We start from the raw sequence: 286,688 nt of genomic DNA, 5'->3' as shown, positions 1-286,688 counted from the left end.
CCTTTCACAGTTAACCTTTCCAGCTGGAGAGTGAGGAAACGAGTGAGGAACAAGGGAAAGGATGGAGAGGAAAAACCGGCCGGGGAGATCAGGCATTTCGACTCTAATGGTCCCTCAGTGTTAGAGTGAAGCTGGTTAATTTGCCTTTCCTTTTCTGGGTGCTGCAGGGTTTAGCTTCTGTCAGGCTAGCGTTCTGCAAATAACATATGCAGAAATAATAGCGACCACACTAATGTGAGATATTGTGTGTTACTGTGTGTGTTTGTGGGTGTGTCTGTGTGTGTTTTGTGTGGAGCGAGTGCTAGCAAGATTGATGCTTGGCAATTTTTTTCTTTCTGTTTTAGCTGTTTTTACACTCTACCTTAAATCACACAGCACTAAAAGTAAAATGACTCAACTCTGTGTGAGCACTGTTGCCCTTTTTAGTGTGTGATAACAAACAGAATTGTGGCTGCTGTATTACTTTTTGAATGTGTTATGGTCCACATCACATCACCGCATCAGAGCAGCCAACGACAACATAAATTGGGGCTAAATTAATGGGTGTGTGTGTGCATACAAGTGTGGGTGTGTGATTTGGGGGGTAGGGTTGCAACTGACAGTGTGTGGCAGCATAAATTGGGGTTAGATTAATGCAGTGCAGATCTGCCTCTGTGCTCTGACCCTCATCAGGGCAGAGATGAGCTGTGTGTCTCAATTAACCTTGGCAGCACACAGAAAGTGTTTATACAAACACACACAAATCAGGATGCTGCCATCAGCACATTGTGCAATCAAGCCAAAGCCCACTGCTCAGACAAACAAACATAACTATCAACCAGCAGACAACTGACATTAAGAAACAAGTTAAAACACACTTCTAAGATCATCTTTATGTAGATGCATCTTTAAATGCATCTCCTCTCCTCTCCTCTCCTCTCTAATTGTATGCATGGCATGTAGATCCCTGCAGTGCCACCAGAATGATTGCAATTAAAGGGAATCCCTCCTTCTAGCCCCCTTCACCACTCTCCATACTTACACACATACGCACTCGCTCTCCAGTCTGCTCTCTTCCACTTAAGGCGGCTGCTACTGTTGTGAAGTAGCACCACCCAGACTGGAGTAGACTTAATCAGACTAGAGAGTCACAAATATCCTTCTCCTCCTCCATCGCACTTTCACTGTCTGCTGTCTTTCACTGGATCATCCCTTTCTCTCTTCCCTCTCTTTGCAGAGACATACAGAAGACAGAATAAAATAAAGACAAATAGGAACTCAAACATAATACTCATGTTCGCTTTACATGTTAATTCTGGTGATGGGAATTCAATCAAACTTATCCATGTAGAGTATAATACGTGGCAGAGTTGATTTTATTGTTCCCCTCTCACAAAGTTAGGAGACAAGTGCCTATTGAACTGCTGCTACTGTTACAATTGTAAAGTGTCTGCATGCTTTCACACTAAACATATTGTGATCAACTGTGTGGCACCTCTCATAAGAAGCTAAGACAAAAAGGCATTGCTCCTCCTGATGGTAAAAGACAGCACTACATAAGGGTTGAGTTGAAAGAAAATTAAATGGTAAGATACCTACAGTAGCAAAAAAGGTTCAGACTAACAGACCAAGGTGTTTAGTTGTGGCAGACAAGCTAAAAGGACTTTGGTTCATATCATACATTAAACAGAATGAAATATACGAAATGGCAGTACAAAATTCCTTGGGAAAGTCTTTTTGTACACATTAGTCTCATTTTCTTATTGCCACAGACACTGGGTTAGTTTGATCGCTTTTTATGATGGAAACATTTTTGTCAGGATGGTAGTGGAGCAAAGAAAAGAAAAAGTAGTGTATATGACATCTAACAGAAAATAAAGAGTGTGTGTGTGCTACTCCTCTCTGCATGTTTTTGTGTGGTTGGCCCGCTGACTGGCCCAGATGTTGGCTAATTAACACCCGTGTTAAAGACGCTCTTCATCTGGGTGATTAAATGATCAAACAATTAATTCTTTAAGCAGGGGCTTGTATTGCCACTTATGATCTCTGGCACACAGCCTGCCAAGGTGGGAAGAAGAAGGGAGAATAGGTGCCGGAGGGTGGGGTGCAGACTGCTGAGAAACAAGGAAGGGCCAAAATGACAAGTCGGGAGCTCCACATGTCTGCCAAAAATTTTTTATTTTAAGCTCGGAGTGGCAGCTGTCATGCGTTTGATCAACTGTAGACCAAACTGTGTGGGGTGTCAGGGGACTGGACTGCTGCTTCCCATTGTGCCAGCACTGAAAACCTTCATTAAACAGATTAGACCACAATGACAGTGCCAAGGTGCTCTTGCACTATAAAAAAAAAATTCATAACTTTAAGACCCCAAATGCAAATCATAACTTTAAGACCCCAAATGCACATACAGGCTTCTGTATTTATGTGTTTCATTATCTTCGGAGGCAAATGAAATTAAACAAAAGCTAAATGCACTGGAAGACAAACTCCTTTGTGTGTGTGTGTGTGTGCACGTGTGTGTGTGTGGGAATGTGTTAGAGACAGAAATATAGAAAGATCATCTCTCATTACTCAGAGAGAACACTGCCCTACGCCAGACCAGACAGATAGATGGAGCAGAGACATGAGTTGATGGGAGCCAGCAGGGATGAGAGACATAGAAGAATGAAGAGAGTGATAAAAATGTTTCATCATGCTTATTTCCACTGGTATGAGGTAGTAACATCAGCTGGGCAGGGCAGGGAGTCTGATGGTATCACGCACCACAAACAAAACCTTGTACCCCATACACACATGTACACGCACACATCTAGGCTTCCGCAGCCCTCATTTTAAACACTCCTTTAGCCATAATCATTTTCATATAATTCACTTTCATACAATTCCTTCTCCTAATCATTATCAGGCCCACTAACGTCTTAATGACTTCATAAATTTAAGCTATAAAAAGTAATGGAGAAAGACAAATGAGATAATTAGGAATAAATCTTGGTGGAAAGCCATTTATCAAAACATGGAGAGGCCCTGAATATTCCCCACCATTAGGCTCTGCTGTAATTAACACGGGCTCTCAGTTATGAAGGAAACCTGGTAGCAGAGATATTAAGATCCAAAAGCCTCACTGTTATTAAATTGACCGATGAATCTGCGACGTATAATATGATGTGGATTATTAGGATCCTTTTTAATTAAAAAGAGCGTTAAGATTCTTTTTTTTATATATTTAAATTTTTAACGCTTTAATGGTGGCTTGAACTCATCTCTCTGTGGTTATGGGGCAATGAGCCGAAGAGAGTGAGAGTAAAAGAAAGAAAGAGAATGAAACAGAGAGAAAATTAGTGAATAATTCTGTGTTTATGTGGGTGTGTGTGTGTCTGTGTGTGTGTCCATATGTGTGGAGAGAGGGAGACAGAGCAGCAGCAGCAGCAGTGGAGAGAAAAGCAATCTCTCACACTTGTACTTTCATACACTCTTTTGGTGAAGACTGTGTAAGTACATGAAAGAAAATGGTATTCTAATTTAACAAACTCCTAACTAATGCATATACGGACTAATGCATATACAGACAAGACACTATTAATTCTTATTATCTTATTAAGTGTAAAATGTAATGTAATGGTTTGCGCTGATTAGTGAGAGTAAGAATCACATTCAGCGTTTTTTTAAATTAACAACTATATGTCTACACTCTTCTCGCTCACTCATTTTCTTTTTCTCCCTTACAAATGAACACACACACACACACACACACACACACACACACACACACACACACACACACACACACACACACACACACACACACACACACACTATCTTTTCTTTTGTCCTCTAAGAACATTCAGCCTGCACACTTTTAAAAGGATGTCATCAAAAAAAGTCCGAGATTTTCCCTTTATATTTCTTTGACCTTCAATCTGGTTCTGGTTCTTGAACAATTGGCCCCCTTTAAGATTCATCAGATCTCCATTGATTTTCATTTCCGGCCATTCAAAATGTACTTATTGTTTCAGTGATTTATTTTAAAATGAATGATTTGAATTTATTGTGTTTGACTGGAGAGCAGTACATATTCAAAATCATGCTGTCCATATCAACATTTATGACATTTTAAATCCTACTAACTGCGGATATTTTCACCTGTATACGTTTTCAACAATACATAATAATATTAGACTATTTGTTGAGTATACATGTTAGGCCTTGAAGTGTTAAACTGAAATAAAATGACTTGTTACAATTTTAACTATAAATTAAAAAAGTTTAGATTTTCATAGGATGCTCTGTGTATCAGGGTGCAAACAGGACTGACATCTAAAGCTGCAGTCACTCAGAAGAATTAGAAGAAGCCCTGTGTGTGCTTCAACATATGGATCCTGTAAAATGCTTCTGAGGGGGAAGTAGTCTGCTGCTTTATGCAAATTATCTTCATATAAACGACTTGCCAACCTCCAATCACTGACCAATTAATGACCTTCGGGGGCATCTTGTGACACATCAACCGCACTAATTTATACTTGACAGGTCCCCTGGTGCATGCTGGCAAATGTTTGTGTGTGTGTGTGGGTGGTTGTGTGTATGTGTGTGTGTAGGTCCCCTTCTGCACCAGTTGAGCTCATTACCATGGAAACCCAGTTTGCAGATGTGTGGGTCTTTGTCACTAAAGTGAGCCTCCTCACCACCACGTACTCCTGTGTTATTTGTAATTCCATTTAAGCCAGTCACAGGTTTGATGTATGTGCAACAGTACACCTCACTTCAGTTTTGGCCAACCTGATCTCTGCCCACTATCTACACTGTATCAACTCCATCAGCCTCTGTTATGTCCCATCGATCATTGCAGTTAGTACATATCTGTCTGTCTCCATTTTGTGTGTGCGTCTCTCTCATTCACTCCCTAACTGCCTTATCAGACTTATGCACCAGCAGCTCTCATTAGAACATTAATTGAAAAAGTGTAATTAATCCTGAGAAGAGGTGAGACTGGACTCTGGCCAGAGAAAGAAAAAAACAGAAAGGGAAAGTGAGGTGGACGGAGAGCAGAGTTTAGTATAACCCAACACTGCCCCCTGTTGTTACTTGGCTGTGTCTGTGCTGCAGGCTGGATGCGACTGCTCCTCACCATCTTGCTCCAAAGACACCGAGAGCTCACCTGAAGTATCATTGTGAAATATTTTAGTTTTTATACTTCTAATATTTATGCTGTTTTCTATTAAATTTTTTTTTTTTTTTTTTTTTTTTGCATTAACGACAAAACAAAAATTGTTTTTCGGTTGCTTACATTTTGAACTGTACATTATTTACTATACTTTTTATTGCTACCTGTATATCTTTTATTTGTTTTTGTCCCACAAGACAAATTTAGCCATAGACAATAAGATTGTTTTTACATTTCTGGTGAAAATGGTAATAAATTACAATCAGTTGCTAAATACAATACAAATATTCAACAAATAAATTTTACACCAATTTTATAAAATGTTATAAGAGTCTTATCTGTGAACTGCTTGGTTTGTCAACCTGACCAATTCTTAGACACACAGATGCTCACAAAAAATGTATTATAAAATAAGAACGAGGGAACAGAATAAACCTATAATAAATGAAAAGAGGTGTCTTATTCTGAATACTTTGTGCCCCCTGTGGAGAAGTGGAGGGTGAAGAGCTAAAGGAGGAGACGACGAAGGTGCAGAAGGCCTGCTCTATTATTCTAATCCTTGGTTGTGTCTGGGTGACCTTTGGAAGGATGATTGTTTCTCATTTAGGAGTGTGAGGTGTGATCTTCCCACCCGTTTGATCCCACTCACCTGACCTTTGTAAATTGGCTGTTAAGCATATCACAACTCGACCCTCAAGCCTCACACATGGCCTGTTAATACACACAAGCTGAGCAAATGCACCCTCAGTAGTATTTAGGCACTTAGACACACACATATATCTGTGGTTTGAAAAAAGAGGTTGAAATGCTATTAAATATTTATATTTATGATGCGTTAGATTATTACGTATTTTTCATTTTTAATGGCACGCATGCACACGTTTCAGTTACAGAATGATTTATATGCATATGCATGCAATCAAAGGGGAAAAAAAACACAAAAAGCGTAATAATAAAACTGTCCATTGTACCGATCAGCTTTTCTTGGATTGGTTAATGAGTGGCAGAGCTGAATGGCAGTGAGGTGATTTTTCCATCAGACTGATGAGAAGAGAATTAAAGCCCACAGCTTGGGGTCTGCAGCACTATTACAGAAGGAAGAAGGTCTGAATTCATTTGGCCTGGCCACAATTCTAATTAACAACTCAATCCCACACAGCCACACACAGAAAGAGAGAGAGTCAGACAGAAAGGGAGGGAGGCTGAGGGAGCTCCTGTATTGTGTGGAACCATCTCTTCTGTAGAAATCTCAGAAAGATTGGTTCATCTTTAATCACACATTGGGGCTACACTATAATTTTGCAACCTCCAGCCCTTCAAATACTCCATTATTTTGCTATCTGCTTGTTTCTGATTTTGATCAAAACTTTTTTCTCTACTCCTTCTGGAGCTCTCTGTCTTTACTTCCAATTCTCTCCCACTTCATCTGCACTGTGTTGTCTGCTGCACAGTGAGCTATGTGTCCCATGGTTCCCTAAAGCTCTGGGCTTATGGGGGACATTTCCCTGGATTAAAAGGATGATTTCATTAGCCTCCATGGGTGTCAGGTTTCATTCTAGGGATTAAATCATGCAGATTAGAGGCCAGGGCTATTCTCCAGCATCTCATTAATGTCTAATAGCACGGTAAATGTAATTTGGAAAGCCTGTCTTTCTGATTACTAAGCAAACTTATGCTTTGCTCTTTAAGACCATAAATTGGACTTTGAACACTGTCTCTGTCCCGGGTTTAGTTCTCATCCCCAGGCGGATTCACACACAAAGATTCCCCTCACAACCAACCACATGAAGCATAACTCAGGAAGGTCAAACTTTGTGCAGCAACTTTTATCACTCCGCAAGCAGTGTTGACCAGTTTTCACTACATTAACACAAACATTTTCAGAACTTCTATAGTCACAAAGCGTTGCTGAAGTGGTGCAGGTCACAGCAGTGAGGATGCCGCCTTCTTCTTCTTCTTCTTCTTCTTCTTCTTCTTCTTCTTCTTCTTCTTCTTCTTCTTCTTCTTCTTCTTCTTCTTCTTCTTCTTCTTCTTCTTCTTCTTCTTCTTCTTCTTCTTCTTCTTCTTCTTCTTCTTCTTCTTCTTCTTCTTCTTCTTCTTCTTCTTCTTCTTCTTCTTCTTCTTCTTTTTCTTCCCTTGCATAACATTAGAGCGCTGTCCCATCAGCCGTTGCTAGAACAGGCCAGTCCCCACAGAGGCCTGCTCCGAGTGCCGTGTGCCTCCTGTCAGTCAGAATGCCCCTCAGCAGCCTCCCTCACTGATGGAGTATGGACAATGGAGAACAAGGTGGGCGCAAGGGGAGCCAGCCAACTTAATGAGCCAATTTCTCAGATAATAAGATTGGTGGATATGCTAATATTTCTACCTTAAGGAGATAATTATGATGTAGAAGATAGAATATTTTATCTTAAAGCGACAGTGCACTGGTCCCAAACCTATCTGTGATTTTTTTTCTTATGGAGGGTACAGGGAGGAGAGGAGAGGAGAGGATGTGGTGGATTGGTGATGTTCAGTTTTCTGTGTTTAAGCAGTGGGACAGTGGAAAAACAATGCCAACAGAGCCTTGATGCTGTTAGTGTGTCGTGTTTTTTATTTTGGCTGAGCCTTTGATCAGCCTGAGCATTTGACACAAGGAGGAGAGGCAGGGGACTTTCAGCCTTCATAAATATTTATCTCATTACTGCGGGCTAAAATCACAGAAGAAAGGATAAGAAGATATCAATTGATCTTTATTGTTAATTGACCCAAAAGTATACTCTTAAAAACTAAACAACAGAAACACTGTTCACTCGCTGTCCCCTCCTCCCCTCCCTCTTGTGTCTTAGTTTCTCATACAAACTTGGTCAACTTTTTTTTTTCCATCCTCAGGCTCTTGTAATAAGTCGGTGGTAATTTTGTTTTTGTGTTTAACTTTCTTATCGGCACAAATCCCCCTCCCCCATCTCTCAAATCCCTAAATGGAGCATGCTCTGCCACCTTGATGTGTATAACTAGAGGTTAAATGATAAAATGTGTTATTGAAATGTAGGCCTGCTGATTATGGCTGCAGTTCGTGGCCCATTCCAAATAGCCAGGGGCAGACAAGGGGGGAGATACAGACCTTTTGGGTTAAGAGTTTAATAAAGGGGGGAGGGAGAGAGAGAGAGAGATTGAGCGCTGCTAGTCTGACTCTGTCTCCCTCTCTCTCTGCCAGTATTTTACAGTTTTAATTAGGCCATAACAAGCTCAATCATGTAATTAAGAGCTCAGCTGGACCAGAAAACAACTCAGCTATTAGCCCCGACCAGCCCAGATTACCCACAGCAGCTGCTAAGATGAAGCAGACATAACACACAGATGCCCACATATGGAAGTGTCACAGATTGGAGAAATCGCTCCTGTTCTACTTCTTGTGAAAACTTCAACAGTTTGAGAAATGTAAGACTCCGCTGCTACTGTAGCAGTCTGCACAAATATTTTGACAAAAAAGTTTTTAAGTCAGCCAAGATTTCAACCAGCCCTGGGTTAAACCTTCACACACACACACACAGACTTGACAGCATGCATGTACACTCACACACACATACATACCTGTTTTTGTACTGAGAACAATCTCTGCAGTGACAGCTATCCCCCAGGTGTTTCCTTCATAGAAACACTTTATTTTCTTTGTTCCTAAAAAGTGTAAAGTGAGAGTGACAGCGTGATGGCCTTTTTTTTTTACAGAACACACACACACACACACACACACACACACACACAAAGGCTCACGCATAGAAATTTCTTTATCAGACTGATGAAGGTGAGCGGCTCCCTCACCTCCCCTCAGTGAGTGCTGCTGCCTTTTGTGCCTCCCTCCAGTGCCAGCAATGTGTAATAGAATTCATGTATATGTAAAGATTCTTGCATCCTATTATGTACAATAAACTGCTTGCTTTATCCGTGGCAGCACCTGGTGAGTAGCACAATCTGCCAAACACACCATTTCCAAATCAAATTTATTTAGTTAGACCTCCATTCAAACCCACTCATGTAAGCTATCATGTTACACTCTGATCTGAATAACTACAGGCGGGAATCCAATTCATTTCGTATTCAGAGCACCGCCCGCATCCAGCCCTCTTACAGGCCTGTATCAGTAAATTGTCAATTGTGGATGCCGTGCCACGCAACATTACAATGCAAACAAGGTTAGTTTTCAAACACCTGATTTGAATAAGCTCAACAAGGAAACATATCAGGCGGCGCTGCTTCAATGGTTTTTGTATTGCTTCCAGGAGAAGTGAGGGAGGGGAGCAACGGTGAGAGCAGACAGGGAGGTGCAGGGACAGTTTTGAAGGCAGGGTGATGCTGGGCCGATAGCACCAGAGGAATGGCAGTTAATTTGAATATGGCACCTCAAGCCACAATGATTATTATCATCACCAAATCAAGGAAATAAATGAGAAGAGGGGCTCCAAAAATAGCTTTCAGAGCCTTTTGTGCATAGCAGGTAGGCCCAGTGGGGGGGATGGGAGAGTGTTCTCTAGCTCATTATCCAGGGCTGGGCTGAGGGAACGGAGGGATCGAGAGAGAAATTGCATTAATGTGACCATGGACACTCTTTTCATAAGCATCCACATACACACACACGCGCTCACACACTCACTCACTCTCTCTTCCTGTCCCTCTTATTCTCACTGTCTCTCACTCTCACTATATGCCCTGTTTAATTTGAGTGCCAGTGGGAGGTAATTTAGCCATGCTGCTGTCACCTGCAATGAGGCCAGAGATAGGGGTGGGAATGGCGAGAACAGATTGAAACTAGTGATGCTTGAGACCTTTCCTTTCAGTCTTGTCAGCCCCCCTCCCAACTTCCATCCCTGTCTTGTCACCTCGGCCTCTCTATATTTCTTATTAAACGCTAATAGTGGTCTTTTAATCCTCCTTTCTTCATTGGACAGCACATACCTTGCATCTCTGTCATCCCTGGCTTGTCCCGTATACTACATATATGCACCTTCTTCTCCTTCAGCCCACTGCCCATTCTGTTTCTTCAGTCCTCTCTGTCTATCCATTGTTTCTGTCCGAGGGTGTGGGAGAACGTATTGGTGAGTCATCCTGGCAGTTGTTTGATTCATGCGGCTCCAGGCCCTCGTCTCCCCAGAGAAATTACCAGTCATTTTAATCGGACCCACGTCTCTAATTCATTACACAACCCTCTCCTGACACATACACACACATACACAGTGAAAAACCTCTCAGTCAGATATCTACCTTCACATAGTCACCTCCGTTTTTGGTGTCAAACGGCACTTAACATCCCTGTCAGTCACATATATTCAGAGGAGAGCTGAAGGAGAGACGGGAGAGTGAAAATGGGGCGAAGGGGTGGGCATGGGGGGTATTTAGCCTGCAACTCATTTCTCATCACTTTCCCACACCGTCTATTAGTTCTCCACTTAGTCCTCTCCTCTCTACCATCTGTTCTTATCTGTCTGCCTTCCTTAATGGGTTCCTCACTTCTCTTCTCAAATCCCATCATCTCATTCCCTCTTTTCTTCACTTCCAAGGTGTGAACTAGATGCACTTCTGTTGGCAAAGGAAAGTTAAAGGTGAAAGGTTTGGAATTTAAAAATCAATAGTGCAATCATTTGGAGGCACTACCAGTATACAATGGACTTCTCACATAGTGGACTTTTTGACCTGTCAAACACAGGAGTAATTGATAACATTAATAATGGCTGCAGTCCATTTAGCAGGCCCAGTGTCAGGGCTTCACCACTGTGCATCCTGACTCAACATATTTAGTAGTACACTGGAATGGAACAAGGCTGTCACTGATGGTATTAGTTACATCTTTTTTGCTTTTACAAGTCATTACAAGCAGCTGGTTAATTTTTATGACATGTCCAATTTTTAAAGCCGAAACAAACTCTCTGTGGTTAGAAATCTAAAATTGTTTTGCTTCTCCTTCCAGTGTAGCACATTGAGTCTCTGTTGACTTAAATACATGTAAATCAATAATTTGTTTTATGCATATTTCCAATCAATCTGTCAATGTTGTATTAATACACACACGCAAACACACACACACACACACACACACTTATATTCTAACCCTATATACATTTACATCAACAACAAAAGTTTGGAAACATTTGAATAAACCTGAACAAACCTTTTATTTTCATTTTTCAACTAATGGAGAAATCAACTTTTGTTGATTTCGGTCACACTCTACTCTGCTGGTGTTGTGTAACGATTGTTTCAGTGTAATTGGTGCTTTCTGACAGGACTTGAAGTTTGTCTCATTACAGGACGAATTCTATTAATCTGTTTGTTGCCTTCATCTATCTGTCTCAGCGTTTATTTCTTTCCCTGGTGTGAGTGCATTTTGTAGCTAAATAACTATTGAAATAATTTATTAACTTTTAACTACCTAACTATTTTACAATGGTTCTTATTTAATAGCTATATGATTTTTTTGTTTCATACAATTAGTGAAATTTTTCATTATGCGTAATCTTTTTAATACTTGATAATGATAAATGAGGAGTCGACTGAAATGAGTCCTCTCTGTGCAATCCTGCTTTGAAAATGTTGTTTAAAGGAACATTTTAATTAAGACCCACAGTTGTATTTTTCTATATTAAATATACATAAAATAACTATTTGTTCCATTACCTCTTTTGGCCAATTCATAATTGCCTCTTTACCATATCCCAAATATTTCAGTTGTTAGTTTCCTTAACAACTGTGCCAATTTACAACAGACCTTGTATTAACAGGCCTAGGATTCCATAGGATTTGTTAACATTTATTTTAGAGCCAAAACCAAGAAACTTTTATATAAACTATGTAACAGCTTTAGACTGAAGTGTCATGCATCAATTTCACCACACTACCATTATCCTTCTTAATATAGGAACGATTTTTTTATGACAGTATTACACCGCAACTGTGTGGTGAATCTGTAATTCTGTTTTCCTCTCTAAAGTCAACAAATAAATCATTTTGTGCAACACATTCTTCAGGTCATGATCAGTCACATATTAAATCAGACAAAGAAATTTCCCTGCAGAAAAAGGAAATTGTCAGTGTGGTAAGTCATGGAGACCAACGAAGAGCAGCGAGATCTGCATGAAGAAGCAGTGACATGATAACACTGTAGCTACTCTGACAACATAAACCAATTAACATACAAACACACAAACACACACAGACACACACACTCTCTTGGAGCCGAACAGCAGGGTTAAATCCTGGGTGAAAATACTCAGCTCTGTGCTTGACGCTGTCTCTGTAATTACAGGGTCTTGGTGAATTAAAAAAAAACTTTAGTGGCCACTTGCAGGTCAACATCATCACTTCTACTCTCGCATTGGTTTGTGTATGTTACATAATCCTTGTTTACTGGAGGCCAGAGGTAATCAGCCACGACAGCAAAAAGGCCAGACGGCCAGTTTGTTGATGGGATGTGAGCAAAGTGGAGGGTTAGAGGAGAAGGGGCCATCGTGTTAGAGCTAGGTGGGACAACAGGAGAGGCTTCTCCTGACTTTAATTGGCTCTTTACATGGAGGACAGGTTCATAGTATGTCAGTCCTCCTTTCCCATCCTCTCCTCTTCCCTCCTATTTCCTCTTTCACAGTTTTTCAGGGGGAGCTGTGATGGGTCACTGATCAGGATTAATGGCTATGTCTTTTTGATTCTTTCTCTCATCCTTTTAGAAAATTCTCTTTCCCTCTAATTTTTACTGTGACAGAAAATTAAATATACTGTGTATTTAATTGCCAAATTGATCATTTTACTGGTTTCATTTGAACTTAGATACTTATCAAAAAAAAAAATTAACTAAACAATGGTTTTTTTTTGGATGGAACTCAATAGATGAAATTATTGAGTTCCATCCAAAAAAAAACCTTTGTTCCTCCCCCTGAACTGTTAGCTCATTTGCTTCCTCCCTTCAACCTCCCTTTTTTAAGATTCCTGAAAGCAAACCAAGGTGTATAGTTGACAGCAGGCTCTAGTGATTAAGTCTTTTCATTGGTTAATTAGCCCCTACAGCAGTTGCACAAAGGCGAGACAAACAAGGACCGATTCACCAAATGATCAAAGAAACTGCCTGTCAGGAGGCTCAAACACTCTCTGTACCTGTGGGACAGTCACACACGGGCACACACACACACACACACACACACACACACATTCATCACATATCGTACCTGTGGGAGATTTCCCCGTGTGTCTTATTTCTGAGCTGAAGTGCTGCACGCACACAGGGACAAGAACACACACTCTGGGGTTCTGGCATGTATGGGTGCACATGCATACACACCTTCTCTAAACACTTGAGCAGCAGTAAAAGGAATGCAGAACAGAACATGCATTTTGTCATCCTACTTTCAGAAAAGAAATGAGAACATACTGTAGATGCCACTCTCATGTAGTAGTAATTCCAGTATTTGTGATAAACTGAGCAGGTGGCTTAGTACAGACACGAGTGGTATAAGTCCTCTAATGTAACTAATATTATAAAAGCTTTAGACTTGTAGTGTTTCTTTTCTTTATTTTTTTTATTTGACATACAATAGTTTTTCACATACATATTATTTGAAAGCACATAAAATAATTCAAAATATACAGTTGATTACATTCAAAATGCTGTTGCCATATTTGTGATAATTGAAAAAGAGCATAATGACATGATGGATGAACTAACCCGTTTAAGCTGTGTTTCACAGTCCAATGCATTTTGAGTATATTGTCATCAACATCTGAATGTGTCTGAGTTATATCTGTCCTATAAAGACAACCTTAACTCAGTCTTTTGTCCTATACTCATTTCATATTTTTTTATCCAGTTTGTAGTTATCCAGGAAGGAACACAAGATCACAACCCATTCTTTTAGGCTATGAGGTATTTATAATATGATGGTGAGAACAGTTGAGGAGTGGTTGACATTTCTCAGTAGGCCGCTATAGCACTAGTTTCTTAAGTGCATTCTGTTTTCGAGTAATTTAAAGGAGTTAACCCACTTTATATAAGGCTGCATAAGATGCTCGTCAATTGCCTCAAAGTCGTTTGTGACAAAATAATGGTTTAAAATTTGGATTTTTAATCCTGTTGATGGACACCACAAAGGACGGAGCACATGAAGCATAGCAGCCTTGGTGCTAGTAGCTGGCCCACAGCACTAAAGAACAGTAATGGTTCTAATTCCAACAAAGAGAAAATTCAAGGTCACACTGTGAACTTCCTCCCCATCAGAAGACCACAAAGACTGGCTGGGAGAGTGCATAATATCCTCACAGCTATTTTTACCCTCAAATTAAAATCTATGACATGTTGAAATGACTGCAGTGTGCAAGAGGGGTATTCAAAGCAGACACTAATGACGCTTATTAATGGCGTGAATGAAGTCTTGACAGGTCGTGTGTCATTCTGCAGGCAATGCTCCACTGGCATAATGGCTAATGTAAGTGGGGATAATTATATATATTATACCCTGTCTTATGGTATTTTGGCAGGAGTATGAGGAGCCAGGCAGTTAGAGAGGAGAGTGAAAGCACTGGCTCTTTTTAAGACAGAGATGTGCACACGTGTGTTTGTGTGTGTGTGCGCACAGGCATGTATGTGTTCACCCCCCTCCAGCGCCATTGTCCAGAAGATGAATAATAGTAAGACAACAGCACCAAACAGTGGTTGAACAACATGCCTGCATAAAGAGGCATCAGGCAGATAAGCAACATTCACAACAAGATTTGTTGCAACAAGATGCTCAATCACTGTGTGTTTGAAGGTGCTGGAAGAATTAAAGAAAGAAAAGAAAAACACATAAAGGGCTTTTTCATTTTGACAGAACAGTGGACACTGCAAAAGTGATTGTATGTATGTATGTATGTATGTATGCTTCCTTTGCCTAAAGCACAGAGACAGGCAATGTAAGAGGGAATGAGTTATGAGGAAAAGCCTCATAGATCAACAGAGAGGATTAGCGTTAACATTATAAGGTAAAAATAAATTAGAAAAACATTTTAAACATGTCATTGTTATAATTAAAATTGTGAACAGGACACCAGATATTTAAAAATAAACATTTTTAAAAAATAATATGAAAAACTTTCAAAAAGTTGAGAAAAGTTAGTTTAGAACCTTTAAAACAAAACAACAGAGAGATAACAACCAGGTTAATAACACTGTAAGGGTAATTTTACAAATGCTTCTGTAAACATCAATATTATTATTATTACCAAATAAATGTATATGATATAATTTCACTAAAAAGGAACTATCAAAGCTCACACTAAACCATCTGTTTGACCTGGTAATAATAAAACATACAACAACATACATAAATAATTATAAATGGCACCTGCTGAGTCTACAGCAGTGTTGGAAGCTGAAGGTTTATTGTTGTTGGATGTCTGAAGAAGGCCAGCAACAGCTGTGAGGGGACACTGGAGAGGTGGTGGCGATGGTGTTGAGAGTGGGGAAACAGAGGCTGGCTGAGTGGATCTTTGTGGATCTCCCCTCTCTGTGATGTTGGCAGGAGAGAACTGGCTAATTGGAGGCCCGATGGTAAAAGCTGTTCATTAATGCCTCTGCCTCTTGGTCCCTCTGCTCAAACACCTTGCCTCATTTATCTCTGTATTTACCCACTCCCCTCAATCCCAACACAAGACCCCAGAACACACCAAATGTTCAACATGGAACGAATGGGGAAAAGGAAATGAGAAGGAGGGAAGAAGAGGTGGGGAGATAGAGAGAGAGCGAAAGGATAACTTATGCTCACTGGGAATTAACAAAGCACTTAGTAATTAAATCTAAATTGACATTCTGGTAATTAGCCTCTTGATTAGGAGCAATAACACAATTAGCCAACCAGTCTTTGCTAATTGTTAATTAGTATAAGCAAAGTTATTGTGTGTGTGGTAGAGGGAGGCATGTAAAAGAACAAATGTTAATCTGTCTCTCTTTCAACAGCCCCGTCCCCTTTCTTTTTTCTTGCTGGCTCTCTATTGAGCTAGCAGGCAGGTTCATTGCCTTTCTCTTCACTGGAGCTGTATTCAGAGACAGCAGTCAGTAATTAGCTAAAAGTCTTATCGAGGATATCATCAGACAGCAGACTGAGCCATGCTGGCATATCTCCATGTCTCTCTACCTTCACCGAAACAGTCCTCTTCCCCGCCTGCTCTCAGTGAGGTGTCATATAAGGGTATTTGTTCTGAATAAAGATATGATGGGGATAAAATACAATCATGAAAGAGGAAAAAAGCCAGGGTGCTGGAAATTAATCTTAAAGAGATGTAATTCATCTAAAAGGTTTTAGTGTATGAGCTAGAGGACCAGGACACCTCATTAATACAGGGAGAGGAGAGAGGACATAGGAAAATGGATGAACGGACAATAAAGATGTTCCAGGAGTTGGAATTTACATTTGTCACAAATGAAACATGGGTTATTTTCAATTAAGATGAACTTGCAAAACAATAAATTTAATTTACGTGGTCATCTTACACAAACACAAAGTAAGTTAGGGCTAACCCAGACAATTTTTGAAACACGTAGACAACTTCTTCCTTTTCACACATCCATTCATCTGTAAACACAGCAGTGTAGCTGATGCGGGGTAAACATGGCTTCATCATTAATCGGCTGTAACTTGTCCAAATGGTCGAGATACTGGTCAAGAGTGCAGAAGACTCACACTCATTGTGTGTGTGTGTGTGTGTGTGTGTGTGTGTGTGTGTGTGTGTGTGTGTGTGTGTGTGTGTGTGTGTGTGTGTGTGTGTGTGTGTGTGTGTGTGTGTGTGTGTGTGTGTGTATAGAAGCATGGAACCAGTTACAGATTAGCTGATCTCCTAACACAAATATTTGGCAGCAGCATAAGCTGTCTCAGGACGCACCAGAACATGAAATTAACCAGGAAATGTGGAGGTGCCAGCAGAGCTAAAACAGCCCCGCTGAGTGAAGAGGTCTACTGGGAGAAAAAGGTGGAGAGGTACGTGCTCGGTGCCATGCAAGGCTCTCCGCAGACAGACAGGTTGAGGAAACACAGGAAGATGCTGGAAAAATTAGCTCTACTTTCACTAAATTTGTGCATATATACTCACTTTCACGTAATAAAATTAGGAAATTTAAAAAGAATGCAAAAGATAAATGTGTTTGTGAGTGTGTGAGTGTGTGCGAGTGTGTGCGAGTGTGCAGGTGTTACAGGATCTGTCTTTCGGTGGCTCCTGCTGTGTCCCACCCACTGTGGCTCTAATTGGATCCTTATTACCAGGCCTGCCTCCATCCTAGGAATGATGGATTCATACCATGCAGAATTCCATTAATCATTCCTTATTCACAGTCCACTCTGAGGAGAGGGCAAATTCATTTCTTGGCATGCCGAGCGGCCACCATAATGAATATTCATGAAAGGAAATTTGGGGTCAGGCCTAATAAGGGAGGTAATTTGTAATTTGCGCTGTTCTCGCTCAGGTCTTGGTCGGCAGGTTAACCTATAGAACAGGCAGGCACATGCAGAACAGACACTGGCACAGAAAAACTGGAAACCACACTTAAACATATTGTATTTTTATTCAGAACCTGCTGGGTGCCACCGGGAGTCATGTACATATTTCGTCTCAGTTTTTGAACATTAGTCTAATATTAGAAATATAATAAGGAATTTATACTGGATGTCACCCCAGATAAGCATGCCAAAGAATCCATGTTATGCATCTCTAAAGTATATGTATTGATTCCTCCAAACCTTCAGATACAAGAGCTGTAAATGTGGATGCATTGTGGTTTAATGAACCTTCATGCACACTAACCAAACAGAAGATTTTCAATCCAGCAAAAATCTCATTCAGACTAGTACTACTGCTACCACTACTACTACTACTGGAGCCCTAGAGCTGGAATAAAACAAAGAATGAATAATGGTCCTAATTTTTGCAAAATGGCAGATCCTCTCTGCCTGACCAAATAAGCCCTGTAGACTGTTGAACTCTTTGTGAGAACTTCTTTTTAAATAAAACAGCTGCTTTAAGAGAAAATAACAAGCTCCTTCCCCTTGCTTTCACAACACAGCACTTCACCCCCAAAAGCATTTTACTACTCTTTCCAAAATTATGCCCACCTGGCATCACTTAAAGCCACTTAATTAATAATTTATCAATACATTTTAAGTGATTAAAATTCATGACTAGAAAGTGTTTTTAAAATAGTGCCCTTGTACCCTCAGGGTGTGCAATCAGTGCACCGTGTTCGTTAGATCAGGAAAGAATAATTAATTGTATCTGAATGTTTAGTGGGGTCAGGCAGTGGGGGCAGCAAGCCTACGGTTGTATGTATGTATGTGTGTGTGTGCGCGCGCGTGTGTGTGTGTGTATGTGTTTGTAGAGAGGAGGAAAGATATTACAACCAACACTTTGCACTACAACACCTTCACATACAGTAGAAGTGGATGCAGTTTATGGAAAGCTAGAGTCACTCTATTCCACAGGTCTGTATGTGTGTGTTTATAACCACACACACAGACACGCACACACACAGACACAAGCAGCTTCCCATCATTTTCTCTGCCACTCTGTCATCACCTTCTTGTCATCACTGCCCTTCTTCTTTGTCTCCATCATCAGCCTCTGGTAAAAGGGAAACTGGCCATTAAGTAACCATGATTTAGATGTGATGTCTCCTGACCTGCCACTTACTCACACACACACACACACACACACACACACACTTACAAACATGTTCTGCATGACTGACACCTGGGAGGTGTTTGTTGGATGAGCACACAGGTTAACATATGCTGAGGAAGATGCATATTGTATACAAGTATATATAAGTACATTTTTTCAGATGGTGGAAAGGAAATAAATCTTGAGGGTCCGGTAGTTTATTTGTGCGTTTTATGTTTTTACTCTTTTGACTCCTTTTACTACTCTGGTAATGGTTTAAGTGACTTACAGTGATCTCAGGTGGATGTGTTATAGGTAATAATAATAATGATGCATTAACAAAAGATACATTATTATTTTTATTTATTTATTATTTTTATAGCACATTATATATTGTTTAGATCAGTTTTCATATTCTTGCAGGTGACTGACAAATTAATATGACTAATAGGATTAATATATGTAATATATGTAATTAATATATGTAATATATATAATAAGTACATATATTAAATTATTGTGATAATGTGATTTATTCTGAATACATAAAGTATATATCTTTTCAAAACCTTATTGATCAAATTTTCAAACATATCACAGTAAAAATATATATATTGATATAGTTCATACCCCCTTATTTTGAAACTCACAAATGTAGTATAATTTTGGAAGTTAATTTCACTATGAAGAAAAATTTGTGATAGGTAATTGAGCAAAATAGAGCATCATGCATAACCCACACCAATAAAATTGTCCTTACAGATTATAGCAAATTAATACATCAATAATGTAAATCTCTGAAATGAATCATTTTGCATAATGATTATTTTAAATTTAACATTTAAAAACATTTTGGGCTGTTATTTCCATGATCTCAGTGATAGTTGCATTTTTACGTTTTACAGGATATTGTTGCTTTTTATCAAGTTAACAATCGGAATACTTAATGTATGTTTGTGGAAACTCATGCAAAGATGCAGACAGCCTCTTATCCATTTAAACTTAAGCCATGCTGAGTTTAACACCCAAGGGAGCAGAATAGGTCAGAGGGGTGATAGAGAAGTGCCTCTGCAAAGAAAGACAAGTGCTATTAAAGATCTAAATAAGGAACATGGCATGGCTTGCTGTGGAGGTGAACAGACTGGTCTGTTTCTCTGTCCTTTCATGTATAAAACATCTCTCTCTGTTTCACCCCAAGGTTCAAAAGCCCAGGGCCCAAGAGACCAACACAGTCTTTTAAAGATATGTGCTCACTTAATCACTGAAGAAAGGGGCCCCTAGAGCTAGCCTAATATTATAATTAATTAATTCAACCAAAAAGGGGTATTAAATTTCCTCCCTCTTAGGATATCAGCTGAATACATTGACCTTTGTGGAAATCGCCCTCTAATTCGAATCAGGTTTCTAAGCCGTTTACAGGCTAAAGTTGTTTCTTTTTCTCTTCTGTTGACTTCTGGATCTCTTTGTCCGCACAAGTTTGTGCAGGAGGTTTGGAAAGCTTTATGTGTGAGGCTGAAGCTTGTGTGTGGAAGAGTGTAGGTTTGTCCCTATTTGTGCCTCCATTTTGTGCCATCCTAGATTCATGTATCTTCCTCTTCATGAATTTCCAAGATCGTGTGTGTTTCTGAGCACGTATATATAAGTGTGAGTGTGCACGAAAGTACTTGTGAGTGTGAGTGATCCCTAGTTTTATCTCCCTGCTGTAACACAGAAAAGAACAGAAACTTTTCTTGTTACCGGAGAGAGTGGTAGAATAGCAGGCAGCTAAGTCTCTGTCTATCTCTGTCTCTCTCTCAGCGGTGTAGCTGACTCCCCAGTGTACTCTGGGTCTTCAGTAACTCTGACTGAAGTTCAGAAGGGTTAGGTAGTATACTCAAGAGGAAGGGGGAGACATCGGGGGGAGGAGGATGGGGGGGTTAAGTAGGATTGGAACAGTGGCAGTTTTAAAACAGAACTTTAAATCTCCACCTACGAGAGAGAGAGAAAGAGAGAGAGAGAGAGAGCGAGGACAATGGCGTCATGTGGCGTGCCGTTATCTTCAGGTCTCTGAAAGGCGGGAGACGAGAGAATGAGAATAAAAAGAAGCTTGAAGAAGGGCATAAATGTGATAACAGCTGTAGGCTGTATAATCCATACTGCTTTTCAGGGAGGTATGGAAAAAAGTCAAATCTTTGCAACCTTCAGATCGTAAGTTCACTGACACAGTCTCTCACTCAAAACAAACCAACTGAGGGGAGGAGGATTTGCAAGATGGATGAATGGATGAGTGGATGGATGGATGGCTGGATGGACTGGCAGATAGAGAAACAAACACAGCAAAAGAACAAACAGATCTCAAGGGCTTAGGCTACAATGAATCCCGTATGCCAGGCCATTAGTTAGTCAGTGATCTTCATGGTTTTTTTGGTTGTCCAGGGCGATAATGTTGTTCATCATATGAGGTGTCGCTCACAATAAATTCCAAGTCTGAAAGGAACCTACACTGAGGACGTGATACAGAACTCATCACTCTCATAGTCATTCAGTCAAGCAGCAGAAAAAAAGATGGAACAGTTAACCTTCAGAATGTGACAATTTCCATGTCAGATGATTATTTATTTTAATAATGATGAGCTTAATTTAGCATTTCTCACTAAACTGCAACCCAAGAAGATCTTACACTGTTTGTGTTCCATCTTTGATCATTCATGCAGCCGAACAACAGTTTGTCTATTACGTTTCCAGGCAGCCTGCTGGGGATAGTTTAGAGATGGCACCATGTCTTAATTTTACAGAGGTTGCACCAGATGCTCTTTCTGTAGGCGGTTGACATTAACTACAAAAGCAAACAACACATTCATTTTCATGGGTAAGAAATGTCAATCAGACCTTAAGTGTCTTAACTGTGTTGTAGACCACTAACTCCCCCTACTGGCTTTTGAGGTGTTCTATAGGGACACATTACTGTAGGAACACTCAATACATGGACTTCATTTAGGAAAAAAATGAAATGCCATCAATAAAGCAGCAATGAACTGATTTGTAATTTATTTCAGATTACGTTTTTTTTAATTATAGTTTTAAAATATGTACTTTTTATGCCTGTAGTCAGTTGTGAGTTTTTAAATTGCAGTAAACCCACAGTTGCAGGTAAAATCGTTGCACAAAGCCATCACGACCCCTATGTTCTCAACAACTTCTATGTGCTACTCACTCTAGTTGGGGTTAGGGGTCTTGCTCAAGGACACCGCAGTGGTGCTGAAGGAGGGGCAAGTACTGCTTTTTTTAACTTGCCCCAATCACATTGAGTCCTGCCGGTCTGGGAATACATGCCTGCTTCTTGAACCATTAGACCACCACTGCCCAAATACAGTGCATTTCCAAACAAGTCACTTTTCTAGTTTGCTTTTTCCTCCATTGCAGCATGACCAAAGTTAGAAAAAAGTATAAAGACCCCAAACACCACCCACCCCACCACCACCCAGTGCTCACCTTATTCCTTCACCTGCAGACACATGAAAAGACTGATCTGTCCATGCCACTGTTAATGGCGGGGACATTATTCATCTCTCCAGCCAATTTGAGCTCCTTTTCTTTCAGGAAGAGAAGCATGAAGGGTTGAGAGGAGTCAGCGAAGAGTATTAAATATGTAGAGGAAGATGGGCAAAGGAGTGTCAGAATAAAAAGGGGCAGGAGAGGTGGGAATGAAGAAGCATTGGAGGTGCGTAGTGATGGTGTCAAAACAAAGTTAGTGACAGAATGTGAGGTAAAAGTAATAGAAACAGTCGTGGCTTTGTTTGCATGTTTGTGAGCATTCATTTTTGAACTTTTAAACAGTTGCTAATTTAATAAAGGGGAGTTTTTTATCAAATGAAGTTTAGACATTGAACTAAGCAACGTTCTTAAATCTGCATTAGTGATGATTAATGGCTCTAAACTTGATGTTGTGTCAATGTGCTATCTTCATTAGAGGCTTTTTGATAGGTGGCCATCAGGTCCTAACAGGAGTATGTGTGCCTGCGTAGGCTATAAAAAGTGTCCCCAGTTTCTTTCTATGTGGTAAAAGCCAGTATCTTTGGTGTGAGTTCTAGTCTGCCTGTCACGAAGGACATACAGTGGGTGGCCTGGGCAGGAGAGATCATGAAGCACACTGTGATTGACAGTATCTTAATGGAGGAGTACGGATCAATAGGTAATATCAGCAGGTTTTAATTCAAGGCAACACACATAAACCTTTACCAACTTCACAATGTCACTCAGTGTTCATAAAAGTTTTCTCCACATCCCCTCGGACAAAAAGAAATAAATCCATCTAAAAGTCATCTTAGTTTTATAGTCCTCCCCCCTCCTCTCATCTTCTCCTCCTTTCATTCCCCCCTCATCTCCATTTTGATGTCTGTCTATTAGCAGAGGGTGAGGCCTTTCCTGTTCTCACATCCAGGGGCTAAATTAGCTCAATCAGCCCCCTTTCACCTCTCTTCCGTGGGCTTCAAGCTGAGTGACACACTGCTCCCTTGGGAAGGAGGGAGGGAGGACACACACACACACACACACGTGCACACACATTGCACCAGCGGCCAGAAGAAGACCAGTTCCCAAAGTTGTAGTAAGAAAAGGGGAGGAAAAGAATCTGCATCTTTGCATTTGTCTTATTTTTCCTCACCTCTCTTTATGGCACAGTAGTGCACTTCAAGGGGCCTAAACATCAGGAAGAAGTAATGAGTGTTTCTTCACTCCACCTTGTGTACACACTACACCTGGGCTAAAATCTTCATGCCTGTGCCAACATCTCTTAAATTACACCTCGTTTGATTTGTCCCCGCTCTCTATCTTACTAAACAGCAGCCCAAGTATCTATGGAAGTGCAAGGCAGGCACTTCTGCTGCGTTAATAGCGGTGCATGTATGTGTGTTGGTGGAGATGGGCAAAAAGGTAGAGATCGGAGTGAGCCATAAGATCTACTCTTTGCAGCTCCTACAGGGATTTATTAGACTGGGGAGTACATTAGCATCATAAAGACCCAGGAGAATGGGGCCAGTGGATGGGCTGCAGACATCACCACTACACTTTAACATGCTCTGCGGCATCAGCCAGTGTGTGTGTGTGTGTCTATGGATAAGGAATAAGATTAGCTTATGATTTAACTTAAGAGGGGCTGTTAGATGGGTTATGGATCATCCTGGAGCAACCCTGGACAATAAATGATGAAAAGAGCTGCAAAAGAGGCAAAAGAGGTGGGAAGAGGCCAACAAAAGGATGGAGGTGAAATGTCAGGCAACCACCATGGAGAAAACATTTTTTTGTAGAAAGGAAGTACTGGGAATAGTTTACTGCTTTACAGGGATTTAATAAAAAGGTTCTGATTCAACAGAAAAGAAAAAAAGCAATTACATACTGCTATTTACTGCACTAAAACATAACCTGTTGGGATTCACTCGACCCTGCTTGCTATTAGCAAATAAGCAAATTTAGATTGGGTTTGCAGCCAACATTAAAAAAAAAAGGTTAATTGCATGACAACAGTCTTTTCTGTCATCACTGTGACTGTATTTTTACAAAAGAGTTAAAGGAGACAAATTATACAAATAGTCCTCCAGTGCTCCCTGGTGGACATATAATGTAAAAACATTTGGTAGGTTTATTTTATTTGACTGCATAAGCTTGAGATTTCAAGTATCCACTTGTGTAAATTGCATTCTGGACCAGGATTGGCCTCCGAACAAGTTGTGATGTCACAAAATCCTATTGCAGGTGCACATCACCCTGTGTTTTGTGGAGGGGATGGACACACGGGCATTTTCCATATTCAGCAGATCGAGAAAACATCTTTGTGCTCAAGTGAAACAATGTTTCTCTCCGATAGTTACTAGAAATATGTACACAGAAACACCATGATTTCTCAACTTATATTAATTAAAAATAAACACTAAAAGCCAGTGAATGAATTTTGCTGAAATATTTTATATTCTCAAAAAAATCAGATCCATTTTTCCCTGTGTAGCTCTGGAGAGCGCCCTCTAGTGGAGGAGTAGGGGCAGCCTGAGCTTCTCTTTGGAGTGTTGGCTGGGTGACAATACAACAAACTGGCTGAGAGGAAAAAGGCACAACTGGCTGACAGACAAACACAGAGTCAGTGATACAACACAATGGCAACCACAACTCCTCGGCTCAGAGTTTATGTGAAGTCAGTCGTTTTCCGGTCTCCAAGGAAACCAAAGTCAGGGTGGAAGGAGGCACGGCAAAATCGCTGACCTGCTTCAGTCTGACTAGGGCCAATAGAAAACCTTACATTCACAAAATAGGCTATTTGAAATTTGTAATAAAAAAAAATCATCAATATTTGGCTCTAAATTTTATAGAAAACCAAAATCCAAATCATATAAAAATGGCACCATAAATGTACATAATCTGTCTCATGTCACTTGAAATTGGAAAGTTTATAAATGGCTTCCTTTGAAATATTGGTTTCTTCCTAAAAATGGCTCTGAGGAGATAGGGTAGTTTTGGAATAAAATTTAAATAAAACTAAAACAACAAATACAAATAAAATACATTTAAGTGGGTTTGTGGCATAAAACATCTGAAATAAATCTTAATCCATAATTCTTTCATGTACAAAGTAAAAACAATAACATAGTTTCCAGTGCTTTGGGAGATAGAATAAAAACGAACCATAATAAAGAAAACAAACACTTATTTTAATTAAAGAAGAAAAAAAAATTACCATCAAAGTTTTTCTTCTATCTTTATCAGTACTGATCATAAGCTATATGAAATCAAAGTCTAGCCCCAGGTCTACAACTCAGGTCTACCTCCAGCTGCTCCAACCATGGCTGTAACAACACAAGGCAGTGGGATAACGTGGCAGTTGAAGGCCTGAGCTTCACCTCTGCAGCTGGCAGTTTCCCTTGGCCCATCAGGGGTGAGACTGAGGCACAGGAGACTTGTTAACGTCTTGATGTGAAAACAGTCTTAAAGCACACTGCATATAAGTATGTACAGTGTGTGTGTCTGAATGTGAGCACTTTCATGCATGTGTGTATTAGGTGAGTGCGTATTTAAAGCGTGTCTGTTTTTGACCCAAGTGTGACTATGAATATATGCATGTGTGATTTTGGTGTGATTTTACTGTGAAACTATTACTATTACTACTGCTGCTGTTGTTGTCAGCAGGGACAAATGCACCTTTTCTTCTTTCTTTCCGGCCCAATTAAACTTCATATTAGCTTTCCTATGTTTTCGCTATTAAAACATGCCATACATTTGAGGCACAACAGCTGCAAAAATCAAAAGGCACAACGATAGGGGTTACAACCCTAATGCTGTTTAGGTTAACGTCATCTTCTGTTTAAAGTTATCCTGCATGTGTCTTATACAATACCAGGGAATTGTGAAGAATATCAACTTGTTCTATTTTCTATAAATCAACACAATGTAAAGTGTCTTTGGATGAATGTCAGTATATATATATATATATATATATATATATATATATATATATATATATATATATATATATATATATATATATATATATATATATATATATATATGTATATGTATATGTATATATATATATGTATATGTATATATATATATGTATATATATATGTATATATATATATGTATATATATATGTATATATATGGACAACAGTGTATGTGTGCATTTGTGTATTGTTTTAACAAAACTAAAGTTAGATCTAGAGGATCAGCGTCTTTCAGTGTCCACTGAGGCAACACACTTGAGCTTAGCAGGTTAGCACAGCTTGTGTTAACCTGCTAAGTAAAGTCTGTTATTCCACTAACAGACTGGCAACAAAACAAAGTGGCTGCATCCTCTTAATATAAATTATGCATGCAGAACCATAAAGCTTTTTCAATTTTATTCACCATCGCTCATTCAATCATTTATGGTTACTAAAAGAGGCTGATGTAAAGGGAGAAAAAAAACTTGTCCTCTATCAAGTGAGGCCGTGCACTCGCTTGTCCTTGTATCTGATAACTTCAATCTAATTAACTGCTGGTTTTTGTCCCTTGTTTAATTATAATTCAGAGCCAGCGTTGTGGAAACAAGGCCAAGTGTGCTCTATAACTCCTGACCTGGCAGTGTTTCAAGCTGCTTAGTTTATCTCAAATGCACTTGTGTAAGTGTGTGTGTGTGTGTGTGTGTGTGTGTGTGTGTGTGTGCATGGTTAGACTCCTCAGTTTGTATCTAATGTGCTCATGGTGTGAGGAGTGCTATGTACCTTCTTTTGCTTGTGCTGTTGACAGATAATTGTACCAAAAGTGAACGTCAGTGTATAACTGTGTGATGTGTGCAATATGTGCTCTTTGTTGTGTCTGTGTTCTTGGTGAATGTCTTTTGTGTGGTGGCTCATTTATTTTTCTCATGTGTGCTGTATATGTGTCAGTTTGTGCTGATGTACTGTCACTTCCTCACGTACACATGTGTGCTTGTGTTTGTATGAGTGCATGGGGTGTGTATGCATGTGTCTACTGTATGTCTCCATCCTCTATGCTAAAGCTGGATCTGCGGCTGGAGTCGACCGAGGCTTCAGGGGACATTGCAGAGAGCAGGGGATCTCTGCCCATAGGGGAAAAGGGCTCGTCCATCATCAGGAAGCTCAGCTCGCCTCTCTTCCCCTGCACGTCCAGTTCACCCAGGTCGCCCAGCCCCGACATGCCGTCTGAGAAGCTGGGTATCCCATTGCACAAGTCCAGTGACTGGGCATAGTCAAAGGGCTGGGAGCTGCCAACAGCTGGGAACTGAATGGGCGGCTGAGGCTGCATGTGGTGGTGGAGTGGTGGCAGTTGCCTGGGTTGAGGCTGAGCCTGGCCCTGGGTGTGGAGGTGGTTTTGTGGGAGAAATTGGTGTTGAGCCTGGTTCTGGGGTAGGTGCTGGGGATGGTGGTGGGCTTGTACCTGGGGGAGAGAAAGGTTCTCCTCTGGGCTCATCTCTTGTTTTACATATGAAGCCATCATTTCAGTTGGGTTCAGGCCTGAGGGAGATGTGCTGGGCAGGCCATGTAGACGTGCCTGCATCTCTAACTCCTGTAGAGAGTGGGTGGAGGATTCCATCATCACTACCAATTTATTTGCTTTGTTTGTACGTTTCTGTGTGTATGTCTGAGTGTGTTACCTGAATGCGTAGCATCAGCTGTTTGTTAGCCATCTCCATCCGTTTGAAATTGGTTTCCACCTCTCTGGTTCTCTGTACATCCTTCTGCATGCGTTTGATGTACTCAACAGATGCACGCAATATGGTGCCTTTGTTCCAGCGCACATCACTACGCACACAATAAAGTATATACAGACAGTTTCCACATTTACGTAACTGGCAGTGACAGATTTTAATTAAAAATTTCATCTAAACAGAAGCAAAGCATAAAAAATAGCAACTCACAGATCATTGGTTTTTGGTATCATGGTGCCCAGCTCTTTGATACGGTCATTGATGTTAAATCTCCTCCTTCGTTCAACTATTAAAGAGGAAAGAAGAGAGGAAGAGGAGAACAATGAGAAACAAAGGAAATTATATTATAAAGTCAAAAGTACAAACAGAGAACTTGTACATGACCAACTTTTTGAACTACTGAAGTTAGTTTTATAAGTAGAGAATCTTGGCATTGATAGTGCATGAGCGAAGACTTTTGAGACATACAATAGGAGTACAGAACAGTCCATCCTGGAAATACATAGCAAAGCACAAAAAACAGAGATAGACTTAGAAAAAACACACAGTCACAGGCAATTGCACTGAAGTGCCAGAACAGCAGAAATTACCAGGTTAACCATCCACCCACTAGTTGCACTAAGTCAGCTAAATCAGCCCAAGGCTGTATTCAACTGTTTCAGCAAGAGTGTGTGCATGTGTGCGCGCGTGTGTGCATGTATGCATGCATGTATTCCTAAGTGCATGTACAGATTAAACTGAAAACAAAAAAACAAAAGGGGGGTTGACAATTTGGGTAAAAGTAAAGACTGAGCTTGCTGAAGTAAAGACTTACTTAGATTGTGGTTGTCTTTCTTCTGTCTCTCCTTGGCCAGCGCACGGACTTCTGCGTCTTTGCAATAACAAAAAGCGATTAACTAATGGCTGAGACTGTGCCATATCTCGGCACCAACAGTTCTCTGTGTCAACACATTCCAAACCATAAATTACAGGACAAGGTGGAATTTATTGTTTTAGATTCACTCAATGACAACCAGTCTTCTACATAACATTTTAATAGTTTGAGCAAGTTTAGATGGTTTGAGCAATTTCCGAGCAATTATAATTTTACGACAGTTTATAAAACTTTGACTTTAGCACCTGACAGTTCTCGTTTGATGGTCAGATTGGCAGGACAGGAGTTACTGGTCATTGCAATGCCTGGCCCTTTCATCCCAGGACCTGTATACACATCCAAGTGACTACTTGACAGTGGAAGCTGTGGAGAATACAAGGATGCAGACACATTAAGAAAAGAAGAGACATGAAATTGTTCCCCCCTAAACCCCCCTACAAAAAAAACAAACATACTGTCACATTACACAACATGAACTTTTGATGATTTAGCTGTTGAACTGAATAAAAATTTTGAAAAGTTCTTAAAACATTAAGTCAAACTCATGTCAAATAGGTGTAAATCTAAATCATTTGCACAGGTTTCCTAGATGACTCATTATCAGCTTCCTACACCTTTGGTAAGTGCCTTTATAAAGTCAGTATTTATGTATATAGTGCTGTAGAGAGCAGAAAAGAGGGGATAATGCAATACTATCACACATGAGAATGGCCTGCCAAACACACAGCAATGATTAACTATCATCCTATCTGCGTTATCTCTCTTTATGGCTTGATACTCTCCTCTGCCTTCTCTAGCTCCTGAAGCCTTAAGCAGAGGTCTCCCAACTCTTGCACTTTAGACGTTGTGTAACAGCTGTGACATACTGTAGTTTTATATGGACTCCTAAACAAATGTGATTCTCTTTTAATTGTATAGTTTAAAGAGTGCACTGGACAGTTTATGTCTTGTTACCACACACCCCGAAGCGAGGGCAAATGTGTTGCTGCTAATGAGGCTTGAAAGATAAAGAACTGAAGGGAAAAGATGCCTTATCTACTAGCTACTGTGTGAGCTGTGAGATCAAACACATTCAGACACATAAATATACACACAGAGCTCTGCAAGTTGACTTCTGTATGTAAATTGTACAGCGTTAGAATTTTTTCAGAGGATCCAAAGAACACAGAGATAAAGTGAAAATACCTGCAATATCCAGATTGTTTTCCAAAATTAATAGACTATGTTAAAATTGATGCTGGATGTTAATGCTAAATAATATTTTATGTGTGGAAAACTGTGTCTTAAATCATCTAGTTAAACTTCACCAATTTTGAACTTGCTCTCTATGGCCTTATTTTAGGGTTTAAAAGTACATTAATGCTTTTAAACTTCCCTCTGACTTCCGTGTATTAAAATATTTCTCTGCTTCTAGCTGAAAAACTCCTCCAGATGATATCACATGTAGGATTTTTTTATCATTAGGAGTTCAGATGACATCATCTGAGGGAGCTCTGGAAATGCAGGTTAACCATAATTACAAATTCTATAGTATGAGCAACAAGATGGCACAATCTGTACTGATGGTTCCTCCAAGTGATGGCATTTTTCGTCTAGAAGTTGAGAGATATTTTGATAGAGGGATGTCACTGGGATGTTTAATGGCATATCTGTACATGTACTACTCATACTGGAACCAAAAGATGGAAGTTCAAAAATCTGTGAAGGCGTCTTTTAATCACAGTGGACTTTATCATAACAGAAACTGTAGTTTTTTTTCAATACTTTAAACATGACTTGTTCTGCAAAAAATCTGACTAGGAACTTGTTTCTAGAATCTTCACATCATTCCAAGTGACAGCATTAACTGCTTCCATCCCATGCACACACATAAAGAGAGTCATTTTTTACTCGTGCCTGGTATTCAGTGGTGTTCCCAGCTTTTTGCTTTTTGCTTGGGATTCCAAGAATTCCATGGAGTTTTCCACTTTAATCCCCATAAGGCTTAAGCAGGTGAGTTTTAATAATCAGACTGACAGTCAGGAATAAAGCTGGAACTTTACTTTCTAGTGTATTTTAACACAAAGCATACTACCATATCTAACTTTACAGCAGCAGTAATACATTGTGAAACTACACCACTATTAACACATTGATCTGTGCTTTGTGTTTTTTCTGTTCATTTCATTGTACAAGTTTCACACACACTAATCATCCTAGGGGCACATAATCCAATCATGTTATAATTGACCACACTCATACAAACACATGCATAAATCAATCAAGCACAGAGAAAGAAATCAGATAAAGCTAGAAGAGACTGTTCTCTCTCTCTCTCTCTCTCTCTCTCTCACACACACAGCTGTGAATCAATATGTCAGACAACACCATGTGTCAGGGCCTGAAGTCCAGATTTGCAAATATTCATACTCCAAATGAGCAGTTACCCCCAAGATGATGTTCAACATCAACTCAAACCCTGACAACAACCCTGATTTCAGCACAGAAACACCCATCCACAAAAATGTAAAAACCCCTTTCAAATTTATTAATTCCCTGCTATGCGTCATCTTTTAACCAGGGACCACAGACAGGATGTTAGAGCTGCCACTCCAGTCCAAATTGTGATTTACTTTGAACAAAAGCCAACTCCTAGCACACCAATTAAACTCATGTTAAACAATCCTGCAAAGAACAGCACTCCAGTATCTTACCAGCTGAATCTGTTCTCCTTCAATAACTTCCACAATCGCATAAGTCTTACTCATCTCCTTCATCCTCTACTCCTTCCCTCACCACTCAGGTGCCCGTTCTTCTTCTTTCTTAGACACAGGTAGCACACAGAGCAGCTCTCTCTAACACTACTGCCCCGTCCTGGGAGAATGGCCTCAGTAGCACCAATTCTCTCTTTCTTCTACCTCCGCTCCCCACTAAACAAAAGTGAACTTTCCCCTAACTGGACTTTCAGCCTGTTTTCCCCTTGCACATATTGCCCTCACCCCCTTTCCCTCCTCCCTTCTTTTACTCCCCCTCTCCTTCTTTACCTCCCTCTCTCTCTCTGAATGCGTTGTAAACAAGTTGAACTCTAACTGCTGGCAGTTTAATTGTTAATTTTCTGATGTTCCCTCAAACACAGAGCACTGTACGGTCCTCACCTAACATGTCGTACTTTATGGTTATACCTTCATCTAACATGGCGTAGGGATGGAATATTTAGTGCTAAAGTCAATTTAACACTTTTTAAGTTCATCTGTGAGTTTGGATTTATACTGCTGCAAGTGGATGTAAGAACAGACCAAACATATCTGCCTTGTAACACTTTCTGGATTCACTGTGGTTTAACAGGATTAAGACACCGTCACCATCCCTACACATTTAGTAAATGTGAGAATTGGGAATGCTGAAGTACTTTTGAAGGAATGCATTTAAGGTGTATGTAAACAAAAAACAAAATATGCATTTTTGCACTGTGGTGTGGGATACATTCCTGAAGTATATCCTCATAACTAGTTAGTTAATAAGTTAACTATTACTATAGAGCACAAATATTTAAGTGTACTCAAAGGTGCCATTTGAAAACAATTTTTTAATAAAAGCTTTTATTTGCAATTTTTTACAAATTACCTAGCTTTTGTAAAAAACAGTACTGCACCAAACCTTTGATAACGATCAAATTAAAACATGACAGAAAAAAGAAGTCAGCTGGATGCAAGGCACATTAGTTATATAAGGAACAATAACACTGCCTTATTGGTGAATTGTCTCTTCAGACTGGTCTCTACTTACAGTGTTTGGCATCTGGACAGAGTCAATGTATGTCTGCATATCATCATAATTGGATTGCATGTCAATAATGTTATCAATGACCTCATCCATCTGAAAAAACAAAACAAAAAATAAAGAGCAACAATGTAATTTATGTAATAATGAAAAAAAAAATATGAAAAATAATACCCAATTTCAAGGCACAGGCTACACTTGATATCTATTATAATGTTAAGCAGATTTCACAATAATGGCATATACTGTAGGCTTCTAGGTAAACTAGCCTGATGACTTTTATGTTATGGTAGGCTAACTGGAAGAACAATTTTCTTTGAGACAAAGAAAAGAGGTCAAGAGTTGGAGGAGGAGAGCTGGGCAAAGTCTGCCAGGTGCTGCAGTGTCCCTGTCACTTGTTAAGCTGTAATTACTGTTGCAAGGCCATAATGGAGCACTTAAATTAACATGATATCCAGTGTTCGTTATTGCCTGTTAGTCAACACATTCATTTTCTATATACAGGACACTAACACCAGTGCATTTGCAAGTGCTGCTCCAACCTACAAAAACCAATCAAATCATTATGACACCTTCATAAAATGTGAAGATAATCTCACTTTGGAGGTAATATTCAATCCTCATAATTTTATATAGGCATGCAATTAAGTCATATTTTAGGAATATTTGTTCAATCAGATTCTTGTAAATTCTACTCTATAAAACTAGGAATGAATGTTTATGCCACTGTCTCTCAACACTTTCAGGCGTTTACCTCCTTCTCGTGGCTGGAACCAATATTGAGCATGGCCATGGGGCTATTGGGGGCACTGTTTCCTGTCATGAGCTGTTCAGTGCGCAAGTGCGGGGAGTGGAGGGGTTGGGGTGCTGGCGCTGAACCCCCTGTGAGTCCCATGTTTGGAGGAGGGGATGGTGGAATCACCCCTGCTACTGCCTGAACTGTCTAGAGACCAAAAGAGAGAGTAGATGATGAAGGAGTTAATGACTGATAGAGTACTTACAGAGATTAATGTACTGCAATACCATGTGTACTTTGTTGAACTATGTGTATCAGACAAAGGCATTCAGGCAGGTACCTGCTTTGTAGCACAGGTGGTGGACAGGTATTCTTTCACCTGCTGCCTCCGAGACTGACGGATGTGGTAGTCTGTAGGGTTCTCGAGGTGAGTCTGTACCTGTATTAAGGATTAACAGTAAACATGTGATTAACTGTTGTGATTCTTATTAACTGTGAAAACTAAAAGGCTTTGTAGCTATTATGTGAAGACATTAATCTAAACAGATTCACCCAAAATGACTTAAGCGTTAATACAGGGACTTAATGGCCTGTCTATATAACTATACTATACAGTACAGAACACTTACAGAACTATACAGTTCATCTATAAGTCTGAATATCATCAGCAATACAGCTTAAGGGATAGGAAAAAAACAAAACTCAAACACGTATAAAAAACTAAATTTAGGCATTCCTATTGCTGCTTGTGTGGGTCTAAATTTGATTTAATGCAAGTTACTAGCACTAACCTGGGAGGCAGCTCTCATGAATGTCATGAAGCACACACCATTTCTGTAGTTCATGTAACCACATACAGTAATTATAGAATTGTACTTTTTATTTTATAAATATTATAGTTATAAGAGAAAAACAACCCTAGATTTAGCATAGTTTTTTTCCGTCACTGCTCAAGGTCACCAACACATGCACAACACATCATCTGAATTACATTTTAAATTATTTATAAACCTCTAGTGACTTTTATGAATTAGTTCTGCATGTTTTGGGACTGGCATTTAAGCAACGAACAGACGACGCACTTAATATGTGCTTTAGCGGTACACAACATTATGTTGTCGATGGATCTGTCCCGTAGCAGCATTTAGTCAGTAATAATGTTTATAAAGGGAAAGCCACGCTAAATCCTCTAGGGAAATGGACTCGCCTCATTCCTTCACATCAAAGAGTAAAGCTCAGCATAAAGCAATCCTACTCCCCATTATTAAAGAAGACTCAGCTTATCAGCTCCTCTGTTTTATAACCAACAGCCAGATTGTATCCAATGAGCTGGAAACACTTGGATAAACTATTCCTACGTCCTAAACATATTCCTAGGTATTCCTCATTTGGGTGAGAGGGCTTCAGCTGCTGGGTCTCATGCAGGGTTGGATGGAAGTGAAGAGACCGTGTGCTGGAGTTTTAGGAGAGGAATGTTGTCCCATTCTTGTCCAATGCAGGATTCCAGCTGCTCAACAGTCCTGCGATTTTGTTGCTTAATTGTTTGTTTTATGATGCACCAAATGTTTTGTATTGGTGAAAGATCTGGACTGCAGGCAGGTCAGTTCAAGACCGGGACTCTGTGCATTGTCTTGGTGAAATATGCATGGTCTTCCCTGAAAGAGACGTCCGGATGGAAGTATATGTTGCTCTAAAACCTTTATGTACTTTCAAACATTGATTCCGCCTTTCCAGATGTGTTAGCTCCCCACAGCATAGGCACTAATGCAGAGATGCAGCTTTTGAACTGTCCGCTGATAACAAGCGGGACCACAGGACAGGGCTTCCACTTTGCCTCAGATCACCTAAATTAGCTTTGGCCTAGAGAACACTGTGGCCTTTCTGGATCGTGTTCACATATGGCTTCTTCTTTGCATCATGCAGCTTTAACTGACATTTGCGGATTGTACAGCAAACTGTGTTTACAGACAGTCATTTTTAGAAGTGTTCTTGAGCCCATTAAGTGATGTCCAGGAGAGAATCATGCCTGTTTTTAATGCAGTACCACCTGAGGGCCCGAAGATCAGATGCATCCCGTTTTGAGATTCGGCCTTGTCCCTTGCGCACATAATTTCTCCTGATTCTCTGAATCTTTTGACATTAAATACTGTAGATGGAGTGATCCTCAAAGTCTTCACAACTTTACATTGAGGAAGATTTTTCTAAAAATTGTTCCATCGTTTTTTGACACAGTTTTTCACAGATTGGTGAACCTCTGCTCATCTTTACATTGGAGAGGATCTGCCTGTCTGAAATGCTTCTTTTATACCTAGTCATGTTGCCAATTAATCTAATTAGTTGTCGAATGCTCCTCCATTTTTTATTTATTTGCAGCAATTACTTTTCCAGCCTTTTGTTGCCCCTCTTCCAATTTTTTTTAAATATGTTGCTGCCGTCAAAATGAGCCAATATTTTCCATAAAATGTTCAAATATCTTAGTTCCAACAACTGATATGTTTTTTATGTTCTATTGAACACAAAAAAATAGGTTTATGAGATTTACAAATGATTGCATTGTGTTTTTATTTTACATTTTACACATCATCCCATAATTTTTTGAATTGGGGTTGTATTTGAAATTTCTGCCACTAAACAAGCACTTTATAATCACACTATTAGCTATGACTATTAATAAACAATATTATATCCATATATGAGTCTAGAAACCTTTTAATCATTTTCCAATTGTGTCATTTCGAAGCCCCAGTCTGGCCACCCCAATAAAACATTTCTAGATCAGCCCCTATTCTTCTGAGCATTGGAAAAACTTTTAATTCCTAACGTTTTCTTCTATCTGGCTCAGCTCTGTAGGCCTTATGAACAGGGTCACCTTATCTCTAAGCGATTTCATAAACACTGTTCCACACACACACACACACACACACACACACACACACACACACACACACACACACACACACACACACACACACACACACACACACACAATGTAAACTGTTGATACAGCAAGTTTAGAAGTGTATACAAACTCTAGATATTTACAATGTAAAGGAACACAAGCAAGAACATAATAGAGTATTGCACAAACCCATATACACACAAACACATGCCATCAAAAGATAAGGACACACACAGGCATCTTTGGAATCAGGCAAAATGTCACTTCAGCTTTATCTGTCCCAATTTGACTCAGACTATCTACGTTGCTCCTGTCTACCCTACCACAAAACATGTCAAACCACTGTTATCTACGGGTCTTACTCCCCTCTCTGACTCCCTACTTGCTAGCTGCTCCACAGCATTGTTCTCTCTATGCCTTCTCTAAATCTGCCCTTCATTGCTTTATGAGATGGCACAATTGCCAGTGAAATCTCTTTACTATAGTCATTATTGCATTCCCACACACTGTCCTAACTTAAAAAAGAGACCACGTAGAAGGATGGGGATGTATTCAGTGAACAAACCTCAAATCCTGCTAGATGTTATGGGGTTTTTTTTTCCTGCCCTGATGTCATGATCAAAAGTACAGGCTACATTCACACACTGACTTACAGTATAATGATTATTAAATTGTGTGATCGATACAAAAAAAATAATAATCATGCTATCATTTTTTTAATTATTTATCACCCTGGCCCTGGGACATTCTGACGGACATTCTATCTGAGATTCCATTGGCTAAATGAGCAATTGCTTAGGTAAGAAATCTGTAAAAAATATAAAAATAAAAAGATTGATGAACTGTTCCATCACTACTGACCTTAAGAACCTCCATAGGGACCTGCATGCTTTGGTAATGCTGTGGAGTGCTAATGGCTGGGGTGGGTGCAGGTGATCCAGCCATGTGATGCTTCATATACTGCAGGGCTGCATTCTGCTGCTGTTGCTGCTGCCGCTCACGCTGCTCCTCTTGCTGCAGCTGGTCTCGCATCAGCTGGATAAACACAGAGACAGACATTGCAGGAATGCTCATTAAAACACTTTGACCCATAAACTGACTATGATGGGTGATGCTACTTTGCTTCTCAGCTTTTTTGGGCGTGAACACAAAAAGCTACCACCTTGTTAGCAAAGAGCAAATGACTGACTGACATCTATAAAATTACCCTGTAGGAAAAGTGTGCACAGTATATACATCCTAAAATATACCAAGGCCACATTCAGACGTATCATTGGAATAAATGGTTGCTACATCTAGATGTCTTTCAATGAATGGCATGCCTAATTGCGCAGATTACAATATCTTCCTCTGCAGTATCCATACAGTCAAACAACAATATGGTCATACTGGGTTGTTCATATCTAAAAAAAAAAAAAGGCATGCATGTACTGTAAAGGGCAAAATGGTGGTGGAATGGTTGGCCCTACTGCTTCAAAGCTTGAAGTACCACAGCTTAAATCCACCGACTACCTGCATTTCTGTGCGGGGTTTGCATGTTCTCCCTGTGCTTTTTTCCCTGTGGGTTTCCTCTGGGTTCTTCGGTTTCCTCCCACAGTCCAAAGACATGCAGTTTGGTTAATTGGTGACTCTAAATTGCCTGTATGTGTGAATTTGAGTGTGAATGGTTGTCTCTCTGTGTGTGTATATCTCTCTGTGTTGGCCCTGAGATTGAGTGGCAACCTGTCTAGGGAGTACTCTCTCACCCAATGATAGCTGGGATGGCATCCAGCCCCCCATGGCCCTGAACAAAATAAGTGTTTAAAGATAATGGATGGATGGAGAGGTGGATAATTGTAGTGTAAATTGGATGGTGCAGTATAGCTGTGCATACCTGCATACGCAGCCCGATGCGTGAGGCCATTGCTGGGGGGCGAGGGGGCAGGGGAGGGCGAGCTGATGTCAGTGTACCGCAGTCCAGCCCGAGAGGTGGAGGAAGCTGTATTAGAGAAAAGAGATTTTTAAAAAAAAAAAATGAAAGAAAAACAGAAACAGAGAAAGATGGTGGAGAAGCATCTCTATCAGAGATCAGCAATATTTCTTAACCAAGAACAGTACTACACATGTCAAAAGTAGATCCAAGTGGTGTATTAGTGACTGCAAGAGAGATGTGAGAAGGGTTGGGGGAGAGTACAACACTGTGACATGCTTTTTTTAAAATATGGCATAACCGAGTTGTGAATAGATAACCCTTATGGTATAGTACATGTCTTACATGCATGCAGATCATGACGTATCTTCAAGCTAATGGGGACAATATGTGGGACATTTCTTCAGTGATAAGATGATGATAAAAAGTTTGGCTATTAGTTTACATAACTGCAAGGTACTGCAAGGTGTCCAACAAAGCTATGTCAAGAAATAGGATGTAGGGGACGATGTAATTGCTATTACCGCTCCTAAAACATTGACATGTTTCGATCTGTTCTATAAATTTTAGATACAAAAAGATTGTGCATTACATATAAAAAAGAAAGTTTGGGAGTTTTTTGGAGCCTGGAGCCTGGTTGAAAGTTTCCACCTGTCACCTCTGGGACTACGGATGTTTTCACTAGTGCTACTAAATTTACAGATATGCCTAAAATTCATCTTGATGTCTGTATCCCTACTGCATCAAAGGCAGCTAGTCAATGTTTTACAAGTTGTTCAAAGACAAATTGTAATCAAATCAAATAAAGTCTTATGTAGCCCAGTTTAACAAATCAAAAAAGCAACAGAGGAGGGATCCCTCCTGCATATGAGATTGGTGTGCAGTAGCCATCTGTACAGAACAGAGCAACATACTACATTTACATTATGGGCAATCAGAAGGATAACTTGTATATTATAAATGTTTATATATATACTGTTACAGTTGCTTCCAATGATTCCTTATGGATAAAACAGATTGCTTCTGATATGTTATGTATTTATGTGATTTCTCTCAGCGTACAAATGATCTTGTTTGGAAATCTTTTTGAGTCAAGTACAAAACAAAGAGAAGGTAACTTTGTAAAACTGTGCTACATAATCATTATCATCATCATCATTGTTAAATCATAGTAAGACATACAGGTAGTAATTAATGTTTGTACATTACCAATCCCCTTAATATTACTGACATATAAATGCAAAGTATGACCCAAGGTTCTGTTGAGCACATAGTGCCAGTTTAGCTGCATCTCCAGGCTAACATCTACATGCTTTCTTTGACCTTTTGACTTTATCCATTTAGTGGTCAACTCTCATGGTTGAGAAAGGTCAGTGTGGTGAATAATTTTTTCTCAATAATCTCCTGCTCCAGGTTTATTCATCAAAAAGAAAAAAATCAAGATGCCATTTCAGAGGTCATGTGGTAGTCATGTGGCCTTGTTGTTTTTGGGTGATCATGTGAGCAAAAGACCATGGGGAACACCCCCCCCACCACTTTACAACATAGCCTCCTCTTTTTTCTCACGCATACATGCTCACAAACATGCTTACTTGCTGATCCTCATTGGGGACTCCCAGGCAATAGTTCCCCTTCTGCAATGACTTGCGTTCATTTCCTGCATGACTAAGCTTGTCTGGACTTGAAGGTGGAATTGTGAACCTAACCTTTATTCTAATGTGTGTGATGTGTTGCCAGATGAGCTGCAGGAAAGCAGTGACAGGGACATCAGTCAGAATCTGATTCCTCCAGTCTCTCATCAGAAACAGTGTCTGTATATGGTCATAAAGGGGGAAAGACACAGAGAAAGACAGAGGAAGAGAAAAGCTCATTGTGCATGAGGTACAATAAGAAGGGCAGCTCCTATTGAGAAGGACTGAAGCCGCCTGTTGTCCGAAGTGTACATTTCGGCACCCGAGGGGGAAGACACTGCCTGCTTTGTGCCCATTGGATTGCCCACATGAAAAACACACAGCCATGCAGATACACGTCGAAACAAACACACATTCCAAACACAACTTGGACTAAAGGAAAGGTTGATTCCACATACCCAAACTACAGACTAAAACACTCACATCTCCAGAAATAAAAAGGTACAGATGTAAAGACACTAATGACCACAGTGATTTCCTCTAACATTTAGAACTACCAATGCTGGTCAAACAACCTGTTTAGCAACTGCTAGCATCTAGAACATTAGAAAAAGACCCTCCTATTTTAGTAGTTGTAGTAGTAGTAGTTGTAGTAGTAGTAGTAACTGTCTCTTCAAAATGCTTCAATACTTATATAGACATACAAACACACACACACATATACGCACAGTGGTGGAATGCTGCATAGTGTATTTATAGAGTCTGACAAGTGGGTGATTACATCTCTAAACTCAAATTGGCAAAGAACGAGAGCCGACCAGAGAAGGACATTTGGTCAATGCTTCCAGTGTCTAAGGATAGATTTGTATGCTGTAGTCACTGTAAAGCTCTTTGAAGCAAAATATTTTGGATATATATAATTTAAAATTCAATTGACTTGAATTCTCTTGAATAGGTATTTACAAGAAAATTAATAAATAGCCCACCATAATATGTTCAACTGTACGGCTGCACAATATAATTGTAGCTAAACAGAGTCAAATTGCAACACTTCTGGTTTGATTAGTTAACTGACAAATCAAGACCGAAACAGGGATGCTGTCCACAATACATAAAACAAGGCTACAGTTTTATTTTCTCATAGAAAGTAAATGCACATTATGTGGCTCTGGCACAGTTTGACTCTAAGATAGTCGTTTTAAACCCCTTCAGTAAACAGACCATGTTTAAAACCCTGCCTAAAATAGCTTATATATTACATAACCTGTAACTGTGACTAAGCCATGACACATACATGTGTTTACTGTAATCCACCACAACAACAACAACACACTGACAGCATTTCACTTCCTGATATTATATGACACACTGCGACCAGACAGCATGGTCTTCAGCATGGGCCTTCCCATTGCCTGGCATCCACTGGGATAAGCAGGCATCTGTGACGCAGTAGACGCACACAAGGGCCATTGTGTGTCCAACGCTGTGATGTCACAGCTCCTTCACTTCAATCAATGACAGCCAGTAGGAGGATGCAGAGCGGAGGAAGCCAAGGTCATAGGTCGACTCTAGATTGTGCCACAGATTAGTCACAAACACACATGCCAACAATATGCACACAACACACAGATGTGTGCAAAGCATACAATACATAGAAGAAAACATGTGGCACTGTGGTGACAGCTTTAATTGCCTCTTATTAAATAATAGGAGGCAACTAATACACATATACACAAAAGCATAAACACACAGCGGCAGTGTGGGGGCATAGCACCTGTGCATAGAGACATAGTGTTAATTTGTAGAGAGTGTATTTTTGGAAGCGAGAATGCAATGCCAAGTGAGGCCTTTTAGAAGGCCAACAATTACATGTAGGATGTGTATTGTACATTTAGTCAGGTGTCCTCTGCCAAAAATACCCATGTGCAATCACATGTGGACACAATAAAATCTAAATATGTAGGACAAGTGAAAAATCAAAAAGTTGTGATATTTCTGTATCATGATCCCACCAGTTTTGCAGGTAGGCAAAAATTCCTCAGGTTCTCAGACAAACATTAAAAACACAATTTTAAAAATGAATTCCACATCACTTATGACAGGGTAAAGGGTTTTTTAGCCTTTTTGGCTAATCCTCTGAAAATCTGAGAAAACATTTCTGTTTGACTTGAAAGTTTTTTAGATTGATTGAAAGTCTCAAGTTGCACAAAGTGACTGTAGTAAACTAATAATCACATCAAAACATGTATAAATGTGTCAATGTGTGTATACACATTTTGCACTTCAGCTTTTTCATCACTGCACAGACACATGCGCACTTACACAAACACACACCCTTTCCGCATTAAGCTGTCTGTCTGCCTGCTCTGAGGACCAAAATAACCCTCCCCCCGCTCTCTGTTCTCCTTTTCAGGAACACCCTGTTCCCCTGAGTGATGGTGTGTGTGTTTTTTTGTTTTTGTTTTGTTTTGTTTATGTGCATGTATATGTATCTGCAAGCCTGTGTGCATGTGTGTGTTTGTGAGCAGGTTGGGAAGAGAGGGGCCGTTGTGTGCATGTATATAACTGCTCTAGTGTCTGTTGGCTTTTGAGTGGACTGTTACAGAACATGTAAGTAGACCCACAGTACATTATGAATATTCTTAAACCCCCATCACCACACACACTTGAATGGTAAGTTTGGTAGGATTATGTGACAACACTGGCATGGAAAGTATGGGGTCCTTACCCCTTCCTCTTTGGTCTGGCATACACACAAGCCCCATTAGCAACAGAACACGCCTAACGCTTCTGCATGGACACATGGACAGACAGACTGGCAGACATAGAAACAGTTGGATCATGTTCAGACACTCAGGAGTGGTATTTTCTTGGGTCAATTGCAGCTTTAGATATAAAACCCTTCTGGTTTCACCTCACATTTGTACTAATTACATAAGATGCTAGGATTATAGTTATGGCATACATGGGTTGGTGTTCACATCAACAGGCCACAACAGCATATACATAGAGGCATAGAAATGCATGTACCTGTTCAAGAGAAGAAAAAAAAAAAGAAAACAAAAAGGGTTCACAAGGAGGAATACACTTTGCTTTTGCAGCTGACTACATGTCTGGATGCTGGAGAAAGTGGATGGCAATGTGCAATCTGGGAAGGTCACATGACAGAGAGTGATGAAGATAAGTGATGAAGGTGTGAAACTGAAGAGACAAAGACAAAACCAAGGAAAGAAACACAGAACAATATGGTTACAAAATGTCACATAAAAATTAAATGTTTAATGGTAGTTGTAGGAAAGCAACAGAGAAGGCAGTGGAGTGTCAAAAGGGTAAAGCAGCAGGTGTGCAACCAGCACTGAAGAATTTCCAAGGCGGAAACACAGGAGGCAACAGACCGTGGTTAAACATGGGTATACAAATATATATAGAGAGATAGAATGTTGTCCGGGTTAAATACTATAATTCTGCTACAGTACACATCTTGAATTAAGTTGTTTAGTTAGTTTTTTCTATTATGTAAATACTTGCAGTTCTGTTGCAGCTGGTTCTCAGCCACTGTGGTCTCAAGTTGGCAATGGGACGTTTTGGCACTCTCATATTTTGATTACGCTCTTTTAACATATCATAGTGTCGAATCAGTACAGGTTTAAGCATGCTCATGTGGAAGGTTTCTTTAATACTAGTGCTAAGTGAGTTGTGCACTCATGCAAAATATTCAAAGACTGCAGCCTCTTCCTTTGGAGATACATTTTTTCGTGGTTGGGGTAAAGACACAAATGCTGTAAAATGGCCAGCGTCCTTGTAGTAGATAGAACCTTTGGTGTCAGTATCCAACTTTCTGAATGGTATCTCAATGAATCACCAGAACTCAGCAACTATTTGAATGATAACCTATATATAATTTTAGAGTGGGCTTTGCCGAGGGTAAAACTTTCAACTGTGCCCCACTTTGCACAGGGCATTAAGTGCATTCTACTTCTTACAATAGGTAATAGAAAAAATAGCTAGGAAAGGCTGACTGCAACTTCATCAAAGTACAACACAATGTTATAAAGGAAAGACAACACACTAGCATCATCAATAATAACCACAATGCATCACTTCCCCTTTCCTTCCATAAGTTTTCACAACTCCTAGTTTTGTTAGCAGTGAAGCAACTTCCTTTGCAGGCTATTGAGAGGAAGAATACCAGCTGTTTGTTGTACCATCATTTGTAGGACTTGCTTTAAGCATGATGCTCGCTTTGATATAGACACCCATACTTTATAGAATGCCTAAATGTAAAAGAAACAAAAAAAAAATATCCAATCTGAAATTAGTAAGGGTATTGTCTAATCAAACTTTTTCGAAATACATTCCCACACACAAACACACATGTTTATACCTAGATCTTAAGATATACACCAAACTAACCTATTAGTAGTATTAATAACTTATGAGGCTGGACAGCAGCAACAACACAAAAGATATCTCAACACCCTGACCAGAGTTTACTGTTTTTACCTTCTATCATACAAATTACATTTCATATACTAACTTCCATTGCCGGTTCATCTGACTGCCACACAGTCAGTATCATCTCCCTGGCATTTAGCCTACTGTCAATGTAAATATCTAATCATACAATGCAAAACTTTCTAACAATTACTATATCTATATACTATAGTCCATTTCTGGTTTGAAAGGTCAAACTGTAATATGAACATTTACTGTTGACATCAATATAACTAATGTCTGTTCAGCTGTTGTTACTGCATACATTAACTGTGGGTTTCTAAACACACACACACACACAGACACACGCACGCACACACACACACACACACTCTCCTTAGACATGTTCACTTTCATTTCACATTCAACAGCAAATCAGCATGAATGGAGCTGACAGTATTGTATCCAAAACCCAGACAGTGAGAAATGCTGATACTTAGAGTATATTGTAAAAGCTATATGATTTTAAATTCTTACCAGTGATTCTCCCACTATTCCAATGACAACATTGTGTTTTCAAAAGATATCTGCTCTTCCACATGTACACACTCACTGACAGCGACAGATAGTTGTTTGCTGGCTGGGCTAGCCCAACTTGTGCATACATATTCTGGTTCACTGATTGTGAAGCCACTCCTCCCTCCGCCAGCCTAGTTACAGTACGCTGAGTGACAGTCACTATTAGTCACCTTCCTCAGTCTTTCTAACCAGCAGCTGAGCTTCCTATTACTCCTCCTCCCACTCTTCTCTTCCCCTAAATTCGGGTGAATGCTGTAGTCTGGGCTAACAACATAGAGAACCCTGTGTCCAGCAAACTCATCTCCTTTCGATTCTCTCTCTTTTACCCCCTAAAGCAGTACTTCCAATGGTAAACAGTTTTTGCATGCAATATCACCTAAAAATAAATGCACACAAACCTTAGAAGCAATTCCTTATCTTGTCATTATGGTTGTACTTTTCTGGGCAGCAGAGAATCAGCATAAAATGTAAATGGTCTGCACTTCCTGTATTTAGTGATTTTCTACCAGTATCTTGCATGCTGCTTCTCTCTCTCTCACTCTCTCACACACACACACACACACACACCTGGTTTAATGTCTTGCCCAAAGACACATACACAGACAAGGAGCTGAGGAATAACCTGTTAACCCTAGGGATTGGTGGGCAACTTCTCTACCTCCTAAGCCACAGTTACACACTACCCGTATAGTTATAGTATGTTCAGTTAACTCCAACACACGGCCATGCGGTATAATGGATATTCACCTCTATACACAATCTGAACGATACTATAAGACATGATCAATTACAATAAGGTATTTGATTTGTTTTTAATCTGGAAAGTCCCAGGCACTGCATTGTTACTAGATGAATCGATGGGTGTAGTAATTATATTTAAAAAAGAAAAATGATTCACTTTGTAAAATGTACACAGGTGAAAAAAACATAGAGCACTGACTAACAGCACAGTGCTAATAGTTGACACAGATGAATCTAAATAGATGACACAAGTGTAGAATTGTTCAGGTAACTACACAAGAAACTAAGTTATAGCAGCACATTAACATTAGATATTATCCACAGTTTAATTCTAGTTTTGGACCTTTGTTTCACATTATACCCCCTCTCTCTCTTATCGTCATTATCAAACTATCAAATAAAGACAAAGTTAAAAAGTAACATTTACAACAAAGAAAGACGACATCTGCAAAATATGTAAAAGTATAGGTTAAATTAATAAAACTATATAGAACGCCATTATGTTTCATTAACATTATTGAATTAAATGTTAGATAAATCTAGCACTGTCACGCAAATGACAATGAAATGAGGCGTCTACTTTGACTATGACTGGCTGTTCTGTAGGGTATGTCGGGTTACATTAAAAAAAAAAAAAAAGTCATATTTTATGTTTATAAGAAACATAAGTCACATGGTAATTCACTTCTCCATCTACTCTCTAGATGTTCAGTTTATAATTTCTGCCTTGAGAAAACATACCTAATCAACACACACAAGACTAGAAAGTCCCACAGACAATAACCCTAACAGAGCAACATAAGGTAGGATGACGACTACCTTCTCACAAGACCATTAAAGGAGCCTCCAAGTGGTGAGATCATGAATAACAGTAGAATATGTTCACTTCTGAAAATGCTGAACCTAAAAAGGCTTTTATTTAAGAAATCAGCGATCAATGTTTGCTTATTGTCTGTCACACATCTATATGGAGTAACCGCTCTCCATCTTCTACTGTTTTAAACTTAAAAATTGCACCCATAATAAAATAATTCCTCAACTCAGATCTCAACTCAAAGAATGCAGGCACATTGACCTGCTTCAAAATCACTCAACAAATCAATCTGCCATGGCTTGAGGTTGTCATGGATACAGAATGTCCACAAAAACATACAGTAAAGGCTGCGTGCAGAATCTCTGTTAGGCTGCAGCCACATGTTTGACCTGTGGGCATGATTTGAGTTATCCACTGGGAAGTGAAGTATTGCTAGGTCTTGTTTTTCCATCCTCCTATTTGCACCCACATCTACACTTTTGTGCACAACTTTGTAACTGTGAATGCAGAAACACAAATATTGGTATCAAAGTGTCACTCAGCTGGTTGTGCCTATCACAAGAGATGAGAACACAAGCCAGCATGGTTCAGCAGCACGCAGCTGAAAAGCATCCCTTGTTTATATACAAAGCATTCACCAGTGGGCCAGCTCCAGTTCTCATAGTGCCCCGTAATGTATTTACTGGGTTATTTTGGTCCAGGGGCAGGACCTCTCCAGGCCTTCGGCTTATTGGTTGGGAAAGTTATCTTCCTGTCATATTTGCCCAATGGCAAGGTGTATGTGTAGGAGGGAAAATTATTGTCTAAGACAGCCTTGTACTCTTTTGACAATGGCTAAACCTGCATGTCCACCCGCACGTGCAGACACCCACACATGCACACACCCTCTTTTTTTGTCATGCAAGAAAGTTTCCCATCATTTATCTGTTTGGCTAAATGTTGGCAAAGAGGCTGCACATACAAATACGACATATACCCACCATTAGTGTTTTGATCAACTATTTTGACATTTTTGAGAGGAGTCTACGCAGCTTTACTAACCTTAGAGTATATCTTTGTGAAGTAGAACACATAGTGCTGTCAAAGTACCAAACAAGTTAATGCTACAGTATTGCCGCAGGGGATGCATCTGCTATTGAACCAGACCAACATGAATAAATCGCCATAAGCCTCACAGCAATCAGTTGGCAGGTATGTACTATAACAACAAGTGGGTTCAGCAGAGGTTAGAACATGCTGATGGCTTCCATATAAACTTGTGTAAGACTTCTGACGTGTGTATGTTGTTTCCAACAAGAAATAATGTATGCTTATAGAAAAAACATTTCCACATCACTTAATACACATTAGACTGTGTGAGTATTAAAACTTTTTGGTCCAATGATATATCCCCTACTATCTCTGATAACATAAACCACAAAACAAAATGCATGGTAATCAAATACAGACATTTCTGTATTGTTTCACAATAATCTTTTCAAAATAAACAGTAGATGGTTTACAAGCACTAAAAAAACACTAGGATATACAGTAGTTTATTAATTATTTTGGCTGCTGTGTTGCACATGCCAGTCATACTGCACTAAGCTTTTAGAGGTTTGTTCTGAGAGTGCTTTTCTCGTATTTTCCATTTTTCATTATTAATATTGTAGTAGGGATCTATAAGTGTACTTTTTGTGATAGAAAGTAGTGCAATAACCCAACAACCAGCTGCACCACATTTTTTTTGCATGAGGGAGACTCACCATGTACCCAGAGATAGAATGGAAGGTATTTGGAAGATGAGTTGGGAGATAAGTTACATGCACACACACGCACACAAACACGTGTATGCATTTAATTTGATAATGGTTATCACAGACCAGATCCTGATCCTTTAAAAAACGGTTAACTCTCCCTCACTTGCTTTCTCTGTATATCCCCTACTAAAAATATCAAGTTGAAAACTAAGTAGCGGCTTTTGACCTTTTCTGACCTGAGAGAAAAGACAGAAGAGAGTGAGTGAAAAGAAGAGGTAACGTAAGACGGGGAGGACAGAATTAAAGAAAACACGGAAATCTTGAGGACAACCAGAGTTCAAGGAAGGGTCAAGAGGGTGATAGTCAATTACATATGTTTGCCAGATCAGCATCCAATACTTGCCCTCTGACCAAATAGTGGGATAGATTTTGATTAAACAGTGCAGACAAAGGAATGCATTGTCACTATACACAGAAAACACATACAACCTTATAAAGTTCTTGACTTTTCACCACAGATGATTGTGCCAGGCTATGATTAACCCTAACAAAAGGAGAAAATTATAATGTAACAAAACATCAATAACCTTGAGCTGAGTGAAGCACTACTGCTAAAATTATGAAAATTATGACCTCCTGTAAGACAAATTTACTTCTTCCAAAATATCTTGTAATGACAGTGCATGATATAGCTGATTTTGAAAGTGCAAAAGTTAAATGTCTTCCTCTTTTAATTTAATTTGTTTGATATTTTGCCGTGAGTCATAAATGTTACTCTTGTTAAACCAAAAATACTGAAATAAAAACACCTGTAAAGTGTAATACAAAAGAAAAGTTAAAGGTGGCAAATGTTGAATTCTTAAAAATACCAATAACCTAAATTCTTGCTCTATGTTATGAAAGATTATAAAAATTTTAAATATTTATCTACACAAACATTTCTGAGAAAAAGGGAAGTCTACTGTCATAAAGACAAACAAGTGTGTAGATCTCCATATAATTGTGTACAATATATAAAACAGTTTAGAGAATGAGTTTAAGCCTGCTCATAGTAAAGATGTTATGAAAGGGGAGTTATTTGGCTTTGGTCCTCATTTACAGTGATCAAAAGTTATTAGTATGTCAATAAACATACTTGTTTTCAATGCAAAGGCTTGAGATCAAACTCAATCTGGTCAAAAATGTTGAGAGAAAGGGCTTTTCTGTTTTTAATGCCATTAGTCCTTAGCCCTGGTACATGAATACTAGGAATTCTACTGTGCAAAACCTGTTTGAGGAGCCCAGAGGGCATAATATTAAAGGAAGTCAACTGCAAGGTTCATCTGAGAGTTTCTAGTAAGTAGGAAAGAATGTTCAGTTGCAACTTTCAACAACAATGCCGAGCACTAAAACAAAATTCATTCAACATTAGCAGAGAAAACTTCTAACTTAGAATCATAAAATATATTGCTTGTCTTAAGGAGGATTTAGCATGGCCTGTGTGTTACAGATCTCTCAAAGAGCTAAAGCTGCAGAGCTGCAATTGGAAACTACAGACGACCCCTGCAGTTAACAAGAACAAGCAAATTGTCCAAAAAGTATAAACAACAAGGGAGGTGTGTGTGTCCACAGATGCAGCTGAGGTGCCATTGCTTCAGAGGAAAGAGAGATCTTCAGAATTGTCTGTCATGTAAAAGAGGATATGAAAACAGTGGAAGAGAGATAAGATGAGGAAGTGGAGTCATGCATTCAGCACATGCCCTTAAACATCCCACCCACACTCACCTCTGATTGATCATGGGTCATGTTGTCATATAGCGCATGCCAAGCTGTCATTCCTGTGGATTTCTTGAAAACTCCCACCCTCAGTAATAAATGATTTATTTGGTTTGTGTTTTTGATTGTCATTGTGGTGTACTGGCCACCCCAATACACCACAGTTTCTCACAATGCAGTTCCCAGTTTCCTTTATCTAGTCACGACACAGCAAGAAAACTGTCCAGGTCATTGGAGATCTGGCCATATGGCCGATGAATCCATGTTTACACACACCTGATGCTCTTTCACACTAGAGTACATCCACTGAGCTTAACCAGTTTCTGAGGGCCTCAGTCTGTACAGCTGCTTCTGTTTACCTTAAGAAAACTAGCCCCATCCCTAATAGTTACAAGCTGCATGGGTCAAATGAGGCTGAAAATGTGACCTCCCCCATCTTTATACACAGCACACAGGACGAAACACTTTGGTGACACGATGTTTAAGCTCTACGTCTCCTATTTTCAAGCAGAGACTAAAAACACAAGGTAGAGAATAGAAATGCTCCAATACAGCCAGCAATTTGGTAATTAGGAACTTAGTAAAAGTGGTCACCTCTCCAAGCACTAAACCTCTGTGAGGTTTTAGTGCTTGAAACTCAGCTTTGTTTTCTTTTGCTGGTCATCTGAGCCAGTTACAGCTATGCTGTTGAGGAGGGAGTACAATCAGTATCGCAGGCGTCAAGGCTGTTCTACATACTACCCAGTGACATCTGACCTTACTGACAGGGACCTCACAGCTTAGAACCTATACTGACACCGGACACCTCAGACTGTGTGCACTCTGTAACCCCTCTGTTTGCATCTGTCCCATTCTCATCTGGGCTTCTGCACCGTGCACTTGTTTTGGCAATGAAAGAGTGAGTTGGTGCAGTGTGGATAAAGTGAAGATTACTTTGACATTATTACGCAGCAGGCTGCAAATGGTAAAGAGAGAGAGAGAGAGAAAGAGAGAAAGAGAGAGAGAAGACAAACCAAGCAGTGACAGGTGGAGAGAGGGTTGTGTTTTTCTAGGAGATAGACATATCGACATAAGTGGCATTAACTGTTTTTTAACTGTTGTTTACTATGTAATATCAATACACATATCCTGAGACTACTCTAACGCGTCAAAACACATGGAAAATCCTCCGATCTAAAGCTGAATCTGATTCCATAAATGTGTAGGCCCATTTGTGTGTCTGTATCCCAGTAACACTAAACAACAAACTGGCAACATTTGTTGATATTACATATTTCTCTGATTTCTACACTAAGAGCTATATAGGAAAATACACTTTGCCAACAAACCCAAACTAACTCCCTAATAAAATTCATATTACTGGAGGTTATAGAAATCAAAACATAATCTGAAGGAACATATAATCTGTTTTTATTCTATACTACCTACAGTTATAAAAAACATAGCCATGTTTATTTATTGCTGATTCTTTTCAAATTACTGTTTTTTGTGTGTTTTTCCATGTAAAGTTTCCCAAGACCCACCATCCACAGTCTAGATCATAAATAACCATATGTACTGTATTAGTTAATGTTACACACTTACTTACACCTACTGTGATTCCTTTAAATATGAATCATCATAGTGTTGTGTAACGCAACAGTTACCACTGGATTAATGGTAAGGTCTAACAGAACATTTCTTAAAAATGCACCAATAATGAAAGTAGCCGAATTACTGACATAAGCAGAAGTATAGAAGAAAAGTACTATTACACCTTTTGGAAGTTTATTGTGTTCTTTACAGAAGTGCACAGATGACCTCAGAGGCTAGGCAAGGAGGTCAGGGTCAGGAAGCACTTTTTCAGGTGGTTCATAGTATAATGTATGCCCCACAGGCCTTCGAGCAGTCTGCCCTGTCTTGATGGTTATCGCAATCAGCAATAACCATTAATGTCTGTTCACACATATTCTACAATAAAACATGCATCTTATTCTAAAATTACAATTTAAGCCCAAGTATGTGTCCTGTATCATTAGTGGACAGCAGGACTAATAAAATGTACCCTCCACTCAACACCCATGCAAACTAATAATAAACACAAGGTAGATAAATCAAACCCAGCCCTTACACAGAGGGACAAGGGGGAATGAATGGTCATTGGTGCCTTCATTATTTTTGTGCTGGCACCAAGCACACCTTTTAAACAAAATACCTGAATAAGAAGGAGAGCATTGCAGTCTGCACAGTTCATAGTTCACACATGATACATAGCAGCATACCCCTGGGCTGTGGTGTTGTTACTGACACCCGCCTGGCTCTGCTTAAAAGTCAAGAGGGGCAGAGACTAACAGATGACAGTGAGTAAATAAATGGGGAGCGGTGGTGCTTTATGAGCCTAATAGATTTGTGCAATCTTAGACTGTTTTATTCTATACTATGAGGTTTTCCTAATTGCAATGTGGTCTTAAATATCTGAGAAAATACTTGTGAAATGGCATCAGGAGTCTCTTTTGTTTTATATCACGCGGGTTCATGTGTCTAAAACGTTCCTCGTGTATTCTATTCAGATCCAAAATGAATTTATGATCTGGCTCTAGACATGGTGTGAATGTAACGTTTAAGGAAACTTATTTGGCTGCATGCTGGCAGAAATAGTTATTCATCACATTTCTGATGAATTACATTGATTTCGTTGAAATGTACATAAAAAAAGCGTTTGCCCCAATAACCCGAGGACAAACTACAAATGAGCTACTAATTATTTTTAACGTAATTTATTGCCGTGCTTTGCACGTACGGTGAAAAATACGTGCATCACAATCAGGCGCTGACTTTCCACGAGTGTTGGAAACTCCGACACATTTCAGCGGCCGTGCTGAAGTCCCACTTACCCGCTCTGAAGGTCAGACAGAACGAAGCGAAGAGTCGGCTCCAGGAAAAGTGCGCGTCCACTACTCTGACACGCTCTGATAACAGTCTGTCAACTCTGCCGAGCACCAACAGAGGAAAACGTCGTGTTTAGGGGAAAAAAACAAACTCTCCGGTGTTTCAAGTTTCTCTGTAGCTCCACAGACTCAGCAGCGTTCACGGCCGCTGGTACTTCGGAGGTTAATGTTTTCGTTTTTCCCATCGAGATGTTGACACAACTCAGAGCGTCTGCGGTCACCTGTGCCACCGCCAATGGCAAAGCGAAGTGGGATTGTGGGAAATGTAGTTTTCTCACATCCTCGATAAACGGGTATTTTGAGGCAATGACGTGTTCTCAGTTGACGGCAAAGGCGTATTTCTAGAGGTCCCCTAACTTCTGCCTTAATTCTTCAAGGAACTCTTTGCATTTTTATTATAAAACTTTAAGTCTACACTTGATTAGTTCAACCCCAGATGCACGGGCCTGTAAATCCGTTACGTTAATCCTCTAAATTTCTATTTTTAATCTTAATCCGTTTTAGAAATTGTATTTCTACAGCAGTTTGTAATTTACGTATCTAGACTGCACAAGTCATCCTCCCCTTTGGTTGGAACACGGTTTATCAATCTTTACCTCACATGCCACTGTACTGAGATTCCACAGAAAGCACGTTTGTCTTGCTGTGACCATACTATTGATTACTTTATTTATGTCAATTTTGTTTTGATTGGGCAAAAGGCCTATAGCATGTTTGAAAGTACATTAACTGCATTAAAATCATTCATAAACAATGCAAAGGATGGCCTTGTGAGACTGTTGCAGTCAAGACAACTAAACTACAGTTATGCGCATGACTGGGGAGTTGAAAATAGCTAGTATCCAGCACGACCTACAGAGGGAAGCAAAGATAACTAATACATTACACAACATTTAATGAAAGAAGACCAGAGGCACTTTCAGTTTTTAATATAGTGCAGGAACTTGTGTAAGTGATCTGAAAAAACTACACCACCCATTAAACAACTTCTGCTAACTGAAACACCCAGCTGCTATGCAATACTGCCATCAGCTATCTTTTGGCCACTGGATGTGTACATTTTAGGTAGTCTAATCATTTAATCATCCCCCAACTGATGGATGGATAAAACTTAAGTAACTCTAGCGCTCTCCCAATCATACTTAAGCATCTCCATTGGTATAATTCTAGTCACATTCAATACACAAATGACAGGCATATGTTGAGCCATTCAAAAGTTGAAATTCCACAGGTGGCAATAAGGCTGACATATTGAGCAATGAGACAATACAGATGTTCTTATCCATTCTTATTAGTTTTAAGTGTTCTTAACACTTAAAACTGCTCAAAACAGATGTCGTCTGAGGTAAATCAGTTCTTTGGCCCCTTCAGCATGGAGCAGTGTCTTTATATATTGTAAACACTAAGTGGGGTTGTCTCGTATTTTATAGGGTAAAAGACTAACAAAAAAAAAAAAAAAATCTAAATAATTTCAGATGGACTTTTCAGTAACATTCTTTCCAAACCATACCAGACTGAAGGGTTGAACGAAAATAGGAAAGCAAATGTCACTGTTTGGAAATTGGCAGATTTGCATAACCAGAACAAGCCCAGTCTGCCTAAGAACAGCAGTGGACAGTTCTGCACTACAATAATTGTTAAATGTGAAAAAATAAAATAAATAAATAAAAATAACTTTTCAAGTAGTCTCTGAAGACCAGGATGATAAATGAGAACGCAATACATTTCAAACTGGAAGGTGAGTTTGCAGCCCATCTATTATTAGTCAGTGATAACTTTCAGTTCTGTCCTGATTTTTGAAATGTGAATATGCAAACTTTGTCAATAAACATAATTCCAAGTTTGACACATCATCCATTATCATTTTTCTGTTGGGTAAGAAGGACAAAATAACAGCAGAGTTCCTGGTGTGATGTTCTTGTATAGTAGAAATTGAGAGGACAGGGCTCTTATGTGGAGGGTACATAGGGGTACTGTGGATGCCACCAGTCCATGAGTCTCACACTGTGTACAGGATCCAACACCACCTGGGTCCCACCCTGATCCCCCCTTTTCTTCCCCCGCTGAAGCGGTGAGTCCTGGAATATCAAACGAACACGGTGGTGGCGCATGTCTGTGCTGACGTTGATTGTGAACTATTACAAAGACAAAGTCAAAAGAGTGCAGATTTTGAGAGAAATTTAGGAGGTTTTACCTTGTACTTACAATAAGTCTCTTATTAGTCTTTGGCCAACGAAGACATTTTAGACACTGCTTCATAGCATTATATAAGCTTAACTTGTCTACTGATAAACGTAAAAAAGACACTTAATAACCTAAACTAAAGGTTAAAGTTAAAACTTGCACCTGTGCTTTTGATAGTCAACCCCTCACAGAACTCTGGCTTTTTTCTAAACAATACCAAGCCCTTCAAAATCCTGACACAGATTCTTTAAAATCAAAACAACCATTACCATGCCAAAGCTTCACTTCTGAATTGACTGAATGTTAGACAAAAATTTTAAAGAACAGCATTTGTGAACAGGTAACATTTAAGGCAGAAAGTCCCAATCTTATATTTCACCTATGAAGTAGCAGCCAGCAAGCACTACAAACCAAAAGGCACTTACCAGCGTCAGTGTCATTCCCATGACCACAGGGATAAAGATGAAGTTGAGAGTGGTGACCTGAAGTATATAGCAGTCAGAATCAGGATTTGTGTGGACATCTTCATACTGTCTGGGCATGCACAAGCACTTGGCACAACCATTTTTTCTGTGTCCCTGCTGTGATGGAGGAAACCAGAGAAATACATAAAATGAACACCTGAAAACATCAGCTATTACTAACTCTACAAGGAAATGCAAATAATTTTGGAGGTTCGTTTTTTACCTGTTTTATAAACTTGAAATTGAACTCCCACAATGCCTCTGGTCGAGTCCCTGACAGCCTTTTGACCCAGAAAAGTAGACACTGCAATAGGAGAAGTTAAAAAAATAAAAACTGTAATTTCTACAGTGAAAGGCAAAGAAACATGCATAAACCATTTAGTTTTGTTCTTCTGAGGAAGAGAACAATGCACAAATGAGAAATTAGGAAATTCTTTTGTCCGTTTTCAATGCAACCAATCATTACAACATTTGCAATCACAAAGCAAGTTCAACTCGCTCATGCTCACTTTCATGCTTGCTGTAAAAAGTTCTCCCATAACCCTGTGTGCACTGCAATTATGTCACAATTATGTTGCACGGGGCGTGCTCGGCCTTTTTTTATTTTTCAACTCTGCATATTGCCAGTGCAGGACTCCTTATTAGTGTTTGGCTCCTTCGAGAAAGAATTGTAACGTTCACTTTCTTCTACAGTGGGCTCTTCTGAGCAGCTACAGTATAGACTCATTTACAGCACAAACTACATTGTTGGAGCGCAACTACACCAACAAGAGCATAGCTCATGTGAGTATAAGCACATTGATTGTTGTCAATAGTGCTTACCCTCCTGCAGGGGAGCTCAGGCAAGATTCCTGACCAATCAGTATAGGGAATGGAAATAACATTAAAATGAACCAATCACTCTATATCCCTATATTTACATGGCGACACAGCTGTGAATTTACCTTAGAGTTTAGCAAACTTGTAGGTGTAGATTCTGGCATGGCAGGACTTTTTGAAACACGTAAGCTGAATGGCTCATACAAATGGAAAAGGGAGCGGATCACACGGGCCCGTAAACAGTGCATCATGTTGATAGAGTCAGGCTGGAGACGAAATGGCAAATCAACATCAATCCTGTAGTGTCTGTTACAGACAGACGGGAAAAGGGAAGAAAAGGGAAAAAATTATTTATGTAAACTGTCAGTGTGTTCCATATGATATTTTATGAATTCAAGAAATCTGATGAATACCAAAATATAAATAAAATAAATCATTCATTCATCACGCCTTTAAACTAAACAGGTTGTGTATTCAGTGTTTCTATATAACATTTCATTAGCATTTTCAATTAGTTTGTTAGAATTTAAAGTGTAGTTTTACTGTGATCCATTTATTAACAGTGATGACTAAAGAAAGCAGGCTATAGTAAGGAAAACTGATGTTATAGTGCAAGGTTTTTAGTGGGTTGTTAAGTTAAGAAGGATTTGGGACAGCTGGAGCACACTGACCCCCCCAAAAAAAGTAATTAAATTAAAAAGTAATTTTGAGCCCTGCACAGCTTTATTCCAAATAGCACTTATTTGAGATTTAGGACTTCCACTTGCTCGGGCTCCTATGTGACTAAGCAAAATCCAGTCAAAATTGCTTTCGTCTCACTTTTGAAAATAAGCTCTCAGTGGTAGTGACCCCTTAAAAGTTTTTTTGGTTAGGTTCACAAGATTCATTCTTGCACAAAAATTATTAGCAGAATGTTACCTTATTTTCTTCAATAATTCAATCAATTAATCGATCAAATCATCTCACCTTCTATAGAGCCTGGTCCAAAAAGCGGCAGTGCAAATGACTGTCCAGGCATTTCTACAGATTAGAGCAAATCTGCAGACATCTTCAGGCCAAATATAGGAGGAGAGTAGTAACCAAATGTCCACTGGATACTCCACCCCATCTCTACTCTCACTGCTTTCTGTGAAGACAGCATGCACACGTCTTAGAAAATAGGAATGGAATAGGAATAATACATTCATGAATATACTGAAGAAGATATTACAAATAATACCCTTTCTCCTCTTGTTTTTCTTTTTGGAAACGACTTTAATTTCATTTTCTCCATCTTCTTCTGGCCCTAGGTCATCACTGCTGTCCAAAGTGTCTGTGTTGACACTCACTGCAGACGAGAGAACCTCCTCTACAGCACCCTGAGATGCCTCCAGGCCACAGAGTTGTTTTACTAAACACACAATGGTAAATTAAGCCCTTGCATCCCATCCTGTGGAGAAGACCATGTGCTACTGGTACCTGTGCTATTATCAACGTATATGCAATGCCAGGCTGAAAGGGTCAAAGGTTTACCTTCTTTTTCAACTGCATTTGCTACAGCCTTTTTTACCCTTCCAGACTTCACTACAGCTGGGTCGGCATCAGCATAATCAGCAACGGTCACTGGAAACAAATACATCACACCTTCTACTCATAATACTATTCAGAATAACGTTACATTATAACGGCATTGTAAGCTAGGTAAGTTACTTAGCATAACCCGTAAATGTTAACTTTTCGAATGTGTTGATAAAAAAAAATAAAGCAAAACCGTTTATGTAAATATTAATTTTCCCCTTTATTTGTCCTTTTTTGGACTAACAGCTTGTATTATCTTTTTTCCTTTTGCTTCACATAATTTAAATACATTTAAATTCTAATTCAAAACATTAACTGTAGCTCACCCTTGTAGATACCAAATAAAAAAAACAGACATTAAAGGTGACCTTCTGAATACTTACTTCAAAATGTTATATGGTAGCATTATAACACTTGACTAAAAAAACATTCGACGTTCCGAAGTGCCGACTGTAAAGCGCTAACACTGGGCGGGCTAACGTTAGCTTAGCCTCTTGATTAACATTAGTCAACGGAATCGCAGCCTACCTGATTCTGAACAAACGTCCCCCGCCCTAAATTTCAGCCGTTTTCGGTTCCCTTTCTTGGGCATGTCGACACCAGTGATTTATGCACACCTAACGGGGCTGTGAGTCCTGCCATGTCTCTATGGCAAGCTGAGGTAGAGAGAAAAAAAGAAAAACGATAGAGAAACTGAAAAATGCTCCGCCAGGATCTTCAGCCATCATGGAATGACGTGATGTAAGGCAAATGACGCGAGAGTATCGTTAAAGCCTTTTTTTTCTGTTGGTTTACTGCCACCTGCTGGTAAGTGCGAACATTTCAACGAGCTCTCTTGACCAAAGATTTCAAAGACTAAATCTGACCGATGGTTTTAACAGCCAGTCAAGCTGTTTGTAAACCAGGAGTTCAGTAAGACATCAGTCTATCCTCTTAAATATTTTATTGGGATTTAGATTTTTATACGATTTCTTTTTACATTTGTTGTAACCAAATATCAGTGGCATTAATTGGCACAACAAGGGTTCAATGTTGCTAATCAATGAAGACATCAAATTAATTGTTAGCAAATAAAAACTGCTATTGTTTTATACAATTCTCTTCTTTACAACAGTTGATATTAACTTTGTGATTCTTATTCATACATACATACAGTACATGGCGTACAGTAGTGCACACATTGACAAATTGAGTCTAAACATCTTTGTTAAATAAAATTCAATTTCTATTGTGAAGTAAATGTATTACTACTACTGTATCAAGAATGAAGACAGGAACAGTGATTTCTCTTTGTTGCAGCCTAGTAGTTAAAACAGATATTTTGAGGCAGTGCTTTTTAAAATAATGTGTAGTATTTTCAGCTCTGACATCTTCTGACCTTCACAGTGTACTATTTTTTAAGTACTAATAGCAGTCCTTTAGTCTGGTTGGAATTAACAACTCTGGACCATAAGAAGAAACCACTGTAGTCAGGGATCATTTATACTGACATGAACAGAACAATCTTCAGACAGAAAAATCATGACCCTCAACATCACATGACGACTGTTTGGAAATAGCACTTTTTTTCCTAAGGCATGATAAATGAAAGTTTTTTCTATTTCTTTTAACCACTCAGATAATATGATAAATATGATAATTTGATAAATGTTGGAAATGAGAATTAACTATGTCTTTTGAAAATATTGCAACTACTCCCTCTGAATAAAGAAAGAATTGTGTTCGGCACAGGATGGAAACTGTTTTGTGTGGGCATTTTTCTTTGTTGTTCTTAGTGCAGAATGATTACTGTTGGCAGATTTTCTTATGCAGTAAATCATATTTTAAAATATAATATTACTTTAAAGAGTAGGAATAATGATGTGAATAGATCTGGATATGGATCTAAAGAAATCTTGCTCTACAAGTTAAAACTTTCTAGTAATCAGTCTTCTTAGAATTGCAGCACAATTTTGCTTTAATTTCAAAGTATTTTTCCCTCGGAGCTATGACTCTGTGCCACTGAATTTTGAAGGTCTTGACAACAATTTTGTCAACAGCCACTCTAGGATGCTGTGGTGGCCTGCAGCACTTTTACAAAATACTTACATAGGTCACTGAGCACAGTTCTGGGGTTCTTTTTAGCATTATATTTCGTTATGGGCAAATAACATTGTGAGTAATAATTTCTGCCAATGTCTTCATTGTCTCTGACTTTTGGTTATTGTTTAGGTCAGCCTGGTACAGAGTTGCCTGGGCAACATTGAGGTGTGCATTGGCAACATTATGAGCAACAGAGCATCAAGGTAGCTGTAAATTCAAACACATTTTGATGTGACTTTCTCCTAAACCCTTTTACCAGAAATTTAATTATTCAGTATGTACCATAGTTGCTGAAGAATCATTTTGTCTTCATTGTGCCAGTCAGTGCCACAGACATGTGGTTACCAGTATTTATGAACTCTTTTATCTTCGAAAAATAATGGAGTAAATAAAGCACAGATTTAAATTTTTCCAAAAAATTATATTTTGGGTTTTGTTTAATTTGCCTTACGTAATAAATAACTTTTTAGCACAAAAACTAATTGTAGGATATTTTTAATCATGCCTATATGGCTTTTCTGGTTTATTTGTTGCTGAAACACAGGTTTCCCATAAAGTAGATATAGGACACCAAGTTCTTTTTTTCTGTAATTCACTGCCCACTAAAGTCTATTACAGTATGCCTGTCTATTCTCTCAAGAGAGCAACATGGCTTTTACCCCTGTTATGTCAGCTGTCAATTTTAGTTCTTTAGTGCTAGAGCGCATAATCTAATTATCACTGCAAGCAAAGCGCTGCCAATTGTAATACATGCAACAAGAAAATGTAGATTGGAGAGGAATAAGGCCTATTTGCAAGACCATGCAACAGAGAGAACCTCAAGATGGCTGTAGCTCAAGAGAAGACAACCATGGATTAGCTGGACTAGCTAGACACAAGCTTGGATCTGGTCATCCAAAGCTATAGGTTGCCTGGAGCAGGGTGTATGATGCTGGAAAACCCAAGGCTCCTCACGTTGCAGGAACATCACTGAAGATGTGTCCACTGGCACAGTGTGGTTGATTCATCAGAGGTTTCATTATAACATGTCACCTTGAACTGATCAGAAACAAACTGTATGATGTTAAGAAATTTTAAATGGTAGGTTAATAATTTCTGTGTTTAAAAGATTAAGAACTATTTTAATTTAATTTGAATCACTGGCCTCTGCAGTTGTCTCTGCTGTTGTGTGCTGGGCGGGGGGCAGCACGAACAGAGACAGACAGCGACTCCATAAGCTGGTTAAGAGAGCTGGCTGTGTCCTGGGCTGTAAACTCAAATCCATCGATGAGGTGGCGGACAGAAGGATGTTGGCCAAACTGACCTCCATCATGCATAGCACCTCCCACCCCCTGCACCACACTATGGTGTCTCTGAGCAGCTCCTTCATACCCTCAGTGTATGAAGGAGCACTATTGCAGGTTGTTCCTCCCCTCAGCTATCAGACTGTACAGCACATCAGTGAGACACAAATCGGAGTAACTTTTTTGTGTGTTTGTTATATGTGTATTGTTATTATGGGAGAAACTTTTGTGTCTGTTATGTAAAGTTTTTGTGCTCTTGTGCAGTATTCATTAGGATGAGGGGTGAGGGCAAATACCTCTGATTCAGTGTGTGGTGCAATGTCTGGCCCTTGTTCTGGATAACTGGAATTTCCCCATTGCGGGATAAAAAAGGTCTTATCTTATCTTAAGTTTAGTTTAACTACACAATGGGACACCTGTTTATCACTAGTAGGCTATTTGCGTCCAGTCTTTCAGTTGAAAACCTGCAGGGTGCGCTGCACACAGATGAGCTGATTCTGCCAGAACTTGCATCACGTTTAAGGAGCTGTCAGGTCGTGAACGTGTTTAGTGATGCTGATGCAAAAAGTTCATTTAACCAATTAAGGGTTAAGTTTGTGCTTGCGACATGGTAGGAGTTCAGAACCGTGATTCTAGATGAAATAGCCTAAATTAATATGCAGTTAACTTGACACAAGCGCTTTGTACGGGCACACGATGCAAAACGCTTATAAGATTGGAAGTGGGGAGTATTATTTCCAGAGCTGTAGCCCAGTAATGCATGTAGATCCCCCCGTGTGTTTGTCTGAGAGATAGAGAGCGAGGGGAGAGAGGGGGGAGATAAGGAGAAACGGCGACTATTTGCATGGGAGGGGGAATGAGCGTCGGTTCGGTGGCGCTGTGAAGAGATGGACGCGGAGAGGGCGGATGCAGATAAGATTGGGTCTCACTGTCCACAGGGCTAAAGACGCAGGTTAAACATCTCCCTCCGGATATTTTTTAAATATACTGGCAATGTCTCATGATTTACCGTCGGGCTCACGGGCACCACCCCTCCAACCTTACCCGTGTATCACTGAGCTGTCAATCATATCACGCCGGGATTTCTACATGTGAGTGCATGGCGCGCCGGGCAGGGCGGATCTGTTCACAGGGTGAAAAGACGCCGGTTAATATAGATGGGAGGCCAACCACCATCTCCTCATTGCGATAACTCTGATTAGGTGAGGCGATTTGAAGGTGAAGAATGATGCACGTTTAATGCACAGGAAATGTGATGGGATAAAGGCGCGTAAGATTGCATACGTTGCCTGTCGCTACTAGGCCATATTATCAGTTATTTTGGCTCTCTGCATCGGCTTGCTAACCTCATTTTTTGTTTTGTTTTGTTTTTTTAAATCCTGCCAGCGACACTGCCTTATAGCGCTGCCCAGACCACAGAGCAGGAAAGATGATGTGCGAGGTGATGCCGACCATCAGCGAGGGAGACTCGGCCGGTCCTCCCAGAGGCACCGGCAGCGTCCCGAACGGCTCGGACCAGGAGGCCAACTTCGAGCAGCTGATGGTCAACATGCTAGACGAGAGGGACAAGCTGCTGGAGTCCCTCAGGGAGACTCAGGAGACCCTCATTCAGTCTCAGACTAAGCTGCAGGGGGCGCTGCACGAAAGGGACGTGCTCCAGCGGCAGATAAACGACGCGCTGCCTCAGGTGAGGAGCAAAGGGCCCCTGGAGTGGGAGGGTCGGGCTTTGAGACAAGAGAGATAACATATGCATGGGCCAATCGCTCATTTGGTAGCTATAGTAGGATATTTTACTGGATATATAGGCTTGTGAGAGGATTTTGTGAGACAGTCTTGAATTCAGTGATGAATCATCAACCTGCCACAGCAGGCAATTGTCGTGGAGCCTTGGATCACCGGAGCCCTGACAGCTGTTTGTGTTAATTTGTTTGCCTTGTCAATGGGGCTGATGTACCACCAGTGCATAGGCTCTAACATTATAGCTTTAGTATAATGTGGGTCCTTCCTTATTATATTGAATCTTAAGGCCCTGTATTGACAAGGGGCCACGTGTCAATATCGAAATTTAAGACTTGTTTTATCAGTTAATCAGTGGTCAATTCGGATTCTAGCATAAAAAAAAATCATAGGCTACAAAGTGCTACAAAATAAAAAGAGATTTAGCAGTGTGTGAAAAGGGGACCAATGATCTTTTCCTCAGGGGCACATAAACAGGTTGATCCAGCCATGGTGGTATCACTTTGACTGAAAATTGAATTACTCTATTTGTTGTTTTTGGTGTATCAAAGCCAGTGGTGATGTAGTGAGCCAAATCTCCAGAAACACTTTCTAGAGCTCAAACTGAAAAACGGGTGCAGAACTGTGTAGGCCTCAGATTTCCTAGGGGACCATACCTTTGCTGGGTATCACCTCTAACACTGCTGCTTGTCCTGGGTCCAACCATAAGAATGACTGTGAAGATAACAAAGATATACAGGCAGATATCACTTATAAAGCTAGTAAATAGGAGCATGCCAGGAAAAGAGGATCTAAACGTCTAGTAGGTAGAATTTAGTAAATTGAAAGGTGGATATGGGATGGATGGCTTGCTTACATACACCTGACAAATGTTCCCCTTACTGTGGCGATTTGGGCCAGATGTTGGGGGTCATGACATCAAGAGAGGAGCACAGGGCCCAACTACTGTATCATTATCTGGACTGAAACAACCTCACCTCTCTGTTTGGTGAACTGCCTGCCAGTGAATGTAAGTTGAAGGAGTTGCTGTTAAACTGTGATTATGTTTGACGTTTGTAGCTTGTGAGTGTGTTAGAGAAGTAGAACTCAACAAGGACTATTGCTGTCACAGATCATGATGACACTGAAGCTCCAGCACCTACAAATGCTTTACCACTGACACTCATATGTAAATTTTTGGCATGATGTCACTGTCCGGTGTGTGTGTGTGTGTGTGTGTGTTTGTGACTGAGAGTGTGTGAGGGGGAGAGAGAGAACCATGCTGACATTGACAGTCTCACTGCAGCCTTTTGTGAAAGAAACATGGCTGCCTGCTAGTGTACATGGCCCTGGGCTGCTTGCTTTCACGCAGACATAAATGTCTGCCTGTGTGTCAATGTGTGTGTATTAAGAGGAAAGAGTGGGAAGACACTGTCATGCTTGTTTTCTAATCCTGCTTGGTTCAGTGTAATGTTTTATTCTAGCAATAATACAACTATTATTTATACCATCATAGACCTAAGGAACACTGTGCAGACATTAAGCCTGGTGTGCACATACATATATTGCCTAATGCCTTCTCTTTTTTTCCCAAATGCTACACACACACACTATTTAAACACATGACACTAACAGCAGTGGTCATTTCTACACACAACCACAAAGCCGGGAGGTGATGCAATGGACAGTGGATGAAGCAATACTGAGAAATGAGAAAATCTCAGTTTGGATTGATTTCTACTCAGTTTTGCTCTGCTCATTGGAAGAAGGAGGAGAGTCTGGTCCTGATGTATCACTAGAAATTGCAGAGTGCATCAGAAAGTGTAATGATGAGGGAGAAGTGTGGAAAAAATAACACACTTTATCTAGTATGTGAAGTTTTGGTGTGATGAATATATTAGTGCATTGTTGTAGCAGTTGGCAATGCTGCTGACCCCACTATTGTATATGAGCCAATTGTAATTAGGCTGATCTGCAGCACTATGAACACAGATGGTGTGTTTATGCCCTTGACTACAACACAATATCACAGCTCACTGTTTGCTCTCGCCACCTCTTGTGTGTAGCCCTCCGGTCAACGTGTCTACATGGGTTTTGTATGTGAGATGTGTTTTTTTAAACTTTTTCTCTGTTCAGCTCTCTCTGCTCCTAAGGTGTAGACTGATGAGTATGAGTGTTGGCACGGCAGGACAGTCTTTTTGCCCAAGTCTAAACACCTTTTTCTTTTCTTTTGCCTAACAAACATTTGTCATCTTCACCTACAGTACTAGGTGTGTGCCTGTGTATTTGTGTTTTTCTGGCTTCATAGGACTGGTTTGACCCAGAACTGTCAGATCTTTGTCTCTTCCACACACACACACACACTGACACACACACACACACACACAAACAAATTGTGCAAGTGATTCCGAATGTAATGCTCTTCAGTGTTGTCATTATTAAAAAATACATAAACCTCCACCACATTGGCATCAGTGTTTAAATTTACATTACCCCGGACATCATGATAAAAGTGGAATTATGTTGCTATTTTATTACACACACACACACACACACACACACACACACACACATATAAAACCATGCATACATAGAGAGCGACTACGATGGATATGTTCATTAGCCACAGAGAATAGAGTTGTAGATTAACATGTCAGCCCATTACGGTGCATAATGCTTCTAATACAGCCCTCAGAGATGGGCCTGCCCATAGACAAATTAGGTTTTAAACACATATACACAGGACCATGCACACATACTTTCATACACAGGCATGCTTGCACACACACAAACACACACACAGAAAACTGCTCTGACACTGTCAAAGGAAATGTGTACAAGAACTGCACTGACAAGAATGTGCACATATGTGACTTTAATGTAGAAATGGACAGTGAGAGAAGACAGTGCTTGAACATTGTGTGTCTAGACCAAATAGTTCACTACTGTTCTCCCATTACTTTATTTCTCTTTGGTCAACTGAAATAGATATTGTTCTAGAGTTTTATAGTATATTGTTTTATAAAGTGCTGCGCAATGCCTTACAGCATTACCATTGTTAATCTATTACTGAGTGATTTGATAATGCATTGCCTTGTGGGCCTGTTGTGAGATTTGTAGGAAACAGACTCAACAACAATGTGGTTTAACATAAGGAATACTTTGACATTTTGGAAAAATGTGCTTATTTGCCTAATAAGCTTATTACTTCAAATTAAAACATTTGCCATATCCCTACCAAAACATCTAATGCTTCTAATGCATCTATTTTTGTCAATCCACCCACAAACAGCATTTTAAAAAATGACAATTGGTAGGTTTAAAAGGAGTTATAGGCCTATGTTGCAACTATGTCTTGAAGTGCAACAGTTTGGTTGCCTGGCAACAGGGTGAAACTTTTTTAAATGTAATAGTTAAAACCCTTTTCTCGCCTTCAAAGTACAAATTAACTTTTTGCCATGTCTGTTTGAGTACGGATTAAACAGATAACATAAAAGGCATTACTTAGCTTACTGGCCTTTAGAGGGACTATTACACATACGCCGACATACACAACCTTTGACAAACCCAGGCTGGCCAACTCCATTATTTCCAGTTATTAAGCAAAGCTATACCCTCCTGGCTGTAAAATTAAAAAAACAGTCAAGAAGTTTATTAACAGCTATAACTCAGAGGTCTTAAAAATGTATCTCGCAAATATTGGTAATTGGATTTCCTATTTAGATTACACAATCTCAAAACCTAAAATAATGATTTTTCACGGAGGTGTGTGCCTTTATGGCGTGATTTGACTTTCATGATGCTGTGTGAGTGTATGTTCTGATGTTTAGACACCTGTTCCTGTCAAAAACAACTCTGGCTATTTTTGCAGCATATAAACACAGACACACACACAAACACACACACACACACACACACACACACCTGCCCTTCCAAAAACAACAACTGACTCTTGTTCTAAATTCTAGTCCCTGTGTCCCCATGGATACACACCTACAGTACATGTACAGCATATAAACAACATTTTGTGTTAGACACATTTTGTCACAGAAAATTGATTGGTGTTTACCCAAGTACAGGCACTTAAACACAATGTCACACACACATTCAGTCTTCATTCGTTCTAGCTTTAGCTTAACCATCTTGCTAATAGCTGGAATTCTTTTTTTAATGCCCCCTCTTTTTATCAGACTCATCAGTAGCTCATTAATCTATTCAGTGGTCCTTCAGACAGTTGTAGTCCTTTTGTACTCCTGCAGCTAAACGTAGTATACATCACCACACTGTTAAGGGTGGCAAGGTGACACAAATCCATCACTGTTTAAAGCTCTGCAAACAACAACATTACTGTAGAGTTTGGTATTTGCTATTTGCTTGGGTTATTTTAATTCAGCAATGTTCCTGTGTAAGTACTTGCTTGTGTGTCAGCATGCTGTGACCTTACTGCTGGGTGTTGTTACAGGTGCCACAGAGTACCCTGCTGAGCACACCCATTGGTGATGCTAGGAGAGGAACCTCCCAACAACATTTCCTTTCCGTCTTTTAACTTTTAAGCTTCTTTATGCATTGTCATCAAAACATTTTAAATGCCAACCTGCCATATCTAAGATCCCTGTGTTACCAAGGTCTAAATGTTTGGCCCAGTAATGGACAAAGTAATAGATCATAGGCCTTAATCAGTGCAGTTAATAAATAAACGATCTTAATACCCTCATTTCTATTATATGGTAATGGTTTAGTCAGCTAATGCAGCACAGGATATTTCACACTACTTGAACCAAGGCCAACAGAAGTGAGGCTTGCAGGCTTGATAATCAACCATCATAGTTACTGTACTAGAGCTGTGTTTTGCTTACAGGTGCAGTGTGAGAGGGTATAAGTGTCAAAGCTATTATACCTTACTCTGCAGAGGAAGACGAAGCACACCAAGGTCCCCATGTGCAGTATTTTGAGGTGGCCTAAGCTTATCTTGTCACATGCACATTCAGCAAGGCACAAACACTCTTACTCACATCTGCACCCATCCACAAACACACACACACTGCCTGTGTTTTTTTAAATCTCAGCAAGTGTTGTCTACATGTTGTCCTGAGTCTGTGTGTTTGTATGTGCGTGCGGGAGCATGCCCACGGCCAGTGTTGCTTATTGCTTATGCATGGATGGCTGAGGCAGCTTTGTGCGCCATGATAGGAGAATATTGAGGAGGGTGGGTGAAGTCAGTTGAAAAATTTCTACATCGTATCGGTCTGATACTGAAGCCTTAATCTTATACTATGTGTTATGTAAGCACCAAATATTGGAATTTGGGTTGATGTGGAGGAAATTGGAGCATGAAGTGAGCAGCTGAATGTCACCAAGAAACCCTGTCAGAAAAAGAGTGGAAATAAAGTACTGCATGAATCTGCAGATCCTTCCACATTCATACCACCTTAACCAGATCAAACCCTCAACTATCCGCAATCATTATTTTAATTATGTTTTGTTTATGTCTCCTTTTTAATGAAGTCCATTTTTTTAGGACAGTAGAGAGACAATTGTAAATGAAAGTGCAACAATCCCCAGCCAGATTCATGCTGTTAATAGTCAGTGTGTTAACCCCATTGGCCTAGGCTCTATATGTAAATTACACATTTTAAAATTTTTTCAATTGTTTCAATGGGTATCCTTTATCTATTTTCAGGAATACCACATACTGTACAATGAACAAATGTTTTTACTGATAATATCCAAGTATAAATAGTGTATTGCGATCTGATGCTTTTGCCTAGGCTTTGAGTTTGGTAGAATGGTCAGGGAGCAATTGCCCATAACCAAGGTCAGATCTATAATTTTGCAAAAGAGACAACCTAAAATTACCACAAAAAGTGAAAAAATAGTCAAATTAACAAAATTATCCATTATACCTCTAAGCAGCTGACTGACATAACACCTCTCTTGCTGTGTGTCTGTTTTTATCTTTCTTCTTCTCCTGCTGCATCTTAATAGCTTTACATCATCTGACTTTTTTCATCCAATCTCCAGCATCTCACTCCACAGCCTTCCTTGTACTTCAGAAGTATGTTGTCTAGTCTTGACTAAAGTACACCCAAAAGCTCTAATCGGGTCAAGCTGGCCCCTGGCAAGGGCTTGTGCACAGCTTTTTGGCCCCTGAGCACTAATAGATGATTAGTGTGCAAAGCTAGATCCCCCACACACTGCCCTGCCACACCACAGCTTCAGCGCTCCATCTTTTGGTAGCTTCCATCCTTCGCTCCCTCCATCCCTCTGCCAGTACCATCTGGCTCTCAGCACCAGGCACATTTAGCTCAGCCAGGCGCCAATTTGTCCCCCTGGGCTGCCTGGGACAGAGGAGAGAGAGTGAAGGAAGTGGGGGATTGGGAAAGATATATAACAATAGAGAAGGATTTAGCAGGAGAGACAAAAAGTCAGTAAAATAAAAAAAGCAGAATCATGCATATACCTGATGGTCCACAGCAGTCCCACAATGCTCTGCTAATATTGAAAATGCAGAGTCACTGAGTGTGTGTGTGTGTGTGTTTTTTCCCTCTCTTTGATAATAAGAGAAGAGTGATTGGACCACCAGAGGGGAAGGCCAGTGTGATGAAAGAGGGAAGCAGAAAAGGACAGAATGAGAAAAGGAGGAGGTGGAGAAGCAGAGCGATATGAAGTTGTGTGATATGAAGTCAGTGAAGTCCATGTCTAACAACTACATTACTGGAACTACTGGTCATTTCACTTTCCCTCCTGCAACTCCCTTCGAACAGAAGCTAAGGCATCGCTGCATGGGAGGGGATGTAAATGTTGCACTGGGGTTGGGGTTTAGAGGTCCAAGAAGCAGAGTTTGTATGTTTCAGAGAAGAGTGTGAGGATCTGGATGGCTCAAGGGTATGAACCTACAATACATGCACACAATCCTTCTCTCAAAACGACATTCTTGCACACATACACACATACACATCAGCCGGGGGACATTTTCTAGAACCAAGTTTTTCCCTGCAAGAGACTTAAGCAGCAGCAGCAAAGGCGGCAGCATCAGAAGCTAAGTCCCTGGCTGGACCCTTAAAGGGACTTAAAGAACTTCAAAATGCTTCATCTGCTCCATGAAATACAGCTTGTCAGTGTCTCACAACATAGCGCACAGCCCCCTGCTGCTGACTGTCAATAACACCCGCATGCTCACCCCCACACACACAGTGCGTGAAGTGCAAGCGAAATACAGGATTAGGGAGAAGGACACAGTGGTAGGACAAATATTGCTTTATATAGTAGCTGAAACATATTTCTATGTGCTACATATGTGTATCTTCTACAGCACACATCACACCTTTCTATGCAAGTTTGTTAAATAAAATTTGTGTTTTATTGGCTTAAGGATATGAAATAATTTTCAGTGTCTAATTAGAGCAGAATGAGAAACAGTTATTAGGAATTTCCAAAGGCATGTTAGCAAACAATTTGTCATTTACATTTAAATTCCTGTTTCCAGACACCCAGTGATTCACTTTCCATTTTCTTTGGTATCGTTTCCATCATCTTGTTAAGGAAAAAAATGTTCACTAATTTTACGAGCCCGTCACTAGCTTTGGCTGGCTATGTAGGGTATATTAGTTTAATTACAGCTTTTTAATGAAAACAGCTGCCTGCTGTGGCTGAAAAAGAGGTTAAAAAGATAGGTTTGTTCCAAACAGCAAAATTGTGAGGCATGAATTTTAAAAAAGTGAGCTAAAAGATGCTAAAAATAATTTTTTTGAGCTAAGGAGAATTGTAGAGTCTCATTTGTTGTTGTTGTTATTGACACAATTCATATAACAAAATCACCAATCATTTTCTCTTTTCAAATTTTCAGTGTGGGGCAAAGAATAGAGGAAAAAGGGGCTGGAGTTGCTGAGGCATTAAGCACAACAAACAGTCAGGCAAAGGATGAATGTGGAGTGGCTGACTTTATACTGGTGACCTAATTACAGACAGAGTTCAGGTGTGTGTGTGGCTGAGAGCAGGGGCTGAAGCTCTGAGAGAATGTGTATGCTAGAGAACAAGTAACAGTGGGAGTAGCAAAACCCGCCTGGCACCGTTTGTGCCATGTGGGCCTGATATCAGCTGATGAAGTTCAGCATCACAAGAAATATCTCATGAGCTAGCTGGAATCCATTTAGGAGGCTTTCCCTGCCCTTGCCACTACGTAAAAAGCACCGCAATGGAACACAATCTGGGTGCGGAAAAGAAACATCTAATAAAACAAAACCTGGACTCGGGGCAGAACGGAATTTTTCTTTAAAATATGCTTATTTAAATGCCTTTAAAGTTTATGTTAATATTTCATTAACCTAATTGTCTGTATAGATTGTTACTGTAATTGATATAACATAAAAGTAGGGAAGCTGAAAATAATCCCAGGCACTCATAAAGTACTCAATTTCAATTCAACAGATGCTACAGGTATTAAAATTTTAAATTAATAAAGTGATGAATTTCACCATGTCAGCACTTCCTGGTATAGTGTCTAGCTGGGCTGATCTGTCACACACACTAAAAGGTCCGCATGCAAACATGAATAAAGACTTTACTAACAGTTCACAGTACGCTTAGGAGAAAAATGTACCTGTATGTGAGATGTCAGCCAGCACAGGGCACTGTCATGGGTGGGCAGACTCTAAAATATAGTGTTCTGATAAATACATGATGGTTTCACCAACATACATGCCTGAAAAGAGCCAATCCAAGGCTGATTTAAAGAGTATGAATCCACAAAGTACATACTGGAGAGACTAATAAGATATTTTTGAAAAATCTACAGAAAGCTCTCAGATCGCTTTGTCTCAATATTAAATCAAGACCTGTTTCTTCAGCATCACCTACAATAAGCCTCAGTTCTCAGCTGCAGTCTGTTATTTGCTTCCAGTTCCATTCACAGACACGAGGGTTGGTGGAGACACTCAAATGCGTGTGCATTGTTACATTAATACACACGCAAGCACACACATACAAGCTTGTTCTTCTGCTTCTTGCAATATTATCTTTAGTTAAATTTTGTCTAGTTGTTTTCTGTGAAGCACAAAAATCTGTTGTTTAAAATCACTTTAGGTAAATTTGCATTTTCTTTGGGAAGATCCAGAATTCATATTAACATTACCAACACATCTGTTCTCCTTTTTCAAAGTCTCCCCTTTCTTCCTTTTTCTCAGTTTCAGTGCCTGTCTCTCGCACTCCCTCGCTCTATGCCTTATCAGCGGTGATGGCTTTAAGCGTGTGTGCTGAGAGGTCTATTAGTTAGCTGTCATTCTGTCAGATAATGCTTCATATCTCTCAGCTAGCTCACTGTACTTACTGCTTTGCTCTGCCTGCAAGAGGTGGGATCATAGTTGCCTGGATGTGATACTGGGGCACAAGCCTCAATATTATTTGAAAAATAAGATTCTGGGATGCAGCTTCTCAATGTAGTGTTAACATGATAAAACATACCTGAGTGACAGATATATTAATAAATGAGTTGATGTGTGGATGCCTTTTAGCAATTGTGTGCATGCAATGAATTGACCTAAATCAGCTCTGTAACACCCATTTCCATTCTAGCCATATGTTCATCCATTCAGTCTTTGCATTGCACTTTTTCAATGGTAACAAGGCAATCGTTTTTTTAAACTTTGCAAAATTGCAAAACTAATAGTCTGGACTGCACCCTTAGATTATAATTGTATGAATAGTGTACAGTCACATACACACTATCATCTCCAGGGTCAGCTCTGTCTATCAATTCCTGAAGGTCACTTAGCATTGTAGTGCCCCATTAGCATAATAGGGGCTGTGATGCAGCTTTCCCAGTGCAAGAAGAGCATAATTTACACTTAGTTGCTTCGCCTCTCTCCATATGTCCTGAACCCTCTTCTCTTACCCTCAATTCCACACTCCAATTGCCCTTTCATTTGCTTGCGCTTACTCTCACTCAGTCTGTCTTTCTCACTGATGCACACAATTAAAATATATAAACCCAGACTCACAGTGACACCAGATACCTCTTAGATGCTTTTTAATATATTTCATTTTAGAAGCCTGGTGTAAAGTGCTGATTGCAAATATTATAAAGAACATACACAGAGAAGTTCACTGTGTAATGAATGTGACTGTTTAGTTAATTGGAAATGACCTAGGGTATATGCAATTGGACATGGCCTAGATCTGGATAACTATAATTAGACACCTGTAGTCAGCATCATTTTGTTAGCTCATTCTATTTGATAATATATATATATATATATATATACACACTATCCAAGATGAAAAAAAAAAACATGATCCATGAATACATCAGGAAGACAGCCCCGTGTGATGATGTGCTTAGTTAATACAGACACCAGGAGCAAGAGATGCAGGAATGCTCATTGAAGGACAGACTTCTGCACGGTACGTACCACCGTCAGAATAAGTGGCTGATATCAAAAAATCCAACCAGTGGCTGGGCAACGCTGGACTGAAAGACAGCACAGAGGCACTAATCCTAGCAGCACAGGAGCAGGCTCTAAGTACAAGACCAATAGAGGCGGGGGTCTACCATACCAGGCAGGACTCCAGGTGCAAGCTGTGTAAGGAAGCCCCTGAGACGATCCAGCACATAACAGCGGGGTCAAAATGGAACACACCTCCAAAGGTGGTGGAGAATGACAGAGCTAAGATCCTGTGGGACTTCCAGATGCAGACTGATGAACTGGTAATGGCCAACCAACCGACTTAGTAGTTGTGGACAAACAGAAGAACAAGGCTGTGCTGGTAGATGTGGCAATCCCAGGCAATGGCAAGAACAAGAAGAAGGAAAACGAGAAGCTCGAGAAATACCAAGGGCTAAAAGAGGAGTTAGAAAAGATGTGGTAGGTGAAGGCGCTATTGGTGGGAACATTAGGGGCTGTGACCCCCAAACTGGGAGAGTGGCTGCAGCAGATTCCAGGAACAACGTCTGAGATGTCTGTCCAGAAGAGTGCAGTCATAAGAACAGCTAAGACACTGATTTTGGAAACCAGCTTTCCTGTATACATGACACTTAAGAAATCAGCTTTCCCAAAAAACCCGGCTGTAACCCGATTACTTAAGTAGATGTAAACGTGTTCAGTATTGATGTTTCCTGTTTAATATTTGTTGGTGGCCTATTCTACAATTTAGGCACATAAATAGAAATGGCTCCCTCTCCAACATTCTTATGAGTGTTCATCAAGCAGCTGTGTGGCATTGGATTATGCACATAATGTGTACAGATTTAAGAGTTCATTTAAATAGATTGGCCCTGAGCCATTCAAGGCTTAGGAAACTAATAGAAGATCCTTTCAGAATCATATCTAGATACCACAGACAGCAAGTACAATGAGGCCAAACCTGGATTTCTGTTGTAGTTGCTGCTGTTGTTGTTAAAAGGCTAGAAGCAGAATTCTGAATCAGTTTCATAACCTATTGATTAATGCAGCAAAAATATTTATTAACAGGGCATTGCAATAACCTAATCTGCTTGTTATAGAAGCATTCTGTTTAAGAAGATAGAATGCAGTTTTCATAGTATTGTTATTATGAGAGGCAAAATTCAATTCAGGGACCATGATAACTCCTAGAGTGGATACCTCTGTCTTTGTTTGCAAAGTAATTTCCCCGTTTGCTCTGTATTTCTCTATTAAGTTGAGAGCCCAGAATTACACTTTTTTTTATCTTTATTCAGCTTCGGAAAGTTATTGTTCATCCAGTTATTATTAGCAAGCAGACACAGTATCAGAGAGCTTCAAGGATCAGTCGCAATGTACAACTGTGTGCCCTTAGCATAACTATGAAAATTTACATTAACTTAACATCATCAGGTGTTGACATCACCTAAAGGAAGCAAATGAAGAAAAAATAATGGTCCAAGGGAGCTCCCTTGTGAAACACCTGGTGATACATTGAAAGTACGTGAGTTGAAACCAGCCATATAAACAAATATTTTCCTGCTACTAATATACAAACTAAACCAATTTAAAACAATCCCAGAAAAGCCCACCCAGTTTTCAAGAAGATGGATCCGAATATTGTGAACATTTGTGATGAATGGAGCAGTCAAAACAAAAAGAACCAATACAGAGATCCTTTTACAGATGTACCTACCAAAGCCAGTGAAGTTGGGAATATTTAAACTGTTACGATATTTATGTTGTGGTACCAGACACATGGCTGTGGGCGCAAGTAACACAAAAACGTGCAGATACTGAGACTTTGAGTTTCCTGCTAGATAGCTAACCGAAATGCAGAAGAAGGATCCCAACTGGATTGTTACAGTTTACTGCCTGAATTTATTACAAGTATCTGTACATGCAGTGTGCTGGGTCAGCAGGGCTGATATGGAGGGTGTGGTCCGACCCATTGCTTTCATAAATCTTGATCGTTTCATACTAAAGATCATGCGAGCAACATTGATCAAATATTGGCAGGGACATGTCCTTACCATCCATACACAGAAAAACGCCCTTGGGAGATGGATAGATTGAGAAAGAGTGGAAATGCCTGTAGTTGAGTCACATAAAGGTCATATGAACCTTTACAGCTTACATCAGGCGGTGCTCTCTTTCTCTCTCTCTCTTTCTCGCTCTCTCTTTCTTTCTCTCTCTATCTCTCTCCCTCTCCTCCTGCCCCTCCCTTGCACTTCCGTTGGCATCTTCAGATATTCCTCTCCATCCTCTGCCTCTCCTCTTTCAGTCACATCCTTTTGTCATTGCGATCTCTTCATTTTTGCCTCCTCCTCCTGTCTGATCCTGCGTTTCTCCTCTCCATACGTCATTCTCTCAGCCCTCTCTCAACCAGTGCTGGCATGTCAGAATCTTGTATCATGTCCCTTTATTTCTCTTCTCTTCTCCTCTTTTCTCTGCTACCATGCATGAGTATTAGGGGTGCACCCTGGGGGGAATGTACACTCAAATAAGCATAGTCACACACACTCAAGCACCTACAGATCTTGCTTTAATTGGTCCAGATTGGCTGTGGACCTTCTGCCAAGATAGTGGGTGCATTGTGGCATGTGCCACACACGCATGCAAAGTGTTTCTTTTCTAATTTGTCTCTTCTGAAAACATATTGTTGTCTGTAGTCATTTGTTCTGTAACTCTATGCTGTTTCCATGGTTGCCAAATTACAGTAATAGGCCTCCTAGCTCATAAACAACTCAACATATTGAAGAGCACTGGTAAGTGATATTAGGTGAATAAAGGGACCAGGAAATAACAGAGATACAACATTAAATAGAGGTCTTTTATATAGCTAGCTTTTATGATGTTGCAATATTGAAATTGTCAATATTGCCATTAATATCACTTAGATTTAATATTCCTACTTTTTTTAAAGCCGTCCATCTTTACAGCCAGTAACAGATTAACAGTTAATATAGCACAAGTGCACTTGCTCCTGATTGGCAAGACTCCATAAACAGCTTTTTAAAACCTCGCAGTCTGGCTGATTTAGAGCATTTGAACTGACACATCTTAGGGAATTCCTCAACAGCTCTGCAAACACAAGTTTATTCTTTAATTCATTCATTAAGATAATCTTAATTAATAAGCAAACTTTTTATTTACAGTGATTTTAACATTAAAAAAAAGAATTACTGTTTAATAGCAGATGCCATTGCTTTTAATGTCAAATGATAGCCATCTGTTATGTGTGTGTGTCTGGTCAGTGCCTCTATTCCATCCTAGTCATCTTAGGTCATTTTTTTACCTGTCAATTGGCAAAAATCACATTTCCTTTCCTTCCCCGATACATAATAATAATAATGACAATGATAATAATAATGACATTTCATCCCTGTGGTTGTTGTCACACACTCATTTACACACTAACACAAACATACAAACTTCACTCAGTGCCCCAGTGGGAATACATCTCACATCCAGTTGGCGCTTGTTTAATGCTGACCCAATGGAATACGTGTTCGTCCCTCCAGTGTTCCCCCTCCCCCTGAGGGCACAGCGCCAACGAGTCCCCCAATCTCCCACATCGCAACATATACTGTACATTCATCCATGTTCACTTGCAGTCCTGCTGTCTGTCCTATTAATATACCTACTCAATCTCTGCTCCGTCAGTGGCAGGAGTTCATATATGGTTTGTGCATTTGTGTGTGTGTCTTTGTGTGTTCACATGCAGACTCAGGGTTTTCTCTTTCTTTTTCGCTTCTCAAAGCCTTGCACATTTAGTCTCCATGGAAACAGAGGGGAGGGTTAGGGAGGTTGTGATGTTGACTTCCTGACACCTTCTGTCCTATGGGACACCTGCTGTCAGCAACTTGGCACATATGTGTGTCTGTGTGCATGTGTTTTTTTGTGATCTTATATTTTCTCATGTGCGATTAGTACAATTTACAGCATGTACCCTCACCAGCATTAATATATGCAGACAAGGTCCATGTAGCTACATGCAGAATGAAATATGTAACCTCCTAAGATCAAAACACAAGCTGTCTCAATTTGATACCTTTAAAGGCTGTTGTTACTGTGTTTAATCTGTGTAAGATTTGTGTGTATCTGTTGGCACATGAAGCCTCAACCTTGATGGCTGGTTCTTATCATCTGCCAAATCTGAGTGGCTCAGTGTGTTTGTTGGTGTGGAAGAAGAACTAAATGGAGGAATCCCCTGCACATGGAGACAGGATGATGAAAGCATGATGGACTTGAAAAGAACAAACAGGAAGAAGTGGGTGTTGATATCCTTACTTCCTTACTTTCCTGTACAATGTGTGGAACAAATGGTACAGTTAAAGGTCGTTTGTGTCCTCTCTGTGGGTTTGTTCTAAATCGAAAAAATGGCATTGATTACGACTGAAATAACTATTCAAGCAAGTATTGTAACAATTATTTATAATTAATTGTGAGTATGTTTAACATTAATTTTCATAGGGGAGTGTTGGGGGGCAACACATCTTGGTGCCAGTCATAATGGGAGGGTTGCAGCAGGAAGGGCATTCGGCATAAAAACTCATGCCAAATCAACATGCAGAACATGTTCCGCTGTGGCAACCCCTTAATTGTAATTTTTTTCTCTAATTTTGTTTTTTTATAACAGTGAAATGTTATTTTAAACGTATTAACATTGTTTCTGTTACATTTTGAAGGTAATCTTTGTTACATTCTTACATTTTACATTTTGTACGACAAGAGTTCACACGCTTCCCCAGTAGTGTTTAAAGCAATAAACTCTGAAAGCTGAAAGTCTAACTTGGATAAAGAAATTACTCCAGTGCTTGAAAAATTGCAGTCACAAATGCAGATGAGAAAGAAACAGTGTTGCCATATCGGTTGCGTGGGCATAGTTTGGCTTCAATAACTATGATAGAAAAAGAAAATAAAGTTACATATTAGGACTGTCAAAAGCAGTTTAAGAGGAATAAAATGGTGCAGGATCCATCACCTAAAATGCCTAATGTGACGTGAGATGATGAGTGCATGACATAAAGTATTTTGAACAAGGCCTGTTTACATAATTATATATTTGTATATTTGTATAAAATGTATTCAGTTTATTAATATATAAGACTAAGAAACCCAGCAACTATTTACATTTGAGAACTTGAAAACTTAAAATAACAACTAATAGTGTTGTTTAAGTCCCTTGATGATTTTATGATAAAGGTGGGGACATAGAAGATGGAGGTATAACGCAAACGCAAAATAAATCTGATAAAGGGAAGAATAAGTAAAATAATGGGGGTGGAGGATGTAGAATTGTGGGAAATTAAACTAAGGAATGAAAAAATGAAGGACACACTGAACTATGAAGATGTTGGTGTTTGAGCTGCTGGTTTCATTAAACAGCTGTGGGCTTTGCATCCCTACCTACCACACCCCAGTTCTGCCACAGATCTTAGGCCTTGGTAGAACAGCTGTGTATGTATGTGTGTGTTGGTTAGAGGTGTGCCAGAATGACATCATACAGTAGCTTGCTGAGAAGGTCTACTGCAGGCACATGGCATCTACAATATTTATAGACCCAGAGAACAGATGAGCTCACTCAGTCACTCAGTGTGACTGGCTCCACTTCACACACACACGCAAAGACACACACAAAGAGCAAAGAAGTAGCAGAGAACTTAATCACGCAATCCATGCCACACCCACTCGCATAAATGTTTTCACATCTCTCCTTCATTTTTTTATGCACTGGCCTTTAAGAGTGTACTGCATACAAGCTGACCATGACATCACAATACCATTGGTAATTATTAAACAGGGGAGTTTAATAATGCAGTTTAGTATTCTTGTAAGTATGAATTCTCACACACACACAGGCTGTGACATGAAAAGTCTGTATTCGCTGTGAAAATGAGCTACCAGTGTATGACTCATAAGAAGAAGGAATGGTATGGTACTTTGTAAGGGATTAAACCGATGGGAAAATAAGGGACTGCAACACTAACTGCACACACAGACTCACACACTCACATATACACGATATAGGCTCAAACACACAAATTTAATGACCGTGTTTCCTCCAAACATGTCCATATTATGCACAAAGGATTTAAATCTTCATGTCCCCAAAATAAACACAATTGATTCTTGGTAGGGCAAATGCTGGACATCAATGTAACAGGAAAGTATAATTGAGAGTAATTGAGTGTGTGTCTGTGCATGTCTTCTACTGTATGTATGTCAGTGTGTGTCAATGCTTAAGCATGTGTGAAGCATATGAGGTTGAGTTATAGGATTGGGAAGCTTTACAATGAAAAATTACAATTCCTAAATAAATCATCCAGGGCCTCGTAATAGATGCACACGCTCATGTACACACATGTCTGCAGTGCTTCATATGGCCATCATAGTATGGACCAGATTACAGGGTAATAATTTTTAAAGAGCTATGTGCTGTTACTGCTGCTGCTGCTCTGTATGTTTAAGTACTTATGTGTGTAGGTATGATAGGAGTGTGTGTTTGTGTGTGTGTGTGTTGATGCTCCTTAGCTGTTGGCAAAGCTTTATGTGTTCTGTTGTTCAGACCTTTATAGAACCAGGGTAAATATCCACCAAGGTATTAACCCTCCAACACACAATAAGGGTTCAGCACAAGCTTACACTTGATATCCGCGCTTGCTCTGAGTGTTTGGTTTTTGTGTGTATTTATGTTTGTGGCCTAGGTTTTTGCAGGCACGGTATCCGTTTTATTACCTCTTACTGTTGCTTTTACCAGTTATAGCACTAACACCCGCTTAAATGATAACTGGTTACTTTTGATTTTAATCATATTGTCTACAATCACATATAAATACCAAAAAAACATGTTTGGTCCCTTCTCAGCCTGTAACCTGTATTACAGTATCTTATTCAGCTGTGGCATAGACATCTGATGTTGCCAAAAAACTATAAAAACTACATCACCGCTCTGATAGATGACATATTTATTTATTCCAAAATGTTTGGGCTAATGTTTCACCTCATGTTGACCACTCATTTTGGAACAAAATGCGATGTGTCTGGCTGATGTGTTTCCAGGCTGCTGGCTGGCAACTAACTGCATGTGAGTAGAGAAGGTTTTGGCGTCTATATACAGTAATCATTATGATATGATTATATCAATATGATTTAATTGTAACATATAATATTAAAGTTATCCTTTAATGCAACATGGACATCTGAATAAACATCAGTGCCTGTTGCAAGTTAACTGTACATATTGCTAGTGTAACATACATGTATATCTATGTACATGAACAACCCTATGTCAGATGTTGAAACTGCCATTTTATGATTCCATTAAAAATATTAGCTAATTTTGATTTTGATGGCAGAAACATTTTCAATGTAAAATTGTGAAGACTTTAAAGATGCCACTATCTACATTATATAATATAATCAGAAGATTCAGAGAGAGAAGGGACAAGGTCAAAACTGGATGCATCTGATCTTCGGGCCCTCATCAGCACTGCATCCAAAGCAGACATGATTTTTTACTCAACATCCCTGCATGGGCTCAGGAACACTTCCAGAAATCACTGTCTGTGAACATAGTTTGCTGTGCAATCCACAAATGTAAGTTAAAGATGTAGCAAAGATGTAGCAAAGAACAAGCCACATGTGAACACAATGCAGAAGCACCACTGTGTTCTCTGGCCCAAAGCTCATTTTAAATGGTCTGAGGCAAAATGAAAAACTGTACTCTGGTCAGATGAATCAAAATTTGAAATTCTTTTTGGAAACGGTGGAGGCTGTGTCCTGCGGACTAAAGAGTAGATGGAAAATCCTGCTTGTTATCAGCGGCCAGTTCAAAAGCCTCCATCTCTGATGGTACGGGGGTGCATTAGTGCCTATGGCATAGGCAGCTTACACATCTGGAAAGGCACCATAAATGCTTTTGATGGCTCGGGACTGTTGAGCAGCTAGAATTCTGCATCAGACAAGAATGGGACAACATTCCTTTCCCAAAACTCCCGCAGCTGGTCTCCTCACTTCCTAGACATTTACAGTTGTCAAAGGAAGAGGGGATGCTACACAATGATAAACATCGCGCTGTTCCACCTTTTTTGAGATCTGTTGCTGCCATCAAATACAAAATGAGCTCATATTTTCCATGAAATGGTAAAACGGCTCAGTTTCAACATCTGCTCCGTTGTTTATGTTTTATTGTGAATAAAATATGGCTTGATGAGATTTGCAAATCATTGTATTCTCTTTTACACATCGTCACAACTTCTTTTGAATTGTGTAGTATTTGTCTTAGACATTTTGTGAAGTCATAAATCTGTTGACAAAGTGACATTGTTTTGACTGGCCTTCTTTTAAGAGACAAAAATCAAGTGCCCAAAAAGAAAATGAAATTTATGTTGAAGATTAAGTTTTAAAGTCGAGGCAAGATTAGGTTAAGGTTAAGGTTATGGTAAGTAGGGGTAAGGGTTAAGGGTACATCTTCAAGAAATGAATGAAAGTCATTGTAGTGTCCTCTACAACTCTGTGTGTGTGTGTGTGTGTGTGTGTGTGTGTGTGTGTGTGTGTGTGTGTGTGTGTGTGTGTGTGTGTGTGTGTGTGTGTGTGTGTTTGCGCACTGGTCTATGAAAAGAAAAATAGTGTATTTTAGGAACCTGGGTGAGAGAAAGTCATTTGCACTACATTCTCCGAACTTCTCCCTGTGTCCTCTTCTCTCTCACTCCCCGTTTTCCTCCTGCCACCATCTCACACACTGACACTCCCTAAAGCTAAATGAAGAGTTTTAGATTTCCATTGCTCAGTGACTACTTTAAAAAACAGGAGCCTGTCATAGAGTCTCCGTAATGAAGACTGGTGTTGGGCAAACAGAGAGACATGCTTCGATGCAAAGGAAGGAAGAAGAAAATGTAGGCTTCTCAACACTGATGAATCAAGTTAACTGTAACTAATCAGCTGCAACTAACAACTTCCCATTACAACCACACAAGCAGGTGTATAATGAGCAAATACGTTTTTGCAGCAAAGAGCAGTGTATCCATGAATTTTATTTTTATGTGTTTAATTGCTTAAGTTGTTGTGGATGCAGCTTTAAAGACATATTTATAAGCATTTAGACATATTTCGCAAGTGTCAGAAAACCCATTCATTTACTTCTTCATTGCTCTAACATTTTATTATTAAGCAGAATCTTAATCATGTATCATGTGTTTAAAAAAGTTATGTGCACAGTTTGCACTACATGTCATCTTTACCCCTCCTGCAGATATGGTTTATCCCCTCCTGTCACCTTCTCCACTATTTTAGTGAAGTAAATTTCTACCCATTTTTAGCTATTACGTTATCTTTTTACGCTGAAGTGACTGTAGTATTCAAACACTAAATTTTTCATACAGCTACTATCTTGGAGCTGTATTTATATCTCTACTATACTTGACTTGCCAGAAGACCCTATTTATTACAAACCACTGTTGGACATATGCACATAATTAGAGTCTCTCATATCACACCTACAGGAATTACCAATGTGATTACAATTTCAAAAATTTGTATATCAAAAATTGTGCTATTTATATATGTTATTTATTATGTTTATTCATTATTATGTTATTTATGTAAAACTTGGGTCTGCACACAGAGCCACACAATATAATCGAAGTCATATATGAGAACACTTGCACACACATATCTTCAATCAATCAATTTGCCCTAATGGAACATTAAAATGTTTGTATTCCCAATGCAAGAGTATAATAAGGAATAAAAATATAAAGACAAGAGGTACAAATTGCTGTATATAAAAAGGGAAACACATAAATCAGGTGCACACTCCATAAACGAAATGCTATTGAATTATTTTTGCACCATTTCTTATTGTCTTTCAAGTACCTGGTAAAGCATTTCATTTTGGTGAGCCGTAGCATTTCTAATCCTTTCACCTTCTAGGATGGAGGAAAAGCTACCATTTGTCATATCTAAGCTGAGTGATAGAGGTTTTGTATTCAGTGCCACACTCCAGGTTTCCATCCATGTGTTTATTCTGCTAAAAAGGACAGAGGCTGTGGGAGGAGGACAGGACATCAGTGTGATGCTTCACTTTCAGGCACAGTGAGTGGCGCTAGTCATGCCTCTGTCATTACAGTTACAGTTATTGTGAAACTACTGTAGACACACACACACACACGCACACACAGTGGTGTACAGTTACATTGTGTCTCTGCAGCTTGCACCCTGTGTAGGGCGAGAGCAGCATTCTGGACCTCCCCAAACACACACACAAAGACACCACATCCAGGCTAGTCATGACCCACAGCTATTTTAGCTACATGAAGATTTGGGAAAACATAAGATAATTAAAAGTTACGCTGGGTGTACTCTTGGAGAAGTTTATTTACTCTGAATATGAAGATTAATATTAATAACAGTGTTTTGATTCATCTTCTGCTTTCCTCTAGAACCACGATACACTTTCATCTGCAAAACAGAGCAGCTGGGATGAACTGACTTGGTGTGTTTGTGTGTTTGCTGGAGTATTTGTGTATTGTGTGTATTGTGTATTTTTCTGGGAAGGAGTCAGTGTGTTTGTGTATAGTAGGGGCTTAATATGTTAAAATGAATCAGCCCGATTTGACTGAAACTAAATATTTTGGCATGGTAAATTAGTTAAATATTGTTTTATGTAGACATTATCGTTTATATGAATAACAATAATACACATTTTATGAAGGTATATATAAAAGGTAAAGGTAAAAGAATTCCTTGTGTCTCAAAAAGACCTAGTGGAGCTGTATGTAGTTGCATGCATGTAGTTCAGATGTGGCTATACAAACATAGCTAATCAGTGCATCTGCTATTAACAATAACCATGTGCACTGAGGAAGCCTTATAGCAGTTATACTCATCTACATGGGCTGACCAGGGGCTTGAGGAGGCTGCAGGGGAGGAAAAGTGGCGAGAGGTAAGAGACGCACTTCCACTGATTGATGAGAACAGCAGGATAGAGATAGAGCTGACACTGGTGCTTTAGACAGAGGCATAGAAAAGTGTAAAACACACAAATGAAACACAATTAAGAAAAGAAAGAGGGATAAAGAAAATAGTGTAATGAAGAAGGTAGTGATCAAAAAGAGGGATAAATCTTTTCCAGAACAGTGATTGTCTGACACCTGGACACCGTAGTAATGCATTTTTAGATACTACAGAGGCAAAGTTTCACTTTGTGTCCTGCAGCAAGAACCCCTGTTAATTTTTTTTGTCCTGGGTTTCACCTCCTTGGCTACACACAGTATAGCTCCCCCCCTCCCCATGCAGACATTACTGAGAACAAAGTCATCTGCCTTTTTTGGCAAAAGACTTAGGATACATTTAAGTTTTAATTTAGAGGTGAAAAGTAGTCACTTTAAGTGACAAGAATTTGGTGAAATGAGATTTGCTTTCTTGTTTACAAAATTGAAATTCTCCTTACTGTAAGTATGACCATTGATGAGAAGACAGCAGCTATAAATGGAAACAGCTCTTTCCAAAGTTGGCAACAACTGCCTACATGAACTCTTGCTATTTCGTTAATATTCTGTTCGTATTTTGAATTCTAATGCAGCAAAAAGACAGTATTAAGACCAGTGAGTTTTAGTGACCAAAATATTTCATACTATATCTTATCATGGGTTTTAGTTTTGTTGAAGATGCAAATACAGCTTTTTCAGTTGTCTGTATATTGAGTAAAATTATAATTAAATATAATCTTTTAGTAATACAGTAATAATTAAAAAAAAAATACAAATTCAGCATCTTTCATTCCTTTGTTAGATTTATATAGTAAAAGAATTCCTATACAAAATTAACATTTGTGGCTTGGATTCAGGATGGAGGTGTTAATCTTTTCTGAAACAAATGCTAGTGACAGTGGGATGGGGGGTGGGTGCCCTCTGCTCCATGTTATGTTATGATGTAAAATGGCTGCTCTATGTCGAAGGAAGGTTTAGCTGAGATTAGCAACGCTTGAGAAAAATAGGGAAGAGAGAAAGTGAGAGTAAGTGCAAAGGAACAAAAATGGTGATAGAGCAAGTATGGAGGAGCTGGAGTGGATAGAGGGTGAAATAAGTAATCAACTATAGTTAGGGAGCAAAAGGAGACAGACTTAAGTAGAGAAAAGAAGCAAAACTGAGGAAACTGTGAGTGGCTGTTAGATAAAAAATGTCAGAAGTCTTGCACTTCTTCTGCAGAAGTTTTTTTTTTTTGTGTCTCTCTCTATAAATCCGAGGTTCTGCCATGTCTGCCTTCCACTGATGTCAAGGATGAAAAGTTTTCCCCAAACATGAATTATTGCCTCTTGTTCCTTCCTACTTCTTTTTCTTAAGCATGGACCAAAATTTTTTGCATCATCTGTACTAATTTATTTCACTTGCACGTTTTAAATACAAACAACTTATTTACTTGTGCAGTGTGTTCTCTCATGTTGCTACAAGGTATCTTATGAACCATGGGTACTGTATGCTGCCAGTAGGGGTCTCTGTCTCACCACTAACCCCGAATGCAACAGCGGTTACTGTGCTTGGAAACTAGGTGGATATGATGAGGCTTTTTCTTCCAATGAGATGCTGTTATTGGTAGAAGTCCCCACAGTTACTAAAGGATGTTTTGATGAATGAAGGCTTACTGATTGATCAGCTTTTTCTATGAACAAGACAAGATATATTTGTCTTTTTCTAGATGTTTCCACCACCACTCCCAATAGTTATGACTTCTTGCTTACCTCGCCAAATTCCAGTGTGCGTCCAGATTATATGTATCTTTAGACAAGAGATACTATTTAAGTTTCCTGTGACCAAAAGCAGAGTGGATTGATTTCAGTCATCATGCTAGTGCTGGCTTAAATTTCATATTGTAGCTTCGAAGAGCAAGAATGAAAATTATGATAGAGATACAGAAATACAAAGAGATAGAAGCTAAAGATATTAGACAAATATAAGCTTAAAGATATATAAAGCACTACAGAGATACAGAGGTGAGTTAATGTGCATATAAGAGTACATATTACATATATGAGTACATAGATAAAAATGCAAGGTATAAATGAGACAGGGGAATCCAGTAAATAATAGGTTAACTTGGAGGTTTTCCCAGGGCAGAGCCAAGACAAAAGTCATACAGTTCCCCAAACTCCCAGGTTTTTTATAGCCACTACAGCTAAAGAAAGCATTCTAGTCCTGGTCCTCATGCAACGACAAACAAAGGCCAGGATGCTAACCTTCTTTTACTTCTTTTACTGAGCCAATAAGAGTCTTGTAAACATAGGCTCCCTGAAAGTGGGGAACTCCATGGCCGATGTGTGCAAGGCTTCTGGCAGGTGCTACAATTGTACTGTGACCACATATCTGAAGCATAAAAGAGTGAGTGGTGTAAATGAGAAGAAAGGCTACTAAATAGTATAATGTATAAATAATAATAAATAAATAAATAATGACCGAGCTGTTGCAAGAAAGCCTATGTGAGAGTTTTTACTAAAGACTTTTGGTATAAAATGTGCAGTTTTCAGGTTCAGCCCCAGATTATTCAGTTATTACTAGAGCAATCTCCTCAGACAAAGCTCTTACAGAGCTTTATATGATGCAGCTTTTGGATGGCTGCTGCTCCCTGTGAAGAAAATTGACATTGACATGTGAAATTGTTAGAGTGGGTCATTATTTGTATGGTGCTGTTGATGTCAAAAAGACTTTGGTATAAATATCTGATGATACAGGTGATGAATGAGGAAAATGTTCCATATTCCATATTCCTAATATTGTTTGATATGATACTAGTGATTTGCGGTGAGTTGTGGTACCAGAAGATATTAAGAAGCGAGAATCATGCAGATCACAACTAAGAACATGATAATACATCCTTCATTTTCTTAACTGTATAAAAGCAGTGGAATAGGGGTTTGTTGTCTAATATGTAGTGTAAAATCCTACGGAGATGTGAGGAATGAAACAGGCTGCCATTTATAAATAGAAAGAATCAGCACACACAATGACATGCTGGAGGAAAATGGGTCTCTTGAATTTGTGTTGAGTAAGCAGTGACTGGAGTTTTTATTGGGGGGAAATAGAGCATTTAATTTCATGCTAATTCATGGCTTTGGTTCTAAATGTGCCTTAAAAACTCTTTGAGTGTCTGAAATTTCATGTCGCTCACGCATGTGTGTGTGCTTTCGTGCACGCACGCAATAGTCTAAGCCTTGCCTCTTCCTTCCTCCATCAGCTGACCACTACAAGCCACTCTGTCTCCTCCTCCTCTCTCAATCCTGATCATTTCTGCCTCATTCTGTCTTTCTGTCTAATCAAAATCATACATGTTTGCCACAACCCTGCTGCTCCCCCCTGTTCATCCCATCCTTGTTTATCTGTCTCTCGACTCCCTTTTTTTTCTCTCTCTCTCTCCCCTTACCCCCTCTGCTGTCTCTCGTCCCCATCTGTAGTTAGAGCAAGCTGAATATCAGAGTGCTCTTGTCCCAACGGAGGGCAGAGGGAGCAGCACACGAATTCCATCCAGCCCTGCTACACTCAGTGTCGAACAGGACTCAGAGGAACTAGCCCTGTTTTGCACCTTCCTCGCCTTCACTTTGCATCACTCCTCATCCTCTACCTCTCTCTACCTCTGTCAGTCTTTTATGGGGTGTCTGTTTGAGGGATCTGATATGTGTAGCCTTCACCATGAACCCAACAGTGAAGATCCACCTTCAGAATGGGACCCACTTTAACACCTACATGTACCAGGTAGGGAGCTCTCACCTGTATAGTTTGGATATTAGCAGTGAATGATTTTCTCCAGCTCAAATAGCTCTATCTGTAGTCTCCACATGTCCTAGCCTGAGTATTGATTTCAGCACTGATGACTCTTTTCTAGGACTGAGATATGGCCTCCTCTCCACTGCCTATTTCTCCTCCTCCCACTTTTTCACCAACATGGCTCAGTCAAGCTGCGACGCATTAATCATTTTTCGCAGTGATGCAAAGCCCTTCTTGCCGCAACCCTCCCATTTTATCCGGGCTTGGGACCAGCACCAGGGTGGCTCTTGGTGGCTGGGATTCGAACCTGCTGCCTTCTGCATCCTAACTCAATGCTCTACCACTGAGCCACCATGACCCCTCACCTCTTTGTACGCTAAACTATAAGAAAAGGATATTTGGGCGATAGAGAAACAGCTGATGTGCTTCTATCAGTGTAAAATGCTTTTGCTGCGTTAAGCAACTTTATGACCAATAATAGTGCTATGAAATGATTTTTGATAAGCATGTTTTTACAGTGGTAGGTTATTGGGCCCCTTCTTAAAAGCTCTTTACTAGGATTGCATTCTAGAGTCATTTGTGCTTGGGATTTCACATTATCCTCTAAAGTCGAAGGAAACCTCAAAAAGGTGTTAAGGGTGGAATTTACTGAGTTGCATTTACACCCGGTTGTTATCAGCATTACAGAAGTGAGTCCAGAGCTTCTGTATATCTGAAGAGTCCTATATGCAAAGTTAATATGCAGCTCAGACTCTTAACTTTCCTAATGAGCCGTTGCCATGGTGACGACAGCAGTGTGCAGGGCGGCGTCAAGACAACCGATTACTCACAACCTACTTGGGGAAAACACCCAGGCAAGGTGTCGTGGTGGTGCCGTGCGTCAGGTATTGTGTGTGTGCTTTGGCTGAAGATTTATAAGAGGAATGTTGAGTCTGCCTCTCTGCTCTTTTCCACCTCAGTCTCCCTGCAGTGGTGAAGAGTTACAGAGCTGTGATATCTGAATCTCCCGAGGGACTCACTCATTCTCCAGTCCCTGGCCCTGCATTCATCTTCAGTGTGACACTCCTTAGTGAATTATCACAATTTACATCAGAGTTAATTTAGTGTCTTTTGGTGCACAGAAGTGAAATGAGCTCAGTCAGTATCTCTTTGGTTTACTGTGAAGTTTGATCTTTTTAGTAATTCTTATCTGTCATTTGAGCCATAGAACTTGTAGCACTTTTCAACAGAATCACTGAAATAAAGACTCCCTTGGTTTCAATTTACTATGTAGTTTCATTCTGTGACCTTCCTGCAGTATGGAGTTAAAGTCCAATCTAAAAAAGCAAAAGCAAAACAAAAACAAGCAAAACTGATAAAGGGATCATCATAACTGCACTGAGGTAGTGCCATGTTACACCGACTTCTGTGATCAAGAAATATACAGAATTTATCTACTCAAGTTTTGCTTCAATGTCATAGTCAATCAATATTAAATTCAATATGTCTGACCACAGAAAAGGGCAAATCTCAAGTTCCTTTACTAATGCATGAACGTTTATTAAATGCAGCATGATCTAGCTTGTTCGATCGGTTTCTATTTTTAGAAATGCAAAACACACCCTTGACTGCTTGTGTATGCACTTGTGCTGTAAACATCCTCTGATTAGCATAAATGAGATCACAACCCAACTCTGTGAATCATAACGACGTGTGAATGAGTTAATACTCGTGTTTACAGTTTCTCTCTCTTCCCTTTCTTCCATAGTCACATATTTTTCGCCTTTGCTTTCCTCCCTCCAACTGACGTTCACAAAGACTACACTCCATCTCATCATTCTAAGGCTCAGGGAGACATCGATTTATATTTGCTTTGGCTTCAATCCCCTCTCTTGTTAATCTACCCAAACATATCAGAAGTACTGTTGCTTGAAAGTACGAGGGTGGGCATTGCTCAGGACATGAATTCCTTTGCAAGTAGAATCTACTTGACCGTACAGGAGATGTTATGCAGTAAAGTGTGGTTATACTATTTTGTTTTTCTACACTAATTTGCTAGCAATTTTCTGTTTCTTGCAAATTTGGTTACAACAACCTGCACAGAAAATATGCAAAACTGCTGAGAGTTACTTACTGTGTGTTACTGTATATATGAGGAGAAAAAGCAAATATATTGTATTAATTACTTAATCATTTAAAACAGCATACCGTCTAGTTGTGATTTAGTAGAGTTAACAGCTGTTAAACCACATTTTACTCTGTTTAGGTAAAAAACATGGTTCAAAACTAAAAACAGTATTTAGATGTTATAATGTAGCTTTTTATATTTTGGAACACCACAATAATTCTTCTCTTGTATCCTCGTCCATTCACTAAATCACCCAAGTGTGATTGTGTGTCCTGGTTTCTTCATCTGTTAGTCCTGAGAGACTCTGGGCTGCAAAATCAAACCACGGGTTTGACTCTGCAGGTCATGTGGTCACAATTACTGTAAAAATACATTGTTCTAAGTGCACCTGCTGCTGTAATAGAGTATCTCATAATATTGGGGCACAGTACATAGCTGTGTGATTTCCCTTTGGTTATATTCCATTGTTTCTCTTGACTATTTGAGGAAAGGCTAGAAATATGGGGCAGAAAAGCTGTTAGTGTATGTTTAGGAGAAAGCTGTGGCCAAGATTTTTGAGGCCACTGCCTGCAAAATAAAATCACATACTGCCAACAAGGTAGTCAACTTTTAATCTTGGCTGGAAGTTGATGGTCAATTTTTCAGGAAGCTAGTCTTTGTATGGGGCTCATTGCCTTGACCAACAGTCTTCCCTAACACTCATCCTAACCCTAGCTGTTGTTGTCTTAAGGCCCATCATCTGCCCATCATCAGCAACTTTCACCTGATATCTATTACTTCCTGCCATGGTCTTTTGTCTGCCATCTTTTTCTGGTAGGACTTTTAGTGATGGATTATTGACTGATGTACAGGCATGTATAAGGTGTACACACACACATATTGCCCTGCTCCTTGTTTGTTGTTATGTTATAATGTTTTTTAAACCGACCCACAGTCACCCACAAGTGTATAACAACAACATCTGAAATGACCACACATAGTGCATCTCTAACAAAGACTGAAACTAAAACTTTTGAATTGTTTTAGTTGTTCAATTCATATGATGCAAAGTACCAGGAGGCAGTCTTCCCATGCTCGGTATTTACCCATGAAATATTAAGAGTTAGTCAGTTGTGGAGTCTTATCTGTTGAGTATATACTTGATAGTTCTCTTTCCTCTGCTGCATTATACACCCAAGCTTTTGATAATGAATGCTTGAATACTGTTGGCAGTGAACTGTAGAAGTAAGAGCCAGTGTCAGTGATGATGAGTTCTTAAGTGTAGTCACAGTCAGTTGTCTCAACTACTGATTTATTTCTTTATATAAAAAAATATCACGTCATTTGCAATTACTGCTACAGCACCTGCTTCCCAAATACCCCCCACACATCCACGCAGACAGACGTTAACAAACATTTTTTCATTAGTGTGGGAATTAAATGAGGACTTATGTAGAATATCGTCTGTAGAGTTTAAATTTGAATCACTTCAGACACTGTTCAGGTGTGGGATGTAGGTTTCCACTCAGGAGAATGAATTTCTGTGCACATTACGAAGCGATAAATTTCACAGCCAAACATACACGTGTATACACACACACCCACACACACAAAAGCAATAAGGATAGAAGGATAAGCAAAGTCACAATAAACCCTATATTTTTGCGTGTGTGTGTTTGAATGTACACATTTCCAGTTCCTTTTTTATCCTTCTGCATTACAATATCTAGCTCTCTAAACCCCCCCACACACACAGAAACACACACAGCATTTTTTCATCCTTTAATCCCAAACTGCTTAAGGAAGCAAAGGGGAAAAATCCCTTTACAATGTCTGGGCTCAGCAGTGTTTGGTAACTACTTGCTATCTTATATATTGGTTGGAGGCAGAAAAGCTGCATTTCTTCAGACGCCCAGAACCTTCTCTCCTCTCTATATGATATACACTCTAACGGATGTCGAGGTTGTGTTGTCAGAGCGCCGTGTCTGTATCTGACTGTTGTGCAAAGTTGAATAAACATCCTGGGATTTTCAAAGCTCACTTGGTTTGGGGGTATAGTGATAATGTGTGTCTTTGTGTGTACTGACGAGAGAATGAACAAAAGCAAAAAGCAGCAGGAGCTACCAGGAGGAAGGTGTTAAACACACCTACAGAAGGAATTAAATAAATAAGTTTTTTGACAGTGATTTGTTACATAATGCTCCTAACAAAAGTTTTATATTCCTACCTTCATCTCTTCTAAGTTATTTTTCAATGCATGTCTGTTCTATTTGTTATGGTATTTTTTAAGAATTAAAACAGTTCATGTGGCAATGCAAAGAGCTCCTAAAAGGCAAGAGGATGAAGGGATGAAGAGATGAAGTAGAGAGCATGAGAGGTGGCCTGTTGAGCCCTTTTTCAGTGATTGAAAGAGACAGTGAGTTCTAACATCTGTTGGTGGATTTAGGCTGTGCTCCTGTCTATTGCTGCACCCCTGTGGAATAAGGGGAAGTAAAATGAACAGGCTGACCCGTTTACCATGTTTCCTCCCATGGCTCGTTCCCTCTCTCTTTCCTCATTCCTAGCTTTCTCATTGTTCCCTGTCTTGTTATTTATGATGGGCCGGGGTCAGTAGAAATACATGTGTGTGTCCATTAGTTTAAGTGTGTGATTCTGATTTCTTTGATTTAGCTTTTTGTCATCTCTGACAGCTCAGCTCAGCCAGCGCTTATGTGTGTTTTGTCTATGTCATGTTTCTTTTTTATCCCATCCTTATAGTGGAGTATAATGAAACCCTGCAAGTCGGTTCACAATAGTTATCACAAAAAAGCCCATGGCATAGTTGGAAAGATGCAGTGACTGATGCACCCAGAATGATTTGAGGCAGTCTTGCTACCCAGCTGGTGTGTCCAATAAATGTCACGCAGGACTGCAGACACATAAGCCTTTAGTTTAATGGAGGTGGGGTAGATTATTCAAAGATATAACTTAGTTTGACATCTGTAAAATTTTAGTTCACTGAAAAATATTCAGGAGGCAAAATGTTTTTTTGGAGGCGCATGTATTTTTCTGCTTTAACTCATTATAGCGTTAACAGTTAACTGTTTACTGTCATTAAAATTAAAGACCAGAATGTATCGCAAAATATAAATATTTACAGTGTGTTGTTCTACAACAGATACATTTCTACATTTCTTGTTGGCTGGGGATGCCCTTCATACCTGCTGTTTTGGTAACACTTGATGTGTTTATAGTCCAGGACAAGCAGGTAAATTGCTGTACCTGTATTCCTTACTAGACCTGCAACAAAAGTGTTCCACCACCTTTGTTACGGTTCAAGTGCAGAAATCCAGAATATTCTCGATTTCAAATCAAAAGCATCTATTCGCCCTGCCCAGTGTTTGGATTATGGGTGGCAACCACCTTGAGAAACCACAGACAGCATAATCCTCAGGTTACTTCTTTGGACTTGGGCTAACAGGAAGTGACATCAGAGTAAGTCAGTCACTGCTTTTTCTCTGTTGTACAGGCCACTGTAGCAGCAGCAGTGGTGGACAGAACAACAACAGAAAATCACATAAACAAATGGATTCACTATGGGGCTGGGAGCCTGGGAGAACATCCTCTGGTATGATTTGAATTACAGCAAGAAAGACACTGGCAAATTACTAGTATAAACATCTCAGCTAACCATTTTAAGATCATTTGTGTTTTGCATATGTTTTATTGTCTTAACAGAACTTTAAAAGCTGTGATTTAAAAAGGCTTTCCCCCCCCCCCAAAAAATGAACACCTGCCATAAAAGTTTATATACTGGACTGTAAAAACAGCAGAAGAGCACTGCAGTTTCTTCAAAGCGTTCTCCCACACTATTAAACTTAATGGAGCCATCTTTTTGAAGCTCCTAAGACCATAAAATCATATTTGCAAAGTATGGTTGTGTATGGCATTGTGGAAAGGCAGTGCCAGTGTGGGAGAACCTGTGAAACTACATGAAGTAATGTACACTCAAAAGAAGATGTAGTGTATAGAAGAGGTAGATTTCTGTACTGCAAAGTAGAGTATTTTTACTCTTCCTAAAATACCGTTGTAAATACCGTAGTAAAATCCCTAAATACATTTTTGTCCACAATTAAAATCTGTGTTCTAATAATTCTAAACTACTTATACATATAAATTGTACACCATATTGTGTCTTCAAGAAAGTGAGCAGATGTGTTTTTCAAAACATTTATCTATTCTTTTAAGTTGAATTTCAGCTGAAATGTGAATATTGCCTGCATAATATAACTATTTGATGTTATATAGTCTCAGTATCATATTGACCAAATGTCAATAACAACTCAGATTTGTATCGCTACTCTGTGCGATGCCACCACTAGATGCTAGACTAAAATTGGGTTAAATCTGGCATTTCTGAACAACTGAGTGGATCACGACCAAGCAGAACCCACTGTGGTTCATGTTAATTAGTCATCCATTGGTTTAGTTTACGTCTCTTGTAACCTGAAGAATAAGCATTAATAAATCAAATGGCTCTTAGACACCTTTCTTTCGGGAATGGGTTTTGAAAAATCTGTTCTCTGATCCATTGTTATTGTATTATCATCTTATTTATTGGATGCATTTACTGGATCTTTTTGACTGTCCGAGAAATGATAAAAAGATGCTCTCACACTTGTACAGTCTAAAGTAAAATGAAACATGTCAAATTAATTTGATCTAAATAGTTTATATAATGATTCTGTCGCAGAACCTCAGTAGATATGTTTGGAGGAGAGTGGCAAAGTTGTTGTCAATGAAGATCAGACAGCATAGCGCCATTTTGTTGCATACTTTGTCGTGTGATTCCTGCTACCTTTTATCAGGTGCACATAAAATGTGTGCTTGTTCCTCTGGTTACCAGAATAGCAAACACTGATAAACCACACCTACTCATGATTCTTTTCCATTTTTTGTTTGCTTTTTTCAGTTTTTCTAAAATTGTTGATCAGTGACAGTATTTTAACCTATGTATGGGTTTTATGTGTATGTGTTGTGTAGGAGTTTGCCACCCTGACAAAGGAGCTGAACATATGTCGGGAGCAGCTGCTGGAGAAGGAGGAAGAAATATCTGAGCTGAAAGCTGAAAGAAACAACACCAGGGTACGGGTTTGTGTGCTCCATCTGAGTGTGTACATGTGCAGATGTGGTGATACTGATGAAAGCAAACAATGTTTCTAAGCTTAAATTTTGTATTCTCTTTGCTTGGGCATGCATGTGTGCTGTAGCTGCTGTTGGAGCACCTGGAGTGTCTGGTGTCTCGTCACGAACGCAGTCTGAGGATGACAGTGGTGAAGAGACAGGCACCCCCACCATCTGGAGTCTCCAGCGAGGTGGAAGTCCTCAAAGCATTGAAGTCACTGTTTGAACACCACAAGGCTCTGGATGAAAAGGTGGGCACACACACACACACACACACACACACACACACACACACACACACACACACACACACACACACTCAAACACAGAGTACACATAGGTTGTATAGTTTCTGTGGAAAAGAATTGCATCACTCAGTCATGTCTTTTAACACAATTTGTCATAGAGCTTGCCAATTAATTCTCATAAATTTAGTTTCAGGACATATTGACATTTATTGACTCATTGTCAAGCTGTTCAGAGTTTAACGTTGTTCATCGACAGGAAGAGTGTATTGCTGAAATGCTTTTAGTGTGAAAAAGATGGAGGAAGTAGTGAATTTGTATTACCAGCAATCATCATAAGCAGCAAACCACTGTAACAGCAAAAATTTGGAAATGGAAGCAGTTTAAAAAACAAATGAAGAATCCCTAAGAAAAAATATACATACAGTATAACAGGGGAATGAACTTCTCTGTCCAACTGAGGTAAAATAAAAAGTAGCCTCCACTAATTATATTACAACTTATATTAATACAATATTACTGAAGCATGAACTTTTTACATTTTCAATAAATATATCCCTAACTTTTTGTGAGTAGTGTATCTTGCAAATCCACATAATGGTAATTTTTCCAAATACAGTATGCGTTTCCTCATGTTTCTGGGCTTTGTTATTGTGTTTTCTTATTACGACAGGTGCGTAAAAGGCTTCAGGTGGCTCTGGAAAGAGTTACGGCTCTGGAGGGTCAGCTAGCAGCTACCACACAAGAGGTGAGGTGTGTGAATGAGTGTGTAGACATCTGTTGGTCTCCAGTCTGATCTGATATGCAATGTGCTCCAAGTGTCACATTAAGTAAGAGACTCCTTTTTCTATGCCTTTTGTTCATTCATGCACACACACACACACACACACACACAAATAATACACCCTCACCTTTGTTACACAGTCATTAAAGAAATCATACTAACAGCCGCCTCAATATAAGCAGAATCACAGTGGGTTGTGTTAGATTTAAAGTCAAAGCTTGTTAAGTTACACTGATCACACAGTTTTATAAGAGTAGCAGACCCTCACTGATCCAACATCCTCCTCACCTATTTAAAGTACAATTTCTTATTTGTAGTTATGCAACATTTGTGAGATCATTCTGTGTATCAAAGAGCCAGGTTTCCCTTTGGGACTTTTGTTCTTAAATTCACTGAGGGGAAAAACAGTAGTAAATGTGTGAGTTTGTTCATTGTTCTATTGTTTTTTTAATCTACCTTGCAGTTGAACATGGTGAGACAAAGGAAGGACGGTGACTCCGTGGAACGAACAGATGGATCCAAACCTACATGGAAGGTCTTCCTAGATGTGTGGTTGTTTTTGTGCTTTATTTTATGTCTGTCTGGCATTAGACGGGAGGTTTTTCATTTTCATTTTCTTCTACTCTGTTGATCCCTGTGGGGAATGTGTTCTACAGCTGCACATAAATTATGCTACTACAGGGGGTTTCAGTGTCTTTTCCAAGGGCTCGTCTGCACATAACACATCTACTCCCCTACACTTATGCACAACACAAGTTGATGAAGTTACATAGCATATCTCCTCCTTATATCTCCATATCTCCTCCTTTACCTTTCTAATTATTACAACTACATTAGCGGCTCGTGCTCTCCATCTTAGAGCCCTATCCTGGTTTGTGGCTAGCCCTTAAACCAGCACACATTATGTAACATTGTCTGGGTCCACCCACAGGGAGTAACGAACCACTCCATGATTAAACGGTAAACTGTTTTTATCCTATCACTTATGACTGACTTGCTTTGGCTCTTGTTTCTCTGGTGTAGAGGAAAGCAAAAACATATATATATCAAGAAATGATTCATCTAGATAAATCAATTACATGCCTTTAAGAAAGGATGAGTATTAAAGCATGGCCACAGGCAGCAAGGCCAATACGATAAGAGGACTGACTAGAGTCCAAGCATCAAGAGCTGAGTGTAGTCTCAGAGTGTGAACTGTGCAAACATAAACTCTGTTAGGATGTTTATCCATGACACCTGAGGCTGACAGCCACTTTTCCCGTATGTTGCAGCCAACACCCTTTAGAGGGTAGTTATACCCCGTGATTTCTCCAGATTGTCAGTCAGATGGGGCAGTATTGTGTTATTTCCAAATTAGCTGGGAGTAAGTCTAATGACTTCGTATGACTAAACTGGAGTTACACAATTGCACAAATCACCAGGTGTGTTTAAGACACAGTTTGACACCATTTGGCTCTGTTTCTCCCGGTGTTTGTGTGTGTGTTTCAGTAGTGTATTCATGAGCAGGCAAAATGGGAACATGGGAGAGCAGAGGAGATCCTACTAACTTTGGATGCCCACTCTGTCTAAATATGTATCCCCTAAGGTTTGTTTAATTAAGGCCCTGAAATTAACTGCACTTCGAATTGTGAAGAGAAGAGAAACAACAGCAAAACAACAACATTGCAGCCTAACCTCACACAACCCAAACAGTTTTTTATCTAGGTCATCCAACTTTCTCAGTTCTCCAACAACTCTCGGTAGCTTCTACCCGTGCAGTTTGTTTGTGATCCATGTTTACTCAACTCAAATGTCATTTTATGTGACAATGTCAATATTCTGTTATTTGTGTCCAATTTACAGAGACTGCCCAATGGCTCTATAGACGTTCACGACGATGGCGGCCGTATGTCTGAGCTTCAGGAGCTTCTGGATCGGACCAATAAGGAGCTGTCCCAAAGCCGCGAGCACTCTGCCACTCTCAACACCCGTCTGGCTGAGCTTGAAGCAGAGCTCGCAAACGCACGCCGAGAACTGAGCCGCAGCGAGGAGCTGTCAATCAAACAACAGAGGGAACAGAGAGAGGTGAGACTTAAGCATCAGTGTTTTTCAACATGGAACATAAGGCTGCAAAAGTTTATAAACTAAAAAGCTGCTGTTAATTTACTGTAGCACAGCTGCATATGAAGACATTACTATATCATTGCTGAAAAACACTTTTATTTTCTGTGTCATGGAGAGCTCTCACTTCTATAGAGAAGCTCGACATTATATCAGGTGGCTAAGACTGGCTGAACATGCACAATATTGTGTTGTGTTATTAGTTTTCACACTATTTATAGCAACTGCCAGGGACACACAAAGTTATGTCCAAAGAAAATGAAAAGGAGGTTTCCTAAAGCGCAACATTTTGACATTTTACTGGATGTAATATGTAGTATAATGACTGTTTACAAGAGTTAGAATTACATTACAACAGTCAAGCTTTGCCAAATATAGTATCTTAGGCATTTTTTTCAGTATACATTTTAGATTTGCCGGGTTTTTGAGCTTTTGATGAAAAACTAATACCAGCTAATTGTAAATATTTGGAAATTCTCTCTTTTTATGTAACCAATATAACATTTGTTTCATTTTATTTAACAACAAAATTGAAAAATGCATAAACCAATTGTTTTCTGACTGTAAAAATGCAAGCTTCTATGAAGATTTATGTAGGTAATGTATATTAAAACCTAAAATGGGTTAGTTTGAATGTGTGTGTTGAGATAAAGCTCACTCGTTACGGCTTGTGGTCTCACCAGACACATTCCTGTTACTTTTCCTCTCATATTTTTACTGTTGTTGTTGTGTCTCTTGCTCTCCCGCAGAGAGAAGATATGGAGGAGAGGATAACAACGTTAGAAAAACGCTACCTGGCTGCCCAGCGGGAGACCACACACATTCACGACCTCAACGACAAACTGGAAAATGAACTGGCTACCAAGGACTCCCTGCACCGACAGGTAACACAAACAAGCCATAAACAAATTTAAAAGGTAACTGCAAGCAATATAAACCTTTTCCAAGGCCGTGGGTATAATTATTCAAAACTGTCTGTGGGTATACAGTAGCACTGCAGTAGCGAACTGCTCTTATCAGGTAATGAACCCTCACATAAAAAATTTATCAATATTTATGAATTTTCTTTTGAATTTTTATGAATATTCAGGCATCATATCTGAAGCTCAGTGTGTTGTAATGTGACACAAAAAGATTGTCTTGATACAATGTGACATATATGACCCATACAGAGAGCTAATGTACTGCTTGTTGTAAAATTATTTGATGCCTCAGCTATCATTCGCAGTAAACCTGACATAGTAATAAAGTCTGAGTTTTTTTTTAGGTGTGACAGAGTGTATGAAGGTATGAATAAAAACTGTCAGTTGAATGACCAATAGAAACATCTCACTCAAGGTTCAGAATGATTCTGAGATCAGTACTATTTGGGGAGCAGTATCAATGTCTTGCATGTGGACCCATTTATCTGACCCTCACTGGCTGCACCACACTGATTTCATCTCTCCTGTGGTCACACTAATGTCCCTCTTGTTTATTTGCATCGGTGTGTGTGTGTGTGTGTGTGTGTGTGTGTGTGTGTGTGTGTGTGTGTGTGTGTGTGTGTGTGTGTGTGTGTGTGTGTGTGTGTGTGTGTGCTCATGTGTCAGAGCGAGGAGAAGGTGCGCCAGCTGCAGGAGATGCTGGAGATGGCAGAACAGAGACTGGCCCAGACCATGAGGAAGGCTGAGACACTGCCAGAGGTAGAAGCTGAACTAGCACAAAGAGTGGCTGCACTCTCCAAGGTAAAACACACACACAACTTGCTGCAGAAACTATAGCAGAGGATAATGATAAAAGAAGTGAGTCACTGTTTCATAGTCAAATAAATGTCGAGCATATAGGAAAATACATTCAGACATAAATAACTGTATTTACAGAGCCTGTGATGGCATTTGGACTGACATGTAAGTGTCTCCCCCTGCAGGCTGAGGAGCGCCATGGCAACGTAGAGGAGCGGCTCAGACAGCTGGAGTCACAACTGGAGGAGAAGAACCAAGAGCTTGCAAGGGTGTGTGCGTGTGTGTATTTGTGTGTGACTTTGTGCATGCAGCAGCCCTGCAGGGTCTTTCTGACCTCTCACTATAATGTTTGTGTGTGTGTGTGTGTGTGTGTGTGTGTGTGTGTGTGTGTGAGTGTTTGTGTGATTGTGTGAGTGACTGAGTGAGTGAGTGAGTGAGTGAGTGAGTGAGTGAGTGAGTGAGTGAGTGAGTGAGTGAGTGGGCTGATGCTTCACATTAGCTGGATGCCTCAGCTCTTGGCTCTGTGCTCTCTCATGCATACACCTCTTACATGCTCAAACACACTGGACAGACACACATAAGATGAGCTCTCCGTTTTACCAGTGCATCGTTGCATGAATTTGAGCCAAATCCACATATCTTGCTGCAACACAGTCCCCCTCCCCCCACCCAAAAGCCTGATTGGCTGCTATCTTTAGACTGAATAATTCACACAAGGCTAATTTCTGTCTCTCTCTGTGATTTCATGACTATATTTAGTAGAAGAAGCTCTCTAAGGATGCAGATGTGTGTTCATTTACTTTAATGAAATTATTGTAGAATACATAGTAAGCACTGCGCTTCCCATTTAAGTGAAGACATCTAAACCCTTTTCATAATCACGCAAATGACTGTTATTAAATCATTCTAGCTGTGAGATCCACTGTTGGCCAAGAAGACCTCTATCTGGCAGCTGGTTATCTTCAGCTAAATACACCCTTCAACCTTTTATCCATGCAGAGATGTTTGATTAGCTCCATAAACACAGCCAAACATAGTCTGTGTCAAAGAGAACATTTTATGATGTCATTCCCACCATCTATTTCTCTCTTTCTCGCCCTCTCCTCTCATCAGGCTCGTCAAAGGGAAAAAATGAATGAGGAGCATAACAAGCGTTTATCCGACACTGTGGATCGTCTGCTCACTGAGTCCAATGAAAGATTGCAGCTCCATCTGAAAGAACGCATGGCTGCCTTAGAAGACAAGGCAAGGCCTGTACACACACATTCAAAACTGAACAGCAGCGGCTCACACTGTTGTTGTTTCCGTAAAGAAAAAAACTCATTACAGATTTGTTTTGACACCCTTCATGAATTTTATGTCCAGAACTCCCTTATTCAGGATCTTGAGAACTGCCAGAAACAACTTGAAGAATTTCACCATACCAGGGTCAGTAAGAATTAAATTATCATATAACCACTAAAATGCTCTTTTCTTTTCTATTTTCTGCTCATTTATACATTACGTTCTCTTTATTATAGATATAAATATTGGGCATTTTACTCGATTTCAGTTTAGAAGTGTTATGAATTAAAATATTAAGCACTATACAGTACACACCCCCTTGAAAGTTTTCAACTTTTATTTTATTAATTTTTTGAAGGTATATGGCACATGCTTAAATCTCAGCTGCTGAAGCTTATAACTCCTGAACAGGAGTCCTAGGTGTCTTGTTGGCCTCCTTCACTAGTCTTCTTGCATGGTCACTGTGTTTTTTAAGACTGCCTGCTATAGGCAGATTTACACTTAGGGTGAATCTTTATTTTCACAGGGAGGTGTCTGATTATTATTATTTACAGTTTATATATAAGTAGAATAATTTACATTGCTTTGTAGAGATCTGTTTTTGCTTTTCTGTAAATTGTGGGGGAAAGTAAAGAAGTTTTTTAAAATATCTATTTTCTTTCCTTGCTGAGAGTTAGATGAGATTTATACCACTCTCGAACCTGGTTGCTAAATATAAATCTGCAGCCTGTTATCTTAGCTGAACGTGGAAGTGAAGGAAAATCTTACTTTCACCTCAGTTCACTATTAAAACCTTATACCTATATATATATATATATATATATATATATATATATATTGTTTATCTGTACAAAAATATAATAATAGATTGTTTTATTACTACTTCTTGGCCTGGCACAGAGACTAGATGAATTTTGTTTCCTTTTGACAGATTCAGGCTAGCTGTTCCCTCTGTTTCCTGTCTTGTTTGCTAAGATAACCAGCTGCTGGCTGTAGCGTGATATTTATGGTACACACATAAAAGTAGTGTTGGTATTCTAATGTAACATTAGGCGACAAAGCATATTTTCATTCCATGTTTCTGTTTACCAGAATGTCAAACCCAGTCCTAACAGAGTGCTTTGTCTTTCAGTATAGTAGCATTAGAGAAGAGGTCTTGGTAAAGTTAATGACTTTAGGGCACGGCCTATAATACCTCACTCTCCCACAGGAACGGCTGATTGGAGAGATTGAGAAACTGAGAAATGAGATTGACCATTTGAAACGGCGCAGTGGTGCATTTGGAGATGGAACGCACTCTCGGTAGGAAGACACACTCTTTGTCCACATAAGTTGTCTAACCCTCTAATGTACTCATTCCTACATGATTAATGATAACCTTTTGAGTGCATGTCATTCCAGGTCACACCTGGGTAGCTCCAGTGACCTTCGCTTCTCCATGGTGGAGGGTCAAGATGGCCATTATAGCACAACTGTGATTAGGCGGGCACAGAAAGGCAGACTGTCAGCATTACGAGACGACCCAAACAAGGTGCCAATAATGTCTTTATCAAGCCAAAACAACCCCACAGTTCCACACATAGACATAAACAAAACAGGATGGCCAGTTACGAATTACAAGATCAACTATTCTTCTAACCACTTACAACTCCTGACCAGCTCTTAATCCAAGCTCATGTCTGCTTTGCTAATATATGTTAGTGCTTGGCTGATGTACAACAATCTTCACATCTAACTTATCATTCTCTACTAACCTCTCTGTCTTTCTGTCTGTCACCTGCTGCCATGGACATGCTGTCTAATGTAAGTTTCCTGTTCATCCATTTCTTCTCATAACTGGTCACATACTTTCACAGGTGTCATTTTTGTATTTCTACATGTGCACATTTTATCAGGACACAACCATATATTATATTTTATATTTGCATTTATTTATGTTAAACATTGTGTATTTGTTGTGTTTAGGTCTGTGCGGTATTTGAACAGGACTACCCATCTCTACGCGGGAGCGTCAGCCACCTCCTAGGCAGTGACATTGAGGCAGAATCAGACCTCGATGACGACGTTAGCTCAGCCCTGCTGTCCCCAAGCGGCCAATCAGATGCTCAGACTCTTGCTCTTATGCTACAGGAGCAGCTTGACGCTATTAATGAAGAGATAAGGTGACGAATCGCAGACACATTAAATTACAGTACATGGCAATTTCATGATGCCTGTGGGGAATATGGGTAAGTGCAGCAACAAGAAATAAGATAGAGATAAGAGAAAACAAAGTACCCAAGATAATACAACAAAAAATTACAAGAATAGAACAAAATTTAAGACACTAAAGCAAATAAAGGTGCTCCTTCTGCTTCTCGCCAACCTAGTGCCGGACATGATGCACTAGAGCTGATGGTGGCATTAGATAGAGAGATGAAAACAGATAACACCTCTTCACTCTATAGTTCTCATTCTTGCTGAAAAAGGATGCAGTTTATTGCAGTTTACAGTAAACAAGATCCTCTTGTGACACCTCACAGTATGCTTCTGGAGAAAAAATGAAAAGTGGATTTTGATTATGCTGCAGAGGATCCAGACTCCCTTAAGTTAATAATAATAACAACAGTCATAGTGCTACAAAAGAGCATTTTATATAGGATTTGCTTTAAGATGATTGCATTTTCAATCAAATTTTAACAATTACCTTTATTTGTTTAACTAGAGATAGACACTTGAAAAACAACAAAGAATTCAAGTTAAAGGTTCCTGCACAAATACAGGGTGTATATGTTAATAAAGGTATAACAGTAACTCAATTGTGTACTGAATGTGTGCTTGTTTGTATGGGTTACCGCAGGATGATTCAGGTGGAGCGAGAGTCAGCAGACCTGCGCTCTGATGAGATTGAGTCTCGTGTGAACAGTGGCAGCATGGATGGACTTAATGTGACACTTAGACCTCGGGCTCTGCCCACCTCTGCTACTGCACAGTCCCTGGCATCGTCCTCCTCTCCGCCTACCAGCGGCCATTCTACGCCAAAACACCATGCACGCAACACCAGCCACCATCTAGGCATTATGACTCTGGTCAGAGAGCTCAACCCCCCCACACAGACGCACACACACACACACACACACACACACACACACACACACACACAGTATATTGATCATGAATAAAACTGTTTGGCTTCTTTTGTAACGTTTATTGTTTTCTTTCCTATAGCCAAGTGACTTGAGGAAACACCGCAGGAAAGTAGCAGTAAGTTTGCAAACACAAGTAAAATTTCACCACTTTCTTTTGGCAGACTGCTATTTTGAATTCTCTCTATAACTCTCCCAGTCGCCAGTGGAAGTGGACAAAGCTACTATAAAGTGTGAGACATCACCTCCCTCTTCACCTCGCAGTTTACGCCTGGAAACCAATTTCGCCCAGTTCACAGGCAGTCTTGAGGATGGTCGGGGGTAAAAATACACACACACACGTGTTTTCCTGAACAGACACCTCCCCATTAACTATACGGTTAGGTAAACTTTGAACACAATTTTATTATGTACCAGAACAGCAGAAGAAAAGCTCAGTCACTGTGTTCTGTAGCCAAGTAAATACAAAACATCCCAATATAACAGGAACAAAACAAATCAAAAGTAAAATAATGGTTTCCACCCAGCATAAAAATTACCATAAAGGTTTAAAGGTTTTTAAACAAAATTATATTGGGCAAAAAAATCTGTTTTGTCTGTTTTCTGGCACATTTACACATGATAAAGCAGAACAAAATGTTTCTGTTGTGTAAAGGTTCACTTTAATTCAACTATGAATTTATGTCAGCTTGACACACAGTTCATTATTTAGCTAGCTCATTAACAGCAGGCTGTACATGTCGGTATAAATCTTTGTTCCTGCTAGTCAGTCTCACCGTTTTATTTGGGTGTAGAAAGCAGAAGAAAGGCATCAAGTCATCTATTGGCCGGTTGTTTGGGAAGAAGGAGAAGGGTCGAATGGACCAGACACTGGGGCGGGATGGACAGCCTCTACCAGCCCTATCAGGTACATGACACACTACATTGTTTGGTCCCTTGGCATAGACTCAGACTGTGTTTGATTTACAGAGAGGTTTTGCTATATTTCAGACTTTGAGATTGGCATCGGTGACACTATGACTCTGGGAAAACTGGGCACTCAAGCTGAGAGGGACCGCAGGATGAAGAAAAAGTAAAAAATCCTTTTTTACTCTGCGGTCTTTCTCCATTTCTTTTTTTTTTATTTTACTGATTTACCTGAAGTTCTGTTATTTCTCTTTTCCACCTTCCTCCTTTCAATTCTGTTTTTAGACATGAGCTTCTAGAAGATGCCAGGAAAAGAGGTCTGCCATTTGCCCAGTGGGACGGCCCAACAGTTGTTTCCTGGCTAGAGGTATTCCACTAATGTGTTTTTGTGTCTTCCAGCCACACATTTTCTAGTCTTAATGTGAGGCTGCCACTACATCTAATACAAAAGCTGATACAATTATATCAAATACCCGACTGAACACTGCAGCCGGTTCTGCACTTCCTTTTCTTTTTATCTGACTTTTTATGGTGACAATGATGGTGACGTTGAATATCTTGATCACTGTCACTAGCTATGGGTGGGTATGCCGGCGTGGTATGTGGCAGCCTGTCGTGCTAACGTGAAGAGTGGAGCCATCATGTCAGCTCTGTCAGACACAGAGATCCAGAGGGAGATTGGCATCAGCAACCCCCTTCACCGACTGAAACTGCGCTTGGCCATCCAGGAGATGGTCTCCCTCACCAGCCCCTCTGCACCACTCACCTCCAGAACGGTAAAAAAACATACAACTGCAATTTCATGTGCATATAAAAATAGCATATAAATAAAGTATCACATGACCCCAGACAAACCATAACTACACCCAAAAACTCTTTCACCGTTATCTTTATTTACACTCTTCATGCTGGGGTGATGATGCCACAATCTTTTTTTTGTTCCATCACCACAGTAGGGGTTGGTTTCTGCCTTCAGTTGGGTTGATTTATCCTTTTCTGCTGCCATAACTTGCATGGGGGTTCTCCTGAAAACAACACAGAAAAAGTGCCAGATATAGCTAAAAACTACCTGCCTGAAGTACACTCCCTCCCTTGGCATCACTCAATACAATGTTTGTCTTTGTGTGTGTCTGCGTCTGTGTGTGTGTGTGTGTGTGTGTGTGTGTGTGTGTGTGTCTGTGTTGGCGTGTTAAAAATTTACACACAATTGCATTCTTTGCTGCATTTGTGTGTGTTTGCATGCTTTTGTGTGTGTGTGTGTGTGTGTGTGTGTGTGTGTGTGTGTGTGTGTGTGTGTGTGTGTGTGTGTGTGTGTGTGTGTGTGTGTGTGTTTTCGTTCTCTGAACAGTCCTCCGGAAATGTGTGGGTGACTCATGAAGAGATGGAGAACCTGGCTTCCTCCACTAAAGCGGTCAGTACCATCTGGGTGCTCTCCCCCCTCCTCTCTCCATCCACTTCCATCAAACACTTGCACTGGTCCCACCACGACTCACATATGTCCTTTCCCAGAAGACCCCTTTAAATACTCACTACTTTACATGCTGACGTATTTTTGTGCTCATGCTGGGTACGTGGGTGTCTGATGTAACTAATGTAACCTGTTGTCATGTAATCTGTGTCTCCAAGAGAAGTAAATTAATGTGGCGCAGGAACGGAGAGCGGTTGTCCACCAATCTTGCAGTTGTTGGTTTGATCCCGGCTCCTCTGGTCACATGTCAAAGTGTCCTTGAGCAAGACACTGAACCCCAGCTTAGTTGTTCCCAATCAGCGTTGGCCAGCTTTACAGCACACCGATCGGTGTGTGAGTGTGATTGTGAAAATGGTTGAATAAGAAGCAGTGTTAAGTGCTTTGAGTGCCAATGGGTAGAAAAGTGCTATATAAGTGCAGACCATTTAAATTAGTGATGCATATCTGTATTTATATTTAACAGCAATGATTGAAGGTTACACGCAGAGATTAAACTGAGAAGAGCTTTGTGTGTCTGTTATTGAATGTGCAGTGCTTGGTCAGCCCCTGTCTCTCTAACCTTGTATGTTGTCTCTACCATGCTGCCACTAAGGAGAATGAGGAGGGCAGTTGGGCACAGGTGAGATTGCTGATCTGCAAACATCTGTCTGCACACACACTGAAATGCTCTTCACTAACACATGCACATACACATGTATTTGAAAAAGGGCATCCTAATCACCTTCAGCGTTATATTATATATTCTTTGGTCGGACGAGAAATGACATGAGACATGACAAGACTGGATGTTGCTGTTGACTTTTCTATGCAATATAAGAAGATGTCTGCTACAATTTTGGAGCCACGGTGCAATTATATTGAAATTCTTGTATCATTTACTATATATAGGATTTTATGTCTTTATTTGACAGTAAGCACATGTGCTTGACTTTTGTCACAGGACAGTGGTGGAGTGGTTAGTGCTGCCACCTCACAGCTAGAAGGTCCCAGTTCTAAATCTATCTGCTGGCTGTGTGGGGTTTGCATTTTCTCCCTGTGCTTGCATTAGTTTCCTATGGGTACTCTGGTTTCCTCCCACAGTCCAAAGACATGCATGTTAGGATAATTGGTCTCTAAAACTCTAAATTGCACATTGAATTTTGCATTGCATTGAATGTTAGTGGTTGTTTCTTTGTGTATGTCTCTCTTTTTTGGCCCTGAGATAGACTGGTGACACCAATGACAGCTGGGACAGGCTGCTATTAGCAGTTAAAGATGATGGATTGACAGATTAACCGTTATCCTTATATTTCATATTTTTAATTTCATATCACAAATCCAAACATGAATATATTTTATAAGTGAAACAATATATTAGTTACAGCTGACAGACATTTGTACTATGTCATTAGTAAGTTTAGTGAGACAAGTTTTGCCCCTTACTTATCCACTAAAAATGTAACATGATAATGCTATAGCAGGAAAAATAAGGTCATAATAAAAATGTAATTCCCATTATTTTTAGTCCTACACAGCAGCGCTCTCGCTTTCAGATCTGAGACCACATAAATGATGCATTAACTGACCCAGAATGCCCATTTCTTCAGATGTAGCTAAAGCTCATAAGAAAAACTAGCAACCTAACATTATATAGACCAACATGAACAACTTGCTGCTAACTCCCCGTGAATAACATCTGCAACGCTAATGACTATAACCACAGAGCAGTGTTGCAGTTTGTATGAGGCATGATCAATCATTTTAATAAACCCAAAATGTAAAATAATTCCCCTTCTCCCTACCTGAATACAGTGTACTCTATAGTGTGTTTGACATTTTGGGTCCAAATGTTGAGCATGTAAATTTATACACTATATAGTGCATTTAAAGGACCCCAAAATACAACATTAAGAGTAGTGGACATGGTAGTACACTACTTTCTCCTAACAGTCCCACAATGCAAAGCTCCCCGTTTTAGATCAGAACAAATTACCGGTGTGTGTCTCGAGCAGCCGCTAGTGATGACACAACATGACAAGAGTTAGTACTGCAAGTTTCCGGAATGTCAACTGACTGTCCACTATTGGATTAACTACATAGTTTACGTTACATAGCAGGGAATGAGTAGGGAATGGTTGAGTAGGGGGTGATTTTGGACACATAGTCTTTTCCATTAGTAAAACAGTGGAGCTGATTTAGAGCCAGTCTTTACGGTACCTATCTTTAGGCTAACCATTACAGCAATGTGTTACAAACAACTGACCTTGGATCTGCCATTAGTGATTTAATCTGCTGATGTCTCATGAGACAGCCACTTTCACCACTCACAGCCTCTTTAAAACTCACTGTTAAAATTTTGTTGCAGTCAGACTATTGTCTGGGTCTGCTCAAAGTTTCTTTGGTTTGGTTCATAAAACAATAAATAGTGATCTACAACCTATTTTTTTACACAAAAACTTTAATTAAATATATCCAGGCCTAAGTACAAGTAAAATTGCAAAGAAATACTCCAAAACAATATTAAATCCTCAAATCTCCCTTCCTCAGTTGCAAAAACCATTAACATTACAGTTTGTCCTCCTCTTCCTGTAGACTCTGGCTTATGGAGACATGAATCATGAATGGATAGGGAACGAATGGCTGCCCAGCCTTGGTCTGCCTCAGTACCGCTCCTACTTCATGGAGTGTCTCGTGGATGCACGCATGCTGGATCACCTCACCAAGAAAGACCTGAGGAGCCACCTCAAGATGGTGGACAGCTTCCATAGGTCTGTGGGGATGCTGTTTGATCAGCCTGCACTTTCATACTTTTCAGATACCAGATACATTAGCAATGGAGATTAGAAAGCTAATGATGCATATGTGCTTATCCTTCTCTGCATGTGCAACTATTTATGTTTCTATGTCTTTTTCTCTCTCTCGCTGTATGTGTGTGTGTGTGTGTGTGTGTGTGTGTGTGTGTGTGTGTGTGTGTGTGTGTGTGTGTGTGTGTGTGTGTGTGTGTGTATATATCAGGGCTAGTCTGCAGTATGGGATTATGTGCTTAAAGAGACTAAATTATGACAGAAAAGACCTGGAGCGGCGGAGAGAGGACAGCCAACACGACATGAAAGGTACACTTTACAAACACCCCACACACACAGTGTCAAAAAGCACACACAAATAATTCTCATACAGAGTCTCAACAGACCAGAGTACCACCTAGTGGATTTGCCTGATATTCGTAATTTGGCTTAAACATTTAAACAGCTGCACATTACTCACTCACCCACTGAAGCAGGCCTACAGTCTTATTATCCAAATCTGTGCCATTTTTCACACACAGACACACACGCACACACTTCTTCAGATCTAGCGAGTCTTGCACTCGCCCTTTTGACCTTGAGTTCAGCACATGAACTTGACTCAGCTGTTGTGTCAAATCAGAGTCCTGCCCTGTTTACACCGTACACACACACACACACACACACACACACACACACACACACACACACACACACTGCCTGTTCCAACTTGGAAAGCTGGCTGACAGCTGTACTTTAAATGAACAAAGGGAATGTGCCAGTGGGTTGACACTATGTAGCCATACACATTATATCTTTTTTTCTAGTTCGTTTTCTGAAATGGTTCGCTTATATTTTCTCTTTCTCTGACATAAACTGTGTTTATTTTCTGGTAATGATATATTTTCTCTTCTACTTTAGATGTGCTAGTGTGGACCAATGAGCAGGTTATTCACTGGGTCCAGTCCATTGGTCTAAGGGAGTATAGCGGCAACATGTTGGAGAGTGGCGTTCATGGAGCACTCATTGCTCTGGACGAGACCTTCGACTACAGTAGCCTTGCTCTTATCCTGCAAATTCCTATGCAGAACACACAGGTGGTTATAAAGGAACCATTTATACTCAACATAAAATGATTTGAATGTGACAAGATATCAAGTGTTTTTAGGGAAAGTTTGATCAATTTTGTGGCAAGGCCTAATACATTATGAAATAAAACATCTGTATGATATTGGCTAAAAACATTCAATTCGTACCAGTAGGATTGTTTTTTATATTAGAACATAATATCCCACACATTCTAAACTTCTTTTCCAGTACTGGAGTTTCACTGCAGGCATTTTATACACCCAGTCCATCTTCCAGCAGTCATAGCTGTTGAGATTTTATGAGAGTGGATGATTTACTTTTTGTTGATGCAGTGGTTTGTGTGCAATCAGTATGGTGCCAACGTTTAATGTAGCACTGCTTCAGATTCTCAAAAAAGTGGGAACAGGGGCAACAAAAGGCTGGAAAAGTAATTGCTGCAAATAAAAAACTAATGGAGGAGCATATGACAACTTATTAGGTTAATTGTCAATAGGTCAGTAGACTTGAAGACATTAAAGATCCCATCATTTACAGTATATAATATGATCAAAAGGTCAAAACTTGATGCGTGTGATCTTCGGACCCTCATGTAGTCTTGCATTAAAAACAGACATGATTTTTTACTGGACATCACTACATGGACTCAGGAACACTTCCAGAAATGACTGTATGTGAACATAGCTCACTGTGCAATCTACAAATGTAAGTTAAAGCTGTATCATGCAAAGAAGAAGCCATATGTGAACATGATCCAGAAACACCACCATGTTCTCTGGGCCAAAGCTCATTTTAAATGGTCTAAGTCTGTATCGGTTGTTCTGAGATTAAAAGTGCTCAGTTGTTCTCTGCCAGAATTCACTGGAAAGAATCTTGCCCACATTTTCATAACATGTGAATGTTTCTTGCAACTCAACAACAACAAAAAAACATAAAGGTTACTACTATTTATCATAGGAATAATTTTCAGTTTCAAGAGTTTCACTGACACGTTGCCACGAGCTTCTGTTCATTTTGGATCCCTGTTGTTTGAATCACTATGCCACCTGCTTTGTGTGCTGCATTTCAGGCAAGGCAGGTTCTGGAGAGGGAATTCAACAACCTGTTAGCCTTGGGGACGGACCGACGACTCGAGGAGGTGACCTCGCAAAATGCTGCTTTGATCAAATACTGCATTTTTGAAAAAGGGTCTATTGCCTGACCATATTTTCCTCCCTGTCCCTGTAGAGTGGGGATGACAAGACTTTTCGACGCTCTCCATCATGGCGCAAGAGGTTTCGAGCACGTGAGGGAGGGGCCGGGCTGGGGATGATGGCGGGCTCTATGGAAACACTACCTGCCGGCTTCCGAATGCCCTCCATGTCCATGGCGCCTTCTATGAATTTGATGCCCAAGAAACAGCTCCAGCCTGAAGGTGAGTTACAATACAAAGAAATCTACTCTACTTACTGTTATTTCTGTGTATATCTATGTTCCTGCCATTCTCTATGCTCATCCTGACTGACTAACTGCATGCTGTATCCTCTTTGTCCTGCTGCGCCCACATCCCTATGTGCCACGTCCTGTCAAGCTCCTCCCCCAGCACCTCCGAGACTTGACCCCTCGGCGGTGCGGACCTATTCGTGCTAACCACTCTCTGCTTACTAACAGGAGCGCTAATGCTAACAGGTAAGATAACAAAAGCTACCAGACACACCTGAACTCATAGGTCAGTGTGCATTTAACCAGCATTGCTCAGAAAATGTGACAACTTTTTCTCTCTAGAATACCAAGTGCATAAAAGACAAACGTCCCTGAATACAGTAACTTTTCCTGGTTTTACTTATAACCGCAATTCAAAAAAAATTGGCACAATAATTTGCCAATCTCATAAATCCTATATTGTTTAAACAATAAAACATAAAAAACATATTAGATTAAACTGAGACATTTTACCATTTCATAGAAAATATTAGCTTAATTTGAATTTGATGACAGCAACACATCTCTAATAAGTTTGCAACAGGGTTAACACAAGGGTGGAAAAGTAATTGCTGTGAATAAAAAAAATATTGGAGGAGCATTTGACAGTAACAGGACTGGGTACAAAAGGAGAACTTCAGTGAGGCAGAGCTTCTTGAGTGTAAAGATGGGCAAAGGCTCCCCAATATGCAACAAACTGCATCTAAAAATTTTGGAACATGTTCCTCACCGTAATATTTTGAAGACTTAAAAGATCTCATCATCTACAGTATATAATATGATCAAAAGATTCAGAGAATGAGGAGAAATCTCTGTGCACAAGGTACAAGGCCAAAGGTCAAAACTTGATGGGCGTCAGGCAGCACTGCATTAAAAACAGACATGATTTTCTACTGGACATCCCTGCATGCAACATTCCTCTCCTAAACTCCAGCAACTGGTCTCCTCACTTCCTATACGATTACAGAAAGTTGTAAAAGGATGAGAAGATGCCACACAATGATAAACATCGCCTTGTTCCAACTTTTTTTAAATGTGTTGCTGCCATCAAATTCAAAATCAGCTCATATTTTCCATGAAATGGTAAATTGTCTCAGTTTCAACATCTGCTATGCTGTTTATGTTCTATTGTGAAAACAATATAGGATTGATGAGATTGGCAAGAGGCGTAGTTTTGGCATTTACAGGTTTTCCTCAGTATGTGTCTAAGAAATGATAATTTTAATACATGTATGTATTCTCTTTGTGAGAGTTAAACCAATATGCTTTCTCTTTTTTTCGTCTTCCAGTGCATTCTCATTACTTATACGGATACATGCTTGCGGCCTTTTGAGAGTGATATGCCAAATCTGGATAGGGTGATCTGGGTGCCACTGGGGGGGAGTGTGGTCTTCACCCCTTTGTTGCCCAGCCTCACCTCCCACCTTTCATCTCTCACCTCTCCTTCGGACACGTGCAATACAGAGGCCAACTCTGACCTTTTGAACTCTTGAGAGTGCTCATTGGCTGCGCTCGCTGCTGTAAAGGAGACTCATCCTGGTCTCTCCCAGTTTACCCCAGTGCTCCCAGTAGCCTCGTTGTTGTGGTGTTGTGCTCCTGCTCCTCTGGTCTCAGCTGTGGGTTAATGTCCTGGTTCTCATAGTCTCACCATGGCCAAGTCCAAACCAATTTTCCTGTGTGTTCACATCCTGAGATACATAACAGACTAAAAGGGATGGAGACCGCTCAGGGATTTGGACTTGGATATGATGAATACTTGTATAAATGGCGGATTCCACTGCACATTGCCCCTCTACCGGTTATGCAAGGTATTACTCATTTATTGTCTCTGTACATAAAATGAATGACTTATGTTTTTTAAAGAAATAATATATATATATATATATATATATATATATATATATATATATATATATATATATATATATATATATATTGGAAATAAATATGGTAAAAATATTATATCATTGCTGTATGAACCCCAATGCCATGTATTCGATAGTGACTGTTTTCGCTCTCTTTCTTTCTATTTCTCTCTTGTCGGGCCTTTGTGTGTCTTTCGCTGTATGCTGTAAGTGTGTGAATCGTTAGTGGGAGGGACTCACTAAGGAGGAGGTGTGTTTCTACAAGGACTCTTCACAGGTTCATGGGTCCAATTTCAGACTTCTCTCTTTTCCACTTCTCTTCCCTTCTCGTGCCCCTTTGACACTATGTAGCTGTTACATCTCCTCTCTGCGCCTCTCTCGCCTTCTTTACAACACTATGTAGCCTAGAATAGAGAGAATCCTTTAATACAAAGTGTGTCTACTGTATGTTTGAGTGTGCGTGAGAAAATGAGTCTGTCCGCTTGAGACTTGTAAAGAGGTTTTGTGTGTGACAGGCCAACCCCAGTCATGTGACCATGACTTTTGTCTGTAGATGGGTAGTGTGAACACTGTAGCTCCTCTTTGTTGATTCCTTATTCTCTCTTCTCTCCAATGAAACTGTAAACTGCTGCTCAACATCAGCCAATGATATCAACACTAAACTGCTCAAAGTGACAGATTCATCGAAAGCTGTCCCATCATCTCTTTTTTAGTTGCTGTGAAGATGTGCCAGTGAGCAGTCAGGACTCTTGGCTGACCAACTCCTCATCCAATAAGAACACAGCATATGAACCAGTGAGGTGCTGGCTGGGTGTACAATCTCCGATTTATTTATTTAAGTTTAAATTTTTTGTTTGGTTTACAGTTTTTCCAAGGTGTTTCAAAAGGTGTAATGTGCTATGTGGCAGCTATGAGTACTGTGTCTTTATTCCAGGTGTGAAACAATGCTGACAAATCAAGATTTTATCATTTGGCTATTGAAAGTGTACTGTATTTATGACACTATATAGACATAAGTAAAGCTGTTTTTTTTTAAGATTTTGGATGTTGTCTTCCTTTTGAGGTTCTTACTCACAGTGTTTCATTTTTGTTACAGACAACAAAAGACAATGTATTGAAAATGGTCTTTATTGCAAAATTTTGACAGAAAATATCACTTTTTGGAACATCTACAAATACACAACAATCTTAGTTGAAAAAGTCACAAATAAGTTAGCAAAAAATAAAAAATAAAATGGCAAAACCACTCTGTAGAAAAAGGGAACGTATTTACATCACTAGCATTCATAACCAGTTTAAATTAAGCGGATCTTGGTCAAAACTGCCATGGTACATATTGGCCCCACAAATAAACTCGTGATTTTTTAAGCACAAAACACACACAAAAGAATGAAAGATCAGGGAAAGGTTCTGAAAAGATTACAACTTAAATAAAGTAAGGAGAAAGGGCTTTGTCATTACTTTTTTGCTCTATCAATCTGAAAACAATCCTAACAGATTGATTCTAGTAACTATGTCTTGGGTACATGCAATAAGATCCTGTGGATGCGGCAGGTCTGGACCACGGGATAAAGCAGGGAATAAAGGGAATAGGGCCTCATTGTGAAAAGAAGGAATTGGCTTGCAAGCTCACAGATCAGCAGTTCAGAGTTACAATCCTGATAAATCACAAATTTAGTACTTAGATTGTTAGGCCTGAGGATTATTGAAATGGGAGTCTAGGATTGGTTGTCAGCCACCATAGCCAATTATGATATTGCTCTTTGTATGTGGCTGTCAGTGCATCTATGAGTCAGAAGGTCTATTTGGGAATGTCCACAGGAAAGGCAACAGCACCGTCTGCTGCAGAGATGCTGTCCACAATGGAAGTCAGGGCACGCATGTTGCCCTGCTCTGGAGAATCGGCAGCACTCAGAAGATCTGCAGAGAGTCCCAGTCACACATTCAGCATCTGAGCAAGGCCACGCTGACCTGACTGTGTAATCTGATGACACTGTGTGCCAACTGTACTCACCCTCGCTGCTGTAGTTCTGCGTGCACTGCTCTGGAGTGCTGCTCCATTCTGGGCTGCTGCAGCAGGTGCTGCCCGAACTGGGCTCGCTTGACGATGACACCTGTTACCATGGAGATGCACACACAGGAGTTGCTGTCATTCACTCTGTGTTATGACACAGCACACCCCATCTCACACAGAAACACAGACAACACTAGTCCAGTGTAGCACACATAGTGTAGCACACCAATGCATCCTGTGTCACCAAATCTACATCTAAATGATCTAAACAATCGAAAGCTAGACAACTATCTCAGATAAGACTAATGAGACTTTTCTGTGATTAAAAACCAAGTGAAAAAAATTGGTTGGCCACTCAATAAGTCTGTATTTGGCACCTGTCTCATCCGTTTGTTATCTGTGTCTAGTCGAACCGAAAGACAAGCAAAATCTATGTATTTTCTGAAACACAACTGACCTAAAAACAAAGTTAAAAAAACGTATGACACCAAATACCAGCGTTTCCCATCAAAGTTACTATCAAAGCGTATCCACAGCAATCAGTTTAAAGCAGGTTTTGACATGAATCAGTTCATTAAGATCACACGTTGCATTTTTCCATTTTTTGTTGTTTTGTTCTCTGTTTTTTTTGTTGGCCTATTTTCTATGTTGTCAGCATTTATGTTGTGAACTTCTTCTCCTCATACCTCCTGTGTCCTACTCACTCTGGGCTGAGCTGGGCTGGGTCGGTAGTGCAGTCCCTGCTGCCCTGTCTCAGTGTCCTGCTGGTTGAGGGAGGACACCAGGGCCTGCAGCCTTTCAATATACTGGATGGCGCTTCGCAAGATCTCCACCTTGGGAAGCCTTTGGTTGGGGTTCATCAGGGTGCTCCTCTTCAGAGCCTCAAAGGCCTCGTTCACCTTCTTCAGTCGCCTCTTCTCCCTCAATGTGGCCGCTCTCCGCCGGTCCATGGTCACGGTCTTCCTTTTGCACAGCTTACAGGCCCAGGGCAGGCACTGGCCAGGACAGTGAGGCTCAGAGTGAGGTGACAGGCTTGATGGAGATGCTTTGTCCTCTGTTCCTGAGGTCCCGACTCCAACACCCCCAGACAGACCCCCACACAAGCCCATCATGGTGTTCCTATCCTGGTAGCTTGCTTGGTCATACCCCCCAGGCAGGCGAGAGGGGAAGTAATTGTCCCCTCCCTCGTAAAAGCGCTGGTCAGGGAAAAAGTAAGGGTTGGTCTCGAAAAGCTCCATACTGGACAACGATGTGGTCTGGATGTGATGGGACAAAAATCCCTGCCTCCCTTGAAACTGCTCTTCGGCCCTGCTCCTGGAGCAAGTGTGTCAGAGTGTACGTGTGGGTGCCTGTCTTCTGGTCTGGCTTGGGTTTGTGATGAGTGGAAGACGTGTGGAGAACAACTGGTGTGGAGCAACTGTAGGCTGGCATTTAAACCCCTCTGCCTGCTGCAGGATCATAGGGTTAAATTTAGCACGAGCCCCCAGAAACCTGACACGACGTTTAGCTGTTGCTGCACATCTACACTTCACATCTTTGTTGGGCTCTGCTCTCTAGGGCTTTGAGGCCTGTGTGTATGTCCTTGTGGGCCTTATTAGCTTGTGTGTGGGTCTTATGAGGCAAGGATATGATCAAGTTGCTGTGGAAATGGGAGAGATAACCTCGGATCAAAGATGTCCGTCTTAATGAGCTAATCCTAGACTTGCGTCTCTCTCTATGACACTATACATGAGGTTCCCTGCCATGAGGAAGGAGGAGGGGACCAGGCAGTAGGGACATTCTGCAGACAGCTGTCACTTCTACTAGAGAGCAGTGAGAAGATGTTTCACTTGAGTACTTGATGGAAGGGAAATTAGTCCAGAGACGGTTGTTTACACAAAAGTAGGTAGGAGATAAACACTTTTCAGGATGACCACCTACATCAGTCTTGAAAATGTAAACGTTGTGATAACATAAATGCCCTTGCAATTGTTGTTGGCTCTGGGTTTTATGCAACCACATTCATATCTGCTGACTTTTCTTCCAAGATGATTGCACAGTGTATTGCAAGTGACCTTGTGAGCTATTCTAGACTCTGAACCAGACAGGCCAGCACATGAACGGACAGAGTACAGTAAGTGAAAACCACGTTGGCATCAGCTCCTATTACTCTCACTAACTACTAAAGGGATTATAATAAAACAGACCAGAAGCAGAGCCCTTCGTTGTCCTGACCTCTTCCATCCAGTCACAGTGTTAGCCTAGCCACCAGGTGTTAATCTTTCCGGGACACGTCTCACCTCATAGCGTACCAGCTAATTCAGACTGACAAAAACAGTCACTTCTGTTAGTAACAGTAACAGAGATACACATACTGTATCAAGCATAAAATGTATAGGGGCATGCTGGTGGGCCAATGACCAAGTCAAGACTGAGACATCTGTTTCATTTGGTCTTTTCTCTGCATAATTTCCAAGTATACTTTCAGTATTTCCATTGTTTTTCCCCCAAAAGACACGGTGAAATACTTCAAACTATCCTTAAAATCAGCATCATAACACCATAGCTTCATAATAATTTATGAATTACTGTTCTCATAAATAACTATTAATTAAGTGTTTTTTTATTGGTCAGATAACTCCATTATGGAGTCCCAGTTATCAATATGCAATTAAATTGGGTTAGTTTCCATCATTTAAGCTTGATATTCATGTTATATTATGGTGTAATGAACTATTTAGGCTCCACAGAGTCTAGGCCAAGATATCACAAATAATCAGCTGGGCCTCATAATAGGTGTCACCGTTCTCTTGCCTTACCCTACTTAAGCTAAGCCTACATTCACCTGCACAAAGAGTAAACATTTATTGGCATAATACAAATTCAAATACAATACTCATATTAACATTGTACTGTATCTACTTATGCACAGTTACTGTGGTTTACCCCGCCGATTTTAGTAGCAGGTTTATCTGTCAGCATCTGTCAGTAGTCCAGCTGTTAATCGTCTTTACAATCTGTAGTTCTTCTAATTTTACTACCAATTGTAAGTTATACCAACCAAAATGACCACTGTTAGTGCACCTCTAAAACATTCTTAAATTCTATCCTCACAACACTTTACCAGTGCTTTAAAATAAACTTTTATACCTCAGGGTAATAAAGCCTTTGTACAGGTGTAGACTGATGTATAGTACACACCATGATTGCTGATCAAGCTAGCTGTCAATCACTAGTGTTTAATTTTAGGTAATTAATGGGAGTGTGATTGCATACTACAAAAACTATAAAAATAGTATTTAAAAAAAACTGAGCTGTAACTATTTCATTTAAATGTGCCAGTACGTGGATTGCGGTATTGTGCATGCCGGCTCAAGGGTATAGTTAACTGGATAAACAGAACAAGGTTGTTGTGAAATTAATTAATTACACCATCGCTTTTTCTGCTGTTTAAGGGCCTAGTGTCTCTTACATCTTAATGGAACCCCTAATTTAAATTTGATCAAATGTAGGTGTACAGGAAGCCTGTAAAATGTGAAAAGTGGTAACAAGCAAAACAAACATCCACTGTGTTGTCTGCTACAGGTGTTTAGTTAACAGCTTTCGGCTTGTCCCTTCAGGGGTCACCACAACAGATTGTGTTCTGCACATTGCTTTGGCATGAGTTTTTACCCCAGATGCCCATCCTGCCGCAACCCTCACAATTTATCCGAGCCCACCAAGGTGGCCCTTAAAGGCTAGAAGGGGCCACACCTGGTGCGGTGGGATTCAATCACTTAATTCTAACTTAATTCTAATTTAAACTCACCACATGACTTCATTCACTGGGCTGTCCCTTACTTATTTACTCAAACTCCCTCATCCAGGTCTCCAGTCTCTCCTTTGATCCCAGACAAAGTTCTTCATCTCACAGGTACCATAATAGGGGAACTATCTGCCTAGGTCTACACAATCAGCAACTTCACTCCAAATATTCAAAAAGATGTTAAAGCCAGAAATCCTCTGTGGCTTCAGTTAAACATGAGAAGAAATAAACTCCTTGCTTCTTTTTTTATAAATCACTTTGGATAAAAGTGTCTGCCAAATGACTAAATGTAAATGTACATTTATTGTTTTTACTTATATTCCTAATTTTGCTGCATTGGCAATGAATTTACACTTGCATGGTGATTTAAAACAAAAAATGTGAATTGAATTGATCTGATTTATTCTAAGATTAAATTACTTGGCAGTGGTTTCAGGCCTGGGTGATGGGTCGTGGCCTAGTCCTGGGGTTTGGGGCTGAGGCACAGTTGAAACTTGGCACACTGCTGCAATGGGTTGTCAGGTTAGTCTGTGATGGATAGTCACTGATGGTGGAGCAAGCACAAAGACGCCTGTGTTGGACTCAGGGGTAAAGCAGGGAGGGGGTCTGCAGTGTGTCAGAGTCACTCATAACCCTCTGTCATCTTAACCCATTGTCAGCAGAAGTGGAGAACTTGTGTCTGTGTGTTTTTGTACTAGTGTCAGGGACACATTCGTATCTTTTGTGGGGAACAAGTCCCCTCTCAGCATTTTAGAGACTAGGGAAGACTGTGTGTTAACTGTTTTTAAATATTATACATACTGTCACTTCCATTCTCAGTTCACTCAAATGAAGCCCAACACCCACTTTTACGCATGTGAAACCAATTACTATACGTTTCAAGTATTGAAAGAAGCAAACACCTCAAAGCAACCTAATAAACAGCAATGTGGCAACTCTAGATGACAGTGTGATGTAGAATCAAAACAGTTTACCCTGAAACTAGATAAATACATTTTGTGCATGTGTGCAGGTCCTCATGTGTGCGTGTTTATGTATGTCTGTAGTAGGGATTGCTCTGTCACTGGCAACTCTGTTCCACTTCTCAGTGACAAGCAGCAGCACATTGTGGGACAGCTGAGTTAGAGGGGGGAATGAAGGGGGTGAGCAATCAGTCCTCTTCACCCCAGGTTAGTCTCAAGATCTACACTGACCTGGAGAACTGTCATCTGAGCACAGTCGGAAAATCTCAGATGTGTAAGAAGAGAATAACATAACAACAGTGACTGAGTGTCGAGCAAAGGCCCATCCACCTTATATGCAGTGCTGTACAATACAATATAAATTAGGCATAAAATCTAATGTGTATTGATGCTTTGTTTTACAGGTCATTTATTTTCTTAATGATAAGTGATTTTCATGAGAGCATTATATAATATGTGAAAATTTACAAGGAAAATCGAGGCAATGCTTTTAGACAGTTATTTGAGTTTTGTCAGCTGTGTCAAAATTATAAACAGATTTCCAGAGAATTGTCTATAGCTGTAACTGCTAAAAGCTGTATTTAAACCCAAGTGAATAATAATTTATCATCTGAAACTTTTCAAAGAAATTGAAAGGGGACATTTTTTGTATTTAATGCCATTTATTAAACTTTGTGTCAAGTCAAATGTAACACTATGTAAATTTTGTCAAATGTTTATAAAGTAGAAATATAATCAAAAACATGTCTCTCTGTGGAGAGTTGCAGTTGATGCCTCCCAATACAAAGACTCACAGAGCAGCCCTGGCAGCAGTGCAGCGATATTTGCTTCTAAATGTTTTTGAAGCATCCCTTCTAGTGGTTAAGTATTAACATTTCATAATACCTAGAAGGTTGCAGTTTTGAACCCTTGGCCAACCATGGCCTTTCTTTGTGAATTTTGCATGTTCTCCCTGTGCTCACATGGGTTTCCTCCCACAGTCCAGAGACATGTTAGGTTAATTGGTGTGAATGTGAGTGTGAATGGTTGTCTGTCAGTGTCTCCGTGTGTTGGTCCTGAGATAGACTAGTGACCTGTCCAGGGTGTACCCTGCCTATCACCCTTTGACAGCTGGGACAGGCTCCAGCCGCCAACGACACTAAATAGGATATGCAGATACTAATAATGTACAGATGGATGGATAATACTACTACCTGAAGTGCTGGGTAAAGCATAATAAAGTGGGGAGATGGAGGGCAGTGTGGATTAGATGGATTTTTTAGCTTTAAAAACCTGATAGGCTCAGTTATATTACTGATACAATGCAACAACAAAATTTAGATGGAGTTAAAATCATATACTACTCATATACTACTTGCTTACAAAAAGCACATGGTTATAGTAGCAGAGATGGAAACGCAGGGCAGGGATTTTAGAGAAAATAATAATAGAGAATATAATGATAATATATACATAATATAATATTTTTATATAATATTTATAATATATAAATGGTAATAAGAGAAAAATGAAGGAAATGCAGAGAGGAAGAAGGAAGGTTTGTCTCATGACTGGGTTTAAATTGGTTTCTTTCTGTATTCCACTTGCAATGCAGTGTGCCATCCTAACTAGTACATAATCATGCTGTCCAGAGTTAAGTGTTTTTGGTCGAGCACATAGTCGCCATAGTGACAGGAACAGATGTCCAAGTGTACCATCTCCAAGATTCAGATTCTGTACTGTCACCGCGATGACTGCACGTCCATTACTAAAACCTTTGAAACCAGTTTTTCAAACAGCAAAATGCTGAGCTCTTCCGTCCTGTTTAGATTATGGACATATGGTACGTTATATTAGGGGACAAAGATGATAGGGCACTCCTCCCAGCCAGTCTGCTTATGAAATGATTAAGACAACTACAGGCAAACAAATGATTGAGAGCAATCAAGGTTGATTTATATATTACTGTGCTCCACTATTTCTGTTGCATAATGAACTTTACATAAGCTGCAGTGCTGTTTCATTTGACCAATGTGATACTACTACAGCTTGCTAATCATCAGGAGAATACTCCCATTCATTCGTATTCAGAATGAACTGCCCCACCTGTGTTTTCACAGGCTCTGGAGGCCTGGAGATAGCTTTCTAAGTCAGTGGGGGGAACAGTAGTTCTGTAGCCCAGCCATGCTGCTGCTCACTGGGGCTTTTATCGTGGAGTAATCCCCTACAACAAACAGAATGGCCGGCATGTGCATACGCAGCTGTCACAGTCTTAGTGCAAGTGGTGTCATGTTAAATCACAGGAATGGACTGAGCCCCTGAGCCATCCGCTGCCGTTCCCTTTGCTGGCATCCAACTCACTGCGAGGCTCCAGCACACACAGACAAACACACGTCCATATTCATACCTACGTACATAACCCACTTCCCACTAACATAACTTTGCAGCACATGGCAGGCCTAAAGTTATTCACTGTAAATAATCTCTACTCCACTGGTACAATCATCCATTAAGTCACATACAGTATATTCCATTAATGCAACAAGTTGAATAAAACTCATCACAGGCAGGAAAACATAGTGAATCTTAGAGCAAATCATAGTGTCACTGCTAGTATATATTACATTTCACAGAGACACCTGAAAGAGCCTCAGGAAATCATTGCAGTTTAATTAGAAGGCAATTTACACTTGATGGTGTGAGATTCTGAATGGAGGGCTATAATGAAAGTATGTCCTGATCCATTACTCCAGCTTTTCAGTATCATTTTCCATATCTGGCTTCCGGCTGTGGGTGCATAAAAAGACAAATGACTCGGTTTCCTTTCAAACCTCATCGTGATGTGTCACATCTCCAGTTTCCCCTGTCTTGTTCTACTCTTACACAGAATTTCTGTGTCTTTTTTCCATTTCCCTACCTTTGTTTTTCTCTGGGTCTATTGACCTTCTCCCATATCAGCAGAGGGACAAATTTAGCTGCATGGTTTCTGGAGTGACCAAATAGTCGAGACACAACAGTGGGAATGTGTGCGCATCTCCCTGCATGGTGGTGAGAAAGAGAAGGTTCAGGCTACACAGATAGTTACACATATCCAGACAAAATAAGAAGAAAACTGCATTAAGACTGGCATCCCGAAAGGATGCACATTAAGGAGCCAGGAAGAGAGTGAAAATGACAAGGTATATCAATAAAAGGTGCCTCATAGATGTAAAAAAAAAAAAAAAAAAAAAAAACATCATCAAAAAAAGCTAGTAAGAGCAATAAAATAGTCTAAAACATGGGAGCAATGTTTAGCCAACAGCTTTCATCCTAAGTATTTTCCCTCTAGGAAGTATTGCATACGCCATAAGGGATAAACAGAGAACGTGTTAAGTTATTCTTGGGTGTCTGGATGATGGTAGTGTCGCCATGGAAACATGCAGATCCCCTGCCACTCCCTGAGCCGTGCTGTTGTAGAGCTGCCAAGCTCTTGGTGCCATGTCACTAGAGTTGTTATGCCATTCTTCGTCTCTGTGTTCCGAGTCGTGCCAGACGCCTCCGACAAAGCAGCCCACCACTCTTCAATTAGATGCTGTGAGGAAAGGCGCTTTGGTGTGGCTGTTAAGAGCAAACCCACCCACCTCCCTAACATGGGGAGATTTAAAAGCTTTAATTGTGTAATGAAGTCGAGTAGAGAATCTGAGTATTTCCATGTTATTTGTGTTTATAATGTATTTCTACTTCTCTACAAATTAAAAAAAAAAAATTATTGTACTTTAGGTTCCATTTATTTTATAGCTCTGCTTTAGATATTAAGCTTATAAAATATGCTTTGCTATAGATTTAGCTACACATTCCATGCTAAAACCAGCTTCTGAAATGTTAAGATTTGCTACTGCTAACTGTGACAAATATTTCAGATTTCGTGGGAATTTCCCAATCAAAACAACAAGTATAAATCCAAATCACTGTAAAGTTCCTTTCAAAAACTGGCCAAGTTTAAGAATTATAAAAAGAAAAATATACTGCATGCACAATACTCTAATTACATTTGGATAACAAAATAAGGCATAATCAACACACAGACTAAAGTCATACTGTCAGGTGTTTCTCTGAGGCCTGTATTTTCATGTGCTATAGTCTAACCATCAAACGTCCATTTGTATGTATCAAGTAATACTTCAGTACATTCTGCTAACTATACTCGTAACATTTCAAATGCACAAAGAAATTTAATTAGGCCTATAAACGTAGCATAACGTATGTAAAGCAGTAAAATCCCAGCTTCAAAAAACTTTTTTTAAATTCTATATTTTATGGAAATGAGCCTCTGTGTTTAAGGCTTCATTGCATTAGTGAATGGTTTCATATGGTGGAGAGCTTCACTGGGGACTTTCCACACTCGGGGAATATCCCCTAATTAGTCATCAGTATCTAAAAAAACACCCCAGGGTAAACGTTACAGTATGTATTCAAAAGTAAACAGCAGTGGAGTTTAACACTGGAGAAGGTAGGGTGTCTGTCCCACTTCTCAACAAGACGATAAATATAAGGTGGACACAGGCAATCAGCAAAAAGTGAGCAAGCAGAGGGGAGTCGCAGGTGCTCGAGCCCAGTCAAGTCGAGAAGAGGACATTTGACAGCTGGCCCGTCACACAATGACTTATTCTTTAGCCAACACACACACACACACTAACGTACCTAGTCTCATGAAAAAGTCAACTTCATGAAACAATTAACTCACGTTTATTGCTTTACAAAAAAATTTAATTCAATCCACGACTAGTGTAAAAAACTATATCATAATCTTAATGCCAGTATTTGAAACAATTTTATTCACCTGTCATTGTGGGCCACTATACATGCACACCTTTAATACATACGGTCATTTTTTAGGAGTTTAACTAGAAGTTTGTTTCTCTGGATGGACAATAATACAATAAGACACTTCAATCTTTTATAGGATCTATATAGTTAATATAGGTCTCACACCAGCTCTCTCCCTGGTGGTGCTATTCACAACAAGAGGCATGCTCTAAATATGCATTACACATCACTGGTATTATACAGATTGTGTGGGTCAGTATTAAAGACATGTCTCCACCTGCTGGCAGAGAGATTAAGCGCAAGAACGCAACAAAGAACTACGATACTTCCTCAACACCAGCAGAGCAAAGTCTTAGTTGTTTGCTGTCATCTTACCAGTAAATGCTGAGAGCATAACACATTTGTAGACAAGTCACACGCTTGCTAAATTAATATAGTATGTACATAGACCAGCAACAGAGTATTCAAATAACACAGAAGCATTAAAATAACATCTATTATATACACACAATTGAATTCTAAGTCATTACCTGGCAGTGTAACGCTTAAATTAGACTTTCAACTAGCAGTAAGTGCGGCACAGGGCTTTTAACTGAGGGAGCAACCGGTAACTTTCTGTTCAGCTTTAAGAAATAACATTTACTGTAAATTAGACATTAGTACTCTGTAACAAGTGCAGCCTTTTTCTGCTTAATTAAAAATGATCATCTAAAAGGAATCATAAATTAATTCATTACAAAATATACAGAAAATAACCATTTGTCCAGCAAAGGGTGGAGTCCTTCTGGATGGTTACATAAACTGCCAATTATAACAAGCTACTAGAGTGGCATCATTTGACAGACAGAAAATACATAGACAGAAAACATTCAAACTGCTTAAATTCAATTCTACATTTTAAAATACTAATAGGAACTGAAATAGGAACTTATTCTACCACATCTGCATTTTTCAATACATTCAATTATGCTCGGAGGATACGTTTTTAAACACAATGAGTAAGTAGATACTTTCATGGAAATGCAGCTCTTGAATACAAAATTTATTTTTAAGACCTGTTTGGCTGTTCTTCCTTCAATCTTGTCTTCATAACTCAAATCTTACAGCCACAATACCTATGAGGATACAGTAAATGTAAAAAAAAAAAAAAAAGAAAAAAGCAATGGCCTGCTACAAATAAATATTGTAATTACATACCTGCACTGATTTTCCCATTTTTTCCAGATGCTGACTGAAGAAATATGGAGAGAAAGATCAACACACTAACAGAACTAAGGTATGCCAAACCGTAGCTTTTACATGGCACCATTCAACAAAATTAATGCAAAAACACAAAATTCCCACAGCCTGAAAATACAAGCCTTCATAAGAATCAAACATGAACACACAAAATATACATTTTATGTGCTCCTGTAATAAATAAATAAATAAATCTGGGTTCCCATGTCCCTTTTTTAAACAAATTTTTGGTTTGATGAACTCACAAGTCTTAAGGTTTCATCTAGCAATACTTCTGAGGCAGTGTGATGCAAAATAAACCATGCAACCAAGAACAAGGTTCACCGAGTGAAGTGCTGTTTCAATCTGTGTACTTTAGTAGTGGATGTGCACAAATGGTGTGTCTATCTATAAGCACCGTGTGTGTACCATGCAAGTGTCTGGTTGTGTGTATTGGAAAATGTTTTACGTTCCCTATATTTATTTAGTTTTCTCTAGCCTGACAGGCACGCACATGCTTGTATGTGATTATTAGAGGATAAATATCTTAATAACTTTCTGAATGATTTTTCCACATCCTGGGCAAGGGGCCTGGAACTTGTGTAGCCTCCTTGCACATGGGAAGCAGGTTAACAGGTGAGCTGTACGTCCATGTATTATATTTCCATTGCGTGGTCGCACTCGACAAAGCTTGCAAGGCTCCAGCAGTGCCTCAGGCCTAATTTCTTCAACTTCCATGCCCAGATTTTCCTGACTCTCTCCCCCTGAGAGAACCTCATCCTTGTGAAAGCTGGAGGGCAGAGGCCCCTTGTCTTTTCCCATAACCATAGTGGGCAGTGGTCGGTCAGCGGTGGAGTGGGAGGGCAGGATAACAGGATCAGACACTGTCCTGCTGCAGTCTGGGACATCAATGCCTGTGTCGCTGTCATCTTCCTCATCATGGGCGATGAGAGAGCTGCATGCTGCAATGTCGGGAACAGAAAGCGAATGGGCAAGTCGAGGGACATCTTTGTACCAGTTCTTCCGTAGAGCCCAGCAACGAACACAGTACCTCTGGAGAGGTGTGTTATACTTTCTACACTCTGTGCATTGCCATGCATCCTGAAAGAAAAGAGAGAAGTCACACATCTGCAGTTTGAGATTTCAATCTACAACGTCAAAAGCAGATAGGAGGGGGGGAAAAAAAACACGTCACAGACCTGTGTGGAGATCTCTGTATCAGTGTCATCACTCAGGCACTGAGAATCTTCATCTGGTTCCTCCTGCATCTTGATGAGTAAGACATTTAATTTTTTTCATACTTTATCTTATTCTTAATGGCAAAAACAATTACTTATCTCACAGAAAATAAGCATATCCTTAATTTCTGTATTATAGCCTTCTGGGTATGAAACAAAGTCCTACCTCTCGATCTGCCTTCTCCTCTTTCCCTCCTCCATCATCATTCTCAGGTGGGGCCTCACCTTCTCCTCCACTCCCTTCCTCCAGCGCAGCTTCTTTCATCTCCACACTCACCTGTTCACTCTCACCCTCAGTCAGGAACCAGAGGTCATCGGTGGTGTCTGATACAATTGCTGTGTCCTCTTCCTGTGCAGGCGACAGCTGACACATCAGTCAGACCACCCCTGTTAATCTCCAATTAATGCTATTTGACAAGTGGCATTTAAGTTTGGAATCACCGAAATAACCTTGGAATAACCTTGACCAAGTTTGTGTTTAATAATAGTACTGTAGTGTTTTTTGATTTGATAACAACATGTAACGTTTCTTACTTGGTTTGTGTGGATGTCTGTGGAGCCGTTGCTCCTACGGCTATAGTTGCTACGGAGATTACCCAGAAACCACCAGGGCAGGCCAGAGAGGTCCCATTCATCAAGTGTAACATCTAGTTTTGGCCGTTTACAGGCTGAACGCAGCATTCCTTCAACAGAGTCTGGGGAGGTTTGAAACAGTCTAACTCAGGATTTGGAACATATGTGGTGCTGGAAAACTTTTTGAGCAAAAACAAACTGTTAACCTTCATCTGGCTCACGAGGTCGTCGCTGAGAGGGGGTCTGCAGGAGGGGCCCATCACTGCCAGCCTCCAATCCTGCTTTAACCACACCTCTGCATATCTACAAAAGAAGATGTGAAGGACAAAAATTAGAATACAGAGCCATGACTGGGTATATGGAGGACTCGCAGCTCCTTTTCAAGATGGCCTCTGGAAGTGGGGTTGTGGTTTGGAGAAAAGGAACTGGGGAATTGGGATGTGGGCCAGTAGGGAGGTAGGAGAAATCTAAAAAAAAACAAACAATTTGTTTAATTAATAAAAAATAATCTAAAATCTTTTTTTTTTTTTTATTACATTATGTGCAAACTAAACCACAGGATTTAAGTAGTGATGTTAATTAACACAATGGTGATGAGAATACATATAAAGACTATCTGACATATATAGCATCAATAATTAGTCAAAGAATAGCTTGGTATAATACATTTTTATGGAAATGTATTTTCACACAAGAAAGAAAACAGAAGCAGAAATAAATTATAGAAAGCATTAAACTACCCACTGATAACTCCTAATTGCAGGTAAGAAATTAAATATGTAAATATGTACATTTTAAAACAGAACTTATAATTTTCAGCTCCCTGAAGCAGATCAAGCTCATGCAATTAGAAATAAACTACCTGGTTTCATAAAGTCTCAATATAGCTTTTCTAATGCTAAGAAGACACATAAACAATTAGGTAACCAGGTGCTAATAGATGTATTTTGGGGGGAATTGGAAAGATGGGGGTGGGAACATGGGAATGGGTGAAGAGGCTTAGGGTTATTGTTAGGCCCTGTGGCTGATCAGGAGCTGTGATCCTCCAGTTCGGAGCAGAGAAGAGAACTCTGAGACAGACAGAGACAGTGACTCTGCCCCCCATCCACTGGGTGGAGCTGGTGTATTGCAAAAGACTGCTGGAACAAAAAAAACACCAGTCCAGACCAAGGATGGGGTTGTACAGAGACGGTGCCACTCTGTACAAATGCACACCAACGAAGACAGCAGCCCTTGCCCGCCTTCCTCATTACACACAAACACAAGATCACTTTAACTTTAATAAACTCATAGCAAACTGGTGCTACACCAGTATTATTGGTCTCAATCAGCTTTACATATTAATATTAATAGTAATATTATAGTAGTGTAATAGATCTAATTTGTAATTTTAATACTGGCACTGAGCCTGCTGGTCCAGTCCCCTTATATTGACAAGTGTTGTGTGTAGTGAGGTTAAAAAGGCTGAGGGACTCCGTTTCTTCTGAGCACCATGCTTCGGCTTTACCTGACCACGATCCTCCACTCCGCCCTCTACACATTCACGGCCCACAGAAAGATTCTCTGCAGCGTCTGCATTTCAGATAAAACACAATAACAGAGAAGGACATCCCCACCCTTTAGTTACAGCACAACACACTCTCTCACTAAGGGCTGATTCTTCTTCTTCTTCTGTGGCTTTGTATTCAAAGCTGGGAAATGATGTTCTTCTGATCCAATCCAGGATCTCCACATCAGATGTATAAACTCTCACAAGCACTCACAATATATGCAACAACAATATGATGTGTCCACACAAAGGGAATAGAAGGGAAATAACCACATTCTGTAGGATCTTCTGTTTAAAACATACCATGTTAAAGATTGAAATGTAACCACAATGGGAAGAAGAAAATGACGAGTGACTTTCAAGTCATCACAAATACAATGAAGTAACAATACACAAACTGCCAATTCTCTGGCTATGTCCTTTAACAATTTCACATAAACAAATGTATAAAAGCAATAAATGAATAAGTCACTTACCACAGGAGCCAAGCACAACCAAATATTTCTTGAGCATTTCGTACACTGGGCTGTAAAATGGGAACATAACAGCTTGAAACAGACTTCCTCACATTACAGGCCTAAGTTCAGATATGCACTCCTACAATTCTGAACATGAAAAAAACATCAGTTTTTTGAGTCTGTGAGTGTGTACCTTGGGTTTTTGACAGAAAAGCTCTCCACTTCCAGCAGCTCTCCCAAAGGGTCATCCTGACAGTGGACTATGTGTTGCCTCTGCTTGTCATACAGTTGCTTTCCCATGATATACTGCCCCAAGTAGTGCATCACCTTGACAAAACACTGGATATTACATACTGTCCCTACAGGGCACATTTCACCTTATATAAAGGATTCTGTGTGAGGCATCCATACAGGTTTGCATTGTGATAAACAGTTTATTAGAATGCACACTCACCTCTTTGAGTGTGAACACTTCCTCCTGGGCACCAGCAACACGCAGAATCTGCAGGAGAGGGGCCTTTGGTTGTACCTGGGGAGCAAAACATTGCTTGGCATTAAAAATTATAAATAACCATTAATAATGTATGTGATCTTTGTAAAGACGTCATGCAAACAAACTATCATAGTTTTTATTTGGACCTGATTTCCCTCTCCAGGTGGAGTCCTGCATGATGAGCTTGATGCTGGAGACTGGGCTGATAGGGAGCTCATAATAAACGAACAAAGTCTGAAATCCCAATATATAGCAGGTTAAAAAGCCATCTCACACATTCCCGATCAATATCATGACATCAGGTTATGCGCAATATGGTCAAAAAGCCGATAAAAAATAACGTCAATATTCATGTCGGCCGTAAGTATTTAATGACGTTAAACTAGCCCAAACCAACTTAGTACTGACAATTTTTACTGCGCAAAATAAGTAACCAGACAGCTGACTGGATGAAGTCTTTACTCCACGCTACCATTAACGTTACTTTTCCTTTTGCGACTGCAGTTCTTGTCTTCGAGGAGCAAGGCCAGACTTAAGTGAGGTTATTTTGTCGCAAGGTTAGCATTAACAGCAAATATGGATGCAATAGCAGCAAATGGCATTAAAAATGGACCACCTGGTTAACTTTGGCAGGTGGCAAACCTGCTATCGATACTATACTAGCTAAAGCTTTTCAACTGGCTAACGTAACGACAGCGCTAAGGCTAACCTTAGCTAGCTTAAATAGCTAACTCTTAATAATTACGCTCGTTGATAATCTTCTTACCGTGTTGACTTAACACTGCTTCACAGCTGCCACATTGTTCCGCAAACAATGTCGCATTGACTGCTACTCGACATTTTACAAACGGATAGGTAATAAATTTGGTTTGTCAACACAAGCTAACTGTGACTAGCTGACAGTTCACCGAACTACAACATTCAAACGATGACTGTGGCCGCTCGACTTCCGGATCCACAGATACAAAAGGTGAACGACTATCGCCCCCTGCTGGTCAAAGATCATCACTGACGTGGACGCATCATGGGCTCCTCTGTTCTTTAGGGTTTTACGGCAGCAGGCGTCGTTTATGCTGCAATGCTGCCCCCTATTGGTGTTTTATCTCCACGAAGTCCATGTAGTAACAAATGTACAAGACTCTATGGACTTTATTCCAGATTTAGAGTTTCAATGTCATCCATATGTTGTGGCCATTTATAATTTATTTACCCTCACACTAAGCATGTATTCAGACTAACAGAATTATACCTTCAGCTATAGATAGTAATTATGTAAAAGTCTTCTTTCAGTGTTACATCAGCTACATACACTACATTGCCAAAAGTATTCGCTCACCCATCCAAATAAATGAATTCAGGTGCACAAAGCAAGGTCCATAAAGACATGGATGAGTGAGTTTGGTGTGGAAGAACTTAACTGGCCTGCACAGAGTCCTGACATTAACCCGATAGTACACCTTTGGGATGAATTAGAGCGAAGACTGCGAGCACTGTGTAAACACACTCCTAAACCTCGTGGAAAGCCTTCCCAGAAGAGTTGAAGCTGTTATAGCTGCAAAGGGTGGGCCAACGTCATAATAAACCCTATGGATTAAGAATGGGATGTCACTAAAGTTCATATGGGTCTAAAGGCAGGTGAGCGAATACTTTTGGCAATATAGCGTAGGCATATTTACGTACTGCATATTTAGTCAATTTAAATATTTCTCACTGATTAATAGAGTATTCATAAAGCAATTCAACAGACACCGTAATCAAAAAAAGGCCACTTTATCTTTTTACATAAACATACTTTTTTATCATTTTGAATTCAGAACATGAAAGTTGAATTTCTAAAATAAAAAATGTTGCTTAACACAACCTGGACACTACTAAATGACATAAAAGAGAAAGTGTTAGTTGATTTAAAAAAAAAAGGAAAACACCTGTGCTAAAAAGTACTTTAATTCAGATACTAGATGGAATGAATATCACAATCTATACCCCTAATATTTTACAAACAATACATGTAGAAGAACATACAAATGCAACTTTTTCACAGCCCTGTAGATACAGTGCAAAAATAAATCACTAGATGCTGAACATAGCTGACTTTGTTCTTACAAACAGTTGTATAAGTGAATAGCATAAAGGATTTGAATTTGCTTTCATATTTAAGTCCAACTATCTTTTGAATATGGCTCTACTTTAGGCCAACTTATTACAATAGCTTATATGCTGAGATATTATTGCCTTTGTTGCAAGCATTGGTCAAAAGCCTTGCAAACATCAAAAGTTATTTTACACTGTAGAATAATGATTGCCAAACTACATTTAATGGTACAATTTGCCATTCGTTGGAAAGAATAACTTTACACACATTAACCTGACAGTTCTGTTATTGTGGATACTGAGCAACATCTAGAACAGTTATGTTGGTTACATCAATGTATCAAAAACCTCAAAAACTAAGTAATATTAGCTCAAAAAGCAATGTCACTATAAGTGTGGAAATGTTTTTAAGTCTGATATTTTCCAGCTCGTGTACTGGCATTCTGTAATTGTTCCTCCGTTCCCATACTCAAAATTCAACAAAAAAAAAATTAACATTGAAAATGATTTGATGCCTGCAACTGTATTAGGATTTTGAGACAAATGCTTATTGGCATCAGCTGGTAAGAGAGAGGCCAAAAACAAAAACCTAACACAAAAATAATAATACAGCTCGAACACACTGAGTTATACAGTTAAGCTAAAGTATCAGAAACTTCAAGTAAAGAGTTTGTGTTAATATTAATTTTATACTCATATGATGTGGGTATAAGGTTAGTGGGGAAAAGGTAAGTTTTAACTCTAAAAAAACTAAACAATAAAAGTGCTTTGGCAATAATTCAAGTCTTTCACCTTTACCATACATACAGGGGAGTCAGAGATATTTGTTAAAAGAAGCTGCACTGTATAAAAAAATTACATTTTATCTTAAAAAAGAATAACAGGCTTTTGTAAAAGTTTTTCCACAAACATTTAAAGAGTACGATTTAACAGTTAGTGACTCATTTATCTTTCTTAATGATAATGTAAGCATTAGTGGTTAATAATTGGAAATTTTCTATTTTTAATAACCACAATCTATAATATTTGTGCTCAATTTAATAAAATGCTTGCTGTTACAATACAGCCTGACTTGTCTATTAATTTAAAGGCTATACCTTCAGTTAATAATGACTTAAATGATAAAAGCAAAGAAAAGGATTAACAATTTCTATAGCATACACATTTTTTGTGAAGTAGGAGAAAGAAAGCCTATATTAATATTTTGTTTAAAAAAAGCCTTTTTTGTAAAAACATTGACTGTATGATGTAAAACAGAAACATCACAAAAAAAAAATACTGACCAATAACAAAAAAGGTATTATAACTTACAGTAGTCCCTATTAAAATGTAAAGTGCCAATTTCTAAACTTCTAAACAACTAAAGTATAGTGGGTTATCTGAATATTAAAAAATTGTGAAACTGACAGAATAAATGATAAAATAGGCTGTTAATCACAACAGGCCTATATCTTGCTACGTTAACATTTACAGAAACTAGAGTACACAGCAGACAGAATATCTAAGCTAAAATACTGATGATCATTTTCTGTGTTCCATTGCTTGGCTGCTCCCTAATACTTAATTAAAAAAGAAAAAATGTAAACCTACACATCTTGGCCTCTCTATGGTGTTTCTGCAGTGCATTACTATGTAAAAGGCCACCTCTTCTCTGTTTGACATGAAAGGAAACATACAGAGCACACATTCAGACTCATTGGTCTTTACAGAACTCTGTGTGACAGAAACCACAAAAGCTCTCCAGGGAACTCACAAGCTTTCTTCTGTTCTGGTTTGGGGTTGTTCCCCTCCCAAAACCAGTGTTTTGTGTTTTTGTTGGAGCCTCAGCTGTACAAAGAAGCAATGTGAGATGTTGCCACGCTGCTGCTGAGTCCTCCAGCCACCAGGGGATACTGGGAAGTGAGAAGCAGATGTTAATCGGCATGTGGGAGCAACAGCAGGGCTGAAGCATCGTGAAAGACGGTGTTAAATCTAATCTTGAGGAATCTTATTGTAAAAGGTCCTATGAGGAGAAAAAAAACAATAACTGTGTTAATAGATAATCAGAACGTCTTACTAATACAATACATGCCCTTTACACAGCCTACCTGATCTGAATCTTCATTGTACTCAGCTTTTGCTGTCTCCATATATTGCGCATCAATGTCATCAACTCCTTCAATTTTATTAGCTTCAACATGTTCTCTCATAACAGAGTATCGGTGCACAAGGAACCTAGTAAAGACACAAGAGCACATTGAAAACAGACAGAGGAGAAATACAATGTGCAGTGTTTACTGGTGTGTGCGTATGGAAAGATGACACACTGACCGTCCTCCGCAGACATATTTCTTAACCAGCCAAACACCTGCGACACCACTCGACAGAAGTATCACTATGACAACCATCACTATGACACCGGCGTTTGGTAAACTGGTTTCACTCTATTAAGAGTTAAAGAAACAAGAAGGACTAAAAATTATTAGATTTAATGTCTTTCAGCTGGAAAGTTGCTCACACTGGATCATTAGGCAACAGAATTGATAGAATACTGATATAGCTCAGGTCATCTGAGCTAGACTGAAGCGTAATTAAGAACTTGTTTCAATAAGTGCATTAAAAAATTGTTAAAGCAAAACACAGCAATGTGTAATAAAAAACATAATTAAAAGATTTACAAATCTCATAAAGGACGATGTCCATTATTCATGTAATATAATGGTGATTTATAGAGACCCTAACAAACATACATGAACACACAAAACTGACTCATGGCACACTCCAATTTGATACAGAACTTCATACCTCAGTTCCAACTGAGTCCAAGATCAAAAGTTACCTTACTAATTTCAAGGATGTTCCAGTATGCAGTTAATCAGGTAAATAAAATGTCACTATGTATCTAGCCCAAGTCTGTTTCTCAGAATAAGCATAACTGACCAGAGATATTGGATGAAGCACATTGCTGGTGCAAATCCTCCCCAGGTTGATCTCTTTCCTCTCTGGCTGGAAACCTCCCTCACACTGGTCACCTGGAATCTTTCGGTAACTTAAATAGAAAGAATGAGACGTTAAAATGTCAAATGCAATGAAAATGACAAATGAGAAATGATGAAGCAGAAGAGTTGCAGAGACAGAAACATGCCGTACTAACCTGTATAACTAACCACAATTGCAACGACTGCTTGATCTTTATCTATGGTAATTCAGAGAATCTCATGACTCTAAAGTATGTGAATTCCCTTCATGTTTTCCTCCAAAAGAAGAAAAGTGAGGCAATTAGAAAGATTAATCTAAAAAAAACCAGATGTCCTCACCCACTGGTCTGCAGCTGGTCAGTGGTTCCATTTAAACAGAACTCCAGGGGATGTTCCTTCATTTCCTCCTGCTCAACACACTCTGTGCTGTTTTCTGGTCGGTAGTAACCAAAGTCACTGTAAGGCAAAAATGTGTCAACCATATTCAGTTGCATGGCATAAAATGTGCTATACACACACTATGCAGAAGCACAGAGAAGACGTGTAGGTCAGATATTGGATGAAACATTCAAGGAGTACAGTATACTGAAAAAAATGTTACACATATGCATTTACTGTCATGTACTGTTAAGACCTATGTTGTGTTTTAATGTGAGGTCTGAATATTCTGAATATTATCTGTGGTTTTGGAAAAATTTAAAAAACGTGTCAAACTGGGACACATTTCCCCTAAAACAAATTAAACAAATACATATTGTATTAAACATTTGTATTCAAATTTGAATTTGAATAATTTGATACCTACACAAATCCAAACAGGACATAAAAGGAAATAAGCCATACCACTGATAATCATCCACCGTACATGGACAAGGGGACAGCTTCTTAGTTATAGCATAGTTTCTCCCATTCCAGCAGACAGAGTCTTTCCTCAGGCGCAAGAAAGTCTCTTTATAGCCCAGCACACAGCCCTCATTAGATCCACTGGGGTCTGCAGAGTGAGCCAGCCACTCTACATAGTCCATATCAGTGCCTGCACATACATACACACACACTAAGAATAGAGGTTAAACAACCTGCTGTGACACTAACGTAATGGCTTCTTCTACACACGCACAGTCTCTGGCGAGGATCTTTCGGAAGTCTATGGTGATCACCACCCATTTACTGATGTTTCTGTATCCCCACAGGCTGAGGTTCATGGAGCGAGAACCGGGCTCACTGTCTAGACCACTAAAGAAAACTGGGTCGCTGGTAAACTTATATGTATGCCAGCACTGTCCCTCATCCGTTGAAAACCTGAGGCATAGAGGGAAAAAAATAACAACCTAAAACAGATGCCATGGTAAAGGAATCATCTAAAATGATCAGTTATCCTCACTTAATCTGATTGACAGGCAAGTTGGTGTGCTCCACAGCCACCAGCAGGCCTCCAGAGTCCAGGATAGCGTAGTGATGAGGGCCCCTGAGAGCCAAATGCCAGGAGTAGCCACCATCATCAGACACATACACATCTGGCGAGACAGTGGACTCAGCATCTCCAACACTGCCTGGAGAAAGAAAGGAAGATAGTGTTAATAAACATTCAGTATATAATTACATCAAAAAGCTTGAATCTGTGGTTGAGTACCATGAGCCAAAATGAGGCCCACAGCACTGGGCTGGGAGAGAGGTAGCATAGGCACATCCATCTTCATGTTGATGCTGTAGGAAGCGTGGATGTAAAGGCTACACTGTAAAGACACATCAATTAAGTTGACTCTTAATATAGCATAGTATTTTAATGTAGCACAAACAAAACATTATTAAACCATTAATCAAAATTAATCAAACCATTTAAACCAAGTATTTTGCAAATTATTAAATATATATATATATATATATATATATATATATATATATATATATATATATATATATATATATATATATATATATATATATATCACAATAGAAACACATTAATAATGATGTACATGTATGTAAAACGTATGTGTATTTCCTACTCTGTTTGGTCTGTTAGAAGAGGTCTCAGTGTCACAGTGGCTGTTCTGTGGCCTGCGCAGCGTTTGCCACTTTGCTCCTTGGTCAAAGGTGATCACTGTCTCTACTGCAGCATCTGCAAAAAGAACAAAATATGAAAACCCAAAAGCCTACTCTTTACTCTATCAGAATCCAGGGGAATCATTTGCATGTTTTGCTCATAGACATAGACAACACCACAATACTAACTTTATATGATTTTCTAAAACGCCCAGAAAATTCTGAAGAAAAATCTGTAAACATACAGTTTTGAATAGGAGGGCAGCACTGTAAGACAATTTAAACTGTTTTCAAAGGGTTTATGTTTGTAAAAAAGTTTGACAAAAATTGACTAACTGCATGCACAACACTGTATGTAATCAAGTGTACAGTGTGTTTTTACCCACCATCTGTGAGTACACTAGTCATATAGACTCCCCTGAGTGAACTAATAGCGGAGAAGTCAGTGTCGCTTGTGGTCGTGTAGAGATGATGCTCCAGAGATTTGGAGAACACAGTTCCTCTGTCATCTGACACATAAAGGGTTCCAACACCAGAGTCTGCACACACAATACACAAGACACAGATACCACATGAGTCTGGGGTGTACAAAGTGGCACATTTACTGATCACCACAAACCTTTTTTCACAAAAACACATGTTGTGAAGGTTGTTTATTGTTATCCAGCAGTATCATCAGCTACAGTACCAACACTGTCAACATTAACATCATACACATTTATCAACAATATTGGGATCATCGCCTTTTCTGACCTCCAGGATCATCCACATGCATAAATATCATGTCCTGAGTGGCTGCCAGGATGGAGTAGAACTGCTCGTGGTTGACAGTAGGAAGCTGAGCAATGTTCCACACCTCACCTCCGTCCACTGACACATGGATCAATCGCTCTGTGCCCTAAAATACACACACATACAAACATGCTGATTAGAAAATGTAATTTTTGTCCACTATGAATTAGTGAAAATGTTGAAGTGTCAATACACTATATATTACTATAGCGAGGAGCAAAGAGAAACATATATAAAGTTACTAAAGTTAGAGATGTAACTGAAGCACAGATATGCCATATGAAAGGATCATTGACCCAAACCACAAAAGAGCAAACAACATTCCATTAGATTAGCATGAGTGATTGCAGAAGATGAATGCTCTCTCAAAAGTATATAATCAAAGGCCCATATTCATCTGATATTACATATGACGTGATCTGGCCCAATATCTATTCTAAACAATGACATCCAATATAAAGGCCTTCTCATTTACACCTGACATGTATATGTTTCTCTGCTCTCCTCAAACTGTGATTAAACATCAGTTTACAATTTAGTCAGGTTGATGAATGAGCTCACACTGTTACCATGTGAATGGCTATTTACGCCTAAGGATAGGTGAAGAAAATGTGGTTTTTCAATTAGAGTGAATTTGGGCCATCAAATAAGAAGAATAGATAAAAGATACATTTGCACAAAAACATTACTGGGTGTCAAAATATGTGTTGTTAGCATTTAGGTCTTGAAACATGGATAAGTGCAAAGCAGATTAACACAAACCTTCTGCTCTTAAAAGCAGGAGGTGATGAAGCAATGGCAGCAGAGACAAACATACCTTGCCAGTCATGATGGAAGCAAAAACAAATTTCCCTCCCAGTACAAAGGAGTATACTCTTGTTGCGATGGTCACAAAGCTTCGACCATAGTCTGTTGTCTTTCTTAGCTCTAAATTTCCATTATCATCTGGCAGGAACAAAGTGGGATTACTAGACTTATTATTACATTTAAAATGTATAAATATATAGGTGACTGTACTGTATTTACTTACTGCATGACTCGTTGTAGTTTGTTGTAAAGTAGATGCTATTCTTTGGACCCCTGTATGAGAGAAAAGGAAAAAAAAGGAAGGAATTTAGGATCTAATTGTCCTCACACTTTTTAATATTTCTGAAAAGTCTAAATTGCGAGTTCAAAAGTAAATCAATTTTTGGAATTTGTAGTGATCACAGTCTATGGTTGTGGTTTCTTCAAAGTTCTGTGTAAGCGAAGCACCCATTGACCTCTGGGCTGCGTTCCAAGCGCTCTCTGGCTTTGTATGCTCCCAAAGTGGATGAAGGTTTTCACACTGCAAATATCCTGCTGGTTCAAGGACTGTGGGCCGAATAAGAATGCTGTTGCTGACTCATGACTCATTCTGACAGCAGGCTCAGCTCCCTCACTCTGCAGTCAATTTAGGCTGGGGCCCAAATGACAGCTGTGGTCACGCAGAGCTATCACAGCATTTCCACAATGCAGCATTAACAACTGCAGACTGACACCACAACCTCATGTGAACTCTGGTGCTCAAATCAAACCAGAGTCAGGAGACTTATCTGAACTGTGTTGAGAAAGACAGCTGGAATAACAGCAATGGACTAACCCTAACCCACATACACCAGTTTTACCAAGAACAAAGATGGACATGTAGGCAGTGTGGAAACAAAATAGACTAAGCTGTTTCACAACTTGTTGGTTAGGGGTGTGCACTCTGTTGATATTATAATTTAATTTTAGACATTTCCACAGATTCTCATCTCAGATTACCCACCTCACAGCAATCACACAGATGATTAACATATGAAGGGGAGAAAAACATTGACTAAGGAACTAGAAAACGGGGAGAGTTAGAGAGCTAAAGAGATTCTTTTGCTGAAGAGAGAGAGGACAGAAGAGCGTTTTTTTTTTTTTTTTTTAATTCAGTCACTACATTTTTAATTGTATCCTTTTCTGGTTAGATTTACTGTTCACTGATTTACTACATGGATCTTATAGATCTGGATTTTAAATTCAAAGAGAGCAACAGTGAGTCACTTTCACTTTATATTTGCATGACAATGGTAAAGTTAAAGAGTTAACCTATAATATAAAGCTTGGTTAGGTGTATTGCCCAAGGACACTTAGACGCATAGCCAGGAGGGACCGGTGATCGACTGACTGCCTCACCAACTGAGCTACAACTATACCAACAGTTAAATACTTATTAGAATAACAAGAACCTCTATCTTATTTTTTATTTAATACAAGCAGAAATGAGATTTAGAGAGCAATTCTCACCATCTAACTAAACACACATGGTCATGGATCTTCCTCCAGGTGGCACCAAAGTCCTCAGAAATCCAAAGGTCCAACTGGAGGGAAAACGCTTAAGTCAATTTATAAACAAATTCTCCTTAACCCTTCAGAATTCAGTTAGACATAATCAAAAGTTAAGATCATTATACAATTAAAAGAGATAGATCGATAGATTAAGTTCATGTTACTTACCTTACCTTACCTAAAACTCAAAACTGAAAAATCCAGTAAGAGCTGAGATTTTAGTTTGTGATGCTGCTACAGTACCTTGATACTGAGAGTCAGAAGTGCATTGCAGTCTACAGGGTTGTACAGCATTTGAATGAGGGGCTCAAAAGGCAGTACAGTTGGAACAAAGGTCATGCCAAAGTCCTGTGAGCGAAACAACCGAAATCCCCCAGTTTCTGACACATCACCAGTTAGAATCAGCTGAAACCAACAAATACAGAAGGGAAGATTGTTACCATAATACCAGCTGTTAAGCTTTATTAATTTATATGTCCACATGTGAAAACTAAGGAACAACACAACATTTCTTTTCCACAAATGTATCACCTTGCCAGAGTGGTCAGGGCTGATGGCAATGCCAAACTCACTGAGGATGAAGGTGTGGTTAATCAGGTGGGTCACATCTTTAAACGTCTTCCCATAGTCTTCACTGATGCAGAGACAAAATTGCAGTTAGGTACTAAGAATATTATTGTGGAAAACAATTTACTGTTCTATTTGCATTCACTGTGGCTTCAGCCATCAGCAATTTCTCACCTTCGGTAGAGGTTAGACTGGCCAAAATGCATAGTGAACAAAGGCACCTGAAAAGTCGTTAAGACCAGTAGGACCTGGGAGGAGAGAGATTACTGTAGGTGTTGCACAATTATCTGTACAACAAGCAGGACTCTGCTGCCATTGCTGGTTATAAATGAATGTGTATGTGACTCATGATTCAATTTTGATGCATATTGTCTCTTCCACGTGTACATCCTTCATATAATTTATGAGATTGGCACAGTACATATGTCAGGATGTGCTGCTTAGCTGTGTCTTGGTAATGAGCTCAAAGGTGAAAAAGGAATACCAGTAGACTTCTGGCAACTCCAATTGTGTTGTGTAATAGAACTAGCTGAGCTAGACCGTAAAAAGGCCTTACTCAAAGATTACAGGGTATAACTGAATATGTCTCCTTTATCTTTTGATCTGACTACCCACCTGTGCTGTTGCTTCTACCACATGGTTATGTGCAGTAAGTAAGTCTTCTATATCAAACCAAATGTTTTGTCTTCTCACACATATTAACAAACTCACCCCTGATCCATCTCCTACCCAGGCAAGCGACAGTAAACCCATGTTTCTCATTTTGAAGGTGAACTAAAAGGGGAAAGAACAAATTGAGTTTTTTAGAAAATACAAAATTATTATTGCAAAATATTTGTTCACTACCACCCGTGAAGTCTGCGGATTATTTGAAATATTTTCTAATAATGCTTGCTTAAAACTGTGCCAGAAAACACACACCAACTCAAGACTACAGGGATTAGTCTGGACACACACAAACCACAGAGAGTTTGTGTGTGTCTCTGTTGTTCACCGCACACTAGACACGGCAGCCAATAGAACACAATTAATTGTCCTTACTGTCCAAAGTAACTTAGCCATTTGGATGCACTCTGCGCATGACCTACATTCCTGCCTAAATGACAAAGTTGGGGCCAGAGGCAATTACTGACATCCAAGGCCAAGTGAGAACACACAGAGACACACATACAGTACGAAGAATCTGAAAGTGTTAAGTATTCCCCTAATGGATACAAGTTTATTTATACAAATGGGATACGGAGAATTAAACGATCAGCATGATACAATATATGTGTTGCAAACAATTTCCCGGTCCATTAATCCAAAGTGATGCTCAAGTGTTTGGTTGTTTGTGCAACATGTTTAGCCACAGCCCACATTGTTCGGAGTCTGCGGCAGGTTTCTCACCTCTTCTGTTTAGCTGCCAGGGTAGAAACTGTTTACAAGGCAAACCCCACCCTGGTGAGTCTGTGGACCACTCTATAAAGCCACAGGAGATGGCCAGGTTCGCCTGCTGGAAAACTCGTTGTGAGTAAGTCGAGTGGAAACTGGGCTGCAATATCGGTCCAAGTGTATGAACACAACTTTCCATCTCTTCTCAACATGAATCATTTTATCACACCCTCGATGGATCCATCTGTTCTTTTAAATTTTGATGACTTGACTTTTTGACAACCTGTCCTTCTTTCTTTGCAGTCATTTGTTCAATCTGTTGCACAGTTAAAAAAACAGCATGTACATGTAAAGCACATGTAAATGTTCTGTCTGAAGGGCAGACATGTAAATGTCCTGTCCTGCAAACTTCAGTGTTGATTTCTAAAGGGAACATTTTAGAATATACATGTGAGTTTTCTCTCTCGAATATTGATCTGCCTTCCGATCCTATATATATATATATATATATATATATATATATATATATATATATTTTGGATACAGTTTTGATACAATTTTGGATATATATATTTAGAAATTATTATTACCGTATTATAAAGATTTTAAAAAATAGCATTTGTCAAAAATAGCAACAAAAAACAACAACTAAATAAAACTAAACCAACTGCCAGGCTTTTTTCTGATGCATAATTCAACAGATTGATGTATCATTTTCTGATGCATCATTATCATGTAACAACCTGTCAGTGCAAATTATGTGTTAAATGTATTTTATAAACAGTGTTGTCAGTTACATAGTTTCTCTGGAACCAGTACTAGGGACACAATTCTTTGGAAATCAAAGATATTTTTTGTAAGAACTGTTATTTATGATTATAATTAATATTAACAAACATATCTTAAAAAACTTGTAAAACGCCTAATATCTATTGGCCTGTAGTGGCCGAAATATTTCTAAATCAGCTAAATCACCTGCGTAATCCGCATGTAATCAGTACACCCATACAAGATCCACATTAGCCACATTCAAGGGATGGAAGTTCCCACACAAGACTCCTGAAACTGTTTTTTTTTTTTTAAAAGGCACAATGACTATACCTGCTAAGATAATTGCTGGTTTCATGTTCTTGTCTGAGGTTTAGGCCTTGCAGATACTTACAACAGTTGCTTGTTAAATTTAACCAGAGTGGCATCTTCTCTAAAACCTCTAATTGACAAATGCTTACATGACTGATAAAAATTCAGTGGGACAGAAAACTACACAAACACACTGAAGCAACAGTTGAGAGAGCTGTAGATGGATCAACACTGTTGTTTTATCTGGTTGAAGGAGGGTAAAGCATCATCTGCATTGATGCTTGAGAAATAAAACTTATATAAAGATAAAAATGACTTTGTCATGTTCTGTGTTAGAGATACCAGAGGGGTAGAAGGTGGGAGCATTATTCAGCAGAAAAGACAAAAAAAGAAAAAAGAAAAAAGAAAAAAAAAAGAGGTTCATGTCTGACCTGTTCGGATGTGGCCTCCCCAAACCAGACACGACCTCATACTGTATCATGTGTTGAAATTAAGGTTTATCTGCTCCGAAAGAAGCTCTTAAACATCCCTCTGCAGCTCAATTACCCATGCTTTGCTATAAAGGTTTGTCTATGTATTCAACGCCAAAAGTGAACATCAGTGCATGTGTGAGTATTACAAACTATACATTTATATTATATATAAACATATGTATTCAGATACAGACCGAGTGACACACAGTGCCAGTGGGTGGGAGCGCAGTGAGATCCTCTCTCAGAGTTCTGACGCCAACACAATGAGCTCCTTATTCTCCCTGCTCTGGGTTTTAACCTTTGTACTTCAGCAGTGTTTACACACATAAAACCTCTGAGGAGGAGGTCAAACACTCAATGCTCTGATTTAACACATACCGTAAATGCCAGTCTTCGGATGCTGGGCTAGGCTTTGCGGGCTGAGACATCAGCTGGATTGTATCATTATTGTTCACAAAAAGCAGGACAGTGAGGCTGACTGCAATGATCAATTTTTGAGTAATTAATAATTGGTTAACTGTGCAATCTATAAAGAATGAAAATAGTGACAATAGCCCATTAAAATATTAATCTGTTAGCCACTTTATTAATTAGTTAAACAACAGAAAACTGAGCACCCCCTCAGGTTAACATTTCAGATTTTAGTCAAAAATCTCAATAACTAATCGATGGATTGCCATAAAAATTGGTGAAGACATTTAGAGATGATTTGCAATACTTTAGGCTAAGGCATAAAGTACAGTTCTGAGTTATATATTAAGTGAATATTAATTATTGTTCATATTCATTTACTAAACTAAAAAGGCCAAATTTAGTGATAATACTAGTCTCGATTATTATTATTAATTGTGTGGAGTTACGACAGTGTAGTCAGCTGTATCTGTTTCCTTGGAGACACCTACACATGTGTTGGCTCTAAGCATCCATGGCTGCTAGTCAACAAGCCAGAGTAATGGCGGCTGCAGCAGATGAGGACTACAAAACAACATCAAAAAAATAATATAGCCCAATAAATGCACAACTCCTCTGTCGACCTGTCAGCAACACCTACTGTGATCCTTTGCATTCAGGAACCTTATAGTATACAGTACAGAGTATAGGTTACCTGTGTATTAAATTTGAGACCGATACGCAATTACTATGATTAGACATTACTTTTTTGTTATTGTTGCATAGCTGCTCCTGGTTTTATACTTTACTAGAGGCTGCCCACAAGGAAAACCAAATACCAGTAAAGTGCCCTCTACACTGCCCCCACAATAAAGCAAACAAGTGACGTTGCCTTTTCACCAATAATGTACTATTCTCTGTCCTTTAAATTGTTTCGCCCCTGCCCCACTGATAGTCTGAGTGTGTCACTGTACTTTACGATGTTTGCAATATGAAAAATGAGAACATTCTTGCTAGTAATGATTTTCTATATCAATAGAGCACAATATAATTTACATGTATTATTTTGATGAAAATCTAAATCTAAATAATTTTGTCCAGATTCTGGAAACATACTAAACACTGAAAAAACTAAATAACAAAAAGACAACAACAACAAAAAAAAACTGATGTCACGTAGGAGAACTTCAGTAACTTCATAAATGAATCGTAGTGCTTATAATCATCATACAGATGCTAGAATCAATACTGAATCTTCTCTACTCAGGTGTAGTCAACATAAATATTGTTCAAAGTGATCAATAGAGAAAAACATTTGTTAGAAAGATGTCGGTCACACCTTTAGGGATGATAATCCAGGCTGCAGGATGACAAGTAACAAAACATGAGCAGAAAAGATTCCGTATTGGTGGTTTTGTCTTAATAGTGATTTTGGACAATACAGTTAATTTAGAAAAAGACTGTTTTTTATCTGGCATTGTCAAGTCAAAATCTCTACATCTTGACTACTGCTTAGTTTTGCTCATTAGCAACTATTAGCATGCTAACACTCAGTAACAGTGTTGGATTGAAAACAGAGACCACATGGTGGATTTTTAAAGATGTCACAAGTGATAATCAGTATTCTGTATGCAAATCAACTGTTTACAAATCAACATTCAAACACAGACCCGCACATTTCTCCACCTTGTGTGACTGAAGGGGGTATGAAGTGCTTCATGTCCACCCTCAGTTGTAATACTGCCTGTTTATGTTTACTAGTTTATTCATATCATCACAGTTTGCTCAACAAATGCATAGTTTTCATATATCTCTCCCTGTCTGCTTGCTTCCCTTGTCCCACTCACTCTCACGCCATGTGGAACATCAGCTTTGCTGCTGCTTTTCTTGGTTCTCCAACAGCTGGCTACAACCCAGTTACACTTCACCCTAAAAACAGAACATGTTTTTTCTCTTTGCTTTTTGACCTGGGGGGGGGATGAAGTCAGAAAATGGGATGGAGTCAGAGATAAAACTAAACAAACAGCCACTTAATTCTAAAGCAGGCAGAATTAGCTAAATTAACTTCACACAAACATGCAGAAAAAAGGAGAAAATTAGGTAAAGAGTGGCTGGTCAACAACACACTCTGCCTAATCTAGAAAGCTTAAAAACAGTTAGTACAGTGGGTGAGACATGACTGGCCTTCTTATTTCCACTACAAATTAGAAAATATGGAGATTAGTGACCTCAATGCTCATACTGCCTTTTCTGATCGAACCCTTCAGCTCGGATGACAGAAAACTCAGACTTACAGGAGACAGGATGAGTCTGTTCCCTGTGTGCTTGCAGAATCTTTTTTATGCTTAAAAGCGGGTCCAGGTGTCCGAGCCACAGAAATTATATAACATCCCCTTCTTCCATCACTCATGCTGACACATACACACACAGAGAGACACACCAGGAACACTTTCCTGTGGAGCTCTGTAGCTTTTGACCAAGTTGTTTTTCTTAAACATGCCTCTGGACATCAGGATTGTTCTTGTAGTACTTTCTATTACAACATGTTCTCTACTAAAATAACACAAGGTGTTGCTAGGTCCATTATGTCTTAGAGCTTGAGAAGACCAAGGCTGTTTATAGTGCTGCAGTTTGGGAAAGACATAGGTTTGCAGGTCTGCTCCAAGATCCTAATGTTACCAGACTGAAAGAACACAACTAAATGTTTGCAAATTTCCGTGGTTACAAACTTAGTCCACCCTGAAGCCTGAAGACCTGATAGTTCAATGAATCATTGAAAAAGCAAGCCAACGGTTAATACAGAATAGGTCCCAGTTCCTTCCTTAGAAATGGGTCAGCAAACACTTTAATTAGATACTAAATGTCATTAAATGTTTGCTAATAGTAAAAAAAGGTGGAAAGTTGCAGTCCTAAATTAGATTCCTCTTAGCTTTAAACTGTCAGTCTGACAAAAGGAAATGCTGAAGGCCTATCATTTGGAATCTGGGAAACTTTTAAATAAGACTAAAGTATATAATCAACACAATAAATCAAAATCAATCATTACTTTAAGCCCTTCTATCAAAATTAATAACAAATGAATTTATTAGAAATCCAGCCACTTATTATTTTTAACATTGACAATTGTTTAATCATTTATTTATTTTATCTAAAATGGTTAAAAATGCCAACTACGATTGCCTAGAGCTTACATTGACATTTATTCACTGTACAGAAAGCAACATATTCAATTTACTTAAGACTTGGAAAATATGATTATTTAAAAAGTTTAAAAACATATTTATAATGTTTGCTTTAAAAATCTGCCTTTTAAAATAAATTGATTGTCGAAATACTCACAGAGACTGATTAATCAACTATTCGACAAATCGTTTTACCACGTAGATATTTTTAGCGCAGGTTTCGTGATACACTGTTGATTTCATCTTGTTCCACTGAATCAGCATCGTATTAATTGGTGTAAAAGGCTCCTTTATTTGTGATATGAACATGTTTGGAAGTTTTTTATAAAGCTCCATGTGGTGAGGGACCACAGACAGACAGAGTGTGAGTTAATACACAGGGACACTGTTGAATTAGAGGGTTATTATGGTTTGAAATCACCTGAATTAGAGACTTACAGTGTTGGTGCTGTTCTGCAGAGTTGACTCTATTGCAGGCAGAGCTGTACATGTCTGTTCATTCAGTCCTGTGCTGCGTTTGGAGAGGTTGGACGTCTCTAAACTACGTCGCTCCTCATCAACCGCCCTCAGCAGCCTATTCAGACCTGACATCTTCACCTCCTCTTGGAAATCTGTACCCAGAGCAGACCAAAACAACCCGAGCGCCAAAACGCAAGACATCGACATCATATTTACGGGAACACTGCCCAAGTTTGGACACTGCGAAAAACTCATCTGTCCCACAACAGTTGGCTCATCACGCCCCCCTCATACCGAGGGCATCTTGAATAATGGCCCAGTCACCGCGGGACCGGATTGGTCGGGAGCAGAATATCCTACAACCTGATTGGTCAGCATGAATCGTCCTCCACGGAAGTGTCACATGTTTTTCTTGTCTTAAACCTCCCCCTGGTGGAAAGACCAACACATTCTTAGAAAATAATTGCAAAATGCTTTATTGTTTGAATTGGTTTATGATCCCTAGAAACAGAACAAATAGCCAGAAGAAAAACGTATTATGTAAAGTAGTTTGTGATTCCTAGTAACAGAACAAAACCATAGCAAATAATCTCAAGGAAAAGCTCTTATGAAAGTGCACTGGGAAGTCTTTGTCATCTAGTAGCAGTATGAAAACATGTATTAAATCTCCCTACATTTACTAGTGTAAAAGAAAGCAGATATATATGCATGTTTCTTCTTCTTCTTCTTTTCCTTTCAGTTGCTCCCGTTCAGGGGTCGCCACAGTGAATTATGTTCCTCCATCTAACCCTGTCCTCTGCATCCTCTTCTCTCGCACCAACTAATTTTATGTCCTCTCTCACTACATCCATAAATCTCCTCTTTGGTCTTACTCTAGACCTCCTGCCTGGAAGCTCCAACCTCAGCATCCTTCTACCAGTACATTCACAGTCTCTCCTCTGAACATGTCTAAACCACCTCAATCTGGCCTCTCTGACTTTATCTCCAAATATCTAACATGAGCTGTCCCTCTGATGTACTCATTCCTGATCCTGTCTATCCTCGTCAATCCCAAAGAGAACCTCAACATCTTAAGCTCTGCTACCTCCAGGTCTGCCTCCTGTCTTTTGTTCAGTGCCACTGTCTCTAAACTGAACAACATCGCGGGTCTCACCACTGTCTTAAACAATTTCCCTGTCATTCCGACTGATACTGATATTGTCGCACAACACAACAGACATTTTTTTTCATATTTTTTTTGCTCTGAACCGTTGACCTTAAATACTTAAAGTCCTGCACCTTATTCACCTCTGCTACCTGTAACCTTACCCTTCCACCTAACATATACATGTTTAATGCCTGTTATATGTCAAAAATGGTTTGTGGTTTGTATATCATTATTACAAGTGCATGGGTCCACTCATAAACTACTGCATCATTATGGTGAACATTATATGTACTACCTCTAAATTATAAGATTTTAGTGTTTTAAATAATTTCTTTATTATTAAAAGTTCTGAAACTTTTGTCTGATAATTGGTTAAGTTGAAAAATATTCCTACTTTAAATAATAATTTAAAGTGTAAAAATAAAGCATTAGTCTTGAGGCCTGTGATCACGTTTTACATGGTGTGCCAATTTTTGCGATGCATTTAAATTGTAAAATTCCAAGTTTACTTTTGTCTGATTTTAGGTAAAATGACTGTTAACGTTTTACTCTCCATTCACTATCAATATTACGTTAATAAGCTTTTGACATTTTCATACTACTAAGCATAAATTAAGAATTTACCCAAATTAGTGCTATTTCCACCTGTCACTCATTATCATGGGTTTATGTCATCTAATGGTAATATTTATAATCAATTAGAAACATAAATTATTAAGCAATTATTGATACATCTCTGAATTAATTGTAGAGTGCAAGCTGTAAGCAAGACAATCTGTGACTATACCAAACTATTTTTAAAATAAGGGATATATAGTTAAATGTTTTACAATATGTGGATTAGATTAGTTCACCTCTCACTGCGTCTGTCCACTTTTTCCTCATGCAGGTTACATTTTTATGTTTATCATAGTGAAATGTGAATTTAAAACTGTAATGGGATTTGAGTATTTATAAAATACAAACAAAATACTATTAATTAAAATACTTGTAATACAAGAAAATGGCAAAAACAAGGAGTCAGATCACATCCTGAATACAACAGTTTAATTGTAGTACTGATTCGTAACAAAAAATATCCCCCCCGCCCCCACTTATTATCTTCCTGCTACTCGGTTGTAAGTGCTGGTCAGACTCCTGTACAAAGCTGTACAGATACTGAGATACAAGAAGTAAATTAGCACATTACAAAGAGAAACCTCTGATGCATGTAAAAAATTTTGAATGCAGCAAGAGAGAGAATGTGCTGATGGAAAGTTGTGGTTGTATTGTGACATTCAGCCCAGGTGTCCTTTCACATCCTCGCCTCCCCTTCCAAGAACTCAAAACAAGACTTCCAAGTCTTTGAGGCTCTAGATGTCCTTGATTACCTCTTCCAGCTCCTCTTTGGAATACATATGGAACGTTTTCCCGGGCTCTACTGTTGCCAGCTACAAAAGAAACATGGATTAAAAAAAGCTTCCATGAAACCCAAGGTATTAAACTGGCAGTTCTTTGCAAATTATCAAGGCTGCATGATATTTTTAATCTAACAAAGTTAAAACTCAAAGGTAGTTAATATTAAATTATTAAAAATCAACAATATAATAAAAGGAATATAAAAAGATGCTCGGAACACACCACACCTACACTATCCCAAACCCACACACTCACTGTGTGTGTGTGTATGGTGCTCTGGTATTTAGTCTTGTTTCTGATGTTGTGTTAAAAACAAAAACAAACAAACCTCGATGTTGGTGGCATTAAGCTTCTCCTCCATCACCTGCTTGAGGATGGTCAGAGATGACTTGATGGCCTCCTTTAATGTTATTGACTGTCAGTGAGAGAGGGACAAAGAAAAAAAGATACAATTTTTTTGTCTTTTTGAACTGCACTATACTGTTTGACAAAATTCTATACAAAAATCTTGACAAGGTAGCAGTTTATAAAGTATCACAATTTGCTTAGCTCAGTGGTATGTACCTTGTGGTAGACCTCTTGAAGAGAGCTCTGTGCCCCCTCAGATGCTGAGCCAATAGCTCGAGCATCACACTGCACAAAAGTTCCTGATGGGTCCATGTGGTACCTGCATTCACAAACAAACTGTGTAAGTTTGTGGGTGGTCAGATGGATGTAGATGTATGTATGATGTATCAAAATAAAGTGTACATACAGCTGGGGTCCTTTTTCATCAACGCCACCAAACAGAAGTGCTACGCCAAATGGTCGACTCTGTACAGATGGGGGAAAAAAAGAGAAAAAAATAATACAGGTTATATTGGTTAAATTAAACATTGTTGGCCTTTTGGAAATTAAAGAAATTCCAATGGCTTGAAGTTTGAATGAAAAAGTTATTTTTAAAATGCACTAACTGACCATTGCACCAGGATCTGCGTCCTCCTCTCCAAACTGCAGTGCCAAGTTGGACACGGCCTGAGTCACACTCTCAACTGTCATTGTCTCATTGTATGTAAACCAGTGATTCTGAGGAGAAAATGTAGACGTTAAACTCAGATAATACAAAATCAGGAAACCACTGATTTAACACTGTGCATTCATACCTGGGTTTCCACTCTTGCTTTGTCAATTAGAGTCTTGGCATCAGCTATCAAGCCACTCATTGCACAACCTTTAAGGTGGGAAGAACATACATACATACAAAAATAAATAAATCATTGACATACTAGCCTGAAGCTACATTCAGCAATGTCAGACTGTGAAAAATGTAATGTCCTTTCATGTAATTTGAGGGATCATGAATATACTAGATACAGCTGTAATCATTATTCTGTTTAATCTCTGTGACATAAGATAGATGGCTAGAATGGGCCTTTCTTTGTAATGCTACAAAAGAACCTTTCCTTTGAAGAATGTGGATGCGGTTACTACAATGCGTTGCACTCAGGTCAAACGAAAGGAATATTATCGTTACAACTCACACAGAATGTTATGTTCTAGCCTGAGCAAAGAAAGGAGCCAGTAAATGACAGTAAATACTACTTGCTTCAGTAACTGGGGTACTTGAAATCTGTATATACATGCAGCAGAAAAGTAATTGGATTTCTCCTTCACCTCAAACATATTTTGGAAGCCTGGTTCACAGATTTTAATGGTAAACACAGAAAATGCTGCTTTGTAACTCTTTTTTAATTTTTGTGCGGGTTCATGTTGCAGCTGAGTGACAGCAACAGGAAGAGGAGAAAAAAAAGGGAGGAGAGACATATGCAGCTGATCTACAATAGGAATTGTCTAAATTTTAAAAATACACAAGGGAATGTGACTTAACTAGCTTTCGCATTTACGTAACAGTAAAAAAAACATCAAAATCAACTTCAAAGATTAACCACTCGAAACATTAAAGGGATCCCTACATGGTAGCAAAAAAAAAACAAACCCACACATAGAGGAACTCTGTTAGAACTCAAGGAAAGCTCCTTAAGATGTTTTTAATGAACTGACCTTGCAGACATCCTGCCACAAAAACCTTGATGGAGACCTTAGAGTAGCCCACAAATAACTTTTTCAAGTTAACACAGTGGATGTTTGAAGCACTTCTCTATTTATCATCAGTAACCACTTAGTTTGTGTTTTTCCCTGCCAGCTTACTATGAATTTGTCATTCTTCTTACCAATGTGACTGTCAATTTCCACAATCTTCTCAATGCTGCTCGGCTCCATCAGGGGAGAGGTGATTCTCTTCTCCACAGCCAGACACACCCCCTCAGATGTCTGGATACCAATTGCTGTGGATCCCAACTGGAGAGCAAGGAAAGCTTCAATGCAACACTTGTTTTTAGCTTGATCAAAGATAGTTACAATTGTTTAAGTAAAAGTAATCAATACTCACTTTAATAGCCTCTATGGCATATTCAACCTGGAACAATCTTCCTTCTGGAGAGAATGTGTTCACACCCCTGCAAAACAGATGATAATAATGATAATTAGAGGTAACGGTTAACAATGAAATGTCCTGTAGTCAGTCAGCCCCAGTCATATCAAATATGTTTTCCTGGTGAAATAAAGGTTTAATTTTAAAATAGGCGAATCTGAAAGTGAAAGCAAACTTGTTGCGAAGACTTGATTGTTAGCGGTTAGCTAACTACCTGCAAAACAACAAAGTTAACTTATCAAAAGAGTTGGAGCATAAATCTACATCCAAATATAAGCTACAAAGCAAATGACACACGTGACTGCAGAAATAACTGCTTATTCCGTACTCGTTAGTTTGTTAAGTCCCAATCAGAAGCGCTAAATAAATGACAAAGCAGTTTGAGCTGCACTTACCTGTCATATTCTGATCTGGTCAAAAACATCTTTTAAAGTTTAACACAGGATCTGCAAAAGAAGAAGATCGATCTATGTAAGACTCTAACTAGTTAAAATTAACCAAAGGCAATTGCAAAAAGCAAGGACATATATGCTTCAAAGTGCGCCGGGTGATTAGCAAGCGTATGGCTAGCTGCGATGTCGAGCGAGCGTGCTAGCTAACTGACCCTGCGAGTAACTGAATCAACCAAACTTAAGAGGATGAATATAAAAACTACTATTAATATTCCAATATTATAGCTAAATTTAACATAACACAAACGTGCTACACTGCGATACTGTTCTTAATATTTGACTTGTTAGATTAGTTTACATCCGGCTACAAACCCTTGAATGAGTTCGCTTGTTTCAGGGGAAGCGTATGAAGCGTGACACCTAAACGCGCCGATTCTCAACAAGTCGAAAGGAAGGTTCCGGATATGCAGAGCGCTTTGTTAATAGTCAAAATGCCTTTATGAAAAAATAGGGTTCAACTTACTAGAGGTTGTAGGAAAATGTATTCGAGTAGCCTACTTTACTTACAATTTTGATCTATTCACTACATGTACGTTATCTATTTTCGTACAAATACATACTTTACTAAACTTTTCCATTCATTTCACCAAGGTTCAAAGGCTAATATTGTGCTTTTTACTCCACTGCTATTATGTGATAAATTAGGTACTTATGTTATGCAGATGTGGATAGTTGGAAAATTTAAGAAAAAAAATTTGTCAGCTATGCTGGTGCATTTACCTGTCAACAGGCCGCTATAAGTCGTTAAATCAGCTCCACTTTTACGAAATGCTCTTTTTGTTCCATACAATATCCATTCAATAGAGCCACCTTTGTTCACATTGTACACACACACAAATAAAATAAAACCAAATAAAATAAAATGAAATAAAATAACAGGAACGAACTGGGAGTAAATGAGTAGTTCCTGAGTAACTGGTAATGATGATGTTATTAAAGAACATATTGGGATATAGGATGTTGATGATAATTCTCATCATCGAGGCGGAGTGTCACTATCGAGTACTCACAGTAATTCAGTAAGAATATCTTCGAGTACAATTCACACCTTTGGGAAAAAATGTCAGACAAATTTCGACTACACTGACACATGCTTGGACTACACACTGAGAGCCTATTGTAACATGAAGAACAAGCCAACCACCTTTAATATGGATATATAAAGAATAAGACAAAAAATAAATAAATCATGTCCTGAGTGAGCCACTGAGGGTCGTTACTGATTTAAAATAGAAGGCAGAGTAGGAGCTGAGGAAACGATGACACACTATCTAATTACACAATAAGTCCTGCGAGGTGCAGATATGTGACGTGCAACTTCAGAACGAAGCTGATGGAGTTTAACGACGAATCAGATTGTTTCCGTTATACGCAAAGGCTCAGCTTGTATGCACACATCAAGCAGTAGTGAAAACATTTGCACACATAGGCTACTAATAACTCAGTTTACACTTAGCCTACACTTGGACATGTGTTATCGCTATTTATACGCTCTTTAATTCCTTACTTATATCTACGTCTAACATTTCTATTTAGTTTGTATAGCATGGGAATTTGTCCCCACTTAGAGCAACACAGACATAAATAAATACAAGTGCAAATGAATAGAAAGATATTAAAAAGTCCTGCTACCTGCACCAAATCTTCCTCTTTGGAATTTGGGGCTCTGGAAGAGGAGGGGTGTTCATTGTGCACACAGACCAGGGTGTCTGGTTTCATTTAGCGGGTGGGATAAGTGCAGTCCGGTTCTGATTTGGTTCTAGGTTGACGTCCATCGTGGCGCTACACAACGTGTTTCTTTAAGGTCTTAAAATCATATCAAAACAAGTCCTGCTGCTTTCGCGGATTGGTAAACACACCGTGCTTTCTTACTCTGCGGGCCGTCTGTCAGGTTTTCTTTTTTGACAAGTCTCTGTGTCTCAAAAGTTGTCAACATGAAGAGCGAAAGGGAGGACATCATTGTGCAGGCGCTCCTCTTGATCCTCAGTAAGTAGACTGGAGTTTATTTGGGGCTGCATTGTTTTACTTTGGCTACAGGTTCCAGTTAAGATACAAACACACCTTTAACACCTTAACACCTTTTTTTTAAGTAGGCTGCTTCTGCAAATAATCCATAATCTTCTGCATCGTTTCTGGCTATGTTCAAGGTTTTTTTCAATAAACTACATGGGTTAGTTTCCTTTCCCTGATTTAAAATTTACAGGTTTGGCCTTTGGTTAATTTGCCAAAATGTGGAAATAGATGCTACTGCTTTGAATATTTTCAGGCTGATACTACTCCATACTTTTCCAACATCTCTGTCCTTCAGTGTCCACCTCAGCTTCACACTCACACACAAACAAATTCCTGTGAGATGAGATTCACTGAGTCAAAGCATCAGGACAGTGTAAGAAAGCCATTGGATCTCACTGCTGACCTCATAATTTTATGAATTTATATGCAGCAGTCCAACCACACTCTTCCTTCTCAAAGTAGATACATAGTTTGACACATACAGTGGCTGTTTGTGTCTGTTTAAGTAATTATCCGGCCCAATTTTTCTGTTTCAGTCCCTGTGGCCTGCTTCTTCAGCGCAGGTATGTTCGTCTTTGTGCTGGGAATGTGATGTATCCATATACATTCCTCTTCAAGGCTTTATGAAATGCTGAATCAACACTACATCCTCTCTGCCCCTCAGTGTCAGGTCAGTTCGACAGCAGCAGCAGTGTGGTGGTGGCAGGTTATAATGTGAGCGCACCCGCTGGGTCCCAGGTGGTCTTGCAGTGTGTGAGTGGCCGCATGGTGTGGACCAGAGACAGGGTAAGGGACCGACAGAGGGTAGTCCACTGGGACTTGTATCGGCCTCGTCCAGACTACACCATGGAGAGAGTGGTGGACATGTTCTCAGCAGGAGACCAGAGGATCTACAACTCCTACAACGTGGGCCGGGTTGGCATAACATCAACAGCCTTCAGGGATGGGAACTTTTCCCTGGTCATCAAAGGTCATTCTGACCATCTTTCACTTTCACGCCTGTACCTGTTGTTGGTGGTGATGGTGAATTAGTGACTCACTAGGATCTACACCTCTTTGTTTTCCAGTGTAATTCATTCTTATCTGACTTTAGGAACTGTTCTGCTTACTGGATCCAAAGTGTTTATGCCTGGTGTAAAATTAGACAAAAAAGGTTTTAGATCAGTTTGTTGATAAAGCAAAGAATTGAAGTTGAATAAAGGAAGATAGTTTGGGTCTTTTGGGAAGCCCAAACAAATCAATACTTTAATTGTCTAAAATATAACAACTTTTTTATTAAAGAAATTATTTTCACACAACCACTTAATATTTGCTTGATGCTTGTCTGGCATGATTTGCAGCTAAGATCAAAACATTAAAAAAATCTGACCAAGTTGTCAGAGCAATGCAAGCCCCTGAATGCACTAATCACGAGGATTAAAAAAAATTTGTGTTGTAGCTTACAACTGCACCCATGTGCTGAAACATTCAGACAAACTAATAACACTGTAAGAGTATTCGGTGCTGTGATTACCTAGTGACCACAGGAGTGTAATGTTTTTGCACAATCATTTTCAGCCTGTAGTCAAATAAATAGAAAATTTTACAGGGTTTCAATCTTAAAATGATTGGCATGCAGGATTTATAACTTGTAAACTACAACTTTTAAGTTTGCATCTTTGTTTTTCTACATGTTATTACAGATGTGACAATGAATGACAGGGGTCTTTACTCTTGTAACCTCCACCATCTCTACTGCCACCTCTATGAGACAATTAGAGTACAGCTCAATATTACTAAATCACGTATGTATCACCCTGTATCAACTGTCACCATTTACTCCACCTTTAACAACTTCATGACCGACTCGCTTTGTGGATTTGTTTTGCACTTTTACTTTTAAGGACGTAAAGAGCAGCGATTCTGGGATGGACAAAAGGCAGTGTACGTGGTGTTGCTTGGAAGCACTGTGGTGCTGCCGTGTATCAACCGACGTAATGTGTGGACAGACTGGAGCAATGAGGAGGAGGACCAGCAGGTGTGTGTATGTGTGTTAGTGTGTTTGTGTGTATACTACATACAACTTTCTTCAGATAACCAAATTCAATCTACATTTACTCTTAAATTAGAGGAATTACATGAAAAACATAACTCCTTATCTGCAATTACGGCTTCCAGGTGGTCCATTGGGACCGTCAGTCCCCAGGGGTCCGCCATGACCGTGCTGACAGGCTTGTGGACCTCTATGCCTCAGGAGAGCAACGTAGTTACGGACCTGTGTTTCTTCAGAGGAAGATGAACATCAGCCACCAGGCCTTCTCAGAGGGAGACTTCTCACTCACCATATCTGATCTGCAGGTGTGTAGGAGGAGTTCACTTTTGACCATTCTGACATCACATTTTCAAAACAGTTAACACACAGGCCAGGACCGTTTTTTGTGTCAATGAACTATTGTTTACATGCAAGCAAACGTCCAAACTACACAAGTATGGACATTCAGTATAGCAGAGCATATGTAATGTATTGGTTGTTAAATGAAAAAAATAGTAAATGTCATCTAAAGTAAGTTTTTGACTGTTTTACTGCAATTTCATTTATTTGTCCATACGATTCAAATTCATCAAAGCTGAATAATGTTAGCACTACTGTTAAAATACTGAAAAATAAATGTAAAAATTAGTGGGTGAAAATATTCCAAAATGAATCGTTGAAAAACTCAGAACTTCGCATTTAGTCTCCCACCCACAGTGTCACACTGGATGCTCTGCCTTTTCTTGCATGAACAAGCCACACAGAAATAACATTTTAGATGAATAAAGGCTGAGTGCTGATTGAAGAATTTTGTGCAGGGGGTTGCACACATGTACAACAGATTTTTAATTTTGTATGTAATTTCTATCATCTGGGAAAGTGTGTTTTCTTTTTGTTTGGCATAGTTAACTGTTCTCAAAATTCATTAAATTCATTAATTAATTCAGTATAGGCAGAAAAACTGGTTGACATACGGGAACAGTTTTAAAAATGTGTAAAAACTTCATACTGGTGTCACCCATACTGTAAATCTGTGTGCCCGTACACTTTGGTTGTAGTGTTTTGTGAGTATGTTGTTGAGTGTTTGTAGAGCACATAGAATTTTAATTAGTAATAATAATAGTAGCTCTTGTCAAACTTTATAGCTCTACTGGGAAGATGCGTTTGGCAGTCCCAGTAAAACAACAATACCACGAGATAGATATAGACCTCTCCATAAAGACTTCCTGTCAGTCCTGTTGTGCCATTATCAATATTAGCAAGCAGAGAAAAACTCTTCACACTTGAGGGAATCTCAAGAGTCCAAGTGTTTTTTGATAGAGCTAATAATTCAGAACATTTAGGTTAAATACGGGCTCAGGAAGCTCAGGAACTAATCCACAACACTGTGCAACTGGGCCAGTCCGCTTCGGGCAACACTCAGCCGACTGTAAGATTAGTTCTATGTTGAAAATGTAAACATTAGAATTAATTAGTTTTGACATAAAATTCAATGTTTTTTCTTAGAAGACAATTTTCCCAGGTTTTCTGCTGTTTCAGTGATGTTGAAATGTTTTCATATGATTTCCGTGGAATGGCATTAATTCTACACATAAGAACACGAAAAACACGAACAGTTTTTGTTTTTGACACATTATATAAATAGTTGAATAAAAACAACTGAATTATATATAATAAGCTACTTTTCTACAGATTTCTTTTCCCTGATCAGCTCAACTGAGGAACATATTAACATACATAATACAATGCAATACAATACAACTTTATTTATCCTACTTAGGGCAAGTTTAGAGCAATTCAACACACACATATATACACACGTGCCCATACAGTTAGTTAAAAGAAAACAATCAATATAATCTTTCTTTCTTTAATGCATTAAGATTAGGCTTTTCTTTTCTGTGGGAATTTTGTTGTCCGTGCTGACAGCATGCTTCTGCAGACAACATTACTGGATTGCTATGAGACATTGTGCAGCCAATGATGTACCCTGGGGATAATTCTGACTGACTTACTCTGGCTCCATAATCAGGTCAACATGAACATTACACCTGACAAACATAAAAAATCTGTTAACACTGTCATAGTGAGCATGTTAGCACACAAACATTAGTACGAAACCTAAAGGCCATTTTGCTAACTTAGGCTTAGCTGCTCCCTGGTTTTAGCATCACATTAAAACCAATCCATTACCAGTTTTTAAAGTGCATGTTTTTACATTAGGATTAAAAATGTTGCCTGACAGGGTTTATCTGAAGGTGCAAATACATTACCTACTGTGTAACTGACATTGTGTGAATCTGCATTTAACTCACAGCGCACAGATGAGGGGATGTACTCCTGCCACCTCCACCATCATTACTGTGGTCTACATGAGAGAAGAGAGTTCCAGGTCACAGTGGAGCCACCAGTAATTCAGACCACCCAGCCAGCCAAAGCACTGCCTAGTGAGGACAAAGGTAACGCACACACACAAATATACAAACACACAGTCTCTCTTCCTGTTTTAGCTATATTGTAGATCAGCATGAGTGTCTTAGCAGACATAGTGTTTTAAACATAGTGCATTTGGACATCTGTTCTTTCATCTGTTCTATCCTTCTGTAGTTTTTCATTTTGTCCTCATTCATCCTTAACATGTTTAGCCTCAGCCTCTCCAAAGAAAGAATAAACAGCAGAGGAGGAGGAGATGAGAAAAAGTATTTCTTTTTGTTTCATGAGAGATTCGTTCTTGCACAGTCAGCTTGTCTGACGCCAGACTCCTGAAACCACACATGCTCCTTCATAATCCAGTCCGCCTAAAAGCCTCACCCTCATCACATTTCACCATTTTTTTCAACCAAAAGTTTTCCACTGTTGTATCATTATGGTACTACTCAACACACATTTGTTGTTATTATGTATTTCCTTAGTGTGTGTTATTCTATGTGCTTGGGGGAGAGGTCTGTTTTGTCTGTTTAGTTCACATTTCTCAGTACTCGGCCCAAAAATAATTTTCTGCCTGCATATTAATAAAGAGAAAAACAGAGAAGAAGAGACATGGTAAGCGGACAAAGGGAAGTTGGGCACACTGGTATAGCCTACTTCAAATTCTCAGAGAATGAAAGAGGTTCTGGCGCATGTGTCTGTGTTTCCAGTAGGTGACTAAGGCAAAGTCGATAATGGCAGATGTATCAATGTGGGAAAACCATTGAGAGGTTTAGAAAGAAATGCCTTTGGCCCATTCCATATGAAAATGCCACGCAGACCGATCTCATTTCAGTGGAATCTCTTGGATGCATTCTGTGGAATGAAATCCAGCTCTGCCCACACAAATAATCCTCCTTTCCCTGAGCGGTAATAATCCAGTGTGCACCATGGGAGTAGTACTGGTTAGGAATAGGATGTATAACTGATTTATTACCAGCACACAAGTGACTTTGTACAAATCCTTCCTCTGTACTGTGCTATATGTGTCAATATTGCTCTCTTTTGGCCTCAGTGTCCGGGCCTCTGGCTAGCTCCTGACACTCTGAAGGAGTTTTTCAACCCTCCCCTCCCCCCTCTGACGTTGAGGATCTCATGTTTGCACATTTTTATCATGTCCCTTCCACACTGTTATTCTCATTCTTACTTAGCTTTTTTAAGTGTAAAGAAATTGACTTTTGGGAAAGTTTGTGGACAAAACAGGAAGCATGCTTCATCTGCACAGCAGCTGGCCACATGGTAACCCCCACATGGTGACTGGTGAAATGCAGACTCACGTAGGGGGGGAGAGCTACATAAAGAGAGAAAGGGGGTGGAGGGAAGAGATGTAGGTCACCCCTCCATCCCATCAGTGTTATTTCTAAAATTATTTCAGTGCAGCCAGTCTAAACACAAACACATTTGTGTTATGGAAAACTCAATAAAGGGATCTGAGGATTTGTTATGTTAATGAACATGTTGTTTTCATGTATGCTACAAACAAGTAGTGATGTATGTGCTAAAAGTTTGTTTCCTGTATTACTAGGCGAGGTCTTTTCTTTCTTTCAGTTTGCGAGGCAGGCCTTTGGAGAAAAATATCTCCATCCCCTTCCTCTCCCTTGGCTCTCCTTCTCTATTCCAACCTCTGCTCTGTCCTTCCTTTATTCCTCTTCCTCTCCTCACTTTTCTGTGTTTTACTGCCAGGCAAAGTAAATCACAGCATGACTTTCTGTCTGGATCCTATTTTGGCTCAAATATGTTGAGTCTGAGCTCCACAGCTGTTTCTTGTCTTGCACTTTTTAATGGCGCAAATGCAAACAGGCTCTCCCCCTCCTCTGCTTTGCAGTACTCAGCAGAAGTACACAAACCACTTGCAGCGACCAGCTAATTATTGGTAATGTGTTCAGCATTTTTTTCCACGCCAGGACCTGTAAAAACACTTTGCAAGGTGTTAGAGCTTACGTGGCATCACACACACTCACACACATGCAATAAGAAATAGATATGTACAGCCACATGCACAGACTGAAAATTATTTTTGTAAGGTTTGGAGAGAAACACACATTAAACACACTGTTCAGCTGAGGTTGATGGAAATCTCATCGTATTGAAAGTATTTGGTCAAATATTTGACAAAGTAAAGGGAACGGCAGTAGATGAAAAGTAAGCAGATGTTGGATCATAGGAAAATTTGAACCCAATTGGGTAATTAGGGGTCATTCTCCAGGCACGAGATTTCTCTGCAATTGATGATTGCAGAGATATTTTAGTTCCAATCAAAGAAGTAGACCAGCAAAGATCAACACCATTAGTGTCTCAGAACCGGTAAGGATAAAGTACGTATAAGCATGTGCAAACCTGTTAAAACTAGTAATCAACAAGCCAAGTGAAAGAAAGAATCAGAGGTACTTATCAGATCAACAAAGGACAAATGCTGGTCTAGCAAAGCTATTTGAAACGAAGGCTTTGAACTTTTGATTCCCTGTTTCTGTGTTACTCATGAGCTATGTAATGTCTGTTCAATGTAAGGCCTGGTGTTGTTTATGACATTAAGTAAACCTCACATTGACAAATTTTAGTCTGTTTTTAAGCTAAAAGATGAAAAATAGGTGAAATTAAGTGCTGACTGTTGTGATCTCTGTATTACTCAGACACCACTAAGGCTGAGTCACCGAGAGTCATCAATGTTATTCTCCCTGACCAGAGGCATCACTTTCTCCTGCCACTGGGCTACATACTCACATCCTTCCTGCTCATGGCATTCATTATCCTCATCATCATCCTCATCACACGCAGACGTAGAAGCAAAGGTAAACACTCAGTATCATTGTAGGTGATCTACATTGGTTTCTTGAGTCTCATCAAATTTCCTTGTGTTTCCAGAGTTTTATCCTCAGTCATCCATGAGGTCAGTGTTTAAAAACACAAAGACAGATATATAATCATTGTCTTACCCATAAATACACACTCAGGAGTCTCCTTCTTGTGGTAATAGGTCCAGCAGAAGTCAGTGCAGCTCAGAAGAGTTTGAGATGGATGGTGCTGAGGTGATTGCGTGCACTCAGGATGAGAGAAGATTTGGTGAGTTTGAAAAGTAGTGGGTGTGTAAATACACAGCACCTTGTGCCTTGAGTGTATGTGTGATTTGACTTTCTCCTGTGTGATTGTAGATTACAAGAATAACCTGCTAAAAGAGAAAGTGCACATGAAAACTCAGCCTAAAGTCATTGATCTTGACAAAGGTAAACACTTATGTAAAAGTCAACTATCATGAGTTTTCTCAAGTTTTCATCCTCTTCAATCTCACCTTCAATTTGCCTTTGCTTTTTGCAGAGATGGAGAAATTCTCTAAGTGAGAAAATAACAGAGGAACAAAAAGGAAAATTTGAGTCACTGGCTGGTCCAGAGGCAGCGCTCCAAATAAATATACTGTCCTGGTAACAATAAAGACACAACATTTAAAAGATTAATTGTTGTGAAATATAGTAGAGAAAGCAGCTCACATCAGTCTCATGTTTTCAAATGCCAGTATTAAATACTTGCACACCCAAAGTTTCATTGTTATATCTTCATAGTACTTGATTAAGATAAAAGATTGGGACAATGGTGCATAGCTTTATAGCGCCACCCAGAGGGGAGTGTTAGCCAGGCCCTAAATGTTAAATCAAGTAAAAATATGTACATAAATTGACAAAAAAAAACCTTTTTGAATAACTCAAAATGATTAATCATTTATTACTGTGTGCATCATTATGCCTCTAGCAAAAAAGAAACTGACGTTTTTAAATTTACTTTGCTCATTTCCGTTTACTCACATGTTGTACCTTGGCTATGACTGAATTGAATTACTGAAGTGATTTAATATCAGTGTTTCTCTCCTTCTCTAGGCTTTGATTAACAGTTTACTCTCTGATCAGTGAAGCAATATATGTAAAATGTTTGGTTTTTGTGCTCAGACTTTGTATTTGTCATGGAATGTTCTTTTTTACATATATTAAAAGTTAATGTGTGATGCTGATTTTTGCACTTGTTAAAAGAACCCTTGACTATTTTTATTCAAACAGTAAACATAATTGCATATAAACCAATTGTGGACATGGAAAATGTTTAAGAGGCATTTTCTGAAACAGACATTTTGACTTGTCATGGTAAATAAAAAGCAGGTGTCACTAATAGAAACGGTCCCACTAGATGAACAATACCAGGGCCCTAAAACTGAAGCAGCTAAATAAATCTTATCCATTGTTAATTTTAGTTTTTTACACAAATGTGTTTCCTAGTCTGACATGTATTGAAGCAATTCAAACTTTAAAATAAAAACTTACCTTTTTTCAGTTTGTCTATGAAATGTGCAACTTAGGCTTCTTCATAGTTTGGATGTGACTAATGTGTTTGCTTGAATATTATATAGTATTGATTTGAAAACTAGTCAGTTTCACTACAAGTTTCCTCCCCTGCTCAAACATTTGCCTAATTTGGGAACCACTGCATACATTCTGTATGACAAACAGCTGAATAGAATATTTTACATGTGCATTACTGAATGTGATAATGCAAACCCATATGTAGTTTTTGCTATTTAGCACATCTGCAATTTAACTTCATTTACACCTTATACTAAAAGGCCTACCTACATAGTACTGTACTGCCAAAAAAAAAATAACTATCTTTATGGATTTTGTGGTAATAATAAAAGAGCACCACATCATAAGAGTGAAGAAAAGCTTTATGCAGCTCAGCTGGGCCAATATGTCTAATAACCTGGGTCAAAATATTAATGATTAGGTCATGTTTCCCAAAAGCCAGGTATAAACTTAATACTAGTCACAACTTAAGCACTATTGTTTTGATTAAACTGTTAAAATTATTTTTAATTAAACAACTTCAAGATAGAAAATGTATACATATTAAGTCAGAATATTATTAGAATCACCTTTAAAAATGAATTTTGGCACATAGTAAACTAATCCTCAGGTCTACAAACACTGAATAATATTGCCAAGAATCTCCTTGTCTGTAGTTACAGTCCCTATTTTGTTAGGTATTTGTGCATTTTGTTGCTTATGTCTGTATACGTTAATGATTTGTGTTGTTGTGTATACAGGTAATACTGATAGATGTACAGTATCTGTTGTACTTCATGCATGGTCGTAGATATCAGTAGGCTATGCTGCTCTGTGTTTTGTTCTTAGGCAATTACACAGAAGCACAAGTTAGGTCATAGTTCATTTATTCCTTTCCTTTGTGTCACAAATAAACAGTCCCTGAATTCAATACAAATGGCTTTTATACACTTTGTGAAGTTTGTTTTGTGTACATTATTATAAAATACATGGTACAAAGGGGGCCTGGTGGCTCTGGATTGGGATACAGAAGGCCGCGGGTTCGAATCCACCCCACCAGGTGTGGCCTCGCCCGGCCGTCAAAGGCCTCCAGCGTAAAAAACTCATGCCAAATCAATGTGCGGAACACCTTCCGCTGTAGCAACCCTGGAAGGGACAAGCCGAAAGCTGTTGATCTTGATCTATTATAAAATACACGGTATTATAATATACTGCCAGTCTAAAAACTGTAGAAAACCCTGGACTGTCTTGCACTGGTGGACTGTATTGAAGTAAACCCAGGATAAGAGGGAATTTGGAGCCACCCTGTGCCTGTTCACAGGTAAGCTACAGAGCAGCCAAGATGCTGGGTGAAGAAACGACTCACTACAGAAGTTTTGCAGTAACTGTGTTGTTGCACTAAAGTTGACATGATCAACATGTTTACTGTTGTACGTAAGTCAGCAACACAAAAACTGATGGTTTGCACAAGAGAAAACTAATGGAATAAGAGAATACAATACATTAACAGTTAACATACTGTACAACCCGCACTCCATATCTCTGAAGAACAGTCTACTGTGTGTTTTGATACTCAAACTGGGCCAGGACTGTTTGCTGCTGTCCTGTCACTTCATCACACGCTTCCTACACACAGTATGTCCCCAGTGCTCATGTCCAGGAGGAGCAACCAAGGGACCCTCTGTCTATATTGTGCATCAAGTGGCTCATGGTACCAAAGGAACTAGTCAGTCTTAAATACACAGTAAACCCTTACAGGATTTCAATAAATGCAAAGAGAAGAGAGGCAAAAAAATCATATGGTCTTATAAAGGCAGTCACATTTTACTGACTGAACAAAAATGCCAGTAAAAATTTTGGTCTCTCTCTCGCCTCCCTGTTCCACAGGGCCTGTTCAGAGCTCTGATACCTTTACAAACCATGTTGAACTAAAGTCTGGAGAGCCACTCCTGCAGATGAGATGGTCAGATTAGATGATGCATGGTTGAACTTTCTAGGTGGGTTTTTGGCAGGGCTGGTTTGTTGTGAACCAGATTTTTTTATTTGGGTTCCAGATCTCTCAATTCGACTGAGTCTTGCAGAGGACTCTCCAGAGGGGACGAGCTATCTGGTGCAGGAGGGCAAGTCGAGTGGGTGACACCTGCACCGGAGTTGCAGCTCACACAACCCTGAGAGACATAAAAACATGTTACATGTGGAAGTGATATAAAGTTAGTATATATCTCTTTGTGAGAATTTGTGTAAATATCCCGACCTGTGTGTCTATTTCCTGTGGGATAGTGTTCTGTTGGATCCAGGGGTGGACTTCGGCTAGCTCCTCTCTCTGCTCCTTGCTGAACCATGGCTGGAGAGGCTGGAGAACCCGAAGCTTTTCCCTGTCCTCTGCTAACACTTCATTCTGGTCCCTGAAAGAAAGGGTGATAAAAAGTTACAAGACAAATCACATTTTTAAAAAGTGGGATCGCCTCGTTCAAGGTTTAAACATGTCATTACACAATCAAAAATCATGCTTGTAAAACGCAGTTTCACTTTTGGCACACAGTGATTAAACAGAAAACAAATTGTTTGCCATGTTAACCATGGTATGAGGAGCCAATTTTGTATCAGGTGAAATGTCTAAATTTCATTAAAAAAATGGTAATCCCAAAAATGCAGTTCCAAAAATGTCCATATTTCCATGGATTCAACAGGTTTGACTTTAAAGGATGACTGCACATGCACTACTGTCAGATTAGGAAGAATGATGCTGTGCGTGTACCTGGTGTGGATTCGATACGTCATCATCACACGCTCAGGCGTGTGCTGAATCATAGTCCACAGTGAGTTCTCCCCCCGAGCGTCAAAGCTGTGCTGGTGCTCTGCTGGTGTCTCTTGGCTCTTTCGGGCTTTACATGATGTGTCTGAAGAATCATTGCTGGCAAAGTATTTGCTGCTGTTGCTGCTGCCTGTAACCCATCATTAAATCTGCATCAGTCATTGTTCTTGAGTGTACTTTATACTTTTTGCTATAAAAAAAGCTAAGATTTTTTGAGCACTTGGTGTAATGTAAAACGACAAAGTCACTGTGCAACAGAAATTGATTTCATCACTTCTGTTGCACAGTGTGGTTGGGACACATAATGATACATCTATAAAGTTTTTGTAAGTGTTTACTGTTTTTTACCAGTATGAGAAGTAGAGGTTCCATTGGAGCCAGATCCAGATCCAAGGGAGCCGCCAGACTCCCCTGACCCAGACCCAGAGGCATTGGAGCCAGTCCCGGACCTGGCATCCTCTTGCAGCAGCATGTCAAGCAGTTCACTGGATGTAGACTGAGCTTCATGGTTCCCTGACTCACTGGGGACGTCACCCTAAGCAAGGAAAATGAAAAGAAGTGAAAAAGTGAGAACTACAACCTTTACTTCTTTAGACCTGAGCTTTTGTAAATTAACATGTGATGGTTACATATGAAAATGCATCTATTTACATACTGATAAAAGCTGAACTTAAACAATAAGAAAGTAATTGTAAAAAAAGAGTGATTTTTTAAGAAACTCAGCAGATTTACTTCATTGGCATGTTTATTGTGGAGGCTCTCTGCATGGTTGTGGCCACTGGTGCTCTGCACTTCACTTGGCTTGGGCAGTTCCTCCTGCAGCAAGTTTAGCTGAAGTGGAGAACTTGAGCGAGAGCTAGAGAATAAAGCACGAGGACCAGCTGCCTCCTCCTCTTCGCCAACAGAGGAGCTGGCTCTAGGTGAGCAAAGCAGAGGGCCTGGGGAGGTTTGAGAGTGCAAGCTAGGCTGGGCTTGAAACTGGGGTTGCGTGAAGGGACCAGTACCAGAAGCCAAACCTGTCATGGTGATGGGTGCCTGTTGCGGCATGGATGGAGCAGAAGGGGAGTAAATGGACGGGTAACCTGTAGTGAAATTTGGGTAGTTGGGCAGTATAAGAGCTATGACTGGACCCACATAAGGATTGAAGCTGAGAGCTGGAGCCAAGGGTTGCATGTTGTTAAAGTTCTGGATATTTTGCAGGTCCTGAATGGAATCCATCTGGACTGGTTGCATACCTGGCAGGCTCTGAGTAGGATGCATGATGTTAAAATTGTAGTTCAACTGGGTTTGATCAGGAGGCTGCAGCACTACTGGAGCTGCTCCAGGCAGATGTTGTGGTTTGGGTGTTTGCTCTGAGCAAGAGTGAGTTGACATCATGGGAATAAATGGTGCATAAAGTGGGGATGTTTGAATATGGGGTGCTGCAATCTGGGGCTGGGAGGATTCGGAAGATGGCCAGGAAGAGTCAGGGACACAGCGAGGGGGGCCAGGAGGGGAGGCATAGCTGTCTGAAGAACCCTGAGGTTTTGGGCGTTTGTGTCTCGGCTTTCCTTTCCGAGATTGTTTCCATCCACCAGTCCTCAAAGGATTCATGTAGTCGCCTGAAGTGATATGGACACATGATGCAGAATAAGTTTGATCAACCACACTGAAGATTCACTTCTAAATTAAATTAGAACTCACAAAATCGGGCTGCCTGTCATTTTCATAAAGAAATGCATTACATACCTGGCTGGTGGGAGTGAGCCATGGAACTGTCATCCAACTGGAGATAGGAGCTGTAGGGGCTCTGGAGGATGCGATGGCGGAAGCGATCCACATATTCCTGCTCTTCCTTCTGCGTGTGAGCTGACAGCACCTCCTTGGTGAGACCTACAAGCCTTCGTTCTTCTGTGGCAGGGCTTGGAGCAGGCCGCACAGGGGCTGGGGCAGCATCAGCAGGCTCACTGCCCATAGGTGCATCCTCCAGTGCAGTGGCTTCTGCATAAGAACAATAAGGGAAAACATGTCCAAATAACAGTTTGTTAGCCTTTCTTCCATGATCACAAATCTTTCAAAAAGAGATTAGATTTTAACTCTCAGTTCCTTTTGCAAGAGCATTTCAATTGCTCGTATGCTCTGACACACAGATATAAGAGTATGTTTATTTACCCGACTCAGGCTGTGGCACATGCACAATGGTGCTGCTGTATGAACACTGACTGGTGACTGAGACCACGCTCATTGCCTTAGTGGACATTGTTATGTCTGTCAGAGGTGCTCCAACTACAGCTGTGGGGGCAACCGGCAACTCACTGTCCAACTCCAACACTACAACGTGAAACAAAATAGATCAGTTTGTGCAGCATTTACATATATTACAGAATTTTACTCAAATGATAACAGAGGAATAGCTCATGTTTGTGTCTGTTTATACCATCTGTGCTGCCCTGAGCTATGTCAGTGGATCCAGCAGGCTTGTCTTCTTCTGTGGTAGAGGATGAGGAAGAAGAAGTAGCCAAGGAACGAGACTCACTCTTCCGCTTCAAAACTGAACCTGTACAGCTCTCCAAATATCTAGGATACATAAACGCATACGTGCAAATACACAGAATTATTAGCATTAACAAATGTAGGCACTTTAGTATATAAAAAAAGAAATTACCTAAGACTGGCAAAACTGCCGCAAGCACACACCTGATGATGTTGTCAACACAGTTGATCTGCTGATAGGAAGGAATGTGTGATTGCTTCCTGCTTTCTCCATGATCTGTGACCTCAAGGTTAGAGGCTGTGGGAAGCAGATGTGCTGTGGGAGGGGGATTTTATCTTATAATGTAATATTTGTATGTTTTGTAGTGTACAAGATTTTTTAATGTAAATTTAGTGTTGGACTGGATTACCTGTGGCAGGTTTGCCAAGAAAAGACATTTTGTGGCTGGAATCCAGGTAAGCGTGCTGTCCCCATCTCTTTACTTTGTTTACATCAGCACAGATCTGCTGCAAGGTCATCTACAAACAGACACACACACACACAATGCATCAGTAAGATTAACCTCGGCAGAAATATTAAACTGTGCAACCACTAGCGTCTCACAAGTAATCTGAAAGATGTCTCACTGGTTCACGGTGTGTGTCTTCCCACAGATTACCATTGCTGTCACTTGAAGATGCTACACTGATGTAATGCTCATGGGAACCATTACTACCCAAACTACCATAACCACTGGAACCATTGTTGTGGACCGGCTGTAGAGAAGAGACACAAAGAAGTGAAGATGATGGAGAAACTGGGACATCACAAACACACAGAAAATTTTGTTCTAAAAAAAATAATCAATTTTTGATTTTATTTTTTAGTGCTGGACTAATCACCTGTAGGAAAAGCTTATAGATTTTTGCTTGTAGATCTTTTATTTCCTCGTAAGTGACTGGAATTTCCTCCTTAGTCTGAGCAGCAAACACGTCCTCATTCAGTGGACTCCTGGTAAGAAAATTTGACAGCAAAGGGATGTCATAAATGTTAATTTTGAAATGAGTCTCTTAGCACCATCATTACTGATACAGCAATTGCCCATAAAAAGAAGCTTTACAGAACGGGACTTAATTACTAAACCTTCTACATGAGCGCATTCAGTCTTTGGTTGTGAATAAAAGCCTTTTAAATTATTTTCATCTCTTTGTGTGTGTGCTGTTGCTCCTTACGTTCTGACTTTATGCCGCCCAATGATAAAAGCCACCTTGCGACTCCACGGGTTGATGAAGCTAGACCAGCTGGTGTCCAAGGTTATGTAGTCTCCATTCTGACAACGCATACGCACTGGAGAGTGTTCAAATGGAGGCTGACCCGCATACTTCAACACTATACATGAATTGAAGAGTTTGAGTAAAGGACAGCAAAAGAGAGGTGCAGATGACTTAGAGTGAATTACTTGTTGATCGGCAAAAACACAATAGCCTGAAACCCAGAGTGGGGGCAAATAGGCCTACATTAGTGACAAGTCTCCATCCTAATATAATGACAAGTTGGAAACATCCTAATCTGAAAACACTTTGACCACACCCTTCTTAAACATGTACCTTTCCGGTGCATAGACAACATGAGGGGTCGGTCCTCTGGGTAAATGCAAGTCAGTAACGATGTGCCAATTAGATCTTGAGGAAGGTATCCTAGCAGCGGTACAGCCCTGTGGATAGTAATCATGAAATCAGCTTCATCAACACTCTGCAACATTAAAAGTTTAATGTTAACTCAGGTTGTGCACGTGTTGGTGTGTGCATTGACCTGTCGTCCACTTCTAGGAACACACAACCTGGAGAGTGTGTAGTGGTAAAGATGCGCTTGTCCATAGGGATCCTTGGTGCTGCATGAGCGAATAACATCAATAATATTAAGACCGTGTCAAAGGGATCCCTCTTAAAGGCGTATAAATTGCAAACTATACTCACTATACACTTATGACTGCAAAGCATGAATGAGCAGTGGAAGTGCATTCAGTTAAAATATTTATCTGGTTACTTAAGGTCAAAGATAAGCATAAAATTTGTTTTTTTTTCTGTTTTGTATAAGAAAGTCAAAACAGTTTTTAAATATCAGTCCCATCGATCAAAATGCTCTTTTTTTAAGTTTTATGCATTTTCTGATGACACTAATCTTACCTTCATATCCAGATATTAAGCGTTCAGCCAGTGCCAGGCAGCATGGCTCCTCCTCCAGACTACTTTCTGTTCCCTGCACCTTAAGCAGGTATGGTGTTATCCGGAAGGGATTATAAAGCATCTCTCCCTCACGATCCTTCCCACCCCTAAAACATTTTTTCCAAATGTAAATTTTTATTATAATCACAGTCATAAAATAAGCTTCTAACTTCTTAACTAAGGACACACACTAGTGGATGTTTTTCACATAATGACATGAACAAATGATGATTTCAGTCATAGTTCAATCCACATATAAGCTGTCTGTGCTAAAGTGGCTGTAAAGTATGTGTGTTAAGGTTTGTGAAGGGGCCTTTAGTTCCGCTTTGGTGACACCAATTGGAAGAAAATAATTTTAAAGCATTAGTTTTACCTTAAATGTTAATTTCAGAGCATTTCTGATGCGTTGCCAAAACATGCAGAATGTCAAATTTCTTTGCAGATCAAAGAAAGATTCAGGTAATGTCCTTAATCCATCTGATATATCACAGATTTATGGGATGCATAGTGTTAGTAAGTCTTTTAATGGAATTAAGATACTGACCTGATTCTGCAGAAGAAAGACTTGACATGGGCACAGTCAAACAGAACCCCTGCTGCAAAGACAAACGAAAGCAAAGTTGGTTTACTGTGTTGTTCGTACTGGTTAGTAATTTTTTACAGAATACAGTAATTACAACAGAATACATTTTGAACAAGCAGATAAACTAAAAAACTGTCTATCAAAAACATTTAACTTTTTACTGTATTGACAAAAAAAAGGAAAGTCATTCTTGTCTAGAAAATAATGCAAACTTTTAAAAATTCATTAACCCTGGTAAAAACACACCTGTGTGCGAGTTGCTCCAAGGTGGGAGGTGCGGCTGTGCTGTGTGCGAGTAGAAGACATTAACATCTTGGTGGAAGATCAGCTCCACAAACTTAGCTGACTCCAGGAACTTTCTCTTGCAGCAAAGAATGCTGGGAGCCTGCTCTGATGCGTACAGCACGCGGCCACTCGTCAGGGAGAAAACCACAACGAAGGAGTCCTACACCACGACACAGAAACATACGCACGCATATGTAGAAAGACATGCGCGCACAATCGAGCCAGGTTATGGACATACACAAAAGCAATACAGTGATATGTTCACACACCCGCCCCAGAATGAGGCAAACATGATTGCAATTATGCATGTATGTATGCAAGTGTCTAATGTGAGTTCTGCTCACATTAAGCAGAAAGTGGGTTTGGTTTGGTTCCTGTGTGTCGTGTGTGTTTACCGTGTTTTTAAGGGTGTGTTCAGAGGTGACTCTCTCCAACTCTTCCAAGGTGCAAATAGTGGCATTTCGCCTCTCATCCTGGCCACTTCGCATCAGCAGCTTGTAGTATTCACTATTGGCTTTAGAGGACACAAAGACACACATATCTTAAAACAAAACCCACACACTCAGGCTTTTTGGAGAAAACATACTGGTAATACTGTGACACTGTTATAAATGTTTTTCATTTGTGTACCTTGTACTTGTTTTACACAGTTTAGTGCATAATTTAAGGCCTCCACAGTGCTGACTTTGCTGCGGCTGCGTTTATCCAATGGAAGTCTCTTCTTCATCTCAGCCACTGTGAACATCACTTCTTTGTGGGCTTGACCTCTGCCACTATCTGCATGCTCACTGGTACACACACAGAGAGAGACCATAAAATCAACATATTTAGATCATATGTGGGCAGAGGACATTTTTATCTAACACAAATGGTAGTACTGTGTTGATATTCAGACAAACTTATCCACTGCTATGTTATGCTGGGGTGCATTTGAAATTAATAAAGAGAACTTATAGTAAGTTGGGTTACTGTTGCACAACATGAATTTTTGCCAAAACTCATGGCACACCAACCACCAAATACCTCTTGGTTGAAGGGGAGGTGGATCCAGTGGCGCTCCCAGGGCTGTGATTGGCTGAGGATGAGAGGTCATGTGAACTGCTAGTCATCTCTTCATCTTCCTGCCCCATGTCACCTCCAGAACCTTTGCCTTCCAAGTGCGCCGCACTGTCCTGCTGCTCCAACGTCACCTTCTCCTCCTCTATACTTTGTCTTGTAGCTGACGGCAATGCAGCCTCCTCCCCATCAGGGCTACTCTCATCCCCAGGCATCTCTGCACTTCGGTCACAAATCGATACTAATGTGTCCAATTACAGTGGTCACTAAGGCTCTTCATGTGTTCAAGGAAAGGAGTTCCACATAGTGACGATAAATGGTGTTCATTCAATCAGAGCTCATTATGGACATAAACGTTTTAACACTGTAAAACAGAGAGAAATAAGAAACAGTATCAGAACAAAGTTTATGGGATTGAATTTACAACCTGAAAGAATGAGCAGTTATCTTTGGGGGCCCTTTAAATGTAAAACAAATCAGCCATATGCCATATGCCATAAATCAAAATTTAAAATTCAATATAATTTTCTTTTTTTTTTTTTTTTACAAAATTCTCTATTTTAATGTGTGCACTGCTGCTGAATAACTGATACAAGAAGCATTGTAAAGCCCACTAAAGCATTTAAAACCTTTGACATTATGTCATGTTAATTTGATTTTACAATATTTGCTTGTATGTATGGAGCACCTGGAATTCCCATTGTCTATGAAAAGTACTATAAAAATAAAATGAATTAGATGGTGTTATGACACAGATTGTATGGCAATAGCAATGTGTATATTTTCCCAGTTGAAATATCAATTTGATTGGTTATGGGTATTGAAATTCATTTTAATAATTTGTAACCATGAGCAGCTCTTCCTTTCCATTGCTTTTGTACAAAAGCAGTTAAGGAAAGACTCAAATCAAGGGCTTTGTGTTGCACAAACTGGCTGTTTTTAATAAACTCCTTCCAATGAGAACACTGAATACTCTGAACATTATTCAAATCTGGATGCAGTTTGAAACTAGGAAAAGCAGAAGTGTAAATTATGACATTGATTGCCACATTTCTTTAAGATGCACCAGATCCATGTATAGCTGTTACTTGAGCAACTAAGAAACAGGGACATTGTTAATATTACTTACACATGTGCTTTTCATGTTTTGACATGTTCAAATGTCTGCCATGGAAAATGTCTACTAAAAACTTAATATTCATTGCCTTAGATTTGTGCCAAGTATGTGGTAAAGATTTTACAGCAAAACTCAGAATTTTTTTTAATTGTTTATGTCTCCATGTGATGCCGGGTTATGTGCATTTAGACAATTTCCCAAATGTGAACAAGCACCTGATTCCCTGTCATCTAAATCTGTCAGACTATCTGAATATCAAACTGACTCACACCTCTGATTTATACAGTTTATCCACCAGTACTGCCAAGATATGGTACAACCCTGTACAACCATGACCAATGTCAGTCATTACACACCAAATGAGCTTCATGTCAGAAGGAAGGGTATCCGGCATAAAAACTGTGCCAAATCAACATGCGGACAAATGATCCGCTGTGGCAACTCTGAACATACGTGATCAGCCGAGAAGACAGTCTGAATTTAAATCAGTGTTTTATGATGCATTTTCCATGAACCAAACTCAATACTAAAAAGGGAAAATTAGGTAATTAAACCACTTGCTTTTGCCTTTTTCCACAAATCCTAACATTATAAATATATTCATTATATAGAATTTGAAAAAAACAAACTGCAGCTCCTACCACATACACACAGCACTGAGACAAGACAATGAGTGTTAGACACAGAGGTAAAAACAGGAGCCAATAAAAATATTCTGCTTCATTCATCAGGTCGTCACTGCAGGATTACATAACCAGCTTGCTCAATTCAGAGAGTATAAGTAATCTTTCTATCACTTGAGATATAATACTGTACCTGTTGTGTGTTTATGTACAAGGCACAGACACATTATAAAGGTGGTGGTGATGTAGTTCTGGTCTTGCTTTAATTATAAAGAAAATTATACAGAGTATATACAAATACAATCTATTTACCAAAACAAACTAAAATTACTACACGAAAAAAATAAATTTTAAGGGAGCAGGACTATGCTTCGTTCTGCTAGTAAAAATCGAGTATGGCTGCTGGTGTGGTTAAACAAGATATAAAAAAAACATTTTCCAATACTGTTGTCCATCGTGGCATGATAAATATGTGCAACATCACAAATACATTAGGCTGTGTGTCAAAGCAATATAAACCATGTTCCACTGTTAGGTATGATATTTGATGGGACCAAATAACTAACTGTTTTTATTTTCACAGCTAAATTAGAATAATCCCTTTGGACAACAGTAATGAAAAAACATAGTTACATCTTCTGAGAATTAACAAATTACGCTGCTGGAATTTACATCAACCTATACTTGTGCTTGGGATAAAATTGTGGTTGTGCAGGCCGAATAACCATTTACCTGTCTTATAAAACTGGGGCTTAGACAAAATAGCGAAGTTAAGTCAAATTTTTTTTGACTTAACTTTATTTGACACTATATCACACATTTGCCCCAAGAAGCTTTACAATCTATGAATCATTCACCCTCACCTCTTAGATATGGTAATCAGATTAAAAAAAACTCCCCAAAACCCCTTTAATGAGCTATAAAAATTTAAGAAACCCCCAAGAACTGTTAGACAGAATCGCTTTTCAAGGATAGACAGACATGCAACAGATGGCAGGGGTACAGAATATGCGATCAACACAACTTTATAATGTCAACATTTCTTTCTTGAGGAGAAAACCACTATTTTGGAAATCAGGTTTCTGAGGGCAGAAACAACATTTTTCTCCCCATTATATATAAAAGTGATGAAATTACAATACAGTTAGTAGATCCAAAGTGCAAGTCAAAATGCGGCCATGACCAATCCAACATCTGTGCTAAAGTCAGCTGAACTGCATCTGCTGAATGTCTTCTATATCCAGAGTGTTACAAAATGTTTTTTCAAGATCGCTCAGCATTTCTTCTTTAAGACTCTCAACATTCATTGATTGATGCAATAACTTAGAGAAAATGCTATTAAACAAATGATCTTGTCACCTCAAGTGGTTCTTACACAAACTTGTGCTGTCTCTGGTTAAATAAGATCCTGTTTAAGGAAATGTGCATAGTAACATGGTACAGATACACATTTACTGGTGCATAGATGAATATAAAAGAATGACAGAGGATAGATCCCCAAACAAACAATATTCGAATATGAAATCAAAGTATAATATCGTGACAAATACATAAAGGCAACATGTGTTGCCTAACCTTCTCTGAAAATTATTTTAAGATACAACTTAACCATAGGAATTATTACATGACAGAAAATACTTCAAAAGAGAGGGATTTAAAAGTACTGTCTGACTTCTGATAAGTTAAACATTTAAGGGTCTAATGTATCTACAAACAAATGTGCAGATTATTTTAAGCCAACACTGTTTATTTTGCAGGCTTTCATTTAATAGAAAAAGTCTTGCTTTCAACACAACCACAACTTGTTCTCACACAAAATATACCTGACCTCATTGGATGGTTAACTACCCTTCACCACATGAACCCAGTAACTTCTATACTCAGTAAAGGCCCACATAAGGAGGCCTGAAGGAGGAGCGGTTACTTCTCTACTGAAAACTATAGTTAAAAGTACAACTGCCATCTCTTAATAATGACAAACTGCCAAACATCCATCCAGTTACAAATTATATTTGTGACAAGTCATAATAAAATTTAAAAATACCTATTATTATATACTAAGACAAAACTTTAAGTTCAAGGGTGATTTTATAAGGTGACGTTTCAATTATTATCAGCATTTAAAACTGATATAACATGATAACTGCCATATCACTGCGTGTTACATAAGACATCCACCAACAATGGCAATGCTAAGTCCTACAATACATTTAGTTGAACTGCAGGAAGAAAACAACAGTAAGTTTGTCAAGCACAAAAATTTGACACACCCTGATGGCAAAATGGAAGTTTCACTTACTAGAACAGAACATGCCCAAATGAAAAGTAACTATTGTTTGGCTTCTGGAAGATTTGTTGTTTTCAAAAATAATTAATCTCTCTGTTTCACTTAGACTCATTCAGATTGGTTCTTATACTGCTTAAACCTGCTTACTTTTACAGGCTAGTAGCAACTGAATAAAAACAACAACAAAAAGAAAACTCAATGAAATCCTGTAAAACCAATAGCGGATAATGGGCCTGAATGAAAGGAATTTAGTTTATGGAAGAAGATAAATGTTTTCTCCATTGTGTCACTTGACAATAGAGTCTCTGTTCACATCAATTTAAGGTCCTCATTGAAACATTGTTCCATTTTCACACTTTATGTCTAATAAATTTTTTGGTAACTTCTCCAACATGACTTAAAACAAAGACGAGTTCTTTGGTTTTTGCTACATTTAAGTCCATAAAACTGTTATGACACAAAGAAATAAAGTAAGAGTGTTGCAACTCAGAGAGGGGATAGTGTTTTCAGAGATATTCCTAATTAAAATAAAAGGTAAAGGGATGCACTCTTGTGGTGAACTCTGGATGCCACTATAATATACCTAAAGAGGTATTTACAAACTCCTCTGCTTTCTTGAATCCATAATACAAAATGATTAGACAGATTAAAATCACATGGCAACCTTAATTTGAATGAACAGTTTAACAATAAATCCTGATAAAAAGCTTTATACTAGTTTGTGCTTTCTGAGTATAATTGCAGTTTACTACGTATAAAAGGCCTTTGCAGCCTACATACCTCTCCCTGCCTGATAAAGAAAATTGTAGTTGAAGATTTCTATCAACAACTGAGCAAGGGTTCAATTTATTTTCTCAGAGGTTTTCATTAATGAGGTAAACACTAAACTGCATAAAGGTGGGGGCAGATATCACCGTAACGGGGGTTTAAAGAGTGGAAGTTATAAGGGTAACCACCACAAAGTGCACCCACAAATTAAATGCGAACCTGGGGCCCTTCTAGTATTAATACGTTTTTAATGAACAAAATTGACTCCATCCTAATTGAGGACAGTGTTACAGTACACTGGGGGAAAGAAGAGACTCAACGTAAGAAAGAGATATTTCCAAAACCGTCCATTATTTTAATTCATAATTTAGTAGCGGGTGGTTTGTTTTTAGAAAAGTCTTCTGTTTTATAGAGCATATTGATAGCAATACTATGGACACGTGTTCACAAATAAGGACATGTAGCAGAATAGTGTCTGTCTGTTCTGTACGGTAAGAGCATTAAATGTAAAAACATCCTAACTCGCACAATCAAAGCAGGCTAGTAATGTTTTTCAGTCCAGCATTTCACAACTTTTATTGTGTGCTGGTGCTGTTTACAGATGCATTTATACATCGAAGAACTCTACACGATTAGATTAAGTTATTATGGTAGGATGCGCGACATTGAGCCTACAGGGAAATCACAACGTTAGCACAAGTCAACGGCAACTAACCTAGAGTTTTAAATGACTTATAGAGTCACAACAGTGTATTGGCAGTAAAGAATCAAAGGCTATGATTTCATTTAGTTTGTTTACATACAGTGTTCTCTCTGGTTGGTGCGGTGGTCAAGGTGGTTAGCTAACTTAGCTAGTCAGCCACCTTGCTAACGACACATTAAAAAATTGGTCTTCTGATTTAATATTTACCTTTTCGATTCCACGTATGTCTCAGCTCCAAAGTTAGAAAGTAAAATTGGTCGTATTAAAGGTATTTTTTGAGTTATGTCCCGGTCACGTAGCTATACCGTCACCCATTCCGGAGCGCTTGACACATTTGTGCAACGTGAGGCCGGCACTATACGGCCCCGCCCACTCAATGCTGTTTGGATAAACAGATTTTGACTCTGTCGGGGATTGGATAGTGGGCGTGTCTATACGGCCCAGTTTGCCCGTGGCTTGTTGGCTGTTCACGTGGACCTCCATGTTACGCAACACAACGACAACAACCCAGGAGCAGGCTGCGCGCCTACTGACTCGCGCGCACTAACTAGAGACGTCTGCATCATCCGCCCTTCTACTACTGAATGAATGGAGAGTCCCTACTCCTAGGTCCAGCTAATTCACAATATATAATTTGTTGTTGTTATATACTTGTTGGGATGCTTTCAAATACAGTAGATTAGCAATACGTTTTAATTAATCGAAGAGCCGTAATTGAGTATGACAATTTATGAATAACTTGGGTTTTTTTAAGCAAGAATCTTCAAACCTCCCAACTTCTCAGGCTAGTTAAAGCCTAGTGACAATTAATTCATAATAACGTTAAATTTTGATGAGTTTAGAACTTTTGAAATAAGATTTTTCTTGGTGTAGGCCAGACTAAATTACTGACTGGGCAAGCTCGAAAACTGCCACATAAAAAGTCATTGCAAACCTTCAGGAGGCCCAAAGAAGGGTAGGTCATCCAGCTCACCTACATCTTTGGCCCAGGTCTATGTAAATATTCAGTCTAGCCCCTAATGCATTAACTCTACAAATGCTTGTCGCTTAATACTAAATGTTATAATAATGGTGAGAGTAGCAAAGTTAATAACAATAAATACTGTATTACATGACAAGAAAGATGTAAGGGGAAAGATAATTCTTTCTATAGGGCTGATTAATTAATAAGTAAAAAGCCTTAATGTAGAAAGCTACCAAGGTAAACAGGTGGTGCTTATAAGACCTAAACCTTTTGTGATATAGTTTTCAAAGTGAGAGTTGATATTTTTTTATATAAAAAAAACGAAAAAAACACAGAAGAGCAATTGGGATTTAAGGTAAATCGAATTTATTCAAGCAAAAAGCATTCAGGGCAAAAGAGTAAATTTGCACTTTTGTGCATGATACTTTGTCTCAATGTTGAGATGTAGACAAGACAGGATGACAATTTCATAAATCTGTGATAACATGTTGTAAAACAGTTTTCAGTAGCATTTGGAAATAATCGTTACGGGTTGGCTACAGCTACGCTCTATAAAATGTCTGAAGACCCTACTGTTAGTGTTCCTTTTTATATACTGTATGTAAACTACAAAGGCAAAACAGTAAATAACTGCTGAGAAAAGCAACATCAGAGAGATAAGACTGTGGGAAACTCATGTCTAAAGTTATCCCCCAGTTTTCACTAAAATATACTTATGGCAATAAAGCAACCATCCATTGATGGTATAGCATATATTACACTGTCATTGCTCAACATTTTTTCACACTCAGTGAGGTTCAACATATAACAAATGGAAGAGGAAAAAAAGCTAATGTTAGAAAGAAAACTAAAACACCACACATGTAAAGAACTCTACATTGATCAGATGAGATAAATACCTGTGTGATTCTCCAGAAGACTTTTTAAAAGTTAGTAAGCTCAGATAATTGATGCAGACAGCACAGTTATCTGTTAGACTAAGCATTTAAAAGGCACTGCTTTAAAGGGCTGGTCAGTTTACCCTTTTATGGCTCTTCTCCATTGGAGAAACCTACTAATGCATTTGTCCAAAACAAGATATTATTTGTTGTGCTCTAATATTACTAACTTTGTGGCACATTCCTTGGAGAACCTAAATGAGACAATTCAGCCCATTGTAGACCCAGTGTAGGACTTTTTTAAAAATTCTTGGCAGTTTCTATAGGCTTTGTCAGGCTGCAAGGCTGTAGGTCTTAGCATAGGCACATATCTAAATGCAAGCTCATACTGGCTTATACTGTATAAAAATTCCTACCTCAAAAGATGATGGACAAAGGTATTATCAGATGGTTCAGTGTGTTACAGTGTTTTACTGGTTAGCTTTTTGTATTGCTGGGTTACCAATTACATTCTTTATTAATTCAACTACTATATTGAGAATTCAATTAGTACACAACCAAATGAATCACACTATTAATCAAATCAGAAAAACTATGTGTTACATTCTGAAAAACATAAATGTGTATAGAGGAAACTGGTATCTCTTCCTTAAGAGAAAGAAATAATGTTACAATCTAAACTAACACTGAACATCATATCTTCAAAGGCACTTATCTTAGCCTGGCACAAAAAAAACAATGGCTATTATACAGTAAAACATAAAAAGTATAGATAAGTTGAGGAGAGTCTCAAACTATATTCTTCACTTCTAGTCCTGAGGTTGGAATGTGTATTTTTACTCTGTCGTGCTGTAGGAGATGACTCATTAATATTTATATATCTTAGTTGAGTTTTATTTTATTAAGGCTGTTCAGGTAAAGTTTTCTTTGGTATGTGGCATGGCAATGTATATTTAGTGATGTTTGGTATGATGTGGTAATGCAGGGTAAAGGTCATTTAAACACACACACACACACACACACACACACACACACTTATGCATGCACGCACACCCACACACACACACACAGCAATCCAGGACTAGGAATGAAGACCCCTGCAGGAGGGAGAAAATGTTGTGGAACTCAGTAGCCAGTTATCATATGACCCCTTTCTCTGAGACAATAATTCTAAGGTGGCTCCTCTCCTCTTCTTCATTGCTTCCACTACTCCTCCTCTTCCTGTTGCCATTTTAAGATACATTCCAAACTGAAATAGGAAATTTGTAGATTAAAGTAAAATAACATAATAACAAAACTAGCTCTTATTTAAACATAGCTAAATCCACATATAAATAAACCTGAATAATCTAGTTAAAACAGAAATCTCTGTAAAGTAATTAGTCATTGAAGAGATATATAACATGGCCTATGAGCAATAACTCACTTAAAATGTCAGCTACTTCAGATAATTTTATGATAAACATTAATATTATTGTAAAAACCAAGCTTTACTAACCACGGGTTGATACTCACTAATAATAATGACGATGATGATGACTATAACAGCTATCAGGATGGCCCACATCTGCAAGACATAAAGGTAGAGTAAACATAAAGCTACACGCATAGGTGCTATACAGGGCCTATCATTTGTAAAACAAGTTTTGGTAACAATATCATATTGTCCGTATTATTGTTGCACATTTGTTTACAATTATCTTATTCTATTGTATAGTGTGCATTGTGTAGTCGAACAAGTTAACTTTTATATTAGTAAAATTATACATGGCATGAGTTGTGTGTGAAGGTGAAAATAATATAAGCGCACAAAATGAATGGATTAATGGAATCAGTTTATATAAGGATTATTTCAAAGTGTCAAATAAATATTTAGCAAATATTTTCTGCAGGTGGAATTCTGTATTTGCAGAAACTAAAATCAATAAGGTAACAGTTCATAATCAGAACAGTTCTTGAGTAATGTTGTCTACTCTTCCCTTAGTATCAGAATTATTATTTACAGAAAAAAACCAACAAACAAACAAAACAAAAAAAAAACTGTGTTTGGGGACCTTTAGGTTCTTCCACCAGTACTTCCTCTTCAGCTTAGCAGCACTGGTCTCGAATTGGGAGGCTCCAGCCTGCAATGCATCTGCTCTGTCATCCAGTTCAGACAGCTTCTGGTCACGTTCCAGCACTTTGTCCACATTAACGCGCATAATATCCACAACCTACTCACAAAGACAGACGCATGAGTAAAATATTAGTTTTAATATCAGTACTTTTTTCAGTCCAATTCTTGCTATACAGGATTTCAATGATCCATCTAAATAATCTTGATGTCACTAAAAAAACAACAGAACACTGCCTTAATAATTTTTTTATTAAAACAAATCTGAGAAAATTACTGCAAATATATCCAATATACTGCACAGTAGATGACATGATGTCATCAATATTTAAGTTGTTAAGTAAGCTCAACTATTGGCGATTGGTTATGTTGTTACCTAACAAAACCAACAATACACACATAATGCATGTGCATATGCAGTAAGCACACATAACCCATATGTTCCACTGATCCACAAACCCTACTACTGCCCCGCCTCTAAGGCTGAGTGACAGGGTGGAGAGAAGGCTGTAGACCCATGCAGGCCTTATATAATCTTGGATACAATGATTATGTAAACTGCAGGCAGCCAATCGGAGGCTTTGTGTGACATGCCAAGTTTAAAGTTCTGTGTAGGAGGGGTTAATCTCAAGGGGCCACGTCTGAAAAAGTAAACACTAAAGGGGATTAAGAGTTCGACCATAAAGGGAACTAGACTTGGCAGTCATGTCTTCCTGATGGCCTCGCTGACATGGTTTTGAATATACTTTCTATACAATAAGAAATGGCTCTCGCTGTACGTTCTATGACATGTGAAAGTACAGAATTAGAGAACTACTGATTACACGTTATGATGATTCATAACACTGCTGCCAAGGGTTACACAAGTCTCTGGTCAGGACGGATACCAAGAAACAAAATAGAGTAAGCAGAATTATACAAATAAACATGTCTTCCCGAGAATCCGATAAATTCAAAATAAAATCTATATAATCCCAATGGTAATGCATACATTTACTGAGACCAGGGCTTAAGTATAAATCATTCACATGAATATTGCAATTTAACAAAACAATTTTCAAAGTGCAAAGCTACAATTAAAAATGTTTTATAAATGCTATAGATTTACTAGTGTCAAAATGAAACGGTATGTTGTCTAAACCTGTTTTGGTTTTAGATATGAGGATGTGTATTAAGTACAGTTGCAGAACATGTCTGAGTAATTACACAAGGAAATACCACAATCTCTTCCAACATTTGAAAAATCATGCCAGGCTTTGTATGATGATATAATGATTAGAAAAACATCTTGTTTATGCAACCTTAACCTCCAGTGGGTCAATTAGGCCAGGTATCAATTGACAGGCATCAATGGCCAAAGTGTCCGAAAGCATCACTCCGTTGTAGTTGAAAGGCCATCAGTAATTTACTCAGATGATGGAATTTAGTCAATCGAGGATGGGTTCATTCTAAAATCTTGCTGTGTGTTCTGGAGAATGCTGCTGTCGGACTGAGAGAGGGACTAGTCAGCTGCTTAAGACTGCATTCATCTTTCCATTGTCAAGTTTTTTCTAGTGTTTTATAAACCATCTAAATTTTGGGGGGATGGAGAGGTAATGGAGGTGGGATGGGGAATAGATATGGGAGTGAGAGAAATGGGTAGGAAAATATGGCACAAGTTGCATATTAAAATTAAGATTAAATGTTTGGGGCTGTAACTAGAGCATGTAAACTGGAAATCAGACTTATCATACCTCATTTACTTGTGCCTGTGTTTGCTGCAAGCGTCTGTTGTTTGACGCTGCACCCGAACCTTCTGGACCAAGGGCTGACCTGGTGAAATAAAACATTTGTCTATATATTAGCTTCCTCTGAAGGTTTAAGAAAATCTGTTGCATATCTTATTATTATTATTATTATTATTATTATATCATATAACTCAATCTCCTTCTGAAATGTTAAGGCATTTATAAGTATATTTGTTACAATCAGACTGAGTGATACTTGTTTTCAGTATAGCAAGAAACTAAACACAGTGTGTGCATCACAACATACATGACATACTATCCTCCATCACTTAATATGCTGTATCCTATAGCCCCCCTAAACATGCAACATTGACTGTTATATACAACTGAATGGTTGCCAACTACCAACTACAGATGCTTATCAAGTTTCTGGATATTAGATACAAGAATAAAACCAACTTGATCTTGTAAAGGGCAGAGCAGTGTTGGAGTGGGTAATGCTGCCACTTCAAACCTAAAGGGATCCCTGGTACTAATCTACCTACTGTCTATGTTCTTTCTGTGTAGTGTTTGCATATTGTCCCTGTGCTTGTTAGTGTTTCCTTTAAATACTCTGGTTTCCTCCCACAGCCCAAAGACATCGTGTTTGGTTAAGTGATAACTCTAAATTGCCAGTAAGTGTGAGTGTGGAATTTTGTTTAACTATAGGAAAGAAAGACTTAGGATATGTTGTGCTGTGTGGGAATATTGCAATCATGCTCCAGTTGTCCCTTTTCCAAAAACTGTTGTTTGTATCTGCTGTGAGGCTGAAGTGTGATTCCAAACAAAAACATCATGAGAATTAAGCATGGTTGCACAGCATGGTAAGCATAATATATAGGGTTAGGGTTAATTTGAAAAGAAAAAATACACTGGGAGATGGTATGCCTTCAAAACGAATGGAAGATCCAGGGGTTATTACTCCATATAATACTTCAAAACAGTCGCATAAATGATTCACTTTCCATTGTTTAGGAATCCTGGATTTGAGCAGACCTTGTTCCAGTGATTAGCTACTGCCACCTTCTGAATTGAAAATGCATCGCTCTTCACCGACCGCAAAGATAAAAGAAATACAACAAACAACTGAAACTGTGTGATGTGACCATGTGTGATTTTTGTGTATGATACAAAACTATTAGCTCAATTGATCACCGAGACGTTGGCACATTCAATACGAGAACTGGTAACCTCAGGTAATAGTGATTTAATCCAACATCATTTTATTTCAAAAAGGGCAAAAAAAAAAAAAGAAAACCTGGGATGCAAGTTTGCCCGCAGCAAAAGAGCATTGGGAAAAGTGTCTAACAATATTTTATAGCTATAAGTATCTTCATCCCTTAATACCGATATTTTTTTTTGGGGGGGGGGGGGGGGGGGGGGATAGAAAAAAGAGAAAGTTTTAAGAAAGTTTTATTTAGCCGGTTTTATATCAATGTAAAAATGACCATAACCAACACCTATAAACACTTAACCTAACCAATCCGCAAGTCTTTTCCTGCTTCAAGCTGGCTTTATGGTGTTTACACATTACCACCATTTGCTGTCTGCTAAAAATAGATTTTTTTTTTTATAAAATTTACAACCAAATCTAAACTACGACAAGACATCACTCTCATTTTAACCGAATAAATACACTAAGTCGGTAACTATGGCTTGGTCAACAAAAACGCAAAGCCAGGACTCGGGAGGAAAAGATACCCTGTCTCACAGACCGCAAAGTTAGCAGAAAGCTCCCTCTCCAACGTTAATATTTGCGCAGCAGTTTATGCCAAACCATCCCACTGTTTATTTGTCAAAGGGACGTTTACATAGTTTGTGTTGGGTGGTGGTACCGTGTTAAAACGCAAGGTTATCGTTTAACTTAGCTAACGTTATATGTCGTGACGCAATAGCACTTGTTGCATTGCTAACAGCTAGTAGCAAAGTTTTGGGCGTCGCTTCCTTATATTAGTCTCTTTCAGCAAACTAACCGGAAGGCCTATGAGGTAACGCTACACAAAGTTTGATGGTGTAACATTTGATTCTTACAAACATTTCTGTAAAACATGTTAGACTTACATAGTGAAACGAAGGGTTCTTAGAGCGTCACCGCGGTTTCTTGTGTGTAGCTGAACAAAAAGCTTCAAGTGTCAAACCGTAACAGTTACTGTCGTCGGTTGCTATGCTGCCTTCCAGGACCGTCGGAAAGATTAAAGTGTACACACAATATGAAACTTCAGCAAATGATTAACGTGGGGGTGTTCCCACACAATATAGAAAGATGTGACGACCGTGTATGTTAATATTTTGCAGTCTATATAAAATGAAAATCTCTACATCCCCTTTGCAACGTTTCACCTAATGACTAAGTGTTAAATAAATACCGTCTAATATCTGTCTCGTCCTAACCTGTGACATTAAGCACTGTAACGCTACAACGATAACGTTTACCACACGGCGCATAACTACAGTTATTAAAGTCTTTATTAAGATTAGATCATTTCATTAAAGGGGCCGCACACTAAAAATACACGACAAATTACGTTAGCGATTAAATGAAAACAGTAAAGCCTCGAATAATGCCTCCATAATGTCGTTGATCATCTTTCCAGTGCGAGGAGAAACCCACCATAAAACCCCGTGATCAGCTTGTGACATGGAACTAAAACTATGGGCCACATTTTAGGTTCTCCAGGGCTGGCAGCTAAGTCTATTTACTCAAGTACTCAAGTGCAATTCTGAGGTACTTATACTTTATTGGAGTATTTTTTATTATAATTTGCTTTATAATACAGCCATTAAAACCAGCTCCATATTTTAAAGTGGTGCTACTTTTGGTCCAGTGTTAACAATGATTGGCATGAAAACTCATGAATTTGGATTAGACATCTGCATTAATGTTTTTACAGTATTCAAAGCTATATAAATAGAATGTTTTCTTGGTAGACTACATTTAAAAGCATAATACTTTAACTTAAGTACAGTCATATGCGTAGAGTTAATATGTGCAGTGGAATTTTTTTTTTTTTTTTTTCTGTTTTTTAGGCAAGTCTTTTTTCTGATTCGCTCAAAGTTTGAAGCAGTCTACACACATATACTATATCTGGTCCTGAAAAGAAAATCTCACTGACAAATTGTTACTTTATAATGTGAACAAAAATATTTCTGTAGGTTGATGTCTTCAATATGAAACAAGAATTATCAAAACAATGCAGAGGACAATGATAACCTTTGTTTTGCAGAACATGCAGGGTTCAAAAAAATGAATGAAAAGCTATAATCTACTTACAGCCGGCTACAAGTCAGGAGGATATAAGCAGATGCAACTAATGTTATCAAAACAGCACAGTAATAACACACCATACCAGACAAATAGCTTCAAAAGGCAGAACAAAGAACTACATATTCGACTCCGATAAAAAATTTTAAATCCCAAAAGCTATAACAAAGCATTTTGTACTGACACCATTAATAAGTAATTACACTGCAAATTTATAACAATGGGTTTTAAACTTAGGTAACATTGAACAGCTGTGGATAGCTGGAGTTCATATTTACAAAAGGATGTATGTTCACATTTCTTTACTGCATCTGTTACAAAACAAGCAAACATGAATATAATATATCTTTATTGTTATAGACAGCTTGCTGTTAGGATTTATTAGTTTACATTTAATATGCGCATAAGCTCAAACAGATGTTAGTGAGAGCTGTAAGTAGACTACATAAGTTATTCAAATATTAATCAGCTATTCCCGCACCCTGTGTTCAGTTAAACACTAGAAAATTATTTTTAAGAAAAGATAATACACATGCAAAGGTCAGTCCCTTAGTTTAAATGCTTTCTTTAAAATTTGCAATTCATCTCTACAATTTTACATAGCATTTCTATAGTTGTAATATTGTTTTCAATCAATACACAATCAAAGTTGTCTTCAGTATTTGGGGATTTTAGGAACCCCAGCTTAAGTCATCTTGTGCTGTCCCTTGTATCTACATCCCAGATCCTTCATCCATCAAAGTATCTACTCCACGGCTCTTCTACAAGACAAAAGTGCATAAAAGTCTAGTTCACTTTTATTTATTTAAAAGCAGCAGGATGACGTTAAGGTTCAGCAGCAAAGGACAAGAACTTACATAGTTTGTTTCTTTCTTAGCAGCCCCTCCATTATTCAGCAGGCTGGAACTGTCCTCCTGTAATTTAAATGTTGTATTTATCTCAAACTTCGTACATTATACACAACAACATAAACTCTGCTTTTTGTAGAACCTCTGTGGTATTAAGTTTGTCTGTTTAAAAAAAGCCTTTATTGCAATGATTTATGCAAAACCAATCTATATAGGAGAAATATACAAATGTGCAGCAACATGACACAGATCCAAGTCATTCACATTCCACCTCTCTGCTGGCTTTCATGCTGGTCATCTGATATTTGCAACAGGTGCACTAAGTAACAAAGTCAGTGTTTTTGGCCTGCTTTCACCCTGTCTTCAGGTTGCAAGGGAACACAGTAATGGTAAACACCTCAGTGACTCGCTTTATTGAGTTACACTTTATCCCAGTTGAACAGAGGAGCGTTTCTCAACTTTTGAGTCCAGGCTCTGGACATGGTCTTTGTTGGTGATGCCTAGTTTCACATGGATAGCATCTCCCTCTGTGCAGGGACAGAGTGGTGGCACACTTTCACTTGAAAACTCCCTTTGACCTCGTTAGTCGTGACATTTACAATTATTTTGTAAAAAAAGAACCCGATGTATAAGTGGTCTGAATGCTCGAAAGAGTTGGGTTTTTTTAGACTCACCTAAAGAAACAAATCATATAAATCTTTGAATTATTTAAAAAACATGATTGAATTTCTCTCAAATCTAAAACCAAATCAACCAAAAGTAATCTGAAGATTTCAATAAAAAACAAAGATGCTTATTGTACCACTATTAGCTTATGCTATCTAGTCCACTGTAATGAGCATTTATTACCAGAACTGCATTTGCAGGTTTGGCCAGGCAAGTACGCAATTGCCACTCCCCATACAGACATGCATATACAACCTTGAAAACTAGCGAAAACAATCACAACTTACATATCCAACATCCACCTCTGGTAATTCTCCAACCTCATTGACCTCTGTGCTGCAGCCTCCAGGAAAACACTCTGATGCACGCTTGTCTCTTATTTTCTGCAGAAAGTCAGATGCTGTTGATTTTCTCAGCAGTGCTGTTATGCAAACAGGTAACATATGCATTAATGTGATGTTACATTTCGTCTTGATATAGTAGTGATGCGATATTTGTAAGAAAGCTAATCTCACCTCCCTCAGAGATGTATCTGATCATGAGCATCACAGTCAGCAGTGTTGCAGCCATGTCCTCATGTAGACTCTTCATCTCACACACACTCAAGTGTTGTGCCCCCTTTCAGCATCTGGCGCCTTGTCACCAGAGAAATCCCCACGCCCACCACTGTCCCAGCAGCTGAGGATTTGTACTGAGTAGCAAGAAAGGAACAATGTGCAAGCTTATGAAGTACATTTCATAACTTCTACTTCAGGCTGTTTTCTGTAGGCCTTCAAAACCATGAGCAGCAAAAATAAATAGCTTTTTGGTTTTGAAAGACTTTAAACATTTTATAGGTCCATTTGTAGAGTAACATTTCTTAGAATAGAAAGGATAATTGGTGATGACTCAGTGCAAGACATCAAAGAGAAAAAACTGTAACGCTGAAGTGCAGTGGAATTTTCCAGCAGCCCTTAGTGCTTTGAACATTTCAAAGCACTTTGAACATTTCGAAGCACTAATAAATATTTTTTTATTATTAACGGGTCAGAAAAGATGTTTGTAGTAATGAACACACAAAATTATAACCTGACGTTGAAGTTCCCCTCAGCTTTACCCATCTTTTTTAAGGTATTTCAGCTTATCCACATCTGAATAAAATGTGTACTCTTTCTGTTTCTATTGCATTTCTTATAAAACATTTCAGCCTGCAAAATACCAAACGCGCTGCAAACGCCAAAACAGAACGGAAATGGCTCCAGGATTAACAAAAAATATATTTTTATCTAAATGTCCGTAACTTTTTAGTGTCCCTCGGAACCGTTGATTACAACTCATGGGAATGTTTCCGGGGATTAGTAAATTCGTTGTTTTACACTTACTCGTGTTTTATGTATTTGCATATGTTTTGTAAAATGAGTTAATGTGCAATGAGCTCTCACCCGCGTGCGCCCCGCAACGTTTTTATGTGAAATCTAATCCTCTAAGGTACCTGTAAATTAAAACAGACATCTAGATAGTTTGAAAAAGCCGAGCCAGCCAGGAGTCGAACCTAGAATCTTCTGATCCGTAGTCAGACGCGTTATCCATTGCGCCACTGGCCCTCCGAAAACAAGGATCTTATTTTGAATGTAGTATTTAATCAATCTTATCTGTCGTGTATCTCGTGCCAGCGGCGGCGATCGGACTTTCCTAACCAGGTCCGAAAACTTCCGAACATCTCCTAACTTGGTCCGAACACAGATGTGAACACTCCAAATTGGCAAAAGAGCCAATCAATTCCTAACAGAAGGTCGCCCGTTGATTGGATGTTTCTTCTCGGTAGAGGGTCGTAGAGCTCATGATGGGCAAGCTTCGAGAAGTTGCCATTCTAAATCAAAAATTGATCACTAATTCCGGCAGCTGGAGGTTACAGGTAAAGTTTTTCAAACACTGAATGAATTAAAGAGAAAGTTTTAACTCATTTATTACACTGAGTAAAGTTAGTGAAAACCTCGGTAGTGTAGCTGTCATATCATTGGTTAACGTGTAGTTCGGTACTTACGTTACTGTTACATATTTTCTGTATGAGTGGAGATGAAATTGTGGTTAGAGGATTTTTTTGGTTTCATTTCTTAAAGCAGAGCTACAGTAGCTTCTAAATGCACTACCTTACCTCTAACATTACAATGCTAAAGGCCATGGGGTGAATTGTGGGATATCTTGGCAACATCACAGTGAAATTTACCTCTTTGACATAAATTCTACTTTTTTTAAGATTATACTACTGGAGATTGTATTAAGAGGTGGTTTTTGGTGGTCACAGAGCTGTTAAATGTTAAATATCCTGTGTTACAAGTGACAACAATTATTTGTTTGTCTGTGCTAACAATTTCTTTCTTTCTGCAGCTATGACTAAAACAGGGAAGTCCAACTCCTACTGGATGGACATCTGAGTACCATTTCACTACTTGCAAAAAAAATGGTAGCAGGAAATGGAAAGAGGCCATAGAGTGTATTGATGCTTGCCCATTGCAGAGCCAGAAGATGGTGGACTTTTTTGGCAGACAAAAAGGGTGTGGGTTTCATAAGGTAGGTAAATGATGAGTTATCAAGGTGTTATTATCATGCACGTCACCATATCATATAAAAGAATGTTTTATGTGCCATATCCTATACCCATTTGTATGTATGCACATTTCTGCACAAAACTAATAAAACTCAAATTACAAATAGTTTGACCCTTATGGACTTACTACTTCTTCCCCTGCCCTCGGTCAGCAGAACAAGTAAGGATGGAGGTGGGAACAAATTCAAAAAGAGGCAGCTGATCAAGAGAGGCAGAGGCATCCCAGTCAGGCACAGCTTTCAGGGAAGCAGGGACGTCACAGGTAGCACAGGGATTGGAATGTTTAATGTGTAGTAAGGTTGTGGGTGGAGATAGTTTCTCAGAGCACCTTTCTGACAACTATGCTGAGGAGAGATGTCCCTTATTCTTTACAGTCCAAGTTCTTGAAGATGAAGATCGTGGAAATTATTACTATTGATGGCAACAAAACACATAGCTAAAGAATGTACTTGATATTATATATCAATTAGCATTTAATAATAACAACAAAAAACCGAGCCAGCCAGGAGTCGAACCTAGAATCTTCTGATCCGTAGTCAGACGCGTTATCCATTGCGCCACTGGCCCGTAGCAAAGATGCCGCACAAGCGCGCCCTCCAAGTCTATTTAAATTTCATGACATTATGTGCTATTTTTTCGAGGTCAATTTGTCATATTTTAAACGGAAAAAAGTGTATTTAGCAAAACCGAAAGCAGGAGTTAAAGTTCGGTAATTAACCTACGCCGTGTTCTCACAGGCTTTCAGTAGAGGGCGCCACTGATCTTTCATTGTAATGGCAGCAATTTATTGTTTGCTATAGAGCTTTGTATTGTAAAATGAAATACCATCTAACCTCACAACAGTGGCACTGCAGGGTTTGTTGTAAGGATGCAGAAAGTACTTTTAAAATAGCCCTCATCCCTGAATGCAAACGCTTGATGTACTCTTCCGGATCTCAACTCAAAGGTGATAAGCAACTTTTTTTTGCAGGGAATCCTGGTGTGAATGGGCTGATCCACTGATCGCAGGTATTGTTTCTGGAGAGAAGAACAGGGGCCACAGAGCGAAGAGAAGTTGGCTTTTCCCCAGGGTTGTTTTCCTGTTTACACAGATTAACTGTGATTATCAGTTGAGTCATCTTTGCTGCAAGTATGTTAACTGTGTGAAAGTCCTGCATTTGTCTTTTTCATCCATCTGCAGCATCTCGTGCATCGGTGCGCAAGTCAGCCACAGACGTCTCCCCTTTGTTGGATCATGTGGATTACTTTGGCGTTTATTCTGGCAGCAACTTGTCCCTGTGGGAGCTGGGGATGCCAGTTGCCCCATGACTGGAGACCGCAGACAGAAGCGTGCCGTGCCGAGCTGGCAGAGATCATAGTCTTTGCCAAAGTGTTGGCGCTGCACAAGGAGTCGTACAGTGTGTATAACTACCTGCCGTGGCAGCACGACACCGACCTGCTTTTCTCCGCTGAGATCGAGCTGCTGTGCGACCAGGCGTGGGGAAGCATGCTGGAGGTCCCTGCCGGCTCAAGGTTCAATGTCACCGGCCTGGGCTACTTCCCCTGCTTCTCTTACAGTGTCACAAGAAACAACAACTACTATTTCTTTTTAAGGTGAGGCCCACATTTGTGGAATTCCACATTTGACAAGCATGAAAACGATTATTTTCTATTAGTTTTATAAGACCAGAATGAGTTAGGAGATACAGTTAGTCCTATAACAAGCACATATAACAGGATAAAAAAGTAATGTAGTCTGCATCTGTCAAATGAAACTATACCATAGTAAATGTTTGTTGCAAGCATATATGTTGATATGGTTGATATGTTGCAAATTTTTATAGTCTGCGACTGTTGCCCAAAGATTATGACCCATTTAGAACCTAGTCCATGTCTCCAACAAAATGCAAATGAAACATTGTCTCCTTTTGTTTTTATTGTAATTCATTGAAATCAATGGCAAAAACGTAGTCAGTGGTAATTCAAATTTAATGTAAAGCCCTTTAAAGTCAAACATATTTGAGAAAGTGAAAGTCCAGAAAACTAATTGTGCATTTCACAGCATTTTTAATTATTTTGGATTAAGACCAGTTAGACAAGGACTCCAGTTTGCCTCACAATCATACACTTAAATGACATCATCACTGGCTCTTAATCTTAACTGGACCCCACTGACACTGTGAACACAGAGTGAAGGTAGACCATTGAGAAATCTTTAAAAGGCAATTGAGAATCATCTTTAGACAACATCAGTGATGGATGCTCATTAAACTTATAGCCCATTAAGAAGAGTGAAATCCACAATATGCAGTCTTTAGATATAATTTTAAATCCATAGATTGAACCTGACCTCCTCTCTGTGCAGCCCTCTATTAAAATATTTACACACTTTGGCAAAAGACTGTGGTGTTGTGCAGTTCACGGAAAATCCAGCAACTGTTCGAAACTGGCTGAGATTATAAAAGGAAGTAAAGACTCAGGATTCAATAAAGCATTGACCAGTGAGGAAACATTTGCAGTTAACTGACCCCATCTTCATACAGCTTTTTTTAACCAGTGTGTGTCTTTGCAATGCATTGATTTCAGGTTAATAATAACTTTTAATAACCCGCCAAATGTCCCACTTTAAACTCAAAAATGATGTGTTGGGTTCGTTCTTAAAGGTCTGTGTTGAACAGAAACAACAGTGTTACTCAGGAAACCTCTGTTGCATACCAGCCAGCATAATTACAGTGCCAGACATTTCCTAACAGCTTGAAGGTAAATCTGCAAAGAATATTACTCAGGAGAGTTATCAGCACGCCATCAGTCTGCAGGACCACCTTTCGTCTGCCCAGCACTGCTGAAATGCACCAGTGTGGGGTTCAGTGACAGGAACGTGTGTCGACAGGCCTGACTGATATAATGCTCACATTCTGCTTTTTCTCTAAAACAGATGATGACAAGCATTCGTACATTTTTTATTTTCATTTTTATTGTTGGCTGTCCCACATGAAGGTCTGCAGCTAGGTCAACAACAGTAGTTCTATGTATAGCATTTTTTTAAAATCATATACACAGAACACACTTGTGTGTGTGTAATGCTGTGTGCCATGACAAAAGGTTTTTTAATATGATTTTAATTATTTCAATTAGTCCCACCTACAGGGACAACTTTGCTGTGCCCTGTTGTTGTAATTAATATGTCAAGACTTTAACCCTTTAATCAGCTGGGCGACTATTATTGGAAACTTCCTGCAGCCCATCTTATGAGAGCTACATTTAAGGACAGACCTGATAATTAGGAAGCAATTATTACTACAGGAAACCAATGCAGTGGTTGTTGTTAGGGGTTGTAATGGAGGGCAGCCCTCTATTAAAATATTTACACACTTTGGCAAAAGACTGTGGTCCACAATGATATAGACTGATGGGAAACAGAATGTTGTTTAAATTTGGACTACAATGTATTAATCATTAAAGAGTTTTATTATCCTCCTGCAGATTCATAACACTGACAAGTGCTCCTGTGGCCTTTAAATGACTACTCTTAATGGTTTCTGATCTTTCCATTTTTATTCCAAAATGTAATCCTGACCAGAAAGTAAGATTTAAACTGTGAGATTTAAGAACCTAGTTAAAACAGTATTTCAACACTTTAATTTTATGAGTAAGACAAAACTGGTAAAATTAATTTGTATCTTTTAGCTTAGCAAAGAAGACTGGAACAATGGGGAAAAGCTAGTCTGGCTGTATTCAAAGAAAAAAAGATTCTGCTTGCTGCTACACTAAAACTCTTTCAAAAGCGTGCTTCATCTTGTTGTTTCATTTGCTTTCAGAAAAGTTGTGGTTTAACTGTGGATTATGTGTCAGAAAAAAGTTACTGCTCCCTGCCAAGAAACAGACTAAACAAGATATAACATGTGGTAATTATTGATTATAGATGCTGATAGGTTTATTACCTTCATACAGATCTGGGCTAAGGTAAACTAACTTGCTTATGAGAGTAGCGTCATGTTTAAGGTACAGACAAGAGGGGTATACATTTCTGACCTCTCAGCAAAGCTCAAAATTATTTTAGTGCTTCTGCTGTAATTGAACCTCATCACGATGTATCACTGTAGACCTGTATTGTTTCTAAGCACTTTCTTAATAAAAGTGATGTTTGCTTTTACTTTCTGTGTTATTTGTGACTTCATCACCCAAGACATGAAGTCTAACCCCAACTTTACTAAAAATGATCCATTATATGGTTTAAAAAAGTGAAACAAATTGTCCTGCATGTCCTGCTCTGTAGCATTCTCACTAAGATTATGTTTTCCATCACAAAGCAAAAATAGAGAAGTTTAGAGTTTCAAAGGAGCATTGTTGAGGCCACTCTGCAACACAAAGTCCCAGACATTGTATTAGCGACCAAAAAAGTGGAAAGTTCTCATTGCAGTCTCCAGTGGACGTCCTTTTCCTGTTATAAAAGCAATCAATCATAATCAATCATGATAATTATTATGTCACAGGATAGAGTGAATCAGCCTAGTATGGATAAAAATGCAACAGAGGATCTCCCTTAGGACCTTTACATGAGACAGATTGAGTGTTGAGTGCTTCAGCTATATGTTCACTGTAAAAACAGTGTATGTCTCATTCTATAATTTTAAACTTCTGTGTTGAGAGAACCGGATACGGAACCTAAAATGAGATTAAAGTTTCACCTAAAATAATGTTTTTGTAACATGCTGGAGTGTGCATTTAGCATTTTACATCACTATTGTGCTCACGAGGGTTTATTTTGGTCTTAATTTTGCACTGTCACATTCTCCTACATCCCCAATTCTTCTGACCTCCTGTTCACTGTGCATTCATCTGACCTTTGACTTTTTCTGTTGAAGCAAAACCTCAGCTTTATTCTTGCCCTTTCAACATGCCAACATATACAACAGATCAGACTTTTGATGTCTCTCGTGGGTTATGAGATGGAATCCAGATGTATGGAAAACATGCTGCTTCTAGACTTCCTCCCTCACACACTTCAACATTGTTGGAGAAGATAAGAAACATGCACTGTAAAAGCCTTTGATTTTTTTTATTTATTGGCTTGAGCCATTTACATAATATCTGAATTTGCATTAAAAAAGACCAAGGGCTGCTAACAATTCTATATATATTCAAAAGTGTTTTAGCAGTTTTGTTCCAAAATGTTCCAGTTCATGCATTTGTTTAATAGGTCTATTAACTTGATCTACTATTTTGCCTGGAGACGGAGCAAAACAGAGTTAAGAATAATTAGGTAAAGGCTTTGGATAAAAGCGTCAGCTAAATGACTAAATGTAAATATCATGTTAGATGTTAGTTTTTGCCTTTGTTAACTATTGCTTTCCCTCTGTGCCATGCAGGATGGATGAGAACTACAACATTATCCCTCATGGAGTGAACTTCCAGGACCCCATCTTCCCCGACACTGCAGATAACCACCGCATGTTTGCCAGCCTCTTCCAGTTTTCCAACTGCACGCCTGGTACTCAGGTCCACAGCTTCTCCCCCGAGTGGGAGGCTCAGGAAGACAGCAGGGTACGTATTCACTTATATCCACCAGCACAATTCAGTAGGTATTGTTGTTAAATGTTATATTCTTTTAGGTCATCTGTCTGACAATCACTTAGTGAAAAGGGCAGCTTTTGAGACTGAGCTGTTTCACATTCATGGTGGCTTCACACAACCTTAGTATCCTGAAGTATGGTGGTTTACAAAATAAACGATTCAGTATTGCAGTTGTTTCCAGAGCTCTGGGCCAGACTGTTTAAACAAATAAATTCTGGTTAAACAAACTATTGTTTTTGCCAGCTCTTTTGCAAAAGTATTTTCTTAAAGACATGAGCATAAACATTAAAGTGACATCATGTGGAGACATATGAAAATATGTCATAATTTAAATAATTACATAACACAATTTAGCATTTCATTATAGTCATTCACAATGGACACCTCAGAGAAAAGGCTTAAAATTCATGCAGCAGAACAAGAGATTCCATCGTTTTTATTCTCACACATTCTTCTTTCTTGTTGACATGTGGCGGCTACATTACTCAAAATGGAACCTGACCCCCTAAAGCTCACACAGAGAGGTGTATTATACTAGTAGCAGCAACTTTAATGCAGTAATTGCAACTTCACCAATTTTCAACTTGCTTGCTATGGCTTTAGTTTAGGGTGTAAATGTACATGAAACTTCTTTAAACCTCCCTCTGATTTCCATATATTAACCATTTCTCTGCTTTTAGCTGAAAAATTCCTCCAGATGACATCACCCAGAGGACTTTTTAATCTTTAGGAGTTCAGGTGATGTCATTTGGAGGAGATCTGGAAAAGCAGTTTGACCATGATTACAAACTCCATAGTATGAGCATCGAGATGACATAATCTGAACTAGTTCCTCCAAGTGATGTCATCTTGAGGCATGTCATCATTAGAGTCAGGTTTAAGTGTCAGTCCCTTAAAGAGAAGAAATTAAATAATTAATGTTTGTATTAATTAACTGGCAACTGTTGTGATGTTTGTTTAAGTCACTGTTTCCAGCAAACACATAAATGGTAACTGGTTATAGCTTTTCAATTGTTTCACATGGCTGTAGGCAAATATGATTTTATTTATTTATATCATATTTTCAACATTTTATAAAGTAAATGTTCATTAATTGCAGCCCTGAGATGAAATCAATTTCTGATTAACTGTAACATTACCATAGAAGAATACAAGTGCAGCCACAGAACATGAGAAATATTTTAAAAGTATAATCATTTGAAGAACTTCATAACACTAACTAACTATCAATTTATATATTTTTATAATGGTTTTATCCAAGAATGAACATAAGGCCTGAAACAAATTTCTGGAAATCCATAAAATCAGTGACTAAAGATTTTAAACAAGCTTCAGCTCAAGTGACAAGCTTATTAGAGCCTCAACACAATTAGCAAACACCTAGTGCTCCTCCACTCTGTAAGGCTGCAGTTCATCTCACTGCCTGCGTGTCAGCTTAGAAATGGTTTCCATTGACTCATCACTGCTTTATCCCATTTGATGGATCTAAACCCTTTGTTTAACCCCCTGATTAGGGTAAGTCTTCTCCTGTCTGTTTCCAATCATGTGCTGAAGACTCACAAAAGCAAAAATCTGCTAGCTGCGGCTTAAAGGGTATAAAAACAAGGTTTGTATTTCCATTAACAATACACTTTTGAGTCAGGCCTGTGATTATAATTACACGGTGACAATTAGATATCGGTACTGCTTTCTTACATCACTGTCATTATTAGATTTAGATTTCCCCTTAGCAAAAATAAAAACAGATTGTGTTTTTCTGGTACTGAGCAACCATTGTTTGGTGAACTGACCTGAACTCACAACAGATCATACCATATATAGAATATCACATAGTGTCAACTAAAGCAAATCAAATGGCTTTTAATCACCTTAAGATTTAACCCAAGGCTAATAAAAAATTATTTTATTAATACTGTAGTTTTGAAGGTCTTCAGACCATGATAACCTGATAGCTGCACACTAAGGCAAACCACTGATGCTCACATGTGAAGATTTCAGCTTCTGTTCTGATGCTCTAAAAATGCTTTATTTTAAAGCACTTGTAAAACCCTTTTCTCTTTGTCAAAGTGTAGTGAGGTTTGGATTACATCAGAGATGTTGAAGTCCTGCTGGCTAGAGAGGGTGTGGCAGTTGAATACCTTTTTGCAGCCTGTGGATGTAGAGTTTTCTCATTTACAAGGGAAAGAGGGTTTATGTCACTAAGTGGCACTATGGGAAATGTAGGGCCCAGTGTTTATGGGCCTTGAACCAAAAAAAGGTAGAATTAGGACATCTCTCAGCTTTGTAAGAACACAATAATAATCTCAAAGTACTAAGTGTCTAAGTATGAAATTAGAATAATATTATAGCTCTTCTATGCAACAAGGTAAATTGTGGGACCTATTTATATGGAAAAGAATTTCAAACAAAAGTTTCATGCTGCAACTACAAAATTATTTGCCCACACTGGAGCTTAGCCTGGAACAACATTATACACATGGAAATAAGAAATGACTGAAGGTACAGAAACATTGATTGTGAGTCTAAATCTTGTGCTTTACATAACTGTTCTGCTCCTTAAACTTTATTCTTTGCATTATGAAATTTCATACCCCTTTCATATCCCTATGGGACACCAAAAAGAGCACATGGGAAAAATCCACAGACACTATTACCGCCAGTAATGTACTAACCAGTGATGTGGGCTGGTAGCCTAGCAGCACATTTTTAACATTTCCTCAAAACCCTCAGCGGTTGTTATCTGATGGCAGGGAATTTACATCAGTGTTTCACACTGGTCCATGTGGAAGCATGAGGATCTACAGAGGAAATCCACGCTCAGGCCGACAGGCATTCAGTCAGAGACATCTGGAGCTAATTATTTCACCTATAGGATAGGTATCCTTTGGATGGTTTGTTGGTTCACAGGCATGATGGGTTTCATCTCATAGTGGTGTCTTAGGGAAGTAGAGAGTGTGTTGTGTAACCATTTTCCTTACCTCCGATTTACCTTAGACACTACCTGGTGCCCCAGCCTGTGTTGTCTTTGGCTTACTGTTAATTGGCTTCCTCATAAATAGCAGGACATACAGTGCATTGTAACATTTAAATCTCATATATATTTCCACAGAGGAATAATCTCAAAAATACTTATTCAGTTTAGAGATTTTATTTTCTTCTTTCCACTTTCCTTTTAGACTAAGCAGCCAAATGTTCTTTGTTTATCCCTCTCATACACAAACAGTGAAACAACCAGAAACACTTATGAGCTGTTGGCATTGGTTTTCAGTCCAAAGAGCAGGCCAGAAGCATTCTTTCAGATGACATATCCAGAACAAATCCAGAATCAAAAACAGCTAAATAATCACAATCTATGTCATTAATGTGGAGAAAATTTAACCTGACATTGATATTTAGTGCAGGTCATTATGAAGTACAACTCCAACCATGATTTCACAAGATATTTTCCTGAAGTGCTATTGATACATTTTCAGATAAATAACATGCCTTTCTCCAGAAACTCAAATAAGCCAACATATCTATTCCTCTTCGCAGTTGTTGTGTTCCACAGTGCAAAAGGCTCTATTTGAGGAGGAGGAGAGGGTGCGGACCCTCTCCCAGAAGGTGCGCTCCTTGGAGAAAGCCAACGGTCATCTGAGAGAAAAGGTGAAGACCATGAAACGTCTGCTGCGCCAAGCCCAACGAGAAATCACAAAAGAGCAACAGACCCTCAGCCTCAAGCAGCTGTATGAGTCACAGACGACTGAAACTCACCCCGATCAGGACACTACTCAAGACCAAAAGAGCCGCCCAGTCAAAAAGGTCAACTCTAAGAAGCTAAAAAAATAGAGTTTTTAAACCAAAGTTTGGTCACAATGAAGAGTCTGTGTCAGCACAAAAGATCTTAAGTGAATGGTTGGGAGAGATGACATCAACATTTGACAGTGTTGATCAATTGAGAGTAGCATGACAGATTTAAAATTGTAATGTTGTATATTCTCCATGTCATCAACCTAATTAATAATTATTTCACAGCGAACATAATACAAAAGAATCTTTGCTTGCACAATCAAACTTGCCCATTTTCTTTGTCTAGTTACATTTTCTGGTAAAACAGACCCGTGCCTTTTTGTCTTTCAGTTAAACAGAGACCACTCACCCATTTACATCTTTATTTCTGTACTTACAGGAGCGCTTATATCTGTATGTGTGTGTGGAGACTGGCTTTTATTTGACCTATTTTATTTGACCCTTTTATTTGCTTAAGTGAACTAAATTAAAGGATGAACTGCCTCTGGGATAAAGAATTAAAATAGTTTCACAGGAGAAAGGGCTCATGTAAATCCTCTTACTTCACCCCATGCTCTGATATTCTCTCTATATTACTCTCACCTGTTTTAGTCCTCAATGAGCTTTCCTTATTTCCCTAGACACCTGTGTCCACTCTGACGTCACAATTTATGTAAAACAGGTAACACACAAGCCGAAACAGAAGCTCACTGCCCAAAATAACACATTTTGTTTGTTACACTAACAAAACGCGACAAAAGCAATTTTTTTTCAATACTCAAACCAATACCCTCTTTCAATCACTTCCCATCCTATTTTTTTACTATATTGCATCACATTTCATTCTTTTCCCATATTGTTCAAACCCAGAAAATCAGATCATAAACAATGAAATAAAAATACAGAAAAATAAAAAGAAACCAAATTAAAGGTTGAAATATTTATATAAAAATCTATATAAAGACTTGAAATACTCTAAATCTTACATTTACTTCATTCACTAAATTAGGCCACAGGTTCTTATCAACATTATACTGAGTGTTTTCCCTCATCTTTGGTTAAGACTTACAAGTAGCAACACAGAAGAGCATCTTTTATAGATGGTTAAGAACTGATTGCCAATTTGTCTAAGTTTGTGTAGGGGTTGCACACATGTATATTAGGAATTTATAATTTAGCAAGTAATTTCTATCACACGGAACATGTAATTTCCTTCTGTTTACACAGTTAATGTAACAAAGGTTTGGGTCACTGAATGGCATGTGTGTTCACTGTTTTCAAAAAGGATGTAAAAATGTGTGAAATCAATGGAAATGTATTAACTCATTTGCAAGAGAAGACTTCTGTTGTGCCAAGAGGGCGATGATGAAGGTCAAGTAGATCCCAGTTTCATTAAATGCATCTTAGCAATTGAGAAAAACTGTAAGTTGCAGCACAATCAAACAATGCACTGTTGGAACATTACGTGGAAAATGTTAAAGAATTGGAAATGGAAAAAAAACTTTTGATAAATTGTATTTTTTACTGTGCTGGACACATTATGCATTGTATAAATATTAGAACTTTGTGTCTTATTTCAGAAATATTATCACCAGAAAAGTCTGCTCTAGCTCTTGATCAGTTATAATCCGACTAGGGATCATAAAGACATCAAGGACCAAGGCCAACTGCAGTAAGGGCATAAAGAAAAGTGTTTGGAAGTACATGATGTGTTGACTTACACAGTCAACATATGAAAGTACATTTAGCAGCTGTGCCAAAGATTAAAGGCTGCAAGATGCAGCATTATACATTACATTATTGCTTTTTTTTTGTCTTACCTGCTTTTCATGTAGTTTTTTCATCAATTTATATCACAGAACTATTGCAAAATATAATGTTTTTTTATTTTTATTTCAGTGAACAGTGGAATGGGTGCATTTATTCAAATTGTCCTTATTGCAAGTCAATTTATACAATTTGTGCTGAATGAAAGTGTGATGTATGTATTTGAAAACAGGGTGCTGAGCACTCAAGTCAGTGATTTGTTTTAGCAGGTACATGATTGGGTTCTGCTGTGTCACAAATTTAAGTTTGATATTTTCTTTTGTTACTTTGCTTGTATAAACCAGACATATCTGGTTTGCTTTACTAATATAGCATTATAAGTTGTGTAACATTTACTGTATTTTTTTAATAAATAAAGAATTTAACATAAATCTATGTGTGGATGTTTTAGATGTCATAACATGCATGTGTTCTATGTTAATTCCAGTTGAAGTTGAAAGTAATTAACATTTTTAATAAAAAAAAGGAATATGTGCACAGGTGATTGCTTTCTTGAGAGCTTCAAAAAACTTCATGTGCAGAGAACATAGCCAGAGGTTTGGCCATACAGGTGGCCATGGGTTGTCAGCATTGCCAACATCATGAAGTCAGACCAAAATGAATAGCAGACAGTGAAAGGGATGCATAGAGAAATATGAGATATAAAAGATAAATTGACATAGGTAAAGTTGCGTACTTCACATTTCTTACAATAAACAAACCTTTTACCGGTTGATTACATCCGGAAAGTTTTACATTTTTAGTGTAGCCCATATCAACTTGTTAACTTTATTTCCAGTGTGACTCTGCCACTGTGGTGCCCCCATTAAAAAATGCTAGTCCCCTGCACATATTGTGTAAATCTGAAGATAACACTTTCTATGCAGTGCCACATTCACTACAGTGGGAAAAGAAATGAAATTCCATCTGCTGCATTTTTTGGTATTGATTTGTAATCTAATCATGTAAAATAGCTTACATCGTTTTGTTTCTCTGAGTTTTCCAGACTTGTCAAATTGGCAGCAACAGTTTTATTTAACAATTTGAACCAAGTTGCTGGTATTGGTGCCACCGTCCAACTTTACTAAAAGTTCTAAATTTTCTTCTTGATATATTCTATATAAGTCTGATGTTTTGAAATAAATGTCCAAACAGCATGGATGAAAAGATTATGAATTCAAGTGAACATTATAAAACTTCAATTGTAATGTTTCCTGCCGTCCATGTTCTCAAGTCAGAAATGATGAATGCTTTCTGGCATGCACAATATGTCGAGTGTGATTCACCACTAATAAATCAAATGGTTTCAATGAACTGGTGCAAAGTCAAAAGCAAATAGTTTCCTAAAAATAAATTGGCCCTATTTTGAACTCTTCTTCTGAAGCTTGTGTCATTTAATGTCCAGTGTCTTTTCAGATGCAAAAACTTCTTGGTGGTTAAAATTTCAACATAATTTCCAGAAGAGTTAAACTAAATTTCTTCCATATGGGGCTGTCACATAAAACAGAGTGAGCGAGGGGAGCGAGCCTTGCATGGCAAGAGGAGAAATAAAAAACGGACACATTTCAAACATGTTTTATGTCAAAAGCTCTATTGCAGGATTGTTCTATAGTAAAGATGATATCTAGGAGACATTTACAAGCTTTTCTTCTCACACATCGCTTAACCTTTTAGATAACGACTCCATACTTGTAATATCTTCTCCTCGTTGGGTCTTTCTTCTTCCTGGGAAACCTTTTGCATCAGACAACCTTGCCTGCAGCTAGCTGTCAGAATCCCATGGACTTTTGCCAAAGATGATATACACATACTGCTTTCTCAGAACAAACCACTGTAAATAGCCAAGCTGCAAAACAGATGTCAGGCAGTAGAAGTGCACAGTGGTGGCTCCTTCCAGAGGACCCGGCTATCTGTGGACATGGCTTATTTATCTTGCCTTTGTTTAATGTTTTTAAATCCCATTATTTTCTCTGGCTGCACTGGTACTGATAATCCCAAAGCACCTTATTGGTTAAAACAATGTGTCTTTTGCTTCCCCCCCACTTCTGTTCATATTCTTTAAGACAGCCGCATTTTCCACGTGAGCGTCATTCATTGCTCCATGTGAAGAAATCAAGTGGACAGGTATCGACGGTGAAATGAGCTTTGTACTATGCCGCATTCATCTCACAGTACAAGAGTGAGAGAGATGCTCCGTTACTGTACCTGCATTCATGTTTACTTTGTTAAGTAACCTTAGCTGACACAAAATAGGTTTGCTAATGTCATTCATATTTGTTAATAAACCAAACTTAAATTGAACATTTGATTTGATATTGTTCATGTTCAGAAATCATTTACATTTATTGTGAAGGGGCGATTTCTACACCAAATATAATGCCAGTCTACAGTATTTAATAGTTCAATTCAAATCAATTCAATTCAACTTTATTTATATAGCGCCAATTCACAACAAAGTCATTTCAAGGCACTTTACAGAATAAAGTCAAGACTATAAAATTGTAGAGAGAGAACCCAACAATTCCCCCTTGAACAAGCCCTAGGCAACAGTGGAGAGGAAAAACTCCCTTTAAGAGAAGAAACCTCCAGCAGAACCAGGCTCAGGGTGGGCAGCCATCTTCTTTGACCTGTTGGGGTCATTGCAACGTGAAGAGAGAAATGAAAAGAGCAACAAAAAGGGACAACAAAACATTGAGCAGGTTGGTCGGACCAGTACCTGCAGACTGGAAAACACACAGCTCCAAACAGGGGGACAAGTGCAGAAAGGGACAGAGAGATGGAGACAGAGAAGGAGAAAGACAACTATGGGAGAAAACCCACAGAGTTAATGTCATACAGTGGTGACAATTGTGGGGTGAGAGGAGAGGAGAGAGGGACAAGAGGAAGAAAAGGAGCTCGGTGCATTGGGGGGTGGGTGTGAACCCTGCCACCCTGGCTGAGTCAGAGACCAACCAACTTTTATGTGATTCATCCTCTGGGACTGACTGGGATTTGACTGTCTGCACAAAATTTAATGAAATCCACCTAATTATTGAAGAGATATTTCAGTCTGGAGAGAGAGGAAGGAATCTGCTATTGAGGATAAACTTGAAAAGATATGATATTCATATTATGTTGCCATTAAACAGATTTCTCATTGTCAGCTCGCACCTTCCTCGTGTCTCTTTTGAAACATTTGCCCTGCATCTCTCTGAATATAGCCGTGGAAACATTTCCTCATCATGTCTTCATACTTGAGCAGTTAGACTGATTTGAGGAAGATTTGTTTTTTTATTGTTGCCTGTGTCTGCCTCACAAAGGATGACTGATGTGTGTGTTTCCCCTCAGAGACCTCTGCTGCTCCAGTCTGACTACAATCACAGTAACCTGCCTCTAGAACCCAGAGAGAGAAGTGCAGTATCTCAGCATGCCAAATGGTGAGCTCACTGTTTTGATTTACGCGTTAGTAATGACCATAACACCAGATTTGATTACTTTGACCACTTAACGGCATGCGAAAAGGCCCTAACTGAACTTGAAAGCTTGTTGGAACTCATTGTTCCAACGAGATATGGTAACACTTAAACTTTATTTTGGACTGAATTCAACATCCATCCACTTCCCTCCCAAAAGGCTAAAGGTAAACTTCTGTTTTTACCTTCACTAACAACTTCTTCGCTCCCTCCCACCCCCAGACACTTTGTTCTCGCTCCATCCTTCACTTGAAATTTCAGAGTTTCTTCGTCTGAGTTGCAGATGAGGTCCACAATACAAGCAGGATGAATTCAGCTTCTTGTGTTTGGTGTTAGAACTGCCAAGCCATTTTTATATTTATACTTGTGGATCATAGCTTTATGTTGCCATATTTTCCACTTTGGATGTTTACAGCATTTTTGAGTGATTGTTCAGGAATTGAGGCTTTTCAGGACTGCATTGGAAGGTTTTGCATCGTTTGTAAAAAGAAGCATTAAATTGCTGGTTTACAGTCGAACTGGTGATGGGTGTTACCATTCTGGATACATGTTGGGGCGATGAGTGTGTGGTCAGTGCCTCAGATGGGATGGAGTCCTGAAGTATCATTAGCTGACGATGATGAGGTTTAAAGGCGGAGCAGACTGGGAAACTAGACAAGTCTGTATATAAGATGTAAAGAGAGGATGTCTCTGCGACACGGTTGGAGCTGGATGGATTCTGCAGTGAGTGTGGTGATGAAAACTCATGATGAACTGTCTTGGAACCTGCTTACAGCCGATGAAAAGGTGGCGGAATATCAGCCAGTTATAAACATGTATAGTATTTATTGGTCAAAAATATTATGTGTTACTACGATTTCAAGTTGCAGTATCTTTTTATTGGTGGAAAGTTACACTATATACCTGAATGTATCTAAGCACACAAAACTGGGCTGAAATGCACATACACTCAACACAAACACTGAATCATCTTAAATTAAATAGGATCAATCTGAGTACAACAGATTACTTTGAAACAAATACAAGACGGTTACTTTATTCTAAAGCAAATAGAGACAAAACAAATTACACAGGAGGAAAAAGGTTTTTTGGGGAAAAAATAAAAATAAAAACTGACCCCTATTTGCAGCAACCAGTCGATCCTCTAACTATAAATCTTAAAATCTTAATTGCTGTAAGATGAATAAGGAAATATCTGCATCTAAGTTAGCATAAAGGGTTAAGAGGTCGAGACTTTAAGAAAGGGCATTTCCAGTAATTTGGTGTAAATAACAATTAAAGGTTGCAGCGCTGGCAGATTGAATATATGAGTGAAACTTGCTTAGCAGAAGTCAATGACATGGAAACTCAGATTCCACACATGTCAGTCAGCAGAGTTGCCAGCCTCAGCATGACCCCAAATTCCACTCTGTAACCCGTCTGACATCCTCTGTAATCCATTAGCCTCACCAAATATGTAAAACCCCATCGCCAAAGGTGTGGAAAAACACTTGGATGACGATAATTTCTCCTTTTCTGCTTTTCATGTTCTCCTCCTGACAGCATTTTTCCTTTTCATCTGCCATCATCTGATTGACAGCATTGGGGTAAACTCCCAGCATAGGTCAGTATCAGATGTATTACTAACATGGATGTCAAGTTTCTGGCGATGTTTGACCCTAATTGCAGGCCGAATTTTCCCAAAAGTGGAAAATTAGTAGCTCTCGTTATGCTGCCAGACACTCTCCTCTTTTTTATCCAACTCTCCAGCCTGTTTATTATTACCAACTGTGGTTTGCACAGTCATGCAGGACGTTGAGGGTCTGCAGCTTTTAATAAACTGAGATGCTTTATCTTCAGGAGTTGCAGAACTGTGTGTTGATGTTCCAAGAAGGTTCAGCATTCAGTGTGTGTGCATTAAGACCTCTGGACATCTTTTTAAATGTAAGCAAATTCAGATTCAGTTTTGAGATCCAACTCTTGAATAGAAACAATTCTTCTCTTTCCCTCACTTCTACTGAAATGAGTCATTCACAATTAGTGAACTGTTCACAAACTGCATGTCACCAATCTCCAGAGCACAGAAAGGAGGGTGATCTCACCCTCTGCTTCATCACCTCAGGGACTCAAACAACCTGGTTTTACTCCTAAACAATGTGAGATCACAGAAATGAAACTGGAAAATCTTTTTACATTAATGGTTTTTGTCTGTTTTTCCATGTTTTGATCCAAAGAACATATTTTGGCAAGATGCTCTGAACTATCACCACATCCAAAATAAATGCTGAGACACAAAGAAAAGATTTCAGTGATTGGCTAAAGATGGGAATGTGAGTGTGTCTGTGTTTATTTGGAATTTTGTCCATAAAGCAACTCTAAATCTATCCATAAAACCATTTAAGTGAGCTCCCAGGCTCCATACAACAGTGTGTATGTGTGTGTGTTTGAGAGAGAGCGAGCCAGAGAGACTATGGAGAAAGTTGCATTGTTAAATAGAACAAAGATTACCACATTAAAATATTCACACACACACACGTCTTTACCTCATGCGGTGACTGGTTAATGATATTAAATCTTTGATGTCCTCATGTGTGTCATAAAAATAAACTGCATAGCTGACAAGAACTGGCATTTCACTGCATTTGCTGTTGGTTTTTCCACTAAAGAGGTCATGTTTTCACTAATCTATTTGTCTGTATCTACTCAAGTTGAACTATGGACTGAGGAAGAATTGATTTGGTTCTGTTAGATGTTTTATTACTTAATGGACAAAAATGCTAAATCATTTTGGCATTTAATTTGTCAATTACTCCACTTTAACTACACATTCCAAATTTTCTATTTTTCTTTGCTCCATTTAGAGTAAAAGCCCACAATCACGTCATGCATTTTGCAATTGCAACCATTTGTACAACTTGCAACATAATTGCAACATTTTCCATGCTATAAAAAACTGCTAGTGAGCAAGCAGCAATTACTTTTGCCACCAACGCATAATTAGCAAATTGGTCATAAACCCCAAATCTATGAAACAGGGTCACAGACGTAGAATGACTTCAGTTGAAGCTAAAACTAGAGTGAATTTATTGGTCACAAGTGTCACTAAACAGAAATGTTAATGCTTGTCCAAATCAGAATAATCTGTTTTTAGAATAAAAAAAAAAAAGAAAATCATAAATCTACTAAACATTTAGTTTTGATTAGAAAAGCTTAAAAAAGAGTAAAAGCCAGAAGAACTTGAGGAAACTCCTTACCTGCACACGCTGAAGGACAACACAGTCATAAATGGGCAGATAAAGCTCCTGAAAGCACTGACAGATGTTAGCACAATAGATTCCTGCTGACAGACATGAGGGGAAGTGTGTGTGTATTTGCTTTCTCCCCCACACACAAAACATTTCATTTTAATCCTTAACTCAACACTTTGACATAATGTAAAAGCAGCAGCTCAAGTTATAGGTTTTTTAAATCTGAAAGGATGCTTGCTTAATTTGGTACAGATATATCTATGTCCTCTGCAGATGGATGTAATAACTTTGGTTATAACTTTAATTTTTTTTAAATAACTTTAAATTTTTATCTAGACCCACTGATTTGGTAAAAAATATATATCTATTTAGTGGTAACAAAGAAATATTAGCATGACCATATTTAACCATATTGTGCACCATTCTGCACAATCAAGTATAGTGTCAGCAGCAGCTATTTCTGCCAGAAATGTGCAGCCAAAATGTAAACTTCCACAACAACAATATTTTAAGCTGCTCTTTACCTCACTTAAATTCTACCGTGAATTTTTCAACGTTCACAGAAAGTGTGACAGCATTGGCAAAAGCATTGCAAAGTCATACTGGAAGGAGGTGGACAAACCTAATCAATGAGGGCCTTCAGAGGAATTAAAGTATGTGTTAGCTAATCAAATGTAGACCCACCGTCTTCAGCTCCCATACTTGATTTACAGTTTCCCACTTGCCATGTTTCCTATTTTTCTTCCAATTTTGAGGGTGTACATGCAAGTTCCATCTTCAAGCGTTCCCTACTTTGTGATTGATGCAATTTTGCTTCTATTATTTTGAATCAGTCGCTTGTTTCTGGTCTGACCGCATAATTTTTACTGTGTCTACTGTCTCCTGAATCAGGTTGACCACTAGACTTCCACTCTCTTTCTGCTCTCTTGTCTCCTCCACTGTGATACTTCAGCAGCCAAACCACAGACCTCAATTGCCCAGCATTCCTTGGGGAGGGGAAAAGAGGCCTAATGTAGCAAACTATGAAATTAACATTCAAGACAAACCTCCCAAACCACAAAACTATTTCATGAGATCAACAGTTGCAGAATTTCACAACTGAGATCAATATTATTGTATTATTTAACATTTTAACTTTGTTCAATGTTTCTATTATATGAAAGAAGGAGAGTAACTTTAAGGTTGAGTCAGCTTACCATACACACTGTATAGCTTAGAAAAATATAGTTTTGAAGAAATAACTGTGGAGATATGTGCACAGCTGAAGTTCAAATGTTGGTATGATCCCAATGTATTAATTTTTACTAATTATGCGTATTAATACAGCAATTTCTACCTATTACCTCAAAACTAGAAATATGTGCATGATATGAAATAAAAGTTTACGATACATCTTTCCTAAAATACACATGGACTCAGGTAGTTACACAATGCATAGACAGGAATTTTAATGTATATTTCACTTACAAATCTGTTCCAACCACAAGTCACTTTTCAACAACCAATGATGCACTGCGTCTGCGTATACTGTAAGTACAAAAGCCCCAAACATTTATCAAAAGGCAACATATTAATGGTACAAATACCAATTTGTACAACAAATCTTACCACACACCGGTCATTCTCTACAAGTGATTAGTGAGCAATAAATGAGAACTGCTCACAAAGCCTTTCTTTAGGCTGGTAGCTTTTAAAATCCATGAATCAAGAGCACAGTATGTGCTGAAAACAATATAATGCATGTAAAGCTGTAGCAATTTGCTCTTGCCTTTAAATGTACAATTCCTGCCATTTTTCTGCCAAGATGGCTAAGCAGTGAGGTAATGAGATATACTGATGGATTTTCTTCACCACTTCTTTCATTGCACTGGAATGTAAAATATTTACTTTTGTTTCCCGGTTCTTTGTCTACATTTATGAAGCTACTAAGTAAGTTTTCTTACCACATATTTGTAGGTATTGCTGTGTCTTTGAGTATTTCTAGAATAGAGTATAATAATAGATATAATAATAGAGTATAATTTTTTTTTAATCATATCAATACTTTAAAATCCATCATCAATATTCACTGGTATGCATGTTGCATGAGTTATGAGATAATTACTGTCCAAATACACAACAAGTTCCCAAATAGAGATGCAGGATAAAGCTGAAAAACACTTTTTGAAGCAGCAAACTCAATGTAATTTATATTAGGGTTATAACATTTTTTGTCCTATAGCCATATGCATGACAAGATTTTAAAGAGAACTTGACAAGAATAAAACACCTGTAACTGTAACAATGTTAATTATGGGATTCAAAAATGTAATGCCACATCATCCAAATGTACTTAATCAGTGCCAAATCCCATCAGTAGTAAACCCCTATGCTTTTGTATCAGAAAAGGAAAGTACAGTTAAAAACTGATCCTTTCATGGTAATACTGGAGTGTTTAGAGGATGGATGAAGGTCATGGAAGAGGTCAGCATCACTTCAACTGTCTTTGTGAGCAGTGAACCCAGACATTGCTGTAGCAGATAATGTTATAAAGTACAGAGAGAAAAGCTCTTTTACAAATGTTACTCTGCATCTTATTTGCCACTAAAATACTTACATAAATAAATTATCTGTAAAAGCAACTGCAGTGTTTGTCTATGCTGAATGAAAGAAACTATAAAGGAAAAGGAAAACATACTTTTCATGCACACACAAACATAAAAGCAACTAATGGATGTATAGTAAAGATGAAGTGAGTCAGTCTGAAGCATATTTGTATTCTTTAATCCAGGTTCATCCTAGACAGGCTGCATGTAGGAGAAATGTGCCTGTAACAGAATGTAAGAGAAGTGTAATGATGCCAAAAATACAGTACATGGTGAAAGATGCATATCATAATTGTTAAGTTTTTTGCATTCACACAACCTACTTAAACCTACTAAATGAGGCCAGTCTTGATGATTAGTGGTATTTCAAGTTCATCGGTTAAACTTTTTTGCACAAAATCCAACTGTACATTTTTTATCTAAATACATAAACGTGATGTCACTGAGGAGGCTGGCAAAAATTCCAAATACATTTCAAAAAAAGGGAGGAGCTTAGGTTACTATTGAATTTAGTCTCATTCTTTAGCCATTTTATAATGTATAACTGATCTCATTTTTATTCCGACTAGATTTCATGAAAAACAAAATGTGTTTGAAATTAGTAGCAGTGTACTGTAGGTGTGCAAGCCTCCTTTCTGAGAACAGTACTCAACTTTGAGACAAAAGCATAAAACTACCTTTAAAAACTAAAAATACATACAAAATATAATGTTACAGAAAGTTTTTGTACTGCAAGAAAAACACACTAAACATTTGAGAAATTATCCAAAAATAAACCCATCAAACTCTATCAAAAAGGCACCTTAGACAAAGATAATCCCTGTGCTGGAGTGGTTAAAGGGGCTTGGGCTTGAATAAAAAGAGAAGGAAAAAGCCAAATTGCTGCATGGAAAACACTAGATCGCCACAAGAAAGGCTACATAATAGATAGATGGAGATTTAATTGCATAAATGTTTTAGTTGCTGATTGTCTAAAAGCAAAATTTAAAGACACAAAATGTATGTCTGTAAAATGTAAAGATTTGACTACATTTCTTTTGAAATACTGAAACATATTAAAATGATCTATATCTTTCAGCACTGAAAAACTTTACAAACAACAATCATTTGCATTTTACTTTTGCGCTGCATTTTTTGCAACATGGTGCATTTTAAAGATAAAACATGCATGGGGAAGATTCTCTCCTGATCATGCAGATATTGTTTATGAATTTATACTCTTAATTCTAACAGTAGGAGGATAAAAAGACAACTTAAAATATATAAAACAGTAAACAATAAAACAAACAAAAAGCCAGGTTGAATAAAAACAGTGTCCAACAAGCTCTGCCCTGCTTTGGCAAAAACAATCCCCCTGTCATACCGGTGGAGGAGGTTCCCCTCCTTCATGCCAACCCAAACTGCCAGCCCAGTCTGTAAAAGTGATCCACACTGGTGCAGCAAGATCATCATTAAGTCTCCCTCCTTTTCTTTTTTATCCCATTCTGTGGCTTCATTCTCAGGCTGGAAAGGCTTGCTCCCCCTGCAGGTGAGAGGTTGGAATGACGCTGTATTCCTAACCAGATAAGGGGGACGTGGTGCCTCTGGTTCCACTGAGGGGGTTAAAATCGGAAAGTCACTGGGATTGATAAGACAAATAAGCGGAGCAGGTGCAGGGATCACACCCTGCTGGTTGGATGGCAGCGGTAGGTGCAGTTGGACAGATGCTCTGTCTCATCATCAGCATTCTGGGAACACCCTCCCTCAGAACAAGCCTCTGAAAGACAAAGTGATAAGACATGACTTCAGTACTGTAGCTGTGTGGCAGAAAAATATGTTACACTAAAAATGACCATTTATAGTCATCATAAGAGAGTATTATATAGAAACTTCTACCACAGCTGGCACCTGCATCTTTTTCTGGCATCAGCAGATGAGTTTGGCACAGGCTGGGCACGTTGAGGTTGGGTCCCTCATGACTGGTGCCCAACTGGAGACGCCTCATGTGACGGACTACTGCTGTGGCATTGAATGCTTGCTGCAGAGAAAAAGATACAAATGCAGCATAATCCACAAAAATGCAGAACTTTCACAAACTGGGACTCAGACAGCATAAAACAGTGACTGCTTTATTTTTGACTTATTACAATGCAACCTCTATAAGCTTGATTTGTGAGCAATTTGGTAAAAGAATGATTTTGACCTCCTCATAACGTAACTTAAGTAGGCCTTAGAAGCACATAGAGGTAACCAGCGCATTTCACTGCTGAAGAGTAAAGAAATGAAAAGAAATGAAAAGAAATGCGAAAAAATAAAGGTAATGGTAAACATAAAACCATTGGCCTAAGGTTTTATTTAATATTACAAATTCACAACTGAAACAAGAGCATTTAGAAAAAGAAGACAATTTTTGAATGTTTTCTGAGGTTCAGTTTAAAACAAGACATGCTGCTGTAGCTATAAACTTTAAACGTTGTATATATACCAGAAGGGGGGAAACACACAGATCATCTAAGATAAACTTGAAGTTTAAGTTACCTTCCACTTGCTCTTAGCAAAATTCTTCTTGATCTGAGCACTGACAGATTCATGGATGTTTTTATCCAGAGCTGTGTCTCCAGCAATCCTGTCAAAGAACAGAGTACATGTCTCTCTATGTAAGAACCTTTGTGAAAATCTTTATAGACAAAAGATAACAAGTCAAAAGACCAAAATGATGCTCTATGATGCTGTAAGTGCAACATAATATAGCAAACTAGGAAAAGTACCAGGGGTGCTGAAGTGCCTGGTCACAGGTGTAACGTATGTTGGGGTCTTTCTCCATCAGATGGACTATGAAGTCTTTAGCTTTAATAACAAAAAAAAGGGTAAAATGTCAGTAGCTGCACATTTATTTCTGAAGGCTCCAACATCAACTTCAAACAGGATATGGCTTATTAATGTAATAGTATTTCTGGATCTATCGGTAAAAGAATAAAAAACGTTTGAGGTCATTCCCATACACTACAATACTGGTAGCTCCATGTAGTTTCATCTGTTCTAAAAGTTAAATATGGTCGCCAGAAATGGGAAAAATGGGACAAAGTCCAAGAGCTGAGCCAGTGAAAAAAAACCAACATGGGTTCACTGCCATGATCTGTGGGCTCAACACCTGCGAGGTGATCAGTAGAGGCTGGACTAAATATTTATTGGTTAGAGAAACAAAACTCTAAACAGGTTTAACACTTCTGTGCAAATCAATTTCTCTCAAGGCAGACAGATCATTCAGTTGTTGTAGGTGACAGTGTTCATTCTTAACAACTGTGTGATACTGCCTATGGATGGATTTATCTTTTTGAGCATCAAGACAAATCCATATGCTGGGATAACTGTGGTAAAGATAATGCAGCTACAACAGTTTCAAAGATGTCTCATGTTCACAACAATTTTGTGTATTAGAAAAACAACTTTTCGAGGACAGCTCGTTGTTTTATGGACATTTTAAACAATTGGACATTCAGTGTCATGTAAAATATAATTCCCATAAGAGCTTTAAGTACGATGGGATGTTAACTGGAGGACAAAAACCTTTGGGTTCTTGTTTAGTTTAGTTTAAACATAATTTTGATCTTAATTAAAAAAAAAAAACACTTGGAGACCTGGTCTATAGAGATGTGTATTTGCTACATCTGTATGAAGAATCAAGCTTATGGTGACAAAAAAAGATTAAGTAAAACTGGATTAATACCTGAATCAGAAATATCATCCCAGTAAGGAGAATCAAACTCGTATTCGGCCTTCAGGATCTGTTCAAAGAGTTTGGAATCATTCTCGTCATAGAAGGGAGGATAACCACACAACCTGAGGCAAAACAAAACAGCATAGGTATTATATTTCTTCTGAAGTGGCATCGTTTGGAACAAAAAACATCAATATTTGGTTCTATTTAAATACTGTGTGAGTGCAAAATTATTGTTCAGAAATGTTTTCATCCACTGCTCAATTAGGCCCAGGTTGTAAAAATACTCACAGAATATAGGCTATGACACCAATGGACCAGCAGTCTACTGCTTTGCTGTAGGGGTTTTGAGCCAAGACTTCAGGGGCTGAAGTATGAAGACAAGGACACTCAGTTAAGTTAAATGTTAAAATGGATACAAATTATATGGCACTCTTAAATGTCATTTCTTGGAATTATTGGACATTTAAGACAGTAGGTAACTGCTTTACCAACATAACCAGGTGTTCCACAGGCTGTCGACATCACACTGTCAGACCCTTCGATTTTAGACAGACCAAAGTCACTGATCATGATTTTGGAGTCTTCATCCATACTGTAGTACAACAGGTTTTCTGGCTACAATGACAAAAACAATACTGAAATCAGGGGCGTAGACAGAGTACCATACCAACAGAAAAGCAAGAAAACAATTCATGCTGAAAAACAAAAACATTCCTGAACAAGCAAAAGAGCATAAACAGCCACCCACACAAAAACACAGAGGCAGACTAATTACAGACAGGCTTATGAAGACAACTAAAGTTAAAAGTTTTCTTATTATCTGCAAAAGCACATGATGATGCAAAATACTTGGAAACATGTTTTTAATTTGGGGTAACACAGGAAGTTTTTTGAGTGTTGATACAAACAGAGTAGCATGATTTTAATCAATAGATGAAATTAAAAAAATCCATTGCAACGTAAAGATAAGATTTTCCTAGATGTCTGAGTCTTGGCTGACCTTGAGGTCACGGTGCACGATGCCCATGTCATGGAGGTATTTAACAGCATCCAGGATCTGCTGAATGAGCTTACTGGCATCTTTCTCTGTGTAGAAACCTTTCTCTATGATACGATCGAAGAGTTCCCCACCAGACACCCTGCATTAGGAGAGATGGAAGAATCAAAAGTAGAAGTATGAAAAGGAGCAGTGTAAAACTAAATGCTGGAGTATTTTAAAAATCCATTTACAGACAGAAATGGGTTATTTTTAACACTAACACTATAACAGTATGTACTACATGTGAATCTCACATCTCACCAACAAAACAAATGCAGGTTGATAGAAAGTATCTTATTCAAAAAAATCCGTATGTGGAAAAATAAAGGAAACCACATAGTTTGTCTGCTTGACAATAAACTTTGAAGCCACTAGATGGAGACTTTACTCTAATATTAATATCTCCCTCCCTCCCTCTCTCTCTCTCTTTCTCTCACACACACACACACACACACACACACAAACACACATTATAAATATATGTTTAAGCATGTTTGCCTCTCTTTGACAGTTTCAGGTGAAGAGTATAGAGAGACAGACAATATTTTTACCATAAAGTAAACAAGGTAAAGAAATCAGAGAAACAGGACAGACGGACATACAGAGACACTGATGAAAAAGAGAAGCAAAAGAGAAACTGACATGTCATCTATCTGTAACAGCTAAGTTGGACAACAATATCCCCTTTGTCACCTAGTCCTCATAGTTTCACATCACACAGTGGGCCACTGTGGCAGGAAGGTAGAGCGGTTGTCCACCAATCTCACAGTTGTTGCTTCAATCCCCGGCTCCTCCGGTCACATGTCGAAGTGTCCTTGAGTAAGACACTGACCCCTATTTAGTTGCTCCCGGTGAGCGTTGGCCAGCTCAATAGCAGCTCCCCCACCAGTGTGTGTGTGTGATTGTGAGTGTGAATGGATGAATAAGAAGCAGTGTAAAGTGCTTTGAGTGCCAATAAGTAGAAAAAGCGCTATATAAGTGCAGACCATTTACCATTTATCCCTCATGAAACATTATAAAAATGTGCAATTATCCTTCCCTTCATAAATGAACACCTCTCTCCCTGCAACCATTTTCAATTTAATCTAATTCTCTAATTCGAACCTGACTGTGATAAATGCAGAAATTAGTTGTATATTCAGGAGCTGCCCAGTCTGCCTGATCTTAACCTGTCCTTTATCAGGAGGGGTAGGTAGGACACTGACAGGCTGCAGGTGTGAGGATGAACTACCTGTTTATGAGAAGGCATAGCACAGTGTCGGTATGCACAATAAATGTGTTAGAGAGTGCAATTAATAGCATGTGACTGTCAGTGTGTAGTATATTTTGCGTGAGAGTTTGAAACACCCATTACACAAAGAAGAATCACATAAACCTACACATATTTGAATACTCACAGTTGCATGACAAGGTAGAGGTGTGATTTACTCTCGAATATCTCTTCCAGGGATACAATGTTGGCATGTTTAATCCTGTGAGCAGGGAAAGGAGAGAAAGAAGACAAGAAATTAAGTTGTTCATTTTATTTTTCTTCTTATAATACCCATAACCCCACTAGCTCATTTATTTTAGCCAGTATTTAGTTTTTCTTGAATTTTGTCAGGAGGTAGAATAAATAATTCCCATAGGTGTCATGAGAATTAGTGGGACAATCAGTGCATGTACCCACGTATGAACCCACCACGCAGCTTCATCCTATAATCACATGTACTGCTTACTGGCTGTGGAGGTGGCTACATTGTGTGGTGGCATGCAGCCTTCTAATTGGCTGAACTCTGTGTTGAGCTGCCCCTTGAAACCTGTGGGTGCTGTGACGGGTGAGAATATGACTCACCAAATACAGAATGGAATTGTCTGATCAGTGTGTACAGTGTGTATCCCCGTGTCATGACAAACATCTGTCTACATGCTCTTCAGGCTTGTATTTCTAGGTAGCACAACAAAATAGGTCAGATCATTCCAATATTACCAATGTTTCACTGAGTTATGATGGAAGCCTCTTATGGGGTTTGCTCTTTAAAAGTTTATTCAACGCTGGTGGAACAACACTGACATTAATGACAGTATTTTATGGTAGTTTTACCTTTCGCTGTAATGAATTTAGGGTTGATCATTAAGTCTCATACAAGCACAAGTATTAAAAATTTAAACAAGACCCAAACCTTGATCAGCCCATTGCCATATTGTGATAAGTGTGATACTCTTGCAATTTAAAGGTGTCCTGTGGAGTTTTATTAAATTAAGTAAGAAATATTTATTCTCTGAAATGCTTTGAGTGTATCCTATTACATGTGATGTGTAGAATGTATTTCTTTCCCATAAAATACTCGTATAGCTATTTAAGAACATCAAATCAAATATATTATTTTTAAAAATTGCAATTTTTTACATAGAAGTAATTTTGCTCTTTAAAAAAATAAATTTTAATCTTTACTGTTTTTGATGGGGCTCTGCTAAGTTGTCTATACTTTAAAACCACAATCTGTGGATTTGTGGAAGTGCATTTAACTAATGGCAAGGATGTGGATTATGACACTCTGTATGTGCTCTCATGGCCCTACACAATATGAACACAAAGGGGGCCTAGCATGTTGCTTAACATGCCTTCATAATGCACTCCATGTATTTCTGTGAAACCTAGTCAATAAATTAGCATCAGTATCAAGGCTTTACACACGTTTGAAGGTGAATGTGTTGACTTGGGCATAGGAAGACAAGACAACACAAGTCATGGGTCTAACCTGCTCCAGAGGCAACTGTGTCACTCACTGAAAAAGCACTGGCAGTGGGGCTGAGATTGTGTTTTAATAGAGAGGCTTCCCTGCAAAATGTGAGAAAAGCAATAATTTCTGCTTAGTTAGTAAGTGTAGAAATGTCTATAGTATCTCAGTGTGGAAGGGGAGACTGACCCAGGACAGGATGAATGATGGATTAAACCTGCAAAGTGAGCACATGCCAAAACATGTATGGGCTTGAACATAAACATATGTACACAATTAGTAAAGATCAGATACATGCAATCAAGATGTTGCATGTAAGACTTCTTAGTAGGTGTGTATTTGTGTGAACTTATGATAGACACAGAGTTGAAATGTTTACTCAGGGCTGGTGAGTCATTGGCTTAACTCTGCCAAAACCTGTAGGTCTCACACACATCACAATGTAGAAGTCTGTTACCTACTCTGTAGCCAGTGACATCTAGGTGAAAGTGGCAAATGTACAACTTAAATAATGACACAGCTCATTGATTTATTCCTTTTGGACATGTGTCTATTAAGTTTGAACAGATTTGGTCATTACAATTTTTTATTCTCTGCACATTTGTCCTTTTGTGTTTCATTGGTCTTACTTGGAGCTGTAACAAAAGTTTTTTGTTTATTAACATAGTGAACTAAGTGGGCTGTGAATGAATTTATGCTTCCTACAATGTCTGCAGGGTTTAAAAGCTATTGAGAATGGTGTTTTCAAAAATTTCTTGTGGCTTCTGTGAAGTGTTTCCACAAAAAAACAAAAAAAAAAAAAAACAAATCACTTACAATATTGACAGAGTTCAGCTTTCAGGTCAAGAGAGATTAATTCGTTAATGTGAACCAATCTGGTTCCTTCAACAGAAAACACAATTATACATCTCTGCCTTTATTATCTTTATTAGAAAGGGTATTTCTGGTTTTCTTGATGTGTCAGAGTTTATATTACTAAAGGAAGTTCCAATATTTTACTCCAATTCTCTAATATGGAGGGAATCCTAAAATGGGGGCTGTCATTTTTATTCCTCAATACATGGAATATAGAGAAATACAAATATAGAGAAATGTTAAATGGTCAGGAACACACCAGTAAGCTTGTAACCAACTTTTCAGATATGCTATCCATTAATGTTAATAAGACATTTCAGGTTTTCAACACGGACCCTGCAGGAATTGCACACCAACTCTTTTGACTGGTTGCTGCAGCTGCCCTGCTACTGTACAGCCACTTTCAAGCAGTAATTATAACATTACATTCAACTGAGTGTATTTAATACGGATCATAAATACACCAACTTAAACTGAGCTATTAGTTATTAAACGGATAATAAATGAACTTACACAGCATGTCCAATGAAAACACTGTTAGGTTTAAATACACTGTTAAGTGCTATGTAAAAGAAACCAAGTAAACACCGATAATTACCGAGACATAACAAGACAATTCCAAATGACAAGTCTGGCTCTATTCTCATGGGAAGGAGCAGCAGATAAAAAGCAGGCCACGCTTTTAGTTTCAGTGTGTTTGTTATGGTTTTTGGTGCCAAAACAACAAGAGCACAGATTTTTTTTACTATACATCTTCAGACTTTTGCCACAACTCTTCAGTTAAAATACTTATGAGGGGAGATTACAAAAAGTAGAAACAGCTAATCACACCTATAGAGGGCCGTTGTGATGATTTTAGTTTTTGTTGATCAACCCAGAAGTTAGCATCTCCCCTCCCTTAACAAAAATCCAGTGCCATGTTTCTGCTGGCTATTGAATTGTTGTGGAAAATAAGCTCAGTGATAAACTTATGATACTTACACATTTTGTACAGCAAGATAATCTTCAAAAATAAACCACCACTACTATCATTTTTTAAACTTAAATACACTTGTAAGAAGTAAATAGGTATTGTTACTGAATTAAAACACAGTCGAAATAAATCGCAGTTTATGAACTCAATGAGGCTGTAATAATGGATTAGTGAGTTGATGAGTCTGTGACAGGATGACTTTTAATGCTCCCAACCTCTGTAGTCTCATTTAACCACTTGTTAGTAACTGCCTCTTTAAGACAATTTAAAGCTAAAAAAAGTGTTAGTGAGGTATTTACTGAGGGATTTTATGTTGTAGAATAAAACATAACAATCTCTTGACCTTTTGTTAACTACAGATCTTATACATGGCATTTAACCAAAAACCCATAACCAAAAAAAAAAAACCAAACAAACAAAAAATACAGACTTCCGGATGAGGGAACCAGAAGTGGAAAAATTCTAGGTGATTTCTGGTCTTTAGGACTCTATTCTAAGACTTGGGGGACTGGAGGATGACATGTTTAAATGAGTAATGAAAGCTTTGTGTGAGTCCATACAAACTTCAGACAAAGCAAACAAGCTGTGATTTTTCAGGCCAAGTTTACATCAGTTTACTCCATGAGTCAAAATTGTCATCCAACTGTTAACTAACCTCAATGACTCTCATTCCACTGTGCTCACCTCAGGAGAGATCATAGCTGTATATTTGCTAGAGTTGTGTGACTCCTGTAACCCAGGCAACAACAGCTCTAAAAATAACTTGGGACCAAATGTAGATCAGCCATTTTCACCATGGTGTGTAATTCCCCCATCTAAAGAGAAGTACGTCTGAAGCCCCCAACAATTGCCAGGATTTGTACAGTCACTTGCTTTGTCTTAATATAATAAAACATTATTTCACCTTTCAAACATAGAGAATAAACTTGTACAGGTGTAGGTGTGAGCACTTCTGGGGATTGTATTTGATATGTCTCTATAAACCAAGCAAAATCAACTTACCTGCAAGATGAAACTATCCACTTAGCAGATGAACACGTTCAATGTGCTAAGTGTATAGTTTTTATTCTTGCCTGTGGTTATATTAAACAGTTCAACCAATTACAAAACACCTAACAATCTGAACAACAAACATTAAAATGTTACTGAAAAAATTGCAGCAGTTTTGCTTTCCAGAATCAACTAGTCAGGTAAATCCAACAAATCTAGCAGCTTTTCAAAGGGACCATCTTTACAAAATATAAAAGACATCAGTTCCTGAAATTGCATGAAATTGCTATTGGGAAACACATTATTGTAGATCCTATTACAACAGTTTATATCATATACAACAAATGCCATATTTAGTTATGTGGTACAATACACATGATGCAGTAATGGAGATACAGTAATGAAAAATGTGCCGTCTTGAACTAAATCTAGCATTTCCAAAGAAGGCTGCACATAACTAAAGATAGGTGGTTACAATTCAGAACTGCTTTGATAAGTGATTCATTAATCATAAATAGAATTAATGTTGTATTTTTTAATAATAGAAAAATAGGGTACATTATTGCTCAGGGTCCCAAATCAAATTAGTCCACTTACTTATGCAGCACTGCAATCTCATTCTCAATGCTGTTTTCCTTTCCCTCTAGTGCCTTCTTTGGGATGCACTTGATAGCCACCAACTTCTGGGTCCTTTTCTCCTCGGCTAGGACCACTTCAGAGAATGCTCCCCTGAAACACAAACAAACAGATCAGTCTGTCAGACCTCAGTATATTTACCACAGACTGTGTAGGCAGACGTCTTACAGATGTCTGTGGTAATATAGAAAAAAAGAAACTCCTGGTTTGATGTAAATTGATCAAACCTTAGTGAAAACTTCGATACTGATATTTAGGAGCTAGCAGAAATTCTACACTGTTTCTGGCAGATTATGTTTATTTTTAATTTTAGCCTCCTCCTGAAGGTTGCTGCTATTCAAATTTTGGAGATGTAACAACTTAGTGGGATGATTTGGAAGCACCAATATAAAATGCTGGGTTTCATATTTGTGAAAAATGCTTGTAATAGCCTAAAACTTTCAAATTTCCATTCTCACCTACGTGATTCCCATAAATTAAGCGGATGGTTAGAGTCTGCATTGCCATTGTGGTATGGTATAAACAAATAAACCAAAAAAATAAATAAAAAATGCTTCTACACACTTGGATCTATTACTTAAATTTTAATCATATATTTGATGGGTGCACATACAGCTAAAAGAAATTACACAATACCTGTATTGATGTTATAAGGGATAGATAGAGATGGCACAGTTTCATACTTTTGACTTGTAATCTACCATGTAACCAGTAAACTCAAGACAGATGAATGATTTTAGATTTAGGCATGTGGGGCTATAAATTACTGACTTAGCTAATGCGAGGATTCCATGTGTGTTTGTTTTTCAGGCAATTCCATATTAGCAAGTGCCAAGTTAGATGCATCTCCGATTTTTGATAGTGGACACTGAAGTTATCATAGAACATGAACATTCACACAGGATTTCAGCTGTATAGACCACATAAAGGGATGAAACACAATTTATGAAACCTTGTCCAGACTCAGCAAGTGCCACAGGGCCAAAACTTGTTCTTGAGCTTAGTAATAAATGGTATTAGCTCTGTGATTTGAACACTGTAGTTACATTTAGATTTATGTATTTTTTACTACATATTGTTTACTCATATTTCTTCTGATTTTTGCTATGAAACAATTATTGAAGCTACACCAACTTGTGGTAAAGAAATGTTTGCTATGAAATAGACCTGTCATGTCTTTGTCTCCCTAAAACAGGTGTTATTAAGCTTTTGTTATTACTTTTATTTATTATATTATTGTTATACTGTTATTAAGAAAATTTGAATGTCTTCATTTCCTTGTGTGGATACATATGGTGTGGCCCACATAACTTCAAAGAGCTTCTTCAGAATGTTTGGCTAAGAATTATATATATTAGGTTAGGCACTCAGTTGTTAACATCAGGATTAGGGTAAAGGGTTAGGGAATGTAGTTTGTGTAGTGAGACATGACGCTCTCTCTCTCTCTGTGTGTGTGTGTGTGTGTGTGTGTGTGTGTGTGTGTGTGTGTGTGTGTGTGTGTGTGTGTGTGTGTGTGTGTGTGTAAAGATTAGATTATATTAAATTCAGCTTTAATGTCATTACACATGTACAAATACAAGAAAACAAAATGCAGTTTAGTATCTAACCAGAAGTGTAATAACAAGTCGAAAATATACGGTGTCTATAGTATGTACAGGATAGGCAATTTTATGGACATAATGTACTTGTGGAAGAACTATGGACATAATATACAGACGGGAGTTCTGTGGACATGATGTACAGATGAATGTGTGTTATGAGGTGTTGACTCTCAAAAGAAACTATAAATACATATTTACAAGTCAATATGTGCAAAGTGTAGCATTAAATTACATTACATTAAGAATAATGCATAATAGAATAATAAACAGTTGACAGTGCAGTGTAAAAAGCTATTGCATAGTATTCAGTACATGAGTATTGTGATAAATGTGATTTGTTCTTAATAGATAAAGTGAAAAACTTTTAAAAACTTTACTGATCAATCTATTAATCTTCCCCCCCCCCCCCCCCCCCCAAAAAAAGAACTTTTCTGAAAACAAAATTATTCCAACTTTATGGGCAACAGTGTAGGTTTTCTGTGTATAAATGAAAGAAAAATGCCACCAGATAAAAATGCTAAAGCCCAAATTCTTCTGTGAATTCTGTACTTAAAAATAATACTTAAAATGTGTTTAAAAATATGTTCTTTTCCATATGAGTCAATGACAGGTATGTAGCATGCACGTTTTGTGTGAGAAGAAGAGAAAGCAGAAGACATGGGACTGCATATATTAGTGGTTTTAAATCCTTCAGCTACTCCTACACTACCCACTACTAAATGCCTAGATCAGATGTGGTCATCGAAGGACACAAATCAGAAGATAAGAGTTTACTTTACAGTATCTGGCCTTATTCAATCGTCATCTAGGATGGTGAATTCCAGCTTGTCACTAAATGAACATACCCCATTCAGGTAATCAGCAGTGGGTAGGGCAAAGATATAAGAAAACAAGCAGGACAGGGATTATTGAGGACCAGGGTTATAAACTGGAAACACAGCAAAAATCCCATGGAGCCTCACCGAATATTCAGCATTGGCCATTTGAAATGGGAGTCCATGTTTAGTACTGCTACTAAACATTATATTTACAGCTTTATGCGTACTTTATTTAGAATCACAATTAATTTGACTGCTTGTATGCAAGGATATGTCTTCTACAACTGGGGGGTTATTCCATCATTCCAACCTTGTTGCTAAAATAAAACGTTTATGCTAAAATACATTTATTACAATGGTTAAATTTTTTGTATCAAAAAAGGGTTATCGAGAATTGTACATTTTCATTAGTATTAGTATTGGTATTAAGTTTTTTGGTATTGCAACAACCATGGTGTATAGTAGTCAAAATGTACACTCTCTGTGTGTTGTGCTTTATGACAATTACCTATTTATAACTTTTCTGGTGTTAACCAAAGCTTACAGAACACTAAACCCATTTCTTGATCAAAGTAACAATTATCCTGGGAGTACGGCTTTGTGGTCACACCTCAACAAGAAAGTAAAACTGCCACAGAAAAGCCATTAGCTTTGGCAGAAATCCAGCTGTGTGGAGGAGGTTGTCAGTGCTGCAAATTCCTCTGTAGCATTTGGAGGATTTTGTTGACATTCTCCATGCACCCACTGACACGCCAAGGGGCTCTGGGGAAGTGTCACAGTCGTTCACACAAACACTGGTAAAACTAACAACATTAATGTGCCTTTAACAACATGGATATCTTATCGTATCTGTTATTTGAGTAATTTTTCATACGAGTTTCCTCATAACTTTCTTTTAAATGTACCCAGTGTAAAATCTAATGAATCTGCCTCGTGGATTACTTAAAAAAGGTGAAGCAATTTGAAGTTTAAGCTATTTTTTAGCTGAGACCCTTCAAAATACTCTTTCCAAAAAGAGAAACCTTTAACCCTGACTTCCTGTTACCAAACAGCACTGGGCATTGTTTTTATGTACTTCCTCTAAATACTTCTTTCTGAATAGCAGAGAACTTTAGGGAAATGCCTATATTTTGCTGGGCAATGTTCTAAAACACAACACTTTTACAATGAGACAATGTAGCTTCTGTTAAAGGGGATTTGCTTTTACAACTGTTATAAATAAAGGAGTCTTTGCCAATGATGATATTCATTCTGTACATAATAATATAATAATATTATTGGCCATGCTGCTTACAAATTAACCAAACTAGAGACAGAGAGAGACAGTGTTTTCTGATGTCTGATAAAAATGTTAATGTGTTACTACAAAGATATTGCTGAAAGGTTTACAAGGGGAAACTGTACTGATGAAGAACATGCTATGACACTCCAGACCTGTCCTATCTCCCATTCGAAGGCTTATATTAAGTGCCTCTGAACTGACTATACTGTGGGCACAAACACGTATGCTAAATTGGGACACAAGGTAAACTATCTGTAGAAATGCATGTTCAGTAGCTGTTGGTGATTACTTGATATTGATGAAAAATTCTCCGTCAAAACAAAACACTAAAAATTGAAAGTCAACATTTATACTGCCATTGAGTGTAGACTCAGCACAGAAATTGTAAAGAGCATAATTGTAATGAATATTTGATTGGTGCAGAGTACTGATGAGTTTGCTAAAAGCGTAATGCCAGCAGAGGGCTTTAGATGGATTATTAGGTAAACAAATGTGCTTACTGAGCTGTTCCTGTTCCTAACAGGACATTCTTATCATAACAATGGGAGGAAGAGGATACACACATAGTCATATCTTTTTATAGTTGTGAGGACACTCACTGTTATTCCTCTTACCCTAACGTTACCAAATACAACTTAATGCTTAATATAAAACTAATAATACAAAATGTCATCACAACAATGGTATCCCACAGAAAATTAATCACACTGTGCTGCACAGTGTGATTAAGACACACACACACAGTGCTGTTAGCACTCTCAATTAAGACATGCCTACTGCAACTCTGCAAACAGTATGTTTTTTACTGTGCAAAATTCACTGTGCAAATACGTTCATTTTAAATATAGCCAAGCAGCAAAAAATATTAATACCTGGAGACTCAAAAAAGATAAATATGTACATCCCATCAAAACAGCATATATTCTAATGACAGACATTGTGCACAAAATCCGTATACAAACACATTTCATCCTGTCCAAACATTGGAAAAGAAGCAGCCTTTTTGCTTTTGCTGCTCAAAAGCTTCAAATATTAGCATAGTTACTCACTCACTCACCTAAACTCTTTATTACATAAGTGTCTGCATGTAAGCTGCTTAGTTCCCATGAAACTTTTAACATGTGTATCACCTGATACCTCTATGTAAAACCAAGGACCTAAAATTTTAATGCATCATTAACAAAGAAAAACACTAACGCACATTACATAAATGCAAATTTACTAACTGACCATTAGTGGAAAAAAAGATTATTAATGGCTGGCTTTCACTTGTAATCAACTTACACTCCCTTTATGCAGGTATTAATTATTTTTTTGTAAGAAGCCATATAACCCTGAAATTGCAGAACTTCAGTCTCAGTTTCTTTAGTCCCCTCTCCTTTATTGGAATGTTTTCTTTTTTTAATACCTGCTGAATTACAGTTTTGTACTTTAGGTGTCAAAGCAGACTAGTATTATTGTTAACCACCCCCCAAAAAAGTACACACATTACAAAATAAACAAGCATCCTCATGTGGTTTTGCATTTGCCACATTTTCTTTCTACTATAAAACCCACGTTTCGCAAATTTCAACTAATTTTGAAATCTGTCCTGCTGAGAAGTTGGTCAAGAAAGTATGCAAATAGATGACAAAATAGCAACTGTGCAAAAGTCAGAAAAAGACAGGGAATGACCATCTGGTCAAATAACAGCTGAGAGATACCCAACTGTGATACTGGTCCTAAACCATAAAAAGACCACCTTTGGTCCCTCTAAACCTGAAGATGGGCAAAACCAAACCACACTCACTTTCTTTCTCTAAAGACTCACTCACTGTATAACCGTTACAACACACCATAGATTGGTTCAGTAATGTTTTCACTCACTCTTAATTTTACCTTAAGCGTATTTTGTTTTTAATATTAAGTTTTGGGATACACGACTGGCATGCACATTTGATTAATTATGTTTTGTCAATGTTTATTCTTAGACAAAAGTGTGTTCAGTAAATATCACACATACCACACTACTACCCCTAACCCTAACTCATGTTAGATGTAAGGTTATCTTTGTGCTTTGTCTACTGGTGTCTTAATAATCCTTTAATTAGTGTTGCTTTAATAGAATGTTGCTGCGGTGCTGGGATGTTTGACTCACTGCCAATAACAAGAATTGAGTCATTTGAAGAAGTATCAAGAGGTATTAAAGTTGTGGCTGATCAGTGTAGTAAACCCCCAAGCATTTCTGTGAACAGAGATAAAAAGCACATGGAAAGACATTTCCAGTCAGTTTGTTGACATGTCGTTAGCTTGCAATAAGGGGAATATGTGCAATAAGAGATTATAACAATAAAGAAAGACTGTGGGAAGATGTACAGGACAAATCTGCAAGTGTCCTTAAAATTGTTAAGAGTGGATACCTTACATTTTGTGTGTGTGTGTGTGTGTGTGTATGTGTGTGTGTGTGTGTGTGTGTGTATTCCTGGAACTACCGTCTATGCCATGCTGAGCTGTGTGGTGCTGAGATGCAGGCTTCAGTTTGAATTAGGTCAGGGTTAGGCTAAAGGGCTGAGGGTGCCATAAGCAGAGATGGATTTTAAGGATTGAGATGAAGTTGGAAACAGTTTCTAGCTGTCCTTTTTTTTTTTTTTCAAAAGTTAAACTCTGGAGTGTTAGTGTATTAACTCTCAGAATAAATAAGAACCTCATTTGATTATTACTTGTGTAAATATCTTAAAGAAGATGAGCAGAATATCTATACATACATTTTGATGTCTGTTCTCTAAATCTAAAAGAAGAGTAATCAGGGATAAGACGACAAATGAGGAATAGAGATAGGTTAGCATGCAATAAGCCTCACTCATAATTCCTGTATGGGTTTATAAGTGGCTAAGACAGAATTTCATTGGTAGTCACAGTAACATGTTGTCTTGTGCTTTGAGGTCCAATACAGGAGCAGGGCACTGTCTATGCTTTATCTCCTTTAATGAAGGAAGGTCTTAGCTTTGTCTCATCCTACAGCTTACACATGCCATAAAACCTGATGACAAAAGAAAAGCAAAGAAAGGCAAAAGCAAGAAAAAGGTATTAACTCAAAGCCATTGCAGTGGAGCACCCTGGGCTAAAAAAAATACTAAATAAGGGGAGAATGAAGAGAACTGAGATTTTAATGAGAGATAGTGAAATAATTCAGTACGATGGAATAATCATGATATTTTATTAAATGATAGGGAAAGTTAAGACAGAGACAGAAAAAAAACGATGCTTGGAGCGAGATGAAAAATAGATGAAGTGGGACAGCTCTCATGCTGGGAGACTCATATGCTCCATAAAAGGTAACAGTTTCCTTTTTTTCACTACTTTGTAATTATCGTTTTGAATTAGTTTGATTCAGACTCAATAAACAAAAACATGAATAAGGTAAAAGCAACAAAATAGCATTCAAGCCTCAATTTCTTTTAAAACCTATTTCTGTGGTTTTCACTGTGCCTACGCCCCGAATTAATTTTACAATTGCATGCTGACATTATGGCAGAAGAGGGACAGGTGGTCACAGGATGCTTTGCCTACTTAATACATGGAAATCAGAGGCATCGCAGCAACAATGCAAATAAAGTCCAATAATAGGGATTAAGATGCCTTATCTACACTAATATGGTTTATCATTCAGGCATCAGGAAATAACTATAACAAAGTGATTGATGAAAAGTGTTACTGATATAAAGATTAAATGCAGAATATATTTTACATTTTGCTTTGAATACAACAAATGCAACTAAAAAAGCACATTTCCTTCACTTTATAATAGATGGTTTCAATTTAAATATTACAATAACTTATTACATTCTGAGTGGATGAGGTTTATGTGTAACCTTTAGTAAATTCCTAAAAATTGTTTTACAGAATTCATTATGTTCAGTTAGAAATTAAAAAAGACCAAAAGCTAAATTTGACTTGAAGTAGCCTAATTTATGTACAGTTTCTCCATTTACTCCAGAGTAAAAAGAAAACGTGCCCAGCTGTATTTTCATTTTTCTTTAGATATCTAAATTTAGATTATTTCCTTCTCATTTTTTTTAGCCTTGCACTTCTTTAAATTAATTGTAACATCTGTCACCTGACTCTAGTTTCCTCAGCACATACTGTAAACTAATGTTATTCAAGTGCATTTGACACTTGGACAGAGTCAAAGTCTAACCTTTTGTCACTCAACCTGTAGCCTTTCATCACCTCATTTTCAAGCACGTGAATGAAAGCACTTTTGCACATTGACAAACACACAAGTACCTGAATGAAAGTGGCATTACAGAACATTTTCACTCAGGAGCAGAGTGCCCTCGGACAGAAAAACAAAGCTTTTTTAAAGCCTGTGTAATGTTGCCAAAAGACATGAATGTGAGAGAACAAGTGGAGCGAAGGGTTTCTTATTTGACTACCGGATTGTGTCGCAGCCGACAATTACTGTATCATAAAACAATAAAAAAATCGATCATCTATGGAATCTAGGTTTATAAGATTAAAACATGCAATTCTGACAAATATAAATCTTCAACAAGAACCTTTATACTGCTTGAACTTTCTTGTCTAATAAAAATACCAAGGGCTAAAACCATGGGTGATTCATATTTCTTGGTGACTAAAGATAAATAGAAAATGAGGAAAATAAGTTCACTCTGAAATCATCATGCACAAAAAACTCTCTGCAATCAATTAGGAGCATATATTATGTGCTCAGGAACATACACAACAGTTCAGGAAGTAACAGGAACAAACTATAAACAAAAAAACCTTGTTACAACCCCCATCCCCTAAACATGCACAACCACACACCCACACCCACTTCAACTGAAATATAGCCACTAGCAATGGCAGGGGCTAGTGGGTCACTATTCATCATCACTGAAACTGACAATCCATCAGGCCTAACGATTTTAGATGATTACATCATGTTCCTCTACTCTGTCTCTTGTTGTTCCGGGCCCCTCTGTTTTGCAATGTGTTCTGGGCTGAAAATGTTAAAAAAAAATGTCCCTCTTACTTGCTCACGGCATTAGACCACGTGCAGCCATTTAAATGTCAGAAAAGGCAACATGGCCCATTTGTGCAGTTTGTCATCAGCAAAGAAATCTTGAAGTTGGCAGCTGAGTGTGGGAACGATGAATGAAAAAAAAAAAAAAAAACATCCAAAATAAACCCCAAAGAATAACCGAGCTGTTTCCAGGCATTTAAGTAAAAATATCTACATCTAAACAGCAGCAATGAAAAAAACATGACAATGCAGTAACAGTGTGAAACAAATAATGTAATTTAAATTTATTTCACAAACTGCCTCTGATTCATATTTACTTACATTACTACTTACATATATTCTGGAGGTAATACTTTTTATGTATTCAACAGCAAATTACAGCATAATAAAAAAAAAAAAAACAGAATAATCACAATATTTATTCCTAATAATCTGCCATAGACCTGGAAGCTGGTAATGCGGTTTGCTGTGGAAAAAGAACTGCTGCTAAAAATGGTTTGTGTTGTCTTATTACAGAGCACCAGTACTATACAAAAAGATCATTATTAGCTTTCCAAATGACCAGTGAATTTATAAACAGCCATGTTTGGATGATGACATAGATGACACATGACATATTCTGAAAACTATAAACAGGCGAGGGGACAGTCATTCATTATGGTATAAAAGGGTGTTAATTACAAAGTTTGATAAAATAAATTTTTGGTTTTGCAAATAATTGTGATATGTGCATTTTCAATGCTACCAACAATTTCATTGTAAAAGATCATTGTTAATCAGCTTATTGACAATATCCATAAAAAGGATCCATGGTTTAGTCTTATATGTGCCTGTGTGTCCCCATCCATGTATAATGAAAGCTTTAATTTCAGCTAAAACTAAAGAGTGGCAGGACACACTGTTCCACAGCCATCACAGTGAGAAATCAGGAAACAGAGAACAGGTGATGGGAACAGGGGAGCCAAAAGGGAGTTCGATTTCTGAGAGTGGGGATGTGTTTTTGGGCTGGGTCTGACAGAAACAGAAACAAATATAAAGTGACAGAAAGGAACATAAGGAACATAAGTAACAGAAATGAGAACAGAAGATAAGGGAGGATTTGAGTTGATTGCAGTTGCTGTTGCCTTTCTGCATTATTAATCCCCATCTGTTTTGATTACAAAAACATGTGGCTGCAGCTGGGACTTCAGGGTCCAAACCCATATATGTCACTGGTATGTAGTTAAAAGTAGCCTTTTATTACATAAGATTACATAATCAAATGTAATTTTTAGAATTTGCTTGTGGTGGTGTATTAAATTAAGATATTTCATGCTCTGAACACATTTCATTACATTACTGAAAGTAGAGATAAGAGAATTCTTTTTATACTATGTTGGCAGAGGCCAGTGACTAATGAGCCATAAAAAAAGACACTGTATGCTAATATTTTTATGGAATACTTTATAATATTTGCAGAAACAATTTAACTTTATTTATGGATTCTTATGATTAATTTAATGGTGAGGTAACTTGTACCACTACACTACATTTCCTTCATGGCCAAAGTATAGAACGTGTAGGAGGCTTCAATAACATGAACATGCACATTTATAGAGAAATGTGTGTGTAATTTTATCTGCGTTTGCCCGCAAAAGACAGAAAGGGTTTGTCTCTTGCACAATGCACACATATGCACCCAATGGTGAATTATTAATAGCAAATCAAAAACTTTGTTTCCATAGTGACTGTTTGAGTCCATTATGGAAAGTGTCTCCTGTTGTTACCAAGACAACAACCCAGCAATGGCAAATGAATGTGGCACACAGCTGAGTGATGCAGTGAGCTGGTGACCTCTCCATAAACAAGCTCTGGACCAAACCAGGGGCAGGTGGAGAACTGAGGGGCTGACAAAGACAGTTGCTGAAAGGATGGGAAAGGCTTTTTGTGTAAGCAGTTGTGCTAATACAGTTTAACAGTACAACTTCCCTCGATGTAATAATCATTAATTTACCTATACATATTGATTTTTTTTTTACTTACTTGGAAGTAACCAAATAACAAATTTGAAAGTCTTTTAGTTCTATTACAATGTCACCATTATCACTCACTCCCAAGCAATACTATAATGTCTGTGTTAAATATTGTGTGTGTTGCCCTGTATTTTGGAAAAATGGAAAAATGGAAAGTGTGGCTTTTGGAATGAGATGAGGTTTAATAAACTCACAATACAAGCTTAGGTTTCATCTTGAATTCAGTTGGTGATCGCACAACTTAGTCCTGGACTAACAAGGATATGGGTGTATGTCAAAGGTATTCTGAGTAAGACACCTTGGATAAACATCCTGTCTTGTGATATTCTGCATCCATAACTTAAAGAGTAGTAGGATTAAAAGAGCCTATATTTAACGGCTGTGTACTGTCAGCAATTTTTTAAATTGAGAACAAATGAGGGTCCAAATTGCTTCTGCCAGTCTGCTAATCTCACTTGCATAAATATAGCACTGACTGCAAACTAGTATGATGACAGATAACAAGCAGTAGGACTGCCATCGTGCACAGCAAAAACTAACCACGATCATTTTTAGACATAAAAACATAAAAATATGCATGCGCATTCACACACATACACATACAAAGACATAGGTTTGTATTTCTGTTCTTGTTAGGACTTACAATGTCATAATGCATTTCCTGGCACCTTAACCATCACAACATACCTAACCCCAATTGGAACCCTAAAGCCAAATCTTAAACAAAATGAAACAACTATAACTATTCAACCATAATTAGAAAAGATTTTTTGGCCCTAACTAAGTAGTAAATACAACACACACACGCACACCAAAACTTGAGACTTTTTAGACAGATTCCAAGGCACCAAAAAAAGCAAAACACCAAAAGAAGACACAGAGCACAAAGACACAGGTCACTCAAAACAGGGTAAAATACCCCATCAGCATTCTGCTGTGATGCTGTCCTCAGAATGTTCTGCTGATATAAGATCTAACCTGACAACGCCTTGCAACGAAGCAATCAACTCCTTCATTTTCCATTTTAAAGCTAATGCAAAACACTTGAATGAAGCTGCCCGGCAGGTCCCAGCAAACTGGAAACAACTACTGATGCTACTTAATGCCTTAATGTTCTCCTTTCCAAATGTGCTGACTTCAAAACTATCACAACAAACGAAACTAAAAACTTCACTTGAAAATAAAAATCAAACTTGTGTCTCACACCCATATACCACTAGTTTTGCAGACATAAACACAGAGTGAAGTGTGACACAGTGGCAGAGAAGCTACAATCCAAAACTGGAACTATCGGTAGGACAAATGTCAAATAGGGTGTTGGAAATAAAATGCTAAATTGTAGAGTTGTTAGATTAAGTTAATTGGGACTTTGTCCTTTGAGAGATCCTTTAGAGTTTTCAGTTTATTAAGTGCATCTGTACTGATTGTAACCCAATACAGCAGCCCAACAACTCTTTTAGTGTATCATGTTCTGTTTTCTTTGACACTGTCAAAGGCATTGACTAAGCTCTGTAGTAATTTATAAGACTGTATATTTAGTGGTGCTTTCATTGTGACCTGCATTTCCTTTACAGGCATTTCTAATGTAGCAGCAATGGAGCACATATAAGCCTCTCAGTTTAAGGCTTTGTGGTTAGTTTGTTGACACTGTGTAAAAGAGGCAAAAAAACACAGCTTTAAACATTATAAGCTTCACCAATTTAAAAAGGCAATATTATATTGCTCTTATATATAATATATATAAAAGGTTTTTGTGTTAAATTGCATTTAACTACATACACCGATTGCTTCCAACTAATGCTATTTACTTGAAGGGAAAATGTGGGGGCGTGGTGGCTCACTGGTAGAGCATTGGGTTGAAATGCAGAAGGCCGTGGGTTTGATCCCAGCCCACCAGGTGTGGCCCTGGCCAGCTACCAACAGCCATCTGGGTGCTGCTCCTGAGCCCGAATAAAATGGGAGGGTTGCAGTAGGAATGGCATCTGGCATTAAAAAAATTAAATTCATGCCAAATCAACGTGCGAAAGACATTCCCCCGTGGGGACCCCTGAATGGACAAGCAGGAAGCGGCTGATCTTTGACCTGAGGGGAAATGTCTCTGTGATTATCCAAAGAAATGGTGTTTGGAGCATTATCCTAAGAGAAATGTCTACAAATCTTTAATAATTCTTAGGACACATCTAGTGAACTCCTCGTGTAAAACAATTATGTTGAGCAGATATAAGATGTATACCTTCACCAGCATAAAGGTGTCTAAAGTGCTTTAAATAGTGTATTTAAAGAAAGTGGGTCTGTAGAAGTGTCTGTGTTTTTGTACTAAAGCACAAAAACAGCTGTAACGCCTCAGAAAAATGGCATTGATGCCAGTTGCTGATCTTGAGACAAGCACCAGCAAATAATATACTTTATACATATACCACAGAGGGCAGTTTGACAATAATTACTTGCCAAGTAGGGTCCCAGTCATTTAGCAGCAAAAATTATCTGTGCAAATACTTACATGACAATGTCATACCATTCAATTCAAAAGCAGTGGGCTCAGGTACAAAGCCCATGCAAATGTTCTGTATTTTATCAATCTGAAAGCCCAGCTAACAAATACACATTAAATGCATAACTAAACGTGTAAAAACATAAACCCTTCATTCAAATTGCAGCAATGTTTGGCAGAGTGTGAAAAAGACCTTATGCAAAGGTGAAACACAAGAGGTTTTGGTGGGGGCAATAAAACACTTACGTTCCCAGGATGTCTTTGAAGTCATACTTCTCCTTCACGTCTGTGGTCTTCTTTTTCCAGGCATGGCATTCTTCACCCAGTGGCATCTTTTTGTTGTTATGGTCAGAAACAATACTAGTGAGGGAAAAGAAGATAAGGAAGAAAGTGGTTATTAAAACTTGTTTCAAAGCTAAATGTCATACCCAATCAAGTTTTATGTTGGAAAAAAATGTTACATTTTCATATTTTCTAAAGTATTTTGTTACATTTCCAGTGAAAGAATCATGGGAAATTTAACAGTTGTTTTTTAGTTTGTCAGCTACAACTATTGATAAACATCATGTTACACAGGCAACTGCATTTGTATCACGCGAATGAATACAGTTAAATTTTGCATTTCAATATTAATTTTACAGAGAACATGACATATAAGACACTACATAGAGCACACACTCGGGAAGCATTTTATCTATTATGCCAAAAGACTTATTAAGCTAAACATGAGACCGTCTTGTTATATATAATATGTAAGTCCTGCGGTGGCAACTTCAGACTGGTTGTGTTTCACTTTCATTTGACATTGCTATAATCTTGTGGAAATTTGAAAATTGAACATGGCAGGCCGTGTACGGAATTTGGTCTGAAAAGGATGTCTTTTCTTTAGAAGGATTTGTTGAAACAAAGTGATGTCCTGATATCTTTAGAATCAACAGATGTAGAATTTATGACAGAAAAGGGTAAAAGTCATGACCCATATCTAGTAGGTTAATAAGTAAGCTATAGTTTGACTCTAGAAAACTTGTTACTGTAGAAGTATATATAAGTTTGAATCCAAACCCTACAAGCCAAGCTTACCAATTCCTCAAAACAGCAGACATATGTTTGTCCTAGTGCTTGATTCACTGTATGTGTAATAGTATTGATCACGGAGTTTGCGTTAATAAATACACTGCTGCAAAGAACAGCAGACACTTAAATGTTTATGACATGTTAGCTTATCTGTAATGTTCAACTGAGAATATGTAAATTAGTTTAGCAATACAATGGTGTGCGAAGACTGAAAGTATAAATATACTTCTGCCTATTGTCACTTGTTCGGAAGAGAAGGTAACATTCAAATGTTTGTCCACACCATACTCTCAGAAGTGGAAGTGATCACAAAGGACTGTGCTGTCAGCTATCATCTAAACCCAGAAAGTGTGTTTAACTCAAGGCCTTGAAGACTAAAATAGCCCTGTTCATATCAACATGCCTCACTCCTCCTCTGTTCCTGCTGCCTGCCTGGCAACTTCACAGTCTGTCGATATGAGATGATGTAACATATTGTTCTGGATTGTACATTGCAGTTTTGTTAATGATGACATAATGACATAGTAAATAAACTCCAAATTAGTTTAGACTAAATGCAGTGTTGAACTGTGCGTTTGAATGTCATTAAGTGAAAGATAACTGGGGCTTTTTGTGCCTTTACTTGATAGTGGACAGTCCAAAGGAAACCATGGAAATGAGAGAGAGGGGTATGATATGTAACAGAGGTCCACGCGTCAGGTGGACATGGTACATGTCTACAACCACTTGACTACCAGACACCTCGAAAGTATAGCTTCTTGTTGCTGCACTGAAGTTCACACACTCACCACACTACCATACGATTCAAAGTTTCTCATATTGTATTTTCAATTTTACACACACACACACACACACACACACACACACACACACACACACACACACACACACACACACACACACACACACCTACACACACACACACACACACACACACACACACACACACACAAAATGGGTCTCTAACTACTTTCACAAATGTCACAAGTCTGCTTCATAGTGAGAGAATGTGTGTTTTACTGTCTAATGACATGTGGCAATCATTCTGATCACTCTGATGGCTCGTTACAGTATGTTTATTGTTAAACAAAACAAAAAAAAAACAGCACATACAAAAGTAAAAGTATGTAGTTTTTAGATATGGATTAGAACAAAATATAATATACAAGAAGCAGTGATAATATAACTTGATTATTACATATTGTACAAATAATTTATTAGTTATATTTCCAGTTGTCTATAGATGAGGTGCTGTCTAATTAGAAATGCCATCGAAAGTCACCGGTAGTGTATTTTGTCCTGTACTAAGATCATTTTCAGTTTGTGAATAATGTATCCTACATTATACAGTATTATCAGCAATAAAGCTCACAGTTATGTTTAAATGCATATTTCTTAGTCTCTAGGGCATAATTTCCTCCACTATTTACCATTTAAAGCTTTTGAAGTACAAGGAAGTGTAACTAAATTAGACAAGAAAATACACTATGCAAAGTGATATGCTTAGGGGAAGCAGTAAGAGGAAGTAAAGTCAAATGTGTGTGAAAACTTTGCAGGTTCATTTGCTGTATTGCAGCCTCTCCTCCTGGAGTCTCATAACAGACAATACATAGTAGACTGTAATTCTATTCCTGAGTACATCTTCAACTTGACACCAGTCTCTTTCTGTGGAAACTGAGGATCCATTACCAGGCATGATTTTTCTCCCAATGTTTTTACTGAAACAAATCATCAGAACAAAGACAAAAGAATACAGAACATTTTGGTTGGATTTTGGTTATTCTATTTTCTGGCATGTTAGGATTCTTTAGTCTTTGTAATGTCTGGTAGTGACAGGTTTTAGCTAGTCCATCCAGAAGATGTTCACCATAATTATGCAACCAATCACTGATTAAGCACTCACTAAGCATCATTTTGTGGTTTTAGCCTCTTTAATCAGAGGATTTACTCACTTTTCTCCATTAAATTCTGATTAAATGTGAAGATATTTTTTTCATCTTCTCAGAATAGAAACGTTCAACAGCTACTTCAGGCTCTGCTAAACTGTCTGTTTGGCATTTTACAGAGTAGGCCAATTTTTAATTCATATAACTAAATGATGAATGGATGCAGGACATCAGAGTTGTTGTGTTTAAAGTGAAATAATGTTTACGGGAAAAGTAAGCACAACAGCACAAGGCCATTTTTAGGAGGGTGAAACTGTGAAACACCTAACAGTCATTGCTTGTTTGTAGCATCTCACCTTGCTCATAAAAAGAGATTTATGTTAATTTATGCAGTGTGAATCGGTGATATTGAACATCAAAGTAGTTTAGAACTATTAGTGCATCAATCCCTGCTTGTCTACATGTAGTGCAACTGCTTACTCAGGAAATAACAATATGCACCTAATTCTCTTTCATAACACTGGGATTTCTCTCCAGTGGCAAAAACATCTGCTTATAGTTTATATTGAGCGACTTTATATTACGTTTCAAAAAACACATTTCACTGTTAGAGTTTAGCATCAGGGGTCTGCTTTTTAAACAGTCAAATGCTATAAACAGCAAATTTAAGACACAAAGGGGGGGAGATAAGGGCAAGTTCTGAAAATGTAGAGTAAAGGAGACACATGCAGGTATGAGCATGAAGAAGGCCAAAAACAGCAGTGCCATGTCTACTGATGACATGACTTTTGGCCAGGGGAAGATACGCTGCTCAAAATCCAAAAAGCAAAAGGATCAAAAAGGCTTGAGAACAGGGGATGCACATTCCCTTGGTATGATGTAACATGCAGCATTCACCCTTGTTCAACGTATATACAGAGATAGTTGCAGTACTCACTGGTTTCCCATTTCTGTGAATTGCAGTGGACAAAAGAAACACACACATACACACAACCACAGTTAAATGTGACAAAACTACATTTTGTTGCGGTGTTTGAGTGTAAAAGTTAGTGCAATGTTGTTAAAACAACTGTCAAGACTTTCATATACCCATACACACCTAGAATTGACTATATAAACAGACCAAATTAGCAACTGATGTCAAAGTTTCATTACAACTTGGGCAAACTGATCTTATCAGCAAACTACTTGTAGCATGTGTAAAACACTTACAAAAGTGCAACACTTACCAGATGGTTCTCTTTTGACTTTAAACAATGACAAATATTGCATTTGGCTCTCATGTACTGCTATTATTTAATATCTCTGCAGACAATCTATGGCACAGATCCAAACTAAGGAGAATCCGGCTGCCAAAGTACAAACAAAGACAAAGTCATGTCAAGTGACTTCAGTGAAAGCCAAAAAGATTCTTTAAATGAATTTAATACTTCTTTTTTGGGCTTTGTTGGACACATGCAAAACTGTGTCTTTAATCCTTTAATGCTTTCAGAGCTGCAGATGGCAGGACCCCTCCTTATCAATCTAAGATTTGGACCGAAGACCAAAGGTGAGCACATTCAGCTGCTTGTATTCTGGATATTATCTCATAATTTTCATTTATGAAAGAGAGTAATCATTTTCTCAATCATCTAACATTTGTTTTTGTTGGCACTATTGTCTGTTTGGATATCTGGGCTGGGGTTGGAATGTAAAACAAAATTCCATTCATATCTTTAGTATGACAGATAAAAAAGATTCGGGTCAAACAGCTGAACTGACAAAGATTCCAGGTCGCTGCAGTAGTGGTTGAGTGTTTCTTCATAAGCCAAGTGTCTAAAAGCATGAACAGGGAGACGAGTAAAATAAATGTACATCATTAACAAATAGACGCAACAGACTGTCTTCCATGACGGTGCACATCCAAAACTACACGCAAACACTGGCTAACAGGCAAACTGAGAGATTTATGAACAGCAGCTTTGTTGGTCAGCTGGTGTCAATGACACACAGCAAATCTCTTCTTAAACGGGGCTTATCAATTGGTAAGCAGACTTTACCTTACAAGATCCTATAAACACAAGAGATAAGGAGGCCTGTGTGAGTTGAGAGTGAAATGGTTGGAGAAACAGAAATAGGGAAGAGGAAATGAAAAATGAGGGAAGAGTAACAGTAAAAATACCTAGGACACTTGTGTTCACGGAAAGCTGTGGATAATTACACACCCTGATAACCCTGGTGCATTTCTGCTAGAGATTGTCAATAACAGCTCTCTCAACCCTAAGGTTCTTTGTAGATGGTCAACAAGGAGGTATCAGCTTGATGTAGCCTGCATTAATTCATAGTGTAGTGGAATTATATTGGTTTGTATGGAGGCAGACTAGTTGGGTAAAACTCAGCCACATAAACCATGCCAGTGCGATCTTCGGAACTACAGTTTCAGCCACATAGAGGTCCTCTTAATGTCAATGAAAGTGCATCCACAAAACCCGACTGTTTCAGTTAACTTCAACATCCTCTCCCACAGTAACCCTAAAGCTATAGCTCAAAACTCAAAACAGGAAAAAACTTTCTTTAGCAAACGTTAACCAACTTGGACTGTTTAGCTGAGATGCATGTTTGTCTCAGATATTAAGATGCAAAGGGAACTTGTGAAGTTCCTGTGAGCGTTAGCCATCCGTATTCACTGAAATGTTGTCTGAAAAACAGCTGTCAAAACCCTGGCACAAAACCAAGATTTAATATCTATCTGCCCTGCGCGGAGGAGTCGAATTTAAAGTTTGTGTCATTGCAGTGTAGCAGTAGTCGTTACTACCTTAAATGTTCGAGTCGGTACAGTCCAACAGTCGTGTCCGCGTCTCTCTCCAACTCGGAGCGCTCTTATCCTGAATCTGCACTTGGCAACCGCACCAGTAGATCTACTCCTGACGTCACAGCAGGGCAGGGCGACTAGCGGACCAATTAGCGCCCAAGCTGTGGCGACCAGGTAAATACTTCTACTTCTGCCATTGATCGCCTCTCCGTGACTCCAGCGCTGTACTTGGAGGTGTCATCGTGAAGCTATGACAATGGCTCAACTTGGTGTAGAATTTAATAACAAAGTAATTAAAAATATGGTTATTAATTATATAATGATAAAATAGTTCATACATTCATGTAGATAGACCAAATCCCTCCCATTGTGGAATTGAATAATGAGCTTTCTTTGTTTAATACAATTGATATTTGAAATGTAAAAGTAGCCGTTACAAAAACCTGATTTTCTGATGAATTAATATAATTATTTTAGCTACTATTGAATTATTAACATTTCCAATCAAATATAGAATTAAATGTATTTATTAATTTCTAAGATTACTTCAAAATATGGTAGAATAAAATGATGATTAATGTGTCAGTTTGTGGTGGTTTAGTGCCCCATCTAGTGGGAAACAACAGAACATCAGATTCATGTCAAGTTTACAAAAACTGTAGACTTGAAACGTAAAACTAAATCATATGTATTGCTAATTGTTTTAAATGCTATAGACTGGAAGTTCACTCTTCACTGACACAAAGTAGCCCACACCATTGTTTTTTGGGGGGACTATTATATTATGTTACTGTATTAAAGCACTATGTGTGTCTAATGTATCTGTTTTTGTGATGTGATGTTTATGCTGTAATCACTAGATGTACTAGTAGGCTACTATTTGATATATATTTTGTGACAGATAAATAATGCATCTTTTTTAAGTGCAAAAGTTCTAGGCAGACTGGCAAATGGAAAAAGGCTTCAATAATACTATTACACATGTACTACAAATATTTGGGAAGATACAATTCATAGAGAGCAGTCTTACTGGAAAATATAGTGTCGAAATCCAAACACAGAAATTAGATTTTTTATTTCTATGTGTAAATGACTCACTACATTTTTAAGAAAAGAATTCCAGGTAAAAACAGATCATTTCTAAGAAACTGTGCTGGTTTAAGAAAGTGACACACCTACATTGGGCATTTCTTGTGAAGGGGGTAGAAGCATGAATAATCTGCAGTGAATATTAGTCATGCAAGTTTGCCTGGAAGGTTAACAGTTTTTTTAAATTGCTAACAAACATTGGTCAATAGTGAAACTACTTTTTCAAAACTCTTCACACCGTCTGCATTACAAACATGCATCTCAGCTAAACAGTTCATCTAACCTCCAAAACTCTTTCACCAGCAAAACAAATCATACATTTCTCAAAAAAGCTCATTCAGCCACAACACTTGCAACAGGTTTCACTCAGGAAGCAAACACTGTCACTCTTAAGACACAGAACTACAAAATACTAACAGCAAAGAGCGTTATATAAAACACATTGTATCTTTAAAGCTTTAATGTTTTTTTGGGGGGGTTAAATTGGTATTTTATTATAGACTAGGATCATGGAGGCAAGAAAAAGACAGAGATGCTAGGATGTGCAGCAAACATTCAGTGACTGCAGCACAGTGGTGGAAAGTCACATTATCCCATACAACGGCAAATGTTGTGTTCCTTGCCCTTTGACCTCTCTCCCCTATTGGCAAAAGTGGATTATGGAGGTCATCCAAGAAAGCACTTAGCTCTCTGTATTGTAGGCACCATTGATAGATTTGTACAAAAGCAAACGATCACTAGAGAGGGCTGCACACATTGTAATGTTTGCTCCTCTCTGGTCTGGGACATTCACAGTTGAACAGACATCTTACTTGGACATTTTGATAAAAGTAAAATTTATTTTAAATGGTACAGTGTTTTTTTTTTTACAGACAATGTGTTTTATTTTTTATTTTGTGGTTTATTGTACTGCATGATGTAGTTCAGTAGCTGGCCACAGCTCTTGGTCATCTCCTTCCTTTTTTCTCTCTTACTGCTACTCTTCTCTCTCCACCAACCTGTAATAAAATAAAAAACATTGTGAAAACCTTAAAAAATGATTCACTGTTTGCTCCACATGGACTACTGTTTTGCTGACTGTGTGAAGAGCTTTGGAAATGTGACTTCAGCTTTGACCAATGCTTCCGATGACCAATGAAAGAAAATGTAAGTATAGAATTAGAGTACATTTGTGTTTGAAAATATTCCTGTAGTAAATTGTGTGAATGTAGGCGCTGGGAGGCGCTGTGACGTAAACGCAGTTGTGTTTGTTGACCCTCTTGACGTCGTCGGCAGTGAGCTGCCAGTTGCCTAGTGACGAAAAACTTTCGAGTGCCACTGATTTCCTGCGTTTTCAAAATCTCTGGCACTCGTCTAACGCGACGATTTCCAGTAAGATTTTTCATGTTTCGGCCGCTGTTTTATCGCTGGATTATGGGACATAATAAACAGTTAATGTCACCGCGAGTGTCGTGTAACGTTTGAGGGTTTCAGCTCGCGTTATGATGAGTTTTGAAGAAAGATGAATAACTATATGTTCGTCAGGGTCGTTGGGAAGGGGAGCTATGGAGAGGTGAACTTGGTGAAACACAAAACAGACCGAAAACAGGTGAGAAACAAGAAGGATGTGGTTCAATACTTCCAACAAGAGCCAACAGTAGCAGTTTTTAGTTAGCGTTAACAATGATTATCTATGGAAATGTTACACCTACTCACCAGGCTTGACGATACAAGGGTAGAGCTAACGTTAACGTAAAGTTAGCTAAAACCTCACCGAGTTATTTATGCACTTGTAGCCTTCTTAAAGTTATTGTTCAAGATTTATGGACTTAGTGAACCTGATAATTCCAAAATATCTAGTGCTGGGAAGATATAACCAAAAGCCCATTTATACCGTTACTTACATGTGAAAAAAATCAGCTACAGAGGGTTATGAACCCGTGATCTGCATTTATTAACTTGCACTAAAATAATTTCACATGATTTTGATTTACTAAAGCCAATTTTAACACTTTTTATTCACCATTACAATTCGTGGTGCCTCACATTAGCATAGATTTGAACAACATTATAAACTCAAATCACATGGTGTCAAAAGTGGAACTTTACCTCAGTGGGCTTTATGGTCTCCTCACAACGGCCCTCAATTCATCAAGGAAAGACTCCCAAAAACGCATTCAAATCCAATCATTTACTATCATGTTAGTTCTTCATGTTGGTCTGTCTTAGGTTACAAATGTGGTACATTTTCTAATTTTTGCATCCTGTGTAAGTGATTCTGCATTTTGCTTTTATTTCAGTATGTTATAAAGAAGCTGAATTTAACCACCTCCTCTAAGCGGGAACGGCGTGCAGCAGAGCAGGAGGCTCAGCTTTTGTCTCACCTGAGACATCCTAACATTGTAACATACAAAGAGTCTTGGGAAGGAGATGACTGCCAGCTCTACATTGTAATGGGTTTTTGTGAGTGTGGTGACCTCTACCATAGACTTAAACAGCAGAAGGGGGAACTCTTATCTGAGAGACAGGTGGTGGAGTGGTTTGTCCAGATAGCCATGGCACTCCAGGTACAGAATTATATAGTACTGAAATCGAGCATATTTATGCAGGTAAAGATGGCTTAAAGTCACTGCTTTGATCTTGCTTTTTCAGTACCTGCATGAGAGGAACATTCTTCACAGAGACCTTAAAACACAGAACATCTTTCTGACAAAAACAAACATCATAAAAGTTGGGGACCTTGGCATTGCACGGGTATTGGAGAACCAGAATGATATGGCCAGCACACTCATAGGTACACCATACTACATGAGTCCAGAGCTCTTCTCCAATAAACCCTATAACCACAAGGTATTTGAGGTATCTGCTATTATTATGTGTAGTTAATTTGTAATTAGTGACTGCTTTACAATTCATTCTTTTTTCTCCAGTCAGATGTATGGGCCCTGGGTTGTTGTGTGTATGAAATGGCCACACTTAAACATGCCTTCAATGGCAAGGACATGAACTCACTGGTCTATCGCATTGTAGAAGGAAAGGTGGGTTTTAGCTTATTATGTAGTCCAGAAATATTGTAACAAATATATTGTTAAAATGATAACGTTATTGGGCATTTCGCCTCTGTACATCCCTCCATTAATTTGAAATAAAACACTCAAGATGTGACGTCAAGATTTTGAGCTTTAAATGAAGGGGTTTGACGAAATCCTAATTTTTGGTGGCTCATAAATAGTAGAACAAACTATCACAATTACAAACATAATAATGGCCCTTAATAGTTGCATAAAAATCCTTTCAATCCCTGCCTGAAGTCTGGAAGTCATGAACGAGACCATACATTTCTCCTATTATTCTGATACAAATTAATTATCAGGCCAAAGAACCTATTACAGAACTGGGATTTGTTTTTTTAGGTGTTTTCTGGCAAAGTCTAATCTGGCCTTTCTGTTTCTGATGGTTATCACTGGTTTGCACCTTGTTGTTAAGCCTCTGTATTTTATTCATAAAGCCGTCTCTTGACTGTAGACCTTGATGATGAGACTTCTACCTCCTTAGAAGTCTTCTTGACTTGGCTAGATGTTGATTTTGGTTCTTCTTCAATGTGGACATAATTCTGCTGATATCCACTTTAATTGTCTTCTGTGGTCTTCCATCTGTTTTGTTGTTGTTGCATTTGCCAGTTAATTTGCACTATTATTCTAAACAGTTGTATAGGCCAATGTTCTTGCTATCTCTCCTGTAGATTTATTTTTTTATCTTCAGGTTAATGATGGCCTCCTTCACTTGCATTGAGACCCCTTTTTTGGGATTTTCTTTTAACATCTACCTAATGCAAATGTAAAACTCAAGACCAGCTCCAAGATTTTTAATTGCTTGAATAGTAATGGAGTAATGAGAAACTCATGTCCATAATTTGTTTGCCTATAATCATTAATTCAGGCAATCAAATATCGGGGTAAATGTATGTAAAAGGCTGTAATTCTTGAATGGATATCACAACACTTTTGTCAAACCTCTCGAATATAGCTGAAAGTCATCACTTTCCTTACATCTTGAGTGTTTCATTTTATAAACAGTGTGGTGGTGTACAGTGTGATTTTTTTATTATTATGAAAGCAGTAAAGATCAAGAATTAGGTGTTTTCCAATATGCAAAGTTTAATCAAGTATTTCCACTAAATTGTTTTTCCTTTTTTGAGAAACTCAAATCAAACTATTTACACACATCAATTTAATTGTTTGTACGCAAGCACAGACTCTTCTGGTTTTTCCACCAGCTGCCACAGATGCCCAGTAAGTATGATTCCCAGCTGGGAGATTTGATCAAGAGCATGCTGTGCAAGAGACCTGAAGACAGGCCTGATGTTAAAGTTGTCCTCCGACAGCCCTACATCAAAAAACAAATAGCCATGTTCCTCGAGGCCACCAAAGAGTAGGTGTAACTTACAGCAAAACTTGGAGTTCAGAATTTTTTAAAAGTTATTAATTTCATGCTAAAACTTTACCTAATGGTCACTTGTCTCTTTCTGTGATTTTTCTTATATGCTAACTGAAATACATTTCTACTATTAGATGTTTTTTGTTGATTTTAGTATTGGGGAAAAAGTTTTGAGTTTTTCTTAGGTTATTGTATTTATTCTTCTTTCCATGCCAGAAAAACTGCCAAGTCAAGAAAGAAAGCTGTGATTGGCAGCAGTGATTGTAGAGCCAACAATGCAATGTCTGTGGCGTCACCGCTTCCAAAACCTGAGAGGTGTCCTCCAAGTCCCCAACCGGAACCTCTTGCCAGGGTGAAACGAGTAAGTAACTGACGAATAGTAATGCGGGTTTGTTAAAGGGATTCAGCAATCATAACAAATGGTTTTAATATTTGTATATATAATGAATCTGATCAGTAAATAATAGACAATAATTTTTTGCTCACAGTAAGCAGTTAAAGTATTGTATTTGTGGTGGCTAGTTTATTTCTCTGCTGCAAGTATAACTTAATTTAGTTGTTCTGTGTACATACTTTTTTAGGTTGCTTAGATTTTCTTCAGTTCTGATATCAGCCAGAGACATGTCATGTTGTGACTTGTTATGGTTTTGCTTACTTTTCCTTTTTCCTCAGAAAGAAGATATTTCAAAACAACATAAAGTGTGTAACAGCATCACTGACAGAACTCCTATCCAAACCCCTCCACCACCTAAAGCCTCTTCATCAGATGGTCTCCAAGGCAGCTTTTCATTAATAACAACCATCAGCAACATCAATATTGACATTGAATTGCAGGAGCATGAGGACCTGTTAAAGAGACAGGTGGAGAAACCACAGGTAGTTTTGTCTCACTGCCGAGCAGGTAATGAACATGTGCCTCATAGTGTGTACAAAGACAGCAACAGAGGAGAAAAAGCTGATCCTTCTCCTCCTCCTCCCCCTGTTAAGCCTCCTCTGAAGTGTGTATTGGATGTTGGCAGTAGGGGAAGTCCCAAGAGGAGGGATTCCAATGGGTTATTAGACATTCAGACACAGGTCACGCCAAACCCTGGGGATACATTTTCTGTTTTTGGGGAGAAACAGATGTCCTACGTAGATGCAAAGGATGATACCATTGAGCTACTTAAAGAAGCTGAAATGCAGAAATCAAAGCTAGAAGTGAAAAATAATGCTGCCATTTCTGTCCCAGACATGAGATCTGCACAAAAATTCAATGTGGAAAATTATGTGGACAATAAAAATGACTCAGTTGTTTTTCATACCAGCACACCTACACAACACCTCCATACCTCAGACATCCAAGTAAGTGTGGATAGTAATTATACTTCAGTTATTTCTTGTGAAATATTCTTGTCTATTTTTATGAATTGTAATTAATGCCTCTGTAGGACAACCTAGAATCTACTGAAAAGCTGTTAGAGCCGTTTCCTTCAAAGCTGGTGAGAATGATATTTTTTGCACTCACTCTGTGAACTCCTTCCTGTATAAAGGCCATAAGGTATAAGCTGACTGTGTAACACTACCCGCAGCCGTTGGGACAAAGTAAATGTGTTTTGTGTTTTTTTGCCACTGTAAAAAATTTAAATGTTTCTTTTTCCTTTAAGGAGGAATCACCCTTACCAGTCAGCAAGCCTGGGCTGACCACTAACCCACTCTTACCATCAGAACTTTCTATGTCACAGCAACACAGAACGAGGGACACCGGACAGACACATGGACATCAGGACAAGGACAAGGTCAAGATTAAATCAAGAGCTAATATTAGGATACTGAAATTCATAAACTTGGAGGGAAAAAAATCTGTTTATATTATGTAATTTACCTTTATTATTATAATAGAACAACATCGGTAACACAAGGGAGCCTTATATTTTCACAGACCTTTTTCTGTCAATTTTTACAACATTTGGATCTTTTTGTGCCTTCTATTAGTCCAAAGCTACTGCTCCTAGACCTTTACCCCCACCTCCTGTTGAGAGCATAGCTGTGGAAGGGAGAAAGAGTAAAAGGAGAGGCACAGAAAGCAGAAAAGCTTGTGAGGCTGTGATCTCCACCTCAAGTAGTTCCTGCAAAGATGGATTGGTACCACTGCCACAGGTTAGAGTTTCACGCATTTACAGTATATGCTGTTCACATCCACATTTTAGCACACACGTGTCACTGTCTGAATATCTATTTTAAGTTTTTGTGTTGGTGAAATAGCAAGATTAATCAGCAATTTGGAAAACTAATTTGTTTGTTGTTTTCCAATCTCATAGCTTTTTTACTTTACCAGTATGATAATATGAAAACCAAAAATGTTCTTGGTAGACTAGTGTGTTTGTGCTGAAATCAGCAGATGCAGTTCACAAAGGACAGAAAATGTCATGTTTTATTTATTTATTTTTAATCTTAAAGGATCGTCCTCTGAGTGCCAGAGAGAGGAGAAGACTGAGGCAGTCTCAAGAGAGTGCCAGTCAACCAGGTATTCTGTTGTCTTGTAATTGAAACCAGAACTTTGTAAGTAAACCAATGATAACAGAACCAAACTTGCACAGATGAGGAAATGACAGTAAAATGTAATACATGTGTAAATTTAGTCACACTAGAAAATAGACATACTTTCACATTTTAAGTGAAATATTCTATTCATTTTTATAGCTCGGCAAAAATAAAAAGGAATATTATTTTTCTTTTGATTTCTTTTATACTTTAACCAGGCATTGGTGTTGTAAGAAGGTCTTCTTATGATGTAACTACCAAGAGGGATGAGTATTACAGTGCCCCACTTACCAGACATGTTTCAGACTCTATCACTGACATCAGTAAGGTACCGACATCCAATAACAGTTAACATTCAGTTGTATTTCATAGTTTTTAAAAAGGGAGTCACACTTTCCAAATGGGAAGTCGTGTGACAAAACTTCTTATGAGGTCAATGTGATGGTGTTATGGTGACATTCAAACAAACATTTACATTACAACTTGTCTCACAGTTATTAGAAATGTTTTATTACAGCAGGAAAAGTTGTTGGAGCGACGGTCAGATGAAGAAGAATTTAGCTCATCCACAAGTTCCACCGAGCGATCGGACTGTGGGGAGAGGTGAGAAAGTGTAACTCACTTCAATTCAGATAAAGTCACCATAATGCTTTGCAATTTGTACGATTGGTTCAGGAAAGACTAGACTATTTGCTTTTTTCATATTGCTTGATTAATTCATTATTCTTGGGTGATTTGCAGAAAGATGGAATCCAATGACATGCAGGACCTGGTCCTTATGATGACCCAAACCTTGAAAATGGATTGTGGAGATGGCATGAGCCAGATGGATGAAGGCCGACTAGGGTGTAGTGCACTGCCAGAGTTTAAACTGAACAGGAAGTACAGGGACACCCTGTTGCTTCATGGGAGGAATCGAGAGGAAGTAGAGAACTTGTCACTTGGTGAAATACCAATAGGTGTGATGTTTTGGTCTGTCTGTTGTCATCAGTCACTTTCTGTCGTGTGCTCTAGTGTTTACCCAGTTTGTTGTTCCCAAAGGCTCCACATCTGTTCCAGCCAAGATAAGAAGAGCCATTGAACACCTGAGAACAGATGTGGTAAAGGGGCTGGGGGTCAAGCTGCTGGACAGAGTGCTGGAAATAATGGAGGAAGAGGATGAAACCAAACGAGAAGTATACATTTTTTAAAAAAGTAGAACAAGTCATACAAAATCCTATATAATGAACCTTTGCTATAACTCAAAACCTTAAGTTATGAAATTATAAAACTGAAATATATTGTGCACTCTCAAGCACAACAGAAATCACAAAGCTAAGCAAAGTGTACATATACATACTTTGTTAGAGGCCTGGCATGTGCAAATGGATGTTAACTTAAAAACACTTTTGTATTTCTTTGACATAATAGATTTACCATGGGGAGTAAATAATCTCTGCAAAGGGCAAAATGTGATATGCTTAAAACTCTTAGGTGTTGAATTCACCTGTTGTTTCCTTTGCTATATCTGCTGGTATTCACTTTGTTTTCTGCAGCTGTGTCTTCGTAACCTGATGGGGGTTGAGAAGTACCAAGCTTATGCTGTGATGGTGAGGCAGCTGAAATTCTTCGAAGATACGGCCTTCAAGGTTTAGACAAAAACATCTACTGTACACAAGGATTTAAATTTTGTTCTACACACCACTTGGGAGAACATGGTCATGGAAGTCAATATTTTTGACATATCTTGTATAACAGAAGGTGTTGACTGACCAAGGGAAAAATAGGTCACTGTTTTTCATTAATATGAATTTGTTTTCTGCCAGCACTCCAGTGACTTTGGCTGGCATTGCTATTGTGTTCCTGGTTACATGTGAATTCTCATTTATTTGCAGATTGGAGTTGCAATTATAGAGTGGACCATATGTAATTGTTTTTGTTCTTTAATCCAGTACAGATTGTAACATAGATCCTGCAATTTCAGGATGCCTATGCAAAGATTTGAATCCTGTTAAAAGTGCTTCATGTCTTGGCACTTGCTGTAGTGGGCACTCATTTGTTTATATTGCTAAACAGAATTGTTTTACTATGCTGTGTCTTTGATGATGATAGATCTTGTATTGTCTTTATTGCAGTTTTATACATAAAATAAATGTTGATGCACTCTAGATGTTAACATTTTAAAGATTTATAATAAATCCTGAATTTTGTATAGCTGTTGTCTAGTGTCTAGTGTTAACCTCAGCAAAAAAATAAAGCACCCAAAAACAAGCATCTTTGTGCATATAACACATACTTAGTAAGTCCTCCAGGAAAAAAATACAAATGAAAATATCCCATTTCTAAAAACTAAAGTATCAGATCTTTATTTTTTTGAAATAGTTATTCAATTGACAATGCTGTAGCAAAGTCCTAAATGCTTTAAGTTGGAACTGTAGCACAGGCTTCTAAATTATTTCAAATACAAAAATTTGTTTTAACAGCCAGACAAAATAGTTCTTAAGTTATTTGTGCTTCTTCTTCTTGAGACTTTCCTGTGGTTTTTGGCTGGTCTCCCCACAGGTCTCAGGTACAACTGGCTGCCATGGTAGAGGATTCTTTCTGTACATAGGCCATGGAGGTAGGGTCACCTAAAGTCAAGGACAAAAACAAAAAAGCAATATAATGTCTACTGTTGTTTATGGACCAGTTTAGGAAACACTGACGTGGTATGAAACTAGGAGAACCAACAAATTGAAAATTCTTTGTATAATTCCCACCTGATAAGTGGTCTTGGTTTTGTGTTAAAATACAATTTTACATTGACATCAATTATTACTCGAGTGTAAATATTCACAGCAAAAACTTACCACACAGGAAACGGCAAAACCGGCCAACACAATGTACACAGTCCACCCAAACTGTTCAATGATCAGACCATACACGAACCCAATCATCTGGAAAACAGTTAAAAAAAAAAAGATCACTAAAAATGGCTGCAGATAAAACGCAATGCGTTTGTAGCGGCATGTTTTGAAATGCTAAATTGCCAAACGTGTCACGACCAATTACCGCTGAGACGAGTATTATTCCCTGGAAAATCTGCTCGGCCAGCTTCTGGCCTTTATAATCCTGCAACAAATTTTGACAAGAAAAGAAACCCTTATACTGAGTTAAGGCAGTAAAAAGTGTTCAGTGCAACACTTGTAGCTTGAATGTTGCTTTAAACATTCTTAAAATCACATTCATATGAAAAGCACTCTAACGTAAAAAAATAATGGCAGTGCAAACACAATCTAATGATATGTTTTAAGTCCAGTGTGGTTCAGCTTTACACTCTAATTAAACACCAATGACTGATAAAGACTAACGACAGAAATGTTACATGGAATGAGAAGAGTTGGTTGGTTTTGGCTTCAGATACTAAAATATAGCAGCTGTTACTACAGCACTGGCCAAAGCAGCGGCGGTAACTCAGTTGGTAAATGCAGTCGTCTGAGCTTTATGTAGGTTAGCAAAAGCTTCGTGGAAACGCGTGAATGTAACATTTAGCCATATAGCTCCGCAGCTCCACATCTAACGAGCTAATTAAATCTTACCATGTGCGTGGGAATAGACTTAAATACAGACAACATATTTCCACTTAAAACGGACAGGATAGTTAAACGATCAAAACCGAAGCAGTTTGGCTTCCGGTTCCAAAAAGCTGCGTCGTGTTGTGAAGGACCCGTCTTGTGTAACCGCGCAGATTCACAGATCTATAAATGATGGGGATTGACTGAAGGTCTATTGTTTGTATTGATTTTAGCTTTTATGTTTGCTGAACTCCTCGGCTTCCTAAATGACTGCCTGTCTAAAAGTCGTCCCATTACATATACTGAGCATACCAGTTTTAATTCCCAGGTTGTACTTCCAAATCAAATGAGATATACACTTTTAGTGAACTGTAGACAGGTTGTTGTACACTTAAAACAGTAAGCTAAATTATGTTTTCAATCAGGTAAACTGATGGGCAACTGTTACTACGTGCCACTGGGATAGCAAATAAACTTGATGTTGAGTTGGCAGTTTGGCTTTTAGCGCAGATTTCTTTCGCTGTCCTTTTGTTTTGGAGGTGTTTTCCTTTGAGCTATCTACATTTCAGTTTTAAGCAAATTAACAAAGTTCAAGCCTGCCGTTTGCAGACGGTGCGGGTGTGTGTTTATGGGGCCGTTACGCAGCAGTGCATCTGCAATTCTCAGTCTTCATTAGCCAGCCGGCTAATATATCTTGAGCTCATCTCGGATCAAGTTAAAGTTATTTTTTCTCTCCCTGTTTTTATTTTGACTGCCATCAGAAGTGCTGGATGACTGATGAGGCCGTTGCCATGACACTGAGGAGAGGTAAGGTTGTTTGAATGACGTGGCTGGTAGTATGCATCTTTAAAACCCCTCATGCACAATGAATAGAAAATTAAATGTCATATCAACAAGAAGATGGGGGAGTAAAACCAAGACAATTGAATAGCTCTTTACATTCATCATTACCTTTCAAAAAATCTGTGGCTTACAGATTCCACACCGACACTATTGCCTCGTACACTTTAGCTAATTGTAACATCAGCTCTTCGTTGTGCTTCTCAGTAAACGCGATCATCCTTGTGCTGCTGGCGGTAGCCTTCTTGATCATAGTTCAACGAAATCTCCTCAACTTAAGTGACTTCTTTCACAAAGAACATCCAGGTATGCTTTTACACAGTTTCCCTATAAAATTGTTTGAATCTTGAACTGAACGAATCTGGAATTTTTGTGTATGTGCTGTGAGTCGAAAACGTTTTCAGCTGCTCTGTACCTATGTGTGGGCTATGCCTGTTTCATAGATGATCTGCTTTTCTGGTTGCAGCAGTGGCAACAGTTTGTGACATCTCAAAAATGTCTTAATCCAGATACAGGTTTGATTCTTCCATTTGAGTCTGAGTTGTCACCTGACCTCAGACTAGAGGTGGTGAGGAAAGGAGAGGAGATCCCAGTTGTCATCACTGCTGAGGAGGAGAGACTCGGTGCTGTGATTGCAGCCATGAACAGTGTTTACCAGAACAGTAAAGCTAATGTTGTCTTCACCATTGTGACCTTGAACAACACAGTGGACCACCTAACGTAAGACCATCGGACACGCCTGTCTTGCTACTTACCAATCAATACAAGTAACAAAGGGATTTAGAGTGAATATGTTTTCATCTTAATCAGCATTTTTATGTTTGTTTTATCGACAGAACATGGCTGAGTAGGACAAAGCTAAAAAATTTAAAATACAAGATAGTTATTTTCAAGACTGAGCCTCTCAGTGGGAAGATATCTAAAGATCCCCAAGTCGTGGAGGCTGTAAAACTGGTAGGATTAAAGAATGTAGTATTGCTGTGCCAGAATAAAAAATGATGCTGTGGTTTCTGTGTTTACTTCTTGCTAACCATGTTAATTGGTCTGCTGTTCAGTTATCCTTTGCTAGGTTTTATCTCCCTGTATACATACCTAATGCAGAAAAAGCCATCTATTTAGACGACGATATAATTGTACAAGGTAAGACACCAGCATAAAGGTAGATAATCACAATGGTCATAAAACTAATGAAAATCAGAAAACCGCGGCCTGTCGTTCATAAAATACACGTTTTTCTTTCACCCTTGCATACATTAGAGAAGGACGCTATGTATTGGAATTAATTAAGAAATTTTCTGTTCCATCTCAGGCGATATTCAGGAGCTGTATGAAACTAACCTCAAACCAGGACATGCAGCTGCTTTTTCAGATGACTGTGATTCAGCGTCTGCTAAGGGCATTATTCGGGGGGTTGGGAACCAGGTGGGCATCTTTTGCTTGAATGAACAGTTTTCCGTTATGTAAATGTGGAATATTAATAATATGGTGATGCCTGATTAAGTAAGGAATTGTTTTCAATAGAATAACTATTTAGGTTACCTTGACTTCAAGAAGGAGGCTATCAAAAAGTTGGGAATGAGGGCCAACACATGCTCCTTCAACCCTGGAGTCATTATTGCTAACCTGACTGAGTGGAAGAACCAAAACATCACCCGTCAGCTGGAGCACTGGATAGAGCTTAACACACAGTAAGTTACTCACAATAGTGAAAAGTAAATACATTTGCATATGAGACAGTCTATTCTTTTAAATTCACTAAGCCAGATGGGAAAATTGAGGATTTTTTCCTTCTTATGAGAATTGCACAAACGTATAATTTGGTGTTTCCCCAGGGAGGATCTCTACAGTAAAACACTAGCAGAAAGCATCAGTACTCCCCCACTCCTCATTGTTTTCTACAAACGTCATGCCACCATCGACCCCATGTGGCATGTCAGGCACCTCGGTAAGTTCTGGTTTGGTACTGGTAGAAACTGAACAGAATTTGTCATTTTTTTTCAGCGAAGGAGTAACTGGAAATCAAACTGCTTTTACATCTGGACAACTCTGAACAATTATTTTTCATCTTGGAGGTTTGTGTAGACATATGAGAGAAAATAAAGCATGTACTGTAATAAAGGTTTAGGTTTTAAGCATCCTAAAGGAATAGTTCAACAGTTACACCTGCATTTGTCTTTATATTGATATTAGCTAAACGTCTGCTGGTTGTATCTTCACACTTATTAAGATACCATATGATAATAGTAACCTAAAATGCAAAACAACTCTTAACTTACGCTGTAATATCAGTTTAATTGTGCTAGAAAATGACAACTGGTCTTAGAAATTTTACTTACAAAAATCATCATATGAGATATTCTTAACTACATTATTATTTTTTTTACTTATTTTAGATTAGATTAGAGTCCCATTTATTGCCATTACACATGTACAAGTACAAGGCAACAGATGTTTAGTATCTAACCAGAAGTGCAACAATCAGTGCAAAATATACAGTGTCTACAATATGTACAAGTTAATTTATAATGTACATATGGACATAATTTACAAGTGAAAGTACTATGGACAAAATAATATACAGATACAGGTACTATGGACTAATAATATACAGATGGGAGTACTGTGGACAGATGAATGTGCGTTATCACATTTTAAGTCTCAGCAGAAACTATAAAAGCTTGATTAGAGGTCTGTATTTTCAGATTGTACCATTACATTAAGAATAATGCATAACAGAATAAACAACAGTTGACATTATTCAATACGTGAATGAGTGAAATAAATGAGGACTTGGACCAGTGTGTGAGATGGATACAGTCCAAGTACTAGAAGATTACCAGAAGGTAATACCTGCTAGATTTCTAAAGTGTTACCAAAGTGTTACTAAAGTGATACCAAATACAATAGTGTTAGTATTAGTAGACTCAAACTTTGTTTTTCAGGTGCTACAGGTGCTGGAAACCGTTACTCCCCCCAGTTTGTAAAAGCTGCTAAACTCCTCCATTGGAATGGACACTATAAGCCGTGGGGAAGAACGTCTTCCTTTTCTGATGTGTGGGACAAGTGGTTCATTCCAGATCCCACAGGAAAATTTCATCCTGTGCGAAGACACACAGGGGACAACTAGGACAATAAGTGGGTTTCAGGAACATTTTGAGCAACTAGTCTTGTCACAGCAGGAACATGCCTAGCAATATCTCAGGAACTAAGTAAGGCCTTTTCCCTTGCCAGCCCTGTACATGTATTCTGTTACATTATCATCCAGATATGTAGAATCTTATGTTCCTTTTAACATACAGAATTGACCCTTTTTCTAAACCGTGTTGTGAGATGTGTTTTGATCTTATTTCTCAAAACTATTTGAAAATATTGGTGAAATTGTTTGAAAGTGGCTTTTCTGATTAAGATGGGGTGTGTTTTCCTAGTCGGTTAAAGCACCTCAAACTAAGTTACTGTAATACAGCAGTCTTGCAATAAAGTCCCCCTAATGAATGTCATAATGTCAAATTTGGTTAAAAAAACTATCATAATTTTGCAAGATGTAGTATGTGGTGCCATTGAATTGTATGGCATTACGCAGTGTTATTTTGCACATCTGATTTTTATTAATGAGGCTATGCTAAGTAACAGAAACATTTCTCTGTATAATGCAGTACAGTTTAACATTATCACAAACTACATCCACCAAAAAGACTGAAGTTAAACCAATTTCTTTTACAATGTTGGTGTTTGAACAAAAACGGAACACCGTCACATTCCTGAAGGCAATTACCAAATAAATCAATAGCAAGTTACCACTATCAAATTACTAACCCTCATCGTCAGGGAAATCAGTGTCTCGTGGTGTTTCTACATGCAGCTAAATAATGACGCCTTTATTTACAATCTTAATTATTTTATATTTACCTCGGTGCTAATGGTATCAAACTGTCCACCTTATAGTTTAACTGTTTCAACCATGTTCACGTTCCCCGTAAATTATGTCTAAATTGTATTCATGTTGGCCAAGCCTCACCTTGTTACCTCAATTCTATACTTCCTGTGGAAAAGATTATTTCAGACTCTAATTTTTTCATCTAACTGTGGTCTTTGCTTAGTTCATGACAAACACTTTATATGTCTTTGGTCTTCTTGAAATAACATAACTCTAAATGACCGTGTTCTAAATCGAGTTCAACCAAAGTTCGTTGCAATCAGATCAGTATGGCCCCAGCTACTAGTAACTATGCCAACAACCCACTCGAATTTAGTATTGTATTTTCCCTCATAATGACCTTTTACTGTGTGGTCTTATTGAATTTGTAAACTACTAAGCAAACAGTCTCTGCATAAATTGAAGAAACATGCCATTTGCACCAAACTCTGTCAGGATTTTTATACAATTTGTACTGGTGAAAATGTAATTTTTTTGTAAAGTACATATAATAAAATCCAAATTAATAATTTTATTCTTTTGATTTTGTTTTACTTGTGTGTAGAAATCGATTTGCCATTTTAAAAAAATTGTCCAGTTTAATGTTCTTTACTTCCTGAAAAGGAACAAAACAATTCCTCCAGATTTTGGGACATAGCCTAAAATGCCAGATTTTAGCAACAGCTTTACTTTAAAAACAGCTTTATTACTTAAATTACAATTAAGTGTTGTACATGTCACATTGTTTTTAGGTTTTGAATCACTAGGTTGCACAGATTACATGGAAGTATTGTAATTGCAAATTTGTAAAGGACTTTTAAGATTCATAATCTAAAACAGTTCTGTGACAATGTAGCGAGAATGTAAAAATGTTGCCTTCTTACTGCAACTTTCTAAAGCCAAGTAAAGACCACAGGGTTTTGTAGAGGTTTTATTAAATTTATACTAAGTTGTCTATATACAGTTTTCTACATGAGCAAGATATTACAAATGACCTCTGGACATGTAAAACAACTGAACAAAAACCGCAGGGAGAAAAAGAGTTGATATTTACATAATTACTAAACAGATTTTAAGTTCCTTGTCTGACATGACTGAAACAACTGACAACTAAAAATGTAGTCTTTGTGGTTTATGGTTAGTCTTGATCTGGACAACTGTCCCACCATCCTCCAGGTTGAAGAGGTCAACTGGCCAGACAGGCAGACCTTGTCAAAGACAGACTCTAAACTGCCTGAGCATCAAAGTGTCCTGGATGTGAAGTCCAACATAGGTACCAGCTAAGAAGCAAGGTGACAGCAAAGCTCATTTGAAATCGGTGTTGAAGTCATATGCATCATCTGTGGTAGTAGTAGAGATGCTGATGTCAATGGGGACCGATTGGAACTGCACTTTGCCTGGTTTCTCTACAAAGACAAACCAAGATGTAAAAATCATACTTAATGGTGTATATTTTAGTAATAAATAAATTTAAAGGAACAAGTTAAAACAGGTTTTACTTTTGAGTAATTTCTTCTGTGGTTTCTCTGGTTCTTCTGCATCATATTCCTCCTCAGCAGTTTGTTCAGGCTGCAAGAAAGGAAAATTTTAAATTCCAACACTTCAAGATACAGATTTATGTTAAAAAAATAAAAAAAAATTCCAGCCATCAGGATCAGAGTTGGATTAGAAGTCTTCATAAACAAATCAAGACTTGCATTTTTGTCCTCACTTCCATGACACGGGAATGTTAAACATAATTTGAAACAGCTGAACTGTCTGACAGTTCTGGGAGGAAAAAAAAAGAATTCCATCTGTATTCACCTTATTTGCGCATACTGCTTCTCTCTCTGTGCCAGGTCTTTCTTCAGAGATGTCACTGATGGTCAGCAGGCCTGCAGTTGGGCCCTTTGAGATGAAGGTTATACTACTGGCTTGGTTTGGAAATTTAACACCTACAAAAACAAAATTTGCTTTTAGGATACAGGAGGTGACTACATGTATATACAAGGGTCTTTAAGTCTAGACAAGTTCATAAGCCTTCTTTAAGCCCCTGTGTGAATAACATAATGTTAACAATTAGGCTTTATCAGACTTTGCACTTATAAATAAATCAAAATCAACACCTGTACCTTTTAGTGTTTCCTCATTGCCCATTTTAAGTTTGTTTAGGTCCCAGCCATTCTGCATTTCGGCCACCACAGCCTCAGACAGGTAAGAAGGAAGACTAATTTTCTCTGGTGCCTTACAGTGGTAACTCAGCTTGGCTCTGAGGAAACACAAAACCAGTAACACTGATCAAGCCAGAGATTTTAGCACCCCCTACTCTAACAAATACAAGCACACAGTATTTATGGTTATCCTTGCTCAGTGTTTGGATCAGAGTTGGATTATTAGTCTTCATAATAAATTCCAGAATTGCATTTTGTCCTCATTTCCACACTGATGTATAGCTGGTCAGCCTTTCCAAACTCTTTAGGAAAGAAAGATAATACTAAAACTCACCCTGTCCAATCTGCAAGAAAAGCAGTGGCTGCCTGCTCAGTGTTTGGGATGCCACCCTTCTGAAGATAACCTCGTTTTTTGGCAAACAACGTTAAAAACTCCAGAGAGTTTCGGAAGTCTGGGACGTTGTACTGAAGCATGATCTAAAACAATAAAAACAGAGAACCTGAAAGACAATGCCCGCATTCAAATACCAAAAATTTCATCACACGTGTCATTGAAACTGTTCCTACCTGGGCCTTGTCACACTGTTTGAGCAGTGTCCTGACCGCTTCCAGCACACTTTCCTTGCCCTCATCCACCTGTAGGCTCCTCAGAGCCATAGATACTGGGGGGTTGGCATGAGATGCCACAATTCCTGGGCTATCTATTAGCTTCACATTCTTCAAGATATGCACTTCCTGCACAGATCTGGAAATGGTAAGAGACAGACCATGTGGAAAAGCTATAAATAAGAGATGCTAATAGACAAGCATTCATAGTAACAGCAACTGGAGCATAACTAGTAATCCATTATTCCAATATATGTAATGTGACATACATCTTAGAGAAAATGCTACAACTGTGTTTAGACCTAGCCTAATTCGCCACTCACTTTGTGATGCCTCTCTTGACACCAGCGTTGCAGGCCAGAATCCCCTTCATACTGTTGATAAGACTGCTCTTTCCCACATTAGGAAATCCTGAGGGTAAACAATGTGCATCAAAACTGAAGATTCACATTATTTGCAACAGACAGAATACAGTGTGACAGAACACATAAGGTAATAAGGAAAACTACTGGATAATTTTTGGTAAGGAAAAGGATGTGCTTACCAACTATGCCAACCCTGAGTGAAGCTTGATTCTGTATATTAGCTGCATGACTTGTGAGGAGCTCAGTGAGACAGCCATTTCCAAAACAGGCTGCTCCTCTTGATTTGTCCAGGACTTCATTGGAGGCCACTATCCTGCTCTTCTTGGCTTGCTTTCGAAGAAAGAATGAGACTGAAGTTAAGAATGAGTCTGAAGTTGATCATCCCCCTCCGAAAAATCTTTTTATTTTGTTCACAAACACACAGACTGGCTTAGCACAGAGCCACTTAATTATGTGGTTTGTTTGTTACTGTTGGAGGTTATAACCAGTTACAACAGCACAACACAAGCTGCTCAACCTTCTCAGTCCTCCGTAAAACAGTTTAGTGTAGACAAAAAAAAAAGATTTTTAATAAGATGAATCAGAAATGATGAGAAAGATTGCTCAAAATTACAAGGGAGCATAAATATGAACAAAAGAGGGCTCCATTTTGTGTTTAAAAGTTAAAAAAATTAATTCTGTGCCATTTTTCATAGTTGGCATTTCACTTGTCTGTACTGAAATTATTCCAACTTTTTTTAAACACAGAGGCAAGGTCATGGGAGCGCATTGAAAACAGTGTATAGAGGCATTTAGTTAAAAGTGTGTGGTTAGAACAAAATTTGATGAATACAACCAGAACTGATGTGATTAGCAAATCCCGGTAACCAATCAAAGTAAGTTAATCAGGGTTTATATAATAATAATATATAATAATAATATAATATAATAATATATATATTTATATATCAGTCTAAACATCTGTTTAGAATCACTGATGTATAAAATGCACATCATACCACTGTTCTATCCTTCATCTGTGTTGACGCTTTGAAGGCCACAACTGGAAACTCCCGCTGTAAACACTTTATCCACATATCCACATTTTCCCTCGGAACCAGATCTATACAAAAACAAAGAAAATCCAACATAATCATGACTCTGAGTACAAACAATGCATTTTGCATTCAAATTAACAAGAGTACACAAATCTCATAACTCAGTTTGTCCCATAGCATGAATTAATATGGTACTGTCTCAAGGCAATTTACCTATTTTGTTAAGAAGCAAAAGCAGCTTCTTGTTGCCTTCCCTCTGCAGCACAGCCTCCTCTAGCTGTGGACACCTGCAACCCAGTGGATCACGAGCATCAAGGACTTCTATTACTACATCGCATGTATCGATTACCTGAAGAGAGACAGATTAGGCATTTTGGTGAATTTTTAAAAAGCACTAAAAGACATTTTTTTCTATAGTAAAACTAGTTTTGAAAAGATTTGTCCTACCTTATTTAATTCAAGGCAAAGGAACTGTTTTGAGTTTTTGTCTGGGGCGTTGAGGTTCTCCAAAGTCTTCCGAATTTCATCCTATGTGAACAACACAAAAACAAAGTCAGTAACAGTGAAGCGATTAGAGTCGGATTTCACAGGTGACTGCAGGGATTGCCTTTTACCTGACGAGCTTTCTTTGCCTTAGGTTCTGTTTCTTTACTTGGTGTCTCTTTTTCCTTTTTTCTCTTCTGGGCTCGTTCCTCTTTTTTGGCTTGTTTCCTCCTCTCCTTTTCTTCTTCAATCTAAGAATCAATTGTAAAAAAACAAATTTACAACTTTGAGAGGGACCATCAAGGGACTGGTTAATAATAAAAACCTGAACCAACATTAAGAACAAGCTAAGGTTATTTTCACCTATAGAGAAGATTTAACATCTTAATTACATTTAGGTTATTAAATCCAGATTAGCTCTACTCATCAATCTGGACGGTCTAAAGTAGTTCTTGTGATAACAAACGCCACGAGAACAGCAAATGACTGCCAACCTGTAGTCTCCTCTGCTCTGCCTCTCTGAGCACCTCCTCTTTGAAGGGAGCACTGCTAGGCACCCCGGCATCCTTCTTCACTCGTTTGCTGACTCCTTTCTTTTTTGCTTCTTTTCTCAGTTTCCTGTTGTGCTCCCGGACCTAAATACCAAACACCAGCATGTAACTCAGCGTCTTGTAGACATTAAAAGGATTCAAACATGTTCGATGTTTAAGGAGTCACACAGGCCTCTACTCAGTAACGTTAAATTAATTTGTCACCGTGATAAACGTAAATTAACAAAAACACTAAAGTTGGGAGACTTACCTTCTTCTGTATTTTATAACGTTTGGAACATGACAACCGCTTACTTGCTTTCTTTAACTCTATTGAAAAAAAAAAAGAGATAACACATGTGAGTAGTTAGCTGGAGACGAGGCTTATCTAGAGTAACGTCAGTGTCCAGGACTTGCTAATAGCATTAACTTATTAGCCACGGAACAAATAAACTTAAATACTTGCTTTTCATAAGTTCATATAATAATGCAGTACTTCTAAGTATATTAACTTACTTGGTCGTTTCATGGTGGCGTTGAGAATCTACCAATGTGACCAATTTGCTCTCTCACACGTGCAGGAACGCACAAGTGTGACGTTTTTCCATTTCCGCTTAGCACGGCGGAAGTAGTTTATGTTTCGCCACCTGCTGAGCTGGAGGGGGATACTTTATCCGTTCATGGACGTGAGGGTGCTGCTCATGCCTGATTATATTTATGCATTTCTTTTGTTTAATAACAAAAATACTGTAAAGTAGATCCTTCACGGTAAGACGTTTTTCCCATTAAATATTAAAAAAAACACACATTAGCATGAAGACAAACTGAAAAATTATTTGAAGATGACCGTAATCCCAACATTATTGGGAACTTGCATATGCAGTTTTTATTATTTCATTGCTCACAATCTCTGAGTGTTAATTAATTAATACTTGATTATCATAATATGTTATTAATTTGATATTGTATATTTGGTACTAGCATTTTGAGTTTTCGGGGTCACATTTAAGGAGAACCTCTGTGTATGGTGTTTATGACAAAGAAATGCACACACATTATAAGCTGAGAGTATAAAACCAAGTACATGTATTAGTATTATAACCCAAATTTTTCTTTCAATGATTCTGATTTTTATTTTGATTATATTTCTTTAGGGAATAATGTCAGTGCTTGAAAGTTTGTTTGCATTAAAGTTACCACCTACAATAATTGTAATGCAGCAATGGACCTTTTTTGTCACCCTGGTCTCTGCTCAGTTTCTCTGATTGAGGTAAATTCAATTCAATTCAATTCAACTTTATTAACTTGGGTGCAGGAAACTACTTTTAAACTTTGGAAACAATATGTATATGCTGAGCCTCATTGATTTCTTCAAGTTGGTTGCATTCACTTGTAGCCAGCTATTTGCAGCCATATGACATCATCCATTAGGACAAATATTAGTATACACTTATTGTGGTAGGCTGTTTTCAGTTTGCTGTGTTACACCCAGGTGTCCGGCACTTTAAACTGACTGAGTCTGAAACAGCCATAGCTGCAACGCAAACGACATTGTAAAGACTGAAAGTGTTAATCAGACATCAGAATGTGGTTCTTGAGGTCACAGAAAATCTTCGGGGTGGAAAAGGTCTCTGGTGTCGCAGGAGAAGACGAACACGAAAAGAACTCCGGGTCACGTGATTGGGTCGAGCATCTTTTTGGTCCATTTTGGATGATAGCAAGAGCTCCGTGCAACCAAGAAAATGACCAAACTGCAGTTTTTGAACGTATTTCTGACTGAGCGACTTATGCTTGCTGCGCAGGAGATTTACAAGTCTGTTGAGGATACAATTTTGGAGTACCAGGAGGAGATAGCGATCAGGGAGCGGGAGAACGACCATCTGAGACGCAGACTGCGAGACGCTGGAATTGAAATATGGCCAGGTTAGCTCCGTTTAAAGCTAACGATGCAGTTGTCCCTCTTTATGTTCTCTCAGCTGAGACTGTGGAGGGGCACTGGGCGATTCTGCGTACAGGACAAATGCAAAAACACAAGCAATAATGTTGCCGCAGTTCCCAGCAAGTTAACTTTGGCCGTTAGCGAGCTAGTTGACGTTAGCTGCCGCTGTTTGTTGTGGAGCGGCTAGCATGTTAGCAACCTTTGTTCGTTAGCCAACCTGCTGGTTTAGCCGACTAGTCAAATACCCTCGGGTTAGCATTTAGCTGGATCTGGATTGTATTAATTGGCTTAGTTGAAAGGGACACAGACAAAACAAACAACCTATCCACCATTTACACACTGTCATAGTGTTTGTTGTTTACTCCAGCTGCACATGTAGCCAGGTCTGAAATTGTTGCTCGAGGTGCCAGTTGGTTATGAGAGCTAATAGACTCTTTAACCTGAGAGCCTCTGTCGGGATTTTCTTCAAATGTACTTCACAGTTGACCTCAGCCTTCTTTTCTTCTCCAGTAGCAGTGTCTAAAATCATAGTTATTTTAATCCTAGTTGACACAGGGTGGTAATACTTAAACCTTTGCATATAGTAGTATTAACGGACATGTACTTGCTCAAAGTTTTCCAGACTGTTATATAGTAGAGTTAGGCCACCTCACCTGATTTTAGCATGTCCTAATTTTCATGAACATCATATATGTTAATACACCCTAATAAAATAATGCATTAACACTCATGGAATGGAATATGGGCTTTTATGCACAAAAAGTGTGACATAACAATTATTAATTAATATTAATTATTAATTATTAATTATACTTATTTTGCAACTACCATGAAATAAAATTTCATAATTTGATTACCCCCTGTTAACATTAGGCTCTAGGTCTTCCATGGCTTTAAAATCTCTTCCTTGCCTAGTGTTTAACATCGCATATGTTTATATTGTAATTGAAATGCAATTTATAAGCAAAACAAATAATTATGTAAAGTGGCATATAGCATAAGTACTTAAGCTAGAACTCGACTGAGCCATGAACACATCTGTATTTGCTGCAGTGGAGTAAATATTTTCAGCTGACCTGCTTTCTTCTTTTGTGTTCTCAGATCGTCCATCCATGGCACTTTTGGATGAGGAGGAAGGTGAGCATCCACGACGTGAATGGAGTCCCAGCATGGGCCATGAAGAGCGTATTCCTATACAGATCAAGGATAAAAGAGATCTCCGGGCCAGCCAAGGAGATGATCAGCTGCGTGGCCATAGCTCTTGCGGCACACCAGATAACATGTTCAGTCCTCCGCGTGTTGGAAATGAATATCCCCCGGAAGGCCCCCACACATCCAACCTCCCTCAGAGTCAAGGCGTGGAGAACAGAGAGAGGGATCCTGGATCTCGAGGTTCCTCGAGGCATGTGAAGGCAGAGAGTGGTGGAGGGCACAGAGGCTCTACTTCCTCCAACAGTGGTGCCCAGCCTCTCGCACCAGTCAACCCAAACTGCTCAAATGAAAACAACATTGACATTATTGGGGTTGAGAATGGAGGACAGATGGTTGGTGCTAAGGGAACTGTTGCTGGAGCTAACAGAGGACAGGCCTCTCACATGCGCAACCAAGGAGCCAATGCTGTTGACTGCCCTCATCAAAAATCTCCCCTCCAAGGCCACATGTCATCTTTCTGCTGCAAGGTGTGTGGTGAGGCATTTAGTCATATTGGCCACTTGCATGTGCACGTACAAGTGCACACACGGGAAAAACCTTATCGCTGTGGTGTTTGTGGGAAATGTTGCAGCTCTTCTGGCAGACTCCAAGAGCACCAGCGTAGCCACACAGGAGAAAAACCATTCCGCTGCCAGATTTGTGGAAAGGGCTTCACACAGATGGCTCACCTGAAGGTACACATGAGGATCCATACAGGAGAGAAGCCATACAGTTGCCCTGTGTGTGGAAAGTGCTTCAGCCGCTCTGACAAAATCAAAAGGCATCTCCAGACCCATAGCCGCGAGGGAACATATTTTTCAGGGCAATGATGCAAGTGTGTTGTTAAACAACCAAGTGTGAAAATTATATTCATGTGGGAAACTTTTCTATAAAAAGCTGCAATTGCTGCCATTAGGACAAGGCTTTTCTCTTTTAATACCCAATGAACTAGGGATCCTGCAACTCCTAGAGTTTTTCTTACCTACCCTAATACTTCTTTATCCCATAGTCCCTCAATAGATTTTGTATTAGCCAGTTTAGTATGCCATTTACGTAATTTTGTACTTGTCACCGAGTATTAAATCTCCGAGGACACAATTTGAGTTATTAGCTAGCCTTTCTGAATAATCTAGCGTTTCCTTAGTTATATAATTAGCATGATGAAGTCTTCCACACATGCCTTGAAACTGAAAGGCATCAAGAAATGCAACAATGTTCAGCATAGTTACAGCTCAACCAGGTTCACACGGAGTTTAAAATCTGCAATCTTGACATATATCTTCTAAACATTATTTAATATACTGTTTGAAAAATCCATTAAATCTTGTAAATTTTTCAATTAACTGCAGGATGAATGGCCTAAAAAGTAAAGTCTGTTTGTTATCTGGCTTAGTCCACTGCCACTTTTTAAAAAATGTACTTTTTATGTAGCAGTTGACACCTTTAGAACAAAAGCTACTGAAATGTCCCAATAAACTGTGGACTTGAATAATGAAAAAGTGTGATCTGGCACCATTTATGGTCTTTATCTTAGCATTTCATTTTATTCTCAATGCTGTTACATTGTTGCAGAGCTAAACACTGCCATCTCACATTGTCAGTGCTTCATGTTGTGCATTGAAATTTGAGCAAATCTGTTGTGTGACTGCTCCACTATTTTGTAAAATAATGCTATGAAATGTAAAATACCACTAATTGTGATCTGCCATTAATTTAGTTTAGTGGTGTATTTTTTTTTTTTTCAAATGACATTCACTATAGCATCTATCCAAAATGATGCAGACATTCACTTTATTAAAGGGCCATTCAGTATTAACTGAACCTATCTGTGATTTTGTTTCCAGGAGTCTCAGATTGCATGTGTTTATGTTCACCTCTTTAACCACTTGTGAGGCATTTTGTATGAGTGGCCTCTATTGTGGGTAATATTCAGAAGTGATAGCTGGTTTATCATGTAATCAGGTGCTTCCTCTGCTCATCTTGGACTGGCTCTCCTGAAAAGTAGATCCAACCCTAGTTACCTTTTTCCTCTCAGGACTAATGCTGCATTCATAACATGAGGGCATATCTGGAAAAAAACAAACAAAAAAAAACCACCTCACATAAAACAGCTATCATTAACTTCAGGAACTCAGGGTTTGTGGGTTTTTCTTTTGAATTTGTCTCTGCTTGTTGCAGAAATACACACAAATAACTATTTGTATGTGAATGTGAATGAATTCAAAAAGATAAACTACATAAAATATGATAATTATCAGTGTGTCTGAGTCATCCCTCTACATGAAATGAATGCAGCATCTTACAACCACAGCATGTCCTCACAGCTGACCAGCAGTCACTCACAGTCTTCTCTGGGACATCTTAATTCCCCCTGCACACACACTCTAATGTACAGTGTTGTATCTTTGTCTATTAAATGTTATTTTTTAATAAAGTAGTAATTGAATTTCAGTAGTTATTTAGGTGTATTTTGTGTAAACAAAGCTAACATGAGAATCTGATTGTGATCAGTGGAGTCAACCTACTATATTTAATATAGACAGCACAGAGGCTTAGTAATGCTTCTGGAAAAATAAAAAAATGTTACATTTTAACTAGACAACAAAAAGTATTTATATTTTTATTCTTAAAGCCAATTCTGTTTTATTTCAGCAGACTTGTAGCCAATTACTTCCAAACCAGTAACCAGTAACCAGTAACTGCCAGGTAAAAGCCACACCAGTTTAGTTGTTAGTTGCAATGTGCCTGTTCATTGGTTTATGACAGCAATGAAGAAATGTAAAAACACAGGCTTTCCGTTCAAACTGTTAAACTGCAGACTATGCTTCATTCATTTTATTTGTAAATCAAGTAAATTATGTAGTTTAATTGTGCTACATATTATACTGTGTTTGTATTTGTAGCACACATCTTTCTCATAGTTGCAGCAATGCAATGCAGTGCAATGCAAATTTGAACTGTGCATCCTACAGCAGTGCAAAACAGTCTTGCTAATATTTCCACCACAGTCAAGTCATAATTTTTAATAGAGAATATGCATATAATGATTGGCTCATAGCAAAAGAGCCACTGTGTTATATTGTAGTATGTAGTAACAGCTTCACAACACCTGGTGGGGTGCTTTCCATATCAGTGTTTTACATGAAAGTTGGTGACAAATATCAAGAGTGTATATAGGAGATGACTTCCCTATATAACTTTACACATGCTGAATAGTGTCATATTTTTATGATTATAATATAATAAATTTGTGTACATTTATTTATAAATAAATAAATAACTTCAACTGTACACCAAATGAAAAAGCCAGCACTGTTTTTTGAGGGAGCAAGCATCTTTATCTACATGTTATGTCTTTATCTACAAAGGCCTATGAAGAGCCTATGTTGTCTGGATGGGAGCATATGTGCTCTTAAACCTTTTTAAGAGCACTTAAACTTTTCAGCATTTAAGGTGCCTTTCCAGATGTGTAAGCTGCCCACACTGTAGACAGGAGATGCACCCCCATACCATCAGAGATGCAGGCTTTTGAACTGTTCGCTAATAACAAACTGGATGGTCCCTCTCTTCTTCAGTCCAGAGGACACGGCATCCATGGTTTCCAAAAAGAATTTAAAAATTTGATTCATGTGACCACTGAACAGTTTTCCGTTTTGCCTCAGACCATTTTAAACAAGCTTTTGCCCAGAGAACACAGTGGTGCTTCTGGGTCATATTCACATATGGCTTCTTCTTTGCATGATGAATCTTTAACATCTGTGGATTGCACAGTGAACTGTGTTCATAGACAGTGATTTCTGGAAGTGTTCCTGAGCCCATGCAGTGATGTCCAGTAGAGAATCACACCTGTTTTTAAGGCAATGCTGCCTGAGGAGCCGAAGATCACATGCATCCAGTTTTGAGCTTTGGTCTTGTCCCTTGCGCACAGATCCTGATTCTCAAAATATTTTAATAATATTATAAATGTAGATTGGTGGCATCTGCAAACTCGTTGCAGTTTTATGTTGATGAACATTTTTCTGGAATAGTTCCACAATATTTAGAGACAGTTTGTCACAGATTGGTGAACCTCTATCTGTCTTTACATTCAAGAGGCTCTGCCTCTTTGAAATGCTCCTTTATTACCCAGTCATGTTACTGACCTGTTGCCAATTAACCTAATTAGTTGTCAAATGGTCTTCCATTAATTTTTTATTTGCAGCAATTACTATTTCAGCCTTTTGTTGCCCCTTTTTGAGGTGTGTTGCTGCCATCAAATTCAAAATGAGCTAACCATGAAATGGTTAATTTTCTCAGTTTCACCATCTGATATGTTGTTTTTGTTCTATTGTGAAAAATATATGGGTTGATGAGATTTGCAAATCATTTACATTATTTTTTATTTAGATTTTACACATCGTCCCAACTTCTTGGGCTTGTAATTTGAATTTTGAACTGTAATAATTGTATATTATTACCTTAGTCATTCAGTTCAATGTCTTGTATGATGGTATGCCAGGAAGAAGGAGATTTACCAAAAGCCATACTAAATGTATTCGCTGGTTAATCATTTAGAACTACTATAATATGTTTGCAGTGACATCTTCATGATATATGCTTTTATGAGACGGGAAGTAATAACCAATTGGTCTTGTGATATTTATCAAAGGCATAATAATTTATTTGGAGACGATAAAGGTGTATCAGCCAGCAAACATGAATACTGAGACTAATTACATAATCAAGGAGATGTAACAGATTAAACTCACAGGCACCACCATGTGATCTTCAGTGAGATGCAACATCTTTCAGGGTGCAGGCCAGTAAGCATGGATGCACGCAGGATGCCAGAGCACTGGGAGCAATGAAGCTAATATACTGAATTTCATTTGCCAATATCACATTTCAGCAGACTAGAAAACACAGCGTTATAAGTTTCCTAAACCGTTACTGTGTGATTGCATTACCCTGTCAGTGGCATTTCACTCTGAACCCTGTTGTCCAATTAGTCATCAGAAACACTTGGTTATGTTTATGAATCACAGACTTAAAAAATTGCAAGCATTGCATGGAAATAATTCCATAACATTTCTGACATTATAATACCCTGAAATGGAGGACTATTTAAAAACAATCCTGTGATTTCTACAAAATGTACCAAAACCAGAATGTACTAAAACACCCTTCAATAAAATCTGGCAATGTGCAAATTGTCAGATGTGATTGTAAAAATCTCAAACTGACTCATGAAGGACTGACTGAAGAAAACTGGTTTTATGTTTATGTATGTCTATCTCTTAATAGGCCATAGCAACAGAAAGGTGCAGTTTTTCCACATTCAATTGATAAAATGTGTCAATGAGCAACAATGGCTGTTTAAGAAATTGTTTATATTGTTCAAATTTACATATCTAGTGTCTAGCCAAGCAGGAAGGTAATGTAAGTCTGTAACTTTATTTGTAAAAGGTTTTGTGAAATTCAACGGCAACCTCTTGCCAGTTCATCCCTCAAATTGTTTTTATGTGGACTATTTCTTTGATAGAAAGCAGGTCCACTGGAAACTGATCATAGCAAATGTCTCTGGCATTTCAGCTCCACATTTTGTTGTATTTATTACTTCTTGCGTGATTAGATTGTGCATGATCTGTTTGATGGTTAAATCACTCAGGGGTTATTGCAGTATATTGAAAAAACAAAGATTGAATGAAGAGCCCTAGCAACAACAATAACATAAATAAAATGAATGGTAATTCGATGCAGCTTTTGATATTCTCTAATAGTGCTAATATAGCTCTGAAGTTCATAAAAAGCTTTACTATTGCCATTGTTTGTCAGACATCTTTACCCCAAATAATTCTACAAACACATAGTGTGTTCAGGCTTGGAAATAAGTTGATGAATCACCATGTTCTTCAGATCTAAAAATACCAGATATCTTTAATATTTTATGAACAAACCAGGGTTTCAGTGTCAGACAGTTGTTGATTGATTGAACGAGTGGTGAGATGAGAGAGTTCTCCAGGGACCTCATTCACGGACTTCTCCAGTTTAAGTATTCACTCTAGATGACAGCTCATACCCCACAAGGCATAAACACAAATCTTTTAGTTGCACATAAGTAAGACATGGGGGGTATTAAAGATGGATATCAGTTATAATAGAAAGAACATACATTGATGTGACTGAGCAAGACAGCAAGGCTATAATGCTGAATTTAATCACCACCTTAAATGTCTAAGTTATTAATTATTATTATCATTAATAAATCTGTTTGAAGATAAATGTGTTTTGAGCAGAGATTCATAAGTTACTATCATTAAAACCACTACACGTAAAAGGAAAAAAAAAGATTTTGACATATTCTTCTTTTAAAGCCTAAAAAAAGTATTAATCTTGGAAGTTTACACATTTTTCTTTTACAATATTTAATCATGATTGATTTCATTTGACTTTTTGACAGATCTCTACAAAGTAATTAAGATTAGTTACAAATGTACAACAGAAAAAATGATGAACCACAAAACTCAACTAAAAAAAAAAGTCAAAGTCAAACAGCCCACACAACAAGAGTTATATTTTTATGAAGTGAATACAGGTTACTTACTTACACACACACAAACACACATGCAACTGTGACCCACCAAACCCACAGTTGCTGGTTCAATCCTTGGCTCCTCTGGTCACATGTCAAAGTGTCCATGAATGAGACACTGAATCCAGTGAGCACTGGCCAGCTGCACAGCACCTCCCCATTGGTGTGTGAGTGTGTGTGAGATTGTGGGTGTGAATGAGTGAATGAGAAGCAGTGTAAAGCCCTGAGTAACAATAGGTAGAAAAGCGCTATATAAGTGCAGACTATTTACATACAAAACAAACAAACCAAAAAAAAAATAGAGGAACATAGCTTTTAATCTCTAAGATTTGGATAAGAAACAACTGTTTGAGCAGTGGACATTGTGTGTGCATACATGTTATGCATGTCCAAGTCATAGGTTTTAACAGCTTTGTTTGTGTTGTGATATAATGCAAATACCAGAAAGTACAACAGCCCAGAGTTCAAATGTCAACAAAACCAACTCTGCTTCAATAATACAGTATATTTTCAAAATACTGACATAAATAATGTGGATTTTTAATAGCCTGTATCACCAGAGACCATATCATGTCCACTTATTAAAAAAAATTAGATTAGCCAGCCTTTCATAGAAATTGTGTTTTCATGTCTGCCTCTGGTCCCCTGAAGTTTGGTTTGCAACATTACCGGCAGACCCCATGATAGAATGAATCACATATTCCCAATTATAAATAAATAACTTTTCATCTGTGCTGATGATAAGTTATTTTCTTATGAAAATAAATTCTGATAAATCTAATAATTCCAAAGGAAAACAAGATAGCTCTGGGGATGTTTTCATTTTCTGGATTGCTCTGGGAGTACATACACAATGTGTCTGCTTTAAAACAGGAATAGCCACTCACATCTCACATATCCTGTAACCTCTGTCTGACAGAGGAGACAGCAGGATTACACTTTTATCTCTATGATCCCTGTTTTATCTGAACACAACACTGCTTCTGGAGGACTGTGGAAATGAGAGAATTTATTGTATTTTGGCAGGAGCTTATGTGATTTGAGAGCCAGTCCGAAGAATGTTCCTCCCTGGATAGTAGTTCCTCAGTAGGGATTAATGTGTAGTCAGTCTACACAGTCCTACTAATGAGGGGGTCTATAGCATGTTGCTCCAATGAAGAAGGTTATGGGTGAAAAGCTGCTGCATTATACACTACATTTATGAGTGATAATTTAACTTAAATTATGTTATAATGTATGAAAATGCCTGTTGGACATATAGATTTAGGTTCCCCTTGTGAAATTTATCCCCAAACTAATCAAAATGCCACAGAAATTATTGGCCTCCTCCCTAAAATAAAAAAGATTTCAATAAGTTCCATAGTGTGTAAAATACATTTTAAATACAATTATTGAGGTAATAAATTGCCTAAGGTGAGGTATCACAGTTGGAAACAAGTCTGAAAACGTAGGATTGCTACGTCTATCTATTTAAAAATGTAAAAACCCACACTTGAAACAAGCTATGAACACAGCCCTCACATCTTATCACTTGTAACAACAAGCCAGATCAATACACATTCAGCAAATATGGCGCAACATTGGCATGTATCTGGAGCCAGATTACTTGTCATTTTATGCCTTATTTTGCTCTCCGCTCATTCCAGAGTTAAATATCCATCAGTGCTCCATTATGTTCACTAGCTAGTAGCTAAGTATTGCTGCTGTTCAGTGCTGGGCAGGTAGTGCAGCGTGAGTAGGACATTTCCCATGATAAACAGGTGCTGACTTTGGGTGAAAATTATGATAATGGTAAAAGTGATAAAAAAATAGTACATTTAAAGACTGAAAAACAAAAAATGATTAATTGAACGGCACTTATAAGTCAAGAGGACTATTGTTAAATATAGGACCTTTAAATATCCTTCTGACCTGAAACAGTAAATTGTGTATTACTTAAATATTGTCCAGAGTCTCATGTGCTGTAAAATGTTGTTCTTACACTAACATGACTTGTCATGTGTACTAATTACTATATGTAATCTTTTATAAAAACCCATAATAAGCATTACAGGAAATAATTAATCCATAATAGGATTACACACCTCAACAAAAGCACCCACTTGACTTTTGTTTCTTTTTCTTATTGTCAGCTTAGGTAACAGCTGGAGGAGAATGCTTGGACATAAAATGCTACAACAAATTGAGTAGTTCAAAAGCTTGGTGAAATAGATAACGTTAGGCAATGTGGGAAACAAGTCTAAGAATTATGGTGTGTGGTAAATTATTGTTGAGCAGTAGAGTCACAGTTTCGAATAAATCTTTAATAGAAACAGTGCTTCTGGGTTTGTGTATCAAAGCTGCAGCTTCTTCAAACAGGAGGTCTGTCTAAAGGAAACAAGTTGCAGGGGACCGACGACACATGACACAACCTGCCAACATGTGAGTACCTCAACTGGCTCGAAAGCACAGTCACTAACAAAGGAAAACGTGAGACACAGCGTCTTTCTTCTCGAAGAAATCTGTTCATCCCACATCGGAATTTCTCTGAATTTAGTAAAAATATTTAAAGCAAATCAAGTTCACTCCATCATAAACCCCAAGAGATGAATTCAGCCCAGAGCATCAGTGCAAGCTGCACCTACTGGTTTCTTACAGTCTTTCTCTGCACCATTAATGATCAGATGCCCAACAAGCCAGATACACCAATATTATGCTTTAAATAAGAAAAAACTAATCCTTTCATCCTATCCTGCTGCTCCCCTGTTCTTTGTACACAATAATAGGCTTTTTATTTATCCCCCCTACCCCTCCTCTTTCTCCATCTATCACTTCCCCCTCTGCTCTCACTCTCATTTGCAGCCTGGCTGTCTCTTGGCCCTGCTATCATAATTCATAGTGGCCTTTTAATGCTGACATTGACCCAGGTGTACATGTATTGTCCGAGGCCATACATTTCCAGAATGACATGCTCAGTCATATTTCTGAAACAAGTATCCAGTGAAACAGGGAAATTGGTGTGACTTTGCACCTCTACTAGCAGTGATCACTTGTAAGTGGCTGAACAAATCACCCAGTATCAGTGTAAGCAATGGCAGATCAGCAGGGAGCGGAAAAATCATGCATTAGATAATGCACGTGCTTCAGGAGCTGGTAGTGAGCTCACTTTAGAACCGGCTGGAGTTTAGTAAAACAGCTCAAACACTCCAATACACTAATTAGCAGAGTTTAAAATGATGATATTCTCCACTTTTCTTGCTTTAGTAAGTTTGTACTTCAATAACCTACACCTGGTCTTCTCAAACTTAGTTGTTAATTCTTTTTCAAACATTCAGGTGAAGTTTATGCTTTAAATAATTTTACTAATGTGATTGTAAACTGCATGCACATGATAAAATAGAAAAACCTGGAAGTTTAAATAACAGTCAATGAGGGAGCGTCGTGTTATTGGTTCATCCTGGTTTTTTTCAAGGTGTTTATATGGCCTTTCTGCTTCACTTGGCAGTTTTGAGAGGAAAACGACAGGAGCAATGTAAGGGAGGGATGGATGGGTGACTTGCAACATATGAGTCACACATATAAGTCGGCCGTTGCTTTGGTTTAACCACCCTCTAGTGTTTGATCTCTATAAACCAACATTTGTTATTCAATTATAGGCAATCAATCAATAGAAAATGTGTGTTTAACTTTTAGGCCACATTTTTTAATTTAAGGTGGTTATTAAATTCAGGCATGACAAACTCTTTGCTGGGTAATGCAACTTAAAATGTTATGAGATACATGTATAAAGTAAATACCATTTAATAAAAAAGGCCAGAAGAAAATGCTATTCTGAAGTCACTTTAGGTTGATAAATTACTTGAATTGTTGCAACATTGTCTACTATTAGACTGTGTGGAGGAAGAGTGAAAGACAAGGAGAGAAAAGGGAAAAAGTGAAAGAGAGAAGAGAAAGCAAATGAGAGAGTGATGGAACTTTGGTTCATTGGGCACAGAGTTTAGTGGGCCTCATTAGAGATGAAGTTTCATAATAGAGGATACTCACTAACAACGCCAGTGTTTTGCCCCTAGTACAGTGATGGGGTTCACCAAGGACAAACATAGAATACATCAGGATTAGGGGTGTCCCATTCAGGTCCCTGAGGCTCTAATGTTGTTTCCAGAAATTATTTATCCCAGCAAAACGGTTACTCCGGAAATCAATAACATTTATAGACTAACCCATTAAATGAACGGGCCTAGCTCCAAGAGGGGATAAAAGATTTTAGGCATGCAATAAGTGATGGAAGTGATTTACCGCACTCTATCTGCAGCTTCCTGCCAAAAGCTGCAGTCTTTAAAACTACAGAGTGGAACGATGACTAGGAAACAATACAGAATAATCTCAATGCTTTCATGACAAAAAGAGTTATTTATCCACTACATGAAGTCATTTTGCCACAATTAATTAACGTTTAAATTGAATTGAGAAAAGTAGATATGTTCCCGTTGTTTATTAGATAGGCTTATCTATCTTTTGAAAAATAACAACATGAATCTAACGTAACTGCTAATTTTCCCAAGTAGGTTGTAAACAGTTTTCTTAGAGGCTGCAGCTTTTCAATACACAGGTCTTTATTCAGTCAGGCTTGTGAAGAGTCATACTGTACATGAGTGGAGCATGAAATGCATTTAGAGGATATTTATAAAACTATGTAAAAAACTGATAAGATCAATGAGCTTCACTTAAGTGTACCATCAAAGCTCATCCATCCTTAAACCAATCTCCATCAAAGCAACTGTCTCACTTTCACTCTCAGTCTCAACGTGTGCTGCATTATTTCCAGGTACTCATGCTGTTTACCTTGTACCTTCTTATGCTTCAATAAACTCACTGGCAACAAATGTGAGACCCTGAATGGAGACGTTTTATTCCAAATGGATTGAAATATCCTGGATGGAAGGCCTTCATCCTATCCCTCTTCACAGGTGCTGTCATAGGCGTTACTGCACTGACCCTGTGTGGGTGTTGCCTTATTCCCTGTGCACGTGGACTAATAATACGTATAATTGACCACTCCATATCAAAGCAAATGACTATCCAAAGCATGCCTTTACTTAGAGACAGTGCTTCCTCTGAATCCTTTTACATGCCTAATTGGGAACCTCCATATCATGAGACATCATCGACATCAATAACTAGTACCTAGTGGTTTCTTGTTACTCTTTTCTTTTCTCCTTTCACTTTTCACTCACCCAACCGGTCAAGGCAGATGGCCGCCCAACCTGAGGCTAGTTCTGCTGGAGGTTTCTGAGTGGTTAAAAGACACCCATAACTTGTAAAACCTGGTCAATCTGATTGGCCTAATCTGAGGGCATTGCTCTGTTGCTGTTTCTCCCTTTTGCAGATTAAACTCACCATAAGCATCATTTGTGAGCTGTCTTTTAGTTTTTTCCACGACAGTTAAAAAATAAACATTTTAAAATGTGGATTATTATAAAGCTTATACTGTGAAAAATGACATGATAAATAACAACAATACTGCAAACAGTGTGGGCCTGGTCACATTGATACAAATATCCCTCAGCGCATCCTCACAGATAATTCACTGAGATGGGTTGATCGAAATGTCAGAGTGAAACACAGGAGTAAGCTGGAGCTGAGACACGAAGGCCTTTGCGTCAGTATGAATGTCTCAGCTTGGTTCCTTAGAGAGGAGCAGTCAGTCATGGCTAAGAGTTTCTGCTCGAATGCTCAGGCCGTTCTTTGAGGCTTTGACATATCAAACCTTTGAGAAAATAAACCAGGCAAAACAACCAACCACACCAACAAGTTTAAATGTGTAAATAAACAAACAAATAAATAAATAAATGGTACATAATCAGTGAGTGAACTGAATAACCAGTTGGGTAAGACAATATGACCCAATCAGCAACAACTAGTTAATCAGTCAAATAAAATAAGTAACCAAAGATCAATTAATCAATAAAGAAACTCATTCATAACAAGAATCAATCAATACTTCAATTCCAGCCAGGGATGAGTAATAATTAACGTGTATATATAAAATATGAGTAAGTCATTATCGGCAATCAATCAGCAATTATTGAGGACATAGCAGTAAATCATTAACAAGGTTTAAACTATGATCAACACAAATCAACTCTAACACTAAGATTTAAAAATAAAAAAAACATTGAAAACACAGTTGTGGCAACAAGATAATACTTCCTTGTCAGTTCAATCAATGAGCCTGTAGTAAACAATTGTCACACTAGTCTCAGAAGGAAAAAGTTTTCCAACCTCACTGTAACATTACTTTCTTTTTTGGGACCTGTGTACGTGACTTCTAGCCTGCCTTTGCTCCTCACCCCTAAAATGTACACTGTTCACTTTGAATTAATTCTTGTTTGCACTTTACTTTCTCTTCAGGTGACACAGGTCATGGAGAGTTTACAGAATGTCTCATCTGAGATGCTCAAAGTTCATGGTTCAGAGTTCAGGTCATGGTCTGTGTTTTTTATCAACACTCAAGCTCCACACGCACAACTCTGTCAGTTCCCCACCTTTTATCCTCCTGAATGTAGCAGGTCCATCCTCCTCTTCTTAGTGAGCCTGGAGACAAGGTGCCTGTGTTTAAACTTGAACCTCACCTGAGATCTGACTTTTTCTGTCAAAGTGTGACATTGTGTAAATGCAGATTAATGCAAAAATATTTGTTGGATAGGCTATCCTGAATGTTTCAGCAGTGACAGCACTAACCCCAACTCAGCTTTATGGAGACCATAAATAAATAAAACAGACTTTCTGATGCTTTGACACAGCGTAACAATCATAAAACTCAAGAAGCAAAATGACATTCACAGTCGTAAGCTTCTCAGGAAATGTGGCATTGGCTGAGAATAAAAAAAAACAGGAATAAAAAATCCACCTCCGTACAAAATTTGTCATTTGTAATTTTTTGACGGATCAAACAAACTAGGGGTTAATCAATTCAGTGGTTGTTACACCATTGCATATGTAACAGTTTTCACAAGTGCTCTGAGGCTGAGTGACAGAACATCATTGTGAAGCTGCAAAAGGACATTTTGCCTGCAACCTGCCAAAAAAACATTGGATGCACTCTTGGCCTGAACAGCATGCATAAAATGACATTTAGGAGAGCTAATCTATAAACACGAAGAGGCTTTTCAAAACACCACCAATATAGTGTAAAGAATGTAAATAATAATAAGCTCCCTTTTATTTTTGTGGTTCTTAACTTTAATGTAAATGTGTAAGGCTACATTAACCTAATTTAATCCCTGTATAAACTTATTTTATTGGGTCAAATTCAGGTGTGCAAGGAAATTGACTCTGCGGGGGTTCGCACCAAAAATAACAGGATAAAAATATTAAATTTAATTTACAAACACAACAGATACAACGTGGAGGTCACTGTAACAATTCAGTTAGGAGAGACACTGCTCTGTGTGCTGAATTACAATGAGCTTCAGTTCTCACTCTGTCTAAATCGACATGTGAACCACAGGAAAAAACTGAAAGAAATAGAAGAGGGCAGAGGTGAAATAAATGGGAACACGTGAGAAAATAAAAGGTAAATTAGGAATGACTGAAAACTCAGGGAGAACTGGGAAAGAAACAATAATTATTTGTTTACCCTTTATCTGACAATTACATCTTAAATGTTTTTTGGGGTTATTATTAGCTCTTTATTAAGAACAATCCAAGCAACAAGAAGTATAAAAAGGATAAAAAACCATAGCATAATAAAGTAAAGCAACATCTCGATTTTCTGTTAGGACTACTAAATCTGTAGTGGGAAATACACTTTGTCACTTTCCAGCCCCCAAAATATTTATGAATGACTGAATGAATTAATTAAATTTCACTACTGTTCATTGGGTTCCTCATGTGAGCAACCAGCTCAGGGTCTTTAATGTGGGTGGACATTGCTGCAGACCAAAACACGTATTGGACATCAAGTGCTTTGGTGAACCACAACGAAGCCTCTAAACTACCTGCTGACAGCAGGGACTTGTGTTGGCAGTGTCTGGGCATGCTACATGTTTGCTATTTACAATTTAACCCACATCAGAGTGCCATAACATGACTGATGCACCTGCCTGTAAGGTGGGCACTTTGATTAATGACTGTAAACTGACTTCCAGCTAAATTGTTGCTTTTGCAAGGCAATAGTTTCCTTTGCACAAGTATAATCAATAGTTACTGTAATGATTTTAAAGTATGATTTGATCATTAGAGAAATGTTGATTTAATGTCCCATCTTTAAGCACAACTTAAAGCTCCAGCTTTGTACTGTACTTCATACTATACTATACTTTATACTTCTTACCTAACTCTTGGCACAAAAGTGAATTCATTTATTTTCAGAAAATGTCATATATAAAATAGGCACCCGATTTCTAATCATTTTTTAAATACTTTGTCTAAGAATTTCTGTTTGTGAAATGTTCAGTTTTGACAGCTGTCTTTGTTCTAATATATTTAAGTCTGAATTTCTGAATTTAGCATTTCTGTTATGTTTTGAACTATGTTTATTTTCTTCAAACAGACTTAAGTGTGTGAAAGACAGGTAGTGGAAACATGAATGAGTCAAAGTTTCAACCACTAAAAGGTTTGCACAGCCTTTTCAATGAGCTAAGTTAATGTTACTTTGAATTCGGAAAAGACATGAGAATGGACTTCAAAGTGAATGCAACCAGCTATTATGCAGCAGGGTTCACACCAAGCCAAGAGGCAATATGTCAACAGCAGGGCTATAAAAGTGCACCACAGAGAGGCAATAATGTTATGATTTGGTCTTAGGGAGAAGAAAATTGCATTTTTTTGCAAATAATTGAATGAAACAAAATAAGAAGAGAAAGTTTGCCTTCTTATCTGCTGGTATTAGTGAGGAACATGTTTTTCATCACAAAAGCTACATGAAGAACAATTGAGGCTTCTGAAAAAAACTGCAACTTTAACATATCATTGATGATAATTTGTATAGAATACGGATGTGTGTCAATAACCAGATTCTAGTGAAAAACAGTAATGTACCATCATGTCCAGCTTCAGATGATCTTGATGATCAGCCATGGCTGTGACTAGAACTTCAAAGCAGTGACAGTAGATTACGACTTTGGAAAGCACACTGCAAAAACTAAGCAAAAGGACTAAACGCCCTGCATCCTTTATTGTAAGACAAGTCATTTCTCTGATGACTCATCTGAATGATAAATGTACAGCACCAAGGTAAAGCATAGCCTCATAGCACATTGGTGTGTGTATGTAGATTTGTGTTTTTGTTTGTGTGTGTGTGTGTGTGGTAGAGGGAGAGAGCGAGAGAGAGGACAGACTGGTACCAAAAGACACAAGAAATCCTCTTATTTGAATGTAAGGAAGGCAAAAACATTAACTTTGCTTGAAGGCAGTGGAATTTTTATTGTTTCATAGCCATGTTGTCTTTTTCAATGTGAGAGAGAAATTATAGCCTAGTGACTGTTTTGAAATGACTGTTTCTCTGATTTCATTAACTAAAAGCAGAGCTTGGCTGCTGCAGAATGAAAGCATACACTTTTACTTCTGATGCTATGATAACACATTTCTTGTCTTTTATTATGAGCATCACCATGGAATCACCCAGTTATAAAATTAAGATCAGATTAGAAAGCAATAATCACTGATAAATCCTATCCCTGATCCTAGCACTGATAAATATCCTTTACATAATACAACTCACGTACAAGAGAGTAAAGAGGCAAACTAAATTCTTTTATAATTCAGCTATGAAAAGGTCAACAAAATAAATTCAACAAACTATGTTGTTAGATGTCAACAGAGGCTGTTTTCTCCAAGGCCGGATAAAAAGAACAAACTTGTAGCTAAAACACTGATGCTGATTGATGATCCAAATTCTCTGCCACTTTCTTATGACGTTTGAGAAATCAAGGTTTTCACACATTTACTCTCTTAAATGAATTTAAAGATTTTCTTTACCCAAATCAATCAATCAATCAATCCATTCATCCATTATTTGTAACTACTTATCCTGTTTAGGGTCACGGGGGGGCTGGAGACTATCCCAGCTGTCATAGTCTGAGAGGTGGGCTACACCCTGGACAGGTCACCAGTCTATCTCAGGGCTAACACAGACAGACAAACATCCACACTCACATTCACATCTACAGGCAATTGAAAGTCACAAATTAACCTAACATGAGCTGTGGGAGAAAACCCACATAATAATAATAATGATGATGATAATACTAATATAAATATTAATATTATTATTAATAATAATAGAAAATACATAATACTAGAATAAATAAAGTATAAAATGTCCACAGTTTTCCTGCATTTAGAGAAAGCCAAATAATGCAAATGTGCAGTGAGTCACAGGACATGGAAGCAACTCTGGAAGCTATTGCTTTTCACTTAACAAGCACTTTTAATTCAAGTGAATGGGTGCCATCTCTGAGTCTTCTTTCCAATTTTTACAATTTATCCACGTCCTCAGAGCCATATAATACAGGATACAAGAGCCGCATTCCCCATGAAAAATAATACGACTGTGATGTGAATTGGCCCTGCAGGTTTTTAATCCAATCCTAAAAAATAAATGTAATTATCTGAGCATAAAAAAGACAAAGACAAAGTGACATAGGTAATTATAGATGGATTAAACATGCACGTAATTTTATTATTATATGTGCGCACAAATAAAATTGCAATTTTTAATACTGCAGCAATGGGTGGAGATAGAATGTCAAGACTGAACATTAAGAGAATTAAAACAAATGATTTTAAGTTTTTTTTTATTACTGGCTAAAACAATAAATAATAAACAGATTGAATTACAAATGTAGATGCAGAAGCAATTATACAGAACAAATATTGCGACATAATTATTTAATTTTTTTGTTCATCAATTTACAATCCTAATTATGAAGCAGGCATGAAAAAAGATCCCAGAGGAGACCAAACATGGCCCTGAATGGCCACAAAAATCCATAACCACTGCAGCTACTGACCAGAAGCAGATGCTAAAACTTTTTAATTTTCCAGGACACGGCACAGAAGCAAGCCTCACACTTACTACAGCTACAAACAAGAAACAGGCTGGCAGGTGTCACACAGCCTTTACGAAGCCCATTTGGGATGGCTATGGGCCAGGGCCACTTTCCTTTCCCAATGAGCCAAACACAGACCATTGATATAAATCACTAGCACTGTTATAGCAGTGTTATAGTTTTTTCTTAATTGGTGTAGAGAGACATGCTGGGCAAGCCGTGGATTGAACACACTTAATCACACCCACAGCAATATCTGGCTTTTGTTCAGCTTGTATGTTTGTGTGTGTGTTAAATGTGTACAGAGACAAAAAATAAATTTAGCAGGTTAGTGTGGGTGTGTATTCCCTTAGCAGCTGTGGCACCATACTGACGCACTAAATTAAAAACAATCTGCAGAATAGATCTGCAGCCTTGTGAGCCATTAGGATTTTAAAAAGCTTGTTTCATCTTCATAATCTAAATCTGCTGTTAGAGCTGGATTGTCAATGCTTTGGTCAAACACGAAAGTATACTGGAAAGTAATCCTGCCTAATGTGACATGTCTTATGTCAAGATTAAGGAATATTGACAAAGCAGACAATGTATAATTAGCCAAGTATGCAGGCATCCAGTACAAACAATGTGTCATGGTGCAACAAAGAAGAATAGAATAAAGACAAGTGCCATAGTAAAAAATATAAATATTACATTTTTGTTTTTTACAGACAGACAGTTAAATGGGAACTGTGACATTGAGAAAGAAGTGAAGTGTGTGAAAAAAGTGTCAAGTGTAAAAATTATGAGACATATGCAGCCAGTAATTAAGTTGTACAACAGTGGAGGTGGAAAGCTCCATTGTTTGAGTTAAGGCATTAAACGGTGAAGAAGCCACAGTAGAATAGGCTGGAAATTATCTTGCTTACACACTTCTCAGTCTAGTATCTTTGGAATGAGACATTGATTATATCACTGTGTATAAACTGTGTGTGACCATCTATCATATTTTTACATAACAGATTAAGATTTCCGGATTTGACCACATTTCTGAC

At 38.5% G+C, this 286,688-nt stretch overlaps 17 protein-coding genes and 4 non-coding genes across 49 annotated transcripts; 6 read left to right on the top strand and 15 right to left on the bottom strand.

The window, feature by feature from the left end:
- Positions 1 to 24,692: 24,692 nt before the first annotated feature.
- On the bottom strand, positions 24,693 to 52,934 carry tfeb (transcription factor EB). Of its 4 annotated transcripts, none has more exons than XM_067504293.1 (12): positions 52,690 to 52,934; positions 39,830 to 39,934; positions 38,088 to 38,192; positions 37,076 to 37,249; positions 33,656 to 33,754; positions 33,334 to 33,522; positions 32,586 to 32,675; positions 29,066 to 29,183; positions 28,761 to 28,817; positions 28,157 to 28,232; positions 27,893 to 28,040; positions 24,693 to 27,804 (listed from the first exon to the last, which is right to left on the bottom strand). In XM_067504293.1, exons 2-12 carry the CDS (start codon positions 39,920 to 39,922, stop codon positions 27,247 to 27,249), a joined length of 1,707 nt encoding a protein of 568 aa, XP_067360394.1. In that variant the 5' UTR covers positions 39,923 to 39,934; positions 52,690 to 52,934; the 3' UTR covers positions 24,693 to 27,246. The 4 variants fall into 4 exon arrangements, with proteins under 4 accessions (XP_067360394.1, XP_067360395.1, XP_067360396.1 ...); XM_067504294.1 differs by having other exon boundaries at positions 28,761 to 28,811; positions 52,690 to 52,932; XM_067504295.1 differs by lacking the exon at positions 39,830 to 39,934 and having other exon boundaries at positions 52,690 to 52,933.
- Positions 52,935 to 53,655: 721 nt separating this feature from the next.
- On the bottom strand, positions 53,656 to 58,509 carry tmem183a (transmembrane protein 183A). Its single transcript, XM_067505608.1, has 8 exons — positions 58,296 to 58,509; positions 57,723 to 57,812; positions 57,430 to 57,600; positions 57,177 to 57,336; positions 56,336 to 56,516; positions 55,615 to 55,695; positions 55,353 to 55,508; positions 53,656 to 54,878 (listed from the first exon to the last, which is right to left on the bottom strand). Exons 1-8 carry the CDS (start codon positions 58,357 to 58,359, stop codon positions 54,693 to 54,695), a joined length of 1,089 nt encoding a protein of 362 aa, XP_067361709.1. The 5' UTR covers positions 58,360 to 58,509; the 3' UTR covers positions 53,656 to 54,692.
- Positions 58,510 to 61,640: 3,131 nt separating this feature from the next.
- ppfia4 (PTPRF interacting protein alpha 4) lies at positions 61,641 to 115,116 on the top strand. Of its 11 annotated transcripts, none has more exons than XM_067505612.1 (33): positions 61,642 to 62,084; positions 62,519 to 62,819; positions 93,617 to 93,715; positions 95,131 to 95,232; positions 95,358 to 95,522; positions 96,190 to 96,264; positions 96,764 to 96,835; positions 98,143 to 98,364; positions 99,150 to 99,284; positions 99,990 to 100,124; positions 100,307 to 100,390; positions 101,235 to 101,366; positions 101,487 to 101,549; positions 102,616 to 102,707; positions 102,807 to 102,936; positions 103,371 to 103,567; positions 104,245 to 104,473; positions 104,613 to 104,648; positions 104,730 to 104,851; positions 105,325 to 105,437; positions 105,521 to 105,602; positions 105,722 to 105,803; positions 106,012 to 106,212; positions 106,785 to 106,847; positions 107,497 to 107,523; positions 109,476 to 109,651; positions 109,899 to 109,996; positions 110,588 to 110,763; positions 111,822 to 111,890; positions 111,980 to 112,166; positions 112,323 to 112,420; positions 113,503 to 114,021; positions 114,290 to 115,116. In XM_067505612.1, exons 2-31 carry the CDS (start codon positions 62,562 to 62,564, stop codon positions 112,379 to 112,381), a joined length of 3,681 nt encoding a protein of 1,226 aa, XP_067361713.1. In that variant the 5' UTR covers positions 61,642 to 62,084; positions 62,519 to 62,561; the 3' UTR covers positions 112,382 to 112,420; positions 113,503 to 114,021; positions 114,290 to 115,116. The 11 variants fall into 11 exon arrangements, with proteins under 11 accessions (XP_067361714.1, XP_067361713.1, XP_067361712.1 ...); XM_067505611.1 differs by having other exon boundaries at positions 61,642 to 62,334; positions 114,792 to 115,116; XM_067505609.1 differs by having other exon boundaries at positions 61,642 to 62,334.
- Positions 115,117 to 115,196: 80 nt separating this feature from the next.
- Positions 115,197 to 117,825, bottom strand: myog (myogenin). The gene is given in 4 exon segments (XM_067506037.1): positions 115,197 to 115,998; positions 116,093 to 116,192; positions 116,797 to 117,409; positions 117,411 to 117,825. Coding segments are annotated over 4 exon segments (945 nt in total). The 5' UTR covers positions 117,524 to 117,825; the 3' UTR covers positions 115,197 to 115,879.
- Positions 117,826 to 125,608: 7,783 nt separating this feature from the next.
- On the bottom strand, positions 125,609 to 132,101 carry mdm4 (MDM4 regulator of p53). Of its 4 annotated transcripts, XR_010914490.1 has the most exons (12): positions 131,919 to 132,101; positions 131,299 to 131,386; positions 131,114 to 131,188; positions 130,853 to 130,986; positions 130,678 to 130,727; positions 130,160 to 130,224; positions 128,859 to 128,955; positions 128,614 to 128,774; positions 128,246 to 128,443; positions 128,041 to 128,109; positions 126,821 to 127,942; positions 125,609 to 126,738 (listed from the first exon to the last, which is right to left on the bottom strand). XR_010914490.1 is itself a non-coding variant. In XM_067505637.1 (11 exons), the coding sequence occupies exons 2-11, from the start codon at positions 131,368 to 131,370 to the stop codon at positions 127,373 to 127,375; spliced, it is 1,491 nt and encodes a 496-aa protein (XP_067361738.1). In that variant the 5' UTR covers positions 131,371 to 131,386; positions 131,919 to 132,101; the 3' UTR covers positions 125,609 to 127,372. The 4 variants fall into 4 exon arrangements, 3 of the variants coding, with proteins under 3 accessions (XP_067361738.1, XP_067361739.1, XP_067361740.1); XM_067505637.1 differs by having other exon boundaries at positions 125,609 to 127,942; XM_067505638.1 differs by having other exon boundaries at positions 125,609 to 127,942; positions 128,246 to 128,428.
- A 977-nt stretch (positions 132,102 to 133,078) lies between these two features.
- LOC137128000 (sortilin-like) lies at positions 133,079 to 149,203 on the bottom strand. Of its 4 annotated transcripts, none has more exons than XM_067505634.1 (20): positions 148,877 to 149,202; positions 142,651 to 142,713; positions 142,114 to 142,187; positions 141,904 to 142,006; positions 141,616 to 141,777; positions 141,331 to 141,404; positions 140,066 to 140,115; positions 139,853 to 139,980; positions 138,997 to 139,141; positions 138,630 to 138,782; positions 138,207 to 138,319; positions 137,831 to 137,933; positions 137,582 to 137,750; positions 137,318 to 137,499; positions 137,044 to 137,233; positions 136,540 to 136,656; positions 136,163 to 136,271; positions 135,554 to 135,666; positions 135,331 to 135,457; positions 133,079 to 135,245 (listed from the first exon to the last, which is right to left on the bottom strand). In XM_067505634.1, exons 1-20 carry the CDS (start codon positions 149,150 to 149,152, stop codon positions 135,231 to 135,233), a joined length of 2,466 nt encoding a protein of 821 aa, XP_067361735.1. In that variant the 5' UTR covers positions 149,153 to 149,202; the 3' UTR covers positions 133,079 to 135,230. The 4 variants fall into 4 exon arrangements, with proteins under 4 accessions (XP_067361735.1, XP_067361733.1, XP_067361737.1 ...); XM_067505632.1 differs by having other exon boundaries at positions 133,079 to 135,135; XM_067505636.1 differs by lacking the exon at positions 142,114 to 142,187 and having other exon boundaries at positions 133,079 to 135,135; positions 148,877 to 148,962.
- Positions 149,204 to 151,076: 1,873 nt separating this feature from the next.
- On the bottom strand, positions 151,077 to 154,766 carry psma5 (proteasome 20S subunit alpha 5). Its single transcript, XM_067505640.1, has 10 exons — positions 154,677 to 154,766; positions 154,308 to 154,358; positions 153,871 to 153,937; positions 153,653 to 153,779; positions 152,585 to 152,652; positions 152,400 to 152,507; positions 152,197 to 152,255; positions 152,007 to 152,109; positions 151,771 to 151,857; positions 151,077 to 151,474 (listed from the first exon to the last, which is right to left on the bottom strand). Exons 2-10 carry the CDS (start codon positions 154,334 to 154,336, stop codon positions 151,397 to 151,399), a joined length of 726 nt encoding a protein of 241 aa, XP_067361741.1. The 5' UTR covers positions 154,337 to 154,358; positions 154,677 to 154,766; the 3' UTR covers positions 151,077 to 151,396.
- A 1,246-nt stretch (positions 154,767 to 156,012) lies between these two features.
- Positions 156,013 to 165,538, top strand: LOC137127999 (matrix remodeling-associated protein 8-like). The gene is made up of 12 exons (XM_067505631.1): positions 156,013 to 156,350; positions 156,914 to 156,940; positions 157,042 to 157,347; positions 158,060 to 158,161; positions 158,261 to 158,394; positions 158,535 to 158,714; positions 160,706 to 160,847; positions 163,485 to 163,643; positions 163,717 to 163,741; positions 163,829 to 163,914; positions 164,004 to 164,075; positions 164,167 to 165,538. The coding sequence occupies exons 1-12, from the start codon at positions 156,299 to 156,301 to the stop codon at positions 164,187 to 164,189; spliced, it is 1,308 nt and encodes a 435-aa protein (XP_067361732.1). The 5' UTR covers positions 156,013 to 156,298; the 3' UTR covers positions 164,190 to 165,538.
- A 508-nt stretch (positions 165,539 to 166,046) lies between these two features.
- On the bottom strand, positions 166,047 to 180,457 carry per3 (period circadian clock 3). Of its 4 annotated transcripts, XM_067505628.1 has the most exons (23): positions 180,298 to 180,450; positions 176,526 to 176,592; positions 174,560 to 174,956; positions 174,167 to 174,324; positions 173,932 to 174,050; positions 173,498 to 173,696; positions 173,213 to 173,264; positions 172,630 to 172,775; positions 172,256 to 172,334; positions 172,051 to 172,157; positions 171,676 to 171,832; positions 171,346 to 171,454; positions 171,091 to 171,219; positions 170,874 to 170,982; positions 170,668 to 170,779; positions 170,408 to 170,547; positions 170,143 to 170,301; positions 169,720 to 169,971; positions 168,724 to 169,592; positions 168,340 to 168,526; positions 167,935 to 168,121; positions 167,431 to 167,581; positions 166,047 to 167,344 (listed from the first exon to the last, which is right to left on the bottom strand). In XM_067505628.1, exons 3-23 carry the CDS (start codon positions 174,805 to 174,807, stop codon positions 167,216 to 167,218), a joined length of 3,798 nt encoding a protein of 1,265 aa, XP_067361729.1. In that variant the 5' UTR covers positions 174,808 to 174,956; positions 176,526 to 176,592; positions 180,298 to 180,450; the 3' UTR covers positions 166,047 to 167,215. The 4 variants fall into 4 exon arrangements, with proteins under 4 accessions (XP_067361729.1, XP_067361728.1, XP_067361731.1 ...); XM_067505627.1 differs by lacking the exon at positions 176,526 to 176,592 and having other exon boundaries at positions 180,298 to 180,457; XM_067505630.1 differs by lacking the exon at positions 176,526 to 176,592 and having other exon boundaries at positions 170,668 to 170,761; positions 180,298 to 180,457.
- A 940-nt stretch (positions 180,458 to 181,397) lies between these two features.
- vamp3 (vesicle-associated membrane protein 3 (cellubrevin)) lies at positions 181,398 to 192,174 on the bottom strand. Of its 4 annotated transcripts, none has more exons than XR_010914419.1 (7): positions 192,009 to 192,174; positions 191,103 to 191,278; positions 190,875 to 191,008; positions 189,931 to 189,987; positions 187,873 to 189,834; positions 185,779 to 185,857; positions 184,741 to 185,614 (listed from the first exon to the last, which is right to left on the bottom strand). XR_010914419.1 is itself a non-coding variant. In XM_067504319.1 (5 exons), coding segments are annotated over exons 1-5 (309 nt in total). In that variant the 5' UTR covers positions 187,875 to 188,030; the 3' UTR covers positions 181,398 to 183,164. The 4 variants fall into 4 exon arrangements, 1 of the variants encoding a protein (XP_067360420.1); XR_010914420.1 differs by having other exon boundaries at positions 192,059 to 192,167; XR_010914421.1 differs by lacking the exons at positions 184,741 to 185,614; positions 185,779 to 185,857 and adding an exon at positions 184,015 to 184,145.
- trnar-acg (transfer RNA arginine (anticodon ACG)) lies at positions 192,098 to 192,170 on the bottom strand. The gene has a single exon. It is a non-coding gene; the product is annotated as a tRNA-Arg (tRNA).
- Positions 192,175 to 192,266: 92 nt separating the features above from the next.
- Positions 192,267 to 204,692, top strand: ccdc3b (coiled-coil domain containing 3b). Of its 2 annotated transcripts, XM_067504316.1 has the most exons (6): positions 192,267 to 192,481; positions 192,955 to 193,137; positions 194,145 to 194,244; positions 194,355 to 194,767; positions 198,523 to 198,697; positions 202,262 to 204,692. In XM_067504316.1, exons 2-6 carry the CDS (start codon positions 193,067 to 193,069, stop codon positions 202,553 to 202,555), a joined length of 1,053 nt encoding a protein of 350 aa, XP_067360417.1. In that variant the 5' UTR covers positions 192,267 to 192,481; positions 192,955 to 193,066; the 3' UTR covers positions 202,556 to 204,692. The 2 variants fall into 2 exon arrangements, with proteins under 2 accessions (XP_067360417.1, XP_067360418.1); XM_067504317.1 differs by lacking the exons at positions 192,267 to 192,481; positions 192,955 to 193,137; positions 194,145 to 194,244 and adding an exon at positions 193,976 to 194,120 and having other exon boundaries at positions 202,262 to 204,690.
- Positions 193,669 to 193,741, bottom strand: trnar-acg (transfer RNA arginine (anticodon ACG)). Its single transcript has one exon. It is a non-coding gene; the product is annotated as a tRNA-Arg (tRNA).
- Positions 204,693 to 213,722: 9,030 nt separating the features above from the next.
- On the bottom strand, positions 213,723 to 243,593 carry camk1b (calcium/calmodulin-dependent protein kinase Ib). 2 transcript variants are annotated; one of them, XM_067505002.1, is made up of 12 exons: positions 243,445 to 243,593; positions 237,937 to 238,050; positions 224,440 to 224,571; positions 219,702 to 219,776; positions 218,266 to 218,404; positions 217,754 to 217,880; positions 217,554 to 217,629; positions 217,272 to 217,384; positions 216,313 to 216,391; positions 216,083 to 216,170; positions 215,441 to 215,582; positions 213,723 to 215,321 (listed from the first exon to the last, which is right to left on the bottom strand). In XM_067505002.1, exons 2-12 carry the CDS (start codon positions 238,020 to 238,022, stop codon positions 215,224 to 215,226), a joined length of 1,155 nt encoding a protein of 384 aa, XP_067361103.1. In that variant the 5' UTR covers positions 238,023 to 238,050; positions 243,445 to 243,593; the 3' UTR covers positions 213,723 to 215,223. The 2 variants fall into 2 exon arrangements, with proteins under 2 accessions (XP_067361103.1, XP_067361104.1); XM_067505003.1 differs by having other exon boundaries at positions 215,453 to 215,582.
- Positions 243,594 to 245,833: 2,240 nt separating this feature from the next.
- Positions 245,834 to 253,650, top strand: nek4 (NIMA-related kinase 4). Of its 2 annotated transcripts, none has more exons than XM_067504372.1 (16): positions 245,834 to 246,118; positions 246,810 to 247,076; positions 247,162 to 247,359; positions 247,440 to 247,547; positions 248,786 to 248,940; positions 249,163 to 249,307; positions 249,619 to 250,287; positions 250,374 to 250,424; positions 250,590 to 250,721; positions 250,918 to 251,082; positions 251,383 to 251,449; positions 251,685 to 251,794; positions 251,987 to 252,069; positions 252,208 to 252,425; positions 252,508 to 252,641; positions 253,002 to 253,650. In XM_067504372.1, exons 1-16 carry the CDS (start codon positions 246,032 to 246,034, stop codon positions 253,098 to 253,100), a joined length of 2,688 nt encoding a protein of 895 aa, XP_067360473.1. In that variant the 5' UTR covers positions 245,834 to 246,031; the 3' UTR covers positions 253,101 to 253,650. The 2 variants fall into 2 exon arrangements, with proteins under 2 accessions (XP_067360473.1, XP_067360472.1); XM_067504371.1 differs by having other exon boundaries at positions 251,984 to 252,069.
- A 134-nt stretch (positions 253,651 to 253,784) lies between these two features.
- Positions 253,785 to 255,179, bottom strand: spcs1 (signal peptidase complex subunit 1). Its single transcript, XM_067504376.1, has 4 exons — positions 255,024 to 255,179; positions 254,497 to 254,556; positions 254,295 to 254,381; positions 253,785 to 254,075 (listed from the first exon to the last, which is right to left on the bottom strand). Exons 1-4 carry the CDS (start codon positions 255,057 to 255,059, stop codon positions 253,950 to 253,952), a joined length of 309 nt encoding a protein of 102 aa, XP_067360477.1. The 5' UTR covers positions 255,060 to 255,179; the 3' UTR covers positions 253,785 to 253,949.
- A 257-nt stretch (positions 255,180 to 255,436) lies between these two features.
- Positions 255,437 to 260,287, top strand: glt8d1 (glycosyltransferase 8 domain containing 1). The gene is made up of 9 exons (XM_067504375.1): positions 255,437 to 255,806; positions 256,047 to 256,145; positions 256,349 to 256,559; positions 256,676 to 256,793; positions 256,895 to 256,979; positions 257,149 to 257,261; positions 257,361 to 257,527; positions 257,672 to 257,784; positions 258,782 to 260,287. Exons 1-9 carry the CDS (start codon positions 255,770 to 255,772, stop codon positions 258,964 to 258,966), a joined length of 1,128 nt encoding a protein of 375 aa, XP_067360476.1. The 5' UTR covers positions 255,437 to 255,769; the 3' UTR covers positions 258,967 to 260,287.
- Positions 260,288 to 260,670: 383 nt separating this feature from the next.
- gnl3 (G protein nucleolar 3) lies at positions 260,671 to 265,558 on the bottom strand. Its single transcript, XM_067504374.1, has 15 exons — positions 265,440 to 265,558; positions 265,195 to 265,253; positions 264,888 to 265,028; positions 264,525 to 264,644; positions 264,358 to 264,438; positions 264,124 to 264,259; positions 263,872 to 263,975; positions 263,053 to 263,203; positions 262,832 to 262,919; positions 262,470 to 262,647; positions 262,237 to 262,379; positions 261,864 to 262,000; positions 261,556 to 261,686; positions 261,252 to 261,321; positions 260,671 to 261,158 (listed from the first exon to the last, which is right to left on the bottom strand). Exons 1-15 carry the CDS (start codon positions 265,450 to 265,452, stop codon positions 261,058 to 261,060), a joined length of 1,653 nt encoding a protein of 550 aa, XP_067360475.1. The 5' UTR covers positions 265,453 to 265,558; the 3' UTR covers positions 260,671 to 261,057.
- LOC137128308 (small nucleolar RNA SNORD19) lies at positions 262,098 to 262,171 on the bottom strand. Its single transcript, XR_010914542.1, has one exon. It is a non-coding gene; the product is annotated as a small nucleolar RNA SNORD19 (small nucleolar RNA).
- LOC137128310 (small nucleolar RNA SNORA47) lies at positions 263,277 to 263,405 on the bottom strand. The gene has a single exon (XR_010914544.1). It is a non-coding gene; the product is annotated as a small nucleolar RNA SNORA47 (small nucleolar RNA).
- Positions 265,559 to 266,385: 827 nt separating the features above from the next.
- On the top strand, positions 266,386 to 270,507 carry LOC137128021 (uncharacterized). The gene is made up of 2 exons (XM_067505670.1): positions 266,386 to 266,846; positions 267,964 to 270,507. Exons 1-2 carry the CDS (start codon positions 266,666 to 266,668, stop codon positions 268,881 to 268,883), a joined length of 1,101 nt encoding a protein of 366 aa, XP_067361771.1. The 5' UTR covers positions 266,386 to 266,665; the 3' UTR covers positions 268,884 to 270,507.
- The last annotated feature ends 16,181 nt before the right edge of the window (positions 270,508 to 286,688 follow it).

The sequence above is a fragment of the Channa argus genome, chromosome 5, assembly GCF_033026475.1.
Source record: "Channa argus isolate prfri chromosome 5, Channa argus male v1.0, whole genome shotgun sequence".
In the NCBI taxonomy this organism is placed as follows: Eukaryota; Metazoa; Chordata; class Actinopteri; order Anabantiformes; family Channidae; genus Channa; species Channa argus.
Note: the sequence above shows the minus strand (reverse complement) of the source record. Positions and strands in the feature narration are given on the sequence as shown.

What these genes read in the sequence shown, in the direction of transcription:
- spcs1 (XM_067504376.1), bottom strand. Translation starts at nt 255,059, where the DNA reads ATGTTGTCTGTATTTAAGTCTATTCCCACGCACATG. An exon ending in GAATAATACTCGTCTCAGCG is followed by an intron (nt 254,382 to 254,496) that starts GTAATTGGTCGT and finishes ACTGTTTTCCAG; the next exon opens with ATGATTGGGTTCGTGTATGG. An exon ending in GTTTTGCCGTTTCCTGTGTG is followed by an intron (nt 254,076 to 254,294) that starts GTAAGTTTTTGC and finishes CCTTGACTTTAG; the next exon opens with GTGACCCTACCTCCATGGCC.
- tmem183a (XM_067505608.1), bottom strand. Translation starts at nt 58,359, where the DNA reads ATGCCCAAGAAAGGGAACCGAAAACGGCTGAAATTTAGGGCGGGGGAC. An exon ending in GAAAAACAAGAGGAGAAAGG is followed by an intron (nt 57,337 to 57,429) that starts GTATTATTTGTA and finishes CTGTCTTCACAG; the next exon opens with AAAGCAGTGAGAGTAGAGAT. An exon ending in TGGGAATGACACTGACGCTG is followed by an intron (nt 54,879 to 55,352) that starts GTAAGTGCCTTT and finishes TCTTTGTAATAG; the next exon opens with TTCACAATCAACGTCAGCAC.
- mdm4 (XM_067505637.1), bottom strand. Translation starts at nt 131,370, where the DNA reads ATGAGCTCCCTATCAGCCCAGTCTCCAGCATCAAGCTCATCATGCAGG. An exon ending in CAGACATCCACACAAACCAA is followed by an intron (nt 128,444 to 128,613) that starts GTAAGAAACGTT and finishes CTGATGTGTCAG; the next exon opens with CTGTCGCCTGCACAGGAAGA. An exon ending in AGGAGAAGGCAGATCGAGAG is followed by an intron (nt 128,110 to 128,245) that starts GTAGGACTTTGT and finishes TTACTCATCAAG; the next exon opens with ATGCAGGAGGAACCAGATGA.
- tfeb (XM_067504293.1), bottom strand. Translation starts at nt 39,922, where the DNA reads ATGAGAGACTGGAGGAATCAGATTCTGACTGATGTCCCTGTCACTGCT. An exon ending in GAAAGACAACCACAATCTAA is followed by an intron (nt 28,233 to 28,760) that starts GTAAGTCTTTAC and finishes CCTCTTTAATAG; the next exon opens with TTGAACGAAGGAGGAGATTT. An exon ending in AGCTGATGCTACGCATTCAG is followed by an intron (nt 27,805 to 27,892) that starts GTAACACACTCA and finishes CACTCTCTACAG; the next exon opens with GAGTTAGAGATGCAGGCACG.
- ppfia4 (XM_067505612.1), top strand. Translation starts at nt 62,562, where the DNA reads ATGATGTGCGAGGTGATGCCGACCATCAGCGAGGGAGACTCGGCCGGT. An exon ending in AGAACCAAGAGCTTGCAAGG is followed by an intron (nt 100,391 to 101,234) that starts GTGTGTGCGTGT and finishes TCCTCTCATCAG; the next exon opens with GCTCGTCAAAGGGAAAAAAT. An exon ending in TTCCTATGCAGAACACACAG is followed by an intron (nt 110,764 to 111,821) that starts GTGGTTATAAAG and finishes GCTGCATTTCAG; the next exon opens with GCAAGGCAGGTTCTGGAGAG.
- vamp3 (XM_067504319.1), bottom strand. An exon ending in CACAGGCACAAGTAAATGAG is followed by an intron (nt 184,146 to 185,778) that starts GTATGATAAGTC and finishes CTTTGTGAGTAG; the next exon opens with GTTGTGGATATTATGCGCGT. An exon ending in ACTGGTGGAAGAACCTAAAG is followed by an intron (nt 183,500 to 183,986) that starts GTCCCCAAACAC and finishes TATGTCTTGCAG; the next exon opens with ATGTGGGCCATCCTGATAGC.
- glt8d1 (XM_067504375.1), top strand. Translation starts at nt 255,770, where the DNA reads ATGACTGATGAGGCCGTTGCCATGACACTGAGGAGAG. An exon ending in TCGTGGAGGCTGTAAAACTG is followed by an intron (nt 256,794 to 256,894) that starts GTAGGATTAAAG and finishes TCTGCTGTTCAG; the next exon opens with TTATCCTTTGCTAGGTTTTA. An exon ending in TGGATAGAGCTTAACACACA is followed by an intron (nt 257,528 to 257,671) that starts GTAAGTTACTCA and finishes GTGTTTCCCCAG; the next exon opens with GGAGGATCTCTACAGTAAAA.
- psma5 (XM_067505640.1), bottom strand. Translation starts at nt 154,336, where the DNA reads ATGTTTTTGACCAGATCAGAATATGACAG. An exon ending in ATGCCATAGAGGCTATTAAA is followed by an intron (nt 153,780 to 153,870) that starts GTGAGTATTGAT and finishes CTTGCTCTCCAG; the next exon opens with TTGGGATCCACAGCAATTGG. An exon ending in TTCAAGAGGTCTACCACAAG is followed by an intron (nt 151,858 to 152,006) that starts GTACATACCACT and finishes TCTCACTGACAG; the next exon opens with TCAATAACATTAAAGGAGGC.
- per3 (XM_067505627.1), bottom strand. Translation starts at nt 174,807, where the DNA reads ATGCCTGGGGATGAGAGTAGCCCTGATGGGGAGGAGGCTGCATTGCCG. An exon ending in CTGTGTAAAACAAGTACAAG is followed by an intron (nt 174,051 to 174,166) that starts GTACACAAATGA and finishes TGTCCTCTAAAG; the next exon opens with CCAATAGTGAATACTACAAG. An exon ending in GGCTCACTCCCACCAGCCAG is followed by an intron (nt 169,593 to 169,719) that starts GTATGTAATGCA and finishes ATATCACTTCAG; the next exon opens with GCGACTACATGAATCCTTTG.
- LOC137128021 (XM_067505670.1), top strand. Translation starts at nt 266,666, where the DNA reads ATGACCAAACTGCAGTTTTTGAACGTATTTCTGACTGAGCGACTTATG. An exon ending in TGGAATTGAAATATGGCCAG is followed by an intron (nt 266,847 to 267,963) that starts GTTAGCTCCGTT and finishes TTGTGTTCTCAG; the next exon opens with ATCGTCCATCCATGGCACTT.
- gnl3 (XM_067504374.1), bottom strand. An exon ending in TTTGCCTTGAATTAAATAAG is followed by an intron (nt 264,260 to 264,357) that starts GTAGGACAAATC and finishes GTCTCTCTTCAG; the next exon opens with GTAATCGATACATGCGATGT. An exon ending in AAGCAGTATGCGCAAATAAG is followed by an intron (nt 261,322 to 261,555) that starts GTGAATACAGAT and finishes CCTTTCTTGCAG; the next exon opens with CCTGAACAAACTGCTGAGGA.
- ccdc3b (XM_067504316.1), top strand. Translation starts at nt 193,067, where the DNA reads ATGCTTGCCCATTGCAGAGCCAGAAGATGGTGGACTTTTTTGGCAGAC. An exon ending in AAGGGTGTGGGTTTCATAAG is followed by an intron (nt 193,138 to 194,144) that starts GTAGGTAAATGA and finishes TTTTTTTTGCAG; the next exon opens with GGAATCCTGGTGTGAATGGG. An exon ending in AACTACTATTTCTTTTTAAG is followed by an intron (nt 194,768 to 198,522) that starts GTGAGGCCCACA and finishes TGTGCCATGCAG; the next exon opens with GATGGATGAGAACTACAACA.
- nek4 (XM_067504371.1), top strand. Translation starts at nt 246,032, where the DNA reads ATGAATAACTATATGTTCGTCAGGGTCGTTGGGAAGGGGAGCTATGGA. An exon ending in TCCATACCTCAGACATCCAA is followed by an intron (nt 250,288 to 250,373) that starts GTAAGTGTGGAT and finishes ATGCCTCTGTAG; the next exon opens with GACAACCTAGAATCTACTGA. An exon ending in GATTGGTACCACTGCCACAG is followed by an intron (nt 251,083 to 251,382) that starts GTTAGAGTTTCA and finishes TTAATCTTAAAG; the next exon opens with GATCGTCCTCTGAGTGCCAG.
- LOC137127999 (XM_067505631.1), top strand. Translation starts at nt 156,299, where the DNA reads ATGAAGAGCGAAAGGGAGGACATCATTGTGCAGGCGCTCCTCTTGATC. An exon ending in GGCGCTCCTCTTGATCCTCA is followed by an intron (nt 156,351 to 156,913) that starts GTAAGTAGACTG and finishes TTTCTGTTTCAG; the next exon opens with TCCCTGTGGCCTGCTTCTTC. An exon ending in TATCCTCAGTCATCCATGAG is followed by an intron (nt 163,742 to 163,828) that starts GTCAGTGTTTAA and finishes TTGTGGTAATAG; the next exon opens with GTCCAGCAGAAGTCAGTGCA.
- camk1b (XM_067505002.1), bottom strand. Translation starts at nt 238,022, where the DNA reads ATGCCACTGGGTGAAGAATGCCATGCCTGGAAAAAGAAGACCACAGAC. An exon ending in TTCAAAGACATCCTGGGAAC is followed by an intron (nt 224,572 to 237,936) that starts GTAAGTGTTTTA and finishes TTTGTGTTTCAG; the next exon opens with GGGAGCATTCTCTGAAGTGG. An exon ending in CAGGCACTTCAGCACCCCTG is followed by an intron (nt 216,171 to 216,312) that starts GTACTTTTCCTA and finishes GTTCTTTGACAG; the next exon opens with GATTGCTGGAGACACAGCTC.
- LOC137128000 (XM_067505632.1), bottom strand. Translation starts at nt 149,152, where the DNA reads ATGAGTTTTTCGCAGTGTCCAAACTTGGGCAGTGTTCCCGTAAATATG. An exon ending in CAGTCTAACCTCTACCGAAG is followed by an intron (nt 142,007 to 142,113) that starts GTGAGAAATTGC and finishes TCTCTGCATCAG; the next exon opens with TGAAGACTATGGGAAGACGT. An exon ending in AAAGATCCTCGCCAGAGACT is followed by an intron (nt 137,234 to 137,317) that starts GTGCGTGTGTAG and finishes ATGTATGTGCAG; the next exon opens with GCACTGATATGGACTATGTA.